General features: G+C 36.9%; 1 pseudogene; it reads right to left on the bottom strand.

Annotated features, from left to right (window-relative positions):
• Positions 1-225,437: 225,437 nt before the first annotated feature.
• Positions 225,438-226,797, bottom strand: LOC118574848 (annotated as a pseudogene).
• Between the last annotated feature and the right edge of the window lie 61,561 nt (positions 226,798-288,358).

Below are 288,358 nucleotides of genomic sequence, written 5' to 3'. Positions count from 1 at the left end.
AAGTAAGATAGAATTCTTTGGAAAATACCCACGAGTGGTTTGCCTAGGTATGTAGTAGACCTAGTTCCATTTTTTTTTTTTGAAAGTCTTCTATACGGATTTCCATAGATCTTGTGTCCTTGGGTGGTAGAGACTTTCAGAGGTGGGGCATAGTGAAATCTGATTAGGTCTTCAGTAGGGCTTAATGTTTTCTCAAGAGGAGACATTCTTGCTCTTTCAGGAAGCCTAATAATCATTTAAAACCTTGGTTCTGTCTCAGAACTTCTTTCTTCTTTGCTTGTACATGCCCTTTTGGCATAGAGATGGTTCCTTTTCGACTTATCTATTATGTTGTAAAAAAACCTAAAATGTTTACTATAACAATATACATATGATCCAAACCTCCATTTTTCACTTTTGACTTTTTAAATTGAGTTATGATGATTCTTTTTTCCCTTTTTTAAAATTTTTTATATTTGTGTTTTAATTTTACACATCAGCCATGGGTTCCCCTGTCCTCCCCTCTCCCACCCCCCCCCCCACCTTCCCCCCCAGCCCCTCCCCTCCATTCCCATCTCCTCCAGGGCCAAGACACCACTGGGGATTCGTTGAAACCTGGTGGATTCAGTACAGGCAGCTCCAGTCCCCTCCTTCCAGGCTGAGCAAAATGTCCCTGTGTAAGCCCAAGGTTCCAAATACCCAGCTCATGCACTAAGGACAGGTCTGGGTCCGACTGCCTGGGTGCCTCCCAAACAGCTTAAGCTATTCAATTGTCTCACTTATCCAGAGGGCCTGCTCCAGCTGTGGGCTCCACAACCTAGATGCCCTTCAACTGAAGTATGGATAAAGAAAATATGCTAATATACACAATGGAGTACTACTCAGCAGAGAAAAACAATGACATCATGAGGTATGCAGGCAAATGGATGGATCTAGAAAAAAATCATCCTGAGTGAGGTAACACAGACCCAGAAGGACGAACATGGTATGTACTCACTCATAGTAGGATACTAGATGTAAAACAAAGATGACTAGACTGCTACAAAACTCCAGGGAGGCTACCTAGAAAATGGGACCCTAGGAAAGACACAGGGATCACCCAGTGACAGTGAAATGGATGAGATCTACATGAACAACCTGGATGACTGTGTGAGTAATGAAGGGCAAGGTTCGAGTGAAAAAAAGCTTAGGGGAGCAGGAGATCCCAGCTGGATCAAGAACAGAAAGGGAGAACAAGGAATAACAGACCATGATAAATGAAGACCACATGAGACCAGGAATAGGCAGAGTGCTGGAGAGATCCCCAGAAATCCACAATGATACATCCACTGTAGGCTACTAGCAATGGTCAAGAGAAAGCCTGATCTGACCTAGTCTGGTGATCAGATGGCCAAACACCCTAACTGTCATGCTGGAACTCTCATCCAGTAACTGATGGAAGTGGATGCAGAGATCCTTGGCCAGGCACCAGGTGGAGTTCCAGGAGTCTAATTGTCGAGAAAGAGGAGGGACTGTAAGAGTGTGAATTGTTGAGACCAAGATTGGAAAAACACAGGGACACATAGCCAAACAAATGGAAGCACATGAATTATGAACTAAAGGAGTTATGATAATTCTTAACACCTTCTAAGCATTAATAATTTGCCATATGTGTAATGTGCAAATATTTTTATTCAACTCTTTGTTTTTTTTCATAGTTTTGATTATCTGCTTTGAAACAAAACATATTATTAGTGTTTTGCGAAGGTAATTTTACTCTGGTCATTTGTCCTCTAATACTATATCTAAGAAATCTTTGACTAACTCAATGTGTAGAAAAAATGTATGTATTCCCTTATCTAACTGTTGTATTGCTTTATCTGGTACATAGAGGTCTTTGATATATTTTGAGTAGTTTCCTTCCTGTGGTATGAAATGACCCACATTTATTCTTTTGAAAATGAATATCTAGTTTCATAAACACCATTTGTTGTAAATACTATTCTTTATTTTACTGAATGGTTTCAGCACCCTGTTTAAAACTGACTCTGTATACTTGTAGTGGAATATTTTCGACAGTCAGGCAGTATACAGTTCCTCCCATAAAGAACCTTTTGGTCAGACTGAGTGACAGCATTGAATCTCTTCAGAGCTTTTGTGAATGGGTACTCACTTTTAGAGATGCACATATGCATGTACATGACCTTGTATAAATGATATAGGAACTTTTCAAAGACACCTATAGGTCTCACAATTCTGCAGCTTTTTCTTTCAGGCCATTTTATTAGCCTAATGCTTCGCCAGCTGTTATTTATTATATCCAGTATCCTCATTATTAAACAATTGCCAGTAATAGTTTTCAGCAACTCCTCTCCAGAAAAGACTATATATGCCAAGTTATTGCTGAATTAGGTCAATTAAAAATTAGACTTAGATGTAGGGTGTTCCAAGAAATCACTGGACAGGTCAGTAATTACATTTCTCTGGGAGTTTTGAAAGATGTTTAATCCTATTCTAACACTTCCAGTACTACCAAGCTGTTGGTTTTTATTGTGATGGTACAGTATTGAGTTGTAGTTTCACTGTGGAGCTTATCAAAGAAGCTAGGAATGTATCGAGTTAAAAACCCCACAATATTGAATTTTCTTACTAATAGTCACATATTTTTCTCCAACAAATTTTCATTGGAATATTGCATTTATTCTATTCATTCCCAGGCTTCTGCAAAAGTTTTACTGCAGCACTTGTAGCCTGTGCTTTCATTGTTTGACACTGATTTTTGGAAGGTTCCCATTTTTCATTTCTGCTGATGCTATCTATTTTTTTTTTATAATTGTCATTTTTTTTTTTTTGCCTGGTCTTAGAATTGTCGATTGTTTGGCCCTATCTAAGTATTTTTTGTTTGTTTGAATAGTATAAAATAGTTCCTCAAAATATAAAAATGATGGATATGGCTAGAAATATTCATCACGGTTATGAGTTTCATGGTGACAATTGTAAGGGATATGATATGACACATAACAGTCATGTTATAAGAGAACCAGTCTCAAAGAATAAGTCTGACTAAAATCTCTTTCTCAAAAACATAAGTCAAAGATGACAAGGCAAGTGGGTGAAGGGTCATGAGAAAAGAACATTGAAAAAATGTAGCTATTTCCTCCAAAGAACTATAATTTTAAAATACACAGTTTTCCAGAGCTGCAAAAGGCAGAGAGCAGTCAAGGCAGAAGTTAGAACATTATGGGATGAAATAGAAAACATGATCAAAGAGGATGGTAAAATTATTGAAGTATTAAATGAATTTCTTAATGGATTTACATGGAAAGATACTAGGCAAATGCCAGCTGTCGTTTGCTATTTACACATCATCTTACTGGACTTCAAAGTCAGAATTGCTGAGGGCTTAAGCCAGCCTTGGAGATTCAAAATCAACAGTTTCCCCTGCCAGATGGTGTTAATCCTAGATACAGCCCAGACCAGTGCTACCTTTCTCAATGATCAAGGACAATATGGAAGAAAAAGACTATGCCAGCCTTAGCTGCTGCTGGAACCACTGGAAATACTGTGGTGCCCCTCTCTTCTTTGTCTTAAGGGAGGCTTCTGGAAATGAGCCACCTGTTTGGGTGGGGTTTTAAAGCCATGAAGTTGCATCACTTCTCAATCAAAGCAGGGCCTTCTTTATGACACAAAACGGTGTCTATGTATAAAGAAGGAATTGCTAATAGGTTTAAAAATCTATTTCCTAACTTAATCCATGATTTAAGAAGTAAACAACAACAACTACAAAATGTAACAGCATTGTATCTTTCCCTAGAAGAAGGCAAGGGTTTCTCAGACTTTTCCAATTTCTTTCATTTTCCTTTTAAATCTCTTATTATTGTTAAGGAGAAGTCATACAGAGATGTGCACAAAACGTGAATATACAGCTCAATAAATTATTACCCAGGTAACTACCAACCAGGTCAAAAATAGAATATTCCCAACACCCCAGAGGCCTTCCTTCACTTTTCTTTTTAAAGAATGCATAGAAATTAATTTTATTTTAATGATTTCATGACAATTGTAGCAATAAAAGCATTTTGGTAGCTTAGAGGATGTTTTGAAACAAAATTTAGGAAACAGTATGGTGTAGAGGTCCTAAACTTAGAAACTTAAAGCTTGTGACAGAGGAAAACCTTGCATATTAATGACTTTAGAGCTTGTCCCCACCCCTACAAAATAAAAACTGTTTCAAATGTGGAAAGCTGAGCAGAAACGTTGACTGGTCAACATAACAATACGACTGTCTTAATTTTCTCAGTACTGAGTGTTGATCCCAGAGCCCAACTCTTGTTAGACCAACACTAAGCTATATCCCCAGCCCCACTATGGTCATTCTAAGACATGAGCAAATTATATCAAAAAAATCACATACTTGGTCTCTGCAAATTCACACCAAGTGCCTATACTAATATGGTATTTGCCCAAGCGGTTCATAAATCATATCAATGATTAATGCTGATATGACACTATGAGTCGAGTACTGTTCTAAGCAGTCTGTACCTACCAATTTACTTAGTTATTTTATCTTCACAGGCCTTGGGGAAAGAGAGGGGGAAACTGGTTCACAAAGTCCCTGGCAGGAGACTGCAAAGCTGCCATTCATATTCTGACTGGCTGGTAGCGGATCTGTTCTTAATGTTTAAGCTCTTCTGAATCCATGTAAGGAATTTAAAATGGATGGATATTCCCTGTATAAACATTTGGACTATCTTTGGTCATTATCCCTAGCAACTATGCATGTTAATAGCTTAATTATGAAGAGTAACTCTGTTAGCCTAACTGTGACCATTTATTAACTGCTCTTTAATGTAGAGAAGACTGTATCTGAGGTTCCTGTTGTGACATGAAAGATTCATGAAATTCAAACATGTTTGACAAACTCAGAAACATTTTCATGTGGGTATAAAATTTTCAATATAGACAGACGGTCTCTTTTTTGAGGCATATCTTATAAAGTACAAGTGTATTGATAAGCGTCTATTTGTTATTTATATTACAGATAGCACATACTTAACACAGTACTAATATAATTTGGTGCCACTTTCTTAATTTGTGTTAAAGGATCAGTAATTTTATCACTATTGCTTTTGCACTATAAGTGAAACATGTCAACACATAGGACAAAACAAGAGATATCTTAATTTCATTATGAAGTAAGTACTAATGTTGCATGCTCCATGCAAGGGTCTCAGGAGCCACCAGCTGCCTACCAAATATATTTCAAAACATCTTGAAATTTTAGTCATTTACTTTTTACTTTCCAACTTGTAAATAATTGCACCATATGAAATGAGAAGTCTCTCTCCTGCTCCAGATCATGATGTGCAGTTGCTTAACCACCTTGCATAGAGATTTACAAAATTGTGTGTCTTGGTTGTCTATGTCCACACTCAGATACTACTGATATTTTCTGAAAACTGTAAGTCATTCTAACAAAAGAAAAAACCACTGAGATATCACAGTCATGAAAATAAGAACTTTCTGACTCAAGGTTAAACTCCTCTCTCGAAGCCTTGCAACACAAAATTCTACTTGTGACCCTGTATTATCAATTCTGCCCAGTGAAAATGGTAGAAATGTCTTTACTGAACTCACTTCTTCACTTAAAGCTTGTCAAGCAAATTGAGTGAATGATTGTTGATGACTGGTTGAAAGTAAAATGGGAGGCTGGAGAGATGGCTCAGCGGTTAAGAGCACTGCTTTGTTCTTCCAGAGGTCCTGAGTTCAATTCCCAGCACCCACATGGTGGCTCACAACCATCTGTAATAAGGTCTGCTGCCCTCTTCTGATCTGCGGGTGTACATGCACACAGAATGCTGTATACATAATAAATAAATAAATCTTTTTTTTTTTTTAAAAAAAAGAAAGTGAAATGGATACTACAGAGGATAATACATTTACCTCCTTCATTGTATACAAAGAAAAAAATGCCTCAGTTAAATTGCTCTCTTATTCATTTTAAAGTGAGTAAAATCATTTCTACTTGGCAGTTAGTGGTCATCCTCTATGACTTTCAGGAACTGAGAATATTTTCTTGGCATCTTAAACCTATAACAGAAAAACAAAAGACAACGAACTTGGATTTTACTCCTGCCCTGGGCAAGTTTCATGGTGACTAGTTTACTATGGCAGATACATTTGAAGATGACATTTCTGTTCCACTTCTTATGGCTCCTTGGTAACAGATCTTTATTAAGTACAGTAAGAGATTTTGTAGGGATTCTGACCTGTTGAATTCTGGCACTATCGAGAATCTGCTAGGACCTTTCACTACAAGTAAAGGATGTGGAAAGGTGGAGAGGAAATCTGTATCTGAGAAAATACAAGAAGGCCTTTGGTGATAACCTATGCTATCCTTTTATTATAGTCCTTGGTATCTGCTACCTTAGTATCTATAATTTGTTTTATGAAGTTTTTGATTTTCCCTTACTCTTCATAAACAAACCCCACAAAATACATGTATACATAGCAAGTATTAGAATGTTGGAAAAATGCAACTTTATGATAGAGAAGCTGCTGATTCTTTTCAGCTGCATTCAAATTATAGTAAAAGCACAACATTCTCACTTGATTCTTCATATTTTACTAAGGTGATAAAATTATTCCTTTATAAAATATTAGTTAACTGTGTGCTAGGTATCAACATCTGTAGGGTATTTGAGAAGTCTCAAATAGTGATGGATGATAGGAAATACAGAGGGAGATAGATGAGTTTCAGTTATTTATAATAAGAGTAAGTAATTACAGGGCAAGGCAGAATGTTGAGCTAGGATGAGGACAGACAAACTCACAGTTCCAATTATAATGTTGTTGATGGAGAAGACCCTGTCCAGGTGTATAGTGTTCTCCTAATGAGTCCTCTTCAGGCATTCATATGTAGGGACTTTGGGATTGTGTAGAGACTCAATTATAGTCAGTACCCCAGGATGAGGAGGCTGCTGTTCAAGAATATCACTCAGTTACCAAATGAATACAGAACATGTCTATGGAGAGAACATTTTGGTTCCTTTTCTCATGTTGCCACCAGTGCTCTACACTCAGTAGCAATGAATCCCCCCTGGGAAGGAGTTACTTTCCCATTCTTACCTAACAGTGTTGAGAATTTATTGCAAAAGGATTAGTTACTATTTGTTAGTTTTAAGGTAAGGCTCTTGAATCAAAGAGCGATGAAGTGAGCATTTAATATCATGCAATTTGCTCACTCAATTATTATTATTCTAGTTAGGTAATTAGTAACATGGGGTAAGATATGTATCAAAGGATCATCTAGAGTGCCTCCTCCATATAGAAGATAAGAGGGAAGGTCAAAAATAAAATGAAGAATGTCATCTTCAATCCCACTCAGTTTTGATTGGAAAGGAGGCAGTTAAGTTACAACATGAAGAAAGTGGCAGTCATAAAGCTTGCCTTCTATTGCATGCTTTTGCAGCAGCAATTACCTCAGCTACAAATCTCATTTACAGGACTCTTTGAAAGTGCTATCTGGATGATGGCAGAATACACTGGAAATCAATGGAGGGTGATTTCTTTCTCAAATTGAAGTTACCATTTAATAGTCAGAGAAAACACTACACACACACACACACACACACACACACACACACACACGCACACACACACACACGCACAAATGCACACATCCATACACACATACACACAAACACACAGATACACCCCCCACACACACATACACACACACACATTACAACATCCTTCATACTCATGAATATGTTCCTCTGCAGCAGTTATGAGGCTCAACTATCACATATTCAATTATTACTCAAAATATAAAGCATCATCCACCCTTTACCAAGTGCAATGCAATAGCAATGTAACTCCCAGAAGGAAAATAGGAACTATTGGAGATGATCCTAATCATGATGCTAATAAGTAACAGCCCATTACATTGTGTGCAAAGCAGGCTTGAGCCTGCGTCTCTGTACCTAACATCAGGCAATGTTTTCTTTCCTGATTCATGTATAGTATCCTAGCAACCATCCTGCATCTTTGTCCTAATGGATCTAAAAATGACACACTGGGAAATTCATCCCTAAGGGCTTTGTGCTCTAGGGAGGGGCATTTTTTTCTTGGAGGGCATGTCAAGATCCAAATAGATATGTGGGGATTAGAATCACTTTCTTTGCGCTGAGATTTCATTACCCTTTCTGATCCTGTATAGTGAGAAGGCCTGTAATCCAGGTTTAATCTAAATAGATAGCACAGCCAACAGATCCTAATTCCACATGAATATTCAACAGCACATCCCAAAGAACCTGGGGATGCTTCACTCCTGGAGATGACCTTAACTCTGGTAAAAACTGGTCACTTATAATGTCCCTCAAGGTCCATCTTATTTACTTTCCATTGATTTAGGTTAGAAAGGGTATTGGTAAAATGTTTATAAAACTGAGATTGAGAAATCTAAAAGCATTCTCATTTTACTTTGAATTAGATTAGTTATCAACATAGTTATGAAGTGAAATAGGGAGATACAGAGAGGTGAAATTCTTTTGGCATAGGAAAAGAAAGTGTTAAAAACAAACAGTGAGCCTAAGAGCTGGGGGAAAATCAAGAAGTTAGGAATAAATTCCTTTATCTTTTATTCTGGTCAGCATTCTTCAAAGTCGGTGATCACACACTGTCAGTTACATGTACAAATATAGTTTCTACAGTAAATGAGAATATGCTAACAAGAATATGTCCAAAAACCACAGCTCTTACCTCAAAAAACTAAGAGATAGTTTACTCTTGAACTAAGTATGAGTAACCATGGCTTGAAAACATGAATTTATGTTGACACAAATACCATGTTCCAGTGGGGAAAAGGTCTCATGAACATTTTAGTTACAGAAGAAAAGAAAGTCACAGATTAAGGCACTTTAAAAAGACATTGTTGGAAACATCACATATGTTGGTTACAGAAAATGGGAGAAATCTCTGCTGTAAGTCTCAGATACTGCCTGATAATAGTGTTAGATTTCAGGTTGTTGAAGGAGACAGTGGATTATTAATATATTCCTCATTCCCAAGAGGATAGTAACTCATACATTTATATGGAAAAAGGATGGCTGCTAATCAAGCTAAAGATAGTCCAAGATAATTTGGCTCCAGATGTATAACACTCAAACCTTCAACAATCATGAACTTATCAATTAATTGGCATTGTAGAGTTTTTAATGTAGATCAGTGTTTGTGTGTGTGAGCGTGTGTGCACATATGTGTGTATACATTAGTTCATAAGTAGGAGGTTCATTGTACCTTAGTTTAATGTTTCCAGGAAGACTCCTGACAGTTTAGGAAGTTAGGGCTGAGTGACTTAAGACTTCATTCTATTCTTGAACTGTTTCTTAACTTCATATTCTCTGTATCTCAGCTATAACATGCAGTATATAACATATGTTACTTTGAACTCTGATCCTTTTGTCTAATCACAATTTTATTTCCTTCTAAAACAACATACCTTTTACCTCAAAAAGAATGCCTCCTTTTTGGTTGCATTGTTACCTTCAAACATTAGTTTTTCACTAGTCATTTTGTTCATATTTCTTCCTGTGATTTACCTCCATATTCACTGGTTTATGTGGACAACTAATTTGATAATACAACCATTAACATTCTGGAATTTTCAGCTATCTGACAACATGTCAATGTTTTGTCTCTTTATGAAAGTTGTTTGCGTCTGAGATTTTCATTTATTTCCCAACAAGAAACCATACAATCAAGATGATTTTATTCATGATAGCATGTTCAGTCAGGCCTTCCTAGAAGTCACCTCCACTTCTTTTCATTATTTGCTAACTCTTTTAATCATTAAGTGATTCTTTTGTGTACAAGTGTATTAGATAATGTTTGTAGTTCAACTATGGCCAAACCAGTGAGGATACAATGGAACTTTAAGCTAAAAAGGTCTACTCTTTAATTGAGAGAATGAAGGTAGAAAATAAGTGTGTTCTAAAAAAACAATTTAATATTGGGATAATTTCCCTGAAAAGAATAAGTACAATTATTCTAAGATTTTAATATGTATAGAATGTTCAAAGGAGGAAATTAAAGTGATTATAGGTAGTTTTCATTCAAAGGGAGAAGAAGAGTAAGTTCCCAGATAGCCATGAAAAAGATGTACTTTTATTCTGTCTTCTTTTAAAAAATATGTGTGTGTGTGTGTGTGTGTGTGTGTGTGTGTGTGTATGTGTCCAAGTGTGCATGCCCATGAATGCATGTATGGGGGCCAGAGGTGAATGTTTTGATCTATTCCTCTGTCACTTTCATTGTATTCTTGAGACAGGGTCCCTCATTGAATCTGGATCTCACTGGTTTGGCTTGCTTGATCAGCATTCCCTAGGATTCTGTTGTCTGTCTCCTTCCTCTGTGTGCTTGGAATACAGATAAGTGGGTGGGGTGCTAGGATCTAACATTGGATGCTCATACTTAGATGGCAGGCACTTCACTCACTAATCTGTCTCCCCAACCCTTATTTTATTTATTTTCAATGGGAAACCATTATAGAGTGTTAAGCTGGGGAGTTATAATATCTGCCTCATGCTTTAAAATAGTCAATCAAGCTATCGTGAAAAGAACGAAAAAGACAAGTATGGAACCAAAGAAAATATCCAGAAAACTAATTCAAGTACCAAATTAGAAATGACAGTGGCTTATGCTAATGTCCATTTTAATTCTGCTGAGGAAGCTGAAGACTGATGAGGTTATATACCTAGTGTGAAATAAAAAGAAAATTGTTAGCTTTATAAGTCATATTTAAATGTTCATTTTGCTTTATCTGAGTAAAAGAAAGTATTTTTCTCTTCTACCCTCCATCTCCACTTTGATTCTATTTCTGGTCTATTTTTTTCTTTAAGATAACAAAAGAAATTAAGTATATAAGTATCTCTTTACTCTTTACCTACCTCTTCTTGTCTTTTATATGGGCTTCAGTTCCCTCAATGTCTTGAACACATTTTTTTTTTCTTTTCTCCCTCTCGTTATATAAACTGCTTTTTCCCTTCCACAGACAAAAGTTACCTCAAGGTAAGAATTTCAGTTGCAACAAGAAGGATTGTAAGAGAGAAAAAAGTTATAATGAGAGAAGTTGTTGTTGACTAGGTTTGGGGTTGAGTGCATCTCTGGAATGCCTTACTGTAAACCACATGAGAACCACTTTCTTCCTAAATGTAAGAGTGATCTTGGTGGATACTACAGAGCTATGATTCAGAGAAAGTCTTTTAAGCTATTCTTTCATGACCAGACATAGAAATTCCAGACTTCTTGAAAAAATAGATTTTCAAAGAAGCTAGCAGACCCCATTATGTTACTCTGTATTTGCGGAGCACTGGAAATGTTTGGAAGGAAATAGAAAATTGATTCTGATCTGTGCATTTACTCTGCACTTATACCATCTCTTATTTAGCAAGCTAAAAGCAGTTCCACTGTTAATGTATATTACCTTTCTAATCTCAACATCACAGCTGTGAGGCCATACGAGTAAGCAGATTTCTCATTTTCCAGATCAATCAATCAACACAGATATTTTTAAGGCATGTACTAGTTTGATCAGTCATTGCCTAGGTTTGGGCCAGAAATACAGATGTATAGGTCATGATTCCTATATCAGGGAAAATAACCGAGTGTATACCAAACAATTCTATACTGAAGTAGCAATTAATTACATGCTAACCTGAATCATATAGATTTTATTTGTTTCATGAGTACTGAGCATTACTTTTATGTCTCCTTGTACTCTAGATTATTGGGATCATTGGCCAACTTGAAATATATCTATTTGTTTTATAAATACCCATAATCTGATGCTGATAGAGAAGAAGTGGCCACAATCACAGAAGTCAGTGTTAAGAGTCCAGGACAGAACTCAGGTAGTTTCTGACTTACAGTTTAGAATTGTTATGCTCTAAAACCCTTCCCTATCAGTCATGCTCTGTGTGTGTTCCTCTATTGCTGTATTTTATTGGCTGTTTGGCTGTGATGCTATTAATGTAAGGGGAACATCTGCAGTTTCTTTAGCTATTTAAGCACCTCACCCAGGAATGACTTAGTTATGGATATCCTAAATCTAGGGCCCAATGTTGTGTGACACACGTCTCTGAGATATGTATTCAGCTATTCTCAGTAATTTCCAGGCCTTGCTGTATGCTCATGTAATTAATCAACAAGGGCACAACTGTCAGCAGTATTTATTAAGACTTAAGAGCTGAGTCAGAGAAAACTTGGTCCTTGGCTTGTCAGGAACTCTTAGTCAAATAGGGAAGACATACATGTTTCTCTTGACAGGAGTTTTCTTTTAATAGGGATTTCAAAAGGCTCTTTGCTAGATTTTTGAAAAAGGGAAAACCATAAAATATATGTTGTGGTGGTTTGAATGAGAATAGCCCCAATAAACTCATATGCTTGAATATGTGGTCCCCAGTTAATGGAACAGATTGAGAAGGATTAGGAGGTGTGGCCTTGCTGAGGAGGAGTCTGAATGGGGTTGGGTTTTGAGGTTTCTAAAGCTCATGCGATTTCCAGTTAGGTCTCTCTCTGCCATGTGTTTGTGTCGCAGGTTAATAAGCTCTCAGCTACTGCTTCAGTGCCATTGCTGCCTATCTACTGTCATGCTCCCTGCCATGATCGTCATGTACTCCTCCCAGTTCCTTCCCCCACCACCCTCTGTTCCCATCCCCAATCCATTTCTCTGTTTCTGTTCAGGGAAAGGCGGGTCTCCCATGAGTTTCAACAAAACATGCCATATCAAGTTTCAGCAAGGCCTTACTTAGTACCTCCCTATGTACTAAGGCTGAGCAAGGAGACCCAGCATGAGGAGTAGGGTCCCAAAAGCCAGTAAAAGGGTCAGAGACATCCCTTGCTCTACTGTTAGGAGTCCCACAAGAGGACCAACCTACACAACTATAACATATATGCTGAGTACCTAGGTCAATCTCATGCAGGCTCCCTGGTTTTCAATTCAGTATCTGTGAGCCCCTATGAGACCAGGTTAGTTGATTCTGTGAGTTTTCTTGTGGTGTCCTTGACCCCTCTGGCTCCTACAATCCTCTTCTACAGGACTTCCTAAGCTCTGCCTAATGTTTGGCTATGGATCTGCATCTGTTTCCATCAGTTTTTGGATGAAGCCTCTCTGTTGACAATTGGGCTAGGTACCAATCTGGTCACAGGAGATGGCCAGTACAGGCTATGTATTCACTATTGCTAGGAGTCTCAGCTCGGGTCAACCTTGTAAATTCCTGAGAGATTCTCTTATGCTAGTTTTTTTCCTGACCCTGAAATGCCCCCATCTAGTAGTCTCTTTCAGTACTCTTCCAATCTCCCCACAAACCTTGATTAATCATGTTTCCATCTCCACCCTCCCTCAATCCACTCTTGAAATCTTTTCTATTTCCCCTTCCCAGGGAGATCCAGGCATCCCCCCCATGAACCCTCCTTGTTTCCTAGTTTCTCTGGGACTATGAATTATAGCATAGATATCCTTTATTTTATAGCTAATATTCACTTCTGAGTGAGCACACACAATGTCTTTCTTATTCTTGGTTACCTCACTCAGGATGATATTTTTTTATAGCTCCATCCATTTACCTTCAAATTTACTGATGTTCTTGTTTTTAATAGCTGAATAATATTCCACTGTATAAGCATACTACACTTTATCTATTCCTCAGTTGAGGGACCCCACATCCAACAGAGGGCTGATTTCCAAAACATATAAAGAAATCAAGAAATTAAATATCAACAAGCCAACAAGCCAAATAATCCAATTAATAATTGTGGTATAGATCTAAATAGAGAATTCTCCATAGAAGACTTGCAAATGGCCAAGAAACTCTTAAGGAGATGTTCAACATCCTTAGCTATCAGGGGAATGTAAATCAAAATGACTCTGAGATTCCATATTACACCTATCAGAGTGGCAAAGATAAAAAACACAAGTGACAGCTCATTTCTGGAGAAGATATGGAGCAGAGCAAGGGAATACTCCTCCACTGTGGGTGGGAGTGCAAAATTATGCAGACACTATGGAAGTCAGTGTGGCAGTTTCTCAGCAATCTGGGGAGCAATCTATCACAATACCCAGCTATACCACTCTTGGGCATACCAAAGGATGCTCAATTATACCACAAGGACATTTGCTCAACTAAGTTCAAAGAAGCTTTATTTGTAATAGCCAGAACCTAAAAACAACCTAGTGATTACTCTTAAGCAGCTCTATAGTGAAAAAGAGCAGGGTTGGGGATTTAGCTCAGTGGTAGAACACTTGCCTAGCAAGTGCAAGGCCCAAGGTTTGATCCTCAGCTTAAAAAAAAAAAAAAAAAAAGAGCAAGCAATGCAAAAGAAACAAACAAGTAACCAAAATGTACAATTTGAGGAACAAAAAAAATGCACAAGGAAATTTAATATTGGTCCTACTAGGGTGAGAGATCATCCAGCAAATCCTGCAATCTGTGAAAAGAAAAGATGTAAATAATTATCATGTTCCTAAGAAGCAACAACAAATCAAATCCTATGCAAATGTAATTCATGGAGGAGGTTAGATTTCACCTCAAGCAGACAGCAGAACTTGGCAGCATCAGCCATATGATGGGTCTGGCTTTAGAGTCTGAAGGACACAGGAGTGAAAAAGCTGTAGCATCTCCATAGTTAAGCCTCTGAGGTCAGCTGTATATAAAGACAATCTTTGCATTGAAGCCTAAAAGAGGCCATTGCATGAAGCAATACAATTAAATCTGGATTATGTTGGAGACTTCAAGATGTTGGAGATTCCAGAGCCATTTAATATTTATCAAGAAGAGTTATAGACAGGGTATGGAAAAAGCCCTAGAAACAGAAGTCTCTTGCTGTCAACCAAGCTGTAAGTGAAGTACCCTCTAATCCCTTGACATTGGACACAGAGCTATAGGATTTAGAGTTTGTCCTATAGAGTTTTTTTGGTCTTGCTTTTGTCCATTATTTTCTCATTGTACCCCTACTCCCACCTTTTTGAATGGTAATGAATATTTTGTGCTTCTCTTTGTTGAAAGAATGCAATTAGCTTCTTTTTTTTTTAAAAATTTTACTGGCAGAGACTATTAAGAGATCACCTTGTGTCTCAGATGAGACTGGACTTCCAAATAGTGTTGAGACTGTGAAAGACTAAAAGAACTTTTAAAGTTGGACTAAATTATTTTGCATTTTGATATTGTTACAAGCTTATGGGAACCAGGGAATGGAATATGGCAGTTTGAATGAGAATGATGTCCATAGCCTCATGTTTGAACACTTGGTCTTCAGTTGGTGAAACAGCTTAGGAAGGATTAGTTGTGTCCTTTTTGGATACGTATAACCAGAGGTAGGTTTTGAACTTTAAAAAGGCCATGCCATTCCCAATTAGCTCTCTCTTCTCTATGCCTTGTGCTTGAAGATCAGATAGAAGCTCTCAACAAATGATTCAGCGCCAGGCTTACCTGGTTGCTGCCATGTTCCCTGCCATGATAATCATGGACACTATTACTCTCTGGAACCCCAATTCATTTCTTCCATAGGTTATCATGGTCATTGTATTTTGTTATGGAAATAGACCAGTAACTAAGACATATGCATACATGTGAATCAAACAAATGATGGACATATACACCAAATTGTTACATATTTACAGGGCATAGTGAAATGAGTAAATCCATGAATTGCCATTGAATATTGTAATTTTAAGATGCCATGGAGCTAAAGTGAACCCAAATTTCTTAGTTAACTAAGTAAAACAGCTTCCATGCAGTGCAGGGTGTGCTCATGTTCAAATATTATTCAGATTTGATGTAAGTTCTGATAATGTAGGTGAAGGCTATTTCACTCAAATATTTAACTGAAAGTGAGGGTAAAAATAGATCCCTATTCTTACATTTCCTCTATATGGTATTATTTTTTTTGTATTTAGCTCCGGCACAGAGATGAGACATTGGTGAATGGAAAAGAATCCTCTTTTTAGTAATTAGTACCTATTACATACTATATTTTATAAAAAGCACCCCTACAACAACCTAATCAGATATGTTGTTCTAATATGAACAGTGAGAAAGCCAAGATTGAGATAGGATTAGAAATTGGATCTTTCTGACTTAGAACTCGTTTGCACCATACCATAGTTACATGACCACTTTCTATTATTCTATTTGAGTTTTAGCCATTATAAGTGGGGTCATAGTATTGGAGCTTCCTAAAATTATTTGGCAAATATCTCAAAGAGTTCAAATATTTTTAGGCTCCTTTAAAAATAGAAGTTACTGTAGATTAAATTTGATAAGAATAGCATATTTTAGTAAAGATTGAATTTTTTCATTTATTTATTTTTTTTATTTTACAAACCAGTCACAGTTCTTCCTCTCTCCCCTTCTCCCATCTTCCCATCCAACCTCCTCAATGAACTTCTCTTAGGTCTTTAGTTGTTTCTGATACAACAGCAGAATTTTGGACTGCTTAGTATTCATCAGAGAACCACCATTTTCCTAGAGTTCAGCCTTATTTGATTGAGCACATATAATTATTCGATCCAAACTATATGCCTGGCTAAAGATAAGGGTAAATAGAAGAGATGTATAACACAGATTTACAATAAGATTCAGAAGATTTTCTGATTAGCTCCATGCAGCAAGAGTTCTAGACAAGCAGTTAAAATTTAGACTTAACTACTTACAGAGAGGAGGTGTGTATTATAGCTTTTATAGGAATCAGCTACAGAATATTCATGTATCATCATCAATTATCATTTGCTAATACAGTATCTAGAGTGATAATCTGAATGATGCCAAATTTCTACCAGGAAAAAAATATATATTATAATTCCTTAAATTTCTGATTGAATTCTTTTACAATAAATTATCATTTATTTGGTTTTTTTTTTGGTAAGATAATATAAAGTATGATGTTAGCCTCATAGGAAGTTCTATTGTGAATGGAGTAGACACAAGATGAAATATAAAACTATTCTTTCCCTTCATTGACTTGGGGACATTAGCTTTTAAGATAACTTTTTGACTTACTCTTTTTCTCTGTGATATTCAAACATGTTACATAAATAGTAACTTGGCCTTCATTTCAATATAATCTCAGTAAAATTAAATATAATAAAATTCTAACCTTGTTATATTTAATTATAGGTGGTTGTTATTTATTCCTTCATGAAGAAAAAGTAAAAAATGTAGTATTTATTGTCTAGTGAAACAAAAATATTTGTACAGTATTTCTTATACATGTAACAGTTATAACTCAATGTCCCACATCTGTGTTTTCACCTGCATAGGTAAAATACTGGATAGCACATATACTAACATTCAGAATCGTAGTTCTATGAGACCCTGAGACAATAAGAGATGAGTTTTATAATTTACATTAACATGGCAAAATATAATAATGACTAAAGAAAAGCTTTATATTAAACTTTCTCCTCATTCATTCCCAGCCACCCAAATGACTTAGGTGAGGGAGTTAAGGTTTAGGACACTACATTTTCAAAACAAGGGGTTTGTTGATTGTCAACCACCTTCAGTGCTGATGCCACCTTTTTCTTTATAGTTTCTGCATTTCAAAATTACTAAACTTTATTTTAACATTCTCATCAGAAAGTAATAAGTTGGTGAGCTATGGATATGTTAATCTGAACTATGGAATTTATATATAATATATATGCAGATTGGAATGTCATATCGTCCTCCACAAATATACACAATTATTATTTGTAAATTGAAATTTAATAAAATAGTAAAGAATATTAAACCTATGAAATATTTAACCTTATAAGCAATCAGTGCCAACACTGGACTCCAAATTCTAATGTTATATAAAAGCAAATTGCATACCTTCTAAAATAAATACATATATTACAACTCTTCTCTGTGCTGGTCAGATTAGTTTTAAAACATTGATATTTTGAGGGAAAGAATTTTCATGAGGCTCTTGATAATAAGGTATGAAAAGGAATGATTACAATAATGACTAGTAGTCGCTAAGTGATAATGTAAGGATAAAAAGTGACAACTCTGAGCTGAGGGTAGAGGACAACAATACCTTTTGCAACTGATGAAGTTTTGAAATCTGAAGCCAATAGATTTATTTTGTGTAGCTACAGAGGCTCTCACTCTGACCAATAGACTTTAAAAGATAGCACATTTATGTGCTCTATGAGATGATTCCTGGCACTCTATAGGGAATTGTATTAGATGACCTTGCAGATCCCTTCAAGTTACAGCATTGAAGCTTCTGAAATGAATCCAGCTGCTTGTTAATCCTCTCCTCACCTTCAGCCTTAGGATACCAAATTCATTTGGCTGGAAGAGAATAAAGTCACACCAAGATCCTTTGTGTTGCAGTTTTTCACACCAAATATAGATATTTCTTCAGTTTGGGGGTAACTGTGTTGCTTTGTTTTTACCAATGTGATTTTTCTCTTTTATCTGTCTGCTGCTCTTTCCTTCTGTCCTGATTTTTAAATTATTTTTTCAGCAATACCATTATTCAAATGCAGTGACAGCTAAATTACAATAGAGTTACACAATACTAAGACCATCCTAAGCATCATGTGCTGAGTACTGAGATATACATCTTTGAATAGTATGTTTTAAGTAGTTGACTGTCATTTATTCCTGTCTAGAAATTAAACTTACATCCTGGAAAGGTGAATAGTAATATATGGGCAAATTTTTAAGATATTTGAAAAATTATAGAATTATAATTCTGAGTCATGAAAAAGAAATGGTTAAAAAAAAACATTATTTTGTAGAGCTTAAAGCAACGACTGTACATATTGTAGCAGCAAATGGTCTTTTCCTGGGATAGGCAAAATGATTTCTGCAAAGCAATTTTTCTTTTTTAAAGAATCTATTTTGTAAATTGAAGATAGGTTCTTCTCTCATACAATACATCCCAAACTCAGTTTCTGCTCCCTCTACTCCTCCTAGCCACTCCTGCGCTTCTCTTCTCCTCCAGATCCACTCCCTTTCTATTTCCCTTCAGAAAAGAGCAGGCCTCCAAGAGACAACAGCCACATATAATAAAACAAAGTCCAATAAGACAAGGCAAAAGCCCTCATATTGAGCCTGAAGAAGTCATCCTGAGGAGGAAAACAATCACAGGAGCAAACAAAAGAGTAGGAGACTAGCCAGGCGGTGGTGGCACATGCCTTTAATCCCAGCACAGGCAGTTTTGGAGGCAGAGGCAGGTGGACGGACCTCTGTGAGTTTGAGGCCAGCCTGGTCTCCAAAGCGAGTTCCAGGAAAGGCGCAAAGCTACACAGAGAAACCCTGTCTCAAAAAATCCCAAAAAACCCAAAAACAAAAAAAAACAAAACAACAAAAAAAAAGAGTTGGAGACTAACAGGCACCATTGTTAGGAGTCCCACAAAGACACCAAGCTAGCAGCCATAACATATATACAAAGGTAAGTGGTACATGACTCATGCAGGCCCTATGCTTGTCATTTCAGTCTGTGAGCCCATATGAGTCTTGCTTAGATGATTCACTGGGCCATGTTCTCCTGGTGTCTTCCATGCCTGCTGATTCCTACAGTCTTTCTTCCCCCTCTTCCATGGGCTTCCCTGATCTCTGAGAGGAGGGACCCAATGGAGATGTTCAGTTTAAACTCTCTCTCTGCATAATGTCTATCTGTGGCCTTCTACACTGGCTCCCATCTGCCCTGGAGGAAGCTCCTCTGATGACAATTAGACAAGGTACTTATCTATGAGTATAGCAGAATATCATTAGAAATCATTTCATTGATTTTTTAAACCAGTTGTGTTTGGTTCCAACCTAGGCCCCTGGGCTATCCAGTTCTCATTTCCTGGCCATCAGTGAAGTGTAGGGCATGGTCTCCATCTCATGGCCTTGGCCTCAAATTAAAACAAACATTGGTTAACTTCTCCTACAAGTTCTGTGTCACCATTGCCCCAGCACATCTTATAGACAAGATAGATCATAGGTCAAGGGTTTTGTGGTTGGGTTAGTGTCCAGGTTTATCTTTCTGTAGCCTGTAGAGTAGCTTCCCTCACCAAAGACACTAGAATGTAGGAGTAAAGGTGCCATGCAGGCACCAAAAGCTTAAACTCTCTGTGTTCAATGAGCTGTGCAGATGTTGTACTTGACGATGGGACCCCACTGTAAATTTTCTGAGAGTGACCCTCAGTCCTAGCATCAGCCTGGGATGTTTAGGGATAAAAAACAAGCAAACAAACAAACATGACATCATGAAATCTGCAGGAAAATGGATGCAGCTACCAAAAAATCACCCTGAGTGAGGTAATCCTGACCCAGAAAGACAAATATGATATATATTTGTAGAATATGGTATACTGTTAAAATGGTATATATTCACTTATAAATGGACATTAGCTATTGAGTTATTGATAATCAAGCAACAATCCACTGGCTCAGAGAAGTTAGGCAAAGAGGCTCTAGGGGAGATGCATGGATCTCCCTGGGAAAGGGAAATAGATTAGATTTTGCAGGTAGACTAGGTGTGGGTGGGAACAGGAATAAGAGGAATCAGGTAGTTGGAGGAGAGATGAAGGGAGAGAGTGTGTGGAAGACAGCTGGAATTGGGAGTATTTGGGGGGGGGGCAGTATGGAAACCTAGTGCAGTGGAAACTTCCTGGAATCTATGAGGGTGACTGCAGTGAGGACTCCTGGTAATAGGGTATAATGAGCCTGAACTGGCTTCCAGTGGTTGGACTGGGTTGCATTTGATTGAGTTGTTGACTGATGGGGTCTGGTGAAGATCCCAAAACAACCCTGGCAAAGCATTTTTGATAGAAGTGCATTAGTCCATCTCATAATCTCTACCCTGCTGAATCACTAAATGCTTAAAGCTAACACTATTTCAGCTTAATTAGTAGAAGAAATATGTAGCCTACCACATTAAAAATAGGCCATTCTTACTAATCACATGAAAAAGATGTTCAATGTCACTAGGAATCAGTTAAATGCAAATTAAAACCATGGTGCGATACCACTATACACCCACCAGAATGGCTAAAATTAAATTGACTGAGAAGACAAAGTCTTTGTATGTGAAGCAACTGATACTCTTGTGCTTTATTTGCAAAAGTATAAAATGCTATAACAGTTTTGGAACACTGTGGGCAGTTCCTTCTGATTAGGCATCCACCTGTCATGAGACCTATCACTTTGACTTCTAATTCCTCTTTTCAGGAGAAATAGAAACATATGCCCACAAACAGCCTTGAACAAGAATATTTAACATGACCTTAATTATAATAATACCCCAAGATTTAAATTGAATGTGCTTTAATGGGAGAATGGACAAATAGATTATATTTATGCCTACATAATGGAATATTGTTCAGGAAAAACATTACTGACACGTGTATACATGTAACAGCTTAAATATTACATGCAAATATGAAAGAAACTAGACATGAAAGAGTGTACACTATATATCCCACTTCATTTCAAGGACAGATAAGCTAGGCCTGGTAGCACAGGTCTGTACCCTTAGCATTTCAGAGACTGTAGGAAGAGAATAATATATAGGTTATACAATATGACCTTGGCTCATCTTATCTAAGAAAGAGAGAGAAAAAGAGAGAACAAATGAATAAAGGAATCAACATAATGATTCTTAAAGGATTGCTTGGGTGTTGTGGATATTACTCTGTATAAATAAAATGGCCAATAGTAGACAGGAAGTATAGGCAGGACAAGCAGAGAAGAGAATTCTGGGAAGTAGAAGGCTAAGGCAGAGAGATGCTGCCAGCTGTTGCCATGAGAAGATGTTAAGAGACTGGTAAGCCATGAGCCATGTGGCAACTTATAGATGAATAGAAATGGGTCGATTTAAGATATAAGAATAGTTAACAAGAAGCTTGCCATGCCATACAGTTTATAAGTAATATAAGTCTCTGTGTGTTTACTTGGTTGGGTCTGAGCAGCTACTGGATTGGCAGGTGAGAGAAAATTGTCCTGACCTTGGGCCACGCAGGACCAGAAAAACTCTAACTACACTTGGGACAGAAGTTGTGATGAAGGGTTGGTTAACTGAAATAACTTTTGTCTGGGGATGATGTAAATATCTGTGTATATTGATTTGGGTTAGGGTTACAAGGGTATGTACAATTTGTCAAAACTCACTATATTGTGCTCTTGATATATGTGTTTTTTATCTCTAAATAATGTTTATATTGAGGGGCTGTGAAGATGGCTTATTCAGTAAAGTTTGAGCCCCAGTACCCATGGAAAAAGCCACATTTGGTGTTATGCATCTACAGTCCCAGCACTGGGAGTTTTACAGAAGATAGGATTCCTAGAGCTTGTTGGCCAGCTTAACTAACCCAATAAGGTGAGCTCCAGGTCTAGTCAGACTCCTTCTCAAAAATAAGGTTGAGATTGATTGAGAAAGACACTTTATTTTGACCTCTGTACTCCACATAATTTACATGTATATGTGTGTATTCTCACATACAAATTTGCACACACACACATGAAAACATACATACATAATACCTCAAAATATTTACAAAATAAAAATAGGCTAGTCATAAGGAAACAAAACATCTCATGTTTAACCACAGCAATAACCTTAGAGGCTTAGTTAGTAAAGTGATGAAAAATCTTAAGACAAATTCTCAGGGGAAGGTCTAATCAGGCTACAATACCCAAGCACCTTCAATGTATATAAACTCTGGTGTTGTGCCTGGCTTACTGTCCATAGAAATTAGTAGTTTAGAGGAGGACATTTTCTTTAGAGACAAAGAGATCTTGGCATTGTCTGCAAACTTGGCTGTTGAAATATATACCTAATCTTAAAAAAAAAAAAAGATTCTAAAGCATAAAGTCTCAGAAAAGAGTTTAAAGGGTAGAGATATCAGAACCTTACATATAGTTTTTCATGGAAGTCATTGTTCAACATAGAAAGAATATGACATCAGGTTTAGATAGGTTCTGGATTACAATCCCATCCATTTTCATGCTGAAGCTTTGAACTGTGAAACCAAAGCTCTTAGTATCACCAATAAATAGATGAAGTGAAGATAATCAATATAAAACATCTAGTTCTGTAGCTGGTTTTTACATATTTAAATGTGAGCTAATATTGTCATTGCACTAGGTATTTTTTTAATTGCTGCTAGAATATTCAATACTTACAAATATCTTTTGTTGCTATGCATCAGCTTTCACATAGTCAAGCTTATTCTTTAAACTCTACAGTATACCCACTATATGGTCATATTTCAGGCTCTGACTGTTGAACATATAAGGCCTAATCTCTTCTGTTAAGCCTGACTGATACTTGTCCCCAAGGGATTTCTTCTCCTGTCTGGGATTAAAGATATATTGAACCAAAAAGCAAAATCCACATTTTTTTTCTTTCTGAAACTGGAAAAACTGATTCAAGTCCTGACTTTATGATTCTTGGAAGGGGAATTGAATTAACTGAGGTTCAACATTCTCATATGTAATGTAACAATAATGATAGTATCTAGCCCACAAAGCTAAACTATAGACCTCTGTATAAAAAAACACATAGAGAGGTATGGGGTCAGAGAAGATACTCAGGAAGTAGTGTTTGGTATTATTAGGCTCAGAAAGTCAAAGTGTAGTCTGTGTGTAAGGAGATGGATCTGTTTATACATGTCTTTTTTCTCTCTTCTTTGTTTCAATACATTCTTTGCCTTTCCTTTTCACCTTTATTCTTCATTTCCTGTTCCCAGTTTGAACTATTCACTTCATGTACACTCAATACGTGCTAAATCTGAGCCCTCCACTTGCCCAGGCTTAGGCACCATAGCTGATCTATTCCTTTCTATTTAAGTTAACAACCTGAACTATAAAGTATGCTTTTTTTTCTCTTGGCCAATCTTCACCCTCTTGACCTTGGCTGCTGATGCTATGGCTGTTGCTATCTATCTAGGTGCCATGAACCTAACATGAGCCATCTGTGACTTGACACAGCACCCTAGATTCTCTTGGCCTACCTATTCTTAGTATTGCCCTCAAATCTGCACCAACATTGAATAGCTATTTACTTTCCCCTGTGTCTTAGATTCCCAATTGTCCTGTTCTAGGAGAAAGAAAGTGCAATGCCACTGTGCATTTGTTGTTGTTCTTAGTCGTAAGTAGATGGTTAGTCAGTATCCATTTTCTGTCACCACACACACACACACACACACACACACACACACACACACACACAAAATAAATAAATAAATAGATAGATAGATAGCTAAATAAATAAATAAATAAATAAACAAACAAATAAATAAATAAATCAAACAAACCCACTGGCCGTGCTGCTCCACTGTCCAGTAAAGTATAAAATTGAGTCATGTGGTTATGCAAATTTACTTAACACTAAATAATATTATAAATTCAGTCAATTAATTTCCCAAGACATATTTTAAGAGTTTAGTAGTCACACATGGTAAGTTGTTATTATCTAGGACAGTCCAAGTATGGGATCTAGGCTAGGGCATATACAAAGAATGACACCTGAAATCTGCTAGGGAGAGAAAGAAGAAAATATAAAATAATGTGTAAGGGCATAGAATTGAAAGCCAGGTGGTCAGGGTAAACAGTGTGCCTCTGACATTTGCTAGCTGTTAATTTGAATAAATTGCTTTGTTTTTCCCTAGATGGTTTTCTGTGAGTAAGTTTGGATAATAAGAACTGCCCATAGTAAATGCTGGATTATTTAATGTGTTATTGTCAGGAAATACAGAAATAGTAATCCAGAACTGGATTTTACAACTGTCATCCACCAGTAATATTATTTTTTATAAATTATGAGTTAGAAAAGTAATTATTTGAAAAAGCAGTGTCTGGTTAGTTTATGAATGTCTGTGGTATGCTAGAAATAAGAACTGAAAAATCACATTACATGTCTTATACTTGAGACCATGTCTGGCTTTCCTGGAGGAGGAGAAAAATGCTCATTTTATTTCCATGCTGAGTTTCAAATCCTGGGGAGCCATCCCAAGTACATGTGGAATAAAACAGCAAGAGAGTTAGGAATGGTCAGGGGGCAGTATTAGTTTGGAAAATTAGATTGAAAAATAATCTCCAGAAAGATAGCAGTTACAGCAGGTGGGGAACACCCACTGAAGGATATATCAAGAAAACAGGCTAAGCTTTTGTAAAAGGGGTAATATTGGGAGGAGAATTATTTGGCAATGGGAAGCAAACAAAGCACTAACATACACACACACACACACACACATACACACACACACATACACACACACAGCTATAAAAAAGAATAAAAATTGACTCCTTACTACATTGTTAGATATCGTGCTACCTACAAGCACAAGGATTCATCCACATGTTCAGAAAAAAAATGTCAAATTCTTTGAGTTCTATTTTTTCTATCAAAGAAGAGAGTTTGTGGTTCAAATACACTGTAAAAGTATTTAGGTGACTCAGTCCTTATCTATCCTGGCTTCTGTTGAGGAGGCTGAAAGACATCCTAGACAGAAATTCTACTTTTGGTACCCTCTCTTACCTCCTGTCCATCTATATATATACTCACTATAAAAACACATCCATTGATCGAAATAATTTCCTTGGCCCTATATGAGGAAATAGTTCAGTCTGATAAAAATGCACATGAACTTTCCTTAGGAGGAAAATCAAGTAATATATCTGGTTATCATGTTGACGACACTTAACAATGTAGAATCACTTGATATATAAGTAATACTTCTTCAAATGTCCGGGTACTACAAATGGTTCCTGCAAAGCCAGAGAATAAAACAGCAAATATAATACATTTGTTATGATTCATGCATAGAAAGTGATAAGAGGATTGGATAACATTGAAAGAGATGATGCTGCAAAGATAGCCAGGGGCTTAAGCACAAATAATGTATGGTACCATGCTTACTGTTGAAACACAATAAATGCCAGTCAATTACATGCACATTGGATGGTTGTGATAAGGATTTTGGATTGTATACTGATAGTAATGCTTTTAGTGAGGAATTTAAAAATATTATATAATTTTAAGTGATAATTATGGAATAATGTTTGGAGAGATTGTTTTGGTGACATTTTAAGGAAGATGGAAAAATCAATACTGATTTCCACATTTTTAACCAGAATACTTACATGGATTTAGCTACCATTCACTGGGAGCACTGGATGTAATCCAAATTTAGATATCTGTAAATGATAAGCCTATTTTGAGAAATGATGAATATAGGTTCTATATTGATAAATCAAGTGAAGATTCTTTTTTATTGAAAACATTTTTCATATAATATATTCTGATCATAGTTTCTCCTCCTTTATCCCCTCCAAAATCATTCCCGTCCCCCTGACTCATCCAACTCCTTTCTTTTTTTATGTCTCTCTTTAGAAAATAAATAGTCAACTTTAAAAAAGAATAAAAAACAAAGAAAAGGCACAAGAAATGCACGATACACACACACACACACACACACACACACACACACACACACACACACACACATACATTCCATAAAAAAAATTACAAAATCAGAAACCATAACACACAAGCAAAAGACCAGCAACCCCCTCATAGTTGTCCTCTAGTTTATAGAGGTCTGTTACCACCTAGCCCCCTTCACATTCCCTGTTCTCTTGTCCATGCCCTGAGCTCCTTGCAGCAGATTGTGGGTACAGGTCACCGCAGAGGAGCCACACCAAACCTCATTCTTCACCTTTCAAAGGCTGCCGCTGGGTTCCCATGCATTGCATTACAACTTTGATTTTTTTTTAATTTTTCATGATATATTTAAAAGGCAGTATCTTTTGTACTGTGAATTTGCAGTAGAAGCATAATGCACTTTTTTTTACTTCTTTTGGTATGTACTGTATATAGTCTGCATGCTTCTTGTGATGAAACTAAACATTTACTTTATTAAAAAAAAAGATAACAAACAAAAATTGAGGAAAAAAAAAAAGGAAAAAGAAACTGCCAAATATACCATTGAGTTTCGTTCTTTTCATGTTGGCCATCTACTGTTGGGCATGAGGCCTGCCCTTAAGTGTGGTTTGCATACCCAATGAGGCACCATTGGACAACCCCTTTTTTTCCTTTGATAGTGGTTATCAACTGTAAATAACTTCTTGGTTAGGGATGGGAGCTCATGGGGATTTTAAATAGAAAGCCAGATGATGAATTCTGAAGTTCAGATGACTTAATAGTACAAAAGACACCGAATGACTAGTGCTTATGAAAAGTTAACGAGTAGATGATAATTTTACTGGCTGATTTTAATAAGGAAAATTAAGAAAGAAATCTGAGCATTATTAATATTAGAGAAATGGATAGATTAATACAAGTCAGTGTTGGAGAAGGAGGAGAACCAATGTGAACATTTTATGGGATTCAAGAAAAAATATGGAACTATAAGTATCACCATATGAATTATACATACTTGATGGGAGATGGGAAGTTCTATGTTGGATGTGTTTTTCTTGTGAATAAGGATAAATAGGCTTGAGGTGAGGGAGAAAACAGATGATAATTTTTCTATGAAGGCTCTCTTCCAGACTACTCAGTAAAAGCTGAGGTACCACAGATTGAGTTACCGAAATAATTTTACAATATACTTATTTATAATTGGCACAAAGAAATTTATAGCTACACAAACATCAATATTTTACATTTAGAGGTAATTGATGTACTTGGTGAGATGATTTCAACAACAAAATATTTCAACTGCCAAGGTTTACTATCCAGGTAGATGGTGAGTTGGAGGTTAGCTTGTGCTATATTGTGAGGTACTGGCATAAAAAAAACAAAAATAACAAAATAAAGATAGATGTAAATAGGAGAAAATATCTAGTGGAGATGGAGAGTTGACAGTATGCTGCCATTTTTGTTGTTTTGGACTTACAAAAATATAGAGGGATGGGCTAGATAGCTGCCTCAGAGGTTAAGAGCACTTGTTACTCTGGTTGAGAACCCAGGGTCAGTTCCCAGTACCCACATGTTGGATCACAAGGTGAGGTCTAGAATATCTGATGCTGTCTTCTGGCCTCATTGAGCAGAAGATGTACATGATAAATTTAGATATATGCAGTCAGAACACTCATACACATAAAAATAAATACATCTTTAACAACATGCAGAGATGACTGGGGTGTATTTATTGATAGAGGGAATGAGTCAGTTGTTTGGAAGAAGGCAAGAAAGAGGTCATGGCACCCTTCTCATTACAGAAAGAACACAGGAATAAAATTTTGACTGAGGTCACACAGGCTACAGCTCTGTTAGAGTGAGCTGTGCCTTAAAATCTCATCTGGTGCATGAGTGATCATTAATTGCCTCCTGTATGAGCATTAATGAGAAGGCGGAGGTGACCATTAATTAGGAGATGTTTGCAAGAAAAGAAAAAAGTGTTCACTCTTGGGAAATTCAATGGATGACATTAAAGGACACTGACTCCTAGCAGAATTAAAGAGGGAATTAATGACATAAAAACTTACATAAAAAGACATTGCAATATGGCATCCAGGCAGGTAGAAGAGATCAGAAAATTCATATCTTGAAGTGGCCTCTAAATCTTTGTCTAAACAAGCAAAGGGAAGTGAAAAATTGAAATAATTGTTTGAAAAAAAATCAAGGTCCCCAACCCTGTTCTGGGATAAGTAAAATGTATAAAATCTATCTATTTTTCCCTTGAGATGTATGGGTTTTTAAACCAACATCTGATGTTTGTGAGGCCAAGGGATACTCACACTGTCTACCTATCATATTTTACTATTCTAATTCACTGGATTTATTTCAAAGTAACTACATTATAAGAAATATACTATAAGCTAGACATGGTGGTTCATCAGAGAACTCAGAAGGATGAATCAGAGGGATTACCACAAGTTCCAGGCTAACATGAGCTGCATACACAGTGAGTTCTGAGCTACATTGGATTTTAGAGTCAGAACAGAACATCACCCCTGCTTTTCAACTCCATTTTCACAAAAAAGCATAACATTTAAGGCTAAAAGGGAAACAAAATATTGACATTCTTAGGGTGTCATTTCAGAGGGGATGTCATTTTGGGGGATGATGACCCATATATCCATTATGCCTATGAGCTTCTAATTTGGTTTACTTTATTTGAGCATCAAAGTAGAATCCATCATCTTTTTTGAAGTTTGAGAATAAGTCTTATAGACACCTGACCATCCCTTCTTTGTCTGGAGTGCCCTGAACTTATAATACGATGAAGAAGTACAGTTAGAGAACATAGAGTACCAAATTAGAACCATGAGGGTGTGTCTCTATGGCTTGGTGATTGAGTAGCCTTTGGATCAGTTTCTTCTACATCTAGAGAACCACAACTCTCCTTTTTTGGTTGACAATTCTAGAAGTAAGGATTTATTAAGGAGCATCTCTTTTCCAGGCACTTTCACCACTTAGCACAGCATCTGGTGTGGCCAGGCCCTGTGTTAGACAAAAGACAGTTTGCTCTGCTTCAGACTTGTGTTTACAAACATAGATTCAACTTACTCGCTCATCAGCTTGTCCCATTCATGTGCTTAACCGATGGTTGTAGGGGGTGGGGTGGGAGTCACGGGGAGTAAAGGTACTCTGGTAGTTAAGAGGAACCATACCTAACAGAGTCTGATGTCATCAGAGGGGGCTTTCTGTTGAAGGTTGTGTCTTAACTAAGGGCCAAGCATTAAAAAGATATAAAATGGCAAAGAAAAGGGAAGATGAATTTCAAATTAAAGGGATAGCAAACTATATTAATTGTCCTCATTATAAAATATCATTTTGTATATTGATTCTGGTAACAATACCCTGCCTTAGGAAGTTACAACACATAGGAAACAAACTACTGTCATTCCTCTTTAGTTTTACAATGGATGGTTTTGCATTTATAACTTTTTATATGACTGTCTGGGGCACAACCAGTTGTTCCAAACAATGCACTTTCAGTGAAGTCACATTTACTTTTTTGAATGATTTTGAATTAAATTATTAATATTCTGAGATATCAGCCTTCCTAGGTCTTCTCAAAAGTATTCCTACTTCATGAGAAAATTCACAGATAATCCAAACTTACCCCTGTTCTGTTTTCCAGATCACATCCATCATAGCTACCATTATTTCTACTATGGAGTAAAGACCCTGAGAGTTGATGCTGTGCTTCATAGATGACAAATGCCTCAAACTTTTGAGTATATTATTTGTAGGGATCAATAGAAAAGGAATAAGCAAACTTTTCAAAGCAATAAGAATTACAAGATTCTGAACACAGGATATTAAAACCGTCGCAAAATCCAAGTGTGGGGCCCTGTGCCAATCCTTCTTTCTAGAATGCTTTACTCAAATTTTGGGGACCATAGTAAGGAAAGACAACATATCATGTTGTTTATGACTGCCATCAGTATTATATGAGGCTGTTTACATAACCTGTGGGACCAAATCCATCACTAGGACTTTTTATAAAATGCATGTCTAGGTCTTATGTTAGCTCTTGGCTCAATTCTGTGCACCCAAAAGCTAGGTTACTGCCAGTGTCTGCCACAACCAGCAAACAGTGTGAACACATCTGTTCACTGAGTTCCAGATCAATGTTCAGATACTTCTAAGAGAGCAGAAAAACTGTCCCCTTATACTTAAATGAGTACCAGATCTCACATTTTTAATTCCTTACTGAAGTCCCATCACACTTAAGGACAACTGCTAATAAGAATGTCAATTCCTCTGAGGTGACAATTGTCAAGTCCCCTGGATTTTATAGCCTTGTCAGCTTGAAGCCTTATGCTTTTGCACTAATGATAATCACATGAGAAGCTGATTTATGCAGCATCAATGTATTTCCTATGGTTTCTGTCATTTGGTTTCAAAGTATTACCAATGCAACCTAACTTAAGCATATCCACAATGTCTTTCCCTCTCTCTTTGAAAACATTTTTAAGACCCAGAGTTCTGTAGCAAGGAAATATCATGCCTGTATTATAAAGTTCCTTAGGTCTCAACTAAAACTATTCAGTGAAAAATTGAAAAATGCTTTGCAAATTTCAAGTGAGTAAGAACTAATTCTCACAGTGCTGTCTCAGTTCATAGGAAGCTACCCCTTGGTACCCTAAGCATAAAACCTTGTGAATGCAGCCCTAACTCAGTCATATCAAATAATTTGCATTACCCCAAAGAGAACAGTTTTTTCTGAGTCCAAGTATCTACATTCAGATTATGTTATAGTTTTCTCCAAGTAAAAGAGACATCTTTTATTTGTGCAATAAAGACTATTAGGGTCACCTTCCCCAAGATAAAAGAACAGACTACCCCAAGGGTGATTTGAGTTCTTATTACGTGAGAGGAAGAAAATGCCTTGCAGTGTTTACATGACAGATTTTCCCTCATGTGTCTGTCAAGATTTCTAAAACTCTTAGAGGAATATTTTCTCTCAAGATAAGATACTCCTTTTAAGAAGAAAATGAAATAAAAGGCATTTATACTTTTCACTGAAGAATTCTGGCATATGTAAGCATGCATGTTTTTATTTCAAATAATCATTTAAATCATACAAAAAAACCACAAATCTATTTTAGCTGTAAAAATCTTTGATAAAGTACAGAGTAAAAATAGGAAAGACCCTGTTGAACCTGCATTCTTATTTCTATTCTTTCTCTACCTTAGAGGAAAAAATCCTGATAAAAGGACAATTTGCATCTTTGCTGATTTTTGTTTCAGATATTTGCCTACATATGAGTATACACATGTTCATGTACCTAGGGTAATACATAGATTATGAACACATGGTCAGAAGTTGTCTTTCTAAAAATAAGACTTTTAAAATTTTATGTGTATGTTCACATGTGTGTGCAGATGTCTCTGAGAACAGAAGAGGATCTCAGAGCCCCAGGAGCTGGAGTTACAGGCAATTGTGAGCTGGGAACTGGGAACTAAACACTTGTTCATTGTCCCTAGTAGTTAAGGAAATGTGTATCAAACTGATTTTGAGATTTCATCTTACCCAAGTCAGGGTGGCAAGTCAACAAAATAACTAACAACAAATGTTGGATGGGCTGTGGGGAAAAGGGAAATCTTATTTACTGTTGGTGAGATTGCAAGCTGCTGCAGCCACTATGAAAATCAATGCAGAGAATCCTCAAAAGTCTAAAAGCTCTCCAACTAGATGCTGGACTTCCTGCTCACACCCCCTTTCCACACATTATATGTGGCCTAAGTTTGCACAGATCTCATGCATTAAGTCACAGCTTCTGTGAGTTCATATGTGCAATTTCTCTGTTGGATTTACAAAACACCACTTTGTAGTCATTCACTACCTCTGCCTCTTACATTCTTCCTATCTGCCAATCCTGAACCTTGTGTGGTGGGTGGATTGTATGGATGTCCTATTTGGGATTGAGCAGTCCACAGTCTCTCATTCTCTGTACATTGACCAGTAGTGGGGCTCTGTGTTAATCTCCATCTACTCCAACAAGAAGCTTCTTTGATGAGTGTTGAGCAATGCACTAATCCATGGGTATAACAATAAGTCATTAGGGATTCATTTAATGTCATTTCCATTTGTTATACACCTTAGCATTGAAGTGTTTTCAGTAAGTATTACACAGTTGGTAGAGAGTAGACTGTGAAAGTCAAGGAAGACAGAATAAATTATTCTAAATAAGTCTTATGATATATGTATGTGAAAATGCTCATATGAACTTTACATTTGGCTAGGTACTCTGTTTTCCCCTAATAACCCCAGAAAGAAAGTCATTAGTAGATAATGTTCATAGTTTTCTTCTTCTTCATTTAAACATAGTTCCTTTTATCTCTTTGTCTTCTGCATTTTCATAATTTTTATTTATGTGTGCCATATTAAACTGAGAGCAGAATTCATGTCTGATTTGTTGTCTGATAACTTCACACAGTTTCTGCATATAACAGTTACTTCCATTGAGTGAAAAACAAGATCTATGTAAATGAGAGACAGTGATGACTTGAACCCTCACTGTTTTGCTATTTTCAGATTCTCATCTGTATTTTAGACTCTGAGTGATCTACAATGAGTTTAGTGAGGGTTGATTCTAATTAGGGCATTTGGCAATTTGTGTAACTGGGATATTAGGAGGAACTGATCCCCATTGATTATACTTCCAGCAGAAGGATGACACATACTAGCTTAAGAGCTCTATTAGTGAGACTCACAAGCTTATAGACTATTCCTTTTCTGCTGCCACACCATTTATTCCTTAGATATTTCATTTTGTGCTTTTTTTCTTTACCCCAAAGGGAGATGAAATCAAGTCTTTTGAGTATTGAACAATCCAGCCTCTAGCTTCTTCACATTTATTTGTCAATAATTTATTTTTTTCTGGAAAGATAAAGGGACACTTTCTGACACACTATGTGGGTTTTTTTTTGAGGTGCTAAATGGTCCATAAGTGCATTCCTTTTATTATTTCTAATAGCAGTGGCCGAACTATTGGGGGAATGTTGCTGAGTGAAAGTGATTTTCCTCCAGGGAAAATAGTTAATGATAATCATCTTGACTTTAGATTTAGTAATAGGGAAGATGAAAGCTAAAATACAGAAATACAGTTTTCTATGCCTACTGTTGAAACCACAATATACATGCCTTTGCACCAGGTATAATGAGCACATATTGAGACCAAGAGATAGATAGAGGGAAAGAGGGAAAGAAGGGTAAATTAAATTGTGTGTGTGTTCATTTGCACACACACACACACACACACACACACACACACACACACACACACCAGCACCAACATGAGACAGAGTTCAAACTCCATCTTCTAAGGTTGTCTATGAATTTTGGAACTTGTCTTTTAAATTTGAAAGCCTTACTTTGGGATGAGCAGCTTGTAATTAACTTGAGACTGCCAGTAGCTAAATGTATCATCAGAACTGGGGTGCCTGATGTTTGAGCTGATGTGTTGACACACACGTGCAGGAGAATTTCTATCTTTGCTTTATGGAAATCACCAATCACCCTGGCTATTTTGGTCTTGATATATTTTTAGGTTTCTACATTGGTGTCACCTTGGTTTCTCTGGTTTCATCTTGCTCTATTTTTATTTCATTTGTTGTTTGTGTAATCCAAAAGGGGGTACATTCCTTATTTTCCTTATTTTAAATAGTCATGACTAAATACTCTGGGGTTTAATTTGGGCCTAGGTCATAGATTTTCATATCTAGGGATACAGATGGCTAGTAATTCTTTCTATAACTTATATGAATCTGCTACAGTGTCTTGATTGCCCACTTTCAATATATGCTCAGTGTGGACTTTCATAATTCTTTGGTATAAATAAATTTAAAATATATTATTTCTATACAAAGAATGATCCCATATGTTTTAGAGGTTCCTATCCAAACTTTGTATAGGAAACACAAAAGGAAAATGATTGGGTAAGAGGAAGTCTTACAGATATACCAATATAAATTTCCCTATGTACCATCATAAGCAGTACAATTTTTTTATATATCTCTTCAGGAAGTTGGTAGATAAAGCATGTAATACAACAAAAGTTATAAGCTTAATCTTGGGGCATATGCAATTAGAGTAAGTACTTCCAACTATTAGAGAATATTCTGTTCAATTGTATAACCAATGCAACATACCCTATCACATAAAACAAACTGTACTAAATACCTATTAACTTGTATCATAATGATTATGTTTTCTATTAAAAATGAGTTTAAGTAAAAAATAACATAATATGAACAGATGTCATATATTTTGAAATTTAAAAGCGTATTTCTATTTATATGCCTCAGATTATAGAAAATAATTATAGAAACTACAACTTCAATTTCAGCACTCAGGAGGCAGAGGTAGGTGGATCTCTGCAAATTCTAGGTCAGCCTAGTCTACAAAGTGGCCAGGCCAGATAGAGCTACAAAATGAGACCCTGTCATATAAAGAGAAAAGGGAAGGAAGGAAGGAAGGAAGGAAGGAAGGAAGGAAGGAAAGAAGGAAGGAAGGAAGGAAGGAAGGAAGGAAGGAAGGAAGGAAGGGAAAAAAAGAAAGAAAGAAAGGAGGGAGAGAGGGAGGGAGGGAGAGAAGGAAGGAAGGAAAGAAAGAAAGAAAGAAAAAGGGAAAGAAGAAAGGGAGGAAGAAAGAAGAAAAAACTACCTTATATAGATGAATTCTGGGACACTGGATAAAATGATAGGTAAAGTGAATTATGTAGGTGCAAAACTTCTATTAGAAATCATGAAAAAGTCTGAAAAATAGTGAGTTATTGCTAATTAAGAGCAATAATATATCACAATAATTGGCTTATGTAGAGAAACAATACACACACACACACACACACACACACAAAAAAAAAAAAAAAAAAAAAAAAAAAAGACTGTAGCTGAAGTCTTCCTGTGTCCTGCCTGGCCTGCAGTCAGGACAAATCTCTCTTACCTACCAGTCCCAAGTAAACACACTGAGGCTTATAGTAATTATAACTGCATGGCCATGGCTCAAGCTTTTGCTAGCAAGCTCTATATCTTAAATTAGCCCATATCTATTAATCTACGTATTGCCACATGCTCTGTGGCTTTCCCTGTGTGCCATTACATGCTCCTGGACAGCAGGCTGGCATCTCCTGACTCAGCCTTCCTCTTCCCAGAATTCTCCTTGTCTGCTTATCCTGCCTATACTTCCTGCCTGGCTACTGGCCAGTCATATTTTTAGTAAACCAGTGTACAAAAACAAATATTATCACGTGCTGTGTCAACCCATAATTCTCACCACTTGTTGAATTTCATGTTACTTTTAGAGTTTCAAAAACTTCTTATCCTAGTCCTTTTAGGTTACAAATTATTGGGAGCATATCCTCAGGCCTCACTTTTTAAAAGTTTCCTAGATGAATTCTGGACATAGGAAGTATTAAGGACCATGGAATAAACAAGGCAAGCAAAGTGGTATTTTTTTTAGATTTGTTTATTTTATTTTATGTGTATAAGTGTTTTTGCAAGAGTGTTTTATATGTCCTATATGCATACCTAATGGAATGCTTAGGAATCAGAAGATGCTTAGGTCCCTTGGAACTGGAGTTATAGAGGATTGTGAGCCATTGTATGAGTGCTACAAACCAACCTTTGGTCCTCTGCAAGTGTTTTTGACCACTGAGCCATCTCTGCAGTTCCAAAGCAATATTAAGAGGAATAAATATATTATGAAAATATTTCAAGTACAGATATTAAGAACAAAGACATATGGCAAGAAATATTCTTAGACCACAATACAAATTTAACAAGCACTGAAATGAAATTAAATAACATTATAGATGAACTTACGAAAATAAATTTGAAATGCAGATGAAAGAAAAATTTTCTGTGACTATAAAACTTAACCAAAACATCCTTAGGAAAAAACTGGAAAGTATGAATTATTATTTTAACTTCTTTCCCCCTAAAACCACCAATATGTATATGATTTCAAATCATGACTACACAGTGAGAGTGAGGCTATCTCTGACTCTTTTGCCTGCTCTTGGAACACTTTTCCTCCTACTGAATTGCCTTGTCCAGCCTTGATATGCATCTGTGCCTAGTCTTATTATAGCTTGTTATGGCATGTTAGGTTCAAAAAAGGCCTGCACTTTTTTGAAGGGAGACAGAAAAGCAATTTATTTCTTCAGAGATTTAAAGTTCTTATCATACAGGCCCTTCACTTGTTTAGTTAGAGTTACCCCAAGATATTTTATATTATTTGTGGCTATTGTAAAAGGTGATGTCATGAAATTTGCAGGCAAATGGATGGATCTAGAAAAAAATCATCCTGAGTGAGGTAACCCAGACACAGGACAACATGGTATGTATTTACTCATAAGTAGATACTAGATGTAAAGCAAAGGATAACAAGACTGAAACTACAGATCTAGGGAAGCTAGCTAGCAAGGAGGACCCTAGGAGTGATGCATAGATTGCCCAGTGAAGGAGAAATAGATGAGATCATTGACATGAGTAAACTGAGGGGGGGGGAGGGTAATGGAGAGCAAGAAATGGGGCATGAGAACATAGTGGAATGGAAGTTTCAAGCTGGAACAGAGACAGAATGGGAGGGTAAGGAAACAGATACCATGACAAATGAAGACATCATGGGAATAGGAAGAGACAGGGTTCTAGGGACGTTCCCAGAAATCCACAAGGATGGCCCCCTCCTTGGACTACTGGCAGTAGTTGAGAGGGTGCCTGAACTGGCCTACTCTGGTGATCAAATGGGTCAATACACTAACTGTCATCATAGACTCTTCATCCAGTGACTGATGGAAGCAGATGCAAAGATCCACGGCCTGGTGCCAGACCGAGCTCCAGGAGTCCAATCAACAAGAGAGAGGAGGGATTCTATGAGCAAGGGACATGAATATCATGATGAGAAAATGTACAGAGACTGCCTGTCAAACTAGTGGAAATGCATTAACTGTGGACCAATAGCTGTGGTGCCCCCATGGTACTGAACTAGGTCCTCTGGATTTGTTTAGCTTGAATTGTTTAAGGGGACTCCCAGGCAGTGTAATTGAGATCCTTCCCTGGTGTATTAATGGGCTTTTTGGAGCCCAGTGCCTATGGTGGGATACCTTCTGCAGCCTTTGTGCAGGGAGGAGAGGCTTAGACCTGCCTCACCTGAATGTACCAGGATCTGCTGACTCCCCATGGGAGACATTGCCTTAGATGAGGTTGGAATTAGAGGTGGGTTGGGGGAGAAGGCTGGGAGGTGGGAGGAGGGAGGAGAGGGGAATCTGTGGTTGGTATGTAAAATGAATAGAAAATTAAATAAAATAAAAAACCCTAAAAACAAAGCTGAATTAAGCACTGGATAATATATCAATTTTCTAGGAATTAAATCTTTATTCTTTTAATGTAATTTACCACTGTCAGTTGATGGAATAAAACCCCTTGCTTGGGGGCCTAGAGAGATGGCTCAGCAGTTAAGCAAAATGAAATGGCTCTTCTTCAGAGAACTCTGGTTCAATTCCCAGCACACATACGGCAGCTCAAAAATTTATTTATAACTGCAGTTCCAGGCGATCTCACATGCTCTTTGGCTTCCATAGGTACCAGGATGCACTTGGTACACAGACTTACATGCAGACAAAATACCCACAAGTATTTTAATAAATATTTAATAAAAATAAATAATACATAATATTTAAATGATTTTAAAATACCACACAATTGATCATTTAAATGTATGCCAAAAGAAATTAAGCTTAACATCTTTCTGTAATATAAAATCTTAATATAAAAACTTAGGAAACATGAATCAAAAGAATATTTACTCTATCAGACAGTGAAAATATTCAGAACATTTTAACAAATCTTGTAATTAATCACAAATCATTAAAAACATTTTATCATTGGGAACACAATGAATGATGTTTGTGATGACCATTTTGTGTCAAAATAAAAGTTAAGACACAAAATTAAAGTTAAATGAAATGGAATGACAAAATATAAAATTTCTGGGGATGGAGAGATACTTCAGGTAGTGATGAGGTTGACTTATGAGCAAGAGGACATGAGTTTGATTCTCTAAACCAGTGGTTCTCAACTTTTCAATGATGTGACTCTTTAATATAGTTTCTTATGTTGTGGTGACCCCCCAGAAATGTTTGTAATAGCATGTCTGGAGAGAGAGAGACAGAAGGATCACTGAGGTTTAAATGTGCTAGACAGCCTTGACTACTTGGTGAGTTCCAAACCAGTGAGATAACCTATTTCAAATAATAAGATAGATGAAACCTAGAGAATGATATCTCAGGTTGTCTTGTGACCTTCTCATGTATGCATACCCATGTGTAACCCCATACTCATGAACAGGTACACACATACACACACACACACACACACACACACACACACACACACATTAAACAAATAAACATGCTTATTGTTGACAGGTAAATGGTTATATACTTAATCATTTAAAATCCAATTTATTTGTTAGTGTTAAGGAGATATTAGCCAAGGATGTAGGGACAACATTTATATTACAAAATCTAGACACCTGCATTTGTACATGCACACAACAATTAAAATGTCTATTATATAATATAATACACCATTTAAAATGTTAGATTGAAGCTGGGTGGTGGTGGCGCATGCCTTTAATCCTAGCACTCAGGAGGCAGAGGCAGGCGGATCTTTGTGAGTTCAAGGCCAGCCTGGTCTACAGAGTGAGTTCCAGGAAAGGCACAAAGCTACACAGAGAAACCCTGTCTTGAAAAACCAAAAAACAAACAAAAAACAAAAAACAAAAAACAAAAACCAAAAACAAAAAGTTAGATTGATTTAAATAAAAATTTATATTAATGAATTCAATTTTTAACTTGCAAAGTCCATTAAATTTGCAGATTTACCTTTTTTAAGGACAAGAAAACCTAGTTTTGTAGATAGCTAACTTTTTACTAAATTAAACAATCCCAGTGAAAGTCCACAAAAGATTTCCATAGAACCTGAAAAATGTAAATTTATATAGATTGCTATGTATGAGAAGTGATGTTGAACAGTGTCAGGAATATTTAATATAGTCTCAAAGAAAGACCAGAACATGATAACAATTAGGGAAGCAGCTGAATTAATGTTATAAAACCTGTGGTAATTACAAGTGTGTGTACACTGGTATATAATCACATAAACCAAGTAACAAAACATGTACAAACAGACATTTTGTAAAACAGAGTTTCAAAATATAGTAGTATGAGAAATGGAAATAGTATTCACTTAATAATGCTAGAGTGACTTTATATTTATATACATATATATATAAAGAAATTAAGCTTAACATCTTTCTGTAATATAAAATCTTAATATAAAATGATTTATATTATTATAAAAATACCATCATGAGCACTAAGGAATCCACGAAAGAAGAACACATAGGTAGAATACAGAGATAAGCGGAAAATACACTGAATAGTGTAGGAAGATAGCTCTGTATTATCTGCATCAGCCTGTTTCATAAGCTTGATCATATGAAGGAGGAGTTTTCTTGTAATCAAAGAAAAGGGCAATGTGTATCATACTTTTCCAAGGACTCTAGCACCAGTCCAATGACAATGATCCTTGATATCAACCTAACTCATCAATATCCAGATTTGGGGCTATCTCTCCACTAAGTTTGAACATCATTGACCCAAGAGAAGAAAGGAATAATAATAATAAAACAGTAAAGACAAATAAAAAGACAATAAGTCTCCTTATTGATAAATAGTATAAGTGGATCATTTACCAAATAAAATACCACTGTTTAAAAGATGAATCAATAATATGCCACTATATGTTGCCTAAAAATAAACTAATTTTAGCTTTAAAACTGCATTGACTGAAGGAACTAAAAAGTATTCTATGGTATCCAAGAATAAACAATCTTTTCTTATTTTTTATTTTTTAAGAAAAATTTTTTATTCATTTTACATACCAATCATAGATCCCCCTCTTCCCTCCTCCAGCCCCTTCATCCTCTCCCCCAACCCACCTCCCATCCACTCTTACAAGAAGGAAAGGCCTCCCATGGGGAGGCAGCTGAGCCTGATTCATTCAGTAGAGGCAGGTCTAAGCCCCTCCCCTCTGTGTGAGGTGTCCCACCATAGAGCAAATAATCTTGGCTATGCATATGTCACATATATTAGATTTTAAGCGAAGAAGTCTGAAAGGAAACAGAAAGTCATTTTATAATTAAAAAGAATCAAGTTCAGAAAATAATAAATTGTAAATATATATTCACTTAGAATGAACATATAACATAATGAAGAGGGAAACTAACAATATAATAGTACCTAGGTTTCAACACCCTACATTCAAAATTGAGTAAATTATCTGAACAGTTTCATAAAGTGAAACCATGAATGGATGAACCAGCTTGTTTTTTTAAAAAAATGGTTCAATATACAATGTTGAAAACCATTAGCAATAAAAGATGAAATCCTATAATTTGTGACAATATGGATATATCTGGAAGTCATGTCAAGTGAAAGTCACAGAAATACAGATGCTACATGATTGTATGCTTGTTTGAAATCTATGGACGTTGACAATATAGAGGCATACAATAGAAGGGTAGTGAAGAGGCTAGTGAAAATGGAGGAGGAAAAGTTCATTAGTGGGCTCTAAGCTATAATTAGAAAAACAGTTTTGGTATTTTATTGCCTAGTTTGGTGACTCTTGATAAAAATTAATATACTGTATATTACTATAATGAATAAGAGCTACAGTTTTGAGTATTTATATTGTAAGTAAATGATAAATAATTGATTATATTAGCAGTTTACCCTGATGTATGTACATTAAAGTATATGATTATATGGAAATACTTTGTGGCTCTCCATAAATATGTACAATTTTATAGCCAGTAAAAATTTTAAAACTTGATGAAATTTTCATAACAGGAGTTATCAGGTTTAAGTAATGACATAATGTGTATGTATAGGAATATTACATGCAATACCAGCAGAATGTACTATTCAATCAGAAAGAGAATATTGTATATGATAAATGGTATGTGATCACAAAATAAGTGTTAATATTTTGATAAAATTATAATCATACAAAGTATCCATTTCAGAGCAAAATGATGTAAAACTATAGTTAATAACAGAAATACAATTGAATAATTCAGAAATTTGTGGAAAGCAAACCACATTTTTGAAAAGCCAATGGATCAAATAAAAATTTGAAAGGAGAATTATATAATGTGAGGCAAAAATGTTCAACATCAAAAATGTCAATGATAAGCAAAATAGGATCATGAAATATTTCTCTGTACCCTTACACAAAAATTCAGATTCCACAAAAGAAAGCTGTTATTTTATCAGAAACATAACTTATTGATAGTAAATCATGAAGAAACAAAACGTCTTAATAGATGAATGATGAGTGAGGAGATAGAATCAATAATTAAAATCTACCAATATAGAAAAGCCTAGGACCTATAGCTTTTCAGAAGAGTTCTACAAAATATTTAAAGATTTAATGGTGATCATTTTCAAGCTCATGCAAAGAACTGAAGAGAAATACTTTCAAGTTTGTTTTACTAAGCTGGCACTATCTTGTTACCAAAGTCATATAGGGACACCAAAATCAAAGAAAATTACTATTCAAGATCTCTGATGGGCATTGGTTAAAAAATGCTCAATAAAACACTAGCAAAACAAGTTCAACAACATACAGAAAAATATGTAACATGATCAACTGTGATAATTTTTCGTTAAATGTGATTTAACAAACTGTCAGGATGAGGAATGAAATCAGATGATCATCTCAAGAAATATAGAAAAAGAACTTTGGGAAAATTCAATACTCTTTCATGATAAAACTTTTTGACAAAAACATGTAGAGAGATGTGTAATAAATGCCACAGATGACTGTTCCACAGTTATTATCACATTCAATGCTTTAAACATAAAGACTTTCTTTCTAATAATAGGAATATAAAGATACCTACTGTCGTCATAAGTATTCAATAAGGTACTAGAAGGCATGGCCATCAGTAAAGTCTTTAGACAGGATGCATGATAAAAAAAAATGAGGAAATTGGAAAAGCATGATAATATCTTGTGGCACAGAACATAGACTTGTGGAAAACCCTGACTACAAGTGATCAGTAAGGTGCAGGGCAATCTACAGAATTAGTTATATTTATGTAATTGAGACAGCAAATGGCCCTCAAAAGATAATTATAAAATAAGAAAAATTAGTAACATCAAAAATACTTAGGAATTAATTTAACCAAGTCAGTGAAAGAGCTGAACACTAGAAGCTATAATAGTTTGAAAAGAGTTAAAGATAACAAATAAATGGAAAACTATTTGATATTCATAAGGATGCTATCCTGAATAATCTATAGTCTATGTAAACGCTATTAAAATTCCAAAGATGGTCTTTACTGAAATAGAAAAAGTATCCTAACACTCTATGGAATTACAAAAGCTCTAAAATAGCTGCTTTGCTGTTGAGTAAGAACAGACCTATAGCCAGGCGGTGATGGCGCACGCCTGTAATCCCAGCACTCAGGAGGCAGAGGCAGGCGGATCTTGGTGAGTTCAAGGCCAGCCTGGTCTACAGAGTGAGTTCCAGGAAAGGCACAAAGCTACACAGAGAAACTCTGTCTCGAAAAAACATAAACAACAAGAACAAAAACAAAAACAAACAAACAAAAAAGAACAGCCCTATAGGCATCACATCACCCAAATTTAAAATAGTGCCATGGAAACTCCCAGAAATTTATGAGGGTGACCCTAGCTAAGACTCTTAGAATGGGGGCATACAGAACCTGAACTGGCCATCTTCTATAACCAAGCAAAGCTTCCAGTGTAGGGATTGTGACCCTAACCCAGATACAAAACCTTCAACCTACAATTTGTCCTGCTTTCAATATGTGCTGGGGTAAAGGTGATGAAAAAGTTAGGGGAGTGGCCAACCAATGACTGGTCAAACTTGAGACCCATGCTATGAGAGAGAGCCCACCCCTGATATTGCCTAAAGGGCCAGGAACCAGAGGCTAGATAACCAAAAGACCTAGGAAAGAAACAAACACTACATGCAAAAACAACAATAACAAAATAAAAAAATGAAATGCAATGAAATGATTCCTAATGATACTCTGCTATACTTATAGACAGGAATCCAGCATAGCATAATCATCATCAGAGAGGCTTCATCCAGCAACTGATGGGAGCAGATGCAGAGACTCACAGCCAAACATTAGGCACAGCTTGGGGAATCCTGAAGAAGAGAGGTAGGAAGGATTGTAAGAGCCAGAGGGGCCATAGAAAACACAAGAAAACCTACAGGATCAAACTAACCTGTGTTCATAAGGGCTCAGACACTGAACTGACAGAGAAACTGCATGGGTCTGACCTAGGCCCTCTGCATATACACTACAGTTGTGTAGCTTGGTCTTCTTGTGGACTTCCTAACAGTGGGAATGTTAGGAAGTGGCTACAGCAGATTTTTTAGACTGCCAGCTCCCAAAATGTTTTTTTTTTCTGTCAGCACAGTGGCTGCACCTGTATCTACTGCTGTTTCAGCCAGCAATTGTGGCTCCACAGTTACTGGCCCACTTCCCAGTCAGCAGCCTGGCAGGACTTTAAATGTCCTGACAGATCCACCTCCTTCCGTTGCCTCCAAATGTAGCTTTTAACTAAATATCTATCGTTCTATTTATCAATAATACTCAGAGTCAGAGGTTGGGGTGAAAACCTGCTAGCTCAGAGAGGTTGAGGAATAACTAGCTGATCTTCCCTCCTCACTGGTGTCTCAGAAAGAGAGCATCCTTCTGCTCCACCAAACAAAAAAGGACTGTCACACTCAAAGTCCCTCCCTATTACTTTCTGTACATCTATCTATCCATTTTGCAGACTCCCTCTGACTCTCTAGTGATAAATTTCTGTCAACTCGTTGTTGGCTCTGCCCCCTGACCCAAGGTTGATTTTATTTATTTAATGCACAGACAAGCATTGGGTTCACAGTGTGATTGAATATCCCACAACAAATGACTGTCCTTACTCTTTTGCCTGCTTTTGGGACCCTTTTCCTCCTACTGGGTGCCTCATCCAGCTTTAATATGAGGGGAGGGCCTAGTCTTACTGAAATATTTATGCCATGCCATATTTGATTGATATTCTTAGAAGGCCCTCCCTTTTATGGAGGGAAATGGAGAAGAAGTGAATTTGGGGGAGAGGAGAAGTGTTGGGGAGGGACTAGAAGAAGAGGAGGGAGGAGAAACTATTGTCAGCATGTAATATATGAGAAGAATAAATAAAAAAAGAAAATATCAGCAAAGAAGAAAAAATACTACAAAGCAATAGCAATCCAAATTGTATAACATTTGGGTTAAAACCGACATAAGACAGATTGGCCTCAAAACAAATAGATGAACAGAATGGAGTTGGAAAATATACCCACTTACCACAGAAGAGCTTCAACAAAATTATTAAGAGTGCACACAATGGAAAAAGGATAATTTCTATAGTAGGTGCTACTGGTAAGACTGGATATCCACTGGGTGTGCAGAATTATTCAGCAATCAATATTTAAAATGATTTACAAAAATTAAGCAATAATTGCTAAAGACTTTTACATAAGACCCAAACCTGAAAAGCTCCATATAGGGAATGTACCTTAACTTCAGTCTGAGTAATCATCTATCTCTACTACCCCAGCAGCATAGGAAATAAAAGCAGAACTTTGTTGTATGAATCCTAAATGGTTTTATAATATTATAAATTCCGGAGCCAGATATGGGGTAAATGCTGAAAGATCAGAGAGACAAAGGAACAAGCCACAGCCACTTCTCACCTTGCTGACACCACAAATCCTCAGACTGAATGCCTCTGAGTCCTCAGCGGAAAGTGTCTCTCTAGTGCCTGTCTCCTCATGCCCTATATGCCTTTCTCTACCCAGCCATTTCACTTCCTATTTCAACCTTCCTAGTGCTGGGATTAATGGCATGTGTGCTTCCCAAATACTGGCGTTTAAGCTGTGTGCCACCACTGCCTGGCTCTGTTTGTTTCCTAGACTGAATCAATCTCATGTAGCCCAGTGTGGCCTCGAACTCACAGAGATCCACGTGGATCTCTGCCTCCCCAGTGTTAGTTTTAAAGGTATGTGCCACCACTGCCTGACCTCTATGTTTAACTCTGTTGCTGGCTCTGTCCTCTGATCTTCAGGTAAGTTTTATTTCTTAGGTTACAAATATAACCACAGAACTTGACATATGGAGTCACATCAGAATTAAAAGCTCTGGAGAGCAGTTGAACAGAGTGAAAAGACAAAGAATTTTTAATTTTTTAATTTATTTTACATATCAATGTTGTGTAGCATAGTCTGTTTGTTGGGCCCCAAGCAGGATCTGTCCCTGGTGCATGAGCTGGCTTTTTGGAACATATTCCCTGTGGTGAGACAAACTATTTAATGACAGAAAATATCTATAAACTAGGCATTGGATAAGAAGCTGGCATGTAGAATGGCTGAGTAAGACAGCACATTGCAAGATGTATGTGCTAGCTAGTTGGTCAACTTGACACAGGCCAGAGTCATCTGGGAAGAGGAAACTTCAACTGAGAAAGTGCCTGTATCAAACTCCTTGTGATTGCATTTTATTTATTAATGATTGATGCAGAAGGGATCAGTCCATTGTGTGTGGTGCCTCTCCTGAGTAGGTGGTCTAGGTTTGTATATGAAAGAAGGCTGAGCAAACAGTGTCCTTCTATGGCCTGTGCTTCAGTTCTTGTCTCCACATTACTGCTTGAGTTCCTGCCCTGACCACCCTCATCAACGAACTATGACCTGAGAGTTGTAAGATGAAATAAATCTTTTACTCTCCAGTTTGCTTTTAGTCATGGAGTTTATCACAACAATGGAAAAGCAACTTAAGCCACAGTATGTCATCAAATGGATGAATATTGTTAAGGAAAGGGAAAAGACTGGGAATGATGAACCATTGGGCCCAACCACTTCTACCAATAATTGGACTTTCAGACCAGCACATTCTGTATATAGCAGTGAACTTCTCCCACAAATAAATCTATGAAACTGGTGCTGCTGCAGCCATGCTGCTCAGTTTTAAATATATCTGCCTGTCAGCTACCTGCAAGAGTGGGTTCACCATTGAACTTCTCCCACAGATAGAATCCAGGGATCACCATCACTGCGTGTATTGGTGGACCTTTACTGTGCCCACAGCCACCTCAGCTACCCTGCTGATCAGTATTAACTGTGTCTAATCATGTACCGCATGTATTAGTGCCACTAAAATTTCAAAGAGAAAGGGACATGGCTGGTAGAACAGACAGGGCCAGTGTCAGAGTGTGAGTACATTAAGTTGGCCAGGGGAGTTGAACATAGACACAGACAGAGAAAAGGACTCTAACCCTCATCTACTGCCAGCAGGCTGATGCATACAGGATCATTAGAAGTGTTCTATAGAATCGTGGGCTTTGCCAATGCATGGATATTCTCAGGTCTGAGGCATTCCACATCTGCTAAGACTGATTCATAGAAAGTCATGCTTGTGCAAAGTTGTTTGTTACTTTGTTACCTGCTTTATTAGATGGAAGGAGAGCAGAAAGTTCTTTGGCCAGAAAATTCTGGCATAAGTAGTCTGTGCTCACAGAAATCCTTATTGTCTGGACAGGCACACTGTCTTAATTGGTCCTAACTACTGAGGCTAGCAGCTCCCTTTGCATGTGTACAGACTGATAGAAACAGAAACCTAAGTGGAAAAAGAAACCATTGCATCATACTGAGGAAAAACTGTGGGTTAGAATATGATACTATCATCTGTGTTTTGTCATTCATTAAAAAAAAACTTTCAGTTTTTTTTTTAATTTTATTACTATTTACACTTTATGTAATTTTATTGTTAAAATTTTGTGTTGTAACTGCTATCCCATTTTAAAGATGTGATCACTCTCTTACTTTTCTGTAATGGTAAAATATATATTCTACATTTCTACAATAGTCTCTCTACCTTCTCATAGACTGCTATGGCCACATAACATTTTCAAACATCATAAAAATAAATAGATAGATAGATAGATAGATAGATAGATAGATAGATAGATAGATAGATAGATAAAGCAAGCCACACGTTGCAAAAGACAGCCTACTCCACAAGTGGTCTTGGCAAAATTGGTTATTCACTTACAGAAATATGAAATTAGGTCTATAGCTATCACCCTGAACATAATTCAAGATCAATCAAAGACCTTAAAAAAGAAAGTGCTGAAATTTCTAGAGGAAAACATAGAGAAGATATCTTAGGATTAAAGCATAGCCAGGAACTTTCTGAATAGGATTCTGATAGGTCAGGAAATATCACCCCAAATTGCTAAATGGGATTACATAAAATTAAAAAGATTCTGTATAACATAGTAAATTATAAGTAGAGTGAACAGCCCACAGAATGGAAGAAAGTCAAAATCTTCCTTGATGTTTACTTAATATTTCAGGCATGCACTTTTCCTGGGACTTACGAGATTATTGTCTCTGAAACCCTCTTCATATGGATGAGAATGACCTTCACCAGTGTAGTTGATATATTGTGCACCCCAATAACCTTATCTGGGGGTCATAGAATAAAACAGTCACTATATTAAACATAGGTTTAGGCAGTAGTAGTACACACCATTAATCCTGACATTCAGGAGGCAGAGATCTGTCTGTGGCTTGTTCTGTTTCTCTGATCTTTCGGTGTTCACCCCAATACCTTGGGTTTGTTTTTATTAATAAGACCTTTTAAGATTTGTGATACATCTGGTGCCCCACTTGTCATGTACAAATTTGAGGAAAAGCTACTTGCCTGTGGCTTTATGGGCCCCAGCTCTGACCTGAGCTATCCTCAGCAAGCTGTAGTGATGCATGCTGGTGGGAATTGCTGAAGGAGGCAGAGGCAGGAGGCTCCAAGTTTGAGGCCAGCCTGAGAGGCTTGCTGAGGAAAAGCTGCAGCCAAGGCCTGGCTGGGCCACAAATGGTTGCAGCTCTGCATTGCCGGCTGTTTCTCATTGTGTTGGTAACTGTGGTGATGCTGCTACCTGGGATGAAGGTTTTTCCGCTGCTTGTTCAGAGAACAATTGACGGGACATGTTACAATAAAATAAATATAAATAAAATAAAATAAAGCCTCAGCAAAGGTCAGTTTGGAGAAGTTTGGCGAAGCAAATGGTGGGGAGAAGAAGTTGCTGTGAAGATATTCTCTTCTAGGAAAGAACATTTGTGACCACACCTAACTAACAACTACTTTGAAATCTTCAAACGTGTGACAGGATCCCACAACGATGATTCCACATGAACTATTATAAAGTCATTAAGCTGATTAACACCACTGAAAGATCTGCTTTGGACTTGGACTACAACTAACTCAGGAAATCTTGAGATGGATGTTAAGATGATACAGGTTCACAGACTACTTGAGCAAGGACTTGAGACATTATGCAGAAACTGGACAACAAATAATACAGCTACCTCTCCCAGGACTTGACAATTAACCCCCAATTTTTTTTTTAGGAATCCCCTAAAGATGTCTTCACCCCCAGAAAGCAGGGAGTAAATTTAAGAACACAATGCCCACATTCCCAAGAGGTGAGCTGGGTGTTTTTTGGTTGTTTAATGAGTTATGGATATTGTCATTGTTTATGATGGTTGGTTCCAAATTATTAATTGTTAATGGTAAAAAAAAAAGCTAAACAAGGAAGATTAGATTCAGGTTTCTTGTTTTAAGAAAAAGAAAAAGCAAAAAGAGGATATAGATAAGAGGTAGATTATTGAATCTACTCTGAAATAAAAGACAGAAATAATAGAATAAAGGGTAGATTATTGAATCTACTCTGAAAAGAAAAAGGGAAGATATAGAAATGATAAAGGGTAGATTTTTTTAATCTACTCAGAAAAGAAAAAGAGAGAATATGGATATGATAAGATAAAAAGGTAGACTGTTGAATCTACTTTTAAAAAGGAACTACTTGTTTTAAATAGGATAAGAAATGAAATTTTTGTCTGAATTTGCCAAATGTTATTGGGCCTGACATTGATAATGTAATTCTTGACTGTATATAATGTATATACTTGCTGTATATGCTTTTTCTTATATTTGTTATAACATTTTTTATTTTAAACAAAAAACGGGGAAATGTGGTTGATATATTGTGCACCCTAATAAACTTATTTAGGGGTCAGAGAACAGAATAGCCACTATATGAAACATAGATTTAGGCAATGGTAGCACACACCTTTAATCCTAGCATTATCTGTCTGGATCTCTGTGAGTTCAAAACCACTGGAAACAGCCAGGCATGGTGACACACGCCTATAATCCCAGGAAGTGATGGCAGGAAACAGAAAGGTATATAAGGCATGAGGACCAGGAACTAGAGCCCTTTTTAACCTTTTAGCTTTTAGCAGCAGTTCAGCTGAGATCGATTTGAATGAGGACACGGAGGCTTCCAGTTTGAGGAAACAAGATCAGCTGAGGAAGTGGAGAGGTGAGGTTAACTGTGCCTTGTTCTGTTTCTCTGATCTTTCAGCATTCACCATAATACCTGGCTCCGTGTTTGCTTTTATTAATAAGACCTTTTAAGATTCATGCTACACACCCGTATCTTTTTGGGTCTTTTTACTCATCTGTTACCTAAGCAAACTATCTTGACACTTCAGTTTTAAAATTACATACACCCTGTTATTGTATTTTGGATCTGAAGAGTACCTCAGAGTTTCATTGCTCCAGGTTTGGTCACCAACTAGCAGAGCAATTGATGGCTAATGGAATATCCAAAAGCTAATTCCTGGTGGAAGAAATTTAAGTCATGTGACCTGTACAGCTGTACTTTTCTCTGGTTTTGCTATAGGACCACTTAGACTAACCTAAATTAGTTCCTGGATTCAATGAGTGTTAAGAGAATGCATGGATGTTCATATCAACATTACTTTATAAATAAAATATTCTAGAGAACATTTTTAAGTTCAAAGAAAGGTGCAACCAAATCTAAAGAGTTTGTATGAAATGGATACTTATGTATCTGCAAAACCTTCTCAGCAATTAACAACCATATGATACTGGTACATGCCTTACCATTTGCATTAAAGCCTTATTATTTATCAAAGTCCACAGTTTACAATAGGATTAACTTTTGTTGTGATACATACTATGGTTTTTGACAAATATACAATGACATGTATCCATGACTATAATATTATATGGATTAGTTTCATTGCCTTACTGTCCTGTGCTCTGCCTATTCATCATTCCTTCTTCCAACAGTGTCATTTTTAATTACAAACATCTGGAAGCAACATAAACATTTATTCACAGGAGAACAGTAAATAACACATGGTGAATTTATGCAATAACATATCCCTAAAGCTGATATGTTGAAGTGTTGGTCTCTCATGCATTATTTAGAGGTCGGGATTTGGGGAAGTGATTGACTTCTTACCAAATCAATGGGTTAATCTTTTATCAAATGGACTGTGGACAGATGGTAAAAAACTGGAAGGTGGGGTCTAACTGACAAAAGTGGCTTACCCAAGGGTATAGCTTTACAGAACGTATCTTCTCCCCAGCACTGCCAGTCCACCAGAAAGTCTACAGGTTTGTTCCACACTATTGGATTCCTTCATTACTTGCTTCCTTGTTATAACAAAAACATATGACAAAAGAAAGTTAGGAAAGAAGGGTTTCTTTTCACTTAGAAATCAAGAAAATACATTCCACCATGGTAGGGGAAACATGGCAGTAAGAGCCAGAAGCTGGCTCAAAGTAGGGAGAGCACATGATGTGGGGGTTAAGATAACAATCCTCAGTGCCTTCCCAGTGATCAACTTTTTCCATCAAGACTCTATTTCTTTTTTAATGAGCTTTTCTTATTTTAATTAATTATTTATTCATTTTACATACCAATCACAGTTGCCTCTTCTCTCATTTTCCTGCTCATCCCCCCACATCCCCCAGCCCATCCCCATCCACTCTTCAGAGAGGGTAAGGCCTCCCATGGGAAGTCAACAAAGCCTTGAGGAAGGGTGAAGCCCCTCCCTCTCCTCACTTCAAGGCTGAATAAGACATTCCACCATATGCAATGGGCTTCAAAAAGCCAGCTCATGCACCAGGGATAGATCTTGGTTCCACTGCCAAGGGTCCTACAAACATATCAGGCTACAAAACTGTCACCCACATGCAGAGGTCCTAGTTGAGTCCCATGTAGACTCCTCAGCTGTAGTTCTAGAGTCTGTGAGCTCCCACAAGTTTGGGTCATCTATCTCTGTGGGTTTCTCCATTATGATCTTGACTGCCTTACTCCTATAATCCCTCTTCTCTCTCTTAGACTGGACACCCATAGCTTGGCATGGTGCTTGGATGTGGGTCTCTTCATCTGCTTCCATCAGCTACTGGATGAAGTTTCATGATGACAGGGTATTCACCTATCTGATTACAAGGGAAGGCCAGTTCAGGCAACCTCTCCACTATTACTAGGGGTCTTAGTTTGGGTAATCCTTATGAATTCCTGGGAATTTCTATAGCATCAGATTTCTCACTAGCCCCATAATGGCTACCTCTATGGAGATACCTCTTTTATTGCTTTCCCACTCCATTCTTCCCCCAACAGGACCATCCCATTCCCCTGTGTTCTCATCCCCCATGACCTCCCCTTTATTGCCTACTTCAACTCCCAGTTTACCCAGAAGATCTCATCTCTTTCCCCTTCCCAGAGTGATCCATGTATCCCTCTTAAGGTCCTCCTTGTTACCTAGCTTCTCTGGAGTCTGGTTATCCTTTGTTTTATAGCTAGTTTCCATTTTCAAGTGAGTACATACCATGCTTGTCTTTCTGAGTCTGGGTTACCTCACTCAGGATGACATTTTTCTAGTTCCATCCATTTAAGGCTCTGTTTCTTAAAAGGTTTTACAAATTCCCAAACAGTACCAGCAGCTGGGGAGCAATCTGTGTTGGACACTTCACATTCAAGCCACAGTAATTTTCTGCCTCCCTGTATATGGGTCCAGAAACTATGGAACCAAGTGAACATGAACTGAAATCGATGAAACTAAGGTAAATACATCTTCCTTCCCTTAAATGATTTTTTTCAAGTACTGCATTTCAGTAACAACAACCTCACACAAGAAAGAACACAAATATGTAGGAGCAAAGGGAAAATTTTATAAGGACATGCCTCAGTATGAGCTAAAGAAGACTTTATAAGAATTAGGGGCTTATTGCAGAGGGCCATGTTGGTGTCCATGGTCATGCTGCAGTTAAGAGTCATGTTGATGTCCACGGCTTATGTTACCACCAAGGACCAAATGGATGCCTGTGGTCTGTGCTGCCACCTGGGCCATGTTGCTGTCTGTGGGTTGGGCTATCTCCAATACAATAGTTTTGTATGTGGATTTCTGTGGTCCATCTTGTCACCAGAAACCATATTGAAATCCACATCCATGTTCCTGCTGATTATAAAGGACAATGAAGTTACTTTTGCAGTGGTATAGATGTCTACAGACTCAGTAGAGAAAGATGGAAGTTGATGGCTTTTTTGACAATGCCTACCCCAACTCTACTACACACACACACACACACACAAGTAATAGCCTAGAGAGAAAAACCATTGAAGAGAACTCTTAAAAATTGTTAAAAGCATACTGAAGTGTAGCTATCCACAACTGATGGCTTCTGGCAGGGGGTGCAGGTAGAGAAGGACTCAGTTTTGTTTAAGGGACTGGCTACTGGGAGTTTGACCAGGCTGTAGTAAATGTATGGGCAAAACAAACTAGACTTCTTCCTCACCCTCTTCTTCTTCATTTTTTTTGTGGGGTGGTCACAAGGGTGGTCACTGGGAAGTGTGAATGGGGTACATGATATGAAATTTCCAAATGATAAAAATATTTTGAAAAAAAGAATTAGGGGTTTAGAAAGGATGACTTTGTGGAATAAGTTCATGGTCAATGATATATTTTTTACTCATGTAGAGAGAGGACTTATCACCTGTAATTTTATGTGAATGGTTTTTAATTTACTTTTATTTATGATTTATCCCTTATGGCTTCATTTCCTCTTCTTCAAAAATATAGCTTCCAGTTTTCCTTAAGGCTTTGGACATTCCTCCTTCCACATACATACAATGTGATGTGTGTGACTAATAGTTAAGGAGCCCTGATCTGCCTGAGAACCAAGGAAACTAATTCTTTCTCAACCCCTTGTTTTTTCTCTTTGTGTATGTCTTTGTCATAAAACTTTCTTGTTCTTGGTAGTACAAGGAAGGAGTATACAATTATTTTTGAGAGGTCTTTGAAGTTTCAATGTAAGTTTATATAGTTTAAATGTGGTCATTAAGTTTGATGTCTGTCTTTGTACACTGTATTGACATCACTTGCTCATGTCAAAGAATAGAACAGTGCCACCATTCCAGTGCTGTTCATTAGCTAACTTTGAGAGTACAATTCCTACCTGAAACTATGTTGATTCCTGCTCCCTTTGGTCCTTGTTGTCTGTTCTTCATATCTTGTCATATTGTTTCAATAAATAACTCCTTTTTGCTCTTAGTTCAACACTCATGGTCAACATACATAATATGCTTTTTTTTATATGTGAAACACAGCTAGTAATATGGTACAATATTATCTGCTTCTGATTATAGGATCTCATAAAAGACAGAAAGCTCAACCTTTTCCATTTGGTACTTAGCCATTATGAATGGTGAAATTAACTAAATTAGGATGACTTGATCATATTATCTTTTATTTTTTGTATTTGAAACCATCCTGTAGCACTGTTTGTGTCCCCAGGGGCAATGCTAATAATTTGGGGTAGTCTTTTAGTTAATTCAGTCTGAATTTGCAGGTGCTGTTAAAACCAGCTGGCTTGAATGAAATTGCCCCCTAGATGCCAGCTAGCCATGGTATTATCTGGTTTTGAAGCTTTTCAGAATAACATATGAGATAATAGAAGGTTTTTCAAACCCTAGTTTAGATCTGATTTTTGGTTCATTTGACTCCAATGAGACTGCAGATGCTATTATGATTCTGCTTTTCCCTAATGAAATGCCATCTCTTTTTTCTCTATTGTCTTGGCAAGTGAATCATCTCTTTTTCTTCTTTTCTATCTATTTCTATGTTATATATAAAGAGAAAAACAAAAAAAAAATCATATGGGAACTAAATAGACCCCAGTTCATCCTTTGTGAAACAAGGAAGCTCAACTCCCAGCCTTTGTTTAAAGATTGAAGTGCATGGTAGACAATTGCATTAACCAGGAGGTTGTTGTGCTAAATGAAATAACCTAGACAAAGAAAGAAAGAATTATTACATGATCTCCCTTCCATGTAGAGTGTAAAAGAGTCAAACTTATAAGATCACATAGAATAATGGTGCTTATCAGGAACAAGGGGCAAGGAGGAAATGGGGAAATGTTAGTTCAAAAGTACAGTGTTATAATTTTGTACAATGAAATAATACTAAATAATATATAATATTAAATCTATAATTATTTGTAAAGTATTATGTATTTAGAACAGTTAAAGTATTAAACTTTATGTTTACATCCAAAATCGGTGTCTATAAGAGATGAATATGCTAATTTATTTGAATTCAATAATTAATTCTCTGTTTATATCGAGACAACATACTACACCATTAGTTATTGACAATTTCAGTAAGTTTTTGAAACTTATTCAGAACAATTTGACAGAGCAATTACTTAATTATGTGTTACATTCATTCAAAATTCTGACTGACCTTGCTTATTCAAATATTTTATAGGATGCTAGTAGTATTGTTCTTCTATCTCTAAAATCTTCAGAGAAAATAGGCCTACACACACACACAGCAGTTGAAATAAACTCATTGTTCTTTTGACATGTTTTCTGAAATTTCCAAAAATATATTTTTATTTTAACTGTAAAGTATAGATCTACTATCTTGGATATTTTAGTTTGTGGGACTTTTATGTGGAAGAGATTAAAAACCTGTAGGAGGTATGATCATTTTTATAATGAGGTCACCATTCATCAACCTCATTAGTACAAATTTAGGATTCTAAAAAATAGGGATAATAATCAAGGTCAATAACACAACCCAGTAGTGGGAATGGTGTAATTGAAGAATTTTTCCACATTTTAAAATAAATTAACTATATCATTTATGTGCTTATGCTAGCAAGTAATGTTTTATTAGCAGATTCATCTTAAGGTTGAGCATTTGGCGATCACTATTTTAATATGAGAGCTATATAGTTTTAGCATCAATCTCATTTCATAGGTAAGAAATCTGAAACATTAACCGATTACATAGTTTATTCAAGGTAATATAGTGAAAATAACCATAATCCCATGATTTTGGCTCTCACAAGTTTCTATCTTTTTCACACACATGCTCTGTATATTCCTTTTGTGGCACAAATAAATGAATTCTTTGGGAGTAGAAGTGGCCAAATTATGGCCTACTAGTCAATTTCAAGGTTTTTGTAAATAAAGGTTTTGTAGAATGTAATCACATCTATTTATGTCTTACTATCCTTGTATGGTTTTGCATTTCAAAGGCAAAGAACTTTTGAAAGAGACTACATAACCTGCAATGAATAAAATCTTTCCTGTTTGACTTTTATGGAAAAAGTTTACCAGCCCCTGACCTGGAGCTTCATGTCTGTTGTAATTTAGCTGAACAGAGATAGTTTATTCATTCTCTGATTTTTATCCACCCAGTGGATGTGATCAGAAGAAACAAAAAACTGAGGTTAGTGCCATGTTTGTGGATTCCTGCCAGCAGAGTAAATCCTTGAAATGCACCCCTTCCAATTAGGTGTTTCCTTGTTTGCTGACTTCCAAGTCACTCCAGGCTGCTAACACCTCCCTCTACTTAGCATTTGCCTGGCCATCTGCATAGATTTGCTTCCCTTAATAATAATTCTAGCAGTTTATGTTCACTCTTAGACTAAATTATTATTTTTCAATGTCTCATTCATTCTTTTATTAGAAGCCATTGCATTTTACAGAATGCAGATAATTCAATAGTACAAGTATCATGCATATATATGTTTAGTTGCTTCTCCTTACTTCTTAGTGAGACAACCTTTGGATGATGAACTGCTCATTTGCCTTGAGGCCTATAGAGTATATGGTACTAAATGCAGGATAAACCTGGTGACACTGATGAGCATTGTTAAAGCTCTGGAAAATGCAGTGGAATATTAGACATTCCTTTTCCATTCCCTAGAAGTGATATAATTCTGCTTCCTGACTAGTGAAAGCCTTTGGAAGACTACTGGATGGCAGTTTAAAGGATTTCATTGAAGCCATGACTATATTTTACACAAAGTCTCTGACATTCTTCTGGGGATATGCTCCAAATCTTAATATTAGTTTTGAATATGATGGGCTAATATTAATGGCACACTTCTGTCAAATTGTCAACCTCTTTACTAATGTATTGAATATGGTGAAAGGGTTACGCTTGATTGTTAACTTGTTAAGAATAAGAATTGTCATGGTTACTGGCATAACTGGGTATCAACATATAGAAGATTACATGGAGGATGAGAACATAAGAGAATGAGGAGTGTCAAGCTGGAACAGGGATGGAGTGGGATAGCAATGAAAGAGATACCATAATAGAGGGAGACATCATGGACACAGGGAGAAACTGGGTGCTAAGGAAGTTCCCAGTAATCCACAAGATGACTCCAGCTTAGACTACTAGCAATAGTGGAGAGGGTGCCTGAACAGGCTTACTGAAATAATCAGATATGTGATTATTCTAACTGACATCATAGAGCCTTTCTCCACTAACTGATGGAAGCAGATGCAGAGATCCACAGCCAAACACCAGGCCGAGCTCCAGGAGTCCAGTCAAAGATAGAGAAGAGCGACTCTATGTGCAAGGGACATCAAGATCATGATGGGAAACCTACAGGAAATAACCAAACCAAACTAGTAAGAACTCATGAAATTTAAACCAACACCTCCAGGGGACTGGGCGAGGCCCTGTGCATAAGCAAGACAGTTCTATAGCTTGATCTGCCTAAGTGTCCCCATGGAAGTAGGGTCAAGATCCATCCACAGTGCATGAGCTGATTTTTTGGAGGCTACTACCTATATGGGGATACATCAAACAGCCTTGTTGCAGGGGGAGGGGTTTAGACCTGCCTCTACTGAATGTACCAGGCTTTGCTGACTTCCCATGGGAGGTCTTACCTTTTTGGAGGAGGTAAAGGAGGGTAGGTTGGGGGGAAGTCTGGAGGGGTGGAAGGAGGGAAGAGGGAGATCTGTGATTGGTATGTAAAATGAATAAACATTTTTAATAAAGAATATAAATTGAGCACCCCCAAAAAATAAACCAAAAAAAAAAGAATTGTCATGGTATTAATCTCTTAGAATATCTATGAGGGATAATAGACATTGGATTGATTGAGGAAAGAAGACCCATCAAAAATGTAGGCAGTGTGGAATGGGGTCTCAGCCTGAATAGAAAGAGAAAGGCAAGCTGAACACATTTTTTTGCTCTCTGCTTCCTTATTGTGAATGCAATGTTATCATCTGCCTCAAGATCCTGAAGCTCTAACTATTCTACCATAATGGATTGTCTTCTCAAATTGTGAGCCAAATTAAAGCCCTCTTTATGTTGCTTTTGTAAAATATTTTGTTATAGCAAGCAGACAAATGACTAATGTAGGAAATTGGTACTGATTCATTGCTGCGATAACTTAACTACATAGTTTGTAGGTCTTTGGAATGAGTTTGGAGAATGAATTGAGAAGAGTTTGCAGCTGTGGTGTGAAAAAGCCCTTAGGTGCTACAAACAGAGCATCATGGGCCATTGTTGTAGAATCTTGAGAAGGCAAGAATGCTGAGAGAAGTGTTGTCAGTGGAGGAACAACTTAGAGATTTCAGAGGGGGAATAAGGGTTCTATCAGGTTATCAGTCTTCATAGAAAGTGCCTTTACCTTATAAGCCATATCACTATCCCCAATTTTTCATCTTTTTTTCTGGTACTAGAGCTCAAAACCAGTACATTGTGTACATATTAGGCAAATGCTCTACCTCTGAGCCCTATTTGCTAAAATTGATCAAATAAATTCATTCCCTTTGTGTTAGTCATATATTATAGGTTATTGTAAAGTATTACTCAATTCAACTACTATTTATCAATATGCATATTCTCAAGGAACTCCTATGGTGAGCCAGAGAACAATTCCACAAACATTGGTTTACAAAGAGGCTCTAAAATTTTAGGATCCACAGGTTTGAAGGAAATAGAAAGTTAATGCTTCATTTGTAAGACTGTCTAGTGGGCAGGCTCTGTGCTTGATGCAGACCTGCTAAGGCAACATGTTGTCAAATGCTGTAGGATAGTAGCATAGTCAGGAAGTCATAGAAACCTGTCCTAGGGAAGAATTTTCAGGATTACCCTAACATTAAGATAACATAAAGGAAAAATAGGATCTTTGTTCTATAAAGAGATAGTATTTTCTCTGGGAAATGAAGAAAACATCTTCCAGAAGCTAAAGAAATGGTGTATATACCCAAGCAGAGAGAAAGGGGAAAGTAATTTGGAGAGATAAATATTAGGCCAATGCTAAGACTCAGATATTTTTTAGGTAAGTTACTTTGTTCTCAGTATTTTCTCTAAGATTTTCTTTCCCAGGCTCATAGAGACATGCTCAAAGGAAAACAGAATGAGAATCCCTATTTCTTTTCCAAATGCCAAAATGACAGATGAAAGGGAATTCAGAATTAGAAGCCGTTCCTTTTCAGGCCAATGGACTTTTACAGTTACAATTTGGGTGAAGAGTCAGTTGATCTTTCAAATGTTCTTATATGACTCAAAGTTTCAGTCTCTATCTTTCTCTTCTTAGCCTCCTACTCATTTTCTTTTCAATCTCAAGTGTTGGAATTGGAGGAGTTCCACACCAAGTTCTGTTGATGAGGTGCTGGGGATTTCTTTCTAAGGTGTGTTCATAGTCATTTGTGTATAGGAACTCTACTGATTTTGTGTGTTTTGTAACCTGGTATTTTTCTAAATGTGTTTATCAGCTTTAGGAGTTTTCTGGTGGAATCTTTAGTATGTGTGTGTGTGTGTGTGTGTGTGTGTGTGTGTGTGTGTGCGTGTGTGTATGCACATGCAAAAAAAAAAATAGAAGGCAACAAATTGCCTTCTTTTCCTGTTTGAATCCCCTTTATCACTTTCACTTGGCATATTGCTCTAAGACTTCATGTGTATTGAACTGGAGGCACGAGAGTGGACATCCTTGTCTTCTTCCTGATTTTAGTGGGACCTTGTCTTCTTCCTGATTTTAGTGGGAATGCTTTGTATTTTTCTTTCTTAACAGATTGTTAGCTATGAGCTTGCAGTTTATTGTCTTTATATGTTGAAATTTGCCCCCCTTTACTCCAAGATTCCCCAAGACATTTATCATTAAGGGGTGTTCTCTGCTTCTAATGAAATGATTACATGGTTTCTAACTTTTAGTTTGTTATGTGGTGGATTACATTTATTGATTTATGTATGTCGAAATGTTCCTGTATCCCTGATATGAAGATTACTTGATTATAGTGGACAATCTTTTTGATGTGTTCTTGAACTCAGTTTGAAAGTAATTTATTCAGAATATTTGTGTTCATATTTATCAAATAGTTTGCCAAATTTGGAGATAGGACTTGTAAATATTCCCTCCTTTTCTATTTTACAGAATAATGAGGGGAAATGATGATATTTTATGAAGGTTTGGTAGAATTCTACACTCTATCTGTCCCAGGACTCTTTCTTTAAAAAAGGAGATTTTAAATACTGCTTTTAACTGCCTCTATATTGTCTTCAGCAGAACAGAGAGCTTTATCCAACGTCATATTAGACCACAAAGCAAGTTTCAACAAATACGGCACAATTGAAATAACATATTGCATTCTTTCTCACCACTATGGAATAAACCTGTGTATTGACAACAACAGAAAATATGGAAATTATACAACCTTATGGAAAGTGAACAACACAATATTTGAATGATAATTATCAAAGGTAAAAATTAAGAAGGAAATTTTAAAATTCCTAGAAGTGAACAGAAAATGAAAATTTCATATGCCAAGATGTAAGGAACATAGTGAAGGGAGTACTTAACAGGGATGTTTATAGCACTAAGTGCCTCCATCAAAAAACCTGAGATATATTAAGTTAATGACTTAATGATATATCTGAAGGCCTTGGCAAAAAATGAACAAACTGCCCCCCAAATTTAATGAGATAATCAAAATCAGGGCTGAAATTAATCAAATAAAAATGAAAAAAACAACAACAAAGAACCAATGAAATCAAGAGATGGTTCTTCAAATGTTTTTAATAGGACTGACCTTTTTTTTTTTAGCTAAATTCATCTAAAGAAAGATAGTGTGAATCCAAATTAATAAAATAACAGATGAAAATGGAGACATGGCAGCAAATATCAAAGAAATTCAGAGGTTGTCAAAAACATTTTAAAAATTGGGGGATGAGAAGGCAAGATAGAAGAGGGAACAGTGGGAGGGATAACTAACACTAATGGTCATTTGAAAAAGCCATATGCATATTTACTAATGTTGACACTTCCTAAAATACACACACATATGAAAAGTTTATATGAAGTTATCCTATCATTCTAGCAAATAATTCCAAGTACTATGAATGGGTCACCTCTTTTTGAGTTATTGGCCAATGAGGTCCTTTAGACCATCCCCCAAATATGCTATTGACAATTCTATTGGTTATCCTCTAGAATCTTATGGTAAGATCCTATTGCTGAAGGCACTACATATTTGAATTATAGAACACAGAAAGATCAAGATGGTACTCACCTGGAAGCTTCATCCCTATTGGCTATATTCATAGTACTGGGAGGTGATATGCATCCTGCTGAAGGAGAAAAGTAATCATCAATGTTACCTGCTGTGAACCTATGACCACTACTGCAATACTAGCATGAGTGATCAACCACTTTGTGATTGGATCTAATGCCTGTCCCTTGACATGGAACTTATATCCAGCACTGTTAATGTGGTCAAAATCCTGTGAAATCATAGTCCCTACGGGAGAACTAAAATTATTCTCTGAAATGGGCATAATATAAAATGACTCTTAAGGGCTCATTGTTACACCCATGGATCTCTCAAACCTCACCTGAGAACCTTAGACAGCATGTAGAAGACCTGCACTAGCTAAAGTCAGAAAAACTCCAAGCATGGAGAAGATGGGATATAGACACAAACTCCCACCACTAACAAAGTGTTATTGGTTGCTAGGGGAGAGAGAGTGAGTGGTCTTATACTGATGTGACTCCCTGGTAGGTCGACTACATTCCGGGGCTAGCCCTGCTCCCAAGTGTTTTCAGTGAATACAAATTTGGCTCATGTGTTTAGAAACAGAAAAATCTCAAAGTTGGGTGAGTAGAAGATGGAGGTAGAGAGATTGAATCAGGAAGGAGTTAGGGATAATAATAGGTTTTAAAAGTATTGAAAACAGTTTTCAGATATCTACATGCTACCATGGTAATTTACAAGAAAAAAGTTAAATACCTGTAATGTCTTAGAAAAATTATATATAAAATAATTGTCAAGTTGACTATCAATAAACATTTAAAGACATGTTCTAAAAGAAGTGGATACATTTCTATATAGGTGTCCAACTGAAGCTACACCAAAATGAAATAAATAATATTAATAGGCTTGTATTTAATTCTTATATAGTAATGAGTCAAGGCAAATAAAAATGTTTTGAGGGTTATGGAAAATTTCCAAGGTTGACCAAAAGAGTATAACCATATACCTTTTACAGTGAACTCATCTGATATTATTAGTAAAATAGATGGGAACACAAGAGAATTATTGAGAAAAAAATCTTTTTCTACTTATGGGGGCCTTTGATTATTGCTGTGCCATGATTATATGGGGCAGGGAAACCTTTCAAAGGGGATCTTTAAAAGGGTGCTATACTTGACTAACTCAGGTATTAGTTTTCTATATTTTTCCCTGGGTATGAATGATGAATAATTTGGTGCTTGAGTTGTGATTAATTAAAATTAACTGGTGGATTTTTCTGGGACTCTGAAAACTATTGCATTTTGGGTTGTTCTCCAAATAGAGGTAATTTGTACATACACTATTTAATTTATGGATTATTATCTCATCTAAGTTGGGAGGTTATGATAGATTCAACTTTGTGTCCTCTTTAGTTTTGGGAAGGTAGAAGGTGCACAAAAATAATTTGTATAATTGAGTTCATGTTAAAGTGAATCATGGCCTACTACTGTTTTTAAGGGTTTTTCCGTGTGTGTGTGTGTGTGTGTGTGTGTGTGTGAGAGAGAGAGAGAGAGAGAGAGAGAGAGAGAGAGAGAGAGAGAGAGAGAGAGAGAGAGAAAGACATATGATACATGATGTATGTATATGTTTGTGCATGTTTGTGTTTATAAGTACAGGTGTGCATGTATCATTGTGCATTTATAGATGTCAGAAGAGCAACTTGGGTGCTGTTCTTCACCTTCAACCTTGTTTGGGACCAGATTTATTGTTATTTGCCACTATGGGGGCCAGGCTACATGGCCTCTGAGCTTTCAGGGATTCTCCTGTCTCTACCATATCCAGCTTCACGTGGGCTCTATGGACCCAAACTAGGTCATTATGCCTGCACTTTACATACTGAGCCATTTCTCCTGCTCCATTTTGTGAATTCTAAGAGTATTGTATTGAAAATAAGTTAGGATTAGCAGGAAACACAGACAAAGAGGGATGCCAGTATTATGAATTTATGACGTGCCCAATATTGCCTGTGGGATCTTATTTGTGTCAACCAACTTACTGTCTTTACACACCAGTGTTTTAGGTTTTATCTATGAGGTTTGGATTTTATTTGGGTTGCTCAACTATTCTTGGTCTTATAAAGTGTCTTCATTTCTTAGTTCTTCTTTCATTCTTCAGCTCAGATCATAAATTTGCCTGGGCTCACCTTTCAATTGAAGAAACTATTGACCCTGTGTCACCTGCCAATTCTTTCTTTAATTTGGGAATAACAAAAATCTCAAGTCAAAGCTTCTTTACCTTCATAGACATATGTCTGTACAGTTCTCACAGCTATGGAATCTTTTTGCTTTTAACCTCCTCCACTGTACTTTGATTTTCTTCTACACAAAGACTTAAGCTCCTTTTATCTTTTGTCCTGCTGGCTCCTGGCAGCCCTTCAATCTAATCACCCCTAGTTAGCATGCAATGCTACTTGTTTACTTCTCTAAATAGTTCCACATAAATCACAGAACTGTGAGAAGGTCACAGACTGAACAGAAGGCTAGCCAAGAGGCCCTAGACAATGGGGAGAACATTTCTTCCCAGCAGGTGAATTCCAATATGAAAATCTGGATTTATGCAACAAATAAATCAAGAGATTTTTTCACTTTACAGAAGGATTCACCATGGGGTTCCTTTAAATTGCTGGTTTCCTGAGTATGTTACAGTGTTATTTTATTATAAAAAAAAAATCAAATCCAAGTGTACATTTGTAGAAAAATAGGCAATTATTATAATACCTGGTAAATTCTGTAGATTTTTTTCTTCCTTGAACATTTATATTTATAAACAGACCCAAAAGTAGGGTATATGTAGCATGATAATACAATAATAATGAGAAAAAATGTTTAGCTAAATGAGTTCTTTTCCATGCAAACCACATAGAGCTGATTCACCTGTGGTAATTCATTTATATTTAGTATTGTAGGTCAAACCAAGGGCTTCATCCACTGCTATTAAAATACTGTAGTACTGTACTCAGTCCAATCTATGGTATTTTAATATATGGCTTTACACTAAAGATCTTAGGAATCATTGAATTAGAATTTAAAAAAAATAATTCTTCTTTGCATGGATTTAAAAGCCATGTGCCATCATTTATGAGTTTAACAGTTTAAACTACTTGAGGAGTGATGAATCAATGATACTAGCTAGCATTGTGATGGTAAGGAAAGGGATGAGGAATAGGGATGGTGATGCTGAATAAAACGTTAGTGTTAATGTATATAAAGAGACAAAAGTCACACAAAAGATATATGAAGAAAAATCATGACACTGAACTCATATGTACTTCCCTTTTCATTTTTTAAAAGTATAACCCTGTATGACATCAGAATAGTCATTATAAAATGAGTATGGCTGTTCCAATATTTACACATGAGAGGGGTGCTGGGTCTTCTCCCAACCTTGTCTCTTAACAGTAAAATAAACATCTTAATGTTATTTGTGTGTTAGTCATGGTAGTAAACTTAGAGAGCAAGACAGAAAACAGGTAGTAACTGAATCAACCAACAAATTGTTAGGTGGTCCAATGCAACATGAAGCGACTCTGACCCAGATATAAAAATGGCCTTGAGTGATCATGTGCAAACATACCTATTAGGATCATTCCCAAAGTGTTAAAATATTTTTATCTCATCTACATTTTCTATCTTAATGAAAATAATAATTGTCATGATATCCTTATTTCCTTGAAATGCCTGAAATAGTTACACTACCCGCTTTGGCACTCCTCGCTACACTTTCCTTATTATAACTTGTGATTGGTGTGATCAATTTCAGTGCTCTTTATTTAAGATTACTTTTATTATTTATTTTTCTGAATTGTGTGCAGGGGAGTGAGAGGAGTGATGGGAGAGGGAACTGTGTTTTGTATGTAAAATGAAAAAAATTTAAATAAATGAAAATTTTTTCTCATACTATATAAAAAAAACCCTAACTTTACTTTGTCTACAAAAATATAAAAAAAAAAATGCATGAGCTGGCTGTTTGAAACCTTGGGCTTACACAGGGACACTTTGCTCAGCCTGGAAGGAGGGGACTGGACCTGCCTGTTCTGAATCCACCAGGTTTAAATGAATCCCCAGGGGTGTCTTGATCCTGGAGGACATGGGAATGGAGGGGTGGGGCTGGGGGGAAGGTGGGGGGGGGGACGGGAGGTGGGAGGACAGGGAAACCCATGGCTGATGTATAAAATTTAAAACACATAATAATAAAGAAAAAATATTAATAACAATATATATATATATAACTAAAGTAGATATGGCATTAGCCAGCCTTCTTTTTGTTTTGTTTTTTTTTTGTTTGTTTGTTTGTTTTGTTTTTTGAGACAGGGCTTCTCTATGTAGCTTTGGAGCTTTTCCTAGAACACAATCTGTAGCCCAGACTGGCCTTGACACAGAGATCCACCTGCCTCTGCCTCCCAAGTGCTGGGATTAAAGGTATGTGCCACCACTGCCCAGTGAGACAGCTTTCTAAGTGGTTTTATTTATATCCATATGTTAGTTGTACACTCAAAATTAGTCAAAGAAACTTCCTTTTATGAAGATTTATTTCATTTGTATTTTATGTGTATAAGTTTTGCTTTCATATATATATATATATATGTGTGTGTGTGTGTGTGTGTGTGTGTGTGTGTGTGTGTGTGTGTATGTGTATGTATGTATGTATTGCATGATACGTGTGCAATGCCTACAAAGGCCAGAAGAGAGCATTGGATTCATGGACTTCTGCAAGAGTAGCAAGTGCTTTTAACCAATGGGGAATCTCACTAACTCCTAGAGACACTTTTTTTTTTTTTTGGAGTAGGCAGTTAATGCAGAGACTCATAAATGGTCAAAATGCTGAAAATAAATGACCATTGAATGATCAGTTCTAAATGGAACATCTACATCAACCTCTCCAAAGTCAAGTGCTTATTATGGAAGAGGACTTGTAAATATTGAAAACAAAATGTGTAAGCTGGAATATGGGAAGGAGGGCTGTGAACACTATCAGCTGTGTATGACATAATTGTTGCACCTATGAAGACACAGCATCCTAGTTACCTACACAAGATCTTCATAAGATTGAATTCCATCATGGATAGGGGAGGAGCACATGAGGCCCCACCTCTGCTAGAGTATCTATAGGGAGTTAAAGCTTGCTGAGGGGAAGAGGAGTTGTATTCCTTAGAGATGTAATCACTGGCAATTTGTCTTCCTTAGGTAAATAAGACCAACCAGTGAGCACGCAACCAACTCCAATTAAATACAGTGAATTACCAAAAAATAAAAAAAAACAGTGAAAGTATGAGGGTGCAATTGTTGGAAAGAAGGGGTATTGTGTGACAGAAAGGGATAATGGGATAATAGTGGGTATGATCAAAGTACATTATTATATACATGTATATATGAAGTTGTGAAAAACATTGTAAAACCTATAACTCCAAGTTGAGTTATATCATTTCCAGAATCTCTCCTCCATCATTCCTATGAAGAAAAATGAATCATGAGCTAATATTATCGTGGCTCTAGAAGCTTCTTGTGGCCTGCCTCCTGCCTATGTCTCCTACCATATCAGTTGTTTTGTTCTTTAAAGAAGGTAAATCCAACTATTAATTCTATTTAAAAATATTCCTAAGAGTTCCCATTGGATTTAAGTTCAAATCTGCTCTTTGCTTACAGAGCTCTATGACATATTTTTCCAGACTCTGCTGCAATCCCTTATTTCTTCATTTTGTTCCTAGTTCTATGGAATACACCTCCTGTGTTCGTTTCTATTCCTTTAAATTTTCAAATTCATTTCCCTCAGATGGTCTTTGAATTTGTGTTTAAATTTGAAATTATTTTCATCATGATCCTTGCTTCTGCCTGCCTCACAGTCTCCTTCTCATCACTTAAATTTCAGGTCAATTGGCATTGCTTCAAATAAATCATACTTTATCATGCTATTTACATTTTTAATCACCATAATCCCTATAGCCCTTACCCATTACCTTGCTAAGCAAATTCCCTTCATATTGCTCATGTAATCTAAAATTTTATTTTCTCAGTTATATTCTTTGCCAGTAGAATGGAAACGAAGAGCTTGGGCATTAGCCCACTCTTACTTTTTGAAGTGGAGGAATTAACATATAGTGTCAATATATATTTGCCAAAAGGTGATTGAATCTAGTAGGCACTATTAAATGTCTCTTCCAGATCTAGTTCCTTCATTTTACTCCATCCACAAAAGTTCCTGAATTTTTTCTCGAAAAGAGACTATTTTTGTAGGTTAAAGTCATAACTTGTTTTTTAGATGTTTCAAAAGTGGAATACAGAATATGCTTCTGAGAAAAATGATGCCTTAAAGTTTGTCAGCCTTGAGTCATATACCAAGTCAGCAAGAATTTGGGGTTGGATATAATATAGGTGGCAAATGAGAGGAAAAATTCTAGAGAAAATGTCTTTTGGGGGCAAAAATGGGTATTGGTGGGGTGCCACAGTACAGAATTCAGATACTGAGTACTATGAGAAAATAAAATGGAGACTATAAATATAAATTCTCAGTGTTCTCATTTTGTCTAGGAGCCAAAGCTTGCATGAAAGAACCCCATCTTTCCATCTTTCAGTATATAAGCTGTTTTCATTTTACACTAAGGTGTAGCATTTGCTCTCCTTTCAGAAAACTGTCCTTTCAAATTTCTGGGATTTATTTGTCATTTTCTTACATGCTACAACTAGTTGTGTCTGATGTTGCATTGTTCTGTTGGCATAACATAATCTTCTGTGACAGATGTAACCATAGTATCTTAGTGACTTGAAAACAGGAGATGACAGAGAGCTGGATTCTGAAGAAGTGTGATGGTCCATGCCTTTGCTGATAGAATCTTAATGACCAGATGCGATTTCAAGCCCTCATTTGTGGGCTGAAACTTCAGTGAGAGGATTTGGGCATTTGTGGGATAGTATGTTTAGTAACACAGACTGAGAACCTGCTGTGTGCTGAAGGCACCATTGGGACCTGTGAGCCAAGACCTTAGCATGTTTACCAAAATACTAATAATAGTAGCTAATATTTACACAGTACTTCCTCTGTGCCAGCTTCCATTTCTAAGTGTTTCACATATGCTGGCTTACTTCATCTTCACAATGTTGTGAGGCAGGCAAAGCCAATGGCATAGAGGAATAAAAAAAAAAAAGAAAAAGAAAACTAAGATATAGCAGGAAGGTAAGTGGCTTCTCTAAAGGCAATAATGAGTGGTAGCGGACATATGGAACCTCAAGTGTGGCTTCCAAATCTGGGCTCATAGTAATAACTTATCCTATAAATAATTTGGTGGTGTTGGCAATAACTGGTTTATAGAATAAAAAACAGAGTGGTGGCGGTGGTGGCACATGCCTTTAATCCTATCACTGAGGAGACAGAAACAGGCAGATCTCTGTGAGTTTGAAGACAGCCAGGACTGTTGCACAGAAAATCCTTGTCTCCACAAAACTAAATAAGAATAAGAATAAACACAGTAATTTTCATTGTCCTGGGCTATGACTCTTGCTGAGTACTTTGCATCTATTATCTCATTTAACCATCCCAATACTTGTATGAAACGCATTCCTTAGAATTATATCTTACAGATGGGAAATATGAAGCTGAGAGCATGAAACATTGTCACCAAGGCATTGTAGCTAGGAAATAGGATGGCCAGGACTTGTGAACTCAGTTCCCTCCAAGTACAGTTCCCCCTAAAACTTGAAGTTTTTGTACCACAGAGTCATTCTGAGATGAGCTTCTGAGAGTAATGTGTAAAGATTTGCCTTACCTTGCAATGAAGCTTTCTAACAAGGTGGAGAGTCAGCAACTCACTTTCCTGTTACTGTGTAGACATAGAGACTCAGAACATATACATTGGGCACTGCATTCTATCCATCTACGTGATGAATCAACAATGGGAGTTAGCCTCACATCAGGGCCCTGTAGGAAAAACTCCTGGCAAAAGATAACTGAATCAGGGCTTCTTTTTTTGTCCTTTACAGATTCACAAATTGTCCTTCACTATCTTCCTCCAAACATAATCTAACCTCCACACTCTCCTTGACTATTACTTTGAATTGGTTCTGTTGCTGTAGGGGAAGTGAGGAAGTGCTTTCTATTTCATCTCATTCCTGGTGAGATTTTTAAAACACTTGGTCAAAATTCAAGGCTCAGGCTGTGATCAGGGTTTAGTATCCCTCTCTTTTCCAAGGTTAAGGTCTGAGGCAATGATGAGATAAGCCCAAACTCATTCACTCACAGGGGGATTATGCCCTTACTTTAATTGCACTGTCCTTTAACTAGCCAGTTCCAAGCAAGGCAGCAGGGACTTCAATTTTCTGGTCTTAGTGCCATTTGCAATGCAATTCAACTTACTCAGTGCAGTTTTTCCTGCTCCCACCTGCTGTCATGTATTTGAGTTCCTGCTACTTCTTTCCCTCTGTGAAATGTAGAGTGAAATGAACTTGTTTGATTTCCTTTCCACACAGTGGCCTGTGAATCCCTGTTGGTGCAGTGAGACAAGGCAAAGATAAGGCATCCCAGCCACTTACCTGCTTGCTGGCCTCTACAGATTCTTTTGGCCCCTACATCAGGTCACCCAACTGGCCAAGTAACTTCTGCTGAAGGCTTATTAAACTTAGAGAGCAACCATCTTCCCAAGCCATAGTCCAAAATGATTGCCCAGTTTGTCAGGATGGGAACTTAGACCAGTTGGAAACTTCTCTGTGTTTGGAGGTGGGGGGCTTAGGTGGTGTGGCCTTGCTGGAGGAATTGCTATGGGGGCTTGATGGAGAATGTAAAGTACCCAACTCTCTTCTAAGAACCAAAGGTCAGAATGTCCTGGCTAACTTGTCTTAAATCCTGTTAAACAGCCTCTTTGTTTGGATATATGCAACCCTCTCCAGCTGACCCCTTATCTTAGCCTCTGTTAAAACTGTTTGCTTCAAAGTGCTCCCTTGCAGCAACCTGTGAGATACCAGGACATGGTTTCTGCCTTTAAAAACGCAATATCCTGGACATTCGGGGCCATACCTAGGATCCTGAAAACTTGGGTGTGCTTCCAGCTGACTGGAATAAAGACTTTCAGTTGACTGGAAACCCTGTCTGCATGGTCATCTCTGTTGAATTCCTGGTAACATCTTCTATCAGTTGCCTTGGTCATGGTGTTTTGTCATAACAATAACAGAGTAATTAATACAATGTCTGTACCCATGAATAAAGAAATAACCCTGGTAGATATGGCTATATTCTTTTATTTTCCTATTTGTTGAAAATTGGGAAAGAGTAATGTATTACTTTTATCTGATAGCTGTTGTAATTTAAGAACTTTCTATCTAAAGTGAGGTCTGCAGAATAAATACCAATACCTAGAAATCACTGAGGAATTCACTATAAATATAGTGATGGCCTCATTTGTACCCTAATGAATCACAGTGTACATTTCAATAAGATCCATGGGTAGTTTGCCTGTAAATCAATATTTTAGAAACACTATTTTTTTAGTAGGAGATACTGGTCTCATGCCTAATGGTATATCTTTCTGGGCTGTATAGTATGCATTTGTAAAGTGAATACATAATTTGAATTGAAATACTATTGCCTTAAAACTGTTTATCTTCTACTTACAAGCAATGTGATTGGCTATTTTGTTTCCTCGTCTGCAGTAGGGAGAAGATTATACCTGCTTTCCATGTATATTAATTTTGTCTGTCTGGCAGATGTTAGATGTACCATGAACACCCATTTTCTTTCCTTACCTTTGGTTTCCTCAATCAAGTTGTAGAGAAAATTATTTGTCTTTTGCACAGTGGCAATGAGGGCTTTATCTGTGAAAACGCTTTACAAATCACCACCATTATTTCACATGTAATGTGGTATTGGTACCAGCTATTTAAAAAAAAGAACAACAACAAAACAAAAACAATCAGAGCTTCTAGGTGCTGGCAATAATAATAATAATAATAATAATAATAATAATAATAATAATAAACTCTTGAGATATTTATATATAATTAGTATTAGTACAGAATCCCTAGCCACATTCCTCTATCACCAAGGCAACATGGACAGGGTAGAGGTTAGGCTATTTCTCTTTATCATGGCAAACATGATCTCTTCACATTACTATAAATTGTGAAGTGATGAATGTGGTTATGAGTATTCAAAAATCAGTGTACCTTGTTCATTTATTTATTTTTGTGTGTATGTGCATGGATGTGAATGCTCTATAGCATGCATGTGAAGGTCAGAAGATAACTTGTAGAAATCACTTCTCTCCTTCTACAATGCATGTCTATGAACTTAGGTTTTCAGGCCTGGCAGCAAGCTATCTTATCCCCAGATTCGTCTCATTGTACCTGGTGATGAATTTTTGTGTTTGGAAGTTATTATATGCTAGACATTAAGCTACATTCTTCATGTGAAGCTATTTTCATCCATCCTCAGAATAAATCTGTCAAAGAGAGAAGTATTATTGCCATCTGTGTTTTTAAAAATCTATGTGTCCAGGCCCTCTGGATAAGTGAGACAATTGAATAGCTTGAACTGTTTGGGAGGCACCCAGGCAGTGGGACCCAGACCTGTCCTTAGTGCATGAGCTGGCTGTTTGGAACCTTGAGCTTACACAGGGACATTTTGCTCAGCCTGGAAAGAGGGGACTGGACCTGCCTGTACTGAATCCACCAGGTTGAATTGAATCCCCAGGGGAGTCTTGGCCCTGGAGGAGATGGGAATAGAGGGGAGGAGAAAGAATTTATGTGTGTGCGTGCATAATGTATGTATGTACAAGAGCCCATGGAGGCAGGAAGAGGATGTTGGATCTCCTGGAACAAGAGTTACAAGCAGTTGTGAGCTGCCTGATGTGGATGCTGGAACCCAAACCCAAGAGCAACACTCATTCTTAATTAGTAAGCTGTCTCTTTGGGCCCATTATTAATTTATAGATTTGATAACTTATATGAACTGAATGTCTGCATCATACTCTAACAGCTTCAACATGGTTGGTTAAGTCTGGACTCAAAATCAGGTCTTTTAAATTTCAGATCATATACCCATCAGTTTGGTTTCTTCGAACCTCACTTCCCCAGTTTTATTGTGTTTATGTATTTCATTATTCTTCAGAGTTTCTGGGGTCTTTGTAAAAGATTGTTTTCCCATGTGTACCCTTGGTCAGAAGAACTCTTTCTTACAGAATGCATTTAGTGCTACTTATTTCATCTCTGTGGTGTCAGTGCCAATAAAGCTTTGTATGTGAGACAAACACTCGACTTACGAAATGTATTCTGCCCACTTGCACTGTGTGTGTAATAAGTAGGTAAGGAAAAGAAAGTAAAGGATTTGAGTGAGGTGCCAGAAAATGTGAAAAAAAAAAATCAATGCGATTTCCCAAAATAACAGCCTTTAAAATGAACATAATAGGGATGTGGACCAGTAGTGCACTTATTTCCTCTTCTATCCCAATGGTCCTATTCAAAGTTGGAGACTTGTGTATTCATAAAGCCTGACTCATAGCCTCTGCCGGCCCTCAGGTGTCTGTTGATGATGCTCCCTGTGTGAATTCTGCACACCAGTTGGTCTATTACTGGCTGTGGGCTGTGTGCCGAGCACTGTGCCCTGCACTCTGTCTTCACTGCCACACTGCAGGTGAAGAAATTAGAGTAGGGAATTAATCTCCCCCGAAGTAGTCCTTTATAGAGACTTAATGTGGTGTATGAAGCTTTTGCCAGGTTCCTTTGGTTGTTTTGTCTGCCAAATTTGGACCACCATTGCTTAGGCTGCTTATTCTCCAGGTAGTTTACCTTCCGTTACAGTGAACTCAAGCCACTTTGCCACTTCCTTCTTTTGCTGAGTTTTCTGAATTAAAGCTCTATCAGTAGTATAGCTCACCTTTAGGAGAGGTTCTGAGATGACAAAGACATTAGAATCACTTACAAATCATATGTGTCATCTCAAACTTAAGGAATTGGAAGCCCTAAAACACCAGGCTTTGGAATCTGCATCCTGATCACAATGACTTTAGAGAACCCTCCTGGCTTTAATTGTTTTCCTTCCTCCATTCCAGGCAGGCACTCGAGTCCTCTTTGATCTTATTGTTTCCTACTTCCAGAGCAGTTTAGTGTCTCCAGGAGATGCTTGAGAGGATCTTTTATGTGCCCAGGAGTTAACTGCTAGCCATTTAAGAGAAATACTCTGAAGCTATCAAGGTAATTAAAACAAATGTATATCACCCATGCCCTGAGGAGTGCAAGGGCAGTTAAGAGGAAAATGTGTGGACAGTGCCTCCCTATGCACAGGATGGCCCTATAAGTAGATTTGAATGCCAGTCTATCACCCATTCACTAACAGCATGTCCCTCATTTCAACCTCAGGTGTATGGGCTTATCAGTAGGGTGGTTTTCTACATCCCAGTTCATCAGGTCCATTGAACTGTGGAGATACTTAAACAACTAATATAACCTTAAAAACACCTGGCCCTAAGGGCAGACCTGGAAAAGGGAAATTTATTTTAGTAAAGGTTGCTGGTATAGAGTTATGGTGGGATACTGGTTATTTTAGAACATACTTTGGCTTCCAAGGTCATGTGCAAAATGTGCCTAACGAGATACAGAAAAATAATAATCACATAAGGGACAAGTTTCAAGCTATGGAGGTGCCCTGCAGATATTTAATGCAGTTTCATACACTTAAAAATCACTATTCACTTTCATTTGACGTTACATGGCCTTGAAAATAACTAGTGGTGGGTACACCAACAGAAGTCCAAATACTGATTACATTACAAAACCTCAGACAAACAGCTGACCCAAGGAATCTCTTTGTGTCCTGTAACCATATTATTCTTGGTTCAAACTGGAATAATTTGGAGAATGGATGAGGGTACTATCAATCAAACTGGAGAACAGATATATAAGCAAAATGTATTCCCATGTCATTTCACCTTTAACTGATACTGTAATCTGTTTTCATATTATGGTCTATATTTCCAGTTTTGGGGTGCAGAAAAACAAATCGATTTGTGAAGAAGATTAATGGAATATTGGTATACATTTTGTTTTTGTTGTTCTGAATGATGAGGTAAGCTTTTTGCTATTTTTGATCAAATGTGAATGCTGGGAATATGATGCCAGGTGACTGTATGACCCATCCACTATGGCAACAGCCAGTGTTTTTAGCAGATAACAGCCTAGTGAAAGGTTATGCATATTACTCTATTTGAGACCATCTGCTGAGCAGTTTCATTATAAAGAATAAGCTTAGAATGCTTATGGGCCATTTAAACTCAAGTTTGGCATCAGTATTTGAGAAAACTGAAGCCAAATTGATCTCAGAGAGATACCTTGCCCTTTATTTCTTTTACTCCATTGTTCCAAACACCTATTAGCATTGTTACACTTGTTCTAATATGCATAAGAGCTCATTCACATACATGCATGCATGTGCACACATACACAATAACATCTAGTTGTCAAACTCAACTTGATGGGTATATAGAGATCTAGAGAAAAGGGAGTCTTTCTCAGTGTCAGTGTTCCAACTTAGGGGAACATGTTCCTCCTCCATCTACTCTGCTGCAGGCAACTAGTTCTTACCAGAAGAACCAAAATTTGCAGGGTGAATTTTAGGTAGTTACCTGATGTGAAATATCTTTCCAATAAGATCCTCCTTTATTCTCCATTGCTTTTGCTTGTATAATTACTGTAGACCAGATCATCAACTTCCAGAGGTCTCACTTGGCATTTTCTAATAAACAAGTAAATCTAATAGAAGAAAGAAAGGATTATTGCATGAAAGCGAAAAACTGAAAGAGCCCCAGCAACACACTGTGAAACTTCTACAGCTTCTATGCTTTAGCTTCCTTGGCCCCTTGTGGATATGAAGATTGTCTGCTGTGGATATCGCTCTGTGTAAATAAAGTTCTGATTGGCCAGTGGCCAGGCAGGAAGTATAGGCGGGACAAGAGAAAAGAGAATTCTGGGAAGTAGAAGGCTGGAGAGAGACACCGCCAGCCTCTGCCATGAGAAGCAACATGTAAAGACACTGGTAAGCCACAAGCCATGTGGCAAAGTATAGACTAACAGAAATGGGTTAATTTAAGAGAGAAGAAGAGTAGATAACAAGAAGTCTGCCACGGCCATACTGTTTGTAAACAATGTAAGTTTCTGTGTGCTTTCTTGGTTGGGTCTGAGCGACTGTGGGACTGGCGGGTAAGAGAGATTTGTCCTGACTGTGGGCCAGGCAGGAAAACTCCAACTACAAATGGCGCCCAATGTGTTGGAAAGAATTTCCACCTAAAACCTGACAAAAAAAGATTCTAAAATAGAGCTAAAAAGAACTTCCTAGTTGTCTCTCTCAAGTTAGCGGCAGCCTGCTGGTTTGAGCTACTATGGCAGGTTCCTGGCCTGTGCGTCTGACCTATAGTATGGCTGGAATGAGGAGTCTACAAGCAGCACTTTACTCTGCTGCATGGTGGATTTAGCCTTTGCAAGTTAAAAAAAAAAGTTTCTGGGCTATATACTGCTTTGATAGAACTGCTTCTAGACCCAGAGCTGGTGGTAAACTGTACCACCACCATGTTGGGAAGCTGAAGTGGGCAGAGCCAGCAGCCACAGTGGCATTTCAGTCTTACAAAGATGGATATTACACAGAGAATCTGGTTTGTGTTGTCTTTGGGATTTTTAACTGCAGAAAAAGATTTGATCGTAAAAGCTGTTGAGTTAAACAAGTATGTAAATTTTAAAGGTACCTTGACTTCAAAATTTGGAAATAAGGATATGTTGCTTTGGAAAAGAGTCTCTGCTTTTGTTTCCACAGAAAGCCAGAGGCTATGGATTTGTTCCAGATTAAGATACATCAGGTTTGATCAGCCAAGACCACCTGAAAGGTCTCCGATGACACCATGGCCCAGATGATCCAACATCCAGAATGGTTTCAAGGCAACTGGCTCAGAGGTTTACCCTCACGGACTACTCCATAATCCTAAAATTTTCTTTGTGTCCCCATAAGATACAGCACCCCCTCCAGCAGGAAGTAGTAAGAGAAACTACGCCCACATTCCCAAAATTATCAAGCTGGCTTTGGAGATGGAATTGGCTCACTCCTTCTCTAAACCCAGACATATTGCTAAAAGAAAAGGTTAAGAGATTCTTGTGTCCCAAATCAGAAGAGCCCTCTGGTGTGGGACAGAGAAAAACCAATATTTTTCTTTAAAGCAGGTTGATTATAAATGAGATCTCTTTCTAAATAAGAAAGGGGAATATGATATAGATATAATAGGATGAAAGGGTAGATTAATGAACTTACTTCTAAAAGAGCAACAACTCATTTAAAATGTTTTACATTGGTATAGATTTTAGTCTATTGATACAAACTTAAAGTTAATTTTGTTATACTGTGTGTATATTTCTACTCCTGTTTAAGGTGTTATGTTTGTACAGCTCATTTTAAATTGAAATGGATAATTAAAAATAGATTAATAATTAGTCATCTATGATAATCATACTCATAGCCATGTTAGTTAAGTCTTCTAGATATACATAGAGATATTTGAGATAGATAGGTAATCTTCAAATACTTCTAAGACCTACAGAATATGGCATTTAAAATACTTTTAAAATTTAGACTTTCTGGACAGTGAGACATGTCTGCTTCTGGCAGCACCAATTTACTTCAGAGAGAAAGATGGGCATTGAAGACACTTCATATCTTATCTTCACCTTGGCAAAAATAGCCATTTGGGCGAGAAACTGTTCTTGCCTGGACTGCTTGATCAACTGGACATGCAGGACCCATAGAAAGGTGACCACTGAACTTTGCTTGGCAAAATGGTCCTTCAGGTTCCTGCTTCACAGAGGAAACTGCCAGACATTCTACAGGACACTGAGAGAAGTGATCGAGAGACTCTAGCCCTGTGGGCTGAAGACAAATGCCCCAACTTTACAAAGGAACATTAGGTGACTGTCCAGGCTGCCAGCTGTCTCTGTCTACCCTGCAAGACTCCTGAAAGTTGCTTGCATCCTTCTCCCGGTTCTCAGGTAATATTATATCCTTCTGAGGTCTTTGATGTGGTTGAAGACTAGATAGTTATAATTTTGCTTAGTTATGATAAAAGATAAGTTAGATATAAAACCTTAGACTCACCAATATAAGATAGGATATCTTCTTTAATAATGTAACTGTAATTCTTGCTTGATAATTGTTTTGTTATATGTAATTGTACTATGTAAAAGTTAAAACCTTCCTTTAAAAAAAAAAGAAAAGGGAAAGTGCTATGGATATCGCTCTGTGTAAATAAAGTTCTGATTGGCCAGTGGCCAGGCAGGAAGTATAGGCGGGACAAGAGAAAAGAGAATTCTGGGAAGTAGAAGGCTGGAGAGAGACACCGCCAGCCGCTGCCATGAGAAGCAACATGTAAAGACACTGGTAAGCCACAAGCCATGTGGCAAAGTATAGACTAACAGAAATGGGTTAATTTAAGAGAGAAGAAGTAGATAACAAGAAGTCTGCCACGGCCATACTGTTTGTAAACAATGTAAGTTTCTGTGTGCTTTCTTGGTTGGGTCTGAGCGACTGTGGGACTGGCGGGTAAGAGAGATTTATCCTGACTGTGGGCCAGGCAGGAAAACTCCAACTACAATTGTCCAAGATTTCACAACTTTATGTGAAGGAACATGTTCAGAAGTTGGTGGTGAGCTTTCAGGAGTTGATGTGCAAGGAGTATTTAAAATTGATTTCCTGACTCTAGGGGATAGGCTGGCCAAGGACATAAACAGGGGTTTTTCAGATGTTGTGTAACTTCTAATTATCCCTCTCTTTTCCATGCTCTCTCCAGGAAATAGGTGAATGTTTTTAAGTGATGGCATTTTTGTATTTTGTTTTCAATCCCTGGTCCAGTTAATGTTGCTGGTAGGTACTTGGAAATGTGAAAGCTATGCCACAGGACCACAATAAACTGGAGTTTGAAGACACTAAAAAAGTTATTTTAGCTTATCTTACTCCTATGATGAGATGTCATGTAATTGATACAGTTTCCATGTTATGCTCATAATTGGCTTTGAATTTGGACCAGGCTAAGTGTTTTGAGTTACATTAATGCCAAGAAACTCTAATCTCCTTGACCTCTTATTTTTAAATTACTGTGTTGCCTCTCTTTTAGCTCTCTCTCCCACAGCCAGCTGTATACCCCATATTCAATGCCACACTTTCCTGTCTGGATTTTGATTAGATCAGCTTCTCCTTCTTTATATCTCTTTTCCATAACCACAATTAGAAGTTTGCTATACCTTTTCTTTCTTCAAACTAGATTCAACAATGGATGGATAAGCACTAGTATCTATATAAAGCCACTTACAGAAAGTACAATGGTATCCTCATAATATTGCCTTCTCTTACATTAGATTGCTAATTCCCATAAGGAGAACTAATGGCATGATTAGTTCCACATTTTCTTTTTTTTTTGATATATACATATTTTTTATTATTATATTTGTGTTTTAATTTTACACATCACCCATGGGTTCCCCTGTCCTCCCCCCTCCTGCTCCCACCCCCACCTTCCTCTTTCCCTTCCCCTCCATTCCCATCTCCTCCATGGCCAAGACTCCCCTGGGGATTCATTTAAACATGGTGGATTCAGTATAGGCAGGTCCAGTCCCCTCCTCCCAAGCTGAGCAAAGTATACCTGCATAAGCCCCAGGTTCCAAACAGCCAGCTCATGCACTAAGGTGAGAAAGAGGAGGGACTGTAAGAGCATGAATTCTTGAGCCCAAGATTGGAAAAAGCACAGGGACAAATAGCCAAACGAATGGAAACACATGAATTATGAACCAAAGGCTGTGGAGCCCCCAGCTAGAGCAGGACCTCTGAATAAATGAGACAACTGAATAGCTTGAACTGTTTGGGAGGCATCCAGGCTGTGGAACCGGGACCTGTCCTTAGCTCCATATTTTCAATCCTGACAGTCTTACACACAGAGGTTATATGGTTACAACCAGAGCAAAAATGGCTACAAAAATGAAATTTTAAATATTATTTAAATCATCTATCCATTGGAAATCATTATAAACCTAGATAACATGGTGATTTCACAACTAATATGTCCACAATTCAATTATGACTTTAAACTTTACTTTTTCTAGAAAATATATACTAATTGCCTACAAAGTCCAGTCATTAGGAAATAGCAGAAAATTTTAAATATTATTTGGGGAGCAGTAACACAAACTAAATACCTATTACATTATATTCTTGGTCTAAACTGTTGTTTTGTACTGCTGATTGAGTCACTTCTCTACACTCATTTAAGCGATTTCATGCCAAATGAGCACAATTCCAACAGAAAACTTATACTTCTCTCTGACTCCATCCCTTTCTAGGTCCTCCCTTATAATTCACCTTTAATATCTGCTCCTATTTCCCAAAACATAGCACTAATCAACAGCTCATACCTACTGAATGTGGAAAATAGATAATTAATGGAGGCTCTGTGAAGTAGTTGAATTTGAGTTAGACCTTGATGTATGGATAAAATTGAAGGGAAACAATAATCTAGAAAGATATGGTAGTAAGAATGAAATAGGACCAATTCATGAAACTTGTATACTGAATTTATTTTGAATAGGGATTAATAAGCATCAATTCCTTATTGATATAAAAAGATTCTAATCTTAGTCTATTTTTATCAGCAACAATCTCCTGTAGTAAAATAGCTAAATAGCTAGCTTTTTGTTTTGTTTTGTTTTGTTTTGGGTTTCTCGAGACAGGGTTTCATTGTGTAATACCCTTAGTTCTTCTGGAACTCACTCTGTAGACCTGACTGGCCTCAAACTCACAGAGATCCACCTGCCTCTGCCTCTTGAATGCACCACCACCGCCTAGCAAATTAGATGATTTTCAGTTTACCATCTTAGTGCTTTTCTCCAGTCTTTCATAACAATAGGCAGTCCATTTCTTTCTTGTTTTGTTAATAAAGCCAGACACATTTCATGTTTCAAAATCCACTCTTGACTAAAGCCACTAGACATATATGCCCTACCTTATTCAGACCTCAGATCTAAAGCACCATGCAGTCTTCCATCCATTTTGTGATTACTCTTCTTACCAGCTTATTTTAGCAGCTAAAGTTACAGGTTGAAGCACAGTTGAACTTCTTTAAATTTTTCTCACTGCTTTTTACAGTGCCATATACATAGAACACATTCATTAGACATAATTTAGTTGAGTTGGCTAATATAGCCAACTGAATTTAATCAACACTTTAATGTAGGTTACAATGTGTCTTGAGTAAATATGCAATCATAAAAGCTTCCATAATGAAAACTGAGAATGGGAAGGGAATGAATGAAACAAGACTATTTTACAGATTTATTAGCTGAAGACAGTACGTGAATAGTTTATGATTGATTTAGAACCTTAGAACATCCATCTTTGTAGTAATGATTTTCACAATTAGAGTTGTTAAAGACATAAAGTCATGCCAAGTTTGAAGAGAGGGGTGTGTGTGTGTGTGTGTGTGTGTGTGTGTGTGTGTGTGTGTGTGTGTCTTTGTCTGTGTGTACATATTAGGCTTTCTAAATTAACATGTTGTGAAACAATGTGTAATTATTACCTTACATTATAATTTCCTACATAATTAACAAAATTCACATCAGAGAGGTCTTATTTTCTTCTTTACTATTTTGTTTGTTAACATTTTTAGGGAAGAAAGACATTCTTCTGTCCTTTCAGAACTTGGATGTTTATTCTTTTGAGAGAAGGGTGTATATTTGTGGATGTTTGTTAAAGAGCAAAAAAAAAAAAAAAAAAAACCTGGATCAGAGTTTTCAGTTGCTGTCACGAAAAATCCATAGTGATCCTTTTAATTTTCACTTAGATCTAAAAGTCTGAATACCTTTAATATCCTTCTATCCCCAAATCAAAATATCCCTTTGAGCTTAAGACTTGATTGGAGAACCAAGGGCATTGTGATACACCACTGTTAAGGTTTCTGGGCATTTATTTTTGGTGCAGGTAAATCTCTAAGTTCAAACATTTTACATAAGCCTGGTGTAGCAGGAAAAAATAGGATATATTCTGCTATTCTGTTTTTCAAATTGTAAACTTTGATTTGAAGGAGAGACTTTTCTGGTTCTCAAAATCCCTAGAAAAATAAAATTATGTTGTAGGTTTATGCTTCTTCATCTATTAAATCATAATATGCCATAGGTTCTCTCCTAAAGACTTCTAATTCCAATTAAAAAAGACTGAAAATATCATAATTTTTGTATTTTCAGACATAGAACAAAAATCAAAATGATGAAGTTTCATATCCTAATGACCCCAATAATGTTGAGTAATTGTGAGTGAGCTACTCTGATCTCCTGGTGCTGAATATTTACAGTCTTGGGAAGGAAATACCAGAAGAAGTTCCATATATTTGGACTTTCCTCAGACTAAGGTCACTCCCAGGCTTGATTGTCTCCTTGTTGTCAGACCCTGACTTAAGGATTTGAGCTAAGACAGTTTGAGTATTGATGTTGGTATAAACATATAGAAGACTATACACTTGAAAGAGAAAAGGGAAGGAAGACAGTACACTATATGCTAAGATCTGCATGAAATAACCCAGATAACAGGGATTCAGTGTAACTGTGAACCTCTGGGCCTCTGTGAATCATGCTTCAAAATCATCTCATTTGAAGAATATGGGTATTTTCTCTTTAAATTCCATTCAATTGTTCCCAGGTCTGTTTTTGAGACCATTAACTCTTGGGACCATCTAGAGTACTGAGGGGGGAAAACAGAAAAAGAATTATTGGAGCTTGTAGTAGTAGATCATTCGTAGATACAGGCTGTATAATCACAGGATTTGGATGAGAAGCTGACCACACATCTTAGAACTACTAGTAAATCAAGAACTGTGTATGTTTAGAGAGATGACTTGAATGGTAAAGTGCATATTTCACAGGTATGGTATGAAGACCTGTGTTTGGATCCTTAGCACCATGTAAAAAAGCCAGACATGTAGATGATGAAGCCAGCTAAAAGTTCAACTATGGAAGTAGGAAAAGACTATTAAAGGTCCAGCCCTAGATTAGAAACTATTTTCAATTAGTAGCTAATAAGAGAGGGATAGCCATTTGTTTGAAGGATATCTGGCCTTTGGTAGTTAGGTTGCCCATGCCCTTTTGGATAATTCCATACCCACACACATATGGGCAGAACTAATTCGACTCAATGGGTTATTTATATTAAAAAGGAGGACATGTGTGAGAGAGAGAGAGAGACAGAGAGAGAGAGAGAGACAGACAGACAGACACACACACACACACACACACACACACACACACACACACACACAGAACATGTATTGAAGGCAGGGGCCCAGGAGAGTTGGTAGGATGAAAAGAGAGGTGGATATGACCAAGATTATTGTATGCATGTATGACATTTTCAAAGACTAAAAACTTTCTAATTTTTACAAAGCCAGACAAAGAAACATGTGCACCTGTAACCCTAAAACATGTACATTGGATGGACAGGTTGATCCCTGAAGCCCATTGATAAGGCAGTCTAGCCAGATTGATGAGCTTCAGGTTGAGAGTCTCTGTCTCAAATATAACAAATACATACACCACACACTACATACCCACAACATAGTACACACACACACACACACACACACCACACAAAATGTGAAAGTTGTACATGCCAAACATTTTGAAATCAACCTAATTATAATCTATGCTATAAGGAGATTATTTTGTCCAGTCTACCTATGAAGCCTGTATTCCTCATCTTCAATATAAGTATATTAATATTTACCTCATGGAACTTACCAAGGTTAACTCAGAATTGTTAATATATTACTATCTTTGTCTTAAAAATTGAAAATGGTAAGTATTATAAAAACAGAACAGAGTATGTGGACTAAGGATCGTGGAAAATTTTGTTTAAGGAAATATTCTTGTGTTGAGCCTTTAACAACTTGTATAAGGTGCCTGGTGGCAGTGGCGCATGTGTTTAATCCTAGCACTGGGTAGGCAGAGCCAGGCAGATCGCTGTGAGTTCAAGGCCAGCGAGATTGAGAATAGGCACCAAAACAGCACCGAGAAACCCTGTCTCATAACAACAACAACAACAACAACAACAACAACAACAACAACAACAACAGAATTTGTATAAGACAAATGACATGATGATTAACTCTGTTATCCAGCATACATGAGACCTGAAAACAAAACTCATGATTGGATAAGTTGTATAGTCACAATGCCTCACTTTTTCTGACTACTTCTAATGATGAACTGGCTCCAAATAGTTCTGAGTATGTTTAGTAACTGATCATTTATATTGCTACAAAGATTGACAATGCTGTCATAATTACTACTTATCCTCATAATCTAGTTTTGAACTCATAGATAGATGGTACTTTTCCTTAAAGTTAGGCATCTCTGTTATACTTTAGACAATAACATATGTGTGTGACATGTATCTCTTCAGCATGGTTTCATTTAGTTGTTAAATCTCTCTCAAGCCCTTTCTTCTACTGATAACAAGACTGTGGAGTCAGGTGTTGACATGGAAGCCTGATAATTAGCCATCACATGGAAAACAGCAGCCATGTAGAGTCACTTGGACCTATCATGCATTTTGTATGTGTGAAAAATAAACAAGATATTGTTGTCAGAAGCAAATTAGAGTTAGGCATCATTACTGTCATATAGCTCATTCTACTTTATCATAAGCATCAAGTAAATGCTGATTTTGTCCTGAATAATGTTGTGGATGGTGAGAGATGCTGCCTTTTGGATTTCCTTTGATCCTAAATGCAGCAGCAGTCTTGACACATGTGCTTCCAAAGGCAAAGTATTCACACAGGGGTACAGTGAAGAGACGAGTAGTTAAGGTTTATTTCAGCAGTGGAGAAAGCAATAGCACAAAAGTAAGTGTATCTTCCAGAACAGAGTGGACTGAGCTAAGCAATAATGGAACAGGGCTGCCTCTAATATCTGGACTTGTAAGTTGTTGTGCATCCTTTCTCTTCCCAGTTTCTACCTCTAAGGAAGTCTGCAGTGGTCTCCTTCCTAGAATGGGCAGTGGCTTTCTTAGAAGCAACCCTTCCCACAATTCAGGCTGTTATAATTAGATGAAATAGTATGTATAAATTTACTATTGGTAGAGTTGAGATATTTACTAAGACAGAGTTTAAGGATGTTTTAGGTATGGCCTTGGGGTTGGAGCTGGAGAGTGGGGAAGACTTCATTGGAGTCAGCCAGAACCTGCAAAGACCAACTTTGATATTTTTCTCAAAGCCCCAGACTTCTTCTTATCTGGTCAGTCCTATGCCTTACTCAGCTGCAAGCCATCTTATACTTCCAATGCTTTTTTGTTTTTATGTCAACTTGACATAAGCTAGACTCATTTTGGAAGAAGAAACTTCAATTAAAAAATGTACCTTATAGACTGGCATGCGAACAAATTTGTGGGAGCATTTTTTGATTGATTATTCATATAGGAAGGCCCAGATAACTGTGGGCTGTCCCACCCCTGAGTGGGTGGTTTTGATGATATAAAAAAAGCAGGCTTAGCAGGCCAGTAAGCAGAATTCTTCCATTAACTCTACATCAGCTCCTGCATCCATTTTTCTCCCTTGAGTTCCTGTCCTGACTTCTCTTGATGATGAACTACAAGTTGTAAGATGAAATAAACCTTTTCCTCTCCAAGTTACTTTGAGTCATGGTATTTCATCACAGTAATAAGAACCCTAACTAAGACATTTGTTCAGTATTCATAAACCTACCCTTTTAACCATAACATTCATTTTAGCCTAACAATAATGATCACTTTAGCTAGAGAAACCTACATGTAAATTCTCTTTTTGTATGCACTAGTTCATTCATTTAATCCTCTTATGACATAAATTGAAAACAACTAATACAATTCCACTTTCTTGTTGCATTAATTATATCCTGAATTTAAGTAAAATGTTTTTCCTACTGATCCACAAATTCAATTTTGAAATGAAGCAAAATGAAAAATTTTCTTGGAAAGCATTTATATCTTGTCTAACACTTTATAATAGTATAATGGTATGAGTAACATGATAGGGTCCCCTAAAATGAACAAAACCATAATACTTGGTCACAATAACTTAGCAGGCTCTGGAATTGAGTGAAGAAATTGAAGAACCTAAGATGAAACACAAACATGAGGAAACTGTCTTGAAATGGAAAAGATAACAACTTTACAATTTAGTGCCTCCTTCAGCCATCATAACTCACTCAGCATTGGGAAGAATCTGTTTCCCACATAGCTTCTCTTTTGAGGCAAGAAATGAGTGAAATAAGTATACAACACCCATAGCCTTACAGCCATTTTCAAAAGACCTCATTCTGTCTCATACTATTTGAAGTGTTGATGCACATTTTGTACTTATAATGCCTGGGAGAAGCTAAGAAATATTTGACAATGACTCATTGATATCTCAGGAACATTTGTGAGATTAGGATATTGTGTACCACTGTGGAATTTCTCTTTTGGAGAAGGAAGAAAGAACATTCGAATTTTTATCATACAATCCAGAAACCAGAGAAATGGTTGACTCCCAGTAACTAATGGGGAATTGAAAGATGAATGAAGATATACAACCTTAAGGCTTTTAAGAAAAAGACGTGGTGTTTGAACAAAACATGGCTGACTTTTTGTGTGATTCCCTGGACAAAAATGGTGAAAGATTTACAGTGGCCTACATGAAACTACAAGATTGGAACATAGTATACAAACACAAACCTGAGACTTTTCTTCCAACAGGGAAGGAGAATAGCATGGGCATGTATAACCACATAAAATGTTTGAGAACCTACCAGGAATTTTCTCTGGGATGAGTGGTGAATGTTTCTCTGCTTAAAACACTTCTGGATGACTTCAATATGCTCAGCAAATGTGCAAGCACTATTGTAAATCTACAAGAATATCAACCAAAGAAACGTTTTTCTAGTATTGATACTTAATAAATGGAGATCAACAAATTACCTAAAAGCATCTAAAACTACCATTTAAAATATGGGTAGGATGAGAGAGATTGCTGAGCAGATAAGCATACACATTGCTCTTACAGCAGACTAGAGTTTGATTCCCAGCAGTCACCTCACACAGCTAATTTCAGCTCTAAGAGATCTTATTGAGCTATTCTGGCTGATGCAGGCAACAACTACATTAATGATCATGTGTACCCACAGAAACACACATGCACACAAATAATTAAAAGTAAACATGTTTTTAAAAATGATGAAAGTTGGACATGGTGGTGTAGTCAGGAGACAGGCAAGTATATATCATAATGGTTTAAAACCTCCTTTAAAAAAACTACAATGAAACACATTTTAATCAAGTGTTCAAAAGTAATAAACAAAATGAATGGTCAACAAAGCAGGAAAAATGATTCAAATATTAAACAATTCTTATAAGACGATTGTGAATTTCTCGATAGCAACTTTGTAACCTAGAAGACACAAGGAATATATATGTTGAAAGACCAAAGTGGTGAAAGAAAATAAAAAGCATGGCAACTAAAAAATTAAGGATAAATAAACACTTCCCCAGACCAATCCATCCATCCATACATCTATGCATCCATCCATCCATAAAATCTGAGAGCAATCATCAGCATTAGCCAAGCTTTAAAACCAGTGTTAATGTGAAAAATGTTAAATAGCAGTGTGGACTTATACACATGTGTAAAATCCACTGCTTCAGGTGAAAACTTAAGTACAAAATATTTTAATGATGGCTATTTTCCTTTATTTTTATTCTTAAAATATCAATTGCACAAATTTGTAGGATGCATGTATGGAGTGTATAATGACCAAATCATATTTTCTCTATTTTAAAACTTAATTTCTTTTTATGTTTTTGAGAAAGAGTTTCTCCATATAGGTTTGGAGCCCCCTGGAATTTGCTCTGTAGATCAGACTGGCCTCAAGCTCACAGAAATCCCCTGCCTCTGCCTCCAGAGTGCTGGGATTAAAGGCATGCACCACCACTACCCAGCTGAAAACTTAAATTTTTAAATAACATATAATAATTAAATTTACTCAGTGCAGGAAAATATGCCAATACATGTACAGATCAGTTATAGCAACTAACTATTCTAAGTATTTGTCATTTTTTTAGACCCTTTAAGTTTCTCTCCTTTCTATTTATAAAATTAATTTTTGTGAACGGTATTTATTACACTATACTAAATAATGGTATAATTCATTTCTAACAAGCCATATTTTGAATCCTTTTATATGACCACCCTCTATATTCTCTCCATGAACTTTTCTCAACTTCAAGAAAACATAATGTTTTCTAATACACTTTTAGAAAATCCACATGTAAGCAGTAATATGTAATATTCAACTTCTTGCATCTGACTTATTTCACCCACCATAAAGATCATCTGTTTTATAAAAGATGCTTCAAATGATAGGATATCATTCTTCATATGGCTGCATTGTTATTACTGTTTCATAGTTTATTTTCCTGTCTATTTAGTAATAGACTCCAAGGTTGATTCTATATCTTAGCTATTGTAAATGGCATAGCAATAGACATGGATATGTAGGTGTCTCTTTGATATGCTAATACTGTTTACCTTGGCTATGTGTCCTTGCTACACTTAAGCATGTGTGTCATCTTAATTGGACCAAGAAGCACCTAGGAAATTAGCAAAACCTACTTTTTATATACCCATGATACTATGTCTACATAGTTCTAACTAAGAATGTAGAGAAATTCTTTTAATTTAAGAAGTACCTCCCACAGGCTGGTTATCCATGTGGGCTAGAAGGGAAAGAAGAGAGAGTCAGCTAACACAGACATTGTTGATTTTTTCTTTGCTTATTGATGAAAGCTATTCCCTTCTGTCTCACCCTTCCTACAATGATAGACCAAAGTCTCTGAAGCCATGACCGCATAGAAATATTTCCTCTATAAGTTATATCATCAGTTGTTTTGTCAGAAAAATATAGAAGCTCAATACCACATCTAGAAAAATATGTGGATAGGTGAATAAAGTTATAGTACATATTACAAGTCTTGGAAGACTCTTGTTGTTAGAGATTTTCTCTCTGAGTCCCACCAAGCCTCAGCAGTTCTGTAGCCCACTTATAAAATAAACATACAGACACTTATATTATTTAAACTGCTCGGCCATTAGTTCAGGCCTACCATTGTCTAGCTCTTACTCTTATACTCAGCCCATTTTTATTAATTTATATGTCACCACATGTTTCGTGGCTTTACCTGCTGCCTTTACATCATGCTCCCTGGACAGCAGGCTGGCGTCTCCTCCTCTCTACCTTCCTGTTCTCTCAATTCTCCTCTCTGCTAGTTCCACCTATACTTCCTGCCTGGCTACTGGCCAATTGGTGTTTTATTTATCAATCAATCATCCACAGCAGACTCTGTATTGTTTTCCAATTTATGTTCTTATACCAACAATGTGAGTTCTATTTCCCCCAATTTTGTAATTAGCCTTTTCTTCTTTCTTTCTTTCCTTCTTTCTTTTATTCTTTCCTTCTGTCTTTCTTTTATTCTTTCTTTCTTTCTTTCTTTCTTCCTTTCATTCTTTCTTTCTTTCTCCCTTCCTTCCTTCCTTTCTTTTTATTAAGAAATAAAATATTTATACATAACAAAGATCTCTCTCTTCCCTCTTTCCACCTGTAATTAGCTTTTTAAGTACAGATCAAATGATCACATCTACAATGAATATTAAAAGACTATTTTTCATGTAATTATCTGTTAAAAATACTGTATAACAACTACGTTCACAGCACCTACATTGTATTATTATAAGTAATCTAGTATCATATTGGAGCACTGCATAGATTTTAAGCAAATATAATGACATTTTATATAACATTCTAAAGCATTCATGCATTTTTGCATACTTGTGCATTAAGGTACTAGTATCAGTGATTCTCTGATACCAAGGGATAACTCTTATAAAAAAGTTAACAAACAAAATGGTAGAAATGCCATGACTGTAAATAATTGTTAATGATCCACAATACTAAATATGCAAAGTGTAATGTCAATACAAGTGACTATGAGAAGATACAAAAGTGTAAGGTATTTTTATATGCCTCATGATAACCAAACACAAAAAATTTTATAATGGCAAAAGAGGGAAATAAATTAAATAATTATAAAATCAAAATTCAAGAACTATCAAAAGAGGAAAAAAACCCTAGAAAAATAGAAGAGGAATAATTCACAGAAAATCTGTAGTGATTCTGTCACTATTAACCATCATTTTAAACATAAATGCTAAAAAGATCTAGTTTAAGTGAATAAACAACAAAGTACAACCCAAATATGTATTGTTTGTAGGAGAAGCAGTGTAAATTTAAGGATGCACACAAATTGGCAGAGAAGGAATGGAAGAACACAGATCATGCAAAGGAGAGCAGAATGACTATATTTGCATTAGATGAATACACTTTAAGAAAAAAAATTCAGAAAGATCAAAGGAGAACATTATTTGTGGATTCTCTATATTGTTTTCCACAATGAAAGTAGTAGTTTGCAACTGAAAGTTTTCCTGTGTCCTGCCTGACCGTTGGTCAGGACAAATCTCACCTGCCAGTCCTGCAGCCGCTCAGACCCAAATAAACATACAGATGCTAATATTTTTTAAACTATAGCCATGGCAGGCTTCTTGCTAGCTAGCTCTTATCTCTTAAATTAACCCATTTCTATAAATCTATTTTTTGTCATGTGGCTTGTGGCTTACCAATACCTTTACATTTTGCTTCTTCTGGCAGCAGCTAGCAGTGTCTCTTCTGCCTCTCCTTTCTCTGCCTGTCTATTTGATTGGATTTCCTGCCTGCCTCTAAGCTGTCTTGCCATAGGCCAAATGGTTTTATTTATCAACTAATCAGAGCAACATATATTCACAGCATACAGAAAGACATTCCCCCATCACTTCCCCTTTTCTGTCTAAACAAAAGGAAGTTTTAAATTTTAACCTAGTAAAATTACATATAACACAACAGTTATCAAGCAAAAATTACAATTATAGTATCTAGTCCATATGTATTTGGCAAAATTAAAGAAAATATTCTATCCTCTATCCTATATTTGTAAGTCTAAAGTTTTGTATCTAATTTATTTTTTATCATAACCAAGGAAAACTATAATTACAACTATTTAGTCTTCAACTACATCAAAGAACCCAGAAGGATATAATATTACCTAAGTAAAAAGGAAATGCATTGTAAGCAACTTCCAAAATTCTACAATGACAGAGACAGCTGGCTGCCTGGACAGTCACCCAAACTTCTTCAGTAACATTGGGGCATCTATTTTTCAGCCTACTGGCCTAGATTCTCAAAGTCACTTCTCTCTGTGTCCTGTAGAATATCTGGCAGTTTCTTCTACAAAGCAGGAGCCTGAAGATCCATCTTGCCTTATAAAGTTCAGTGGTCACCTTCCCACGGGTCCTGCATGTTCAATCCATACAACATTTTATCAAGCAGTCCAGGCAAGAACAGTTTCTCACTCAAATGGCTATCTTTGCCAAGAAGATAAACATGGAGTGTCTTTAATGTCTATCTTCCTCTTTGAAGCAAATTGGTGCTGCCAAGAGTAGACATGTCTCAGTGTCTAGAAAGTCCAAGTTTTTAAAACATTTTAAATGCCATATTATGTAGGTCTTTGAAGTATTTGAAGATTACTTACCTAATTGAATTACATATATATATATATATATATATATATATATATATATATATATGTATACATTTACCTAGAAAACTCAAGACGGCTATAAGTTTGTTATAGAAGACTAATTATTAATCTGTATTTCTTAATTATCCATTATAATTTAAATGAGGTTCATAAAAATAATACCTTAAATGAAATTTATGAAGTAGAAATATATATATTATAACAAAACAAACTTTAAATTTGTATCAATAAACTAAAATCCACAGCAATGTAAAACATTTTTAAACAATTTGTTTTTTAAAAGTAGATTCAATAATCTGCCCTTTCATCCTATCATCTCTATATTATATCCTTTTTGTGAAACAGATTGCATTTATAATGAACATGCTTTAAGTAAAAATAAACATTAATAAACAGTATTTTGGGAATTTGGGCATAGCTTCTCATACTGGTTCCTGCTGGATGAGGGTTCTGGTAATCTTATGGGGACACAGTTAACATTTTTTCAAGAGTTAATGATAAAATAACTTTTATCAGGAAGGTGTAAAATTATAAACATGCATATAACATGATGATGTCTAAATATATAAGGAAATGTTACTGTAACTGAAGGGGAATATAGGTGGTTATGGAATCACACAGGAAATTTTGATACCCTGCTTTCAAAAATGGGGAAAAATATATAGACAGAAAGTGGGAATTGTTGCTTAGTAGGTAAACTTCTTGCTATGCTAGCATGAGGACCTGAATTTGATCCTCTGCTCACATAAATGCCAGAACTGGAGAAATAGCTCTTGGATTGGAGGGAGAGAACAGATCCTAGAAGCTCATAGGCCAATCAGTATAACCAAAATGTGAATTCCAAGTTCATTTAGAGACCCTATGTCAAATATAAGATAGAAATTAATATAACTTCACAGCTGATTTTGATCTCTGGCTTCCAGTTATGCATGAATGCATACATAGAAGAGTATCCTTACACACATATGCATACATATGTGTACACTGTACTCCACAAACATAAATCTTGACAAAACTACCTATAAGAAAATGGCCAATTTGAACAATCCAACAGGAATGAAATGCACATTCTACTCATTTCTTCATAAAATATTCTAGAGAATAGATTATATACAAAATGACAAATAAAATCTTTATAAACTTAAGAAGACTGAAAAACTATTAAATAATAGTTTAATTGAAATTTTTATTAAAAAGTTTTTCCATTTTATATACCAATCAGTTCCCCCTCCCTCCCTCTCTTCCAACTCCTCCCCACCTTTACCCCACCCCACACCCATCCACTCCTCAGAGAGGGTAAGGCCTTCCATTTGAATAATATTTTTATCACAATTGTGTGAACCTAAAATAAGTAAAGGTGGGAAACCAAATCCCTCCAATGTATGCAATTTGAACAATTACGCACCCCCTTAAAACATCTATTGGTCAAAGGATAAATCAGATAAATACCTTGAGCCAAATTAACAAACAACATTTTAGTATTGATGGGATAGAGCAAAAACAGTTCTAAGAATAAATTTTATTAGCAAATGATATTAAATAGAAACATCTTAAATAATTGACATCTATGAAGAAACTAGAAAAAAGAGAAATTTTATTCCAAAGTTAGTTCAGCAGTGCAAATTAGTGGACATTAGAGCAGAAGTAAATGAAATAGAGAGTAGAAAGTCAATAGCTAAAATCAGTAAAATAAAAAACAGCAAATATAATGGAAACAGTATTGAGATGTGTACATATAATTGAAAGAATGAGACTAGAAAAAGACAGAAATGACTGAAATTAACAAAAGCAGAAAAGAGGATGTAACATATAGGATGATGTGTAAGGACAATGAGAAAGACATGTTATCAAATGTACCATCACTAAAATGGATAAACTTCTGGTCACATGCAACATAACAAGACTAAATAAAGAGCAATAGCAACAAAAATATGAACACAAAGAGTCTGAACAAATAATCAAGAACAAAAAAATGGGTAATAACATTTAATTAGTAATCAGCAACACCTAACAGAAATTCTAAGACCAGGTATTTTTACTATTGAATTAAACCAAGAAATCTTGGGTGTTAATTGTATTATTTTGTTTAAAGTCTGTTTTCCATGCTTTGTTATACTCTACAGATTTTACTAATTTGGTGCTACTTTCTATTGAGATTTCTGGAGCCTAGAAAACTGTGTTCTTTATGTTTTCATTTTATTTTTTTCATTTTGTTTTCCCAAAGCAAGAGACTGTATAGTCTTCAGTGCAAAGACTTCAGAACAAATATTTGTATTTCACTTGGTTGCCTCTTGACTATATTATTTCTGAGTATAAGTTATCAAAGTCTTGAATGAAGTATTGTAGAGAATAAATCATAATGGATAAAAAAGAAAATTTAATGCAAATTCTTTTGAATCTATTTTAAATGCTTGATCTGAGGGAACTATTCGAAATTCATTTTGGGACCTTTTTATATTGATATCCATGTCATATGAAGATATTACATAAAAAAGAATATTGCAGACAAATATCATGAAAATAACTTCAAAATTCTTCAGCAAATTAATGTCAACAGCACATTAAAAGGATTATGACCCATGACCCATTGGGATTTATCTTAACAGTGTCAGAATAGTTTGACATTTACCAATTCTCTTATTGTTTCTATTGCTGTGAAGAGACACCATGATCATGCCAACTTTTACCAAGGAAAGCACTTAATTGAGTGGCTTACAGGTACAGAAGTTTAGATCATTATCATTACAGTAAGACATGGTGGCTTGCAGGCAGACATGGTGCTAGAAAATGAGCTGAGAATGGGGAAGGAGCTATACCTTGATCCTACAGGCAAAAATTAGTTTTTTGGAACACTGGGCATGATTCAAGCATATATGAGACCTCAAAGCCCACCCCTACAGTGACATAGTTCCTCCAATAAGCTGTACCTATTGCAACAAAAAAGCACCTAATAGTGCAACTCCCTCTGAGTTTATGGGGGTGAATTACATTCAAGCTATCCCATTCAACTACCATAGTCTTGTAATAGTATCATAATGCAAAATGCATTGAGTCAGGTTGGGGATTTAGCTCAGTGGTAGAGTGGTTCAATCCTCAGCTCCACAAAAAAAATGCATTGAGTCCAGCTTCAAAAGTCCCCATATTCTATAACTGTTCCAGACTTACCTAAAACTTTAAAATTCAGAGTGTCTTCTGAGATTCATGTAATCTTTAACTGTAATCCTCTATAAAATTAAAATAAAAAATGAGATCACATACTTCCAACATATAATGGCATAGGATATACATTACCATTCCAAACTGTAGGGATCATAGTGAGGAAATACTGGACCAAAGCAAGACTAAAACCCAACTAGGCAAATTCCAAACTCTGCATCTCCATGTCTGGTGTAAAAACTCTCTTCAGATCTCCAACTCCATTCAGCTTTGTTGACTGCAACATACTTCTTTCTCTTGGATTATTTCAACTCCCATTTAGCAGCTCTCCTTAGCAGTTATAATCCTATGACTCTGGCATTTCTAACATCTTGGTATCTCCATGGCAATTAAGGATTCAACTTCACAGCTTCACTCAATGACTTCTCTACTAGGCCTCCCTTCAGGGACACCACTGACCAATTGAGATTTATCTTAGCAGTGTCAGGATAAGTGCTTGGCCTTGGTGGCTTTGCTTAGTCATGGAGGAAGATTTCATAACACCTTTCTTCTATCCTTGACTCTAAAGCCAGAACTATATGGCCAAAGCTGCCATGTTCTGTTGCTTACTGGGGCTGGAACATGCCCCCCTCATTCAATTTCATCCTCACCAGCTTTCTTTTTTAGTGATTACCTTCACTGCCTCTGCTTGGCTATCCTGGAACTTGCTCTGTAGACCAGGATGGACTTAAACTCAAAGATACACCTGCCTCTGCCTCTGCAATACTGGGATTAAAGGCATGTACCACCCATACCCAGTTCTGATCTTTTCTTTAATCTTTTAAAACTTTTCAGAAGTTGGAATTTCAGCTGGGTAAGATGTTGCCCTGAGGTCACTATTCCTTTTATTCCATTTCTTAATATGTTTCTCTCCTTGAACACAGGACTCAGCTCCATTCTACTTCCTGGTGCTCCTTTTCCCCTCAAATTGTACATTTTGTGTTTTTCCTTTCTCCAGGATCTCCTTTTCATTATAAATCTTATAAGCATGAACACTAGTAACTAAATGGCCAAGTCTGTGTTAGGCTGTTTTGTAATTACCTCTGCCAATATTATTACTCAATTCTTTTCACTTTAGCCTCAGGCAGAATCTGGAAAAGGGCAAAAATCATCCACTTTCTTCATCAAAGTATCACAAAGATCTCTAGGCAGCATCCTAAAATTCTTCTCTTCTGAAATCTCTTGAGCCAGCTGCCTCACAATTCAAATCATTCTGAGTACTATTGTCTTGCATGTTCCTACTATCATGGCCTATTAAGCAGTGATTAAAGCATTCTGATGCTTTTCTAACCCAAAGTAGCAAAGTCCAAATTCCTCCAAACAAACAAAAAATAGTCAGTCCTATCACAGCAATTCCCCAGGGCCTGGTACCAACTTTTGCTGTGAAGTGACACTATGACCATGGCAACTCTTTTAAAGAAAAGCATTTAATTGAGTGGCTTACAGTTTCAGAGGTTTAGTCCATTATTTTCATGGTGGGACATGGCAGCTTCTAGGCAGACATGGTGCTAGAGAAGGAGCTGAGAGTGGATAAGCATCTTGATCCTACAGGCAACAGGAAGTAATCTAGAACACTGGGTATGGCTTGAGCATATATAAGACATCAATGTTCATATCCACAGTGACATACTTCCTCCAACAAGGCCATGCCTAATGCAACAGTCACACCTACTAATAGTGCCACTCTGTATGAGCTTATGGGGACCAATTACATTCAGACTCCCACACAAAACAATCAATATATTATGTCATTAACAGAATGAAAGGTAACAATCACATGATCATCTTAACAGATTCAGAATAAGCATTTGACAAAATTCCACTCTCATTACAAAAACAGTAGAAAAAAAATCCACAGAGAAGGAATTCATTTGTATACACTAAAGGCCAAATTGAGAAGTAAGCAACTAAAGTCATACTCAAAACACTAATAGGTGCTTGAGTAAGACAAAGCATGGGATTAACAAAGATGGTCACTCTGTCAGCTTTTGTTTATCATAGAAGACACCCTGAGAACAATTAGAAATGAGAAAGAAATAAAAAGTACAGAACTAGGAAATAAAGACTTGGGATTATTTCTGTCTGCTGACATAATCTTATAAATTGACAACAGCAAAGACATTAGTAAAATCTGTAAGAACTAATAAGGTCTAATATTTCAGGACACAAAGTAAGTACTCAAAAAGTTTCTTTTCTAAATAGTAGCACCTAAATATCTGTAAAATAAAACTTTTAAAGTCCAATTCATAATTGCCACCTAGATGATAAAAAGGGAATATACAATATCCTAAGATGTATATTTAGAGCACCCTGTCCAAGACTCAGGAACTTCAGAGAAGAGTGGACAGAAAGAACTTAAGAGCTTGCTGGGTGGTAGTGACACACACTTTAATCCTACCAGAGGCAGGTAGGTTTCTTAGTTTAAGGCCACGAAAATCCATAAAACAAGTTCCAGGGCAGCTAAAACTGCACAGAGAATCCCTATCTCAAAAAGCTAAATGTAAGATGAATTGATAAATGGTCTTATTAATAAAAAACCCAGAGCCAGATACTGGGGTTAAAACTGAGAGATCAGAGAAATAGGACAAGCCATAGCCAACAACCAGTCTTCAGTCTCCAATGAGACCTACTTTCTGTGTACCTATATGCCTTTCTATCCTTGCCCTTTTACTTCCACCCAGCTGCATCACTTCCTCTTTCTGCCCAGCTCTGCCACTTCTTGTCTGTCTGTATAGACCTCCAGACCTTTATGCCTAACTAGTGTTGGAATTAAAGGCCTGTGCTACCATGCCTGGTTCTGTTCCCAGTGTAGCCTTGAACTCACACAGATCCTAATGGATCTCTGCTTCCTTAATGCTAGGATTAAAGGCATGTGCTACCATTGCCTGACTTCTATGTTTACTGAAGTGGCTGACTTTTTCCTCTGATCTTCAGACAAGCTTTGGAGTACACAGATAAAATATCACCACAGCTAAAAATACCCCCCCCCCAACAAAACAAAACAAACCATAAACCAAACCAACCTCCACAAACCAAAAAACAAGGCAAAAAACAAACCCAAGAAGTGAAATTAATTGCTGGAAGATAAAAGGGAATGCTGTGAAAAGCTTTCTCATAAATGTGAATTTGTTGTTGCACCCATGACTTCATAGCAACTGAACCCATCAACATTCTATCATGTTTGGGAGACAGGTTCATGAAGCTCCCACACTTCCCTGAGAAGCTATAGGTAATTAATTGTTGCTAGGGGAGAAGGAGTCAACTTGTAAGTTGCCCTTGTTTGTGTAAACACCTTCCAACCATGCTCATGCAAACAACCCTAATAAAATGTAGGAAGTCCCAACAAAGATAGGAAAGTAAAAAGAAGACTGTTGAGAATAAAAAGGGATTCAATGGAAGGGGAAGTGGGTAAGAGAATAATGACAAGGATGTGACAGAAAAATAACATAAAAGAGCAGGAAAGTATTGGTGCACAATTTCAGTCTCAGTACTCAGGAGGGAGACAGGTAGGTCTTTATGAATTCAAGTCCAACCTGGTTTACAGAGTGAATTGTAAGACAGCCAAGGCTACACAGAGAAACTCTGTCTTGAAAACAACCTCAAAACATAAAATAATGAAATTATAAAAGAAATAAATTTATAAAATGAGTATTCAAAAGAGATTCAAATCTTAAATACTAAAAAATTATAAACCATGAATATAAGAAATTATAAAAACAAATAAATGGAATTTAGCTAATGTTCATAAATTAGAAAACAATCTTGAAATGTCTATAGTATACAAAGTCAAACCGGTCTCTAAGAATCTCATTGTTATTTTCTGTAGAAATGAAAAAAAAAATTAAAATTAATGTGGAACCACAAGTGTTACAAAATAATGAACATGACCTTTTGTTTTTGGAATACTTTAATGTGACTGACTACTTGGGATCAGTAAACTGATCTGCCTCTCTTACCAGCCATTAACAATTGTCTATAGATCTTCATCTAATGAAGAAGCCTTGTGGAATTTCTCCCATTCACATTTGTCACTGTGTTGGTCTTGTTTAGGTGACCATATTGTTAATATTGCATGGATTCAACTTCCCTGTCATATACAAAAGACACTCTTGGACCAGGCATTTTTTTCCTCTTGCTCTTACCACCTTACTGCCCTTTCTTCCTGATGTTGATGTTCCCTGAGCCTTAAGTTCAGGAATTGTGTTGTATTAGTGGGGCCAGGCACCTCATGATCAGTTGATTTTCCATTTTAACCAGTTGTAGTTTTCCATAATGGTCTCCATTTGCTACAAAAGGAAGTTTCTTTGATGAGAAGTGAAAGCTATATTAATCTATGAGTATGAATATTTAGAATACAGTTAAAATTATATTGGATCAGGAAAAGGGAAGTAGTAGGCTCTCCTCTAGGGTCCATGACCTCACAAGCAACATATAATTGTCTAACTTTATAGTAGCAAGCATAGATTCCCGCTTATAGAGTAAGCTTTAAGTCGAAGTACACAGGTGTTGGTTACCTCCAAGGTATAGGTGCTACTGCTGCACTTACACTGGAATATCTAGCCATTTGTATCATTGCTCTGGGTTTTATGTAGTAGAAAAGGATAGGACTACCAATTTCCCTTCTTTATTGGTTGTATCTTCTCATACAATGAGAACTAGTCCTTAGGAAGGAGACTTTCAGGTCAGTTTGGACTCAATTTCTCCAAGTCCTATGTCTGAAGTGTGTAGTGTCTTCAACAATAGGAATATTGGGAGGCAATTATGGGTAATGGCAATATCTTATATTGTTATGGAAGTCTCTTGGACTCCTCTGATTAAAAAAACAAAAAACAAAACAAAAACAAAAACAAAACAAAACTTTAAGGGAAATTTCTCCATGCCTGGCACTTTGATTGTAAAATAGAAAAATACATACTATAGGGAATAAGTTCCCAATTGCAAAATACAGTACAAAGTATCATAATTTAAATGATATAGTATTATCCTCAAGACATGGCATGTCATCTACAAGAATAGAGTAGAGAAACATGAAACAAATTCAAGCCTATGTGATGAACATATTTTTAACAAAACTACCAAGAACACACAGTAGGGGAAGGACAGTCTTTACAAAGTCCTGGGGAAACTGCATAATCATTTTCCAAAAGAAAAAATTTACATTGCACTTTTACCTTACATCATAGGAAAAATGAACTCAAAATAGTTTTAAGATTTAGATGTCCAGGGCCAAGACTCCCCTGGGTATTCAATTTAATCTGGTGGATTCAGTACAGGCAGGGAGGAGATGGGAATGGAGGGGAGGGATTGGGGTGAGGGTGTGGGCAGGGGCAGGACGGGGGAGGACAGGGGAACCCATGGTTGATGTGTAAAATTAAAACAAAAATATAATAAATAAAAAAGAAGAAAAAAAAAGATGTGAGATTTGAAAATGGAACAATCCTGGAGGAAAATCTAGATAAAGTTTCTTTTTAAACTTTTAAAAGATGTTGTGGTTGAAATAGAATTTTATCAGTTTTCCTCTTCCTTTCTTCCCTCCAAGCCCTCCCCCCTAACCCCCTCAAACCCCTCCCATGCCGCAACCTCACTCTACAGTTGATATCAGAAAAACATTTTTCTGTGCCATTCCACAGTAGGGTGACAATAGTTAACAAAAATGAGTAACACATTTCGAAAGGTAGAAGAAAAGATTTTGTAAGATTTCTCCATGAGAAATAAAAAATGCTTGAGGAGATAGGTTTAATCAAATTTAAACATTATGCTACATATGTATGGCAAAACATTACTTGTTATCTCCAATAATATGCACAATTTTATTGAGTCATTTATTTATTAGTTTAAATCAATATACATAATAAAAAACAAATACTTTATGATTCAGTTTATACAAGATATTTGTAATAATTAGACTCAAAGAAGCAGAAAATACAATAGAAGTTGCCAAAGCCTGGCAGATGGGGTAATGAGGATTTGTTTTTCTTCAGTGGGTATAGTATTTCAGTTATTCCAAGTGAATAAGTTCTAGAGATCTACTGCAAAACATAGAGCAGTTAACAAAATGTTGTTTGTACTGCCAAATTTGTTAAGAGGGTAAATAGCACATTAAATGCTTCTAATCACGTTAACAAAAATAAAGGGGCAAAAAAAGAAAAGGCTTATCTCATAGCTCAATGCTAGGATGCACAGATGAGGATCTCTTTTCAACACCCAGCACTAACAACAACGATAATAACAACTATATGAGATGAGAAAGTGACATTTACAATATAAAATTTGAAATCTTAAATTCTAAACTATATTACAGTTTTTGTGTATTAATATTTTGAGTAATGTTTTTGTGTCAGGAAACTTGCCAATCTCCCTTCTGATATTATCAGCATGTAGGTAAGATGTGACTTTTGTGTTTATTCATATCTTGGTATATGAGTGTAATAGGTTGGGTAGGTTGCAGCCTAGTATTACATGCCTATGAAGGGAAGAAGGTTTATAGTTATTACTTGTATTCCCAAACATTTCACTACTACAGGTCCATTTGCTGGTCTCCTGTGAAAATGTTTCATAGTGTTTAGTTAGAGTAGTATATTTTCAACCAGTATCCACGAACACTCATTAACAATTTCCAACTTTCAGCAATCTGTCCATGTCTACACATAAGGAAAGTATTTGTTTTGGCATTTGGGATAATTCATCAGAGAAAAGCAGCATAGAAATGTTGAACTGAATTATTTATGGAAGGTAAATATCTGAATCTCTTTGTAATTCTAAGCATAACACAATACCTGTATCCAAACCCAGGGATGTGTAGCCTCTAGCCATTCAGTTTGTTGGTATGAATTGCTAAGTACAGGGAAATGAAGATAGTTTTATTTAAAAATATTATCTGACAATTTCATCATATATGTAATGAATTTTTGCCATTCCTTCATCTCTCTGAACCCTCTCTCTGGAACCCTTTTCTTCCCAATAAGTCTTCTCTTATTTTTATGCCCTTTATATAACCTAGTAATTAGATTCACTTACTGAGCTCAACGTTGGTCAGAGGCACTTCTTTTTGTAGTGAGCAATGATTAATATAGAGACTCATAACTGAACTGGTCAACATGTTAATAATAATTGACTGGTCAATGATCAGTCCTAAATAGTATGTTTTTGCCTGGTGGTGGTGACGCACGCCTTTAATCCCAGCACTTGGAAGGCAGAGGCAGGCAGATCTCTGTGAGTTCCAGGCCAGCCTGGGCTACCAAGTGAGTTCCAACAAAGGCACAAAGCTACAGAGGGAAACTCTGTCTCGAAAACAAAACAAAACAAAGCAAAACAAAACAAAACAAAAAGTATGTTTTTATCACGTTCCTGTTAAAGCTCTTGGAATATTATTAGAAAATGAGGCAGAAAAATGAAAGAGTCACAGCAATGGCCAGTAGGGCATAATAACCCTAAGGGTACAACAGTGGTGCATATATCTCGATGATGATGAACAGCTCTCTAATTGGACTTAAGGCCTATTCAACAGGAGGAAAGTCATGCCTGGTATTAGAAACATAGCCAATTACCTAGAGCCAATGAAGTCACAGATCTTGGAGGAGAACCTGTACTGATTACTTTACTAAATGAGCATAATCTATAACTACATTCTAAATACTTATCTTTATGCCCACAGATGCTTATAGTTCTTATCCCACACCAAGATTTCTTTTTACAACAGATGTAGACCATTATAAACAACAACAACAACAACAGAAATAAAACAATACAAAACAAAAAACAAGGCCATAACTGGTCCAAATCCTCCATCTGATACATCTACAATGCAACGCCTACACCTACGTCTCCAGTATCATTGCAGAAGATGAAGCAGAATGATTGTAAGAACTAAAAGAGCAGAGAGCTTCCTGTGAGATTGTATTTCCCAGAGATGTCAGAGAAGCTACATCCATAACGTTTCACTAGCATGGCTGCCTAAACAAGATCTGAGCAAGGACAACAAAAATGACATGCCAAAGTGGAACATGGAAATGTCAGGAGACTTCAAACCTAGACAAAGAACTACAAGCAGTTAAAATGCTGAGAGCAGAAGAAATAGTCCTCCCTAAAGAAGAATATACCAACAAGTTATCCAATAACTAAAGGTCAGCCAAAGAAACATATGCATACAAATAACATTAAGTAGACTGAGTAAGTTGTATTTATATATTTAGAAATATATAACAACAATTTTAAAAAGAGTTCATGAATTTTAAAGAGAGCAAGGGAATGGGAGCATTTGGAGTGAGGAAAGGGAAGAGGAAAATGATATAATTATATCATCTCAAAAATAAAAATAAACATAAAATAGGAATGTATCTTAAATATAAACCTAAGAATAAATAATATTATATTATTTTACAAGCTAACCACCAAATAACATGATAAATGGGGTGGGGAGAGAGAAAGCATTGGAGAGAATCTATTTTTGGGAATTTGAGAGAGGGGAAAAAACATAATCAAAATATATCACATTGGAAATTAAAAGTAAATAATAATGTAAAAAAGAATGCAAGAGCCAGAGGATGAGGGGAGTAACACAATACTGTATTCTATATGTGGCATGACCTTTGCATTTTAACTCCCCACAGCTGCATGTTATCAAGCTAGTTAACATTCCTGTGTGGACTGGGGAGGAACTCATGACGGCTGCCTATAGTTGAAATGTTATTGGCAGTTAACTCTTGTTGGGGTAGTTTACTTTTTATCTGCTAATGGGGGAATGCTTAAAAAAATCACTTGCTGTCAGCGAAACAAATGAAGAGTAAATGAAAAGTCATTCATTCAAGTGCTCAGCTTTTATATTTCTGGAAATGGAACTACTTGTCTTTGTATTTTAAAGAGGGCTTAGATGAAGGTGAGAAGTCTCACATAGGCCATTTATCTGCTGCCCACTGGCTGGTCACATATTGAAATAAATCAGCACAGCGAAAGCAGCCATGCCATCTCACAACCCTGGTATTGGGCATGGTCCTTTGCAGAGTTCTGTCACTTCAAAGTGTATAAGGTCACTTTTCTGTGTTGAATGGGATAAAGTAGCTGTTGTAGATGACAGCCTTGGTTCATATTTTTCTCCAGATATTGTCTGCAGCTTGTGTGTATGAGTGGGGGCTAAATTCCTCTGGCAGACATGAATTTTATTCTTAGCAATCAATGTGGTTAAAGTCCAGAGTCCAGTTCTGTGGTCTAGTGAAGCATAGATTCTGACCCTTCAATCACATTTAAGTTCTTGGCCTCCATTGCCCACCGGTTCTCTGAATATTTTATTCCTGATGTTCATATGCATTTTCAAAGAATACTGGAAAAAACAATTCCCCAGTGAGTGATTATGGAAAGCCACATAACATCAAATATTACATAATTTATTATCTTTAGTCTGTATATAAAATAACTCTAGTTCTTGGGATAAAGTACTTGATTCCTGTCTCGTGTTCATGTAATAGTGTTCTTAGGTTTCAAAATCTAACTATGAAATGTGGAAAGTAGCACACAATCTACCTATAGAATTTTTTTGTTATGTTTCTTTGGGTATGACAGTGACTTACTTGCCCATGTTGGCATACGAATTATCTAGAAACATTTTCTAATGTTCATGAAGCCCATTCTGATATCATATTCCTGGGAGTAATAATTGTAGCATCTCTTAACTCAGAGACAATAGAAGTTCCAAATCTCTGATGAACAAATGCAACAGAAAACAGTCAACTCCATTTAGCTCACAGTATAATTGTCACCTAGTTCTTGCCATGCTGAATGTTCTTTAATATAGATACAGAAAAATCTATTTGTCACCTACTTGAGAAGAACCACAGGTGCTATGCTACCAAAGTCACCTGAGTATCTCATTCTCATGCACACTTTTCAGATGAAGTAGCCATATTCAAAGACAGTGTTGTGACAGTCACACTAAAGGGAAAAGGCAAAGAAACACCTTTTCCTGACAGAATAGCTTCTTCTTCAACTAGTCTAATATTTATGACTTGAAGGAGCTGGTTAAGATGTACCATTAAACCAAAGCAATGGTACATGAGATCCCTGTCATGCACTGATGATTTTGTGGGTTCCCATATTTCTAAGTGCACCTGGCATAAGATGAAGTTTCATAATCAATGGTGGTCTCCTATCCTACCTAGCATGTTTGCCTCAGCCAGAATTTCAACAGAAAATCTGCTTGCAACTGCATCTGAGGACAGAGCTAATTATGATAAATGTTATCCGGTTCCCAATTAGAACCTGAATATGCCACCTGGCAACCTTTCCTTTTTTTTAGGTAAAGATCATAATGTAAATATATATATATATATATATCTTTTTTTGTTCAAGAAGAACAAATCGTAAGCTACAGCTTGACATATTATTTATAATACCCCCATGAATAAGCAAATTAAATGATAAAAGCCAGTTTGGTAATTGATCTTATAAAAAAATCACATGCTGACATTGGCACAAAATCACTCAGGAAGGTGAGAGACTTGAGGAAGGAAGTTCTCCATTCCCCACCTTTGGAATTTGTGAAACACACCCAGTTCTTTCTCTGTCATCCACAGAATAAAAGTTCAGAATCAGGCTACTAGTTTCAGGCACCCAGCCCATTTTGGATGTGGATATACAGGGGTGATAGGATACACTCATGTTGATCTGTGTGCTCTTTACTATTTCTACCACCCAAAGAATGAGGTGATATTTTAGCACTTTCCCTCAACATTTCTCTTGGCTAATATGATAAACATATTTCATCAAACTGTTAATGGCTGATAATGAAAGTTCATTTTGAGTCTTGTGTTTTGTTTTTGTTTTTGATGAGCCTTCCAAGCCATAACACAAAAATAAGACATCTAGTGGTTTGTGATAAGTGCATTAAGCACTGGGAGAGCCATAATCTGGGAGAAAGGATATTTTTCACTATCTTCTCCCTCACTAACACACTTAGTAGTTTCACACATCCCTATCTCCATCACACAGAAGATAAATAAAATTTAACCTGTAATTTAATTCTGCAGCTTTCACTTCCCAAAACCTTGAAATTCGGAGTGAAGGAGGAGTTAATTCAATTTTTATAGCCTCATGCTCCCCTCTCCTAGGTGCTTCCTTGCTATTTAAAGAGAGACTTGACATTTCTAATTAGGAAGTTTTACATCTAGGCAAGTGGAATTTACCCCCAGCTGGGAAAACATGGCTTAGTAAGAGTTTGACATCAGCCCTTATTGATCTGAAGATTATCTCCAGTTTGAGACTGAAGAGCCTACGGGAGGCTGGGGAGGGGAAACAAACGTGGGAAAGTGTGTGAAAATGCATTCTTTGACTTTTGGGTTAGGTGGATAAAGTCTGGCAAGAGAGACTTGAGAATAGCAATCATTGTTTTCTTTCCCATTGTAGCCTCCTTTCCCCAGCTTCCTTTGTCAGTATTTCAGGATCCAAACTTGCCAAAGGACAAAGAACTTGTTGATTACAGTCATTTTCCAAATTCTGCATTGGTTTTAACCTTACCAACAAAATGGCTCTTGCTTTGTGGTTTTCAGAGACTGGAAGAATTGACATATGTTTGAATTTGTTGTGGAAGCACTCAGAAAAGGGAGTGATCTTGCCTTAATCAATTTTGTGCTGGTACACGACAATACTGTAACCTGAGTGGCTTATTGACAATGGGAGTTTATTTTTCACAATTCTGTGAAGTGAGGAGTCTAAAACCAAGGTTTCATAAGACTTAGAGTTTTTAAATAACTCATTCAGTTGTGAGAGTCCACAGAAGTTTCCTAGTGAGATCTGATCTTGTTTTACCAGCAGGGCTGCAATAAGAGGATGATTAGACCATGGTCCTGGGTACCAGAGGTTTGGAAGGGTCTACACTTGGTTGTATCTAGAAAGGGGAAGGTCTTTTGCCTTACCACTTGGCATTTTTATAAAAAGCCCCTTTGAATAAAGTTCTGGGCCAGTGGATAAGGATCCAGTTCCTCCCGAGGCTACTTGTTTCTATCTTTCTTTCTCCCCTCTGTATTTCTATCTAAATCTCTTATCACTCACTCCTCAAGAGTATCCAGGTAAAGGATTGGGGGTGGATCTCCCACAAATGGTACTATGAACAGGAGGAACTAGGGACTTGGCAAAATGAGTGTCAGAGGGCATTGCAGGTGTAAGGAGGCATGCCTGCCAATAACGAATTGAAAAATAAAGGCAATGCTCTTTTACTTTTAAGAGTGAAAGTAAAGTGGCTGAAAGATGTCCAAGTTAGGCTATGTCTCTTTCTATCTATGTTTCTCTTTTTCTTTCTCTCTCTCTTAATCTCTATCTATCTACTAAAATTATATTTAAAAATGATAGTACAAGTAACTCATAGAAATGTAGGAATAGGTATATTAGGGTAGAATAAGCTTTAGGCATAAGGATATTATGTAGGCTTGGGTATATTAGGGTAGAATAAGACAGGTATAATAAAAATTTAGAGTATAGTAGGTTTTTCTCTGAGCATGCATGGAAGCTGGGGTGTAGAGGGTAACATACAGGACCTAGTAGCCACTACAAACTTGTCTGAGAAGCTTCAGAACTAACTCCAGAAGCCACCAACAATGGCAGACACTACAGCCAACATACGCTGCAGCAGCCAGGTATCAATGGCTGAGACCCTCAGGCTTCAGTGCAGCACAGGTAGCATTTGCCTGAGCAGCAATGTTCTGTGCACTTTCTGCTTGAGGAGCTGTGGTGAGGAGAATGCAGTCAATAAGGGTGTTTGGGAAAGACTAACTGACATAGCTTGAGGCTATGGATAAAGAAAATGTGGCACATATATACAATGGAGTACTACTCAGCAAAAAAAAAAAAGACATCATGAAATTTTCAGGCAAATGAATGAAACTAGAAAATATTATCCTGAGTGAGGTAACTAAGACTCAGAAGGACAAACATGGTATGTATTCACTCATAAGTGGATACTAGATGTAAAGCAAAGGATAACAAGACTGAAACCCACAGCTTTAGGGAGGCTAGCTAGCAAGGAGGACCCTAGGAGTGATGCATGGATTGCCCAGAAAAAGAGAAATAGATGAGATCATTGACATGAGTAAACTGGGGGTGAGGGGGGATAATGGAGGGCAAGGAATAGGGGATGAGAAAATAGGGGAACAGGAGTTTCAAGATGGAACAGGGAGAGAGTGGGAGAGCAAAGAAAGAGATACCATGATAAATGAAGACATCATGAGAGTAGGAAGTGGCAGGGTGCTGGGGAAGTTCTCAGGAATCCATAAGGATGACCTCACCTTGGACTACTGGCAGTAGTTGAGAGGGTGCCTGAACTGGCCTACTCTGGTGACCAGATGGGTGAATACCCTAATTGTCATCATAGAGCCTTCATCCAGTGACTGATGGAAGCAGATGCAGAGATCCACAGCCTGGTGCCAGGCTGAGCTCCAGGAGTCCAATAAACATGAGAGAGGAGGGATTCTATGAGCAAGGAACATGGAAGTCATGATGGGAAAATATACAGAGACTGCCTGTCAAACTAGTGGAAATGTATTAACTGTGGACCAGTAGCTGTGGTGCCCCCATGGTACTGAACTAGGTCCTCTGGATAGGCAAGACAATTGTTTAACTTGAACTGTTTAGGAAACCCCCTGGTAGTGAGAATGGGATCCATCCCTGGTGCATGAGTGGGCTTTTTAGAGCCCAGTACCTATGGTGGGAAACCTTCTACAGCCTTAGTGAAGAGGGGAGGGGCTTTGAACGGCCTCAATTGAATGTACCAGGCTCTGCTGATTCCTCATGGGAAGCCTTTCCTTGGAGTAGGTGGGAATGGGGGGTGGGTTGAGGGGGAAGGCCTAGGAGCAGGAGGAGGGAGGAGAGGAGAATTTGTAGTTGGTATGTAAAATGAATAGAAACTTTCTTAATAATAATAATAAAGATTCAATTTAAAAATTATAAAGAAAAGGGGGAGTTAATATTCCTCAGTCTGTTTAATTAAAAAAAAATTTCTTGTTACTTGAGTGGACTGATGTTAAGTTGTGTTAATGTACTCTATGTTTTATATAGTTCAATTAAGAAATTACTTTTGGATGTTTGCTAAAGTTTTTAAAGTGTTAATGTTTATACTGAGAATATTGCTTTTGAATGTAGGTTTGTAGGAACTGTAAATATGTATATTATTTATGTTAGAATTATGTTAACCTGTATATGTTTGGTGAGGCTAAAAGAGTCAAAAGAATCATTAAGTTTGATGCAAGTGCATAAGGAGTTTATTGATTTATTTGATGTGGTTGCACCAGGAGTTTATTAAAAAGGGCTTGGTGTAGCTAAGACTTCTGTAGTCATCTTAGACCAATTCCGAAAGGGATATTCTATCTTTACCATCTTCAACTCCTTCACTGGGAGGTGTGGCAGCTATGGGGATTTCTGTGGTTGTTACAGCTATTTGCAAGCTCTTAATGGGGAGCTTTTTAAAATATTAAGAAGAGGGACCTGTGGGAGCCTACAGAGGGTTCCTAGTGAGATCTGAGCTTTCTTACCAGCAGGGCTGCATAAGAGGATGATTGGACCATGGGCCTGGGTAGCAGGTATTTGGAAGGGTCTACACTTGGTTGTATCTAGCAAGGGGGAGGTCTTTTGCCTTGTTCCTTGGAATTTTTATTTAAAAAAAAGCCCTTTTGAATAAAATTCTGGGCCAGTGGATAAGGATCCATTCCCTCCCGATGCTATCCTGTGTTTCTGTTTCTTTCCCCTCTGTATCTAAATCTCTTATCCTTCACTCATCAAGGGTACCCTGGGGTGGGGGCTGGTCCTCCACACTCTGTGCATTCAAGAAGGCAATTGGAATGCTATGTCTTGGAATGGATGTATTGTGTCCTTTCCTAAAAGACAAAGAAGGGAAAATAACTTTACTTGATTCCTTTCATCTGTTTCATAAAATTTATAAACTTTCTCCACTAACTTAATTCCTAATGAGCTCACCTCTCAATATTATAACAATAGAAATTATTTTAGCATGTGTTTTGCTGGATTGTCACATTGACACTAGAGTAAAACTCAATTTCACTTTCATGATCAAGTACACTATCAGTAATTTTAAAATGATCATCAGAAAGCCTTGTCTAAATAATGAACTATCATGTCATCTAGTTTACTTGCTTTCTGTCTTTGGCACTTTGTTATACCAGGATTTCATATGTGTTTCCTCTATGTCTTAAAGAAATTATACCATTCCTTTTGTGTCCATACTGAATTCTTGTACTATAAATCTCCTAGGATTCCTGTGCTTGTGAAAGCTATGTGTTCTCCACAGGGGAATATCTTCATTATTAGAGAGAAAATTCTGTTTCTCAAACTCTCTAACTTAGGTGTCCACGGAAATTCCAAAGTGGAGTCAATGGTTATCAATTCCCATCTGTCTGGAGGCCACTTCAGTTTTCCTTGGAGCCACTCTGTTGTATTCATGACCCAGCTTTGTATTAGTTCCATTACAAATGTGTATCTATCATTCAGTGGTTTGTGCTTCTTTAACTGCTAAATGTTGTTACAAGGTTTCTCAACCCCCTTACCTTAGAATTTTCCTGAGAATTTTTGTCAGGATAAAATTGAGGCACCTGCTTGATCCCATCCCCATACCCAGGAGCTCATGTAGCCTGGACTATCTTTGAACTCACTATGTAGCTGATGATGACTTTGAATGCCTGATCCTCATGCCTCCACCTTCCTAATGTTGGGATTATAGGTATACATCATCATGCTAAGTGTTTTAAGTGTTGCTGAGGTTCAAATCTGAGGCTTTGTGAATGCTAGGCAAGTATTTTATTAACTCAACCACCTTTCCTGTCTGATCTTAATTTCTAAGAGATCTTGGAAACATCTTGAGACAGAACTTGTAATGAGTTCTCTGTGTTTGTTTGTGAAAGGATCCAATATGGTCATAGAAGTTTGTAACTGAAAATTTCCTGTGTCCCACCCAGCCTGCAGCCTCTCATACAAAAACACAGAGGCTTGTATTAATTAAAACTGCTTGGCCATTAGCTCAGGCATACCACTGACTAGCTCTTACACTTAAACTCAGCCCATTTCTGTTAATCTAAGCGTTGTCATGTGTTCTGTGGTTTACCTGTGTGCCATTACATGCTGCTCCATGGAGGGCAGGCTGGCATCTTCTCATTCAGTCTTCCTCTTCCTAGAATTTTCCTCATCTGCTTGTCTCACCTATAGTTCCTGCCTGGCTACTGGCCAATCAGTGTACAAAAGCATTATCTCACAGCAAGAGTTAGAATATTCATTTGTACAGAATTATAGAATTAAGTTACTAAAGGGATATTGCAGAATTGTTGTCCATATGTCTCCAAAATATTCGGAGATTCTTTTGTACATTGATCTAACATCCCACAATTCTTCAAAAATATGTAAGAATTGACTATTATTTATATCTATGCTTAAACTATTAAGCATAATAGAAAAAGAAGTTTTTCAACTACAATGTACATTTCGAATCCATTTTCAGATGCAATAGTCTTGCTTTTGAATTCTGCTTTTAAAAGGGCTAAGGCAGTGGGGAGTTCTATATAGAAGAGAGCACCACTGAGAAAATGAGGTGAAGAGATATTTATGGACCTTTAAGACTTCAGATATTACTTCAACCAGGTTAAGTAATATAACTGCTTATATTTCTTATAAATAGGACCAGTTTAGACATAGTGGGGAAAATGGCCAAAGTTGAAAATCTGAAACAAGTAGCACAGAAGTAGATTGGGTGAATCAATACTGGAGCCAGGGTTTGTGCTTATGGATCTCTGGGTCTGGCAGACATCAAAGTTCAAGGAAGACTAGAGATCAGAAAAAGCTGAAGAAGACAGAGCTGGAACACATGTGGGCAATGAAGAGTTGAGCAAGTCCTAAGAAGCAACGTCTTCTCTGATACCACAACCAGGTTAATAAAACTCTCAAAGAATTAAATAAAGTAGCATCACCATGGCCTCAGAAAATTGAGTATTAGGCATTTATGAGGAGTTAGAAGAACAAGGGAAAATGAGTGCTGAAATGATAGCAAATCATTTAGCAGCTGGAAAACAGAGGCAGCAAGAGAGTCAGAAAGGAGCCTCACCTTGAAGCACAGTGCCATATGACAGTGACTTGAAGCAGTCTCATAGGTTTTATATATATTCGGCAAAGATAGAAACTATTTTTCTAAGTGTACACATTGAGGTGGGAATAATTGAGAGTTGTTGCTAGGAGGGAGGAGTCAGAAACTGGAATAAAATGTAGTTCCTTGGAGAGTTTTAGCCATTTACCTTGTCTCTCTTTCTAGATTAATGTATCTCCTGGTTGTTTTACTATATAGTTGGGATTCATTTAATGTTTAACAAATGAATAATTTCTTATGAATTATGTATAAATTGATATTAAAATATTCAGTGGCAATAGGGGTGGAAATAGAGAACATTATGCTAAGTGAAATAAGCCAGGCATAGGAAGAATTACTTCATGATGTCACTCACATGTAGAATCTAAAAAAGATAATCTTGTAAAAGTAAAGTACAGAATAGTGGTTAGGGGCATTGGAAAAGAGCAAAGAGAAAGGGATAAGAAGTACTTGAGTAATAGGTACTGAGTTACAGTTAGGTGGCAGAAAGAAACTAGTGGGAACAGTAAGGTGGTAAAATTAATAATGTGCTGCATGTTTTAAAATGCTGGAATAAAATATGTAAACTGTTTTAGCAAAAATTACAAATGATTAACATGCTTCATAAGCCAATACACTGATTTTATCATTGTATAACAATTTATATTTCATAAATCTAAAAGAAAGGATGTAAAAGGTTTATATCATAGATAAAAGTAGGCTGTAGATTTATCTAATTAAACATTATTAGCTGGTGTCAAAATATCATGTGGAAGACCATAAATCTTTATAATTTTTGTGTTTATTTATTTATATAAGTAAAATAAATTTAATTTTGAAAAGATGTGTGCCTTTTTATTAATAAGAGATTATTTTCTTTTTAAAAAAATTTTATAATTAATTTAATTTTACATATCAGCCACAGATTACCATGTCCTCCTTCCTCCAACCCCCCCACCGCCCCCCAAATCCACACCCCAATCCCACCTCCTCCAAGGCAAGGACTCCCCTGGGGATTCATCTCAGCCAGGTAGATTCAGTTGAGACATGTCCAGTCCCTTCCTCCCTTCACCTAGACTGAGCAAAGTATCCCAGCATAGGCACTAGGTTCCAAAAAGCCAGCACTAAGGACAGGTCTAGTTCTTACTGCTTGGGGGGCCTCCTAAATAGTTCAAGCTAATCAACTATCTCACTTATCCAGAGGTCCTGATCTAGTTCCATGGGGAGCTCCTCAGCTGTTGGTTCATAGTTCATATGTTTCTATTAGTTTGTTTATTTGTCCCTTTGCTTTTTTTCAAACATGGTCTCAATATCTCTTGCTCATATAATCCCTCCTCTCTCTCACCAACTGGATTCGTGGAGCTCCACTTGAGGCTTGGCTGTGGATCTCTGCATCTGCTTCCATCAATCACTGGATAAGGATTCTATAATAACAGTTAGGGTGGTCAGCAATCCAATCACCAGAGTAGGTCAGTTCAGGATTTCTCTCAACCATTTTCAGTAGTCTATTGTGGAGGTATCTTTGTGGATTTCTGGGGACCTCTCTAGCACTTTGCTTCTTCCTATTCCAATGGAGTCTTCATTCACCATGGTCTCTCTCTTTCCTTGTTCTCCTTCTCAGTTCTTGATCCAGCTGGGATCTCCCTAAGTTCTCTTTCCCCCAGCCCTTGCCCTTCATTACGCCCACTCACACCCAGTTTGCTCATGTAGATCTCATCCATTTCTCTGTCATTGGGCAATCCCTGTGTGTTTGTTAGGATCCTCTTTACTAGGTAGCCTCCCTGGAGTTGTGAGTAGCAGTCTAGTCACCCTTTGCTTTACACCTAGTATCCACCTATGAGTGAATACATACCACATTTCTCTTTCTGAGTCTGGGTTACCTCACTCAGGATGATTTTTTTTTCTAGTTCCAAACATGTGCCTGCAAACCTCATGTTGTCATTGTTTTTCTCTGCTGAGTAGTATTCCATTGTGTATATGTACCACATTTTCTTCATCCATTGTTCAGTTGAAGGGCATCTAGGTTATTTCCAGGTTCTGGCTATTACAATAATGCTGATATGAACCTAGCTGAGCATGTGCCCTTGTGGTATGATTGAACATTCCTTGGGAATATGCCCAAGAGTGGTATAGCTGGGTCTTGGGGGAGATTGATTACCAATTTTCTAAGAAAGTGCCATATTGATTGCCAAAGTGGCTGTACAAGTTTGCATTCCCACCAATAGTGTAGGAGTGTTCCCCTTGCTCCACATCCTCTCCAGCATAAGCTGTCCTCAGTGTTTTTGATCTTAGCCATTCTGATGGATATAAGGTGGTATCTCAGAGTCCCTTTGATTTGTATTTCCCTAATGATTGGGGATGCTGAGCAATTCTTTAAATGTCTTTTAGCCATTTGAGATTCCTCTGTTGAGAATTCTCTGTTTAGCTCTATAGCCCATCCCTTAATTGGACTGTTGGGCACTTTGATGTCTAATTTCTTGGGTTCTTTATATATTCTGGATATCAGCCCTCTGTCAGATGTGGGGTTGGTGAAGATCTTTTCCCATTCTGTAGGCAGTCGCTTTGTCTTGTTGACCATGTCCTTTGCTTTAAAAAAGCTTCTCAGTTTCAAGAGGTCCCATTTATTAATTGTTTCTCTCAGTGTCTGTGCTACTGGTGTTATATTTAGGAAGTGATCTCTGGTGCCAATGTGTTCACGACTACTTTCTACTTTTTCTTCTATCAAGTTCAGAGTTACTGGATCTATGTTGAGGTCTTTGATCCACTTGGACATAAGTTTTGTGCATGGTGACAGATATGGATCTATTTGCAGTCTTCTACATGTTGACATCCAGTTATGCCAGCACTGTTTGTTGAAGATGCTTTCTTTTGTCCACTGTACATTTTTGTCTTCTTTGTCGAAACTCATATATTCATAGGTGTGCAGAATAATGTAAGGGTCTTCAGTTCGGTTATTATGGTCCACATGTTGGTTTTTATGCCAGCACCAAGCTGTTTTTATTACTGTAGCTCTATAGTAGAGCTTTATGTCAGAGATTGTGATGCTTCCAGAGGTTGTTTTATTGTACAGGATTCTTTTGGCTATCCTGGGTTTTTGGTATTTTTCATATGAAGTTGAATATTGTTCTTTCCAGATCTGTGAAGAATTGTGTTGGTAATTTGATGGGGATTGCATTGAATTTGTAGATTGCTTTTGGTAAGATCGCCATTTTTACTATGTTAACCATGCCTATCCATGAGCATGGGAGATCTTTCCATTTTCTGACATCTTCTTCAATTCCTTTTTTGAGGGACTTAAATTTCTTGTCATACAGGTCCTTTGCTTGCTTAGTGAGAGGTTTTTTTTTAATCATTTGTGGCTATTGTAAAGAGTAATTTATCTCTGAATTTCTTCTCAGCTTGTTTGTATATAGGAGGGGTACTGTTTTTTTTTTCAGTTAATCTTGTATCCTGCTACATTGCTGAAGGTGTTTATAAGCTGTGTGAGTTCCTTGGTCAAATTTTTGGGGTCACTTATGTATACTGTCATGTCACCTGCAAATAGCAAAAGATTGTCTTCTTATTTTCAAATTTGCATCCCCTTAATCTCCTTATGTTGTCTTATTGCTCTGGCTAGAACTTCAAGTACTATATTGAACAAGTATGGGGAGAGGGGACAGCCTTGCCTTGTCCCTGATTTTAGTGGTATTGCTTTGAGTTTCTCTCCATTTACTTTGATGTTGGCTGTTGGCTTGCTGTAATTTGCCTTTATTATGTTTATGTATGTTTCCTGTATTCCTGATCTCTCCAAGACCTTTATCATGAAGGGTTGTTGGATATTGTCAAAGGCTTTTTCAGCATCTAGTGAGATGATCATGTGTTTTGTTTTTTTCTTTCAGATTTTTTGTATGGTTTATTACATTGACAGACTTTCATATGTTGAACCATCCTTGCACCCCTGGGGTGAAGCCTACTTGATCATGGTGGATAATTGTTTTGATGTGTTCTTGGAGTCTGTTTGCTAGTATTTTATTGAGTATTTTTGCATCAATGTTCATGATGGAGATTAGTTTGTTGTTCTCTTTCTTTGCTGCATCTTTGTTTGGATTGGTAATCAGGGTAATTGTAGCCTCATAGAAAGAGTTTGGTAATGTTACTTCTGTTTCTATTGTGTGGAACAATTTAAAGAGTATTGGTATTAAGTCTTCTTTGAAGATCTGGTAGAATTCTGCAGTGAGACTGTCTGGTCCTGGGGTTTTTTTGGTTGGGAGACTTTTAATGACTTATTCTATTTCCTTACGGGTTATTGGATTATTTAAAAAGTTTATCTGGTCTTGATTTAACTTAGGTATGTGGTACGTGTCCAGAAAATTATCCGTTTCTTTTAGATTTTCCAGTTTTGTGGAGTAGAGGTTTTTGAAGTATTACCTGATGATTCTCTGGATTTCCTCAGTGTTAGTTGTTATTTCTCTCTTTTCATTTCTGATTTTGCTAATTTGGAGGCTCTCTCTTTGCCTTTTGGTTAGTTTGGATAAGGGCTTGTCTATCTTGTTGACTTTCTCAAAGAGCCAACTCTTTCTTTCATTGACTCTTTGTATTGTTCTCTTTGTTTCTATTTTATTGATTTCAGCTCTCCATATGATTATTTCTTGATGTCTATTCCTCCTAAATGACTTTGCTTTGTCTTGTTCTAGGGCTTTCAGGTGTGCTGTTAACTAACTAGTGTGAGATTTCTCCAGCTTCTTTATGTGGACATTTAGTGCTATGAATTTCCCTCTTAGCACTGCTTTTGTAGTGTCCCATATGTTTGGGTATGTGGTATATTCCTTTTCATTGATCTATAGGAAGTCTTTAATTTCTTTATTTCTTCCTTGACCCATTGGTGATTCAGTTGAGCATTATTCAGTTTCCATGAGATTGTGGCTTTCTTTAGTTTTTGTTGTTGTTGAAATCTAACTTTAAACCATGGTGGTCTGATAGAACACAGGAGGTTATTCCAATTGTTTGGTATCTGTTGAGATTTGCTTTGTGTCCATGTATGTGGTTAATTTTAGAGAAGGTTCCATGGGGTGCTAAGAGGAAGGTATATTCTTTTTTGCTAGGATGTTCTATGATATTGATTAAGTTCATTTGAATCATAACATCAGTTAAGTCCTATATTTCTCTGTTAAATTTTGATTTGGAAGTTCTGTACATTGTTGAGAGTGGGGTGTTGAAATCTCCCACTACTAATGTATGGGGATTTATATGTAATTTAAGCTTTGGTAATGTTTCTTTTACATATGAGGGTGCCCTTGTGTTTGTGGCATAAATGTTCAGAATTGAAACTTCATCTTGCTGGCTCTTTCCTTTGACTAATATGTAAAGCCCTTCTTGATCTCTTTTGATTGATTTTAGTTTGAAGTCCATTTTGATGGATATTAGGATGGCTACACCAGCTTGCTTCTTAAGACCTTTTGATTGGAAATTCTTTTCCCAACCTTTTATTCTTAGGTAGTGTCTATCTTTGAATTTGAGGTGTGTTTCTTCTATGCAGCAGAAAGATGGATCCTACTTTTGTACCCATTCTGTTAGCCTATGCCTTTTTATAGGTGAATTAAGTCCATTGATATTAAGGGAATGACCAATGATTGTTCCTTCCTGTTATTTTTTGGTGGTAGTGTGTGTGTACTTCTCTTCTTTGGGGTTTACTGCTGTGGTGTTATCTATTGCCTGTGTTTTCATGGGTGTATCTGCCTTCCTTAGGTTGGAATTTTCCATCTAGTGCTTTCTGTAGGGCTGGGTTTATGGATAAGTATTGTTTAAATCTGGTTTTGTCTTGGAAGGTCTTGTTCACTCAATCTATGATAATTGAAAGTTTTGCTGGGTATATTAGTCTAGGCTGGCATCCATGGTCTCTTAGTGTCTGCATTATATCTGTCCAGGACCTTCTGGCTTTCAAAGTCTCCATCGAGAAATCTGGTATTATTCTGATTGGTTTGCCTTTATAAGTCACTTGGCCTTTTTCCTTTGCTGTTCTTAATATTCTTTCTTTATTCTGTACATGTAGCTGTTTAATCATTATGTAGTGAGGGGACTACTTTGAGGTTTCTAGTCTGTTTGGTTTTTTATAGGCTTCTTGTATCTTTATAGGCATTTCCTTTTTTAAGTTGGGAAAGTTTTCTTGTATGATCTTGTTGAATATATTTTCTGTATCTTTGAGTTGATATTCTTCTCCTTCCTCTATCCCCATTATTCTTAGATTTGATCTTTTTATGGTGTCCCTGATTTCTTGGATATTTTGTGTTATGACTTTTTTGGCATTGGTATTTTCTTTGACTGATAAATCCATTTCCTCTATTGTATCCTGTACATCAGAGATCCTATCTTCCATCTCTTGTATTCTGTTGGTTATGCTTGTATCTGTGTTTCCTGTTTGTTTACTCAAATTTTCTATTTCCAGCATTCCCTCTCTTTGTGTCTTCTTCATTGTTTCTATTTCCCTTTAAATGTCTTGAACTGTTTCCTTCACCTGTTTCATTGCCTTTTCATGGTTTTCTTTAAGGGATTTGGTTTTTTTTCCACTTTTTTATTTGTCTTTTCTTCTAGTTCTTTATAGAGTTCTTGTGGTGGTATTGTGTTCCCCCAATATTGTGCACCCTAACAAATTTATCTGGGGTCAGAGAACAGACAGCCCCTAGAACAAAGCCAAAAATGGTGGCTAGAAATTGGGTCAGAGCAAGCCATAGCAGAAGTTGGGTGGTGGGTGGTGGTGCACACCTTTAATCCCAGCACTTGGGAGGCAGAGCTAGCCGGATATTTGAGTTCAAGGCCACTATAGAAACAACTAGGCTTGGTGACACACACCTTTAATCCCAGAAATCCAGTCTTTAATCCCAGGGAGTGATAGCAGAAAGCAGAAAGCTATATAAGGTATGAGGACCAGGAACTATGTTAGTTAAGCATTTGGCTGGTTAAGCTTTTAGGCTTTGGAGCAGGACAGTTCAGCTGAGATTCATTATGGATGAGGACTAAGAGGCATCCAGTCTGAGGAAACAAGATCATTTGAGGAACTGGCGAGGTGAGGAAACTGTGGCTTGTTCTGCTTCCCTGATCTTCCAGCATTCACTCCAATAACTGGCCTTTATCTTATTAATAAGACACTTTAAGACTCCTGCTACAAGTTCTTAACATTTTTTCTTTGACTTTTTCTCATTTTCTTTATTGATCTCCTCCACTTTTTGTTTATCTTTTACTCAATTTCATTTTATTCTTGAAAGGCCTCTAGCATCTTCATGATGCTATTCATTTTTTTTTCTAGAGCTGAGTGTTGAACTCAGGGCCTTGAGCTTGCTAGGCAAGCACTCTACCACTGAGCTAAATCCCCAACCCACATGATGCTATTCTTATGGTTGCTTTCTTCTGCTTCTTCCACCTTGTGATGTTCAGGTCTTCCTGTTGGAAGAGGGCTAGGTTCTGGTGATGCTATATTGCTCTTTATGTTGTTATATGTACTTCTGCCTTAATGTCTGCCTATCTCCTCATCTAATAAGTATAAGAGGTTCCTGTGTGTGAGTGAGATGCTGTTGATCCACTCTGTGTTTATTATGTCTGTGTCTCAGGGGGCCATTCTGGGTCTAATCTTAGCTCTTTGTCTGATTGGAGCAGGCAGCTTCTGTGTCTCAGTGAGCTGCTCTTGGGCCAACTCAAGCTAGTTGATTCTGTGACTCATGGATTCATTTTTGGTCTTTTCAGGGCTCTTGGTCCAGTCAGAGCTGACAGATTCTGTATTTCAGGAAGACTCTCTTGGTCCAATTAGAGGTGGCAGACTCTACTTCTCAAAAAGCCACTCTTGGTCTAATCAGGGGTGGTAGATTCCCTGTCTCCTGAGTTTACTCTTGGTCCAATGAAGGCTCTTTGTCCAAGGAGAGCTCTCTCTCTCTCTGGGCCAGATGGGAGCTGGAGGTTGGTCTCCAAGCCTCAGGAAGTGGTGGAGTTTTCGGGTAGACAGGTGTGGGGGCAGGGAATTTAGATTGCAGGGTCTGCTGGGGGATCGTGGAGAAGGGAAACTTTCCCATAGGAGCCTTGCCTGCTGGCAGGCTACTGGTTGGCAATTGTTTTCACTTATATGTAACTAAGTCTATGAAAGCAAAGTCTACTGTACCCAATATTGCCACTCACCAGGATCATTATCATGATCACTATCATGTTCATATTAAATACAAAATGAGATGAAGACAAAGAAGGTTAAGTAGAGGGTGCCAAAACTGTAGTCAATTGAGTTTTCTTGGAGCCTTCCTTCTCTTTCTGTTGATTTTGGAACTTGAATTACCCTTCTCTTTTAAGTTCTTGACATCCTACTGCTTTCTTCCTGTCTGCCTTAATCAACCATGAAATAATTTGATTACTTTATATTCAGTACATTCCTACAATGGTGGTTCTTCCATCCAAGTGTTACTTTCTACTCACTTCTAGTCAGATCAGTGACTGTTGAGCATCTAATGCATGAAAGGCACCAACTGGGCCAGAAGTAGCAGATACAAAGACAAAATTGATCATAGTCACAGCCATCAGAAACAAGCAAATTTCTTAAACAGGAGAGAAGGAAATCAATTTCTTGGATGACAGAAGAACAAGACTGAAGTCTTGTATAAATAAAATCCAAATAAAATATAATGGAAATATCTAAGAAGTGACTATTTTTGGACCAGTGTTTAGAAGTGAGTTATTCTTGAATTGAATATTTGATCAAACAGTTGTTGGAGAAGGGCTAAGGAAATATATACTAACAGAGTATTTCACGATTGTTGAGCTTTTCATGTGACTGGAATTCAGAGTAAGTTAAAAGCATTCTATATAATATTTTATCAACAGATGTTTTAAAAATAAAACTATTCTTTGATTATTTCATAAATTAAGATACTAGGTTCTGGTCATCCTCATCTCTCTACACTCTGTTATCCTCTTTACATCCCAGTCATGCCTCTCTCCTCCCACCAAGTGTCCATCACATTTTAATGCCTTTTGTTATGTTTTTGGTTTTGAATTATGTTATACTTGGTTTAGCCAGGGCCACTAACATGGGCATATGTGTTAAGCTGTTTATTGAATCATGACAAATTACCAGTAGCAATCTCACTGAAGACAATGAATTCTTCCCTTCTCAAAACCCTCAACTGCTATTAGCCCTCCTGAGTCCAGTGTAGCCTCATGCACCTCCCAGGTATGACTGAAAGTCCCAGGTACGAATTCAGTCTTCTACTGGACCTATGCAGACAATCATGCTCATAAGAAGCCTTTCATTGCCATCCTACCAATCATTTGGCCTTTTCAGAATGAACTATGTAGATTTCAACTGTAAAAGAACAGGAATTTACCAATGGTTTTTGAGGCTTAATTTGAGAATACATGACTGATAGAACTAACAAAGTGAGGCCAAAGCTTAGGGGATTGTGGAATAATTAATGATTTCAAAGTTAATGTAAGTATTTTGTTAATATGTGCCAGAGAAAATAGAAAGGTGGGACAGAAAAATAACGAAGGGAAAGGGATATTTAAAGAACTTAATCAACTCATTAGATGTGATAGATGAAGGTAATAGAAGCTTAAACAAGACAACATGATGTCAAATCTGATCAACTGAGAAAAAGTAGCTCATAAATCAAAGCTGGAATCACAGGAAGAGTATTTTTTAGAGCATATTAGTAATGGGACCAGGTTGCAATTGGGTATATTTGCTACTTGGACATTCAGAGGGAAATACCCTGGAAGCAGCTAGAAATGCATACAATGTGGTTCTAAAGAAGAAAGTCATACAGAATAAAATCAGTTATAATTTGTGGTATTGCTAGGAGAAAAAGTTTATTTGAATAGAAACTACTGAGAGCTATTTGTATATCCAGGAAACAGAAGAAGAAGGAAAAGATAAAAAGCATTATCAAAACCAGGATTGGTGGTGGTTCACATGTTTAATCCCAGCAAAGGCAGGTGGATGTCTGAGTTTGAGGCTAGCCTGGTCTACAAATGAAATCTAGGTCAGCCAGGGCTATACAGATACTGTCTTGAAACAACAAAAACAAGCAATATCAAGTAAGAATAATCAAAGAGACCTGATATGTCCACACATTCCTTGAGGCCAGGAGCTTTGCTGTATTCATTATTGGAGCACAGTAATAGTAAAGGAATACTTGTTAAATAAATGGAATTAATGAATGAATAAATGAATGTCACAGGAACCAATATAGAAGACTCTATATTACTGCCAAAATCAAGTGCTGTCAAATGTCTGAATTGAAACAAAATTATGACTGAAAATGGCAGTGGAGGTGGTAATAAAGAGGTCATACATTGGTGACTATTTAGGGTAATATCTGTGTCTAGCTAAAGGCAAACAAGATTGCAACAAATTGAGTCACAAATTATAAATGTCCACAAAGAAATGGAAGTATTACAGAAAAAGATGGGTTAAGCTTTCTTCATAGAGAGGTCTTTCTTAAAGGAATGTCATATTCTTAATATCTTTTGGTTGTTTCCTTTTCCTAGATTCTTTGTTGAATCTTGGGAAGTGGTCTTCAAATGGATTTTCAGGCCAAGGAGAAGGATGGAACCTAAAGAAAAAACTCCTGAAAGTGTATGAAGAAGAAGAGGCCACCTGATAAAGAATACAATAAGTGTTGAGAGGTACTGAGATGATTCAGACATTAGTGCTAGTAGATGAGGACACTTCTTTTCCTGCAAAAAAGGATCAAGAGTAAAAGGGAGTCAAGGTAAACACAATACTTGTAACTTTTGAAATTAGGGAACTCATAGTTTAAAGAGTTTATTTAAACTGGCTGGTTTTTTTTTAACCCCTCTTGGATATAAGAAGTTATTTGCTAAGTTTAAAGCTTTGGGGCTTTGAGAAAAATGAAATTTCTTTGGCATATTTACCTTGAAAACATTCCCAAGTGTGCTAGAGCTGTGAAAATAAAACCATTAAACAACCAGCTCTGAAGGTTCAGTTAAGTCTAGAAATAAAGATTCCCTAAAATCCAAGAACAAAAATGCATTAGTGAGCTTTCTCCTACAATAACAGACTATCTAAGGAAACTAATAAACAGGGAAATTTTGGTGCCTGGTTTTTCAGAGTCCAGTCCATGTTTGTGTGCCACATCTTTGAGCCTCAGATGAAGCATCACATCACCATAACAGAAGTGTTAGCACAGAAAAAACCCACTTTACTATCCAGGAATAAAAACAACAAAGGAAAAGGAAGAATCTTCAGGCATACACATTCAGTGACCTCCCATAATGACCTACTACCAAAACTTTCTATCATCTCCCAATAACATCATCCTGGTGACCAAGCCTTCAAATGATGTCTTTTGGCTCTATATCCTAAGCAAAAGAACTTGTGATAGTCACATACTTTTCCATGACAATGTTTACCTTATTAGATATCCAAAATCAGTAAATGGGCATATTACTAAACAACTCAATGCTGAAGTTTGGTACTAGTTTCAAGTTTGAAACCAGAAGAGTGAGAGACTTAAGGACATTTATAAGAAGGAACATGGTTGAATTTGTTTTTCTTGCATGTTCTAATATGCACTTATTCATGTACTTATAAAAAGACATTATGTTAACTTGTGCTTTACAGACAATGAAGCATTAACTCAAAATGTTTCTCTAAAGTTACATAGCTCCTTTAATGAGAAACTGCCCATACCCTGGTTTATCTGTTTCTGAATGCTATGAATGTCAATTTTTAGCAGAATTTTGAAGTATATGGCATTTTTTAGATTAAAGTGCTATAAAATGAGAATAGAATAACCTTTTGAGGGCATCAGGAACTTGTCATTTGTTCCCAAAGTAGTCAACCACCCATCTGAAGTTTGCTCCTAATTTGTATAGAAGAATGAATTGGTTTCTGTTAGTTTCCTCTCTACTTCAAGTTGCTAATATGTGCCATTTTGGTAAATGTTGTGTCAATGACGCTACATACTATGTGACCTTAATTGATTAATATAATCTCTCAGGACCTTAGTTTTCTGTTTTGTCCAAATTGGAGACAAAAATGACCTGTAGTAGGTTTGCTAACTTTCTTTTTATAGGAGGAGATTTATTTGAGTCACAGTTTGGAAGATACATCCCATCTTGGCAGGAAAAACAAAATAATGTCTGTGAACCAATCCAGAGTAATGGAAGCTTATGTCTGGTTAAACTATGGTGGCATAAAAGAAAGTAGAAAATTGGAGAGAGAAGTGGGGCTAGAGCATATCCCTCAAAGATCTGCACACAGTGCATCATTTTTTATCAGTCATGTCTCTTTCCCCTTAAAGGATTATAATCCCTCTAAATATACTTCTAAATGAGTACTAAGGGTTTATTTTAGATTCATACCACACCACCACTTCATAGGATTAAACAATGCAATATCTACCTATAGTGACATATTGTGCATCCCAATAAAACTTATATGGGGATCAAAGGACAGAGCCAGCCAGTAGATTAGACATAGAGGTCAGTGGTGGCATATACCTTTAATCTTATCACTTGGGAGGCAGAGATCCCTCTGGATCTCTGTGAGTTCAAGGCCACACTGGAAACAGCCAGGCATGGTGACACACACCTTTAAGCACAGATAGTGACATGGCTGGGTGGAGACAGTATATAAGGCTTGAGGAGACAGGAACTAAACAACAGTTAAACTGACACCCTCAAGGGTGAGGACTTGGAGGCTTTTAGTCTGAAGATTTTTGGAAACAGGATAGGCTGAGGAGTTGATGAGGTGAGGTTGGCTGTGGCTTGTTGTGCTTCTCTGATCTTTCAGCATTCACCCCAATATCTTGCTCCATGTTTTCTATTAATAAGATCATTTAGCAACTCATGTTACATCTGTCAAAGTTCTAACAGAGTAATTTATCTATGCACTGAAGACTATTACTGTACCATTACTGTCATTTTATCTATACTTGGTTATCACTGACACTGTCTTCCATTGTTTTCCTCCTGGATTCTTGCATGCTGGTGAACATGCTTTCTAGAAATGGTAACCATACTCCTTCACAAATTTCAAGGCAACAAGGAAGTTTAAAATTCTGTGACTCAGAGTATCCCCTACTTAGAGAAACTGTATCATAATTATTTGACTAGGTTCCTTGATGTCTAACTAGAATACAAGAGTAAAATAAAAGCTTCAGCTGTTACCTAGTGAGGCAAAGGAGCATTTGAGTCTAGAAGATGGCAGGGCACTGCAATTTGTTGAGTGTTACTTTTATATGTTATCAGATAAATGTGATACAGGAAAGGTTGGTAGCTTATGTATTGAAGATTATTATTATTATTATTTTATATAATTTTTTCTTTATTATTATGTGTTTTAAATTTTATACATCAGCCATGGGTTCCCCATCCTCCCCTCTCCCACACCCACCCCCAACTTTCCCCCAGACCCTCCATTCCCACGTCCTCCAGGATCAAGGAACCCCAGGGGATTCATTTAAACCTGGTGGATTCAGTACAGGCAGGTCCTGTCACCTCCTTCCAGACTGAGCAAAGTGTCCTTGTGTAAGCCCAAGGTTTCAAACAGCCATCTCATGCACTAAGGACCGACCCTGGTCCCACAGACTGGGTGCCTCCCAAACAGATCAAGCTATTCAATTGTCTCACTTATCCAGAGGGCCTGATCCAGCTGGGGGCTCCACAGCCTTTGGTTCATAATTCATGTGCTTCCATTCGATTGGCTATTTGTCCCTGTGCTTTTTGCAATCTTGGATTCAACAATTAAGGCTCTTACAGTCCCTCCTCTTTCCTGACAGTTGGACACCTGGAGCTCCACCTGGGGCCTGGCTGAGGATCTCTGTATCCACTTCCATCAGTTATTGGATGAGAGTTCCAAGACGACTGTTAGGGTGTTTAGTCATCTGATCACCAGACTAGGTCAGATCAGGCTTTCTCTCGACCATTGCCAGCAGTCTACAGAGGATATATCATTGTGGATTTCTGGGGACCTCTCCAGCACTCTGCCTATTCCAGTATTCATGTGGTCTTCATTTATCATGGTCTGTTATTCCTCATTCTCCCTTTCTGTTCTTGATCCAGTTGGGATCTCCTGCTCCCCTAAGCTTTCTTTCCCTCAAATCTTGCCCTTCATTACTCCCACTGTCGTCCAGGTTGTTCATGTAGATCTCATCCATTTCTTTGTCATTGGGTGATCCTTGGATCTTTCCTAGTGTCCCATTTTCTAGGTAGCCTCCCTGGAGTTGTGTAGCAGTCTAGTCATCTTTGTTTTACATCTAGTATCCTCCTATGAGTGAGTACATACCGTGTTTTTCCTTCTGAGTCTGGGTTACCTCACTCAGGATGATTTTTTCTAGATCCATCCATTTTCATTCAAACCTCATGATGTCATTGTTGTTCTCTGCTGAGTAGTACTCCATTGTGTATATGTACCATATTTTCTTTATCCATTCTTCAGTTGAAGGGCATCTAGGTTGTTTCCAGGTTCTGGCTATTACAAACAAAGCTGATACAAACATAGCTGAGCAAATGCCCTTGTGGTATGATTGAGCATTCCTTGGGTATATGCTCAAGAGTGCTATAGCTGGGTCTTGGGGGAGATGGATTGCCAATTTTCTAAGGAAGCACCATATTGATTTCCAAAGTGGCTGTACAAGCTTGCATTCCCACCAGCAGTGGAGGAGAGTTCCCCTTGCTCCACATCCTCTCCAGCATAAGCTGTCTTCTGTGCTTTTGAACTTAGCCATTCTGACAGGTGTAAGGTGGTATCTCAGAGTCATTTTGATTTTCATTTCCCGGATAATTAGGGATGTTGAGCAATTCCTTAAATGTCTTTCAGCCATTGGAACTTCCTCTGTGGAGAATTCTCTGTTTAGTTCTATAGCCCATTTCTTAATTGGACTGTTGGGCATTTTGATGTCTAATTTCTTGAGTTCTTTATATATTCTGGATATCAGCCCTCTGTCAGATGTGGGGTTGGTGAAGACATTTTCCCATTCTGTAGGCTCTCGCTTTGTCTTTTTGACCATGTCCTTTGCTCTACAAAAGCTTTTCAGTTTCAACAGGTCCCACTGAGTGATTGTTTCTCTCAGTGTCTGCTACTGGTTTTATATTTAGAAAGTGATCTCCAGTTCCCATGCATTCAAGAGTACTTCCTACTTTCTCTTCTATCAGGTTCAGAGTAGCTGGATTTATGTTGAGGTCTTTGATCCACTTAGACTTAGGTTTTGTGCACGGTGACAGATATGGATTGATTTACGGCCTTCTACACATTGACATCCAGTTATGCCAGCACCATTTGTTGAAGATGCTTTCTTTTTTCCATTGTACATTTTTGGCTTCCTTGTCAAAAATTATATTTTCATAGGTGTGCAGGGTAATGTCAGGGTCTTCAATTCGATTCCATTGGTCCACATGTCTGTTTTTATGCCAGTACCAGGCTGTTTTTATTACAGTAGCTCTATAGTAGAGCTTGAGGTCGGGGATTGTGATGCCTCCAGAGGTTGTTTTATTGTACAGGATTCTTTTGGCTATCCTGGGTTTTTTGTTTTTCCATATGACGTTGAGTATTATTCTTTCCAGGTCTGTGAAGAATTGTGTTGGTAATTTGATGGGGATTGTGTTGAATCTGTAGATTACTTTTGGTAAGATCTCCATTTTTACTATGTTAATCCTGCCTATCCATGAGCATGGGAGAGCTTTCCATTTTTTGACATCTTCTTCAATTTCTTTTTTCAGGGACTTAAAGTTCTTGTCATATAGGTCCTTCACATGCTTAGTTAGAGTATCCCCAAAGTATTTTATATCATTTGTGGCTATTGTAAAGGGTGATGTATCTCTGATTTCCTTCTCAGCCTGTTTGTCTACTGTATATAGGAGGGCTACTGATCTTTTTTTTTTAGTTGATCTTGTATTCTGCAATGTTGCTGAAGGTTTGTATTAGCTGTATCAGTTCCTTGGTTGAATTTTTGGTGTCACTCATGTATACTAACATGTCATCTGCAAATAGGGAGAGCTTGACTTCTTCCTTTCCAATTTGTATCCCCTTAATCTCTTTATGTTGTCTTACAGCTCTGGCTAGAACTTCAAGTACTATATTGAATAAGTATGAGGAGAGGGGGCAGCCTTGCCTTGTTCCAGATTTTAATGAGTTTAATGAGTTTCTCTCCATTTAATTTGATGTAGGCTGTTGGCTTGCTCTAGATTGCATTTATTATGTTTAGGTATGTTCCCTGTATTCCTGATCGCTCCAAGATCTTTATCATGAAGGGGTGTTGGATTTTATCAAATGCTTTTTCTGCATCTAGTGAGAGGATTATGTGGTTTTTTTCTTTGAGTTTGTTTATATGGTGTATTACATTGACGTACTTTCATATGTTGAACCACCCTTGCATCCCTGGGTTGAAGCCTACTTGATCATGGTGGATAATTGTTTTGATGCGTTCTTGGAGTCTGTTTGCCAGAATTTTATTAAGTATTTTTGCATCAATGTTCATGAGGGAGATCGGTCTGTAGTTCTCTTTCTTTGTTGCATCTTTCTTTGGTTTAGGAATCAGGGTAATTGTAGCCTCATAGAAGGAGTTTGGTAATATACCTTCTGCTTCTATTGTGTGGAACAATTTAAAGAGTATTGGTATTAAGTCTTCTTTGAAGATCTGGTAGAATTCTGCAGTGAAACCATCAGGTCCAGGGATTTTTTTGGTTGGGAGACTTTTAATGACTGATTCTATTTCCTTAGAGGTTATTGGACTATTTAAATGGTTTATCTGGTCTTGATTTAACTTAGATATGTGGTACCTATCCAGAAAATTATCCATTTCTTTTAGATTTTCCCGTTTTGTGGAGTAGAGGTTTTTGAAGTATGACCTGATGATTCTCTGGATTTCTTCATTGTCTGTTGTTATGTCCCCCTTTTCATTTCTGATTTTGTTAATTTGGATGCTCTCTCTCTTTCTTTTGGTTAGTTTGGATAAGGGCTTGTCTATCTTGGTGATCTTCTCAAAGAACCAACTCTTTGTTTCATTAATCCTTTGTATTGTTCTCTTTATTTCTATTTTATTGATTTCAGCTCTCAATTTGATAATTTCCTGGCGTCTGTTCCTCCTGGGAGACTTTGCTTCTTCCTGTTCCAGGGCTTTCCGGTGTGCTGTCAAGTCACTAGCATGAGATTTCTCCAGCTTCTTTATGTGGGCATTCAGTGCTATGCATTTCCCTCTTAGCACTGCTTTCATAGTATCCCATATGTTTGGGTATGTGGTGTATTCTTTTTCATTGATCTCTAGGAAGTCTTTAATTTCTTTATTTCTTCCTTAACCCATTGGTGATTCAGTTGAGCATTATTCAGTTTCCATGAGATTGTAGAATTTCTGTAGTTTTTTCTGTTGTTGAAATCTAACTTTAAACCATGGTGGCCTGATAGAACACAGGAGGTTATTCCAATTGTTTTGTATCTGTTGAGATTTGCTTTGCGGCCAAGTATGTGGTCGATTTTAGAGAAGGTTCCATGGGGTGCTGAGAAGAAGGTATATTCTATTTTGTTTGGGTGGAATGTTCTGTAGATATCGATTAAGTCCATTTGAGCCATAATATCAGTTAAGTCCATTTTTTTCTCTGTTAAGTTTCAATTTGGCCAATATGTCCAGAGGTGAAAGTGGGGTGTTAAAGTCTCCCACTATTAATGTGTGGGGTTTTATATGTGATTTAAGCTTTAGTAATGTTTCTTTTACATATGTGGGTGCCTTTGTGTTTGGGGCATAAATGTTCAGAATTGAGACTTCATCTTGGTGGATCTTTCCTGCGAGGTGTATGTAATGTCCTTCATCATCTCTTTTGATTGTTTTTTAGTTTGAAGTCTATTTTGCTGGATATTAGAATGGCTACACCAGCTTGCTTCTTAAGACCATTTGATTGGAAAGTCTTTTCCCAGCCTTTTATTCTTAGGAGGTGTCTGTCTTTGAATTTGAGATGTGTTTCTTGTATGCAGGTGAAAGATAGGTCCTGTTTTCATATCCATTCTGTTAGTCTGTGTCTTTTTATAGGTGAATTATGTCCATTGATTTTAAGGGATATTAATGACCAGTGATTGTTTGTTCCTGTTGTTATTTTTTATTTTTTGGTGGTAGTGTGTGTGTACTTCTCTTCTTTGGAGTTTACTGCTGTGGTGTTATCTATTGCCTGTGTTTTCATGGGTGTATCTGCCTTCCTTAGTTTGGAATTTTCCATCTAGTACTTTCTGTAGGGCTGGGTTTATGGATAAGTATTGTTTAAATCTGGTTTTGTCTTGGAAGGTCTTGTTCACTCAATCTATGATAATTGAAAGTTTTGCTGGGTATATTAGTCTAGGCTGGCATCCATGGTCTCATAGTGTCTGCATTATATCTGTCCAGGACCTCCTGGCTTTCAAAGTCTCCATCGAGAAATCTGGTGTTATTCTGATTGGTTTGCCTTTATAAGTCACTTGGCCTTTTTCCTTTGCTGCCCTTAATATTCTTTCTTTATTTTGTACGTTTAGTTGTTTAATTATTATGTGGCGAGGGGACTTCTTTGAGGTTTCTAGCCTGTTTGGTTTTCTATAGGCTTCTTGTATCTTCATAGGCATTTCCTTCTTTAAGTTGGGAAAGTTTTCTTCTATGATTTTGTTAAATATATTTTCTGTGCCTTTGAGTTGGTATTCTTCTCCTTCCTCTATCCCTGTTATTCATGGGTTTGGTCTTTTCATGGTGTCCCAAATTTCTTGGACATTTTGGGTCATGACTTTGTTGCTTTTAGTGTTTTCTTTGACTGATGAATCTATTTCTTCTACTGTATCTTCAACACCAGAGATCCTCTCTTCCATCTCTTGCATTCTGTTGGTTATACTTGCCTCTGAAGTTCCTGTTTGTTTACTCAGATTTTCTATTTCCAACATTCCTTCTGCTATTGTCTTCTTCATTTCTTCTATTTCCCTCTTCAGGTCTTGGATTGTCTCCCTTGCTTTTTCATGATTTTCCTTCAAGGATTTATTGTTTTCTTCTGCTTTAATTGTCCTTTCCTCTAGTTTTTTATAGTGTTCTTCCCATTTTTTGTTTGTCTGTTCCTCTACTTAATTTTTGATATTTCTATATAATAGTCTAGCCCCTTCATGATGTTACTTATAAGGCTATTTTCTTCTTCTTCTTCCATTCCGTGATGGTCAGGTCTAGCTGTTGGAGAAGGGCTAGGTTCTGGTGATGCTGCATTGCTCTTTATTTTGTTGTATGTACTTCTGCCTTGACATCTGCCCATCTCCTTGTGGATTTGTTCTTGGTCTTATCAGTGTACTTGGTCCAGAGGGAGCTGACAGATTTAGGGAGCCTCTCTGTGGTCCAGATGGAAACTCTGTGCCAGATGGGAGTGCTGGTCCAGATGAAAGTGCTGGCCGGATAGGAGGTGGGGGGCTAGACTCTGAGTCTCGGGAAGTCCCTGGAGTCTCCTTATTTTGTCCAGATTGGAGCTCCTCTTGTCCAGATGGGAGTTCCTCTAGTCTCTGGTCCAGATGGGATTTCCAGGGCAGGATGAAAGCTTGGAGCTGGTCTCTGAGTCTCAGGAAGTGGAGGGGGTCTCTCTGGTCCAGATGGGAGTTCCTAGGTGGATGGGAGCTGGGGGCTGGTCTCTGAGTCTCAGGAAGTGACTGGGGTCTGGGGCAAATGGGTGTGGGGACAGCTTGTGGAGACTGCAGTGTCTTCTTGCAGTCTTGGAAAAGGGGAGCCTTCCCACAGTGTCCGCCAATTGGCAAGAAACTGGAGCCAAGTTGGTCAGGTCCTCCCAGACTGGCCTGTGTCTGGCTGTGGGACCCAGGCGCAGGTGCCTCTTTGACTATAGCCCAGGCACTCACCTCTGGTCCAGATGGGAGTTCTGGGGCGGACACAAGCTGGGGGCTGGTCTGAAGATTATTATTAAATAGAGTCAGTATATAATGTCCATAATGATGCTAAAGATCTCAGTTACTAAGAGAAGGTTGTGGAGGTATTGCCCTCACTATCTGCTTTTATATTCTTTCTTGATCTGGCTCTTCCTTCATTTCTAACCTTACTCCTGCTTCATTCTTTACATTGCAAGAGTGATGGGATATGCTTGCATTTCACCTTGTGCACACTCCACAATGTTTTGCCATTACTGCATATTTGCTTATATAATCTATTTGTATTGACTGCTTGTATACTTTGCCCTGTATATTCCAATATCTCCATTAATAATAGGGTTATGTATGAGCTTTCATGTAGATATTAACTACCATTAGAAGAATTAGGGCTCATATTTTCACCAATGTTCTTTGAAACCATTTGGTCAGTTTGTCTTTTCCCTATGAATTTCATGCTCCTAGTGATGATAGTGCTGAATTTATCTTTGTGCTCATAATACATAACACAATATTTAACATAGTGTGAATAAGCAAGCATATATTTAAAAAACATTGGAGTTTGCATGTACTATGGTAATAACTGTGTAGGCCAGTTAATGTGTACTGGATGACAACTTTGTTGAAAGTTTTATTGGATTACAGCAGTGATCTCTCTATATGTTTGCTCACTCGTCATAGTTTGTTGCTGATTTAGCATGGCTGTCTGCTCACAACTTAAACAAATTACTGGGAACACTGCTTACAAGGCATACACTTTTCTTTATAGCTTTTTATTCTTTAACCTCTAGAGATTTCTTGTTGTTTATTATCTAGTTTGAACAAAATCTCAAAGAATACAGTCTCTTACAAAATAAGTTAAAATACATATACAATATCTTCCGTACCCACATTTTATTATATGAGTAAAAGCTGGTGTATATGGCCTCCCCCCACCAATAAGTCACCAAGAAATGCCCCTTTCCACAGTCACTATACAATGAGCAGTGATGTTGATAACATGAAGCCTTTGACACTGTGACTTCATGAAGTATTTCTGAATCATTGACTGCTAATGTTTTCTTGCTATACCCATAGACAAATGCACATCTCAATTCTCATCTGAGAAACTTCTATTTGCAGCATATGATGATTAACACAGAGATCTGGTCAACATACATAACAAGAGACTACAGAATGATCAGTCCCAAATGAGACATTTATATCATTTCCTCTCCTCCCAAGAATTATGGATCATTGTGGAAGAAGTAGAAATATTATAAAAACGCCAAGGGTGGTGGATGACTAAGAAAACTGTGTTTTCCATACACAGCAGAGCAACTCATAATGGTTGTGACAGTATACACAACACCTGCATAGGCTCAAAGAAGACAAAAACCCAGCCTGGAGAGGGAAGGTGGGTATGAAGTTCCACTTAAAACTGAGGAGCTATTAGCATTCATAGTTATTGGGAGGAAAGTCAGTCTTCTTAATGGTGTAGAACACTATACGTTGACCATGCTCCCCAATGAAAACCATGTATCCAGCAATATAGGAACAGCACAAATTGGACTTAATAGGTGTAATACAAAAATGAGACCCACAGTTGAGTGAATAGGGAAGGTGGCAGACCTTGAAAGAGTTTGGGAAGGAGACTAATATGATCAAAACATAGCCACAAAATTCTTACCAAGAACTAGTAAAAGAATGGGTGTTGAATTGAAATTCTAGTCACTTGTTTCAGTATGGAAAATATTTTTTCTTCTTGTTCTTTGAAAGTTCTCTCTTGCAGAATGGTAATTATCAAGTAGTATCTTAGATTAACCCCATACCTTGACCATGCCAGAAAACAGATTTTTTAAACATGTCTGAATGCAGTAATTGGATTATTGTGTAGAATTTAAATAGCATTCCAAATATGACTTCTGCCTTTAAAGTTAGAAGCCGAGGTTCTGTCTTTTACTTCAGACAATGTTATTTTAAGGATTAATTAAATGATACCTGAATCACACCTCTGGTCTCTCTGAGAAAGGTGCTAGATAAGTAAGTGCCATGCCACCAAATGAAGCCGGTGCCACTTTTCTCTTCTGGGCAACATTGAAAATAAACAGTATTCATTTTATGTGATACAGATAGTTTCCACTATAGAATATTGAAAGAGTGTTTTGCAGTGTGTACTTTTCCTAAGCTCTGAGACTGACATGCTGTATTATGGAGTGAAATGTATGCTTCTGTCTCAAATAAGCAAATAAGCATGACTCTAGATAATAGGATAAGTTCACTTTTGAGAAGCTTGATTATGTCCTTCTATCACTAAACTTATTCTTGTTAATTATATTACTAAATCTTATAATATGTTCCTTGTATGTGCTGTCCAGTTTTTGTCCAAACATGAGTCCAGGGCATAATATGAAGTGGGCTACAAGTGCCCTTTACTGGAACAGCAGCTTTAAATCTGACACTATACATGATATATTGAGATTCCATAGTATGGGTCTACTATGTTAAATGGATTTTTTTTTTCTTGAGAAATTAGAAGCAGGTCTAGAAGTTACATTGTTTAATTTTATTCCTGTCCTCAAGTCTCTGTGAGATTTGCCTATGCTCTCTACCTTAGTATTTTATGGCATACTACATTATTTTTCCTAAATATTCTATTTTTAAGTTCTCTTATTAGCTATTATTCATAATAATGGTTTTAATTATGGTATTTTTATACATATGTATAGTTTATTTTGATAATATTCACCTACATTGCCATCTCTTGTCTCACTCTAATTCCCTTGATTCCCTTCCTATTTATAACTGCTCCCCCATTTACTCTCTAGCCTCTTTTGTGTGTGTATGAGATACAGTGAATTCCATTAGGATCATTTACAGGAATATGGGTAAGAAATTATTCACAGCAGCTTGGACAACTTACCAGTAGCTACACCACTGAGGAGTATAGTGATATTTTATTTGTATTGAAATGTGATTTTATTTGTATGTCAATAAAGTTGCCTTGAGGTCAGAGCAAGCCAGAGCAGAAGCTGAGCAGTAGTGGGGCACGCCTTTAATCCCAGCACTTGGGAGGCAGAGCTAGGCGGATCTCTGTGTGTTCAAGGACACAGCCAGCATGGCAGAGACATGCCTTTAATCTCAATACCAACCATAGAAGACCTGGAGGTCTGTACAAACAGGCAGTGACAAGGAGGTCATGTGGCTGGGTTTATAACCAATGAGAAGACAGAACAGAAAGTCTTTAAATAGACAGGACTCACAGAAGTAGGTCTCTGGCGGAGAGGAGGAACCGCAGAAGCAGTGAAGGGTAAGGTTTTCCGCTTTTGCTCTGACCTCGTGGTTTTTAACTCTGCAATCGGTTCTGTGGGTTCTGTGTTTCTTGTTTAACAAGGTGGATACATCTACAGAGCAGGATCTTTCTTTCTTGCCTAAGAACTAGTATCTGCGTCTAGATCCTTAGGCAATGGTAGAAGTTTAGAAATCTTTCCTTCTCTCTTTTTTTTCTTTATTATTATGTGTTTTAAATTTTATACATCAGCCATGGGTTCCCCTGTCCTCCCCCCTCCCGCCCCCACCCCCACCTTCCCCCCAGCTCCTCCCCTCCATTCCCATCTCCTCCAGGATCAAGGCACCCCTGGGGATTCATTTAAACCTGGTGGATTCACTACATGCAGGTCCTGTCCCCTCCTTCCACGCTGAGCATGTGTCCCTGTGTAAGCCCAAGGTTCCAAACAGCCAACTCATGCACTAAGGACAGGTCCTGGTCCCACGGACTGGATGCCTCCCAAACAGATCAAGCTATTCAATTGTCTCACTTATCCAGAGGGCCTAATCCAGCTGGGATAGGATGTTGACAGGCTCAGCTCATGCAGGTTCTGTGCAAATAATCATAGGTGCTATGACTTTAAGAGCACCATGGCTACATGCATGAGGATCTGTATTCAATTTCTAGTAAAAAAAGAAAAAAGAAAAAGAAAAGAAAATTAGAGTGTGGGGGCAGAAAAGCTATATACTGTTAAAGGGTGTGAGGAAAGGCTTGTGGGGTGGATGTCCTTATTAGTATGGTGAATATAATGTTCTCAAACATACTGACTGACTCTCTTCCCTTTCTTGCTCCCTTGTCCCCTTCTTCTCTTACTTATGTGTGCCACCAATCAAACCCAGGGTCTCTCTTCTGCTAGTCCAATACGCTACTCCCAGGCCACATCCTCAGCCAATTTACATGCTTAAAGTGGTAAATTGTACAATATATGATTTTTATTTCAATATGGCTCTTACAAAAAATGAAATAGTGTTTAAGAAAATCAAAGGTAAAAATAAAATAATTAAAAAAAAGAGTGCCATGTCTTTTCTGACCAAAGGTGACAGCAACAAAAAGCTATGGGGATAACATAATTATTTGAATTCAACTTTATGAACACTGCTATTCCATTTAACACAGAGGTTCTCAAACTTCCAAGCGCTGCCATCCTTTAACCCAGTTCTTCATGTTGTGCTGACCCCCCAACCATAAAATTAAAATTATCTTAATTGCTACTTTATACCTATAATTTTGCTACTGTTATGATTTGTAACGTAAATATTATTGGAGATAGAGATTTGTCAAAGGGTTCATGACCTACAGGTTGAGAACCACTGAAGTAGCACATCAGTAGCTTATAGTATTCTCACTAGGGCCTGTGACTTCCCAGGCTATGTGCTTTTGATAAGGATTAGTGTATCAGTTGTACATCACCCATTTTTGTATAGGCTAGGTCAATTTACTTTTCTTTTCCTTGCTCTCATATGAGTTGTAAATAACAAGATTGCCACTTGCTGTTCATGCTGACTTATAAAACAAACAACAAACAAAAGCTAAAATACAGTAGAATAATGGATAGATGCTGTACCTTGAAAACTACTGTTTATAAGGTTATAAAAATGATCATAAGTGTTTATAAGAACAACAAAAATAACAACTTTATGCATTAACTGCTGTGTTGAAGCTGTTAAAAACTACAACTTCTTTCCATATCTTAACATTGATGAGAATTATGCTGATTTGTTTACATTAATTGGGATCAAACATCTTTTCAGTACTATGGTAATGGATTTCCTTTCTTTCTTTCTCTCTCTCTCTCTCTCTCTCTCTCTCTCTCTCTCTCTCATACACACACATGCATACCCTTACCCCCTTTAAATTCTTAGTGAAGATATTTAAAGGTCATGTTGCCTTTGTGATTTTTTTTAGTACACTTTTGCTAGTGACTGGTGATCTTTAATTAAAAGGTCAGATCTCTCATCTTCCTCCAATGAATTATGATTATTTTCATTACCAATGAGCTGAATTTCCAGTATTTAATAAAGCTGAATTCAAATTACTGTTTAATCTCTAGAGTATGGAAAGATTTATTAATTATGAGGGCTAAATTACACTGTAGATATTCTTTGTTCACATACATCCTCAAGTGGTATTATAGAATCTTCCAAGGAATATTTTCATTCATAGTTTTTCTCTATACTCTTTTTATGTACTTGGAAGAAGTATCATCTTAAACATCTTGGTCTTAAGAATCAGAGCCAAAACCACATTTGCCTCTACTGCCAACCTCATTCATTGGGAGGAATATTAGATGTTGCAGGCTTATCCCAAGAATTTAATGCTTTCAAATGCTTCCTGGGAACTTCAAGTCCTGTCATTTCTAGAATCTATCATTTTCTCAAGTCACAAATTTCACACTTGTCCCTCTATATCCATAGATTCATGGAAAAGTATAATGGCTGAAAGCTCATTCTACTGGAGCTCTGTACTCTGTTGTTCTTCTATGATAAGTGAATTGTCATGATGGTATCAACAGTCACAGACAATTTGACAGTTCTCTACCCTGTGCTATTAAAACTGAAGTTGGAATTAACTCCTGTCCCCTTTTCACATGATGACTTATGACACAAAACTCATTTATCATAAAAACTTGGTGAATGAAGATATAAGATTGGCTCTTTCAGACTTTGTTGAAAGCAATATATTCTTTTGTATTGTTACAGGGACAAAAATAGAGATGGAATAATTGAAAATATTGTCTTAATTTGTGCTAATTTGGTGTCATCTTTGTTGTATGTCATAATTTAATTTCTTTATCTACTTATTTATTCACCAAATTTTTCCTGAGCATCTGTTTTATGCTTCTAGACATAGTTCTAGCTTCTGTGCATCTAATAATGCCTAAAATATACACTTACCTCTCAAGAAGTGTTGCAGAACTAAATGGACTTTGCAATGTTGCCATATAAAGTTACTACTTCTGCTGATGGGAAAAACAAAGGGGACAGGAAATACATCTAGACCTGAATGTTCAGATGACTTTTTAAAGCAAAGCCTCCTCCAAAAAATGCCCTAAATATTGAGTAGTGAAGTGTGTGTGTGTGTGTGTGTGTGTGTGTGTGTGTGTGTGTGTGTGTGTGTGTGTGTGAATGCATGCATGGGACAGGGAGACATGTAGAAATAGAGGTGGAAGGAGACAGGTGTTTCTGGTATAAGCAAGAAAATGTACAAATCCTTTGAACTTTTTAGAGGTTAGAAATTTATTTATTATTGCTGGAGTATGGACTATATGAGTAGATAAATGTAGACAATAAAAGAGCTGAAAAGAAAAACAGGGCCAAGAATATGATGGGCTTTTTATGTCACACCAAGAAACATGACCATTATCCTGATGACAATAGGGGACACAAGACATTTAAAAGAAGAGAAATCACATGATTATTTAACTTTAGAAAAGTCACTTTTAGTGCTGAGTATTAGAGGAATTTGGCTGGGCCAAGGCAAGAGGCTGGAAAAGCTCTTTTTATCTGCTTAACTAATGATAGTGGCAATGAGGGTGTAGAAAAATTAATGCATCCCTAATGCATCAGACTCAAGTGCCACTAAACTGATGATCCATTTCCCTCAAATATCTACAAAAGCAAGAGATGCAGAATAGGTATTCAATAACTACTTGATAGTTCAATATATCAAGGGAAACTATTAACATCCATTGATGCCTGCATAGGAATGAGCATATAAATAGAAGACTAGAAAACCTAGGATTAAGGCTTAAGTTCAGTTCATGTTAAATGAAGAAAAAGGCAGAATAAAATACTGTTGAAGAAATGAAGAAAGATATGATGAGTGATGTGAAGAAGAAAGAAAAATTCAATAGGAACGGAGGCAGCATATATCACTTCCAATGTCTGGTAATTTCAAGTATATGAGGCATAGAAATTAATGGCTAATGAGACCCAAGAAGAGAAATTTAAGTAAAGGTGTGATTTTTTTCTTTTTCGAGACAGGGTTTCTCTGTGTAGTTTTGGTGCCTGTCCTGGATCTCGCTCTGTAGCCTCCCGAGTGCTGGAATTAAAGGTGTGCGTCACCACCGCCCAGCATAAATATGATTTTTTTATATTCAAAAAAACAAATGGAAAAATGCTAGGATAAAAGAAAGTTGTAGGACAGCTACATAGAAAATGGGTAATGGGTACTGTCATAGGTTGAATTATGACCACATATTACATCCTTATTTGTGAAACCTATAAATATGTAACATTAACTTTTGGACACCCCTTAAATTTTTATGTTGAAGTCCCATATGAACATTTGGTCTCCAGTTAATGGCTCTGTTTGGGGACATTTACTAGAGGAAGTATGTTACTGGAGACAGACTTTGAGAGTTTAGAGAGCAACACCATGGATGATTGTTTCTATTTTGTGCTTCTGACTCAAGATGTGTATCCTCACTTTCTTGCTTTTGCCACAGTGGACTCCAATCCTTCTGGAAAGTAAGCCAAAATAAGTGATTTATTTTATAACTTGCTTTAGGAGTTTTATTGCACTAAGAGAAAAGTAATTATTAAAAATAAGACTATTACAAGTACTCTTGTAATAGAGGCTTCTGATGGTTTTGGATGAACATGGCCCCATATGCTCATATGCTTTAGTACTTGGTCCCCAGTTGGTGAAACTCTTTGGGAAGTATTAGGAGGCCTGACCTTGTTGGAGGAGGTGTGTCATTGGGGGTGAGTTTTAAGGTTGCAGAAAGCCACACCATTCTCAGTTATCTCTTTCTCTGCTTTGTGCCTGTAGATAAGAGGTGAGCTCTCATATATTGCTTCAGTACCATGCCTTCCTACCTGTTGCCATGTTCTTCACCATGACGATCATGGACTTTAACCCTCTGCGACAAAGATCCCCAATAAACTCTTTTATAAGTTGCCTTGGCTGTGGTCTTTTGCTGAAAAACCAAAGTAATCAATAAAAGACCCAAGATAACTGGCTTCATATGCTTTTTGTAACACATGAAAACTCAGCAAAAGGCACTATCTGTAATTAAACAAGTTCTTGCCAAATTTGAGGATGTTGGGAACCAGGTAATGTAGCTCAATTGAGGGGTGATCATTCAACAATTGCTCATTCTGAGCCCTTTGAACAGATAAAAATTCTCTGGATTAATTGTCATTCTCTGCAAGAAGTTTCTCTTTTTAACTGTTGACTTCTAAGTCCATTTTAAACTCCATGCAGATAGGATTACTTATGTCTTTAGCACTGATATTTTGTGTCTTACATAGAACCTAGAACATTACAGGCACTCAATAAATATTTGTTTCATGAACAAATGAATGTAAATGATTTACTATAGGGAGCCCTTGAAGTGTTAATGAATATTTAAAGTATTTCTATATAACATGTTTTCATGGAGATCAACTTTATATGAAAAGAAGAATACTAGAAAGTGGATTTATCATTTATTCAATATATTATATATTCCTCTGTCACATTTTGCTATCGGGAATTGGATATAACAATGAAGAAATAAAAACATTTTCTCTCATGCAATCATGTAGTATTTTACAGGGAGACAGAAAACAAAAATGAATACTATGGCTTCTAACACAGCTTTCTAGATCCTATGAAAAGATGGTATTGTTTATACAGTATTGAAGGGAGGTAAACTTGTAATGATAGTGTCAGTAAGTGCATTTGACTAAGTCATCCATGCTATTATGTGGACCCCCTTTCCATTATATTATGCCTGGGGTTTGTTACTTGATAAAGGAAGAAAATCTGCCATTGTTTAAAGAATTCTGTAGCAAGAACTATGCTACACTGGGGGACCCCACTCTCTCTCTCTCTCTCTCTCTCTCTCTCTCTCTCTCTCTCTCTCTCTCACACACACACACACACACACACACACACACACACACACACACACTTTCTCTCATTTCTGCTATTATCAATACACTTATATTCATTGTTGTCTCATGATAAAGTTATAAGCAGCTTGAACACTTTACAGTCTGTTATACCTATTCCACACACAAAAACACAAGTTCAGAGGCATAAAGGAACTGTTAGAAACCACTTAGTACATAATGATTTGAACATGTGCTCAGTTCCAGAATCCACTGCATACCACCCCTCACATTCTTAGCTTGGCCCAATTGATGTCAAAAGTATAATGTGATTTTCTCTGCTTTGGAATCTGGTGCAGCCACTATGGAAATATCTCTGGAACTTTTTTTCTAAAAGCTAGAAATAGAACTGCCATGTTTAACCAGTTATGCCACTCAGGGCACATACCAAAGACACTTCCTTAACTATGTTCATTTCTGCCCTATTCACAATAAATTGGCAATGGAATCAGCCCATATATTCATTAAAGTATGAATAATGAGGGCTGGAGAGATGGCTCAGACGATAAGAGCATCGGCTGCTCTTCCAGAGGTTCTGAGTTCAATTCTCAGCAACCACATGGTGGCTCACAACCATCTGTAATGAGATCTGGTGCCCTCTTCTGGCCTGTAGGGATACATGAAGGCAGAACACTGTATATATAATAAATAAATAAATCTTTAAAACAAGATGTGTTACATTTGCTTAAAAAAGAGAATAAATTGTTGTAATGTACACAATGTAATTTTATTCAACTGTATGAAAATAAAATTTATGAGTAAGTGGATGGAACTGGAAAAATTATGCTGAGTGAAGTAATCCAGAGTCAGAAATAAAATGTCATGTGTTCTCCTCATAGATGGGTTCTAGATTTGAATGTTTAGATTTGTATGTTGAACTTGTAGTACCAAAGATGACAGGAACCTGGGAAAGGGTCATTGGTAAGAGGATGCCTCAAAGGAAGGCCTTTCAGATCATATTTGATGTGAAAAAAGAGTGTGAACACTTGAGGCAGGAGTCAAAGCAAAGATGTGTACAGAGAGATAGAAGAGGTGAGCAGGGAGAGGTAACCAAAATGAATGCTATGGGGAAAATCTTTATGAAAGCCTACTACTTTTAAGCCACATAGAAAGTATGAGAGAAGGGTTATATAGCCCGAAAGAATGATTAATCCTGAACCTGGCAATCCGATGGTATTGTGATAAAATGTCAGTGCCAACTACAATAGAAATCCTTATGTGTTGTTAATTGTGGAGACCTCAGAGGCTCCCAAAACAATATAGGCTATTATCATTCCTCTTGGCTGTCCACCAGAATCAGATCATAAGACCCTATTGCTGAAGATAGCACCTATCTTTTCTGTAAGACATGGAGAAATCAGACTGGACATGAACTGGAAGCTTCCTCCTTGCTGGGTAGGTTTCATAGTGTTAGTAGGTGATTGCAAGCTGCTGATGGAGCAAAAGCATCATTAGTTGTGCTAGATAGCTTAATGTCACAAGCCTGAGTCATTTTGGAAGAGGGAACATCAACTGATAAATGACTCCACCAGAGTCACTTGGCCTGTGGGAAAGCCTGTGATGCATTTTCTTGTTTTATGGTTGATTTTGGAAGGCCCAGCTCACTCTGGGTAGAGACATCCCTGAGCTGGTGGTCCTACATTTATAAGAAAGCAGGATGAGTAAACCATAGGAGTAAGCAGCACTTCTCCACGGTCTATGCTGGAGCTCCTGCCTCTGGGTTCCTGCCCCTGGGTCCCTGCCTTGGCTTCTCTTAATGGACTATGACTCAGGACATGTTAACTGACATAAACCTATTCTTTCCCAAGTTGCATTTGATCTTGGTGTTTTATTACAGCCACTGAAACTCTAACAAAGACAATAGTCCAACCCAACTGAGAACCCTATGAACTACAATGCTAACCTGCCAAGGAATGTACATGTGTATAATAGAAATACTACCACTGTCATGGGGGCAACCAAGTCCTCTCTGGTTGGACTTAAGGACTGATGCACAAGAGGGAATTCATGTCTAATACAATAAACCTGGTTAAAAACCCATGACTGAAGAGATCTCATGCCCTATGGGCACTTTCACTTTTTGTTTAGGTAAATTGATACATTGCCAAGCTGTCTTCTAAATACTTAGGTTTGTTTTATATACAAGTGCTAACCATGGTCTTAAACAGGAAAAAAAATCTCTTTACACTGAAAGCTAGTACATGCAAAGAATCATGGCTGCAAACAGCAGTAAGACTAAGTGACTGGCCAGTACTCAATCTTCAATACAACTTTCATATCACCCCCTCTAAGGCTCAGGGGACAACATGGATGAGGGGTGGAAAAATGTAAGGGTCAGAGATATGGAAAAGAGACATGAAATGCCATCATTTGGACATTACACAATCAATACAATCATCATCTCACAGTAGCAGTGACTGCTAGTAGTGGACATGTTCAATATTGCCTGTCATATGTCTGTGAGAGGGCCATGCGGCCCTATCCCTTTCTACTGAACTCTGAGCCACTGGTGGATTCTTGGGGAGAGGAAATCACTGTTTTCTCTTGTCTATCTATTGGTGAGGTCAACAAGTGTGGGTGGTTTTAATAGGAATGGACCCCACAGACTCATGTTTGAATGTTTGGGCCATCGGGAGTAACATTACTAGGAGGTGTGGCCTTGTTGGGGTAGGTATGACCTTGTTAGATGAAGTCTCTTACTGTAGAGTCAGGCTATGAGGTATTATATGCCCAAGCTATGACAATGTGGTACACAGTCTCCTTTTGCTGCCTGTAGATCAAAATGTGGAACTCTCAGCTCCTTCTCCAGCAACATGTCTGCCTGCATGCCCACCATGCTTCTCACCATAATGATAATGAACTCAACCTCTGATACTGTAAGCCAGCCCCAGTTAAATGTTTTCCTTTGTAAGAGTTGCTGTGGTCATAGTGTCTCTTCACAGCAGTAGAAAAATCTAACTTAGACAGCATGCTCCAATTAATAATAGTGAACCCTTGGCCACACAGATGGCCATTGTTAAACTTAGTAGGTCACAAAACAAAGACATAAATGTGAGAAAGAGGGGTGTGTGTGTGTGTGTGTGTGTGTGTGTGTGTGTGTGTGTGTACATGCACATGAGTGTGTGTGTGGCAGATAATAGTGGTAGAAGATAAATAATAAAAGGTGGAGTGGCAATAATCAAAATGCAAAATATATCATGCAATTGTCCAAAGAAAAGAATAAAAGAAAACAACAGCTATATAACAAAAGGCTCTTGAGTTGTTAGTTTCTGCTGGAATTCTAATAAGGTCCTATGTAACAGTGCTGTTCAGATAGAGGCTTTAGCTCATGAAATCTAATGTTTCAGAGAGTGTCAGATGCTGTAGCTGAAGTGGCCCTGGTACCACTAAAGCATAGACTGCCAATTTCAGCACTAGTATGTGAATGTAGAAGGTGTTTTGTTAAGTTATTTCACTCCTACTTTTCCCTGTGCCACACAATTTACTTTTGCTTTTACTCACTGGCTTTCCAGATTTCCCATTCTCATTAAACCTCTAGTCCAGGTCCCTGGTGCAATGCAATGATTGGAGATCCATTCCATTCTGTACCTGGCCAGGAGGAGAGGCTGAAACTCTCATGTGAGACTGCACACTACTTTTAATTAGCTGCAGCTGATTTTCCATAACCTGGATGCAGGCCTGAACTGCTGCAGCTCAGATCATTTGAATAACAGGCAGCATTGACGGAGAACTCCCAGCCCCTAATGGGACCCTGTCTAGTTTGAGCTAAAGAAGCTGATGTGATTAAGTGTGGGGCTTTTGATTAGGTGGACTTTGACAAGGCTTATTTGATTGTGTCAGGCTGGGGTTTCTTGAGGAATTGCCTCTGTCTCAAAATTGAACCACAACTTGACATGTCTGGGAACCTGGGATTTCCAGGCTGTGAGGCTGAAGGAATTAATTTTAATTGGCTAAAAGTAAAGACTGAGGAATTTAGAATATCACACAAGCCCCTATTATCTCACCCAACCATTTGTTTTCCTATCATGAACTCTAATTTAAATGACATCCACAAACTCCAGAGATCATTTTATAATCTTTGCACTGTGCCTGAGAGTTTAAAAATGTACCCACCCAGAGCTGGTTCATCGCCTACACTGTAGGACTCATATCAGGACCTTGTTTTAATCCTGCATCCTTAACAGAGACTGTAGACAGGTTATCTGCAACAGGCAAGGGTGGAAGAAGGGGTGTGGGAGGGGTTAGTGTGGCCTTGAAGTTTAGATCATGAGCAACTCATTATTCATTTCACTAAACACTGCAACATTATGCCCTTTCTAGGGAAGTGAAAACCTGTGGGACCTGCCATAAAGATCGTGATCAGTAGTTCCTTAATTACTGCAAAGTTAAATCTTGTTGGCAATTCAAAAGAATCCCCAGGCCACTTCCCCTATGATACTCAAGAGTGTGTCTGGGAGATTGTTGAACACTTAGACTTATATATGACCATAGTAAATGCTGCATCAAAACATATTCCAAAACATTATCTTGTATCCTTTGAAATGCATACGTTTCCTTTGTCAGTTGCATAGCAACAATGTGTGATTTTGTAAAATTTGCCTGGACCATGTAGATTAGTACCAACCTATGATGGGACACTTGGGATTGTTTGGGAAAGAGTGGTGCTCTGTGATGTAAAGGAAGCTTATCTTATAGTCAATTCTATTTGGGGCATTTTATTCATGTTGACCTAAAGTACTGGAGTGGACCCATCTTTCTACAAAACTAAATTCACAATGTCTTTCACTACTAAGAGCTTCTTGTTAATGATATAGAGCCTAAGATGATTTTTAGAATAGGGAATAATATCTAATGAATGAAAACTACTTTTAAAGCAAAGCATATGCTGAGCTCAAACTCAGTTCTGGGAGGTTATTTTGTAATAATCTTGGGTGAAATCTGTGTGCTAGTCTCTTCTCTATCATTAGCTTATGAAAAGCTGCAATGGCTCATTCATTCTAGGATTTCACCAGTAGCTGTGTTGACAAGTGACAGTCTGGGGGGGGGGGGGGTGGGGCAACCATGGTTACCTGTGTGATGCTCTCCTAGTATTTCTGACTTCCTGCAATTTGTGAAAAACCTCCAGTCAGACATACACGCTATTCTCATGCTTCCCTGGCCACAGCATCATTCTTATGAATTAAAATTTAGAAAGATTAATTAGTTTGCCACTGTAGAGCATGTGGAAGATGGCTGCTCCCATGATGCATGTAGAGAGGGTGCTCCAGGCCTGTGATTCATTGCTCTGTCAGCAGTGTGAGATACACTGTATGAAAATGCCATATAAATGCAAATACAAATACAAACACCGCCTTCCCCTGTTGGCTTGTGATAAGGTGTTCATCCAGATGAGACATTAAGATTTAAAAGCAGAAAAGTAATAGCTGGGAAGGAAAAACACACACACACAATTACTTCTCAAACAAAGTTTCCTTTTTAAGAAAGTCATTAAAGTACTTGCTGTCTCCTTCCCCTCACCAATGATAGTTTTTTGCACTGCTGAAATAGGTAGGTCCTAGTCAGAAATGATGCATTTTTGATTAATTTAATTAGAAAGGAAATGGCTTTGGAAAGGGGATTTGAACGATGAATGATGGAATGTGCAAAGAAGTATGTCTTCCTAAGATGCTAATAGCTCACAATCAAGTTGCCTCTGATATGGGCTTTAGTACTTGACTCAGTAATGAATTTGGAACTTGACTTTATATAATCCCTTACATCCTCTAAATGCTTTAAATATCATAGGGGGGAGAAGGGCAAATACCAGACCCATGAAGACTTACCCTATGTGCCTGATTCGTCTCTCCTAAGGAAAGTGGATGGGGTCATTTGAGTGAACCATTTTCTCAATTGTACTTCCTGACTGAGTGGCCACCTGATGGCTTAAAGTTGATATAAGATGTCACTAAAAATGAAAGTTAAAATCAAATAAATACTGGATGTTTAGAATTTTAGCACTGCAACGTGCCTGAATGCATTTTATCATTTGAAGAATTGAAAATGTAGCTGAACTTAACAAGCAAAGACACTTTGAAATCCCATTAGTGTTCTTAAATAAGTGCATGTAAAGTCCCCTCTGGTTTTTATCCAAGCTGGAATTGAAAACCCATTGAAGCTCCATTTGGTGGTTGCTCGGAACTACTACAGAAATCCACAATTGGCCAAAATGCAGAGATTGAGTGACTCTAGCGTGCCCGATCCCAAGTGAGAACTCTAAAACCCCTATACCTAAGGCTCAAGGAAAGTCCTGGAAGAGGGAGCAGGTGAACATCTACTGCCAGCTAGTGTCTTCTAGATATGGCTGGGATGCTACACACAGTGAAATTTTAACATTATGTAAGTCTAAACAAGATATTAAGGTATGATAGGCTATTATGAGAGAGAATATATAGAGTTACACTGTGTATATATTATCTAAATATGGATGACCAACTTTCTGGGATATAACACATGGGATTTCTGCATGAGATGGAAGACTTATCTACTTCAATATGTTTCAAACTGTGCTCTGAGAGTACCGAAAATGTTCCACAGCAATGTATCAAAAGACTTTGACTAGGTAAAGAGTGGAGAAGGTAGGTCAAAAAAGGCAAAAGTAAATTTATAATAGCTCGAAGAATAACATTGTTGTATCAATCATGACCATCAACAAATCTGTTTCTTAGTTCCTTGGTATAAAATGAGTACTGATTAATTTATCAGTGAGAACCTGAATGAATAAGAAGGAATAACTGATTATTAATAAAAAAGCAACATAATAAAACATATTAAGAGTAAGGAAACTTCAGAACTCGTGCATGCATGCATGCATGTGTGTGTTCATATATGTAGAGGGGAGGACGAAGAATAATACTGTCACTGAAGACCCAAGGTAAAGGAAAGCAATTTTTGAAGTGGTTTGAATTTTAAATAAGGAGAAAAATACAGAATAGTAGAGTGTAAAGTGAAAAAAGGCAGAATAATAATGCATGTTGTCTAGTACCTTAATTGTCTTGTATTCTACAGCTTCTTTATTGTATACCTCTAAGCATTCAGTAGGTACAAAATAATCTGAATGTAGTCATGGAAATGAGTCATATATAAACCATAATGTATTGATATTACAATTTCGAAGTTTGAAGATGCCAATATCTCATATTTATTTCTTAAAAATTCCAACTTTAAAAGATATTAGAATAAACATTTCTATTGTCCCTAATACTTGAAAAATGCCACTTGTTAGCTATGTGTCCTTTGTTACACTCTAAACCACTCTGATCTACTCTTTTATTACACTTGATTACAAAACTTCAGGGATTCAATGAAATAATCTATGTAAGAGCAAATAGATAAACAATCCTTTTTTCCTGTTGTAGTCAATTGTAGTATAGTGGACATATTCAGACATGTGTTTAAATATTAGGTCTACTTCTAATAACTACATGCACTTGAACATGTCCTGATCATCTCTAAGATTCAGAGAAAACTCTTGCTCTTGTTATCATGATTTAGTAAGTTAATACATGTACAATGTTAGTATTTGATAATTGGCAGCCATCATGTTTATGATTACCCTGTAAGATCTCAAGGGTTCTGATCCATCTCTTGAACATTTCCCCAGCTGGTGTGTAGCCCCTTAGAGTAGTGTCTAGAAGATAAAACATGACAACTGACTCTGACCAGAGAAGTGAATCATCTCTATTTTTCTCTTAACTACCATACATATGCTGGAACAGAATAGACTAAATTAGCTGTCTTTGCTATCACTTGATCAATGTTGACTCATACTAAACTTCCCAGCAGGAATATCACATATGACACATAGTTACATTCTCACTAGTATTTCATTCTTTTATATGTAATTCCTCTGACATACATTTAGAAATTCTTTAAGCCATGTGTCAAATATATAATTATATATATATGCATGTGTGTGTTTCTTAATTTATATACTAACAAGTTAACTCTAGAATATACAACTTTTTAGTTTTAGGACAGACACAGTAGTTTTCATCTGCTCTTCCAATGCATCTGAGGGCTAATAAATTTGAAAACTCCTCACTGATTTCCTTTAGGATGTAAAGGAAAACTGTTACATGAAATAGTAATGTTTCTTCCATAATGGTTAGTTACATTTCATTGCTTTCTCTAAATACACACTGGAACAATTCTGATGCTTCCGAAGAACATTATTTATTCAACATGCCATTAGGCTTACCCTGGCTGGTTGTATTGATAACACTTCATCTTGTACCTTGAAAAATAAATTACTTAACAGGCCAATGAAATTCACAGCAAGGGCAGTGATAAGTTGAATACCCAATTGAAAATACTTTTATAAAATTATGGGTTGTGGGGAATTTCTTTCTTTACATGTAGCTGTATTAGTGTTGAACTGTGAACAAACAATATAGCACAGATTTCTGCAAACTGTTTGGATCTCTCAACTCACACAAGCTATAATGAACCTTAAGGAGATTGCAATATTCTTGTGTTTAATTTCTTTCTCTGTAAAACAGGACGAAATATGTTTGATAACATATAGCTAGTCACTGGTAGATAGCAAGAGCCATGTGTTAGCTATCATTCTTATTTCACATTGTATCATAATTACACTTCTCTCATATTCTCCTGATTGGTTTTTAAGATTTGATAGTGCGTATGAGATTTCCAACTTCTATTTGAACTCATTTGGACATTCTGTTAGCTCTATTTAAAAATGTTTATTATTATTATTATTATTATTATTATTATTACTATTATTGTTGTTGTTGTTGTCTATGTGTGAAAGTGTAGGTGTATATGGACCATATGTGAAATCTGGAGGACAACTTTAAGAGATTGATTCTTGCCATCCGCTCTGTTCTAGGGATAGAAATTAGGTCACCAAGATTGCATTGCAAGCATTTTTACTGGCTGAGGCAACTCCTAGCCCAGTGGTTCTTAACTTTCCTAATGCTGTGACCCTTTAGTACACTTCCTCGTGTTGGAGTGACCCTCAACCATAAAATTATTTTTGTTGCGACTTCATAACAGTAATTTTACTACTGCTGTGAATTGTAGTGTAAATATCTGTGGTTTTTGATGCTCTTAATGAAAGGGTCATTTGATTCCAAAGAGGTCATGACTCACATTGTGAACCATTGTCTTAGCCCTTCTCCTTTATTCTTATTATTTTTGATTTATCTATTATATATGTATATATGTATACTTGTATTTATTCTGAGAATTTCATACATGTATATAATGTACCTTGATCATATTCACCACTTTCTTATCACCTCTAGCTCTGACAAGGATTCCACATATCATCTCCTTCCAACTTCATGATCATTTTTTGTGCATGCACATGTGAGCACATGTGTGCATGTGTATGTGTGTGTGTATTAATCCATTCAGTCCAATTAGTGCTTCCCAATATATACTGAGTGTGGCATGGGATTATCCACAGAGGCATGGGGAACCTCTTCAGTGGCCACACTGCAAAAGAAAACTGACTCTTGTTCTATCAACTGCCAATATCTATTCAGCTAGGATGGAATCTTGGGAACTTCTCTCACCTTCATGGTCGAATTTTTAACTAGCTTGACATTGTGCAGGTCTTGTGTATATAACTACTACTGCGAATTCATGTGTACACCAGCTGTGTCATGTACAGAGATCAGCACTTCTCTCCATCTTCAGGCTCTTATATCCTTTATGGCCACTCTTCTGTCATGTTCCCTTGATTTCATGGAGGTGATGTAGAAATACCATCTACAACTGAGGGCACACAGTGTATTTCTTCTCAGTACTTTGCACAGTAGTATGTCTCTTCATTAATCATTACCAATCCAATAAGAAGTTTCTTTGGTCAAGATTAGAAGCAGCTCCAATCTTTGGATATAAACATATATTTAAGGTGGCTCAACATACTAAAGTCCGTCAATGTAATACACCATATGAACAAACTCAAAGAAAAAAACCACATGATCATCTCACTAGACAGAGAAAAGGCATTTGACAAAATCCAACACCCCTTCATGATAAAGGTCTTGGAGTGATCAGGAACACAGGGAACATACCTAAACATAATAAAGGCAATCTACAGCAAGCCGACAGCCAACATCAAATTAAATGGAGAGAAACTCAAAGCAATACCACCACTAAAATCAGGAACAAGGCAAGGCTGTCCCCTCTCCCCATACTTATTCTATATAGTACTTGAAGTTCTAGCCAGAGCAATAAAACAACATAAGGAGATTAAGGGGATACAAATTGGAAAGGAAGAAGTCAAACTTTCCTTATTTGTAGATAACATGATAGTATACATGAGTGACCCCCAAAATTCAACCAAGGAACTGATAGCGATTATAAACACCTTCAACAACATAGCAGGATACAAGTTCAACTCAAAAAAATCAGTAGCCCTCCTATATACAATAGACAAACAGGCTGAGAAGGAAATCAGAGATACATCATCCTTTACAATAGCCACAAATTATATAAAATACCTTGGGGTTAAACATATATTTAGAAGGCAGTTTGTCTACAAGGTCATTTAGAAAAATATCAATAGGTTATCTTCTAAAGCCTATAGATTCTGTAGCCATAGATTTTGATCATGCCTATAGTACTGGGCCTGCATTCTCTTCCATGGAACAGGCCTCAGATCCAGAGAGTGTTTTTCTTTTTTCTCCTCCTGGTGGTTTGAATGAGATGCTCCCCACAAGTCTTTAGCATTTTAATACTGGATCCCCAGTTGGTAGCAGTTTGTAGAGAACTGGAGGTGTGGTCTTTCTGGAATAGGTTTCAGAAGATACAAGCCATTCCCAGTGTCCTCTATGCCTCCTGCTTATGGACCAGGAGCTCTCAGCTGTTCCTGCCACCATGCCTTTATTCTGCCATCACAGACTCTAAACCTCTGGAAGTAACTAGAAGCCCAATTAAATGCTTTCCTCTATAACTTGTCCTGGTCATGGTGTTGGATCACTCTCTGCTTTCATTTCAGCTGCATTCTAATATCTCCATCCCCAAGTGCATCCTCCCCAGTAGTGGCCTAGCCCTTGCTTCCTAGAGTCCACATGTACTCTATACTAAACACACACACACACACACACACACACACACACACACACACACACACACACACAGAGAGAGAGAGAGAGAGAGAGAGAGGGAGGGGGTTTGAAGCTAGGATCCTAATATGACATAAAATATGTGTCATTTATATTTGGGGCATGAGTGACCTCATTTGGTATAGATTTTTTCCTAGTTCTATCTATTTACCTGGAAATTTCATAACTTTATTTTCTTTACAACTGAGTAATATTGTATTGTGTATATGTAGCACATTTTTATTATTCATAGTCAGTTGATGTACAATGGTTCATTTCATTTCCTAAGTACTGTGAATAGGGCAACAATGAATTTGAATGTTCAAGTATCTCTGTAGTCCTTTGGAAATATGCCTAGGAGTGGCATATTTTGGCCATATGGTAGATCCATTTCTAGTTTTTTGGAAAAATTTCTAGATTTATTTTTAGAGTAGTTTCACTAGTTTGCCCTCCTGCTGACAGTGAATAATGGTTCCTCTTAGCATACATTCACTCTAGAATTTGATGTCTTTGTATTGCTCATGATGGCCATTCTGACTGGAGTGAGTTGGAATTTTAATGTGGTTTTAACTTGCATTTCCCTGATAGCTAAGGATGATTAAATCTTTTTAAAGTGTTTATTAATTATTGTTTATTTCTTCTTTTGAGGATTTTCTATTTAGTTACAAACTCCATTTTTAATTAGGTTGTTTCTTTTCTTGATGATCAGTTTTTGTTTTTTGGGTTTTGTTTTTATTTTGAATTCCTTGTCTCACATTATGTGTGTTTCTTTTTCACTAACTTGACTATTTCCTTTTCTGTACCAGAGCTTTTGAATTTTATTAGATATCATTTGTCAATTGTTGGTCTTCTTCCCTGAGTTTCAGAAATTTCATTCAGAAAGTCTTTATATTTGCCAATAAATTAAATTATACTCTCTATCGTCTAGCAGTTTCAGGATATCATTTCTCATGTTTTGGTCATAGATCCACTTAGAGCTGAGTTTTGTGCATGATGTCAGCTCTCTACTTTTTAAATTTATCTACAATTTCACTCATTTTCTTTAGCTCCATACCTTCTGCATTTGCCCAAATGATTATTGTATCATTTTTAATTACTATAATAGTCTCAAAACACCTATTATTTCACCTGTACTCCTACCCTGAATGTTCTTATTATAAGCTCTGAAGTTACTACATAGACGTATTAGATCACAACTTTTTAATGATGAACATACTCCAATGACTTTTATTTCAGAGTAAACACAAAACTTTAGACATTACTTATATGGCTATACATGGTCAGGACCCCATCAAGCCTCTGACACTTTCTTTCTTTAGTATTTCTTAATCAGTATCTTCCACATATAATAATATTCTTGTTATATCTCAAATACATTTGGCATACTCATCAAGGCTTACAGTTGCTCCATTTCCTGAATAGAAACTCAGATGACTCACTTCCTTACCTCTTTTGGGTCTTTGATGTAGTTGGAGTTTTTCTGCCTGGCCCACAGTCAGGACAAATCTCTCTCACCCGCCAGGCCCACAGTTGCTCAGACCCAACCAAGTAAGCACACAGAGACTTATATTACTTACAAACAGTATGGCACTGGCAGGCTTCTTGTTATCTACTTCTATTATCTTAAATTAACACATTTCTATTAATCTATACTTTGCCATGTGGCTCGTGGCTTACCATTACCTTACATCTTTCCTGTCGTGGCAGTGGCTGGCAGCATCTCTCTCCCCAGCCTTCCACCTCCCACAATTCTCTTCTCTCTTGTCCCGCCTCTACACTTCCTGCCTGGCCACTGGCCAAACAGCATTTTATTTATACAGAGCGATATCCACAGCGCTTTGATTAAAACTTCATATATTCAGTGAGATCTTTTCTGGCTGTGTGTTTAAAACTATCCTCTGTCCAAAATCTGTTTCTTTGAATCCTACCACTATATTTCTTTCTACATAGCATTGACTACCATCCATTACAACACATAGTTTATTTTGTTTGAATGTAGCTGTACCTGCCTTCCTTATTCAGGATATAAGTTCATTAGGTCAGGCAGTTTGTTTTTTTCCAGTACTATAAAATATCAGAGCCCAACTATGTAGTTTCTCAATAAATGTTTGCTTAATGAAAACTGTTTATAATTTTCTTGTTGTTGCCAAAAAACAAAACATTTCATAATGCTTGAAATAATTTAGTATTATACATTCTAGACCTCAGTACTGACATTTTCTTTTTCTTTTTTTTTCTTTCTTTTTTTTTTTTTTTTTTGGTTTTTCAAGACAGGGTTTCTCTGTGTAGCTTTGCGCCTTTTTCTAGAACTCACTTGGTAGCCCAGGCTGGCCTCGAACTCACAAAGATCCGCCTGCCTCTGCTTCCTGAGTGCTGGGATTAAAGGCGTGCACCACCACCACTTGGCTGACATTTTCATATTTTCAAGAAAGAACGTGTTACCAATTATTGGTGGAAGTATTAAGGCAACTCCATGTAGTTAAAAGGGAGGTTTATTTGGGGGTTTTACTTACAACAAGTAAAGGAATAGGTTACAGCATCCAGGAGAGGTGAAGTGCAGTCCAGCAGTGTTCTCAATTTACCTCCAACATCCAGGATTACCAGGAACCAAGAGAGTTGGCACATCTGGATCTTGGGTCTTAAAGGCTCCCGTCTCAGCCCTGCCTCTGGGGCAGACTATAGGTAGACATGACAGTTACAGGAAGCCTCAATTGGAGTAGTACTTCCAGGTCAAAGCTGGAACAGCTACCCACTACAACCAATCACAGTTAATACAAGGAAATTAAAATCTTTCATTGGAACATAGATTGAAACTGCATAGCTATCAACAAAGCAGCATTTGCCCTGCAGCCCTAAATAAATAAATCTGGAAGACCAGGATGAATATCTAGTTCTTTATCATATGAACAAATTGAATCACAGAAGACCCCCCTGGTTTTTTAGCAGCAAACTGAGCCTTTTGGCCATAGTCCAGGCATCAAATTCAGTGATTATTTTTATTGTGTAGGATCTTTATCTTCAGTCAAAGGCAAGTGGACAATCTGGGTAACATCTTGAAATAAAAGTCCAGCTCTGAAACTAAGCATAGTAAAGGCTAAAATAGCATTATAAATGCTGGATCCTGAATGGGTAAAGATGAGTGGTCAGGATAAGTATAGGTTAATACCAGATGCTTCTTAAAGGACGTGCATGGCGAGTTTTTGAGGGATGTAAAATACTCGAAGAAATAGGAAGAATGGCTTCTCTTTTACTTGAGAGAATAGCTTATATTTTATTTCTCTCAGATTTTTCAAATCTTGCTGCCAAGATTAGGAAGTTATTTTTATCTCTCTTTTTTTTTTTTGGTAGGAGCCAAGGTTACTGCAAAAGATAATTTTAGTTAAAATAAAATAGCCATGCCTTTGAAAATTAGTCTTATTTCACTGAAACCAATTAATTCGTTTTAGGCTGATTGAGTTCATAGTTACTTGAATAGGTTTGAGAATAAGACTTGTAGTTTGCTAAGCAGTCTTCAAAAGGCTGTGTGAAATGTAAGCTCAGAGGTACATGGGTGCTGAAGGATAGCTTGAGCTGGGTGAGTTATTCCACATTGAGGAGTAAATACAAGAAGATCAAGGGTGCTAGGAGTGGAAAGAAATTAGGAGATTGGCAAGTGAATTGTAATTTCCAGAAGTAATAGTAACAGGAGGAAGGAAGAAATTGGAGTACAATTCTTTCTCATCCACAGTTTTCTTTCTACCTATTTGTAACAGAGATACAACTTGTTTTTTGTCTTCAAAGCCATATGTCAAGTAATCCTTTTTATTAGATGTGTGATGTTGAACAAACTGCTTAATTTCTCTGAGCCTAAGTGTCCTTATCTCCAAAAGAAATTATAACTTTAGCTGTGCCTTTGAGCAACTGTGATGAGTCAACCAGATGACAGATGAAAAAGATCTAACACATTTTATGGCACAAAATAGGCACTCAGGTATATACATATTTTAGTTTATATAGCAAGAAATCATATTGTGTTACACTTTTTCAAATACATAAGACCATACACATTCTTACCTTTTCTCTTACATGAAGCTGGGTAGACAGATGTGATGGTGGTGGTGGTTACTATTATCAATAATTTAACTTTCTAAATGATCTATTTGCCTTTATTATCACTATTTAAAAGCAGTTGTTTGCTTACACATAAAAAGGCATACTTTTCTGGTTGCTTTTTAGGTGTAATATCATTCTCTTTATGACATTGCTTCAAACCCAAGACTAATGCCCATATCATTTTAGATGATTGTTTCTGCAAACACTCTTTCTCTGTAAAACAAACAGAAGTGGAACATTTGTTCAGAGGAACTCTTTAAAGGGCACTGTTATGTTTCTGCCTATCGAGATGGACTTTTCTGACCTTTGTAGAGGCTAAGACCTTTTATCTGGATGGAGGATAGTGTCTATTTACGTTGATGCTTTCACATCTGTGAGTATCCATTTTGATGATATAAAGAGTTGTTGATATTTAACTGTCACATGCTGAATCTAAACTGTACTTACAGTCTGTATAACGGTTCTGGAGGCTGAAATTGTGAAATAGGTAAAGACACGTGTTACCAATATACTATCCAGGCTTTTCCACTGTATGCAAACAGGGCTCTGGAGAAGAGAAAATGATGGCACTGTGAACACCAAGGTGAAGGAATGAAATCAATCAGTCTCTTTATAGTATTGGAGTTCAATTTCTCAGTGACTTGACTCCTAAAAATACCCCTGGATCCTTTGGGACACAGCACAAGGCAATGAACTTCAGGAAAAGAACAGAAACAATGAGAAAAAAAGCACCATTGCAGAGTCACAGAGCAATAAAAAGAAGAAAAAGAAAAACCACCAGAGTCAAACTAAAAGAGACAGATTGAGTTAGAGAGAGATTGAGAAAAACATAGGCAGAGAGACAGGCCATGGAAAACTCCATTATTCTCTGTATTAATGTAGAAGTCAGCTTTGGCTGTAGTTTCGAGTGAGACAAACAATCTGCCTTGGGGACTGCTTATAAAACTAGGAGCAAAATGCCTACTGGAAATGTAACAGTTCTGCTGAGAGGTTCCAGTGTCTCTTGGGACACATGGGGAAATCTGTGATGTACAAAAGAATAGAATGAGATAGATTTCTATGATGAGAGTGGAACTGGTAATTTTTGATAATTTTAGAATTAACACAAATTAGACAAGTAAAAGCAAGACCATCTTATCCCAATATATATATATATATATATATATATATATATATATATATATATATATATATATATATGGCATACAAAAAGAAAAATCCCCACTCTCATATGACTTCTACTTAGAAGGTTATTGTCAGAAGTCATTGTCTTCCCTGAATATTAAGGTCTATGAGATGAGATTATTAATACTAGTATTATTAAGTGAAGGTACTCACTTATAAGGTAATTAAGTTATTCTTCAGACCTCAACCTAATTGGCTGTTCATTCAAATGTAAAATATGGTATTTATTCTTAAAAGCATTTTCTGTATAAATATATAACACTCACTCTTATGTAAAATATAAATTTTAGCATACTTTGCATACCACTGCCTTATCTATGTTTTCTCTCATAATTCATTATATATGTTTCCATGTCAGTTCATGCAGTTCTAAGAACCACATTGCAATTAACTAGAATCTGAACTCAGTTCTACCTGATTCCAATTATGCTTCACTATTTTTATTAATTGAGATTCATCTAAAATGTATAAATTAACATTCAAAACAGAAATGACATGGTTGTAATTAAAGTTGACTGAAGTATTGTGCATGTTCAAGGGGATGCTGCAGAGAGGAAATATGACTTGAAACATTCAGGTCAAATTCGCATGTTAAAATGTAGTGATAAGAGAAAAATCTCTAAAATAGAACACAAGAAATAGATTTTCTGTTCTCTGTGTGGTCGCTTGAAAGCTACTTTGATTCTAAGTATAAGTTTGGTTATAGTGCCTATGTAGTGTGGTGAAAACAGGACAGAAAGTACAGTCTAAATTCCTCTTGCCCTCTCTCAACTGGCCTGCCACAGTCACTGGTTTTGTGACACTGTAGACATACTTACTAGAGACATATCTGCAGACAAGGAGAGGTGAAGCTTTTGGGTTTACTTGTTTATTAATTACCACCTAAACTCTTTGTCTTCCTTGGTTGGAACAAGAATGATTCATATTTAACCAATCAATTCATTTACATTTAAGCATGTGTTATTTGTGTGTAGCAGGGCAATTACTCAGCTGACCTTTCTCAGAATACAGACTGTATGGCTGAAAAAGGATGATTTCTCTTACGAGGCAGTTCAGTAAATCCAATAAATTATTATAGCTTACTTGTTAACCTTTCTTCCAGGCCATCCTTTAGAGACCAAGTGATGGGATAAGTAGCAGTAGGAGATGGGTTTATAGAAGATGCTGCAGAGTGACAGAGGTGACTTCGTTCATGGCAGACATCTTCCAAATCATAGAATTTGTGCCAGTTTATTATCACCAATGACCTTGCCTTTCAAAACCCACTCAAATGAACTCCAAAATTACACAGATATAAAGAGAGGAGACAAACCATTGTCCTGTGCTTAATAAACTCTTGCTGTTCTCCCATTTCCATGCTGTCCACACACAGCCACCTCTCTTGATCATATTGTATCTCTTTCCCACTGTCTGTGTGTGCCTAGATCTTAGCTTCAGGCCAAAAGCCCAGTTCAAGTTTTCCTAGTGTCAAAGTATTCTATACTTATAGCATTGCATCCAGAGAATAATTGGTATGTCAGGAGAGTATGCAAGCCCATAGCCTATTCTCCTATTTGTCTTTGATAACAGGACTAAACCAAGTTGGCTAGTTAATGAGCCAATTATTTTAGGACAAGCTGGTAGATCTGGACACATAGCTCTATAGCTCTGGGGTTTTATTTTATTAAGCTTTCTTTTCTGCTGGGCTTGCACCATTTCCCATGGGGAAACTTCATGAGAGTCAGAGGCCAGCATTATAGGTAGCTAACTTGAAATAACATCACATATGAGTATTTTGAGTCCTTCAAAAGATAAAACAGTAAACTTTAAGAAAGCTCTTCATCTCTCTCTCTCTCTCTCTCTCTCTCTCTCTCTCTCTCTCTCTCTCTCTTTGTGTGTGTCTTTCTCACATACATGCAAAATGAGAGAGAGGGAGGGAAGGAAAAAGACAAAGAGTTAATGTTATGTAGTATTTAACATTATGTAAAATCTTTGAAATCCACACTTTTTGTCCACATTCTTCTTTGATGAACTTATGGTAATAAAATAATCATTTATGTGTGGAAATAATTCAGTTAAATGAATTTTGTTGGATAGCTATATGATGAACTATTTAAAGTGATACTTTCTCTATTAGATAGTTTATTTTTATACATACAAAGCATTGAGAAGCTAAAATTTATCAGGTATCATATATTCGTCAGAAAATAATTATTTATAATTAATAACATTAATTATATTTATTAATATTTTGTTAGTTTGTTTTCTTCTTATAAGCATAAGAAATGAAACAATACTGATAATATCAACATCCCTATCTTCCTTTCTTGCCCTGTCATCCTGAAGCATACAAAATGGTAATTTCTTCTATTCCTTATATTTCTTATGGATTATATATATTTTCTCTTTGTCTTCACTTTCTCATTTGTTACAATAAAAGAATATTGCTTTGGTTATGAGAAAATGTTATTAAATCTTATCCCCTGATAAATTTACATTTTAATTTAATTTACAAGTACATTGTAAATAAATTATATCTTCGAGGTGTAAAATTCTATGAAGTAAAGTGACAGCTGTGTGGACTGATCTGTCTAAGCATAAGTCTGTTCATTGTCACTGGGAGTCAGTGGAGTCTCAAACAAGATAGTCAGCTTATTTGTCCTTCAGTTTCCTCCTCTGAAGTGAAGATGGTTATCATTTCAACCTTATAGAGTTTTCATAGAGATTAAATCTGACAAGAAATATAAAATACACAGACTAGCTGGCCTGTGGTGGGGGTGTGCCTTTAATCCCAGTACTTGGGAGGCAGAAGCAGGAGGATCTCTGTGAGTTCAAGGCCAGCCTGAATTACAAAGTGAGTTCCAGAACAGCCAGGGCTACACAGAGAAACTTGTCTTGAAAAACTCAAACAAATACAAACATATATATATATATATATATATATATATATATATTACACACACACACACATATGTGTGTGTGTGCGTTCCTCCCCATTTTCCTTTACATTGGATCCACTCCCTGTCTCTCAGAATAGGCTTCTAAGAGATAACAACCATACATGACAAAATGAAATACACTAAGATGAAGCAAAAACTATCATATCTAAGTTGGACATGGAAACCCAACAGGTGGAAAGGTTAGAGACCCATTTGTTCTCATAGTCAGGCATCCCATAACAATACTATTATGTTTTTAAAGCTGAAATGGGTTATATCCCATAGATTGTTACGAGACAGCCACAATTTTTTTTGAGTTTATCAAATGAGATTTTTAATTTATTATATTTGTGTTTTAATTTTACACATCAGCCATGGGTTCCCCTGTCCTCCCCCTCCTGCCCATAGCCCCACCTTCCCCCCAGGCCCTCCCCTCCATTCCCATCTCCTCCAGGGCCAAGACTCCCCTGAGGATTCAATTCAACCTGATGGATTCAGTACAGGCAGGTCCAGTCCCCTCCTTCCAGGCTGAGCAAAGTGTCCCTGTGTAAGCCCAAGGTTTTTGACATTCTTCAAACTTAAAGAAGGATCTAGTATCATTCAGACAATAATTAAGTTAATATGTGGCTGCTTTGATAAAACATAGTGTGGTAAATAGTATGCTCTTTGATCTCTGTGTAGAATTAATTTTATGATAGCTTCTCACTTTCTTTGTAGACCAGGCTGATTTAGCACTTGTGACTTTCCATCTTTAGCGTCCCAAGAGCTATAATTATAGGTGAGTTCCACCACACCTACCTTGCCTTGGAACAAAAATTTAATAGCCTCACCTAAGAAGAAAAACACATCAGTGAAGCTGTCTTGCATCTTTCAGGCTCATCATGTTAGCTAGCTTACTATCACTGTATAACTCTCGTTGATGCCAAAATTATTCAGACTACCATCTCTGGATTTCTGACACAGAGGACACATGAGATACATTAAAATGGTTAATTTTTGAATTAACTTCATTTAGATAGTGTGTTGAGGAGCAATAGTAACCAGAGGGGATTTTTATTAATTAATAGTGAGGCCCTGTCATGCAAATAAAAACATCTTGTATGAATTTGAGGCTAGGCCTTAGCCAGAAGCAAAAAATGCTTGTGGCTCTCAAGGGATCTTCTGCTGTGTCTCAAGGAAGCTGTGAGTTTTTAATGAAAAGCAAGAAAAGTACTATTGCAAGCTAGAGGAAGGAAGCCTTTCAGATGAAGGGGCAGAAAGTTTCCTAAAATCACCTTGGAGATATATATTGATGGATCAAACTACAAAAATTTCTAAGAAGAATTGTGAAGGTATCAATTGGTTTTTGTAGCTGCATGTCATGCAGTGCCATGAGCTGAACAAAGAACTATTCAGTTCTCAAGAAGAATCCAGAGGAAATATAAAAGCACTAAAACTTAGTAGACTTAAAGAAAAAAAAACTATGTTCATTTCCAAGTCACTATGAGAAGATTCTTCTAGTGAGGGAGGGCTTCAAGACAAAGAATAAATTCAAGAGATGTGGTATGGGTGCAAGAAAAAGAAAAGCCAGATGTGTGGACATAAAACCTTTTGCTAAGACTTAAAACAGATGGTGTTTCTTAGAATCTTTCCATGTACCCATCTTCACATATAGTTCAACTTACACAGAGGTTTATCTTGATGCTATTTGTGTATGTGACTTTGGTATAAAAGAGAAGATAACAGATATATTAGAAGTTCATTAACATTACAAAACAATTACTTTATACTTTCCAAAAAGGAAAGAAATTCAAAATTAAAGAAGTATAAGAGAGGAGTTCAAAGGTTCTCAATACGGGGAAAAATTAATAATTAAGGAATAAAATATTTTTGTTGCATTGACATAATAATTAAATTGCATGCATCAATTGAATTATTTCACTGTATCCCACACATGTACATATATGGATATATGTATCTATAAGTATGTATAGAATCATTTATATATCAAAATGAAAGAGCTCCATGGATTCCAAAGTTCTGTGGTAATAAAACAGACTGAAAAAGTGCTCACTTGGAATTATTAACTCTGTGAGTCTGTTTATGTGTTTGAGTGAGGGCACATGCAACACATGCAGAGGTCAGAAGAAAAACCTCAAGGGAAGCTTCTCAACTTCTATTTTGTTTGAAACAGACTCTTCATTCTTCTCTACAAAGTACACCAGGCTAATTTCTGAGAATTGTCTCCTCCTTCCACCTTGCCTTACAAGCACCAAGACCATAGATATACGCTATCTACCTAGTTTACACGGTTCTAGTGAGTCAAACTCAGGTTCTCATGCTTGCATGGCAAGTGCTCATACCCATTGAGCCATCTTCCCAGCCCATACACTGATTTTTATGTGAAAGGACAAATGACCCAGAGAGAATAAAAAGATAAAGAGAAAGCCCAAAACTAGAGAGTGAAATCAGACTTTAGTAGAGAAAGTGCCGAGCTACTATTTTCCCATCTTCCTTTATAAATGTTGTGCTCTACCTTCTCCTCTGTATAGTGAGAGGAAGATAGCTTATTGTTTCCTAGACTTTAAGAATTCAAATACCCTCACCCAAGAAACTCAGTCAATGAGCTTTTATCTTTATCTGGACATGATATGATGTCAATGTCTTGGGTCTCTACAGTGACCTAATGACACAGTTGCTTACAACTTTTGGGCAGTATTGGGAGCAAGTGTACATGTAGGAAATGAAAATATTTTTAAACGTGATACACTGTAGCTGTTTTTGTGTCTTTTTTAAAAATAAAGTACTACTTTATTTTGTCTCATTGCTCCATTTATTAGAATATCCACATTTGGAGGGGACAGAAAGCATTTGTTTTACATAGTAACAAAGTTATCACAAATTCCACATTTCTTCATCACTGATGTTTCACCCTCACTTAAAGAAATTTATTTCAAAATATCTGAGTTAGTTTAATACACAGACCCTCACTATACAGGAACTATATTGTTGTGGAATAGTATTTTAAGGTGTGTTACATTTGTTTATGCTGTAGCACATTTGTTTAATGATGCAAAGATGCATTGCATTCTTTTATGTTGCATTTGTTTAAATCTATGAAGCTATATTACTTTGCCTTATGGTCTAATAAATACCTAGTGGTCTAATAAAAAGCTGAATGGTTAATAGTGAGGCAGGAGAAAAGATAGGTGGGGCTGGTAGACAGAGAGAATAAATAGAAGGATAATTCTGGTATGAAAGGAAGAAAGTGCAAAAGAACAAGAAGAGGAGGGTGCAAGGGGTCAGCCACTGAGCTACATGACCAGCAATGAAGTAAGAAAGACAGATATATAGATGTTGAAAAGGTAAAAGCCCAGAGAGAAAAGGTAGACTGGCTAATTTAGGTTAAAATCTGGCAAGAAACAAGTCAAGCTAAGGTCAGGCATTTATAATTAAGAATAAACCCCTATGTGTGATTTACTTGGGAGCTGGGTGGTGGTCCCCCTACCAAAGAGTAAAGAGTAAAACCAACCAACAATACAATATATGTTTAATGCTTATACTTCATACTCTAGCATCTTCTTTAGATTTGATCCAGTACGGCAGGGGCCGAAATGTATAAGGTTATGATGCAAATATTTTGCAGGGACAATGAAATCAACCCACACAAAATGGTAAAGGTTCAATATGCACAGAGATCTGCAAAGACTCATTGAGCCATCTGGGCTTCCACAGCTTGTGCCATCCATTCTCAGGCTGCCTGACTAATTTTCTCCTGAAGTTTAAAAAATTCTTAGTTTTAAACAAATCTGTCTTAGATCTTTCAAGTTCATTATTTGAGCTAGCTTACTATCACTGAATAACTGCACTTGATGCCACAGGGAGAAACATTGTTCAGAGTAACTTCTCTGAATTTCTGATATGCAACATAATACACATGTGCTACAATAAATGATTATTTGCAAATTAACTTCATTTAAATAGAGTGTTATGGGTAATAGTAACCTGTTTGTAAAAAATGGCTTCAGATTTTTTTAAACTATTTTTTTAAATATTCCTTTTATGAGCAGGTATGGGGTCTATATCCTTTCACATTGAATCTAATAGAATGGTAGAGTCAATCAATATCATTTGCCAGAAGTGGTTTTATGTAACTTTTGAGAATGAGTGGTGTGTGTGTGTGTGTGTGTGTGTGTGTGTGTGTGTGTGTGTATTTGTGTGTATGTATGTGTGTGTTGTAGGTAAGGAGATAGGGCAAAGGTAAATCTCAGATGTCTGTGGTGATATTTTATCTGTATACCCCAATAAAGCTTATCTGAGGATCAGAGGAAAAACTAGCCACTATATTAAACATAGAAGTCAGGCAATGGTAGTACACACCTTTTATTCTGTCACTTAGGAGGCAGAGAACCATTCAGATCTCTGTATATTCAAGGCCACACTGGGAAACAGAGCCAGGCATGGTGATCCATGCCTTTAATCCCAGCAATAACCATAAAGGTCTGGAGGTCTGTACAGACAGACAGGAAGTGACAGAGCTGGGCAGGGAGAGGAAATGATGTAGCTGGACAGAGAGCAAATGAGATAGCAGAACAGAAAGGCATATAGGCATGGGTATACAGGGAGTAGGTTTCTTTTGGAGACTGAAGGCTGGTAAGGTGAGGTTGGCTGTGGCTTCTCCTATTCCTTTGACCTCTCAGGTTTTTAACCCCAATATCTGTCTCTGAATTTTTTATTAGTAAGACCATTTAGCAATTTGTATTTACAGATGTCCTTTGTGAGATACTGTCCATTTTGTTTTTTGAGACAGTGTCTCTCATTGTCCCAGGCATTGATGATTCAGCCAAGCTGGCTTGCCAGCAAGCTCCAGGAATTCTCCTTTCCCTACCTCTTTAGGACAAGGAGTATAAGTGTATGAGAGTTCTGGTGATCAAACTCAGATTCTCATGCTTGCACAGTAAGCACTTTACTGACTGAGCTATCTTTCTAGCCCCTTGAGTCTAAATGTTAATGAAAATGCAGCCTCATATTGGTTTGTCATTCAGAAAGTTACACTGCCTCAAGGCCATACTGCTAATGCTGCCCATGTTATATACTTTGATATTCAGTCCCAGATAAACAAAAATACAAGATATGTGAATCATGTCTACTTGATTCCTTTTTACCACCTTATTCTCTATCTACTACTGAGTGACCTAAGTGACCATATCAAAGAAAGAATATCCCAGACAATGTAAAGCAAAATAACTACTGTCTTGGTTCAATTAGCTATGCCTGCTTAGGAAGGGACTACTATGATAAGTGCTTGTTGACTCTTGACACTACCTCATAGAACAAGAGTTATGGAGGGTCATTGGATCCACAGCTGAGAGTGCAACCCTTCCTCAAAGCCAGCTGTATGAGGTTCTGCCCTAATTGCCCATGGCCTCAGGGTCTATAGAGGTATTAGAGTATATATATATATCTCAGTAAGATTAACTGAAGTGAGATCTATCTATGCAAATATGAGTAACTCATCAATCATACTGGGTAAAGACAGTATTACCTCTGCTATGGTGATATTTTATTTGTGCTGAAATGTAATAGTTATTTGTATGTTAATAAATAAAGTTGCCTGGAGATCAGAGGTCAAATAGCCATAAAACAAAAGTCAGGTGGTGGTAGCCCATGCCCTTAATATGATCACATGGCAGGCAGTCTCTGTGTGGTCAAGGACACAACCAAGCGTGGTGACATGAGTCTTAATCCCAGTACCAATCATAGAGATCTGGAGGTCTGTATAGACAGGCAGTGACAAGGAAGTCATATGGCTGGGCTTAGAGCCAATGAGAAGGCAGAATAGAAAGGCAATAAAAACATGGGTTAAACAGAAAGAAGCTCTCTCTCTGTGGAAGCTACTGCTGGTGGTAAGCTAAAGCTAGTCATGGCTATTGCTCTGATCTCTTCAGTTACTACCTCTGTATTTGGATCTGTGTTTCTTATTTCATAAGAAATTCATCTACACTTTGCTTTTGCTAATAACCCTTCACCTATGCCCTGCAAATAAGCTGAATAAACTCATTGGTTCCCCAGGGTGAACTGTGGTGGAATCATAATTTGGTGTGTCATTGGGACTTTATAAAGAAGGTAGATGTTGTTTAAGTTTGCACAAGAAAGGAATTCTTTCAATACCAGTTGATTCTTAAGTGAAGCCCTGACTTACAGAATTCACGAGATATAATAAAATGCACATATTTCATGCTATTAGGTTTTGTTAAATTTTATTATGCAAAATAATAGCTAAAATATATAGTTTTGCTGATACATATAATATATAAATTTTATAGATGTATAAAAGGAAATATATTGTACCCATGCACATCTTCAATACTCACTTTAAAATGAGTGTAGTGTTGTATGGCAGGCTGAAATATTTATATGAATGAATGGTCTTTTCCCTGGACATACTTCGGGGTTACAATATGGAACATCATTATATGCTCACAGTAGTAACATATTTTCCAACAATTCTGTACTAGTGTCAGAAATTCTGTATCTGACTCATTGATTGTCATAAAGTAGCTTTTTCATAAGAAGTCTAATGCAATGAAGAAACTAACAAATGCAGTGTAGACTCAACATTAAATACTAGTAACCAAGATATAAGTGTGAAACATCTTTGTTATCTCCTTGTAGAGGAGTCCTTGGAGAAGAGGTAGAAAATAATGTTTATGAATGAGATGGTAAAAAAGAGATTCCAAGTTTGTAGAAATGGTGGTTGAAAAAAAACCATGCCTCAGTAGTGACTTAACACTACTCATCGGGTGACTTAGCAGTGGGGAACACTTAGACAATACTGAAAGCATAAAGATGAATTTGCAAAAATAAAGAGGGGCAGTGTTCACTTTTTTCATCATAACTTAAGGATCAGCTCTATTTACACTTAGTTTTGTGTCAACTTGTAAGTGGAGATATGGACAGTTGCTTTAGAATATTGTGGGCGTTGTTATCTTACTAATAGTATTTCATTATACTTTATTGTACTTCATAATTTATTAAACATATTTGCATGTGGGGTAGGAGATAATTTGATGACCCATACATAATTTCAGTAAAGCAAGCTGGAAGACCTTTCTCCTGAATGACATACTGCATTAACTCAGAGAGATTATTCTCAAACTCCATGCCACTTGAAAACTTTACATTACCTTTGGAGGAAGCTGTTCCTTCTTTGAATGCCAATTCACATTCATATGGACTGTGCATAAATCATAATGCTAGGTGTTTAGTTACAACTAATGGATTTTTCTCCTTACAAATTCAAAATAAACTCCAAATTGTTGTCCACATTGAATTTAGAACCTAGAATGTAGAAGTGTTGAAGTAAAAAAAATGGATCTTATAAACCTTTTATTTTCGCAAGTCTCTTACAATTTTAATGGAATTCTATCTTGCAGGAGAAACAAAATTTAGATTATAGATTAAATAGAATTAGTTAAAATGAGATCATTGTGAAGCTATTTCTCTAGTTATTAGTGCCTGCCATGGTCAATTCATAAAAAGAACATTCCTCAAAAGGGTTCAACATAAAATTCATCTTCCCAAGAATGAAACCATTAGTTATTTTGGCCAAGCATCAGGATACAACTGAGAAAGGGATATGTCAGTGCATGCAATATCTATTTCCCTATGGAGATTGAGTGGCTATTTCTATGTCTCTTTCCTTTGGATTGGCTATGTACTTTGGGCAAGTGACTCGGAGTTTCAGTTGCCTCACCAGAAAGCAGATTTATTTATTTTAACTACCTGAGGGCAAGGAGCCAGAACAGATGCACTCTTGAGATCCCTTCCTAATTGAAGTCTAAAATTGTAATCTTTCCTCATTGGTTTCACTTTCCCCTCTATGGACCTTTCATTCATGAATTTATCTAAGCCCTTTTATGGCTGATTTATAGTTTAGACTTCAGAGTAATGAATTCTGCTGAAATTCTAATTCCCTTTCCTTTAAAACTCACTCTTTCAAGAACTGAAGGGCTGTAGGATAAGGCTAGTATTGGAGGACTTGGTCGAATCTTCCTGTCCCTTGGTGTCACTTGGTCCCAGGCTGATTTGAGCACTAGAATTTCACAAGAAGAGCTGAGGTAAAGTGAGAAATAAATCTATGACTTGTCTTCATTTCTTTCCTAAATCATCTACAGTTATCATCCATGAAGCATTTTCTTTGTGAATTTGAAATTAAATTTTCTAATACATTGCTTAGTAACAATTAATTTAATATATTTTTATTGTTATCAGATAACTTGTGTTATTTGGGGATAACACAAATAAATCTTAACTACATTGTGAAATTTTACAGTCATCACAGAAGAAATAAAAATAGTATTATATGACACAAAAGAGTCAGACCTAAATCACAGTGGACGAAGATGGTATGTAATAAAGTATATTCATAATGTAAGAAAATATAACTTTCTCAAATCAAATATTAATTATAGGGGCACTCTTTTGAGCAGTATTTCTTATTTCACTGACAGAAAGTAACTCTGAATGTCTTGCCAATATTGTTTTATGAAACAAAAACATTTGTTTTCAATCATATGATATGTGTTTTCCCTATTTTTTAGTTTTTTAAAAATTTCATATAATGTATTTTGACCATTTTCATGTATCCTCCAGCTGCTCTCAGATTCAATCACTTTCCATACCTGCCTAACTCTTTTTTCTTTTTTTTTTGTGGAGCTGAGGATCAAACCCAGGGCCTTGTGCTTGCTAGGCAAGCACTCTACCACTGAGCTAAATCCCCAACCCTCTTTTTTCTTTTAAAGTGATCCATGAAGTCCAATTTGTGATGCCGATTTCTTGTATGTGTCACTTTTCAGTGGAGCATGGTTGACCTACCAGGGGAAACATCATTACAAAGACACACTCTTCCTTTTCTAGCAGCTATTACCAATAGCTCCTTAGCTAGCTGTGGGACTTCATGTCCACCTCTCCTCTTCAGGGTGGCATTATATCTGGCTTAAAGGATGTCTTGTGCATGATTTCACAATTTCTATAAGTTCATATGAGAAATGGACCTGTTGCCTTTGGAGAACATTGTTTTCTTGTAGATAACCATAGAAATGAAATTTTGAGAAATGCTATTTAAAGTTTGCCTTTATAAATGCAACTTTCCTACAACCTGTAAGCAGTTAATAAGGAATTTTGAGATGATGTTATTCGAATCTTAGATGGTCTTTTAATAAAATCCCAGAGCTAGATATAAGGGTGAAAGCTGAAAGACCAGAGAAGGAGAACAGCCAGCCACTAGTTCTTACCTCTATGATATCCTCAACCTAAAGAGAGAGTTCCTGTTTCCTCACGCCTTATACACATTTCTCTGCCCTGCCATATTACTTCCTGGGATTAAAGGCATATGTGCTTCCCAAACAAAGGCATAAGACATCAAGTTCTGGGATTTAAGGTGTGTGCCACCACTGCTTGGCTCTATTTCTCTCCTATACTGGATCAATCCCTTGTAGCCCAGTTGTGGCCTTGAACTCACAGAGATCCATCTGGATCTCTGCCTCCCAAGTAATAGGATTAAAGGTGTGTGCCACCACTGCCCGACCTCCATGTCTAATCTAGTGGCTATCTCTGTCATCTGATCTTCAGGCAAGTTTATTAGGGTACACAATATATCACTACAGTAAAATTTAAAAGAATGTAGTCATTCCACTTACACACTCTATGTTCAACCTGTTCAAAATTAACTGACTTCCAAGAACCAACATTATAATCAATCTTGCTATACTTTGGACTTCAAATGTAATTGAATCTTACAAATTCAGCTAAATGCAAAGTCTTAATTGCACCATGTCCCCTATTTTTTTTTCTTTGTGACTCAGAATAATGTATGTATGAGATGTATCTGTATCTGTGAGATGTAGTGATTGTATCTAAAGACTACATTCTGGAAAAGGTGAAGCATTGAGAACATTGCTCCTCTTCCCCAAACATGTTGGAAACAACATGTGTGTATAGAGAGATAATGTCTGATTGTGTCTTTGTATGCTGTTCTGAGTCAATAAGGCCAGCAAAGGAGTTGTCTCCCTTATGAGACACCTGTAAAAGATTAAGACAAAAGTTCATCATTTCTTTTTGTTACTATTTTTGCTGTGCTGTTCAATATATAAAGAGAATGGACTTTTTTATGTGGCATCACCATAGACAACCACCATCTCTGTCTCTTATGATCTTTCTGCTTCTCTCCTGCTATAATCCCTGAACCTTAGGAGGAGGAAGTATGGTATAGAAGTCCTAGATGCAGCTGAGAATTCCTCAATCTCTCATCCTCTGTACCTTGGGCAACTGTGGGATTCTGTGTTAATCACTGTGTGCTAAAAAAAAAAAAAAAAAAGATGCTTCTCTGGTAAGGTTTAAGATATGTAATAATCTGTAAGTAAAACAATAAGTCATTAGGAGTTGATTTAATACTACATCCATTTAGTAGCAGTGACAAGAGTAGGTTCTCCCTTAGGGCCTATGAATTCTGTAGCTATTGGTTGCTGACCCCAATAACAGTTCCAGGTATGAATTTAAGATTGTAAAGCAGACTTTAAATACAACAAGAAAATTGTTGATTATGTCCATGATATTCATGGCATTATTGCACTAGTGGGTATATTTTGTTATTGTAGCTCACAGCAGCCACTGTCTGGTAACTCTAATAGTTACTTTCCTTCCCTGGTAGCATGCAAAACTATGAAAGACAGCCAGTATGGTGAACCTTCCAGGTTTGTACTAGTTTTATTTCTCCATGTTTTTTGACTCAAGTGTGTGGTATCTTCAGCAAAAGATCTTACCATCAAGTTTTGTGGGCTTAATAAAATACATTGTCAATAGTCTATAATGTTTGAAGGTCTCTAGGGTCTCACTGGCCAACAACTCTGGCTTCTTTACTTTCCAATTGCTATGAAGTGATTCATGACAAAGGCAATTTAAAACATAAAGAATTTTTTCTTTTTTTAATTAATAAATTTTTTATTCATTTTACATACCAACCACAGATCCCCCAACTTCCCTCCTCCCACTTCACCCCCAGCCTTCCTCCCCTCAACCCACCCCCATTCTCACCTCCAAAAAGGTAAGGCCTCCCAGGGGAGTCATCAGAAAAAGTTTTCTTGGGCCTTAAAGTTTCAGAGGATGATTCTATCACCATCAGGGTGGGGAACATGGAAGTAGGCAGGCAGGCATGACACTGGATCAGTAACTGAGAGCTTACATTTGACCCACAAGCATAAGGCAGATAGAAGAGAGGGGTAAGGGCTAAGAAAGGCAGGCACTTTTGAAAATCTCAAACTCTACCCTCAACAACATACCGCCTCCAACAAGACCACACTTCCTAATGCTTTCCAAATAGTTCTACCAACTAAGAACCATACATTCAAATATATGAGCCTATGGGAGTGATTCTTATTCAAACCACCAGACTCCAAAAGAGGTAACCAATCCCTAACATTGGGATTTTAAGTTGTTAGCTTGTAGGGACATTGCTATCTCTTTATAGGATAACTCCACTTAAATGTGATTTATATATGTGTAGGTATATATTTTAAGAAGCTTCTACAGTAGTAGGTTTGAATACTACTTTTTTCAGTGTCTTTATAGCTAATTATTTCTTCATGTGTTCCCTTCTCTACTCTCCTTTCCTATCCCATATCCCATGGCATGCAACTTTTTAATTTTTATTTAGTTTTAATTTTCTTTCATGTAGTAATAAGCCAGGTCCATGACTTATGGATATTTAGATGCATATATATGGTTAATATAAAGTTATCTGAAATCCTCCACTTTCAAACTTCAGTCATGTTTTTGCCCTATGTATTACACATAGATATCTAAACAGATAACCCATGTTTATAACCACTTTCTTCATAACAAATATATTTCAACCACTATACTAAGCACTGCAGATACCATGGTTGCTAAGGGAGTTGTGATTCTCATTCTCAAGATATTAAAAATGTATTAAGAAGACGCCAATGAAACAAGAATGGACACATATTTTCTAGTATTACTAAGGGCATGTTCAAGCTAAAGACTATGCTTAGATCAAACATTTACTGTGTGTCCTTAGACAAAGTAGCATCTCAGAATTTGGTTCTTCTTATGTATAATAATGAATTAAGTACTAACACAGAGAACAATCCTGAGCAAAATTATAATCTTTGAAAGAAAAGCATTCCTCACAACCTAAATATTCTATACATAGTAACTGCTGCTACTTTTCTTTATATGTGTTTGTTAATTTGAGTAATTAGTAGGCGAGACCAGGTGTGTGGTAGGGTAGTCATTGTGATATTTTGGAATGTGGCAGCATAAAAGCCCAGAGTGGCCATTGCATGAAGCTGAAGGCTGAAGCCAGGGTTGCATTGGGGACCCCAAGGTGTTGAAGATGGCAACACAGTGGGAATACCTGCCTGGGAGAGCTGCATAAGGAATGAGCCAGTCCAAGATAGAGAAACATATTGCAGTCAGCAGAGCTGGAAAGGTAGCACAGTCTAAATCCTTTGACATCAACATATAGCTATAGGATTTGAATTTTGACATAGAGCTACAGGATTTGCTGGGTTTCAGGCTTTTTTTGGTCCAGCATTTCCTCACTATGCCCTGATTCTTCCCTTTTGAAATGGTAATGTATATTCTATGCCATTATGTATTATGGTATATATTTTGATTTTTGTTTTACAGGGAGTTACAGTTAAGGGATTACCTTGAATATCAAAGTCTTTGGACTTTTAAACAGTGTTAACACTATGAAAGACTATGGGGATTTTTTAAGTAGGACTAAATTTGTGTTATAATTTGATCATGAGCCTATGGAGACCAGGGAGAGGATTATGGTGATTTGAGTGAGACTGGTCCTCATAGGCTTACATATGTGAATGTTTGGTTCTTGGTTGGTAGAACAGAATGATTTGCCCATAGTTGTTGTCTCAACATGTAAGCTGCAGCATCATGCATGCCTGACTGTTGCCTTGTTCCTTACTGTTAGGGTGTCTGTGGAAGTACTTTCATGGATCAGGTTGATCAGGGCCAAGGAATAATGGGTGGACAGAGACAGAGAGAGACACAGAAACAGAAAGACAGAGAGTGGGCTATGATGGTGGGGACGTTTTAAAGGGGCATAGTGCATGTGCATAGGGGAAATATGCTACTCATGGCAACATTGGAAATGTTGCATTTGGTGGCATGCTGTCAGTGAGTCCCTAAAGGCAGGCTGGGGGTAGCACTTGATTTCTAACACTTAACATGACAGTCATGAACTCTACCACTCTCTGGAACTATGAGCTCCAAATTAAATGTTCTCTTTTATAATTTGTTTTGGTCATGGTGTTTTGTCATGGCAATAGAAAAGTAACCAAGATAGTTGGGAAATTGACTTTTCTAAACTCTGATTATTATCAGCTTGAGCTGCTGGAGTATTTTTAAACATTTATTTTTTATTTATTGTTTTATCATTTTAATAATTATGTGTATATGTGTTTGTCTTTATGTGGCTATGTTCATGTGAGTGCAGTTAACTGCAGAGCCCAAAGGAGGGCTACAGTCCTTTCTGGAGCTGTGAGCTACCTTACATGGTACTAGAAATGAAACTCCAGTCTTCTGCCAGAATAATACAAACTCTTAACTGATGAGCCATCTCTCCAACCCCCCTCTTTGAACTTTTGTTCTATTTAGTGTTCAGTTTTCTTACTTTTCAAAAACCATGCAAGTGTAAGTTCCATAAAATAGGGAAAGGATGTAGAAAGCTATTGTAATAATGTGATAATGCTCTGAACACTCTATGTGTAAAACTGCTTGTTAATGGATAATGAGAAGGAATGCAGCTGAAAGAAAAATATCTTGAATTAATCATATTAGGATTCAATAGTTAACTGTATGCAAGATTAATGAGAAGAAGGAGTCAAAGCTGTCTTAAAAGTGCCAATTCTGACTAGGTAAACAAGGTAGATAATAATAGTTAAAAGGAAGAAAGAAAAATATTTGAGTGCAGAGGCTGACAGTCAAAATGATATACTATTCTTTTGGCACATGTAGAGTTTTAGAAGATTGAGCAAACATGTCAATGTTATTGAAAAGCAAGCAGAGTTCAGAAAGAATATTTAGTATTTTGAAGGTGAAATTATTTTCTATGAGGACATGAGTGGGATCAAGAATTTTCAAATGCATATAGATGTATGTATTGAGAGCCTCTGGTAGTGAAAGTTCATGAGAGTATGCAGCAGTGACAACTAGTGTTTAGAAGGTCAACCTATCAAAACTAAGGGTTCTGTTAGAGGAAACCATCATGCAGGGCGTTATGGAATTACTGTCTTTTGAATGAACTGGCTGTCTCTTGTTGTAAACTTCTTGTGCAATAACAGATATGAGTCTCCCCACTTACCGTGCATCTCCCTGTTACGTGTACATGTAATGTCATGATTGCATCTCAATCTTGGGCACAACTTTCCCTATACATTTGGGGTAATTGGACAACTGTCCCCAGATGTGTTTATCTTTCATTAACATATTTCTGGCCAGGGCCATTCTCCAGACAAAAATATTTCAGCAAAGATACCTTTTTTCCAAGGACAAAACTGCACATAGATAAACATTAGCTCATCTCACTCACAGATAGAGAAAATCTTCAACCTCTAACCTTCACCCTGGGTTATTTACACAAGACCGTAACTTAAGAGATTTACTGTTCACATTCCTGGGATGATGTTTTAGCCATTTGCTAGATACTGAGTTAAGGCAGTTACTTCCCACTGACCCAAGGAGATTGCCTACAAGACCAGACATGCAATAGGTGCCAAGGTTCTTTTTTGTGCAAATTAAGTTTTTCTTCCTCCTCAGCCAGGTGCTATTCCTAGATTTTCTCCTCAGCAATTATTCTGAGTGAAAGTGCTTTTACTAACCAAATACTACATGCTCTGATAAAGGTTGCTTAGCCACTTAACATTTGTCCCCTTGCCTATCAGAAAGCAGCTGCAGCTGGGATTAGTGGAAAAAGTGGTACCAAAGACAGTTTACTTTCTTGTTATTTACTGACCCCTAACATTTTACCTAGCCATTTCTAGATTATAGTTTGAGCACATAATTCCCTGATTGATCTTAGTCTTTAGTTGACCCTACCAGAGAACTCCCCTATAGTCACTTCCCTTTTGGGTTGTAATTGGAAGCTGACAATTAATTGCTTTATGTGTGGGTACTTATCACCTCTCTCTGAGACCCTGAGAACTTCAAGCCTCACATTGATTTACCAAAGAATTACTGTGTGGGTATATTCTCTGAGAGCACTGGGAGAAGAGGATCGATGGAAAAGAACAAAGATGAGGACGGAGATGGAAAGAACTAGGTAGAATGATGAGAGAACAGCAGAAGGGACTGAGAGCAGGAGGAACCCAGAGGAGCTAAGTAAGAGAGCAGAAAAGAAACTGCAGAGAGAATCGCCATAGAATAAAGTGAATGGACTAAAGAACTCAGTGTGTTTAGAATCATTGAATATCGCTCAGATTAGAATCCTCAGCTGGTTGGTAGACTCTTCCAAGGACCCTGGGAGCAAACAATATAGGCTGGACCTAATATTTTTGTGTTATATATGTATATCAAAATATCAAGTATTTTTGATATTCTTTCCTTCATTGAACTCCGTGTTGTCTCTGTACAAAGGAAGAAAACTAAAATATTATTTATGAAGATTTTGATACATATTTTTATGCATATATATATATACTAGACAGGAAACAATGTTATATTGATGGCGAGAATTATTGAATAAATGTGGGAAAGGGATGACTGCTTCTAATTCCTTTCAGTTCAAGATGGAGTTTCACATTTAGCAAAAACTGAGAAAAATGCTGCTTTCTATTTCTCTTGATATTTCTGTAAACACAGAAATCCAAAAGCAGTTTGGTAATTATCTGCTTTTTGGCTTTTTTCCCCTTTCCCTCTGTCATTAATTTCACAACGATTTTTTTTTTTCAGAAAATGAGGTTGGATTGAGCTAATATGTGTTGTGCCTCATCTGTCGTAACATATTGAAAGGAACTCACAATTGTATACAGATTGTATAACACCTTGAGATGAATCTTATTTCTCTCTCTTAGATAGTGCTAATAGGGTATGAAAGTAAAACATGATTACATTTGGTGATTATTATGATGTTGTAAAAAGGTCTAGAGTCACTTGAATAGTTTGGAATTAAAAACAAATGTCTTTTATGAGAAGTCCAAATTATTCTTACAAAGATGACAACTATTTCTTTTATCATTTGTAGTCTTAAGATATTTATTCTTTTTCCCTCTCCTCTTCTGCTTTGTCCTGGAGACTTCTGGAAACCTTTCTGAAAGAATTGTCTAAGAGAGTAAAAGGAAGCAAGTATTAGAAAAGGTGTTACCCTCATAGTCATTATATTTATATGTATAGTTTGAATTTCAGGGACATATTTGTGAAAAGAGTAGCAGATGTAAACTCCTTATATCTTTTAATATGATATTTTATAGTTGGTCTGCTACTCTGAGCACTAGACTCTTGCTTGATATTACCAAATGGGTTTGTACTATCCCAGATAATTCAACATAAATGACCCATAGTTTCTTTAATGGAATATTTATTGAGACAACAGAAATATTAACTTCAGATCACTAAATAAAGACAATGTAGTAATAATTTACTAAATTTTTAAGTACATATGCCTCTGTGTATATATAGTATATTGTGAAATAAGACCCACTGCTCAGATATCAATATATAACTTCACCACAAAAGACATTTTTAAGGTTTAAGACATGTGGGGATAAGAATATGTCTGTATTCTTATATGATCTTCAGTTCTTTAAGTTTGGAGTTGTCCCATTTCTTCTAATTTTTGTTATACTGCCTCAAGCTATTCTTGCCTTATGCTTTTCTGCCTGAGGGTTTTCTGTAGTAGAGTCCTTTGTTTGAATCTCTGATTAAACATTTGTTCAAAAATCCTTTTCAGTTTAGAGTGTTTATCTATGTATCAATTATATTTCTGAAGAAGCAAAGATTCACTCTGAAATGCCTGCTTTGATTTACTTACTCCATTATAAAGGATTTCACAAAGTTTTTGCATATTAGCCTTCATTTTGTCCCTTTCATCAGTATTCTGTGTTTCTTGACCACTGTGAAGACGGGAACAATATTTTATATTCCACTTATCATGGTAAGGAATTAACTGCCAGGTTGGATCAAAACAGTAACTTCTGAGGTTTAGGTGCCATAGCATTTCCTGCTTAACATTATTAAGCATTCCCTCTTAGCTACAACAGGTTAGGATTTTATTGTTTTATACTTACTGGGTATATACTAAATTTGATTTAATTGACACATAAAACCAGACATGATTTTAAATTCTTAGATTGCAACTCTGGTTTGAAAGACACATTTAGAATGGGAAGAAAATAATACTATGAGGGATAAGATGTTTTATTCTTACCCAAGTTTCTTACATATGAAATATATAATCAAGCATATATTTCTGGAGAATCCATCTCCCCCAAGACCCAGCAGTAGTGCTCTTGGGCATATACCCAAGGAATGCTCAATCATACCACAAGGGCATTTGATCAGCTATGTTCGTATCAGCATTGTTTGTAATAGCCAGAACCTGGAAACAACCTAGAGGCCCTTCAACTGAAGAATGGATAAAGGAAATATGGTAATATACACAATGGAGTACTACTCAGCAGAGAAAAACAATGACATCATGAGGTTTGCAGGCAAATGGATGGATCTAGAAAAAAATCATCCTGAGTGAGGTAACCCAGACTCAGAAGGACAAACATGGTATGTACTCACTCATAGGAGGATACTAGATGTAAAACAAAGATGACTAGACTGCTACACAATTCCAGGGAGGCTACCTAGAAAACAGGACCCTAGGAAAGAACCAGGGATCAACCAATGACAGAGAAATGGATGAGATCTACATGAACAACCTGGACGACAGTGGGAGTAATGAAGGGCAAGATTTGAGGGAAAGAAAGCTTAGGGGAGCAGGAGATCCCAGCTGGATCAAGAACAGAAAGGGAGAATGAGGAATAACAGACCATGATAAATGAAGACCACATGAGAACAGGAATAGGCAGAGTGCTTGAGAGGTCTCCAGAAATCCACAATGATATATCCTCTGTAGACTGCTGGCAATGGTCGAGAGAAAGCGTGATCTGACCTAGTCTGGTGATCAGATGACTAAACACCCTAACAGTCGTGCTGGAACTCTCATCCAATAACTGATGGAAGTGGATGCAGAGATCCTCAGCTAGGCCCCAGGTGGAGCTCCAGGTGTTCAGCTGTCGGGAAAGAGGAGGGACTGTAAGAGCCTTAATTGTTGAATCCAAGATTGCAAAAAGCACAGGGACAAATAGGCAAACTAATGGAAGCACATGAATTATGAACCAAAGGCTGTGGAGCCCCCAGCTGGATCAGGCCCTCTGGATAAGTGAGACAATTGAATAGCTTGATCTGCTTGGGAGGCACCCAGTCTGTGGGACCAGGGTCGGTCTTTAGTGCATGAGCTGGCTGTTTGAAACCTTGGGCTTACACAGGGACACTTTGCTCAGTCTGGAAGGAGGTGACAGGACCTGCATGTACTGAATCCACCAGGTTTAAATGAATCCCCAGGGGTGTGTTGGTCCTGGAGGAGATGGGAATGGAGGGGAGGGGCTGTGGGGAAGGTGGGGGTGGGGGCGGGAGGTGGGAGGATAGGGAAACCCATAGCTGATGTATAAAATTAAAACACATAATAATAATATAATAATAATAATGAAAAAAGATGAAATAAAAAAAGAATATATTTCTGCATTTTTCTGCCTGATTTAGTTATCACACTATTACTTGAATCAAGGGTTATGAATAGGTTAGATAATGTATCTGTCACTAGAAGATATTTCCATTAAATGTCATTTTAAAAGGTCAAATTATCAGAGTCCAATTAGTTGTAATGTTGAAGTGATGAGTTATTTTGAAGAAAAAACAGGAGATGGCTCAAAGCAATCCCATATCAAGGATATGCTGATTTATTTATTTATTCATTCATTTGTTCAACATTAGTCTTTGATTATAATGACAAAGAAAAATGCATTCACTATCCTTTAGTAGAAACACATTAACAGTCAAATGAATGATTATGAAGAAAAAAATTTAAATACAACCACAGCCTGGAATGATACAAAGTACAGAGACAATTTTAAACAAAAAGTAAAACAAAAACCTCATAAATTAAAGCAAGCAAACAAACAAACAAAACTGACATAAAATAATATAAGGAGAATGGTTGCCGGGAAGTGGCACTTGAAGTTAATTTTGTAGAATGAGTAGAAGTTGCTCAAACATACTTGTAGAAAAGGGCAAAGGACATTCCAGGCATAAGTGGAACTACTAGGGAGGAGGCATTCATTTATAAACATAATTAATTCAGTATCACTACCTTTCACAGTAAGATGTGGAATGTGGTGGGGAAGAAGTTGGGAGTGGTGTCAAGGGTAGATGGCTCAGCAGTAAAGAGCATTTGCTGTGCAGTGAGTAGACTAATTTGTAGTAGAGTACATTAGATTTGGTGGGCATTGATAAGGTGGTAGCAGAAATGAAAGGAAGGGATGGATAGACATTAAAATAGTGTAAAAAAGATTTATGAAGTTTAATGCAGAAGTCATGGTGCATTTATAGGCCAGGGAGTTGAAAGAATGATATTTATGCAGAACTGAGGGTTTAGAAAGAGAATTAGCAAGGCAAGTTGTGGGACTGATGATAAATTGTCATATATATAACAACAAATGCTTGACTGTAAAGCTCACACATCCTGTGGGCTTGGATTTTGGCCAGTGTTATTGAAGATGAAGATTTTAAGGTTGTGCACCAACCCCACTTTGGAAAGAAATTCTAATATGTTCACTAGCCAAAATGATTAAAGAGTGCTTCAAATTAAGCTTCAATTTCATGGCAATCTAATTAACCCAAATACACCATTCTCTGTGCATTTCCCTTATTGAGACTTTATTGTACTTCTTACATGACAAATGTATCTCTGAGTTAGATCTTCTATGATATGACTATATTTTTGACCCTTTTGTTATTTTTAAAATGCACCATATATACCTAATCACAGCTAAGGATATAAAGAACAATCTTCTACTTTATACTTGGTAAAAATCACTTTAGTTTGATTTTCACAATCTTTGTTACTCTGAATGGATCTGTTTTTCTTTTTTCCTTGACCCTTCACTCATATTCATTATTGATTTTTCTAGAGGACACCAAAGCTATTACTGGCTACCTCTTAGGTCATCCTCCATGAAATGATCTCAAATGGCTACTTAGAGCCCTACAAAATCAAGGGCTGTTTATCCCAATCACACAGCTCTACACTTTTTTTCCTCAGTTTTTCAAGATAAAAGTTTCAAGTGTCTCCTGATTAAAGTGCTTCTGTGATTGTTGCTCTGTGTCAAGTTCTAAACTTCTTTGTTCTTTTCATGGAACTTTTACAGCCACAGCTAAGGAAAACAACTTGAGGGACTTAACCAGGAGTAAGTAGAATGCTAAGGGAGGGTTCATTTTATACCAATAATTATGAAGTTACTAGTAGAGACTCCATTGTTTCTCTTAATTGGCAATTGTTCTTCAGATGATCTCAATCTGCATTACTTCCAAATATGTCTAGGCTAGTCAATCAACTGGAATTAACCTTTGAGGAGTGATCTGGTGACAACTTGGGGCTACTATTCTAGGCTTTATTGCTCATTGCCAGGTAAAGGTTAGACAAATGCAGCAACAGGGTCAAGCAAAGGTGAAACTGACTCATAATTCTATCACTTAGTAGCTGTATCACTTTTACTCAGTCACTTAATTTTCCAGAACCTCTTGCTTCCTCACCTGTAAAATGTTATGATCATACATACTCTACTTTCCTATATAATTGGATGTAAGTTTCAAAGAAAGGGAATGCATTTCATAAGTTTCTCAATGACGGGTCTGAGGCAGGATTGAAAGATAGGGTAAAACATGGGGACATATGAAAGGACAGCTTGGGAAAGGAACCTCTTATCTGGAGTCTGGTTGGAGGCCCTTTCTAGATGAGAGAGAAGAATCTTGACACAACTAACATTTACTTAAGGCCTTTCTCCATTTCTTGCTATAAATCTTACCAGAAACTCATTTATTGTAAATGGACATGTCCACTCACTTGCGTAAGTCTAATAGTTCTGGTTTTTAACTTATCTAATTATGATACTATTTAAGTCACCTCGGGGGCAACACTTATTATAAACTCAATTAGCAGAAGTGATAAAGGAGCAGGGAAGTTATAAGAAATCTGTTGAACAATGGAGTCATAGAAGCTTCCAAAATGCTATATATAGTTGCCACTCAGACACTTAAGTATGATTCTTTCATTTCTTATTTGTATTAGTTACTTAAGAATTTTGTATAATGTGTTTTAATCATATTCACCTTCCCAACCCAGGTCCATTTCCACTTCCATATTTACCCATCTTAGTGTCTTCTTTTTCTTAAAAACTTTAAGTCTCATTTGTGCTATCCAGATACCCTTGGATGTATAACATCCTACTGAAGTGTGGTCTGTAGACGGAAGTTTCTCTCACACCTGCCTGTTCCCAAATATCTAGCAGCTGCTTTCCAAATAATTGACTCAGAGGCTTAATATTACTCATAAATGCTCGACTGGTAGCTCAGGCTCATTACTAACTAGATCTGACACTTAAATTAACACATAATTCTTGTCTATGTTTAGCCAAATGGCTTGGTACCTTTTCTCAGTTCAGCAATCTTGCTTCCTCTACATCTGGCTGGCAACTCCTTGACTCCACCCTCCTTCTTCCCAGCATTTCTAGTTTGGCTTTCCCACCTAACTTCCTGCCCAGATACTGGCCAATCAGTATTTTATTAAACCAATTCGAGTGATATGTCATTATAATGTGCAAGATGTTTATTCCACAGGTGTGGTCAGCCTACCCAGGGAAACACCCTTAAGAAAAAAATGGCTATTCTTCGCCCAGTAGCTATCAAATGCCAATAGCTACTTAACTAGTGATGGGACACTGTGCCTAACTCCATTGTCTGTGCTGACATTATGTCTAGATTGACCCTGAATAGTCTTGTGCATGCTGTCACAATTGCTGTAAGTTCATATAAGCAACTGCCCTGCTTCCATTAAGTCATCTACTCCCTCTGTCTCTTACTATCAGTCTATCTACTCTTTCACAATAGTCCCCGAGCTTTAGGAATCACATTTAGGGCATAACATTCTATAGTCTTTAAGTCTCCACAGTTTAAACAGTATGAGTCTCTGTGTTATGTTCTATCTGTGACAAAAAGAACCTTCTCTGATGGGGTTTAAGAGATTCACTAATCTGTGGGTAAAACTGTAAGTCATTAAGAGTTGGTTTAAGACATCCAGTTAGCAGAAGCTATGATAGTAAGTTCTCTCCTAGAGTCTATGACCAAACAATGGAGCGAGATATGGATTTCAACTTGTCAAATGAGACTTAAATCTGATAAGAATGTGATTGGTTACTTACAGGACATGCATGACACTATTGTACCAGTGAGTATGTCTTACTTGCCAAGTCTTGTTATAGCTTGCAACATAACTGGGTAACATTGATAATCGATTTTCTCCTTTGATATCATGCATAGCAACTTCTAGTACAATGAAAGCTATCCAGTAAGAGTGAAGCTTCCACGTGAATAACAGTTTGATTTCTACATGTTGCATGACATTTACTCTTTAGTTTGGGAGGATAATAAAGAGCATTGCCAATAGTCTGTAATGTTTGGTGGTCTAAGGGACTTTACTATCCAACAACCACAAAAGAAGAGACCCATTCCTGGCACCCAGATTTTTAATTGATAGACTGTAGTATAACTCCATTTAAGGTCTTTTTTTTTTTTTCTGAACTCTGTGAACATTCCAAATGTAGCGTACGTATCTGAAGATTCAAAACTAACATCTGCACATTAGAGAAAGCATGCAATATATGTCTTTATGGGTCTGGGGTATCTCACTTCAAGTGATTATTTCCATTTATATACTTATCAATTTCATAATTTATTCTTTTTAACTGCTGAATAATATTCCATTATGTGAATATACCTCATTTTCCTTATCTTGTTCTCAGTTGGTGGATATCTAGACTATTTCCATTTCCTGGCTATTTGAATACAATAGCAATGCATATTGATAGGTAGGTATCTTTATAATAGGTTACAGAATCTACTGTGTATACTCACAAGATTAAAATAGCTGGATAATGAGGTAGATCAATTTTTAGCTTTTTGAGAACTCTCTAATACTGATTTCCATACTGGCTACACAAGTTTGCACTGCCACCAGCAGTGAATAAGTATTCCTTTTTCTGCATATTCACAATAGCATTTGTTGTCATTTAATAAAAGTCATGGTCATTCTGACTGTAGATAAAAAATATAAAAGTAGTTTTAATTTGCATTTGCTTGATTACTAAGGATGTTGAACATTTTTCAAATGTTTCTCATTCATTTGTACTTCATCTTTTTGGAACTTTCGGTTTAGTTCCATGAGCCATTTTATAATTGGGATGTGGGAAATGATTAACAAGATTGACAAACTGTCAGCCAAATTAATGAAAACAAAATTAGAGAGGATCCAAATTATTAAAATTAATTAAAATAAAAACATTACAACAGACACTGAAGAAATTCAGAGAGTCATAAGCACATACTTTCAAAAGCTGTATTCCATAAATTGGAAAATCTAAAAGAAATGAATAATTTAAATAGATCCATAGCATCCAATGAGATTGATTCAGTAATTTTAATTTTTCAAACTAAAAAAGTTTAGAGTCAGATGGTTTCTGAGCAGAATTCTACTACACTTTTAAAGAAGTACTAACACCATACTCAAATAATTCCATAAGATTGGATTTTAGAGAACATTTCCAAATTCTTTTTAAGAAACCAGGATTACCCTGGTACTAAAACCAGACAAGAAACCAATAGAGAAAGAATATTATAGGCCAGTATCTGTGATGAACATGGATGAAAAAATTCTTAATAAAAAGATTATCCATCTTAATCAATCCAGTTTTAACTCAGAGCTGCAGGGATTGTTCAATATGTAAATCAACAAGTATAATCTTTCCCATGTATAGACTCAAGGACAGAAACCATGTAATCATCACACTGGATGTAAAAAAGTACTTAAACAAAACCCAGCAGCCTTTGTGACAAAAAATGCTGTTGAATCTAGAGATTCAACATAATAAAGGCAATATACAGGAATCCATCTGCCAACATCTTTCTAAATGGACGAAACTCAAGAAATTTCTACTAAAGTCAGGAACAAGTCAAGGATGTCCAGTATTCTTTCCTGTTCAATATAGTACAAAAGTCTTAAGACAAATAAGGGATCTAAAAGGGGTGCAAAAAGAAAAGAAGGAGCTGAATTAGGTGTATTTGCAGATGACATGGTTTTATACATAAAATAACCTAAAGACTACACTAAAAATCTATGGCTGATAAATTTTGAACATTAGCAGGATACACAATTAAGATGCAATAATTAGCAAATGAAAAACATACTGAGAAAGAATTCACTGAAACACTACCATTTACAATAGTCTAGAAAAATACTTGAATCAGATCTAATCAATGAGGTAAAAGACTGATACAGTGAAAACTTTAAGACACTAATAAAAAATTGAAGAAGGTACCAGAATATAGTAATACCTTTCATAATCATGGATTGGTAGGAGTAATATTGTGAAAATGGCTGCCTACCGAAAACAATATACAGATTCAACATAATCCCCTTCAAATCTCCAATGCAGTTTTGATAAAAAAAAAAATTTGAAAAAAAAACCCTTTATTTTCATATGGGAATACAAAATACCTGGGATAACCAAAATAATCATGAACCACAATAGGAAACTTCTGGAGGTACCACCATCTTAGATCGAATTGTACTACAGAACTGTAGTAATAAAGACAACATGGACTGATATAAAAGTAGAAACATTGAGCAATGAAGTAGAATTGAGGACCCACGTGTAAATCAACCCTCCAACATTCCACCTGATTTTTGACAAAGAAGTCATCAGTGCATATTGGAGAAAAGTCAGCATGATCAACAAATGGTGCTGTTCAGACTGAATGGCTACATGAAATAAATGAAACTAGACCGTTATCTCTCACCCTATACAAAACTCAACTCCAAAAGACCTCAGCATAATACCTGATACCCTAAATAAGATATAGGAGAAAACAGAGTATAAACTTGAGTTTATTGACATGAGAAAGGACTTCCTGATCAGAACTTTGGTAGTGCAGGCACTAAGATGAACAATTAATAAACAGAACCCCATCATTTGAGTGAAGCAGCTTCTTTCAGAATGGGAAAATTATGTTCTAGCTATACATTTGATGCAGGTTTTTTTTTTTTTTTGGTTTTTCCAGACAGGATTTCTCTGTGAAGCTTTGTGCCTTTCCTGGAACTCGCTTTGTAGGCCAGGCTGTCTTCGAACACACAGACATCCACCTGGCTCTGCCTACCAAGTGCTGGGATTAAAGGCATGTGCCACCACAGCCTGGCAGATGCAGGGTTTGTAAATAAAATAAAGAATTCCAGAATCTAATTATTAAGCATGAGTATTCTTTGAGAAGCCAAAACCTGCACTTTCCATTCGCTTGATTCATAAGCTCAGTACCGCTCTTCCTGTTCTTAACTAACTCCAACTCTGCATCATATTGGCTTGTCCTGAAATTCTTTTTATGGGATTTCTAATGTATTTATTTTATTTGAGTCAAGGTTCCTAAAAAAATAAGGCCCACCCAGACTGCTAAGAGTGACAGTGTGGAACCATGCTTCTGTCTTTTTAGCATTAACATGGCTACATACTTGGGAGTTTGACACATATTTAGAAAGCAGAGGAAAAACTATGAATGATTTTGGCACTATTCACTGAAAGATGTAGTGAATAGTGTGTAGTGACCTGGTAGAGTTTGCATATTAATATAAACATACATCGAGAAACTTAGATTTTATGTAAACAAAAACATGATGCCTAGCATTAATTGGATGTTATATAACAAAATCTTGGTTGCTTTATGTCAATCAATTCACTTGATAGCTATAGCACTGATTTAATTGTTAAAATAGTAAGATAACCAATGAGAAGTCATGCTTCAAATCATTCAGGTAGTAAGTGGAAGAGAGATATAATTACAATTTCAGTTTGATGAAAAAACAACACAACAAAATTTTGACCTTATATTTTTAGTATAAGGCTTTCAAATTTTTATTGGTTGTTTTATCTAACAGCTATACTGCAGCAGAACAGTCTAACTAGGTGGCCAGTTTTTACTGTGATCAGTGAAACAGTGAGGTTTATCGTGGGTGATAGTTCCTAAATCACAAAGATTACATTGATCCTTGACTTATTTATCAACTAGTAGATTTAACAAGGTCAAAAATGAATACTTAGGTATAAAACTATTGGAAAGACCATTTTTCACTTGGCTTTAAGGACCTGGAGTCATGTAGCATATACACTTGGCAAAGAAGTGGATACATAGCTTCTATCTAATAAGTGTTTACTGAGTTGGATTACAAATTCTTTATTTCTCAACAGAACACCCATTGAGTGAGGTAGCTATATATTTAAGCAACTCTGGTAAACAAACCTGAATACACACACACACACACACACACACACACACACACACACACACACACGTATATATATGAGCAGGGCAGTGGTGGCACATGCTTTTAATCCCAGCACTCAGGGGGCAAAGGCAGGTGGATCTCTATGAGTTTGAGGCCAGCCTGGCTACAAAGTGAGTTCCAGGAAAGGTGCAAAGCTACACAGAGAAACCCTGTTTCAAAAAAGAAAGAAAGAAAGAAAAAAATTATGTATATGTACACACACACACACACACACACACACACACGCACACACATGCTCTTAAAGACTCTGTGCATAAAAAATGTATCCAATCAGTCATGAAGCATGTGAAGAATATGTAATTTTCTATGTAAAAATGTGTTATTGATAAGTACTGCCAAAATGGAGGATACATCATATTGAAACTATAATTAAATTAAACAATTTCAGGTAAAGTAATTTAGATTAAGACAAGTGAAAGAAATCTTGAGAATTCATATAGACCTCTCTAATGTTGCCATTGCATGTAGCTCTATGTCTAAAACTTTTGAAGGTTTCTGGGGAATCGTGTTGAGTCAAATTAGAAAGCATGTATAGAAGCCTTCTTATCAAAATATTTTGCTGCAATATCAATGTAATAGTCTGATTTGACTGTTACCAAATGTATTTCAAATTATTTTATTCTCTGTTCATAGAGAATTGTAGGGATCAAAGGACAAAGGTAAAGGTGAAAATTCTCACACTGTCAGTCAGACTCTGACTGCTTGGAATCTGAACCCAGATACTGGGTCTATGTTTTTCTTCTTCAGGTCCAAAGAACATCACCTATAGAACTCACTAACAAAATAAATACACTGATCTAAGAACTTCCAAAAATACAGTAAGCTATATTTACTCATAGCTTTTGTACTCCGAAACCATTGAGCCATGAATGTACTGACCAGTACTCAAGGCAAAAACTGTACAACCTTAAAGAAACAGGGCTTCAAGTCAAGAGATATGGCTGCTGCTCTTCCAAAGTATCCAGGTTCAATTCAGAGTATTGACATGGTGGCTTACAACCATGTGTAACTCCAGCCCCAGGGACTCTAACACTTCCTTCTAGCTTCCATTGGCATTGCTCTTACATATAGTGCACAGACATACAAGTAAGCAAAACACCCATACATATAAAATAGAAAATAAACAGTGCTGATTTAACATCAAAAGATTTGGACTAGTACAACAGAATGAGTCCATGTTTGGGTGCCAAATTCCCCAGTGGTTGACAGGTCACAGAAAGGATGTAGAGAGTTGGCGAGGGAAGGAGCCAAGCAAGATGGTTGGGAGACTAACTAGCAATCAGAGTGTTTCTTTATTTATACAGAACTCAGTAAGCAGGGATAGATTCATGCTGTTCCAAAACAGATAATATCATTTTTAGTTTTTGACATATGTTTCACTTCCTCTTGTATATCTTTTAGTCATCATTGATGAACCATGACAGAACAGTTATATTTTACAGTCATTTTCCCTCAAGTTTAATCATCAATGAAAAACAGTTATATTTATAACCATTCTTACTCATCAACCCCATAACCTAATTTTAAAGCATCTAGAGGCATATGACAGTCTGTTCTCAGGCTTGTAGCTTTTGTGACTACAAGGATGCTAGACCAAAACAAAATCTCCAAGCCAACGCAGGCATTTTGCCATGTCCCAAGCAGTTTATTATTAACTCTTAATGGTTAGCATGTCCAAGAAAAATCTTTAGGCTAAAGCTGTTGCAGTTATTATTCAAATTCTGGAATTATATAATGTTTACATTGTATATCTTTGTAGAATTTGTCTATATATCTAATCCTGGCACTCTGTTGTTCTTTGGTCATATGATATCACAGTGGATCTGCACGAGGTAACTTTTCTAAGAGAGGGAGGTCCCAATATCTTTTATCATCATTCTACATCATTCTTTGCCCATCAGTATAAGTCTCTGTATAGGGTAGAGGCAACTTCAGCTAATTTAACTTTGTTACTATATATGCCACATAAATTCTTGAGTATATAGTGGGAAGAGTCCTGTAATATGATCTGTGGCTAACTCCTCTAGCCCAATGAATCTTGTTAACCTTTGTTTTGACTATCTAAAGTTTACTTTGTTTTGATTATCCTGTTCCTGAATAAGTACTGGGCAGATGTTATAAAAATATCTCATAGACAACCTCCAAGGCATGAAAAAGTCCTTCAAGTAGATAGGGAAAGCTCCTTAAAAGTGGGAGGGGTAGTATATTAAGGACTGTCCTGGGGAAACTTAGAAGCAATAGTCCTGGGAGAAGGCATGAATGGTTCATAAGAAATTTTCCATCAATCCAATATCCCCAAAATGTACAAATGTTTAAAGTCCCCCAAGTATGCAACAGGTGGAGATTAAAATCAAAAGTGGCATGGCAGCCATCATGCAGCTCAGTTTTGCTGGATCTTTGTCAAGCAGCTGTGCTGGCTTTATGATTGTTGCCATTCTTATCAGATATGTCTATACCAAATGAGTATAAGATTTTCAAATGCATCAGGGATTTTTAGGATCATAGGACAGAAGACAATGTAAAACAAGTGTCTGGCCATGGTTGTCCTTGTTGCTTTCTCTTCTATAATGACTTGCTGCCTAACTGTTGCACTCAGTCTGTATATTTTTATACTGCTTGTCAACATTGTGTGTTTCAGAGTTTATCAGTTCCATCTCCACCAGGCCTTCAGCAAAGCTTTCCATGTCTATCATGGAAAACGGAAGTTCCATTTTCCATATGTTCCATGGACCTTCTACCAAAATTCTCCTAAGAATGATTGTTACTGTGGCACCTCACAGAACTTCTATCTCCCTAATATTTGATAAGTCTTGTGGGACATACATGGGCTGCAAAGAGGGTGCTGAGAGAAAGTTAGACAAATAGAGCTTAAGCTTTAAGCTGTTTTTGCCAAGAGTAGATACAAATGGTGCCAGAGGAAGTTAGCTCAAGCTGTTTATGCAGAGAGTAGATATACAAAGGATGGCTGAGAGGAAGTTAGCTTGTGTTGTTTATATGGAAATTAGATACAAATGGTGAGGAAAGAAGTTAGTTCAAGTAGTTTATGCTAACATAAGATACTAAAAACAAGAGATGATGTCAGGACATAAACAACTTGTAAATAGGGTGACCTTTAAAATAATTGGTTGGTTCTTTCACCCCCTCCTAGGGTTCTGAGGTTTTCTAGTATAAAAGAGGCTTACTGCCTAATAATAAATGAGTTCTTGCTTGACTTGACTCCCCTCTGCATCTGATTGTTTCCAGGTAAGAGGGAGGCTGGGAAATGGCAAGCACTTAGCTTCCCTGGGTTCCAGGCCAGCTCTTCACAGGTGACCTAAGTTCCCAGTGGGGCAGGTCCCCACAAAGTCTGATCATCCTGTTACTTTCACTCAGTATATCAACTATGCTCAGTTCACAGCAATTATAAGGAGAGACCCACAACCAATTTCCCAAGATCAGATTTGTTCCTCTGTTATTGTAGAAACTGGGAAGAAGATAACCTTTAAGTGATCAGAGAAATGTAATCCATCCTCACTAGTGGATTGTCCCAAGCCTGTCCCCAAAATTTCCAAACACTAAAATCTTGCCTTCAGCCGAACTTCCAGTAATGGATTAATATAAGCTGATGGCAGAGAGTTTTAACAGCCTTGTCAGTACCTATAATCCAAGAATCTGCCCAAGACCAAACAAAAGTTTAGTTTCCTTATTCCTGTGACAGAGATTGGCTAACTAAGCAATTGTATACACAGAAGTCAATGCTAACCTCCCAAGGCTGTAAACTAGACTTTGAACCCACAGATAAATTCTGAAGGATTTTTCTTACCTGAGGAAGTAGTTTCTCCACCCTTACTAGAAGATACATCTCTACCCCTACCCTTTCAGTACCAATCTCTTCATCTTTGCCTGAGGAAATTAATCATTCCTTGTCTTTGTCAGGCAAGACAATACTGATATCCCTCAGGGCCCACCAATATTTGCTTCTAGACTTATGCCCAGACATTAAGCTAAACAGTCTCCTAGATAGGAGGTAGAACATGTAGCCCATGAAAATAGGTGGTGCACCATTAAAAAGCTTAATGACTTTGCTAATTTATTCAAGGAGGTGTCAGGGGAATATGTGTGGGAATGGATTTTAAGGGTATGGGATAATAATGGAAGAAACATAAAATTAAGCCAGACTGAATTTAATAATATAGGACCACTGAGGAGGTTTCTAGGTTTTGCACTGAAGCTCACATGGCTTAAAAGTGTGTGGAAGCTTGATTGATTTGGTGAAGCATTTGCCATAAGATAGCTCACTGAAAAGGAGCTGGAGGTGCTTGATAACCCTTGGATTATTGTTGAAGGTATTTTTAAGGCTCAGAGCAATTACAATGCAAGAGTGGGTACATTTGTAAAAACCTGATCTTCTATAATGGGACAGCCCAGAAAACATCCCTTTCACTAAACCGTATAACACACAAATGATGAGACAGTCAGACCTTAGAGCTTTAGTTGATGCTGCTCAATTAGATGGATTAAACGTGGTGGGTTTAACAATGAAGTAACAATGGCCAAATGGCATCATTGGAATAGATAATCCTGTTATGTTTCTATCTGATCTATCTAAGCAGGAAAATTCTCAAAGTGATGAAAGAATGGCTACATTGGATTATATAGCATTAGGGAATCTTGTCCAATGAACTAATTTCTAGACTTGAGCCAGTTTGCAGATACAAAACCATTGAACCAGGTTGGTCTGCAGAAGGGCTTCACTAAAATCCCTGAAAATATTACTGTTAGTTTTTCTCCTATCTTTCCCCAAAGGGACCTACAGCCTTTTACAAGGGTAACTGTATACAGGGAAAAAGGGGAAAAAAATCAGGCTTTCTAGCATCTGTTAGACACTGTTTCTTAATTGACACTGAATCCAGGAGACTCCAAATGCTTGTGGCACTCCAGTTAAAGTATAGAGGCTTATAGAGGTTAGGGGACTTTTGGCTAAAGTCACACTCATAGTATATCCAGTTCATCTCTGAACTCATCCTGTGGTTACTTCGTCATATTCATGTTATGTAAAAGTTACATGGTGTGGCGTAGTTGTTTGTAATCTGTCATCTCGACCTCTTTAATTATCATTTGTTTTCTCATTTGTGGACTTTCAGACTGTTTCTATATTTGAAAGTAAAGGGAAAAACAAATGGGGATGCTGTCCTCTAGTTCATGCTAAGAAGAAATCCTTTTTGTATTTTTTTGTGATGATACAATTAGGCTGTTCATCCCCTTACCTTGTCTGCAATTTCTAAAAATCTATCTTCTCCAGAATGCTGTTCACGGTCACTATGCCTGAGGAGAATCAGAAAAAGGTTAAATGAGCCTCATCCTGACTTTTGAAGGTGAATACTCTAGATTCTATTCCTTCCATGATAATAGAATGTGGTATAACTGGCAACAAGGAGGAGGGCAAGAATGAGTGGGGTAGAAGAATGGGAGAGAAAGCTCAAGAGAGAGCAGGAGCATTCCTCCTGTAATTGGCCTACTTCTTTCCATTGTGGTAACAATGGAATCTCAGAAACTAGGATTCAGTCACTCTTCTGCTGTTCCTTCATCTTTCTCTTTTCAAATATCCTATAGTTGGCTTCATGACTTCAGAGCTGTTTTATTTAACCCTGGAAATCTTCAATACCGAACTGAGAAATTCCTAATGCCCTCCCTGTTTTCTGTCTTACTAAAATGTTCAAGAAACTTGCAGGGTTCATACCTTCAGGCTTAAAATCTGTTCAAGTAAGAACTGACTGCCTTAATCTTACTTGAATTAGTAGGTGACCTGTTTAGTTTACCTCTTAGGCCATTTCATTTTATTTCGACAGTTTGAGTATTATTACTTGATTATGAATCACTATTAATTTAAAAGACAGCTGTGTGGTGCTAAGCTCAACGTACTACCCTATATACTCACATGGGCTGTATGAACACTGTAGTGAAGCAGACTTTGAACTTCAAAGTTGTTTCAGTTGAAATATAATCTGAGAGTCATAATCTGTGCACTTGTGATGTCCTAATTTTATTGAAAGGATTATTGCATGTGATAAAATATTAAACAATGATGCTTTTGTGATGGTTGAGTAATTTATAAGGATATATTTTTAATGTTAAAAAGTGTCCAAATAATATTTAAGGGACACTAAGACATTAAGTGTTTGGATTTTCAAATCTGTTTTATAGTTGTGAATATTCCCTCCATCTTTATTTACCATAGTCTTCTCATAATTGTGCACACAATCAAACTCAAGATCAAATAGTACTGTGCATGTTAAGAAATCTACAGCAAATAAAAATTGACTTCCACTCCTGAAATTCATTATATATTTGTATAACTAATATCTTCAACTTTTATCAGCAGGTAAAAAATGTACATATTCATTAACTTGACCTTTTTGATGTAAAATTTAATCTATATGTAGCAAAGTAAAACACATTTAAATAATTAATTCAGTAAATCATAGCATTTCTTACTTATACCAATAACAACCTGAACAATAAAATGAAGCTGAAGAATCCATGTTCTATACTCAGAACTCAAGTAAACAAAGTTGTTGTGAGAGTGTACCTACAATTCTAGTGTTGGGGATGGAAAAGCATTCACTAGCCAGATAGCCTAGTCTAATCAGCAAATTCAAGTGAGAAACTATGTTTGAAAAACAAAAGTGATTGTTGATGAAGAATTAATTATACCCAAGGTTGTCGTCTGGGCTTCATACACATGTACTCACATGTACACCCCACTACACACATCTGTACACAAACATGTAAAATAAAATAAAATAAAATAAAATAAAAACAGATTTCAAAACAAAAATATCAAACCATAATATGTAAATTTTTAAGTTTTTCCCCCAAGAACAGAAATTAAATTTAATTGTATCATTTATGACTTCTTCTGATATATGTGGAAGAATAATTTATTATAAATTCTGATTCATCTCCAGATTCTTCTCTTTGGAGTAGATACAATTGTTTTTCCTACCTAAAAAGAGTAGCCCTTTTTTACACTCTTCTATAGTAGAGGTAAACATGAAGGAAGACATTGGGAGATGTCAAAGTAATAGTTTCACTATATTGAAAAGATTTAAGATTTTTCATTTCCTCAGAGGATACCTAAAGTTGATGCAATTTCCAAATAAAAGAGAGGTAAATAAAACAAGTGAGAAAGAGAACATTTTGGAGAGTTTTCCTAAGTCTGATAGATTTTATTTTAAGGTTTCTAGGACTAGGAATGTTCTTATTTGTGTGATGACAGATAGGAAACTCCTAAGGAATGCTGGTGAGGGTAATTCATATGTAGTATGGACTTGAGAACAATGATGAGATTCTGTGAATAAGCCTTGGATTAGTTAAGTGACTAAAAGGTATTGTAATCCTCTTGGACCCCAAATTAACAGGAAATTTCTATTTGATAAGAACATTACATGACAACAAAGAAAGTTTACAAGATAATTCTCATGTACTGACAACATGTATATCTCTTAGTTACACGTGGGCTTATATCTGAGTATATGTAGGTATGTTGTGTGTCTCTTTGTGTGTATATGTGTGTTGTTTGTCTCTGTGTGTACATATGTGTGTGTGGGTATGCATGCAGGCCCGAGGTTGATATCAATTGAATTACTCAATTAATATTTATTTTTATTTCTTGAGCTATGGTCTCTTGCTGAAGAGTTTGAGTTTGAGAGCTTGCAAATTTAAATGGCTGGGACTTGATTCCCTTTTTTGTGGTTCTCACTGATGCTGAGATTTATCATCAAGTCTCCTTAGGATAAGGATCTCCATTTAGTCTTTGTGCTTACATGTCAAGCACTTAATCCACAGAATCATGTTTCCAGCCCTCATGACCTCTTACTGTTGAGGTACCACTTCAACTTGGAATTCTGAGTCAGTCCTTTTAAAGGCTTGTGAAAATGTCCTGAAAATGACTAGCATCCAGTTTGCTCAGATTTCATAATATGAAATGTAGTAAAAATATCTCCCAAGTCCAAATATTGTGAAATAGAAAGTAATTTATGATTATACAAATTAGTGTACTCATTATTCTTCTGATTTCTCCAATTTATAATAATTTACTTTTTATTAGAGCATAATAGTAACTATTTGAAATTATGCTATGAAAATAAATGTCCACCTAGGATATATTAAGCACAATGGTTATACTTTTTCTTTTTTGTAGCTGAAAGTTTTCCTATGTCCCACCTAGCCCATGGTCAGGACAAATCTCTCTCACCAGCTGGTTCCGTAGCTGTTCTGACCCAAATAAACACACACAGTCTAATATTATTTTTAAACTATGGCTATGGCAGGTTTCTTGTTATCTAGTTTTTACATCTTAAATTAACCCATTTCTACAAATCTATACTTTGCCACATGGCTTGTGGATTACCAGTATTTTTATATCTTGCTTCTCATGGCAGTGGCTGGCAGCATCTCCTCTGCTCTCTGCCTTTTTCTCTCTCTAGTTAGAATGTCCCACCTAACCGTATTCTGCCTCACCATTGGCCAAAAAGCTTTATCAACCAATCAGAGCAACACATATTCACAGCATACAGAATGATATCATCCATCTGTTTTTAAATTACTTGAACACATGTTGAATTATGAAAAGAAAAAAACTAATTACTAATTACAACAGGCTTATGAACTTTGGGGAGGTCTAGAAAATCATACATTAAATACTACTGGAAAAATTAAACTAGTTATATAGGATGACAAAAATCTGAGTCTTGAAACAAACAGTGCTAGAATTTATACCCCATGGTGTTATCTGAACATGCAGTTGCTATGAGATTCTCTGAGAGCATAAAATAACTTTTATGTTCTGTTGTTTACCTCTATGACTTACAGCACTGGTTACTCTGTATTGTAAAGTTAGTGATGTGTGTAGATAGCAGATTGACCATCTGGAAAACCTATTTGAACTTAGTGAGGAAAATAGACCAATTTTTGAACATGGCTTGATAAGAGAAGCCCTATAGAAAAGCTCCCACATCTAGTGTAGACAACATTGTTAATTGTTATTTTCCTTCCACACAATATACCCTCAAGAGAAAGTTTCAATGTCTACATTTCTGTTCCCATGCTAAGTAGATGGTGCATCTCCAATTCAGGTGTTTGGGCATACACCTTTCTTTTTGATCAAACTCAACCATCTAGGACACTAATTTGGGAAGTGGAAAACAATAATAAGAACTAAACTACACTGGCTGACATAATTCCTTGAAGGGATAGGAGGCTAATGAAAATGGAAGCAAACAATGTATGATCTAGAATTGCCATTTATGAGTTTATATTCAGTATATTTAGGCACTGGTCAGCTAATAAAGTGTTTTGACATGAAAAGTGATAGAATAGAAGCGACATTTTAGGAAATAATCTAGCATCAGTGTGTAAAATTGATTAGGAAATAAGAAAGATAGAATCTCATAGAGACTAGTTGAGAGATAGTGCTTAGAACCAGTTAAAAGTATTACTTGTATATACAATTTCCAACTTGAAATATTACATTGAAATTTGTTCCACTGTTATAGTGTATAAGTATTTGTCTCTCACAATCTCAATTTTAAAATATTTTTCTCTCATAAAATTACTTGAAAGCATGACTTTCCAAGTGTCAAAACACTCACTGTAAGTGTTGCGAGACAAAGGAAAACATGCTATAATAATGTAATTACTCACTTTTAAAGAGCATGTAAGCTAAAGTGTGGCTCATTAATAATAGACTAGAGAAAAATCCCCTGGCAATCTAATCTAACTTGAAAAAAAAAAAACAATTTGTCTGTGAGCATAAATTAGTTCTGTACCAGATGTAAGCTAAATTGATTCCAGGAATGAATTGACTTGATGGAATGTCACCATCAGATTGAAGTGATATTTTGAATTTGGGTTTTAGTCTGTATCATGTACGTTTGAAGTTAGAAATTTACAAGTTCAATACTTCAAAACATATTCTACTATGGATGTACTACACAGTAACATTGTAATCATGACAATAAGTCACAAGATCTTCAAAATCATCAATTTTACCATTTAAAAGACATTATAAGGGATAAATTTTTATATCCCAGATTACAAATTTAATGACTCTTGTTTATCTTTTCTATACTATCTGGGCCATTTGCATCCCTGGTGCTTACCTAAGAGTTAAATGAAGGTAAAACAGGAGTTTAACTATAAACTCCATGCTAGTAGGAACCATATTTAATTCAATTACTTCTTTACCCTTAGCACTTAGGATAGTATTCTATCTGTAGTGGAAGAACTGATTAACCTTTAGCCTTTTGGAGAAAGTCAACAATCTAGTGAATCAACAGGAAACTGAATCCAAGGTTAGAACTCAGTTGTGAGTGAAGAACCTTTAAAAATATGTCTTGGTTAATATTCTATTGCTGTGAAGAGACATCATTATCACAGCAACCCTTATGAAGGAAATCATTTATTTGGGGCTTGCTTACAGTTTCAGATATTTGGTCCACTGTCATCATGGCAGAAAGCATGGCACCATGCAGGCAGAAATAGTGCTAAAGATGTGGTTAAGAATTCTACATCCTAATCCACAGACAGCAGGAAGAGAAAGCCACTGGGCCTGGCTTGAGCTTCTGAAACCTCAAATTTCACCTCTAGTGACATACTTCCTCCAACAAAGCTATACCTACCCCAACAAGGCCTAGTCCTTCTAAGTGGTACCACTCCCTAATGACTAAGCATTCAAATATATGAGCCTATGGAGGGGGCAATTCAAAATAATTTATTCTTTCATATAGATAAACAAAATAGAATCATTAATACAAACTATTCATTGCAGGCTCTATAGTAGCAACTGACTGCTATTCAAATTGATGACAAATGTCTCAAAAGCATACATGCAAGATAAATGAACAGTCAAATACTATGGTAGCTAATTCTGACATTATTCCAGAAACTCTATAGAGACCTATAGATATATTCTAGGACTGATGGTTTAAGAACAGCAGCAACAATAACAACAACAACAAACCCACATATATACAACTCCATGGATGTTTGTGGCTTCTTTGTATTAATACAGTATTGTTTTGGTATAGGGTGCTATAACCAACTACAACACACTGAGTAACATCCAGAACAACATTTATTTTTCATCGTTCTGAAGGCTGGGGATTTCAATATCAAGGCATTGGGAGATTTGCTTTTGGTAGGAATTTGCATCTTTGTTCCCAGATAGCAATCTACTTGTATTTTCATATGTAAGAAAAAGATGCAGGGGATCTCTACATGTCATTTTATAAGAGGACCAACACTATTCATGAAAACATTACCTTTTGAGCCTAGATACTTCTTCTATGTCAGAAATACAAATACTGTCAACCTGGGAGTTAAGATTTAAAAAATACAAATTTTGAAGGGATATAAACATTGGATTTGTGATATAAATGGAGTACCTATTGTATCTAAGAAATATATATATTAGAATTAGGTATGTTCTGGGACATCTTATAACTCCAAGCAAATCTGAACCTGAGTTTGCCATAGGGAAGACAGATGATGCACAAAAAAAAACCCCACTAATTCACAAGATACAAATGTGTATGATGAATTGTCTTAAGAGTAGAAGGATTGCAAGGTGTAGCATCAGCAGCAATTAACAGTTGTATAATACTGAAAATGTGGAAAATGCCATATCATATATTTTGCAAATTTAATCTTTGTAATTATTATACCAAGTAATTATCATCATTTCACAGATGAGATGGTGAAAAAATAGGGGATTTTAGTAATTTTCCCAAGATCACAGAAAGAAAGTTGAGGAACTTGAATGTTAAATGAGGACTTTGGATTCAAATTCTTAACTCCAAACTTTTCCCAATTTTGCACTTTTAAGAAATAATTTTCTTGAAGCATAAGGACCATGATACTATATGAAATCAACATGCCAACATTTATGGTTACAAACTACTCTTTACTGTGGTACTAAAATTCCTACTGAAGTTTTTATCCATTAGTTTTAAGATCTATATAGTTACTACACGTACATTATCTTATTTCTTTGAGACTGTAGTTAAAATCATTGCTCCCATTGGAGACTTAATGCCTTATGCATTATTTTCCTTCAGGCTATATTATCTTGATGTAATCTAAATTTTAGAAACATTGATCATATTTATCTTTTTAAAAATACTATTTTATTGTGGGTGCATGTGTGTTTTGCCTACATGTGTATATGTACAACACATTTGTGATGGTGCTCACAGTGGCCAGAAGAGGGCTCCAGATTTTCTGGAACTGGAGTCAAAGAATGTTGTAAGATGCCATATGTGTTCTAGGAACTTAAACTGGATCCTGTGGAAAAACAACAAGTGCTACTATAGAGCTATTGTAATACAGCTTGGTATTGGCATAAAAACCAACATGTGGACACATGGAATCGAACTGAAGACCCTGACATTAATCCACACACCTATGAACATATAATTTTTGACAAAGAAGCCAAAACTGTACAACAGAAAAAGAAATCATCTTCAACAAATGGTGCTGGCATAACATGTAGAAGATTGCAAATAGATCCATATCTATTGCCATGCACAAAACTCATGTCAAAGTGGATAAAAGACCTCAATATAAAACCAGTTACACTGAACATGATAGAAGAGAAAGTAGGAAGTTGTCTTGAATGCATTGGTACAGGAGACTACTTCCTAACTGTAATACCAGTAGCACAGACACTGAGAGTAAAAATTAATATATGGGACCTCCTGAAACTGAAAAGCTTCTGTAAGGCAAAGGACACAGTAAATAAGACAAAATGACAGCCTATACATTGGGAAAATATCTTCACCAACCCTACATCTAACAGAGGGCTGATCTCCAAAATATAAAAAGAATTCAAGAAACCAGACATCAAAATAACGAACAATTCAGTTAAAAAATGGGCTACAGAGCTAAACAGAAATCTCAACAGAAGAATCTAAAATGGCCAAAAGATGTTTAAGGAATTACTCAATCAGTCATCATGGAAATGCAAATCAAAATGATTCTGAGATATCATCTTAGACCTGTCAGAATGGATAAGATCATAAACACTGAAGGCATCTTATGTTGGAGAGGATGTGGAGCAAGGGGAACACTCCTCCACTGTTGGTGAGAGTGCAAACTTATACAGGCACTTTGGAAATCAGTGTGGTGGTTTCTCAGGAAATTGGGAATCAATCTTCCTCAAGACCCAGCTATACCACTTTTGGGCATACACATAGGGAACGTTCAATCATACCACAAGGACACATGCTCAACTTTGCTCATAGTACCATTATTTGTAATAGCCAGAACCTGGAAACAACCTAGATGCCTCTCATCCAAAGAATGAATTAAGAAATATGGTACATATACACAATGGAGTACTACTCAGCAATGAAAAACAAAGATATCATGAAATTTGCAGACAAATGGATGGAACTGTAAAATATCATCCAGAGTGAGGTAACCCAGACTCAGAAGGACAAACATGATATGTACTTACTCATAAGTGGATACTAGATTTAATGCAAAGAATAACCAGACTGCAGCACACAGCTCCAGAGTAGCTAGCTAACAAGGAGGACCCAAGGAGGAACACATGGATCACCCTGGGATGGGGAAATAGATGGTATCTCCATGAGTAAACTGGGTATGAGGTGTGGGCAATGGAGGGCAGGGGATGGGACATGAGAATATAAGGGAATGGAATGGTCGAGCTGGAACAGGAATGGAATGGGATAGCAAGGAGAGAGATACCATGATAGAGGGAGACATCATGGGAATACAGAGAAACCAGGTGCTAGGAAAGTTCCCAGGAATCCACAAGGATGACCCCAGCTTAGACTACTAGCAATAGTGGAGAGGATGCCTCAACTGGTTTTCCTCAGTAATCAGATCAGTGAATACCCTAACTGCCATCATAGAGCCTTTCTCCAGTAACTGATGGAAGCAGATACAGAGATCCATAGCCAAACAAGGGGCTGAGCTCCTTGTTGAAGAGAGAGAAGATGGATGGATTCTATGAGCCAGGGCATCAAGATCATGATAGAGAAACCTACAGAAACAACCAAACCAAACTAGTGGGAACTCATGAAATTTAGATCAACAGCTAGCTGTGGAGCCTGCATGTGACTAGAGTAGGCCCTTGCATAAGTGAGACAGTTGTGTAACTTGATCTGCTTATGGGGCCCACTGGCAGTAGGATCAGAATCCATCCCTGGTGCATGAGCAGGTTTTATGGAGCCCACTACCTATGATGGGACACACACTCACAACCTTGAGGCTGTGGGAGGGGCTTGGACCTGCCTCTACTAAATGTACCTCCCCATGAGAGGACTTACCTTCTTTTAGGAGGGCATAGGTGGTGGATTGGGAGGGGGAGGCTTAAGGGGTGGGAGGAGGGAAGAGGTGAATCTTTGATTGGTATGTAAAATGAATAAAATTTTTTTCTAAATTAAAAAACATTAAAAATTAATATTAAGCTTAATAAAGTGTTTTCTGAAAAAAAGCATATGCTTTTATACTGTTATTTCTCCAGTCTCCAAACTTCTCTTTTTAAAAAAAAAAAACTATGTATGTATTTCACTTCAGATGTCACTAGGAAACTGTGATGATTAGTATTGACTGTCAACATGAAAGGTTCTAGAATCTTCTAGGATATTTAGGAGAGAAGCTATGAGCATGCCTGTTAGGGATTATCATGCTTAAGTTAACTGAGGTAAGAAGATGTACCCTGAATTCAGGAAGTTCCCTTGGCTAAAGTCCTGGACTGAATAAACTAGAGAAAGCCAGCTGAGTAGAAGTATACATTGCTCTGTTTTCAGACTGCTGACACAATGGGACCAGCTGTCCCTCATTTGGCGATAGTACACTCTTCCTTATATATATATATATATAATTCACAGCAAGGAGATAAGCAACTAAGACAAAATATATGATTGAAGCCTAGGAACATTTTTGGTGTTTCTATTCTTGGTCAATTGTTATGATTTTTCACTTTAAACAATTGAAAAAGCTCAAAATAACTTAAATTAGTATATGTTCATTTGTCTTTAGCTACTTAATATAAAACATATCACTGACAACTTATTAATAGTAAATAGTATTCCTTTAAAATATTCTATATTCAGATATGATCCCAGTGCTGAGAGAAGGGAGTAGACATGTGTTCCCATCCTTAACCAAGAAGTTATCTCCAATTCACACCTGCTTATAAAGAAAAAAATTAGTTTTCTCTAATGTAATCTCATTGGGTATAGTAATATATACAACATTTAATGGCAGACCCCATGCTCAGTAGTAAATGCCCAACACAAAATGAACTCCATGGTATTTTTGTAGACATTTTTTTCTTATATTACTTTGGGTGTTTTTATTTACTTGTTGTTTGATTGTATCATATAGTTTCTGATTTTGTGTTTTTGTGAGGTTTGTGCATGTCTTTCTTGTGCTTTTGTTTTTGTTTTCTTTATTTATCTTTTTGTTTGTTTCAAGACAGGGTCTCACTATTTAGTTCTGACTGTCCTGGAACTCAATGTGTAGACCAAACTGGTTTTGAACTCACAGAGATCTGCCCGTCTCTTCCTCCCAAGTGCTGGGATTAAAGCATGCTGCTGCTTCATTATCATTATTATTATTGTTGTTTGTTTGTTTGCTTTAATTGTTGGCCTGCTTATTTTCTAAAGAGAGATAGGGGTGTGGGTTTAGTGTGGGGAGTTTAGGATGATCTGGGAGGAGCTGAGTTGTAGGAAAGGAAACTGATCAAAATATACTATATGAAAAAGTATTTATTTTCAATAAAAAATAACTATATAAATAAAATAGTCTATATTAAAAAGACACTGCTTTTAAAAATAATAAAATTCCTTTCCAAAGAAGCTCATAATCAATTTAACTATCAAATTCAAAGAAACAAATGTGCTTCTATGTGGCATTTTGGCTAGTAGGCTACTTGTTCGACGTACTTGTTCTCTAAAGAGGAACAAATGTTCTTTTCCTTTGTAGCAGTGGTTCTCAACCTTCCTAGTTCTGTGACCCTTTCATGTTGTTTCTCGTTTTGTGGTGACCCCCAACCATAAAATTATTTTTGTTTCTACTTCATAACTGTAAATTTACTACTGTTATGAAACATAATGTAAATATCTGATATGTCAATCCTGTTAAAGGGTCATTTGACCCACCCCCCAAAAAGGGTCACAACCCTCAGGTTGAGAACAGGTGTTCTATAGTTTCATACTGCTGCAAACACTACTCCTCCTCAAGTTTCACCTAATTTTGCCTGTCAGCAAGCCATGTTTGCTGGGAATACATTCTTTAATAAGTGCATATAAGCCTGAGAGGAAGCAGATAGGCAAAGAGTTTTAATGACTCAAAAGATCATGAGATCAACTCACAGAAGTTCTAGGGTAGTGTTTATCTCTGGAATTGTTTGCTAGACAAATCTGAAATGATCTAGGCTTTACCACAATTAGAAAAAAAATTAAAAGGACTTGAAAACAGTTCACTATCCAAAACTTCAGATTGGGAGAAAGGATGCTGATGCTTTAACATATGTGATTTTATTCTCTAATTCAGCAATAACAGGCACAAATGCATTTTGACAGAAACCTCATTTTGGTTAGTCAAAAATTAATTCTTAGATTCTGGCCTTGGAATAAGCACTTGTGAAAATTCTTTTTAGAAAATAGACCAAGGGTCATCAAACATTTTTTATATAAAAGGCCAGGTAGTAAGTATTAGAATTTGTGACCCATACAGTCTGTGTTGCAACAACTCAGATCTGCAATAATAGCATGGATCTAGTAATAAACAGTGCATAAATTAGTGTGTGGCTGTGTCCAAATAAAGATTATTTATGGACAATAAAATTTGAATTTTATATATATTTTCTGTGTCATGAAATATTGTTCTTTTGATTTTTTTCAGCCATTTGATAATATAAATACCATTATTATCTTACAGACCATAAATAAAAGGTAGACAGGATAAATTTGGTTAATGCATTTTAGTTTGCAAATTCCTGGAACAGGCCAAGTTAGTATTTACTATGATCGTTTCATCACATCCTATTCCTTATATAAATTCCATAAAATGAAAACCACAAAATCTTTGAAAATAAAGATGAAAATCACTGAATGAAAACATAAATAAGTTTTAGTGAATTCAATCAGTCTAATATTTCAAAATATATCACTGAGAGTTCCATTATCACAATAGAAGCAGACTAGTTGAGGCACATGTGTGAAATGGAGACTAAATGATTCCCTGGGTCTTCTCTCGGCATATGTCCTTAACAGACCCATTAAATAGAGGTTAAGTACCACCATATGTCTAAGAATTTTTTGAAAAAATTTCTATACAATATTAATATGAACCATGAATAATCAAGACTCAAATGTCTATGAAAGGGTTGGCTCTGAGTAACACTACTACCTTGTTTGTAGATATGATGAAAATCCTTTAGATGAGGGTTCTAAAAAAGAAACTATTTAATATCAAATTATTGTTTCTGTGCTTATATTTTCTATAACTATTTATTTCATTCACTGTTTTATTTCAGCAAATATTTAAAATATACAATGTGTCATTCATTGTTGTAACAATTTGATCTCTTCAAGTCAATTATGTCAATCCCTAGTTGTTTTTTTTTTTCTTTTTAACAGATTAGTGTAAGTCACTAAACTTAAATGACTTCTGTGAAGTCATAGGAATAATATGTGACCAAATTTCAAACAACTTAAATGTTATCTGGAGATCTTAAAACATGTCAGGTGTGTAGTGCTAGGTCTGGTACAGTACAGTGGTTTGTAAAAGAAGATATAATTTTTATGGTTTAGATACAGGCTCCTTTAAAATAAAAATAAATTGGAGAAAGAACTAATATATCCCAATTTGTTACCAAATAGAAGTTCCATTATTTCCTTCAGTGTGTATGTGTAGCCCTGCGTGCATATAGAGGCATATGTTTTATCAGTCTGGTACAGTATTTTTGTATTTGACCCTAAATTCTTTCTTACTTGATTCCTATCCTAAATCTTCATCCATTCTAAACCCAATACCCTTAAGATAGGGAATGTAGAATCTAGAAACAGTTGTTAATGATTTTTATCAAGATGAGTTCATACATACCAATTTTAGTTGTAAGGATTGGGATGTTCCAATAAAATTGTCACAGTCAAAACAGTAACATCCAGCATACATTGTGAGATTCAAGAGGTAAGCAGTCATTACTTGAGAAGCAGATGTCATGCTCTACTATGTATATTGCCAGCATTAGATGAATCTGTTTTCATACCATCTATAGGAGGCATTGGTTTGGGTTGCTTCCCTATTACCTAATACAAAAGCTAAATCCTTCATATTTATTGATCAGCTTCATAGGATTCATCATTTATGTTAATCTGTATATTCCCACAACTAACATATATGAAAAGCAGACATGTAAAAACAAAGAAAGCAAGGATCAAAGGGACTAAACTATTTCTTCAAGTTATAGCTCTATTACTTTAAGAAATATGAACTTGACCAATTTATATAAGCATTTAATTGGGGGCTTACTTACAGTTAGTCTATCATAATCATGGCGGAGATTATGGTAGCACACAGACATGGTGCTTGAGTGGTAGCTGAGAGCTTTACATCCTGATGCACAGGTGGAGAGGAAAATACATTGGGCCTCGCATGGGATTTTGAAACCACAAAACTTACCCCTAGTGGCACACCTCTTCCAACTAGGGTGACATCTACATTAAGAAGGCCACACCTTGCCCCCAGCTACCATCCATCCCGGAACTCCCAACTAGACCGGAGGTGAGTGCCTGGGGTTATAGTCAGAGAGGCAACTGCCCCTGGGTCCCACCACTGGACACCATTCTGGGAGGACCTGCCCAACTTGGCCGCAGTTTCCGGTCATTTGACTGGCCTGCAGGAAGGCTCCCCTTTTCCAAGACTGCAGACAGACCCTGCAGTCTCCACATCCTGCCCACGCACCCATTTGTCCGAGACCCCAGCCACTTCCTGAGAATCAGAGACCAACCCCCAGCTCCCATCCACCCCAGAACTCCCATCTGGACCAGAGATGTCCCAGCTACCATCCACCCTGGAACTCCCATCTGGACCACAGCTTCCATCCTGTCCTGGAACTCCCATCTGGACAAGAGGAGCTCACATCCCCATCTGGACAAGATAAGGAGACCCCACTCATACTCAGAGTCCAGGCCCCCAGCTCCTATCTGGCCAGCACTCTCATCTGGACCAGCACTCCCATCTGGCCCAGAGCTTACATCTGGACTGGAGAGAGGCTCCCTAAATCTGTCAGCCCTGTCTGGACTAAGTATACTGATAAGACCAAGAACAAACCCAAGAGGAGATGGGCAGACATCAAGGCAGAAGTACATACAACAAAATAAAGAGCAATACAGCATCACCAGAACCTAGCCCTTCTCCAACAGCTAGACCTGAGCATCATGGAATGGAAGAAGAAGAAGGAAAAGAAAAACCTTATAAGTAACATCATGAAGAGGCTAGAGCCTTATATAGAAGAAATAAAAAATAAAGTGTAGGAACAGACAAACAAAAAATGGGAAGAACGCAATAAAAAACTAGAGGAAAGGACAAAGCAGAAGAAAACAATAAGTCCCTGAAAGAAAATCATGAAAAAGCAAGGGAGACAGTCCAATACCTGAAGAGGGAAATAGAAAAAATGAATAAGACACTAGCAGAAGGAATGCTGGAAATAGAAAATCTGAGTAAACAAATAGGAACTTCAGAGGCAAGTATAACCAACAGAATGCAAGAGATGGAAGAGAGGATTTCTGGTGTTGAAGATAAGGTAGAAGAAATAGATTCATCAGTCAAAGAAAACACTAAAACCAACAAGGTCATGACCCAAAATGTCTAAGAAATTTGGGACACCATGAAAAGGCCAAACCTACAAATAATAGGGAGAGAGGAAGGAGAAGAATACCAACTCAAAGGCACAGAAAATATATTTAACAAGATCATAGAAGAAAACTTTCCCAACTTAAAGAAGGAAATGCCTATGAAGATACAAGAAGCCTATAGAACACAAAACAGTCTAGACCCCCCAAAAAAGTCCCCTTGCCACATAATAATTAAACAACTAAACGTACAGAATAAAGAAAGAATGTTAAGGGCAGCAAAGGAAAAAAGGCCAAGTGACTTATAAAGGCAAACCCATCAGAATAACACCCGATTTCTCAATGGAGACTTTGAAAGCCAGAAGGACCTGGACAGATATAATGCAGACAATAAGAGACCATGGATGCGAGCCTAAACTAATATACCCAGCAAAACTTTCAATCATCATAGATGGAGTGAACAAGACCTTCCAAGACAAAACCAGATTTAAACAATACTTAACCAAAACCCAGCCCTACAGAAAGCGCTAGAAGGAAAATTCCAACCTAAAGAAGGCAGATATACCCATGAAAACACAGGCAATAGATAACACCACAGCAGTAAACCCCAAAGAAGAGAAGTACACACACACTACCACCAAAAAATAAAAATAACAACAGGAATGAACAATCACTGGTGATTAATATCCCTTAATATCAATGGACGTAATTCACCTATGAAAAGACACAGACTAACAGAATGAATACAAAAATAGGACCCATCTTTCTGCTGCATATAAGAAACATACCTCAAATTCAAAGACAGACACCTCCTAAGAATAAAAGGCTGGGAAAAGACTTTCCAATCAAATGGTCTTAAGAAGCAAGCTGGTGTATCCATCCTAATATCCAGCAAAATACACTTCAAACCAATATCAATCAAAAGAGATGATGAAGGGCATTACATACTCCTCGCAGGAAAGACCCACAAAGATGAAGTCTCAATTCTGAACGTTTACGCCCCAAACACAAGGGCACCCACATATGTAAAAGGAACATTACTGAAGCGTAAATCACATATAAAACCCCATACATTCATACTGGGAGACTTCAACACCCCACTTTCACCTCTGGACAGATCGGCCAAATTGAAATTTAACAGAGACATAATGGTCTTAACTGATATTAGGGCTCAAATGGACTTAATCGATATCTACAGAACTTTCCACCTGAACAAAAAAAGAATATACCTTCTTCTCAGCACCCCATAGAGCCTTCTCTAAAATCGACCACATACTTGACCACAAAGCAAATCTCAACAGATACAAAACAATTGAAATAACCTCCTGTGTACTATCGGGCCACCATGGTTTAAAGTTAGATTTCAACAAAAGAAAAAACTACAGAAATCCTACAATCTTATGGAAACTGAATAAGGTTCAACTGAATCACCAATGGGTTAAGGAAGAAATAAAGAAATTAAAGACTTCCTAGAGATCAATGAAAAAGAATACACCACATACCCAAACTTATGGGATACTATGAAAGCAGTGCTAAGAGGGAAATGCATAGCACTGAATGCCCACATAAAGAACCTGGAGAAATCTCATGCTAGTGACTTGACAGCACACCTGAAAGCCCTGGAATAGGAAGAAGCAAAGTCTCCCAGGAGGAACAGATGCCAGGAAATTATCAAATTGAGAGCTGAAATCAATAAAATAGAAACAAAGAGAACAATACAAAGGATTAATGAAACAAAGAGTTGGTTCTTTAAGAAGATCCACAAGATAGAAAAGCCCTTATCCAAACTAACCAAAAGAAAGAGAGAGAGCATCCATATGAACAAAATCAGAAATGAAAAGGGGGACATAACAACAGACAATGAGGAAATCCAGAGAATCATCAGGTCATACTTCAAAAACCTCTACTCCACAAAACTGGAAAATCTAAAAGAAATGGATAATTTTCTGGATAGGTAACACATACCTAAGTTAAATCAAGACCAGATAAACCATTTAAATAGTCCAATAACCCCTAAGGAAATAGAATCAGTCATTAAAAGTCTCCCAACCAAAAAAAAGCCTAGGACCAGATGGTTTCACTGCAGAATTCTACCAGATTTCCAAAGACAACTTAATACCAATACTCTTTAAATTGTTCCATACAATAGAAGCAGAAGGTATATTACCAAATTCCTTCTATGAGGCTACAATTCCCCTGATTCCTAAACCAAAGATGCATCAAAGAAAGAGAACTACAGACCGATCTTCCTCATGAACATTGAATCATTTAAATACTGGCGAACTCCAAGAACACATCAAAACAATTATCCACCATGATCAAGTAGGCTTCATCCGAGGGATGCAAGGGTGGTTCAACATATGAAAGTCCGTCAATGTAATACACCATATTAAAAAACTCTAAGAAATAAACCACATGATCATCTCAATAGACACAGAAAAGGCATTTGAGAAAATCCAAAACTCCTTCATGATATAGGTGTTGGAGCAATCAGGAATACAGGGAACATACCTAAACATAATAAAGGCAATCTACAGCAAGCCAACAGCCAACATCAAATTAAATGGGGAGAACCTTAAAGCAATAACACTAAAATCAGGAACAAGGCAAGGCTGTCCCCTCTCCCCATACTTATTCAATATAGTACTTGAAGTTCTAGCCAGAGCTTTAAGACAACATAAGGATATTAAGGGGATACAAATTTGAAAGGAAGAATTCAAGCTTTCCCTATTTGCAGATGACATGACAATATACATGAGTGAGCCCCAAAATTCAAACAAGGAACTTATACAGCTAATAAAATCCTCCAGCAACATGGCAGGATACAACATCAACTAAAATAAATCAGTAGCCCTCCTATATACAATAGACAAACAGGCTGAAAAGGAAATCAGAGATACATCGTCCTTTATAATAGCCACAAATGATATAAAATACCTTGGGGTTACTCTAACTAAGCATGTGAAGGACCTATATGACAAGAACTTTAAGTCCCTGAAAGAAGAAATTGAAGAAGATGTCAGAAAATGGAAAGACCATGCTCATGGATAGGCAAGATTAACATAGTAAAAATGGTTATCATACAAAAAGCAATCTACAGATTCAATGCAATCCCCATCAAATTACCAACACAACTCTTCACAGATCTGGAAAGAATAATACTCAACTTCATATGGAAAAACAAAAAACCCAGGATAGCGAAAAGAATCCTGTACAATAAAACAACCTCTTAAGACATCAAGATCACTGACCTCAAGCTCTACTATAGAGCTACCATAATAAAAACAGCTTGGTACTGGTATAAAAACCGACATGTGGACAAGTAGAATCTAATAGAAGACACTGACATTAACCTGCACACCTATGAACATATAATTTTTGACAAAAAATCCAAAAATGTACAATGGAAAAAAGAAAGCATCTTCAACAAATGGTGCTGGCATAACTGGATGTCAATGTGCAGAAGGCTGCAAATAGATCCATATCTGTCACCATGCACAAAACCTAAGTCTAAGTGAATCAAAGACCTCAAAATTAAGTCCAAGTAGATCAAAGACCTCAACATAAATCCAGTTACTCTGAACCTGATAGAAGAGAAAGTAGGAAGTAGTCCTGAACGCATTGGCACTGGAGATCACTTTCTGAAGATAAAACCAGTAGCACAGACCCTGAGAGAAACAATCAATCAATGGGACCTGTTGAAACTGAGAAGCTTTTGTAGAGCAAAGGACATGGTCAACAAGACAAAGTGAGAGCCTACAGAATGGGAAAAGGTCTTCACCAACCCCACATCTGACAGAGGGCTGATATCCAGAATATATAAAGAACTCAAGAAATTAGACATCAAAATGCCCAACAGTCCAATTAAGAAATGGGCTATAGAACTAAACAGAGAATACTCCACAGAGGAAGTTCAAATGGCTGAAAGACATTTAAGGAATTGCTTAATATCCCTAATTATCGGGGAAATGCAAATCAAAACAAATCTGAGATACCACCTTACACATGTCAGAATGGCTAAGATTAAAAACACAGAAGATAGCTTATGCTGGAGAGGATGTGGAGCAAGGGGAACTCTCCTCCACTGCTGGTGGGAATGCAAGGTTGTACAGCCACTTTGGAAATCAATATGGCGCTAACTTAGAAAATTGGGGCTCTATCTCCCCCAAGACCCAGCTGTAGCACTCTTAGGCATATACCCAAGGAATGTTCAATCATACCACAAGGGCATTTGCTCAGCTATGTTCATATCAGCATTGTTTGTAATAGCCAGAACCTGGAAACAGCCTAGAAGCCCTTCAACTGAAGAATGGATAAAGAAAATATGGTACATATACACAATAGAGTACTACTCAGCAGAGAAAAACAATGACATCATAAGTTTTACAGACAAATGCATGGATCTAGAGAAAAATCATCTTGAGTGATGTAACCCAGATCAGAAGGACAAACATGGTATGTACTCACTCATAGGAGGATACTAGATGTAAAACAAAGATGACTAGACTGCTGCACAACTCCAGAGAGGCTACCTAGGAAACGGGACCCTAGGAAAGACACAGGGATCACCCAATAACAGAGAAATAGATGAGATCTACATGAACAACCTAGATGAAAGTGTCAGTAATGAATGGCAAGATTTGAGGGAAAGAGAGCTTAGGGGTGCAGGAGATCCCAGCTGGATCAAGAACAGAAAGGGAGAATAAGGAATAACAGACCATGATAAATTAAGACCACATGAGAACAGGATTAGGCAGAGTGCTGGAGAGGTCCCCAGAAATTCACAATGATGCATCCTCTGTAGACTGCTGGCAATGGCCAAGAGAAAGCCTGATCTGACCTAGTCTGGTGTTCAGATGGCCAAACACCCTAACAGTTGTGCTGGAACTCTCATCCAACAACTGATGGAAGTGGATGCAGAGATCCTCAGCCAGGCCCCAGGTGGAGCTCCAGGAGTCCAATTGTGGAGAAAGAGGAGGGACTGCAAGAGCATGAATTGTTGAAACCAATATTGGAAAAAGCACAGGGACAAATAGCCAAACGAATGGAAGCACATGAATTATGAACCAAAGGCTGTGGAGCCCCCATGTGGAGCAGGCCCTCTGGATAAGTGAGACAATTGAATAGCTTGAACTGTTTGGGAGGCATCCAGGCTGTGGGACCGGGATCCGTCCTTAGTACATTAGCTGGCTGTTTGGAACCTTGGGCTTACACAGGGACACTTTGCTCAGCCTGGAAGGAGGGGACTGGACCTGCTTGTACTGAATCCACCAGGTTTAAATGTATCCCCAGGGGAGTCTTGTCACTGGAGGAGATTGGAATGGAGAGGAGGGGATTGGGGGAGTTAGGTGTGGGGCAAGAGGGGCAAGGACGGGAACCATGGCTGATGTGTAAAATTAAAACACAAATATAATAATAATAACAAAGAAAAAAATTAAAAAAGAAGGCCACACCTCCTAATCCTACTCTTTTCAAATAGTTCTACTCCCTGGTGTCTAAGCATCCTTATATATGAGCATATGGAGACCATTATTATTCAAACTACCAAACGTAATGACATTGTTCGACATTGTACATATCTGTCTCTAAATATCAGCTCTATTACATTGAAGCTCAGTGAAATATTGAGTAAATCACACATTTTCTTATCATTACAGAAGAGATCATAAGTATTACCTGTCTCTTATAGTTGTTGTCAGAATGAGAAGTACAAATGCTTATAAGGCAACCACAAAAAATGATAATTGTGTATAACAAGGGTTCAATAAATATAAATTATCATTATTAATTGCTGTTATTACCTGAAATCCATGTTAAAAATGAGGGTGTTAAGTAGCAGGAGAAATTAATTTTCTAAAGTTGCAGAACTAATTTGATACTACAATACAGCTTTCTTTACATGCTACTGACTGCGTTTTGTCACAGCCTCCTTAATGTTTGTGTACACAGTGAGAGGGAGGAACATTATTCTCCTTTTCAATTCTGTAAGGCTGTTTCTTACTAATAGGAAAATCTGTGTTACTGTCCTCTCTTGCTTGACTTTGAACAACAATGTTCCTCTGCCACTACTTGTCCATGGATCTATCCATATATAAAAGTTACTGTTTAACAAATGTTTAAAATCTACATGGTATGTGATGTTACCTTAGCCCTCACTGCAGAACTCCACCAAATTTAGTATTGTTCAGAGGTGACATCATTCCCCAAGTGTATCCTTTCCTTTCAATGTTTATGAGATTCAACTAAAAACCTGATAATCAAATTTCTCAATAAACTAAATAAATATGGCTGGGCAATGGTGGCACATGCCTTTAATCCCAGCTTGGGGGAGGCAGACGCAGGCAGATCTCTGTGAATTCGTGGCCAGCCTGGGCTACAGTGTGAGTTCTAAGAAAGGTCACGAAGCTACATAGAAAACCCTGTCTTGAAAACAAAACAAAACAAAACAAAAATCAAATATGTCTTAGAACAATAGCACAGTTTGAAGGAAAATAAGTTGGAATTCCAACCTACTAGTTCCTTATGCAAAATAGATTTGAATTATTGTAAAATAGATTTGAATTATTGTAAAAGACAATGTTCCTTTTATAACCAGCTCTATTCAATGCTCAACACTTCTCCATGTCACATAGCAATGTTTTCAAGTCTCTTAAATTTATTTTTTGCTCCCATCATTTAGAAAAATCCTACATTTTTGATAAGATGGTACATTTTTTGTCCATGACTTCTTTATTGTGTATCTGATATTTTCAGGTTGTTACCACTTGCCTCTGAGGTTTCCCTCTACATCAAAATGTCCCATGTATGGAGGAAAACTACCTCTATTATAATCAAGTCTCTCTGAGTCCAGTACTCTTTTCCTAATTGGAAAGGCCAGGGTGGTTTTCTTAATTCAATGCCCTAAGTTAAGAATTGAGAATCTAATAGCATATCTAAAATTGTATTTTTATTAGCATCAGGGATTTCCCTGCCTGTATAAAAAATAGAATTTTAAGCCATGAGAAATTTACCTATTTTTCTAAGTCTGCCTTTTATTATAAGAACTGCCAGCTCAAGCATTTTTCATGTTGCAGGTCATTCAAATGGACAAATACTTAATAAAATCGTCTCTAACAGTAAAATATTTAGAAAGGTATCACTGGAATACTTAAAAAATATCAAGAATTTGTCACTGCTTTTAAATCCTCTAGGTCTGTATGCCTTGAGGTATTTTGATACAAGCATTGCAAAATATGTTTTAAAGGACTACAGACTTAATCTGGGCCATTTTTCATTTTCTGGCTAGTTGGATTAATCAGGCCAGGACTTCAGTAGCAAAATGAAGGTGATGAACCAAGTTAATTATGTGAACTACCCAAGTCAATAAATTTCAATTGCTTCCATTTCCTAGCCCTTTCATGTGAAAGCCCATTCTGTGTTGAAGTACTTGGACAAACTCCTGTTTAATTTTGCTCTCTGACAATGGGCTCATAAGGCATTGGGTCAAGAAAGCATCACATCTGTCACAGACACCATGGGAAAAAATACTACTGGGCCTTGGTGCCATACTGATTAAATTTATTAAACTGTTCTGAAGCTTCTTAGCATTGAAATACACACTGCACCAAGTGAAGAATAAGGTCTCTAATAAAGATGATGCATGCACAGAAAAAGTTGAGGGGAAATTTTAAAAAAACTTAATTTTTATAGTAGAGAAAATGGATCATTAACTTTAGTAGTCTTAATTGGAATAAATTGATTTATTCAGTTTCTTATTTTATAAACTGCAATGATCTAACTAGGGATGAAGTACAAGACATGAGAAGATTCTACTGTGGGCAACCTAGTTATGTAGATCCAGTGGCACTGCTGTGTTGTGTTGTGGTTTTTTCCCCATCTTCTTTCTTTTGCTTCTACCTACCATTATGGACAGTGAGGAATATTTCAGTTTTTCTCTATTGTGTTTCTTTTTACATTTGCCTGTGGAGTCATCCCCTAGGGTTTGGTTCTTTCTGAACATATTCGACCTGGTTGCATATTATTCATCATCACTTCATTAATTTATTCTTTTGCATTTTCTATTAGTTCTTTGAGAATTTCCTACAGAGTGTTTTGCTCATTGTCTCTCTCTTTCCCCAATTCCTCTTAAATCCACCAACTTCCCTACCCACAGAAATCTGTGTCCTCTTCCTTCTCACTTTAAAGAAAACAAAACAAGCAAACAAAAACATGGAATCCAGAAATACGGCCGTCCAGTGGGGCTTGGTTGACCTACCAAGGGGCACATTCTTAAAAACAAAACAAAATTGACTCTCAATCTCCCAGCAGCAACCAGTTGCCAGTAGCTCTTCAGATAGGGTTGAGACTCCATAGCCACATCCTCCTTTCATGCTGGGATTATGTTTGGTTTAAGCATGTGTTGGTGTTGTACATGTCATAATCTCTGTGGGTTCACATGGACAACTGCTCTGCTCTAATATGGAAATTTTTTTCCTTGTAGTTATCCATTCAATTTGACTGGTTTATAAGGGAAATTTTACCTGATACAAGTGTTTTTTTCATCTTTTTTAAAATTATACTTGTGTTTTAATTTTACACATCAGCCATGGGTTCCCCTGTCCTCCCCACTCCTGCCCCCACCTCCATCTTCTGCCCATCCCCTCCCCTCCATTCCCATCTCCTCCAGGGCCAAGACTCCCCTGGGGATTCATTTAAACCTGGTGGATTCAGTACAGGCAGGTCCAGTCTCCTCCTTCCAGGCTGAGCAAAGTGTCCCTGTATAAGCCCAAGGTTCCAAACAGCCAGCTCATGCACTAAGTACAGGTCTGGGTCCCACTGCCTGGGTGCCTGCCAAACAATTCAAGCTATTCAATTGTCTCACTTATCCATAGGGCCTGATCCAGTTGGGGGCTCCACAGCCTTTGGTTCATAATTCATGTGTTTCCATTCATTTGGCTATTTGTCTCTGTGCTTTTTCCAATCTTGGTCTCAACAATTCACATTCTTACAGTACCTCCTCTTTCTCAACAATTGGACTCCTGGAGCTCCACCTGGGGCCAGGCCGAGGATCTCTGCATCTACTTCCATCAGTTATTGGATGAGAGTTCCAGCATGACAGTTAGGGTGTTTGGCCATCTGAACACCAGACTAGGTCAGATAAGGCCTTCTCTTGACCATTGCCAGTAGTCTACAGTGGATGTATCATTGTAGATTTCTGGGGACCTCTTTGGTGCTTTGTTTCTTCCTGTTCTCATGTGGTCTTTATTTATCATGGTCTGTTATTCCTTGTTCTCCCTTTCTGTTCTTAATCCATCTGGGATCTCCTGCTCCCCTAAGCTCTCTTTCCCTTGAACCTTGCCCTTCATTACTCCCACTCTCGTCCAGGTTGTTCATGTAGATCTCATCCAACTCTCTGTCATTGGGCGATCCCTGTGTCTTTTCTAGTGTCCTTAGGGTCCTGTTTTTTTTTTTTTCTTTTAGGTAGCCTCCCAGGAGTTGTGTAGCAGTCTAGTCATCTTTGTTTTACATCTAGTATCCTACTTTGAGTGAGTACGTACCTTGTTTGTCGTTCTGAGTCTGGGTTACCTCAATCAGGATGATTTTTTCTAGATCCATCCATTTGCCTTCAAACCTCATGATGTCATTGTTTTTCTCTTCTGAGTAGTACTCCATTGTGTATATGTACCATATTTTCTTCATCCATTCTTCAGTTGAAGGGCATCTAGGTTGTTTCCATGTTCTGGCTATTACAAACAATGCTGACATGAACATAGCTGAGCAAATGCCCTTGTGGTATGATTGAGCATTCCTTGGGTATATGCCCAAAAGTAGTATAGCTGGGTCTTGGGGGAGATTGATTCCCAATTTTCTAAGGAAGCGCCATATTGATTTCCAAAATGGCTGTACAACCATGCATTCCCACCAGCAGTGGAGGAGAGTTCCCCTTGCTCCACATCCTTTCCAGCATGAGCTGTCTTCTGTGTTTTTGATCTTAGTCATTCTGACAGGTTTCTCAGAGTCGTTTTGATTTTCCCAGATAATTAGGGATGTTAAGCAATTCCTTAAATGTCTTTCAGCAATTTGAGCTTCCTCTGTTGAGAATTCTCTGTTTAGTTCTATAGCCCATTTCTTAATTGGACTGTTGGGCATTTTGATGTCTAATTTCTTGTGTTCTTTATACATTCTGGATATCAGCCCTCTGTCAGATGTGGGTTTGGTGAAGGCCTTTTCCCATTCTTGTTGACCATGTCCTTTGCATCTCAGTTTTAACAGTTCCCATTGATTGATTGTTTCTCTCAGTGTCTGTGCTACTGGTGTTATATTTACAAAGTGATCTCCAGTGCCAATGCATTCAAGACTACTTCCTACTTTCTCTTCTATCAGGTTCAGAGTAACTGGATTTATGTTGAGGTCTTTGATCCACTTGGACTTAAGGTTTTGTGCACAGTGACAGATATGGATCTATTTGTAGCCTTCTACACATTGACATCCAGTTATGCCATCAATATTTGTTGAAGATGCTTTCTTTTTTCCGTTGTACATTTTTGGCTTATTTGTCAAAAATTATATGTTCATAGGTGTGTGGTTTAATGTCAGGGTCTTCAATTAGTTTCTACTGGTCCACATGTTGGTTTTTATGCCAGTACCAAGCTGTTTTTATTATGGTAGCTCTATAGTAGAGCTTGAGGTCAGGGATCTTGATGCCTCCAGATGTTGTTTTATTGTACAGGATTCTTTTGGCTATCCTGGGTTTTTTGTTTTTCCATATGAAGTTGAGTATTATTCTTTCCAGATCTGTGAAGAATTTTGTTGGTAATTTGATGGTGATTGCCCTGAATCTGTAGACTGTTTTAGGTAAGATCGTCTTTTTTACTATGTTAATCCTGCCTATCCATGAACATGGGAGATCTTTCCATTTTCTGTCATTTCTTCAATTTCTTTTTTCAGGGACCTGATACTAGTATTAACTGATTAAATTCTGAATTGCCTATTAAATTTTTCTACAGATGAAAGATATTATACAAAACTAAAAACAGATTTTCTCTATTATTTATTACTAACCAATTTATTAGTTTAAGGGTAAGAGTTAAGCTATCAAGGTATCAACTTTCCATTTCTGGATCAGGAGTCTAATAGATGGGTGATCTAATATAAATTTCTACCTCTAAATGTGTATCTTCTTGTTGGTAAGGGAATGATCTCGACTTTTTATACTCCATAAGTTATTTGAAAATAAAGTGAAATTATAAGTAGACTTCCAGTGGCTAGGAAGAAGCAGAATAATTGGTATGGTAAATATGGATGTGTTAAGAGGTCATATTCTAGTGTTTTCAGTGAAAAGTTGCCAGGCTGTATTGATGAATTTACAAGTAAGGCATCAGAGAAAGAGAGTATATTTGATTTGTCAAGGTGATTTTGAATTTACCATTGTAGTGATATATTATGTACCCTAATAAAATTTGCCTGAAGATGAGAGAACAGAACAAGCCACTAGATTAAACACAGAGGACAGGCAGTGGTGTCACACAACTTTAATCCAAATATTTGAGATCTCATGTCTTTAATCCCAGTATTTGGGAAGCACACACTAGGAAGGAAGAGATGCTGGGTGGAGAAAGGTATATAAGGCCTGAGGTGACAGGAACTAAAGGCTTTTTCAGGCTGAGGAGTCCTAGAGGTAAGATGCAGCAGTGGCTTGTTCTTTTGTCTCTCTGATCTTTCAGCATTACCATAATATCTGGTTTAAGGGTTTTTTTTTGTTTGTTTGTTTTTGTTTGTTTCTTTTTATTAAAAGACTGATTTAAGATTCGCGTTATATAACCATACATTTAAAAAAATCTTTCCTTGTAATTAATGAATAAATATTGATGAATTTTACTCATATTGATGTAAAACACTTCATTTCTTTCCAGGGAAGCAATGAGTAATTTCTATGAAGCAAACATTGAGTTGTGTGCTGGCTCACATGCTCCTTTGCTGCATATACATTGCTTTCTATTTATTTTTCTTCTTTCCAAATCTAGGCTTGAGTTAGTTTTTTGTTTGCTTTTTTTTTTGTTTTGTTTTTCAAGACATGCTTTCTCTGTTTAGTCCTGGCTGTTCTGGAACTCACTTTGTAGACCAGGTTTGCCTAGAACTCACAGAGATCCACCTGCCTCTACCTCCTGAATGGTGGGATTAAAGTCATGAACAACCACTGCCCTACTTAGGCTTGATTTCTAAAGAAAAACAACAGGATGCTAGTGAGAGTACCATTAGAATTATGTACATTTGATATATTGATAATTCAGACAGATGAATTGCTTATTGGGCAAGTTTGGGAAATAGACTGAAAAGAACTACACTGATTTTATCCCTCAGCTTTATATGTGCCTTCTGTAACTTAGTCAGTGCCTCTTCAAGGCTGTTGAATTCATGATGCTAAAAGTCAAAGGATTCTTATTCTCCTCTCAGGAATACTTCAATTTTCATACCCATTGTGTTGCCAAATGTTGGCTTATGGGGAAAATGTGTTTTTCTTGTACTTATAAATCAAATCCATTTTTGAATATATATTTTTTATTTTTCATGTTTATTTGTTTATATATAGATATAGATATAGATAGATAGATAGATAGATAATTCACCCTCAAAACTTTCCCCTCCAATCTTTATATCTTCTCCTCATTTAAAAACATTATATATTTAATGTTTTTGAAACCAACTGAGTCCAATTACTGTTGCCTGCTGTAACAAAGAATAGTCTTATTGACTTGATCTGTGCAGGTAGCCACAATTTCAATGAATTCATGAGTGTAATAGCCATCCATCTACATCATGTCCAGAAAACAATGTTTCACAGTGGAACTAATCTATGGGAATAATCATAAATATTGTGAAGGTAATCTGAAAACATGTAAATTCATCAAATCACTATAGCCCATGTCCTCCAAAGCAATGGTCTTTGGATTGGAGTTTACAGTATGAGACATTAATTCCCTCCTGTGGAGCTGATGTCAAATCCAACATGGAAGTGGTTTGTTACCCTATAACTTTCATGGCACTATTGCTCCAGTGGGTACATTTTGGCAGGCAGGTCAGCATCCAGGATTCACTGCTGGGCAATACCATTGAGAACATTTCTACTGCACTGTCCTGCATATCACTGCTGCTTCCAGCATTATAAAGTTTAGTTAATATGGAGGAATCCTGGAGGTGAGTTCCAGCTTAATTTCTGTTCCTTGTTTTTTGAGACAGGGCTTTACTGTGTAGTCCTAGAACTGCTATGTAGACCAAACTGGCCTAGAAGTCACAGAGGTCTACCTGTCTCTGTTTTCTAAGTGCTGAGATTATAGATGTGTGCTACCACATCCAGCCCCACTTTGATTTATTTATATCCTGTAACCCAATGTATTGTATTATCAAGAGCAGGGGCAATAGTCTGTGTTGTTTGGGGGGCCTTCTGGCCTTTCCTTGACCAATAGCTTCTAGGGAGTTATCACATGCCGGGGAACCTTGTCTACCCATGCATAATACCTGTGTTCAAACTCCTTCCTTTTTTAATTATGTTTTTAATTATGTTACAAATTAGTGGGTTTTCATAAGGGTTTTTCATACATTAATTCCTATTTTAATCTTCTATATTTCAAAAAACATACTAAGTTTGTACTAGATGAGAGCACTTTTGGATTTTATAAATAATGAAAGCTAATAGTTTTTAAGTAATACTATGGTGCAGATACTGTTGCATATATATTATATGGCCAGGCAGGAAGGATAGGGTAGGCAGGACAAGGAGGAGGAAAATTCTAGGTGGTTGAAGGCTAGGGCAGAGAGACTGTCAGCAGCCGCCATGACAAGAAAGAGATAAGATAATGTTAAGCCACAAGCCACGTGGCAAAGTATAGATTAATAGAAATAGGCTAAATATAAGAGTAAGAGCTAGACAATGGTAGGCCTGAGAAAATGGCCAAGCAGTTTAAATAATATGAGTGTCTGTGTGTTTATTTTATAAGTGGGTTGTTGGACTAACAGCGCTTGGAAGGGGCTGGAGAGAAGCTCTTCAACTACATCCATGAGATTGTAGGATTTCTGTAGTTTTTTCTGTTGTTGAAATCTGACTTTAAACCATGGTGGTCTGATAGAACACAGGAGGTTATTCAAATTGTTTTGTATCTGTTGAGATTTGTTTTGTGACCAATTATATGGTCGATTTTAGAGAAGGTTCCATGGGGTGCTGAGAAGAAGGTTTTTTTTTATTTTTTGTTCAGGTGGAATGTTCTGTAGATATTGATTAAGTCCTTTTGAGCCATAATATCAGTTAATTCCATTATGTCTCTGTTAAGTTTCAATTTGGCCAATATGTCCAGAGGTGAAAGTGGGGTGTTGAAGTCTCCCACTATTAATGTGTGGGGTTTTATATGTGATTTAAGCTTTAGTAATGTTTCTTTTACATATCTGGGTGCCTTTGTGTTTGGGGCATAAATGTTCAGAATTGAGACTTCATCTTGGTGGATCTTTCCTGCGAGGAGTATGTAATGTCTTTCATCATCTCTTTTGATTGATTTTAGTTTGAAGTCTATTTTGCTGGATATTAGGATGGCTACACCAGCTTGCTTCCTAAGACCATTTGATTGGAAAGTCTTTTCCCAGCCTTTTATTCTTAGGAGGTGTCTGTCTTTGAATTTGAGGTGTGTTTCTTGTATGCAGCTGAAAGATAGGTCCTGTTTTCATATCCATTGTGTTAGTCTGTGTCTTTTTATAGGTGAATTAAGTCCATTGATATTAAGGGATATTAATGACCAGTGATTGTTCATTCCTGTTGTTATTTTTATTTTTTTGGTGGTAGTGTGTGTGTACTTCTCTTTTTTGGGGTTTACTGCTGTGGTGTTATCTATTGCCTGTGTTTTCATGAGTGTATCTGCCTTTCGTAGGTTGGAATTTTCCTTCTAGTGCTTTCTGTAGGGCTAGGTTTGTGGATAAGTATTGTTTAAATCTGGTTTTTGTCTTGGAAGGTCTTGTTCACTCCATCTATGATGATTGAAAGTTTTGCTGGGTATATTAGTTTAGCCTGGCATCCATGGTCTCCTAGTGTCTGCATTATATCTGTCCAGGTCCTTCTGGCTTTCAAAGTCTCCATTGAGAAATCGGGTGTTATTCTGATGGGTTTGCCTTTATAAGTCACTTGGCCTTTTTTCCTTTGCTGCCCTTAACATTCTTTCTTTATTCTGTACGTTTAGTTGTTTAATTATTATGTGGCAAGGGGACTTTTTTGGGGGGGTCTAGTCTGTTTCGTGTTCTATAGGCTTCTTGTATCTTCATAGGCATTTCCTTCTTTAAGTTGGGAAAGTTTTCTTCTATGATCTTGTTAAATATATTTTCTGTGCCTTTGAGTTGGTATTCTTCTCCTTCCTCTATCCCTATTATTTGTAGGTTTGGTCTTTTCATGGTGTCCCAAATTTCTTGGACATTTTGGGTCTTGACTTTGTTGGTTTTAGTGTTTTCTTTGACTGATGAATCTATTTCTTCTACCTTATCTTCAACACCAGAGATCCTCTCTTCCATCTCTTGCATTATGTTGGTTATACTTGCCTCTGAAGTTTCTGTTTGTTTACTCCGATTTTCTATTTCCAGCATTTCTTCTGCTAGTGTCTTCTTCATTTTTTCTATTTCCCTCTTCAGGTATTGGACTGTCTCCCTTGCTTTTCATGATTTTCTTTCAAGGACTTATTGTTTTCTTCTGCTTTGTCCTTTCCTCTAGTTTTTTATTGCATTCTTCCCATTTTTTGTTTGCCTATTCCTCTCCTTTATTTTTTATTTCTTCTATATAAGGCTCTAGCCTCTTCATGATGTTACTTATAAGGTTTTTTTCTTCTTTTTCTTCCATTCCATGATGTTCAGGTCTAGCTGTTGGAGAAGGGCTAGGTTCTAGTGATGCTGTGTTGCTCTTTATTTTGTTGTATATACTTCTGCCTTGGCATCTGCCCATCTCCTCTAGGGTTCGTTCTTGGTCTTATCGGTGTACTTGGTCCAGACAGGGCTGACTGATTTAGGGAGCCTCTCTTTGGTCCAGATGGAAGCTCTGGGCCAGATGGGAGTGCTGGTCCAGATGAGAGTGCTGGCTGCATAGGACCTGGGGGGCTAGACCCTGAGTCTCAGGAAGTCCCTGGGGGTCTCCTTATTTTGTCCAGATGGGAGCTCCTCTCTTCCAGATGGGAGTTCCTCTGGTATCTTGTCCACATGGGAGTTCCAGGGCAGGATGGAAGCTGGGGGGCTGGTCTGTGATTCTCAGGAAGTGGGTGGGGTCTCTGGCAGATGGGTATGGGGGCAGGGTGTGGAGACTGCAGTGTCTACCTGCAGTCTTGGAAAAGGGGAGCCTTCCCGCAGGGCCCGCCGATTGGCTGGAAACTGGGGCCAAGTTGGTCAGGTCCTCCCGGGATGGCCTGTGTCCAGTGGTGGGACCCAGGGGCAGTTGCCTGTCTGACTATAACCCCAGGAACTCACCTCTGGTCCAGATGGGAGCTGGGGTTGGTCTCTGAGTCTCAGGAAGTGGCTTGAGTCTTGGGCAAATGTGTGTGGGGGCAGGGTGTGGAGACTGCAGTGTCTGCTTGCAGTCTTAGAAAAGGAGAGCCTTCCTGCAGGGCCCCCGATTGGCCGTAAACTGGGGCCAAGTTGGTCAGGTCCTCCCAGGATGGCCTGTGTCCACCGGTGGGACCCAGGGGCAGTTGCCTCTCTGACTAACACATTTTATTTCTTATCTCTTGCAAACATTTTCTATGGAAATACTGAGCCCACCATGTGCAATGTGGTCTATCTACTTCATGGTTTTCATGGTAGAGAGTATACATGTATGTTCTCCAGTTTTTATTCCCAGCTGAACTTAGATACCTACAAAGGCATCCATTGTAAATATGAAGTTATTTTTGGTTATATAGAACATTCTATCAATTTGATTAATTCCACTGGAGACCTTGTTTAGTACCATGTGCAGCCAAGAAATCACACAGCCTAACCTTGCCCAATTTCCTAACCCACAATGTCATAATGCATCACAGTATACAATGGTTTCAGTTCTAAAGCAGAGAACTTGAAATGTGCTATAGAGGAACAGATAATTAATATTTATAACATTGAAGGATTTGAAGGAGGACAGCTACCTATCAAGTTCCTAAGACTTGTTTGTATAACCTTAAATGCCTGATACATCAAAGACACTCCATATGTGAATCTAATTACATACCAGTAATTCTAACTTACATATTTTTGGTGTGTGTGTGTGTGTGTGTGTGTGTGTGTGTGTGTGTGTGTGTGTGTGTGTGTGTGTGTGTGTGTGAAACAGGGTGTCCTGTAGAACTTTGCATGTTGACCGACAAAACCAGTACTGTATAGTGTTTAAAGTCACATCTGTGCTTGGTTCTTACAGGCTATTGTGGGGAATTTTTTTTAAAGAAGACTTTTATTTTTGAGCCACTTTATCATCAGAATCTCACTCTTTGAGGTCAAATTCCCATTTTCCTCTCATGCTTGGCATGTGTTTTGGCAGATTATTCCCTCTATACTTTCTTCCATCTTCCTGATAGAGCAGAGGGAATCAGGGAGTTAAGAAAAGTGAAGTATTTCCCAATGTGCACAAGTTGTTTTCAACCAAATGTCAGTTTTAGCAGGTGGAGTAAACTATGAAATGCAACATCTGAGTACTAGGTGAATGTTTAAATCCCTCAATGCCCATTGGAACTTGTAATATGAGGCATGAGGGCATACCTGATTGGATAGCAAGCTCAACTTTTTCCTCACAAAAGTCCCCAAACAGAGATTTATATCCACTATCAGAATATGCATTTTAAAAGACCCCAAATACATATTAATGAACCATAAAATGTACTTTAAAATGTCAAGAGCTTGGTTTTAAAATGCACAACATTTAATTTGGAGTAGAATTCTGGAATCCTTAAAACTTGAGAAACAAAAGCATGAATGATAAATTTAGTAGCTGCTTGTTTTGAAATCTCTTGGTTGGAGGAATAGATAATTTTTAACTTCGAAAGGAAACTTTATCTCTTCCTGCTAAAATAACAGGCTCTTTTACATCCTCCATCCTGTTCTGCAATGTGACTTCCCCTGGCTCTCCCTCTCTCTTCATACTACTCTCCCTTTATTTTCTTCTGTTTCAAATGCTGATTTGTCTCAGAAGAATGTAGATTTAGACCTTGTATCAATCACTCACTTTTCACTAGTTCAAAGGGCTGTCTTTGCCAGGAGAGCTTTCATCCTTTGCAGCAGCTGAAGGAATGTCACTCTACTTCCTGGGATGAAACTAAAGAGATTCATCTGAAGTGCCAAGTAGAAATAGGTAGAATAGTTACTCAGTTTTTAACTTTGGCAGATCCTCATGGCCTCTGTGATAGAAAAGGACCAGACTTTGTGGAGGTAGGACAGAGATCTGTTTTGAGAATACATTTGAAAATAGCAATAAGAACCTCTCATAGTCCAGCAAAAACTGGATCTGGTCCATGGAATCTGCCAGTTCAGTGCCCTGATCTAAAACTAACTATGTAGGAATGTTAATGAAAAACAGAATCCACAGTGGGTTTGGAGGAAACCAGACCTGTTATGTACTTGTTTCAGTCTCTTTAAGTGATACATGACCTTGTTCAGATTACTTTACTATTCTAAGCATAGTTTCTTGTCTATAAATTATAGGCAATTCATTTTTCGCATAGATTCTCTTACAAATTTTTTTTTTTGGTTTGGTTAATTGAGACAGGACCTCATGCATGTAGTATCACCTAACTTGAACTCACTGTGTAACAGAGGATATCCTTGAACTTCTGATCATTCTCCTTCTACTTCCTAAATGCTGGAGTTACATGTGTGTGCCAAGATACCTGGTGTAAATATTTTTATATTTTTGAAAAGAGAACACATAGTTTAGATTTAATCTCTTTTTCCCCAAAAATACCTCTTTCCCAAAATTTTAACAGCCTTCTTCCTGAAAATAAATGGAAATAAATTTGATTCTGTGGGGGTCAGAAGTAATTAAATAATTTACAGGGATACTATTGAGACACTCATGGTTATTAGTATATCTTTACCTGTCCCTATCAGTGGTTGGTGTGTGTGTGTGTGTGTGTGTGTGTGTGTGTGTGTGTGTGTGTGTGTGTTTGTGTTTCATCTCTCTCTACCCCTCCCTAATAAGATAAGGATTATTTTCCTTTTAGATGACTCACTAAAAATAGTTGCTCCTTTTTCCATAATATTCAAATTCAATATATTAAGCATTTTTTTCTACTGGAAAAGTTTTTATAGAGATGCCACCAGCTGCACTAGGTGCTTCTGGCATTAAGCACCTTTCTCCTTGGCAATGTGGTATTTCTTTTCTTTTTCTTTTTTTTTGGTTTTTCATGACAGTGTTTCTCTATGTAGCTTTCCTCCTTTCCTGGAACTCACTCTGTACCTCAGGCTGGCTATGAACTCACAGAGATCCGCCTGCCTCTGCATCCTGAGTGCTGGGATTAAAGGCATGTGCCACCACAACCCAGACAATATAGTCTTTCTTGAGTGGTCCTCTGAATACTTTCTTATCCTCAATAGTCTCAAAAGGACCATGGCCAAACTTGGAGGTGGTGTCAATGGAATTCAGGTCAATCTTCACCAGAACTGTCATTTGGTCAGCATCAGCAAGAACTTGCAGAGCGTGAACACTTCTTGGTTCCCCCCCCACAGCCTTTGAGCATGATAAAGTCATTGGTCACCTCACCATAATGGACAAAGCCACCCAGTGACTTGATGTTATTGTTAGATGAATCATAGTCAGTAGATGCATTCTTCTTGATCATCTTATCATCCTTACTGAGGGAGTCTTGACCTATCTTGTAAATCTTCTCATTAATGTCTTTTTGATGATGGCAGCCTTTCTGTTCAACTCAAGCCACAGAGAAGGCCATATGGTCAGGGTGCCAGGCTCCAATGCAAGCAAACTTGTGAAGCCCTGTGTGGGTCTGCAGGGAACTTTCTTTGTATGTCCCTTTGTAGCCTTTGCCTTTTGTCACCCTGATGGCATCTTATCCTGTCCAAATACCTGGTTCATAGGAACCTGCTGCTTCAGCCTTTCCAGAGCCCAGTAGTCTAGGTTCACAGCCATAGTGTCTCTGTTCACTTGAGTCTTCATCAAGTGTACCTTCTTCTGGTACAGAAAAAAGAGACTCATCTGAGTGTGCGCAATTATGAGGATGATTTAGCAGTACTTCTTCATGCTGTTGAAGTCCTTCTCCAGCCTTTTCTTGCCCATGTTATGCTGCCATTTCTTACAATATTTGGTGAAGGCTTTCTTCTAAGATTTGTGCTAGTTCTTGTAGAAACACCTTTTACACTCATCACTGATGTGCTCAGCAAATACTGTCTTGAAGGTCTGGAGGCCTTGTGGGTTTTCCACAATGCCCACAACTACCATGGATGTTGTTTCCACAATCATTACAGCTTTCACAACTTCTTTTTTGTTCATCTTGGATCCTGACATGTCAAGTTCTGTGATGTTGTGGATCATGCTAACCTTGTAGCCTAGAGAGGCCATGAGGTGAACAGTCTTGGAAAGTTCATCCTTGGGGAAGCTCTTCAATTTCCCACAATGCCAGCTGCTGTGCTTCTAAGTCAAGAAGCCTAATAATCCAGGCCTGGGAGCAGAGAATTTCTTGTGAGACATTAAACCATCAGGTGCCACAAATAGAGGCAAATTTCAATTTTTTAAAAATGCTTCATATCGGGCTGGAGAGATGGCTCAGAGGTTAAAAACACTGGCTGTTCTTTCTGAGGTACTGAGTTCAATTCCCAGTAACTGCATGGTGGCTCACAACCATCTATAGTGGGATCTGATGTCTTTTTCTGGCATGCAGGTATACATGCAGATAGAATACTCACATACATAAAATAAATAAATAAATCTTTTAAAATATTTCATACATAAGTAGTATATTTTCATCATTTCCTTCCTCCCTGTCCTCTTTCAAAGTCTTTCTGTGCCTCATTCATTTTCAAATTAATGCTCTCCTTTTCTTCTCTCTCTCTCTCTCTCTCTCTCTCTCTCTCTCTCTCCATATATATATGTACACACACACACACACACACACACACATATATATACACACACACACACAAATATAGCCTGATGGAAACATTTAAATATTCACTCTTTTCTGAATCTCAAACATTTTTTTCAAACTTTCAATATCTTTTTCAATGTGATCTTAGTTGTTCATAACTTCTCATAGCTACTCATCTCTCAATTTGCTTGTGACACAGTCATGAAATATGTAATGTTCAGGGTCTGTTAGGGAGACTGACATTAAGATGTGAACACCTATATATACACCTACATAGCAAAGTCTTTTGCATAGACTGTGCTTTGTACGTGGGAGCACTTTTGATCTTCCAGTACTGCCTTTTGAGTCACTCTGTACCTAGAAATCCTTGAAATTAGCATCTTATAAACCTGAGCCATCTGGTCATGGTTTGTATAGAACTTGAGGATAAGTTTAATTTAAAAAAATACAACCACATAAAATAACAGCAACATCATCTGGCCCTGTGAAAACCAAATATATGATCTTAGCTTTTATTTACCTTTTATTATTATTTTGACATGAAAGTGAATAAACATTTTTGGTGATTAAAAGAATAATGAGTTTGTTAGAGAAACCATCAGTTTTTTGTTTGTTTGTGTTTTGCCTTTCAAGACACAGTTTTCCTGTGTAGTCCTGGATGTTCTGCAACTCACTCTGTAGTCCAGGCTGGCCTCTAATTAACAGAGATCTACCTTCCTCTGCCTCCTGAGTGCTGGGATTAAAGGGGTGCGCCACCACTGCCCTGGAACAATCATTTATTTTTATTGTGATGACCAAGCAGTTGCTTACATATCCTTCTTAAAGATTAGCACTGGATATTTTTCAAGCTTCCCTGAAAATAAAAGAAGAGCATCTTTGACAGGATGGGAATCTTAAAAGAGCTACTGAGGTCATAACTGAGCTGATAGAAGGAATTTCTTGGCATGACTGAATTTGTATGAATTTGTTCTGCATTTTGTAGAAACTGTTGAGTTCAAAAATGATGATTGGTTCTATCAGATAAGAGTTCAGGTTACTGATATCTTAGTTAAATATGCTGACAAAGCTAATAATTTTTTCTGGATACTTTTTATAGACTATCAGACACTTGGTATTGGCTAAGTTTATGTCTCAACATACTGTTATGAGGCTGACAAAGTTTTGTTTTTTAGAAAACTGTTAGGGGGAAGCCAGAGGAAATCGAAACATTTAATTCCATAATTTTATAGTTCTGTTTCCTCAAATTCATTGAAAATAAAGTTGATTCTGTGATATTGTATGGCACCAAATTAATTCAGACAAACTATTAAACAGTGTTAATAGACAATATCTCTTTTCCTGTTCCTGTTTCCTTTTTTATTGTTACAAGAACAGAGTAGACACAAATGAAATGTTTTCTAAAAATACATTTGAATATTTTACATTGTTTTAATAAGAAAGTGAATATCACTGACATACATTATTTTCCTTACTTACTGGGGTTCCAGATACATTTAAAAACTCAATCTGCTTGGGGGGGGCACACAGGCAGGGGGATTGAGATACATCCCTGATGCATGGGCAAGGTTTTGGGAGCCTGGTGCCTGCAGTGTGACACCTTGAGAAGCCGTGGTGCAATGGGAAAGGGCTTGGACCTGCCTAGGTTCAGTGTGCTGGCTCTGCTGACTCCCCAATGGGAGACCTCAATTTGGGGGACATGGGGATGCAGGGAGGCTTGGGAGAGAGGGCTAGGGGTGCTAGGAGGTGGGATCTGTGGGTGGTATGTGGAGTGAGTAGAAAATTTCTTAATGAAGAAAAAAAAAACCTCCATCTAATATGGTCATAAAGTGTTTCAAGGTCTACATTTAGGATAATCTGATAGTATATTTATATTTGACAAAATACACAAACTCATTTACTCTTGTAGTTTTTTCTATCTGGTATGGTCTAGTACTTAATTATCAAAGGCCTTATTTAAATATGACTACATCTTGTGGTGATATAGTATTCCCCGAAATATTGTGCACCCTAATAAATTTATCTGGGGTCAGAGAAAGTCACTAGACAGAGAAGCCAGAAAATGGTGACACTCACACCATTAATCCTATCATTTCAGAGACAGAAATCCCTCTGGATCTCTGTGAGTTCAAGGCCACATTGGAAACAGCCAGACTTGGTGACACACGCCTTTAATCCCAAGAAGTGAGCCTTTAATCCCAGGGAGTGATGGCAGAAATAGAAAGATATATTAGGCATGAAGACCAGAAACTAGAAGTATTTTGGCTGGTTAGGCATTTAGGCTTTTGAGCAGCAATTCAGCTGAGACCCATTCTGGATGAGAACTCAGAGGCTTCCAGTCTGAGGAAACAGGATCAGCTGAGGAACTGTCGAGGTGAGGAAACTGTGGCTTTCTCTGCTTCTCTGATCTTCCAGCAATCACCCCAACTGGCCTCAGGTTTGACTTTATTGATAAGATTTTCTAACAATTTGTGCTACAACATCTATATGTCCAATATTTCTTCAAGTATTTATCCAACATCAATTTATTAAATAGCTAGATTGCTTCACATATGTGATGAACACACACTTATATAATATGTGTAATCTGGTCCTTACCTATAGACTCTGAGTCTATTAATATTTTAACTATTTACTAATGTACTAGAAAATATAATGTTTGTACTTTTCTACATTTTATTACTTATCTAAAACTAGAAACACATGATAAAGCTGTCATTATCATTTATTGAACTTAATTTGTTTCAATTTGCTCTGAACAAAATGCAAGTTTGTACTGGCTGTGTTGTGGTTTAAATAGGAATGGTCTTGTAAGCACATATATTTAAATCAGTGGTTCTCAACCATCTTAATAGTGCTGACATTTAATATAGTTCCTCATGTTATGGTAACCCTTAATCATAACATTATTTTTGTTTTGATACTTCATAACTATAATTTTGCTACTGTTTGAATCATAATATAAATATTTTTTGGAGATAGAGATTAGGTAAAGGGGTCATGACCCATACTTTGAGAACCATTGAGTTAAATGCTTGGTCTTTAGGGAGTGGTACTTCTTGACAGGGATTAGGAGACACGGCTTTGTTGGAGTAGGTGTGGCCTTGTTGGAGGAGGTGAGTCACTCCTAGAAAGTATGGGCTTTGGGGTCTGAAATGCTCAAGCCAGGCCCAATATCTCTCTCTTCCTGGTGCCTTCAGATCTAGATGTAGAACTCTCAGCTCCTTCTCCAGCACCATGTCTACCTTCATGTTACCATGTCTCTCACCATGATGACAATGGAAAACCTCTGAACCGGTAAGCAAGTCCAGATTACATGCTTTCCTTTATAAGAGTTTCTGTCATCATGGTATCTCTTCATAGCAATAGAACACTGAATAAGACAGAAGGTAGTATCAGGGATTGGAGTATTGCTCTGATAGGCTTGACCATGCCTCTTCTTGGCAGAATGTAGAGTTTAGTACATTGGATTAGGAAAGTATTGAACGTTTTAAGTAGGGCTTAATGGGTCATCCTAGTAGGAGTAGGAAAGACAGTGATGCTGAGGGTGATTTGAACTGTGAGGGCCTGGCTCAGGAGGTTTTAAAGGAGGCCTTTAATATGTGGCCTAGTGACTATTCTTGTGATATTTTGTAGAAGAATTTTGCGCTTGTCTAAAAAGTCTGCTTGAGGCTAAATTGAAGAGTTTTGGATTAATGACATTGGCAGAGGAGGTTTCAAAATAGCCTAATGTTGACTGTGTCATGTAATTATTAGTTACCAGTCTTATGCAGATCTATAATGAAAAGGAGGAAACTGAGCAAGAAAAGGTATAAAATGTACAATTTGATGAGTAAAGGGGCACCAGCAAGTATAATGGAGCTGTGGTCTAGGAAATAAGCTGATTAAAGAAATGCTGATGCTAAATGGTTAGGGAATGGTAACCTCAGGGCAAGACCCCAACCCGCTAAGCTTCCAACTTGTGAAAAGAAATTTACAAAAAGCTTAGGCCCAGGCATTATGTCTCACACCTTTAATCTCCTTGCTCAGGAGGTAGAGGCAGGCAGATCTCTGTTGGAGGCCAGCCTAGTCTACAAATTGATTTCCAGTTCAGCCAAGCTTAGGCAGTGAAAGTAACCACTGAAAACAGAAAGCTGGTGAAGATGTAATTGAACAACAGGGCCATGTTTCAGCCCCAGCAAACAGTAGAACTTAGCAGCTTCTTCCATGTGGTTCCAGTTTTAGAGTCTAGGATATAAGAGATCTAGGATTGTGGAATCTCTCTCCAAGGTTAAGGAAAGCTGCGGAGGCCAGGCATGTGTCAGGGGTGTCCCTGCATGGAGGCCTAGAGAGCCCATTGTGTGAAGCTGTGAAGGTGAAGCTTGGATTTCCTTGGAGACCCCAAGATGTTGGAGATACAAGAGCCATGGAATATCTGCCAAGGAAAACTGCATACCAGATGTGGAAACAGCCCCAAATAGAAGTGTGTTTCAGTCAAAAAACTAAAAGGAGTTGGAGATCTGAAGAGCACTTGAACATCAGACATGGAGATGCAGAGTTTGGAGTTTGAGCTGCTGGTTTTAAGTCTTTATTTGTTCCAGATTTTCCTGACTATGGTCCCTTTCCTCCCTTTTGGAATGATAATGTATATTCTGTGTCATTATATGTTGGATTTATATGATCCGCTTTTGATTTTTATATTACAGGAAATTGCAGTTAAGAGATTGCCATGAGTCAAAGAAGAGAGTTTGAAATTTGGATTTTTAAACCATGTTGAGACTGTGTTAGACTATGGGGACATTTGAAGTTGAACTAAGTATGTTTTTGTGTTGATATTGCTATAAGCCTATTGGGGACAGTGTAGTGGTTTGAATTGGAATGCCCCAGATAGGCTCATGTATTTGAATGTTTGATCATTAGGGAGTGGTGTTACTTGAAAGGGATTAGGAGTTGTAGCCTTGTTGGAGAAAGTGTGTCACTGGAGGTGGGCCTTAGGGTTTCAAATGATCAAGCCAGACCCAGTGTCTCTCTCTTCCCACTATCCACCAATCCAGATGTAGAACTCTCAGCTATCTCTCCAGTTCCATGTCTGTCTGCCTATGGCCATGCTTCCCACCATGAATCTGTAAGCATGTCCCAACTAAATGTTTTCATTTATAAGAGTTGCTGTAGTCATGATGTCTCTTCACAGCAATAGAACACTGACGAAGACATGTTCCTATGTGTGCAAAAAAATGCTTGTGAAAAATCAAGTATCTGAAGACTCATTTAAGTATTAGTGCATGGCATAGTGTCCTAATCAGTCAACTTCAGATACAGATACATGAAAACCATATTTTCCTGTTTATAAGAAATCACCAATTATTTCAATGTCAATATGTCCTGTGAACAACTTTAGCTTTATTACTTGTAGGTCAATTTTCATCTCATTGTCCATACTTAATGTTGCACTCAGCCCTTTTTCTTTGACATGAAACTTCAAGAATTACAATCTGTGTTCTCCACAACTATTCATTTTCTTATTCAAATGGTATTGTCTCTAGAAAATAGTTGGTAGTAACACCAGTATTTCATTTAACACCCTTTCATCACCTGTCAACAAAATAAATTGCTTGTTTTTATGGTATTCATAGCACTTAACCACTTATAAAATCTCCATACTATAATATAACTCTCAAAAGCCACAGCTTTTTCAGCATGCTAGATGGTCAAGACAAGAATTTATAACTGGCTAAGCTTGCATTTGCCGTTTGAAGTAATATGGGTTCTGAAAAAAGATGAACTCAGTCTCATAAAATCTACATACTATCTAAGTTAAATCATTTTTTTAATGAACTGGGGTATTTTGAGAATTTCCATATAAAATTCTAACCTAATTTCCTCCCTTTTTCTAAGTCTACTTGTTGGGATGATATGCTTGTAAGTAGAACAGTTAAATTCCAACCATTAGGAATAGACCAAGGCCAACTCCCATGCAAACAAAATGAATGTATGTCATGACGTCCTTTTACTCTCCAAGTATTTGACCATATGTGATATTTGAGTCATTCTGGCATATTTTCAAAATGCTTGTTGTGAACTGATGAGTTTGAACAGTAGCAATTTGTTACATGGACACATCTACTTGCACACTTATAAGAAGATAGCTCTTTGCAGACAAGCATTCTATCTCTTCCTGGAGGACTGATGTTTCTCTCAATATATTTTTGATAACAAGAAAGGAATGAAATTTTTAGGCCTGAACTGAAGGCCTGAAAAGTAGCCTTACATATACAAATTAGAATTGATTTTTCTGAAAAGATTATCACGGACATATGCAAATATGGCTATATATACATATAATACACAAATAGATGAACATTTTTAGGGCATAATTGTTATCTTTTATATAAAATGGAGAATGTTATTTTGTAGTTCTATGATAGAGGCACTTAAAAACAAGTATTTAAACTTTTTTTTTCCAAAATCAATCTTATTAAAGTAGCATAATAAAATATCTTGTTTAAATACTTTGCTGGAGTTATTAGACTAAGTGTTACTTCTTTGTTATCCAGGAAAGATGATGAGAAACTTTCAGATATTAAAAATTAAATATATAGACTTATGTCTTTAATTTTGTATATTTTTACAGAAAAATTTTGTATGTTTGTTTGGATCAAAGCCTAAAATTAGAGCACACACACATACATATGCATATGTGTTTGTTTTTTAAGACAAAGGACATGTACAATATATAAAAATAGTGATAGTGTCTGTAAATATAATAACTGAATGTAAAATTTGAATGTGACTAAAATTATAGAATCATATTAATAATTATATCCTGAGGCAGCTAAGTATAATTACATCTGTGAGCAAAATTACAAACAGAAATGAATGAGGTCAATTAATATGATGGGACATGTAGCTATTTTGCATTGTGAAAATGAAAAATAGCTTGTAATTCATCATTTGAAAAAAAGTGGTTCTTAGTTCAATGTAAAACCTATTACCATGGTTTAACAGCAATATAATTTGTAACTACTTTTTATGTTGGAATGACTATGTATCTACAAGTCAATAAACCTCTGCTGTTGAAAAAGATGATGATGACAATTCAATATAGAACATCTGGGTAGAAGACCTCAACCTCCAGGCAATCCAGAAAGAAAATGAACCTATATTGAATTGATTATGTTGTCATGACTTCCTCATGATAGATGGAAGTCTACTAAGCATACCACAGGGCAAAAGTGGTGCCCATTTTTACTGTTAAGTGTACAGGAGAGCTTTTGTTGAGTGCCATAATGTAGAAGAGGTTTTCTTCTAATTTCTGAAGCCTTCCATTTTCCCCTAGTGACAAATATAATTTTGGGAAACATACTGATTATTGTGAATATATGGAGACTTATCGAGCACTTGTAGTTGAAAATACTGTTTGTTAAATAACTATAATATATATAGAGAGATGATGCACACACACAAAGACACACAGTGCATATGCACACATACATGCACAATCACATATATGTATATACCTGATCAGAGAGATAAGCTAGCTGTTGAAAGCATTTTCAGAAATCTGGTACTTCATTACAACAAAACCATGCTCTCTGATATAATCAGGTATGTAATTGGAATTTCTGGTCACTCTTTGTAAAGTGTGCTTGGGTACATTTATTTCACACAAATTTGCATGTTTTTTTTCTCAGCACTTAATTAGTGACTTTGCTAATCTACAAAGTTTTCTCATTTAGATTGTAAAGTCATTGAATCTAGTGAATGCATTTTTACCTATTCTTGAATGTCTTAATAAGATTCCATGGGGGAAAAGGGAGAAGAGGTAAGGAAAACAGTAGAGAAAAACTGTGTAGCCACTGCTGAGTCACTTGGTGCTACCCACTGCAAGGATAAAAGATAGAGAGGTGGTGTTTGGAAATGCCATTTAGTTCATTTGCCTCTATATTTTCCTATAGGACATAGTTCAGTTAAACTTATTTGTCTTCTTTCTTGGAATGGCTACTAGTTATGGACTCAAAGATCCTAATATAGTTAGATTTTATAGAAAACATGAAATAGGACAGAAAGCAAATAATCTCTTTGGGTTAAAGTTCACATCTCCACATTAATGGTAGTTTTGTTGGCTCCTTCAAATTTGAACACCAAATCCTGCCTGAATATTTGCAATTTAGTGATCTGCTCACAGCATAACACCATATTCATTCCCTTTCTTGCCTGGATAGACAAAGAGCACTCAGTATCATTGCATCATTAAAAAGAGATTCATAACCCTCTTGGTGGTTTTCATCCATACTTCAGATAACAGAAGCTGAAATGAGTAAGGTGTTAATCCCGTCCACAGAAAATGAAGTACTGTTTTGAGAAGTAACAATAGAAAGCTGGGGCAAAGTGATAACGTAGCATGATTATAATTTAGAAATACTATGGTTATTAGAGGATGGCCTCTTAATGTGGTGCTTAGCACATGATAATAAGGACACTATATTATATAATTGTCATATTTTTATCTTACAAATATCAAAATATCAGAGTAATCTTAAATCACTGTGATGGTATGCATGCACACACAGACTCATGTGCACACATGTACACACGTAAACACTTGTGTGCATGTGCACAAATGTGCATAAACAGAAAAAAGTTTAAGGATCCATTATCTCATATTTGCATAAGTAAAAGTTGCTATAATAGTTAGAGCTGAAAGTTCAGTGTTTGATTCGAAATAGCCATGAGCGTGTATGTGTACAGACCCTCTGAAGAAGGATTGCCTCCTATATAATTTAGGCTGTGTGCCTACTGGATAACAATGTAGTTAGTTTCCAGAAGGTAGTATCAAAACCATAATGACTGAGAGAGCTCATAGTTTTCTCTTTTCATCAATTATTCAGTGAACTCTCCATCTTGGTAATGCAGAACAAATGAATGAAGTGCTCTTGAAACAGATGAGCTACAACATGACAAATCCTGTAGATCAGAGCTGATGTTCCAAGAAGCCATTTTTGATATTCAGTGGTGATTTTTCATATTGAAAATTGGGCAAAGAGAGAGAACAATGGCTGGCCAAAATACAGCTTTCCATCTGTAACTTATGACTATTGTCACTTAAATGGTCTATATGTCACACTAACTTGTTACAGACCTATGGCATCTAATGCAAAGAAGATGTCATGCAAATAATTTATAGCCTATTGTGTAGATGATGAAATGGCTGGTGTATATGCTCTTTTCAAGCTACAGATTGAACCAGAGGCTTTCAAAGCCAAGGTTTGTATTCACTCACCTACTAATATAAGCCAGTATTTTTCAGTTAGTTGGGGAGATTTCATGTTCCCTTCCTAAAACAAATGAGGAAGAAACCTTGGTTTTTTTTTTTTTTTGAAGCATTGTGCCTATATTTGTTATTCTAACTGACATTTTGTACTAAACCTTAAATATAAAAAAAGAAAAGCCATGCAGTTGATATGTCTTAGCATTATGTTAAGGTAGAAAGCCTCTCAGAGTACTTACTACTTTTATTAAAAACCAAACAAACAAAACATGAGACCTAACTATTGTCCTCCCTGTCCAATACAAAATATACAACATATAGGAATACCCAGGGAGGGTTAAAGGAGAGCTGAATGATGATTCTTTTTATCTTGAAAGATCAGACAGCTGGGCTATCCCCTTAACTATCCTAGCCTTCTTTAATGATCCATAGTTTTATGATGCACATATTTTTCAAAAGCCTTCTTCAACTCTTTATGTTTTTAATGCCCACCATATGTTCATTCCCTGCTGTATAAACTAAAAGAGCAACTGTATATTGTGAAGACTGAACAAGTTGCTTTATATACAACAGGGATCTGTAATCAGATCCTGATTGTATACACTTTGGACTCTATTTATGCAGTCAAAGGGACACAGGCATATGCCATTTAGCCATGATTTTTATCAGTGTGGACAGCTGAATCATACAGTCTAAATCTAGGTTATCCTTTGCATGTAACAAGTCAAAATGAGGTTAGTGGTGATTTATATGAAGCATATAAACTAGTTCTTACCTCATTGTGTATATGGAAGTATGAACGTGTTGAAGAAAAATATTTAGAATCATAAAGAAGGGGAAATGGCATATTGTGGAAAATGAAGCTCATTATGTTAAGTGAAATGAGCCAGACTCAGAAAAAGTCACATGTTTTCCATCACATATGGACTCTATCTAGGTTTAAACAAAACATAAGACATGGGAGTAGAGGGGAGTGTATATGGAAAGAGAAGAGGAACCAGAAGTAGGTGACAAGGGTCAAGAGTAGGTAATGGGAAGGTGGTTATGACCAACATATATCATTGAATGAAAATGCAACAATAAATCCCATTACTCTGTACAATGAATATATGCTAATATTAATGAAAAGATATGGAATGTTTATTTTTGGGTTGAGGTAGGCAATTACAGACTTTAGGCACTATCACCTATGATAGCCTTAATTGTCAACTTAACAGAATCATACTTACTTGGTAGATGGGCCTCCAGATATGCCATTCTGGGACTGTTTTGATTGTGTTAATTGAATTGAGAAGACCAACTCACCCACTGTGGATAGAAGCATTCCCTGACTGGAGTGTACATAATAGAGAAAGAACTTCGTATCAAAATCCATTGCTCTCTAAGTTCCAATTGTGTGATGTGATGATATGCTTCAAGTCTCTGCCATCTTGTCTTTTCTGCTATGATATATTGAACCTTGGACTGTGGGCTAAAATAAATCAATTTTCCTGCTGGGAGCTATGTGACTTCTCCCTGGAGAATTTGATCCATTTTGGCAAGGCCAATGGATAGTTTGCTGCATAATTCCAGGCATGAGCCCAGGAGCATATGTGCTACCTGCTCTCCTTGCTTTCTTTATACAAATCATATTGCTGGATCCCTCTAGCTTCACATTCTCAGAGCTACAGATAAAATAGCTATTACAAAAGGAAAACTTCCCCCTGATGACTCTCCTCTGGGTGAGCCAGAGGGATTTTGTTAAAAATATACAGTGGTCCTGATTCAGTTCCTAAGTCCTTTGATAGTTCAAGTATGACCATGAATTTAGGATTCTCAAGAACAGGATGTTGTCTTTCCAATGCATCTTGTGACTAGCCTGAAAAAGTCACAACAATTCATAATACTACAAATTCACATAACTTCTGGAGAGAATGATTCTAACCACAAGAGTCTATTAGAAATTCAAATAAATAGATGATAGCACAACAGTCTAGGAACAGGGAATGAAGTACAATCATAGAAACCCACAATGCCCTCCTTTCTAATAGTGGTGTAGGAAGTTGAGAGGAAGGAGACATGAGAACAAGGGATAAGCAGTGATAACTATTAAGATTAAGCTTTTAAGTTATGTAGTTTCAGGATGGTAGGAAAAAACTGGTGTATCCTTCATAGGAAAAAAATTAAATTGGCTGATGAATTAATTGGGATAATTCAGACTTGACTAGAGGTAAACATTAACCACTAGAGTCAAAACTCTCTTTCACTTTTCATGATGCTGTAACTGCAAATGCTTCCAACTGGGCACACTATTTTACCTGTAGGTGTGCCTAGTTAGAAAACTTTGTTGCTTACAACACTGCTTATGCTACTGACATTCAAGCTATGAATCAAGTAGGTAATTGTTACTGGTGGGAAAGTTGGGACATAAAGAGATCAAGGTAAAGGAACAAACTGTCAATTATTGTAACCATTATTAGTAACTTAAGGAAACAAATCTGATTATAAAACTATTCATGCAAACTATCGAAACCATGTAAATAAAAATGGCACAGGCTATCCAGAGCCACTTGTTTGAAATGGGTGGTCATAGTTTCTTTGCTGCGGCAACTTCACATATCCATCCCATGTCGTTAGACCCATTTGGAGCAAGGTTTCCTGCATTCTCACTGAATTTTGTCAAAATATTTTGTCACACTAACAGGAAAGTAACTAAGAAATAACCAGAGAAAAAGGCAATCAGGCAGGAAGCTCATAAAGAGCAAAAATAAGAACACCTTTAATGCTTGGTTGGATAGTCAGATGGGATAAAAAGAATTCTTGGGCTAGAGAGATGCTTCAGTGCTCTTGCAGAGGATTAGAGTACAGTTCCTAGCACCTATATCAAACAGATCAGAACTGTCATTTCAGCATGGTGATGGTTTGAATATAAATGGCCCCCATAGGCTCATCTATTGGAATAGTTGGTCCTCAGTTGGTGGGATTGTTAGGGAAGAATTAGGAGATATGGCCTTGTGGAAGAGGTGTGTCACTAATGGTGAGCTTGCAGGTTTCAAACACCCAGGCTATTTCCAATTAGCTGTCTCCCTCCTGCTCTTTGATAAAGATGCAAGCTCTCAGCTCCATCTTAATTCCTGCCTGCCTGTCTGCTGCCACACTCTGTGCCATGGTCAGATTCTCACCTTTTGAAAGTGTAAGCGAGCCACCAGTAATCCTCTTCCTTCTCTAAGTTTCTTTGGTCATGGTGATTCTTCAGAAGCTCCAATAGATCTAAAATCTTTTTCTGCCTTCTCTGGGCACTATACTTATATGAGCATATACTCACACACAAACACACATTGGCACATAGTTTAAAATTAAAAAATTGTAAGTGAATAATTACACATATCCTTTAGAAAGCTTTGACTGGGTTCTGCACCATGGAATCTATTGGTCATATTCACAGAAACATGAACTTTTCTTAATATATTTTATTTTAGTTAAAATATAAATAAACCACTATCCATCTTCATTTTACTCCTTCTAGTCTTTCCATACCCCTCCTTATACTTTCTCAGATTTACAGCCTCTTTTTCTTTAATTATCTTGGTTATAAACATATATAAATGCATGAATATATAAATACAAACTGACAAGTTCATTTAGTGTTGATTATATGTATGATTTCTGGACTAACACTAGGTATTATATAACCAATTAGGGTATCATTCCTTGAGAAGACTAGTTTTGGGTCTCTCAGAAGTCATTAGTTGAGACTGCAACTGTCCCCTGAGACAGAGCTTGTCAGCACCCAAATTGGACTAAGAGATGAGTCTTTATCCCCATACCTGAACACCCCAGGCCCTAGGCTTTGGGCCCAATGGCACAACCCTACACCCCCACACCAGCACCCATTGCAGTCCCAATTTAAGGCCAGTTGGCAGACCTCCTACAGACAAGTCAGACTACCACCATTCCACACCAGACCCTGTAACACACAAGCCCTACCCCTCCCAAACTCACCCATCCTCCAAGACGGCAGCTACTCCCTGAGACAGAACTCACTAGCACCAATTGGATTAAGAGCTGCTCCCTGAGACAAAGAGTCCATCAGCACCAACTAGACCAAGAGCTCCCACTGGACCAAGAGTATTGATCAGACCAAGAGAGTCTCCCTGAGACACAGACACTGCTGCACCAAGTAGAGAAAGAGATGGGTAGACACCAGTGCAAAAATACAGTTAACAACATAAAAACCAATATGACTCCATCAGAACCTATATCAGCAAGACCTGAACATCCCAACTCAGAAGAAACAGATGAAATTGACCTTAAAAGTGACTTTAAGAAGATGATAGAGATATTTAAAGAGGAAAAGAAAAAGTCCCTTAACGAAATTGAGGAAAAGTCAAACAAAAAATTGGAAGAAATCAGGAAATCCCTTAAAGAAAGCCAAGAGAAAGCAATTAAACAAGTGAGGGGAACAGTTCAAGACTTCAAAACTGAAATGGAGACAATAAAGAAGACACAAACTGAGGGAATGCTGGAAGTGGAAAATCTGAGTAAATGAACAGGAACCACAGATGCAAGAATAACCAACAGAATGCAAGAGATTGTAGAGTGGATATCTGGCATTGAAGATACCAGAGAGGAAATAGATTCATCAGTCAAAGAAAACACTAAGGCCAACAAAGTTATAACACAAAATGTCCAACAAAATTGGGACAACATGAAAAGACCAAACTTAAGAATAATAGGGATAGAAGGAGAAGAATACCAACTTAAAGGCTCAGAAAATATATTCAACAAATTCAGAGAAAAATTTTCCAACCTAAAGAAGAAACAGCCTATAAAGATACAAAAAGCTTACAGAACACCAAATAGACTGGATCTAAAAATAAGTCCCCTTGCCACATAATAATCAAACAACTAAATATACAGAATAAAGAAAAATATTAAAAGCTGCAAAGGAAAAAGGCCAAGTAACATATAAAGGCAGATGCATAAGAATAACACCTGACTTCTCAGTGGAGACTCTAAAAGCAAGAAGGTCCTCGACAGTAAGAGACCATGGATGCCAACCCAGACTATTATACCCAGCAAAACTCTCAATCACCATAGACAGAGTAAAGAAAATATTCCATGATTAAGCCAGATTTAAACAATGTCTTTCCAAAAATCCAACCCTACAGAAAGTACTAGAAGGAAAAATCCAAACACCCTAACAATTGTCTTGGTACTCCCATCCAATAAGTGATGGAAGTGGACACAGAGATCCTCAACCAGGCCCCAGGTGGAGCTCCAGGTGTCCAACTGTTGAGAAAGAGGAGGGTCTGCAAGAGTGTGAATTGTTGAATCCAAGATTGCAAAAAGCACAGGGACAAATAGCCAAACGAATGGAAGCACATGAATTATGAACCAAAGGCTGTGGAGCCCCCAGCTGGATCAGGTCCTCTGGATAAGTGAGACCATTGAATAGCTTGATCTATTTGGGAGGCATCCAGTCTGTGGGACCAGGATCTGTCCTTAGTGCATGAGCTGGCTGTTTGAAACCTTGGGCTTACACAGGGACACTTTGCCCAGTCTGGTGACAGGAACTGCCTGTACGGAATCTACTAGGTTTAAATGAATCCCCAGGGGTGCCTTGATCCTGGAGGAGATGGGAATGGAGGGGAGGGGCTGTTAGGAAGGTGGGGGTGGGGGCGGGAGGGGGGAGGACAGGGGAACCCATGGCTGATGTATAAAATTTAAAACACATAATAATAAAGAAAAAAATTATTTATTAAAAAAAAAAGAAAAATCCAACCTAAGGAAGTTAGATACACCCATGAAAACTCAGGCAATAGATAGTCCCAAACCAACTAATACCAAAAAAGGGAAATATACAACACTACACCAAAAATAACAGGCATTAACAATTACTGGTCTTTAATATCCATTAATATCAATGGTCTCAATTCACCTATAAAAAGACACAGGCTACCAGAATGGATATGAAAACAAGATCCATTCTTGTGCTGTATACAAGAAACACACCTCAACTTCAAAGACAGACACTACCTCAGAGTAAAAGGCTGGGAAAAGACTTACCAATCAGATGGATTTAAGAAGCAAGCTGGTGTAGCTATTCTAATATCTAATAAAATAGACTTCAAACTAAAATCAGTCAAAAGAGCTCAGGAAGGACATCACATAATTATCACAAGGAAAATCCAATAAGATGAAGTCTCAATTCTGAATAGTTGTGCCCCAAACACAAGAGTACCCACATTTGTAAAAGAAACATTTCTAACGCTTAAAATTCACATCAAAGCCCATACACTAGTAGTGGGAGACTTCAAAACCCCACTCTCACCAATGGACAGGTCTGCCAGACAGAAACTTCACAGAGAAATAAGGAAATTAACAGACATGATTACTCTAATGGGCTTAATAGATATATTTAGGATATTCCAACCTAACACAAAAGAATACGCCATCTTCTCAGCACCTCATGGAAACTTCTTTAAAATTGACCACATGCTGGATCACAAAGCAAATCTCAACAGATACAAAAAAAAAATTGGTATAACCTCCTGGATCTTATTGGACCACCATGGGTTAAACATAGATTTCAACAACAGCAAAAATTACAGAAAGCCTACAATCTCATGGAAACTGAATAATGTCCAATTGAATCACATATGGGTAAAGGAAGAAATAAAGAAAGAAATTAAAGATTTCCTAGAATTCAATGAAAATGAATGTACAACATACCCAAACTTATGGGACACTATGAAAGCAGTGCTAAGAGAAAAACGGCTAGCATTAAATGCCCACATACAGAAGTTGGAGAAATCTCATACTAGTGACTTAACAGCACACCTGAAAGTTCTAGAACAAAAAGAAGTAAACTCACCCAGGAGAAACAGATGCCAGGAAATAATAAAATTGAAAGCTAAAATCAATGAAATAGAAACAAAGAGAACAATACAAAGAATCAATGAAATCAATAGTTGGTTCTTTGAGAAAATCAGCAAGATAGGCAAGCCCTTATCCAAATTAATCAAAAAGCAGAGAGAGAGCATCCAAATTAACAAAATCAGAAATGAAAAGGGAGACATAACAACTAACAATGAGGAAATCCAGAAAATCATCAGGTCATACTTCAAAAACCTGTACTCAACAAAATTGGAAAATCTGAAAGAAATGGACGATTTTCTGGATAGGTACCCCATACCAAAGTTGAATAAAGACCAGATAAACTATTTAAATAGACCAATAACCCATAAGGAAATAATATGGTCATTAAAAGTTTCCCAACTAAAAAAAGCCCAGAACCAGATGGTTTCAGTGCAGAATTCTACCAGATTTTCAAAGAAGAGTTAATACTAGTACTCTTCAAATTGTTCTGCACAATGGAAACAGAAGGAACATTACCAAACTCTTTTTATGTGGCTACAGTTACCCTGATACCCAAACCACACACAGATGCAACAAAGAAAGAGAATTACAGACCAATCTCCTTAATGAACATTGATGCTAAAATAATAGATAACCAAATCCAGAAACAGATTAAAAAAATATCCTACATGACTATGTAGGCTTCATCCAGGGATTCAAGGATGGTTCAACATATGAAAATCTGTCAATGTAATACACCATATAAACAAACTGAAAGAAAAAAAAAAAACACATGATCATCTCATTAGTTACTGAAAAGCCTTTGAAAATATCCAACACCTCTTCATGACAATGGTTCTAGAGAGATCAGAAATACAGGGAACATACATAAACCCAATAAAGGCAATTTACAGCAAGCCAACAGCCAACATCAAGTTAAATGGAGAGAAACTCAAAGTGATTCCACTAAAATCAGGAAAAAGACAAAGCTATCCACTTTCCCCAAAGTTATTCAACATAGTACTTGAAGTTCCAGCTAGAGCAATAAGACAACAAAAGGAGATCAAGGGGATACAAATTAGAAAGGAAGAAGTCAAACTTTCCCTATTTGCAGACAATATGATAGTGTGCATAAGTGACCCCAAAAATTCTACCAGGAAACTCCTACAGCTGATAAACTCCTTCACTAAGGTGGCAGGATAGAAGATTAACTAAAAAAATCAGTATCCCTCCTATATACAAAAGATAAATGAGCTGAAAAAGAAATTCTAGAAACATCGCCCTTTACCATAGCCACAAATAATATAAAATACCTCCCAGTAACTCTAACTAAGCAAGTTAAAGACCTGTATTATAAGAACTTTAAGTCTCTGAAGAAAGAAATTGAAGAAGATATTAGAAAATGGAAAGATCTCCCATGCTCATGGATAGGTAGAATTAACATAGTAAAAATGGCAATCTTACCAAAAGCAATCTACAGATTCAATGCAGTCCCCATCAGAATCCCAACACAATTCTTCACAGACTTGGAAAGAACAATACTTAACTTTATATGGAAAAACAAAAAAACCTAAGTGTTGTGATATATTGTGCCCCCCAATATATTGTGCATCCTAATAAACTTATCTGGGTCAGAGGACAGAACAGCCACTAGATAGACACAGAGGCCAGAAAATGGTGGCACACACACATTTAATTTTAGCATTCTAGAAGCAGAGATCCATCCAGATCTCTGTGAGTTGAAAGCCACACTGGAAACAGCTAGGTATGGTGACACACACCTTTAATCCCAGGAAGTGATGGCAGAAAGCAGAAAGGTATATAAGGCATGAAAACCAGGACCTAGAGAAGGTTAAGCTTTCAGGCTTTTGAGCAGCAGTTCAGCTGAGATATATTCAGGGGAGGACTCAAAGGCTTCCAGTCTGAGGAAACATGATCAGCTGAGGAATTAGCAAGGTGAGGTGCCTGTGGGGTGTTCTGCTTCTCTGATCTTCCAGCATTCACCCCAATACCTGGCTCTAGGTTTGTTTTTATTAATAAGACCTTCTAACAATTTATGCTACACCTAGGATAGCTAATAAAAAAAAAAAACATGTATAATAAAGCAACCACTGGAGGTATCATAGTCCCTGATCTCAAGCTCTACTATAGAGCTATAGTAATAAAAACAGATTGGTACTGGCATAAAAACTGACACATGGACGAATGAAATTGAACTGAAGACCGTGACATTAATCCACACACCTATGAACATATGATTTTCAAAAAAGAAGCCAAAACAGTATCATGGAAAAAAGAAAGCATCTTCAACAAATGGTGCTGGCATAGCTGGACATCAACATGTATAAGATTGCAAATAGATCCATATCTATCCCTATGCACAAAACTCAAGTCCATGCGGATCAAAGACCTCAATGTAAATCCAGTTACACTGAACTTGATAGAAGAGAAAGTAGGAAGTAGTCATGAATGCACGGGCTCAGAAGACCACTTCCTAAATATAACACCAGTAGCACAGACACTGAGAGCAACAATTAATTAATGGGATCTCCTGAAACTGAGAAGCTTTTGTAGAGCAAAGGACATGGTCAATAAGACAAAGCAACAGCCTACAGAATGGGAAAAAATTTTCACCAACCCCACATCTGACAGAGGGCTGATCTCCAAAATGTATAAAGAATTCAAGAAATTAGACATCAAAATCTAAACAATCCAATTAAAAATGGGCTACAGAGCAAAGCAGAGAATTCTCAACAGAAGAATCTCAAATGGCTGAAAGACACTTAAGGAACTGTTCAACATCCTTAGTCATCAGGGAAATGCAAATCAAAACAACTCTGAGATACCATCTTACAACTGTCAGAATGGCTAAGATAAAAAACACTGAAGACAGCTTATGTTGGAGAGGATGCAGAGCAAGGGGAACACTCCTCCTTTGGTGGCAATGCAAACTCTGGAAATCAGTATGGTGGTTTCTCACAAAATTTGGAATACATCTTCCTCAAGACGCAGCTATACAACTCTTGGGCATATACACAAGGAATGCTCAATCATACCATAAGGATACGTGCTCAACTATGTTCATAGCAGCATTATTTGTAATAGCTAGAACCTGGAAACAACCTAGATGCCCTTCAACTGAAGAATGGATAAAGGAAATGTGGCACATATACACAATGGAGTACTACTCAGAAGTAAAAAACAATGATATCATGAAATTTGCAGGCAAATGGAGGCAACTAGAAAACATCATCCTGAGTGAGGTAACCCAGACTCAGAAGGATATAGTTTGTACTCACACATAAGTGGATACTAGATGTAAGGAAAAGGATAACCAGACTATATCCTACAGCTCCAGAGAAGCTAGCCAACAAAGAAGGACCCTAAGAAAGACACATAGATAGCCCAGAGAAGGAGAAAAATAGATTAGATCTACATGAGCAAACTGGGAGAGGGCAGGGGTTAATGAAGAGCAGAGAATGGGGTATGAGAACATAAGGAAATGGGAGGGTCCAGCTGGAACAGGGACAGAGTGGGAGAGCAAGGAAAGAGATACCATGATAAATGAAGACATCATGGGAATAGGAGGAGACAGGGTGCTGAGGAAGCTCTCAGGAATCCACAAGGATGACCCCACCTTGGACTACTGGCAATAGTCGAGAAGGTGCCTGGAATCCTCTACTCTGGCGACTAGTCTAGTGAATATCCTAACTGTCATTATAGAGCCTTCATCCAGTGACTAATGGAAGCAGATGCAGAGATCCACAGCCAGGCGCCAGGCTTAGCTCTGGGAATCCAATCAATGAGAGAAAAGAGGGATTCTGTGGGCAGGGACATTGAGATCATGATGAGAAAATGTGTAAAGATGACCACCCACACTATTGGAAACCCATGAACTGTGGACTAATATCTATGGAGCCCCTATAGGACTAGACTAGGCCCTTTGGATATGGGAGACATTTGTTTAGCTCTAACTGTTTGAGAGGTCCCCAGGCTGGGGAATTGTGATCCGTCCCTGGTACATGGGTGGGTTTTTTAGAGCCCAGTGCCTAGGGTGTGACACCTTGCACAGCCTTGATGCAGGGCAGAGGGCCTTGGACCTGCCTCAGCTGAGTGTGCCAGGCTTTTCTGACTCCCCATGGGAGACTTTGATTTGGAAAAATTGGAGATGGGTGTTGGGTTGTCAGGGAAGGCAGGGAGGTGAGAAGAGGGGGGGATCTGTGGTTGGTATGTAAAGTGAATAGAAAATTTCTTAATAAAAAGAAGAAAAAAAGTCATTAGTTGTCTATAGTTCTTTCTCCAGTAGTGGGGCCCTCTTGAGATTTCCTTCATGTTAGCATTATCTATTAGTGTTGTCACTTTTCAGATCTTGTTTATGCAGCCACAATGTTTGATATTCTGTGTGTAGCTTCTCTGTCATTTCTGAAAGACACATTCATACTATGGACTTCCTGGTTCTCTGGATCTTAAGATCATTTTGCCCCCTTTTCTGTGATATTCTCTGAACCTTTGGTGTAAGGAGTTGTACTGTAGATATTTCTGAAGCTGAGCACATCATGGTCAGTTGTTGTCTGTATGTTGACCAGATGTAGCTTTCTGTGAAAAAGAGATTTTTCTTCAATGAGGGATGAGAGCTATACTTACCAGCAAAGCCAGTTTGTGAGCCCTAGGGATAGGAATTGTTTTAAGGCTCTCTTTAAGCTGGGGCAAGGTTGCAAAACTTAGAGGGTTGAATAATGATATATTCTAATGTGGTTATCATTCATACTAATTTTTCCAGTTCTACCACCTGAAAGAACTGTGTAAGTTTGAGGATATCTCTTTCAGAATATGTTATCTTTATTAGGAAGAAAATTGTTGTAATGTTACTTGCTTCTGTGAGAAGGTGTAATGTCAAGTACAATTTTTCTAACACATGGTACCACACATGAAATCCAATATCACTTACACTATTATTCTTTTAATCTTTATTTATATTTTATTGTAATAAGATTTTATTATATTTGAATTATATTTTTTATTTCAAGCAATTTTAAATTTAAATATATTTTGGTCACATTCTTCCCCTCCTCCAAGTCCTTCCATACGTTCTCTCTTCCTCCCTACCTACCCCATTTTAATTTCTTTCTAAGATAAAAAAAAATGCAACAGCAAAACACCTCAAAACCACAAAACTAAAACAACACTCAAACAGAAAAACAAAAACAAAAGCAAAACAGCAAAAAAACCGCATACATACCAAACTATAACCAAACAAAGGCACACACAAAAATAAAATGGAGTCCAATATATGTTGGTCAACTACTTCTAAACAAGAGGCCTGCCCTGGAGTCGTTGATAAACCCAGTGTCACTCTATTGGACAAAACTGTTTTCCCCTCTCCCAGCAGGTATATATGACATTTCAGTTATTAACCTTTACCCTAGTAGCTAGGTTTTTACTCATTTGTTTTTTTTAAGGAAATCTCTAACAAAATAAAATATAATAATACTATCACATCAAATTTGTACAGGACAAACCAAAAGAATAGGGACTAAGAAAAGGCATAAGAATTAGAGACCCACTCATTCACACACTCAGAAGTCCCATTAAAATACTAAACTAGAAGCCATAATATATAACATAGCATCTTGTGCAGACCCATGCAGGCCTTATACCTGTTACCTAAGTCTCTGATAGTTCATATAATCTTTGCTCATCCTGATTTAGAGGGCCTTGTTTTCTTGGAGTCCTCCATCCCATCTAGCTCTTACATTCTTTCTGCTTCCTCTTATTAAGAGTTGTCTGAGCCCTCTAAGAAAGGATTTGATGGAGCCATCCCATTTAAGTCTGAATGTTCCAAGATCTCTCACTCTCTGTGTAATGCCTTGCTGTGAGTCTCTATATTTGTTCCCATCTGCTACAGGGGTAAACCTTTCAGATAAGGGCTGAACAAAGCACTGTTCTATGACTATAGCAGAATATCATTAGGAGTCATTTTATCACTAAGTTTTGTTTTGTGTTTTCTTCTTTTTTAGACTAGTAATATTTGGTTTTATCCTAGGACCTTGGGCTATCTAGTCTCTGGTTCTTAGTTACCCAAGAAGTGTTGGGTATAGGTTCCATCTTGTAGAGTGGGTCTTGAATCAAATTTGTTACTGGATGGTTACTCTCATAAGCTTTGTGCCAACATTACCCCAGCATATGTTGCAGACAGACTCACAAATATAGGATAAATAGAATATTTTCTTTAATTTTATAAAATACAAATAGACTAGATATTGTAACTGTAATTCTTGCTTGATGTATGAAATTTTACTAGATTAAAGTTAAAACCATCCTTTTGTTTTGAAAGAAAAGGGGAAATGATGGGGGAATGTCTTTTTGTATGCTGTGAAAATATGTTGCTCTGATTGCTTGATGAATAAAGCCATTTGGCCTATGGCAAGGAAGCTTAGAGGCAGGCAGAAATCCAAATAGATAGAGAGGATGGAGAAAGACAGAGCAGAGGAGACTCTGCCTACCACCGCCATGAGAAGCAAGATGTAAAAGTATCAGTAAGCTACAAGCCACATGGCAAAGTATAGATTTATAGAAATGGGTTAATTTAGGATATAATAACTAGATAACAAGAAGCCTGCCATGGCCATAGTTTAAAAACAATATTAGCCTGTGTGTGTTTATTTGGGTCCAAGTGACTGTGAGACCAGCGGGTGAGAGATATTTGTCCTGACCAAAGGCCAGGTAGGACACAGGAAAACTTTCATCTACAGGACATCATTTTGGATCAAAGGATTTGTGAATGGCTTGGTGTTCATATACAGCCATTGTGGAAATCCATGTGGCAGTTCCTCATGAAGATAGGACTTAATCTATTTCAAGATTCACTTATATTACTATTGGGCATATAATGAAAAGATGCTTTATTCTATTACAGAGACACTTGTTCAACTGTGTTCATTGCTGTTCTAGTTGTAATAGCATTATTGGAAACAACCTAGATGTCCCTAAACAGGGGATTAGATAAATAAACTGTTTTTAATATTTATTTTATTTTTAAATATGTGTGTGGGCACATGTGTATCAGTGCAGGTGCCTTCAGTGGCCATAATGGGTATTGGATCTCCTGTATCTAGAGTTATATGACATTGATACCAGCTTCCTGACATAGGTCCTAGAAATTAAACTCTGGTCCTATGTGAGAGCAGTATGTACTCTTAACCTCTGAGTCATCTCTCCAACACCATGCTTCCACTATTAGTAGAAATATTAGTAACAACTGCATAGTGCATTAGCATAGTATAGAGTATGCGTCCAAACTAGTTCTTTAAATGTTAGTGTATCCTTAACATTTCTATTATCTTGCCTCCAAAATGAATGGTAGGAATAGTGGTCCAGATTGGTTATTTTCTAGGTGAAAATAATCATGTTTATGCCTGCATTTTCTCAACATAATATTATTCAAATAAAATCTTAGGTAGAACTCCAACATTTAGAATATACCAATAACAAAAAAAACCTCTATTTCACAAAATCTATTGCAATCACTTGTCGTCTCTTAGGTTCATCAGACCCAGTCTAAAATACACTATTAGGATTTAAGGCCCTTCATCATTCTGCTCTTCATGATCCTTTCACTTTGCAATTTGAGTCAAGAGGTTCAGATCACTCAATTAAAATAAACCTTATCTTTATTCACCAGGATGAGAGAAGCTATTGACTTATATAGTGGTGTCCAGCACAGGGAAGATTTGCCTATAGTATTTATTATCTACCACAATAAACACTTGATGTCAGAAACAGTGAGTTGTTGCTGAACTGTTTAAAAATGATCAGAACTCTATGTTTAATCAACCACACACTGTGCTAAAAATGATTTTTTCCCATTAAGAAGAGACATCAAGAAATAAAGTCTATCAGGAAAAAAGGCAGCTAGAAAAGTTACTAAATTACTAGTGTATGTGCATGTGTATAATATGTGGTAGTATAGATGCCTGAAGTTTTTATTGCAATGAGTTTGCAGGGATCACATTACTTATAAGTGGTAGTACTAGGCATGAGTTATGCTGGTCTTCCCAAGTAAGTGGCAATAAAATCTTTATAGCACCCCACAACATCACCACATATTTTATTTAAACCACTTATTTTCTTTGAATTTTGTGTCTTTAATCCATCTCATTTTTTTCTATTCTCATTTACATTATCCAGTGTAGAAATAGGGCTCATTTGCAGTGGGTGGAGCCAAGTGTATTTGAAACAGAAGAATAGAATCAATTTATGTTCCAGCTAGAAATTTATGTTTTGTTATGGGAAGCTGACAGTATATCTCCTTGACATTGTGGTAAATATAGATTAAAAAGGATATATTATAAGTCATAATTTATAAGAATAAATGGAAAGGCATCTGAAGCACTGGAACAGGAATAAAGATATTCGGTATTGTTGACTATTTCCACTATCTCTGCTCACTTAATGTGGACTTGCAGTTGTCCTGGTGAGCATGTTCAGCACTCTAGTATAGAAAATTATTTGGCTTTACCTCAATAATTGATTAATATTAAGGTGTAAGACTCACTCGACCATTATTTCATTTGGTAACTCACTGATGTATATCTAGTGTCTATAATATATAATTAGCTACTGTGCTGAATAGTCTTACATTAACTTGACATAAGCTGGAGTTATCTGAAAGGAGGAAACCTCAATTGAGAAAATGCATCTATCATATCCAACAGTAAGGTTCTTAATTAAGGTAATTAATTTTCTTAATTTTTGATTGATGGGGGAGATCCCAGCGCAATGCAGATGATGCCATCCCTGGTCCAGTGGTCCTGAGTTCTATAAGAAAGCAGGCTGATCAAGCCATGAGGAGCAAGCCAGTAAGCAGCACTCCTCCATAGCCTCTGCATCAGCTTCTGCCTCCAAGTTCCTGTACTGTTTGTTTCCTTTCTTTACTTCCTTTGATGATGAAAAGCCATATGGAAGTGTAAAAAAAAAAAAAAAAACTTTCTTCACCTGCCTTTGGGGCATAGTGTTTTGTCACAGCAACAGAAACCCCAACTAAGACAGGTACATACTAGGTTTACGGAGTCTTTGAATAAAACATTGAATGGATCCATCCAACCCTTATCTTTACAGAAGGCATATTTTATGCTCCTTTGTAGAGAGGAGGAAAGTTTTGTTCAACATTACTTGAATTTTCACTAAACATCTTCCATGTCTGTGAATCTGAAAAACATTGAAGTAAGTTCCTCAAGATACCTAAGGTAAAGATATTATATGTTCAAATCAAAGTACAAGGAGGTGGAGAGATGGCTCAGTTGTTAACAGTACTTTCTGAGCAATCCTAGTGACTGGTGTTCAGATTTCAGGACCCACATAACAAACCTGGCATCCAACTCATGCATATAATCCCAACTACAAGTAGGCAGAATGTGGGCTCTATTTTCAGAGAGTAACTCTGCCTCAAAACAAATAGATGGAGAACGATAGAGGAATAATTCAAATGACCACTTCTGGATTCCATGTGTGATTGAGTACACATTGTAGTGGGTAGCCATTCCAGCCTTGGCCTGGAAGTTCCAACCCCCATTGAGGCTTCGGTAATGGTCACACCTACAAGGAGGGGCTGGGAGAGAACGCTGAAGACCCAGGATCAAGAGGAGAGGCCTTTCTTGGTTCCAGGACCCTGGACGATGGAGGTAGATCCAGCAGAGTTCTACATAGAAGACCGCCAGACTGCACCATGCCTTTCCCAGACCCTGCAACCTATCCCCTCATTTGTAAGTTACCCCACAAAATAAACCTCCCTTTTAACTACGTGGAGTGGCCTTAATAATTTCACCAATAACACATAAATGCACCCTTTAAAATGGATATGTACACACACACACACACACACACACACACACACACACATACACATACACACACACAGGGTAGCGGGAGTGGTGGTGATATCTTTGAAAAATGAAAGGAAAATGTATTGTAATTGAGGAAGTTGTTGTTTCTGACAACAACAAAATACATCTATTTAGTTAGGTTGGTTTCCTGAGTATGAAGCAGGTTTTCCATTTTTGATTACCCTTTGCTGAGAATAATAATAGTATTATATAAATTAATTATTATCACTACAGGAAGACCATCAGGATCAAAGACAGACCAGTTATATAGCTCAGTTGGTAAAGTACTTGCCTAGCATGTGTGAAACACTGGGTTTCATCCCTAGCACTGCATAAATCTGGCATATAGTTGCACAGTCTTTGTAATCAAAGAATTCAGGTGGTACAGTCATGATAGTCATAAATTCTAAAATGTCTTAGGTTACATAGCTACATTCAGGCCATCCTGGACTCAATGAAACAAGTTAAGACAAAGCAAAAGTAAAGATCAAAATAAGTAGTATAAAATTAGGAGGAAAACTAACAAAATTGAACAACAGTAATAATAATGATGGAAACACTTGTGTTGAGAGCAGATACCATCTTACAGCTATTTGGTCATTTATTTTTGAGTACATAAGTGTCCTACTGAATATGCGACAGCATATGTAATCAATAGAACCAGTGTCCTAAATTCTCTTGACACTTAGTTTTACTAGGGTCAACATTTGGAACTTTTGCTTTATCTGAATTCCCGATGTCAACACAGCAACTTCTGGATGCTAATACTTGTGCTACTCTTCTAACTTCCCTAAATATTTTTCACTTTAATTTATTTATTTCAGAATCCAGGAAAAATTATTTAGTGATATGTGTTACTAGTGCCTGTGACCATAATTACAAAAAGATAGGCATACCTGCAGTGATCATATTTCTCATACCCAATTTTGAAACACTATTTTGATTACTTTCTCACATCAAAGTGTTTTTTATCAGCCATCTTCCAATCTTGCATTAGTATGCACTGTGTTAGTTTCACCCAGTTTTATTAATACTAATTTGTCTAGCTTAATATATGAACAAAATCTATGAGAAATGAAGAGCATGAAAATTAATTTTTCATCAATTTCTTTGAACTGTGGTATACCCAGATACCTGGTCAAGCATTTTTATGATTCACTCTGTGACTATATTAAGTGAGATTAACATGTAAATTGGTAAAGTTGATTGTTCTTCATAACATGGGTGGGTTTCATCCAATCAGTGGAGAGCTGGAAATAAAAAAAAAAAAAAAAGGCTGACCTCAAACAAAAATTATTCCTGCCTAGTGGCCTTCAAACTCAGACCTCATTCTTTTGTTGCCTTTAGACTTGACCTGAGTGAAGTATTGGCTCCCTCCAGTTCTTGAGCCTACCAGGAGATGTGCCATTTGTTTTCTTTGTTCCCAGGCCTTTCATTATGCATAGAAATGAAATGATCAGTTCCTTTAGGGTTTGTAGCTTTCTGAGTCACCCTACAGATTTGATGACTTAACAGTTTCCATAATTACACAAGCCAATTCCATACAATAATTCTTTTATATTCATATGTGAATATGAATATATAACTATGTATATATAAAAGTAAAATTTTTAAAAATCAAATTAACACATATAATTACACTATTTGTCCTGTTTTTCTGTAGAACCCAAGGTACTCTTGGGGAAAATATCACAAATATCCTTGCATATGCTTCATATTCACTTTCTCAAAGGCAGCCTTGTTTACATCTGGCACAAAATGTGAGAACCTAAATGATATTGGCATTCTATTTTTCCTGATGTACCCCATTATTAGACATTATTTCCATTGTTTCTTACCAAATTAGGATAATGATTTTCCCTAACTAATCATATTGTATATTTGAGCTAAATGTGTTCTCTTTCTTGTAATGTTTGTGCCACAAATTGAGCCTCCAAATTAGTCATTTTTGAGGCAGTAAAATTGTAATTAAGAATATTCCTTTTCCCATAGTCTTTTCCTGTATAGACATGTCCCAATAACACCAATCAATTGTTAGACATTCAACATAACTTCAACTTATATCACAGCAACAAATACTATAATACATGAATGTCTGTGTTGAGGATATGGTTTACTGAAAAGGAATCTGAGTAGTACTGTTTCTTTCTTTCTTCTCTTTTTATTTTTGCTTTGGCCTTGGAAAAGACCAACTTAGTTTTCATATGACCATTTGAATATAAATATAAGTCAATGGAACCTGTCAAGGATTTCCTCTATTAACAGTTCCTGCTAAGATATATTTTAAAACATTTCTTAAAATATCACCAGTCTCTAATGAATTTAAAATATCCTGAGCCTATTTTTTCACCTTCATGTCTACTTAGTGTTCTGCTTCTAAAAGAAGGAACTTTCCCTGGGTCTTGATGACTTATTTAAGAATAATTGTACCAAGAAGGTGTTAAACAGGCCACAAAAGTGATAACATTAGCTTTTTCGGGCTATTGAACATCCCATTTCTACTTTCAATGATTCATATGTTTTCCAAACCTTTACACAATTAATATTACTTAATAGGTATGTAAATGTTCATAAGACATTCACCCAAGGAGATGAAATATTTTTAATGGCTGCAATATAAAACTCCAGGCAAATGAGTTTCTCAGATAGTAGTACTCTCTGCACCAAGGTAGTGGACATTTTCAAATTGTGTGCATTAAAATTTTGACTACACACACCACCTTTAGTGTATGCTTCACTGGTTACTGGGGGGTTGGGAAAGTCATTACTAATTTAGATGCTTTAATGTCCTGAGAGCTTTCCAAGTTGAGTGAATCCAAGAAAAATGATGTAAATTATATATTTTATTCCAGTTATGTATATTACATGCTGGGAGTAAGCCCTTTATGGCAGTTATATCATTGTCAAATTGGTAGACCTTACATTTTGTAGTAATTTGACTCTCTTAAAAAATACTATCTCAATGAATTCATGGGAAGAAATGTGACATAAAATATTACAGAAAAAATGACACTTCACAATCATTTGCTACAGAAATTACTGAGAGTTGTGTATTAGTTGACTTTTACTCCAATCCCACATTGCTTTCATATTATAACTTGAAAAAAATAATAAATAATTTCTAATTACAGTTGAATTATTTATTGCCATATCTAATTGTCGAAACAGATATAGGTAGTGCTACTTAGGTAATTTAGGCTGTTGTGAAATACTTTTATAATTTGGGTTAATATTTACATTTACAAACTTGATAGTCCTTTTTTTGATTAAGCTTATAAGGTTTTGCTTTGATTAATTTATTTTAACAACACAATCTTTGTCAACTTTTTCTAAATTTCTGGGTAACAGAAAACTAAACATTATTTTAGAGCAAATGAAGACATAGATATTAGCTTTATATATCTTATTAAAGTCATTCCTTTACTCTTTAATATACCATGTATTAGACAGTTGAAAGTCTAACCATGAAATTTCTCCTGATACAGATTTGTTGTGGAAGAGATACAGAGGGATATTTTATGTTCATTGTTTGGTTTGGTTGAAGATGAAAAGCTAAGTTAAAGCTGTAAGTGTGAGATATATCATTTTCAGTTCTATTTGGCATCATTATTATCATCAAGTTTGTGAGCTCATGATTGCCACATAAATTGGTAATGCCACATGCAAGCAGGTAATGTACATTCTTGGATCTATGCTTGTTATAGGTCTTTCATGATCATTACAGATTTAATAATGCATAATCATTGGCCTCCAAAAGTTAACATCTTCAATCTTTTGAAACCTCAGAGCCTGGCCCAGTGACACATCTCTTTCTAGTAATTCCACACATTGTAATCATTCCCAAACAATTATTCCAATTGGGGACCAAATATTCAAATACACAAGCCTTTAATTATTACTCAAACCACTACATTGGGAATCCAGAACTGTATGTTGTGGGGGAAGATAATCCATATTCTGGGACAAAGCAAATGTTTGGTAACATACTCTATTGGGTTGTAAATACAAGAACATAAAATTTACAGGCAGCTTGCAGATCACAGTCCTAAGTGATAGATATTATAAAGTAATGGAGAGTCCCCCAAAATTGGATGCAGTATTACAAAACTCAAAAAAACTCAAAGCTCTTATGATCTGAGATTCCCTTAGGCAAACAGACAGGGGCAAAGTCAAGCAACAGGGTATGGTAATATTTTATTTGTCCTGAACTGTGATTTTATTTATATGTTAATAAATAAAGTTTGCCTGGAGATTAGAGGTCATAGCGAGCCATAAGCAGATTCAGGCAGTAGTGGCACACACCCTTAAGCTGATCACATGGCAGGCAGAATCTCTGTGTGGTGAAGGGCACAGCCAAATGTGATGAAACGAACTTTTAATCTCAGTACCAACCATAGAGACCTGGAGGTCTGTATAGACAGGCAGTGACAAGGAAGTCACATGGTTGGGTTTAGAGCCAGTGAGAAGGCAGAACAGAAAGACAATAAAAAGACAATTCAGATAGGAAGAAACTCTCTCTCAGGGAAGCTACTGCTGATGGTAAGCTAAAGCTAGGTGGCTCTTGCTCTGATCTCTTTGGTTTTAACTCTGTATTTGGCTCTGTGTTTATTATTTAATAAGACTGTTTAGAAATTCATCTACAGTAGGGACATAGATTCAAGCTTTCTTCTCTATAAAAATGGGGGATGCAAACCAAGGTCTGAGTGAAAGTTGCTCAAACTAATTGGATGATAACAATAAGGTAATAAAAACAAGACAATGAATGGACATGGTAAGGCTGTAGCTCCTGTGGTAGTAGCTTTAGCAATGGGTAACAGACAATGGAATAAAAGCGAAAAGCATATGCTTTCTATATTGCCTGTGTTTAATAATAGATTTATAGTTGCTATGTTAAATATGAATCATTTTTAAAATTAAGGATAATTATGTATTAATTTGCTGAATAGTTGATACAAATTGACTTTTGCAGTAGTTTTTAAAAGAAACAAATTAAGTTACATTTGACATCAGGAAGAACTGCCAGTAATAAAAAGGGGGGGAGTTTGAGGTTGGTATCAGCAGTTTCCCACTCTTCTACTATTCTGTGCTTCTTTATTTTTGAAAAAAAAATCTTTCATGCTTTCTAAACAATTAAATATTGAATTCCAAAGAGTTTACTAATTCTTTGAAAGATATAATATGTTGGATTCCTAAGAAAATGTAGCCTGTCAGGTTCTTGCCAAATAAACACGCAGACCTGTGTTAGATGCAAATAACTCATAATAAAAAGCAGGGCATGATGGAATGTACTTGTAATCCAAAAATTAAGGAGGTACAAACTGGTCATGATGTTAATATTCTGTTCTGCCCCTTGAAATCCCACCCAGGCTGGAGGGTTAGGTTAGGGATGGGAACCCTGGCATAGAGTCCACCAAGAGGGTCCTCTTCCTTTTCTCAGAGGGTCCTTTTCTAAGAGTTGGACTATACCCTGACTCACAAGCCCCTTTTTTGTGTTCTCATTTGACTTGGGATCTTTCCCCTGTCACTCTTCCTTGCCTCCTCAGGAGACAGATTAAGAAATAATTTTTTTCTATATAAGACATTCAGGATTATAATCTGGCTATACTCAAGGATCATAACTATAGCTACAGGGCCTCAAAAATGGTAATAGATTCAGATATCACTGCAACAGCTTAAAGAATGTCTCTCCTTACTCAAATTCTATTCAGGCTTAAGAATGTGAACCTCCCTGTCCTTGCTAACTTCATTAAACTGTAACTAACTGGGAAACCTGTATATTCCAATTTAAGTCATATATAAGTCATATATATGTACTCAAAGTCATAAATACATCTAACAGATTTTGTTCCCCCAGTCCTCAAACACCTGTAGAGATCTGAGAATATGGCATTTAATACAAAAGCTTTTTTATGATAAAGAGACATGTCAACTCCTGGCAGTATCCTGTATATCCTCCAAGAAGATAGATGGTCACAGAAGAACTTCTACCTGGAAGCTTATGACAAGGCTGGCCATGCAGCAAAATGCTGAGGTCCTGTTCAGATTGTGAATAAGTGAAATAATGGAAGTCTGATTTGCCCCATAATGCAAAGTCAAGGTGGGTCAGTCTCCCCAAATTTCTACTCCACAGAAAAAAATCTGTTGGATCTTCTAGGCCTATCAGCTGAACAAGTGCTGCCTTTGGGGCTTCTGCCCCTTCAATGACCACAGAAAGATTTGGGATTGCTGCCTAGGTAGCTGGAAAGCTGTCTCAATTCTTAAATTTATCCTTTTCAGATCTGACAGTGTTTGATGACTAGGGTATCAGTTTAACAGGCCCAATCCATATATATACTGTAATTTATCTTATACTTTGAGATCATTCATGAATTGGTCTTGGTAAAAGACTCCTATTCACTCCTATTTTGTCCATGCCCTACCAAAACATGAACTTTACTGGGAAAAGTCAAACTACTACCAGCTTTTCCAATATAGAGTAAGTCATATCTCACATGGAAGATTTTAGGATTATTTCTCCCACACTCACACATTATACTGAAGCTATCAAAAATAAAAATAAAAAAGTCAAACAAGCAAACAGAAAGAGAACAGAAGATCATATCATGTTGGTTAGTATCTTATGATACAATAACAAATGATGAAAGGCTTGGGTGTGAGAAAATTAGCCATTGGTATTTGTATTAGTATTTGCTAGTTACACAGGTGATCCTGTTTCCTCAGGCTGGAAGCTTCTGAGTCCTCCTCCACATGAATCTCAGCTGAACTGTGTTGCTCCAAAGCCTGAATGCTTATCCAGCCAAATGCTTAATTAGCTAAATGCTTTACTCCTTTAGTTCCTGGTCCTCACGTCTTATATACCTTTCTCTTTCTGCCCCCACTCCCTGGGATTAAAGGCTGGGTTTTTGGGATTAAAGTCATGCATCACCATACTTAGCTGTTTCTAAAGTGGCCCTGAACACACAGAGATCCCTCTGGCTCTGCCTCCCAAGTGCTGGGATTAAAGGCGTGTGCTACCACTGCCCAATTTCTGTTATGGCTTGCTCTGACCCATTTTCTAGCCACCATTTTTGGCTTTGTTCTAGTGGCTGTCTGTTCTCTGACCCCAGATATGTTTATTTCGGGGAACACACAATATTTCAGAGAACACGATATCTACCACACTTAAAAGCATAATTTTAAGAACATTAATTTAAAATGGGAAAATCACCTTTGTATGGACAGTAACTTCTGCATTTATCCATATTCAGGGTTTGTTTTCTCAGATTCTAAATTGAAATCACTAAGACAATATGAGACAGTAGAAATGAACTCAAATGGCAAAAAGTTAAAACTAGCTCTTTTTGTTTCTTTCATAAATTGAAATTCTTTCAGGAACTTCCTCCTGGAAGATTTTGTGCTTATCTCTTTGACCACTAATTTTAAAGAAGATATGTAGATTTCCTGGCTTCAAGACACTGTGTTTGCGAGTTGCTTTTGTATCCTTGGAGATCTAAGAAAAAGTTGTGAGATCAGACTGTGACAGATATCCGTGTCTACCTCTTGATTGCCTGGAGGGCTTCTTGATTTGTATTATCTCAAGGCCTCCTCAGTGTAAAGTGTCACCATGGAAAGGCAGAAACAAAAAAGAAAGCAGTGAGTATTGAACTTTGTTTTCCTTGACAGGGTTAGAACTGTGAAATTTTTAGCAGTATTGTGCGTATCTGTATGTATGTATGTATATATATATATATATATATATATATATATATATATATATATATAAAATAGATTTGGTTTGAAGTTTTGCCTTACATTTTATATTGTATTTGCTTAGTGCTTACTTTCCATGTCCTTACTTTTCACTAGCATCATTTACATTTTTCATTATTTTTGTGCACACACACAAGCACTTGTGTTTGCATATGCACACATACACACACTCACCCTCTCTCATGCATGCAAATGCATACCCACTTTTTAAATTCACTTCAGATATTCCAGCATTTTTTCTATCTTGGCTGTTGTGAATTATTTTACAGTGATGATAAGAGTGCAAATATCTCAAAATGGTATGAGAAACTTTTTTTTTTTCCTATCGAAGACAGATAGCCTGTAAAAGGTCAACAGTCTACAAATCTTTCCATGCTGGATAGCTTCAGTGAAAATGTATTAGAACTTTTACTAGCTCACCATGTGAGATATATATCGTGTGTGTAGGTGTTTTGTGTATATATGTATGTGTACCATTTGTTTGCCTGGTGTCCACAGAATCCAGAAGATGGCATTGAATGCCCTGGACCTAGATTCGAAGATGATTGTGATCTGCTATGTGGCTGCAGGGAATCAAACTTAGGTCCTCTAGAAGAACAGCCAGTGTACTTAACCACTAAGCCATCTTTCTAGTCACTTTGTAAAACTTCTATGAAACTCTTTCAATCTTTCTGACCTCGTGAATCTTTCGTTTACAAAGAGACTCCATTGCATTCTCAGAATTTGATATCCTAGAGCAGCTGACCCCTTCCCATTTCCTTCTGTTCCTTTGCATCACTTTATTTTTAAGCTAGCAAATAATGAAAGACTATGAGGTGGAATCCCAGCCAAGGGGGGTCATCACACAGTCACCACATGCACTACAGTAAAAACATAGGAAACCTCCTAAATTAGTATAATTGATGTCCTGGCTTATGTCATGGTATACCCTTTATGCAAAAAGAAATTGCCTTGCTGAGTTCCTTTCACTTTGTCCATGTTTTCTCTGAATGACACCGAGAATATTTCAAACAATAGGAATATAATTTCTTTTGGATATATACCCAGAAATGGAACTGCTAGATCAAATGGAAGTTCCTTTATATATTTTGGCAAAATCTCCATACTGCTTTACACAACAGCCATAAAAATTTATATTCCCATGAAGTGGTTGCAAACATTGACTTTTTTCTATATCCTCATCAACACTGGTCATTAACCAGAAAATGTTAATAACAGATTATCCTATTATTGCCATTGTTTTGTGTCTGTGTGTTTGTTTGATTACATGTGTAGGTATTCATGCATTGTGTGGGTGAACATGTGTATTCAGGTTCACATGCATGTGTGCTTACATGTGTGGAAGCTAGATTAAGACTTTGGGTGTCATTTTGTAACTATAAGCACATACTATGGAAACTGGATTTCTTTTCATAGCTTCTAGAAATCACACTCAAGGCCTTACACTTGCAACATAAGTACTTTATGAAATGAACTACATCCACAGATTTCTCTTCATTAAACCAACAAACAAAAATAAGCTTTGATAGTGTGTGTGCACCTGTGTGAGTGCGTGCATGCGTGTGTGTGTGTGTGTGTGTGTGTGTGTGTGTGTGTGTGTGTGTGTGTGAACATGTACAACAATATCCTCTAAAGGCTATGGCCCTGTGTTGAAGGCTTAGTTGCCAGCCGGTGGGTGGATCTTTAGGCTGAGACTAGTAAAAGGAAATTCAGTCCTTGGGTGGGTTCCCTTGGAGCAGACGAGGAGAACTTTTGTAGCTCGAATGTTAAATAGGTCTTTTAACAAAAAACCTGGTACCAGATATTGGGGTGAATGCTGAAAGTCCAGAGAGACAAAGGAACAAGCCATTACCACATCTTACCTCTAGGACTCCTCAGCCTGAAAAGGCTTCTAGTTCCTGTCTCCTCACCCTTTTATACCTTTCCCCACCTAGCCATATCTCTTCCTTCTTAGTGCTGGGATTAAAAGTGTGTGTGCTTCCCAAGTACTGGGAGCAAAGGAAGAAATCCCAAATGCTGGAATTAAAGGTGATTCACTCCCAAGTGTTGGGATAAAAGGTGCGTGCCACAATTGCCTGTTTAATATAGTTCTGTTCTCTGATTTTCAGGCAAATTTTATTAGGGTATACAATATACCACCCTAAGCTTTGCTTCCTAGCTGCCCTGAGCCAGGAAGCTCGCTCAGGTACATTCTCTTCTGATAACATTTTGTTTTCATTACAGGCCCAGGAAAATGGAGCCAGGAAACCATGCACTGAAACTTTAGTAGAAAGTCCGTCTTTTGTATTTTTAAGTTGATTACTTCGGGTACTGTTCAACATAGGCAGAAAACTAACTGGTAAAAGATATTTTTGTGTAGGGATGTCCTGTTTTCCCATCATCATTTTAAACTATCTTTTCTCATTGAGTGTTATTAGTAATATTGTCAAAGATTAATTGACCACATTTGTGGGGGTTAATTTCTTGGTTCTCTGTTATAGCTCATAGTTTTAGTCAATATGATTCTGTGATGTGATTTGAAGAATGGAGATATGACCACTTCAGTTTCTTTCCTTTGCTTTACATTGCTTCAACTGTTCCTTACCTCTTGTCATTGCATTCAGATTTGGAGGGGTTTTTCCTATTTCTGTGGAAAATGTGATGGGAATTTTGATAGGAAATGAACTAAATCTCTTGTATATATCCTGAGTAATGTTAGGAAGTTTACCAATATTACTTATGCCAGTTTATTCATGTGAGCTATCATTCCATTTATTTATTTCTTCTATAGTTTTAATTCATTACTCTTTGGTAGATTTTGATATGTGCATATTTCACATATTTGTTGAATTTTAAACTCAAGTAATTTATTATTTTATTTCTTTCTTTTCTGTTTGGTTACTCCCATCTTCAGTTAACATCAGCTTGCAAAGGAAAAATTAGTTGTCCCAAGGGCGTCTCACTGGGCATATTAATAGCACTTAAAGTCAGGCCCTATACCCTGCAGTAAATGACCAACACAAAATGAATTCAATGTTTTTTTTCTAGACTTTTTTCCATATTGTTTTTGATTTTTTTATTAATCTTTTACTTAATTTTATGGTTTCCAATTTTGTGGGGGGGGTTGTATTTATTTCCTGTGCTTCTCATTTGTTTTTAGTTTTTCATTCTATTTTTTGGTGGGTGTTTATTTCCTAAAGACAGAGAGAAAGAAAGAGTGTGAAATTAGGTAGGTGGGGAGGTAGGAAGGATCTGGGAGGAGCTGGGGGAGGTGAAGCCAGGATCAGAATATATTGTATGAAAAAACATTTCAACAACAACAACAACAACAACACACACACACACACACACACACACACACACACACACACACACACACACACATACAAATGCTGAACAAGCCATGGGAAACAAGCCTGTAAGCAGCACTCAGAAACTGAAACAAAGACATGAGATAATCAAAGATTCTTTTTCTCAGTGTAGGCATATACTGCTGCTGAAAGATGCCAGTGATGCTCATATAATACAAACAGTGAATTATAACCCATAAGGATATTTTGTATTTTTGTAGGTCATTCCCTTTCTCTGCATATATATACACATTGGGGAATGGAGCTCTTTGAACTCTTTTTGATCCTGAGTGCTACTTGTGATATGAGCTTTTTTTTATGCAATTTGTTAAATTTAATGTATCCTAAGTTTTTCCTTTAAAAGTAGAACATTTGCTGCTTCTGCAGTGTAAGTTGTAATATCTACTTATCCATTTCTGATTTATTTAAATAAATAATACTTTCTTTCTTTACTTTGACAGAAAGATTGTCAAATTTTCATAAAACAACTTTTTTCTTTTATGTTTTCCATTCCTTATTTCATTTTCACTTCATTTTGCTTTGTATAATCTTCATTATTCCCTTTCTTATTCGAACTATCATTTATCATTTCCCTTTGTCAGTTATAAGTTAGGATAGTTTTAATTTACTTATTTTTTGATATAGACATTTATACCTCTGTCTTCCCCTGTTAAAACTGCTTTTTCTGCATATAATAAATTTTGGTATATATTATTTCCATATTTGTTTGTCTCAAGTTATTTATAGTTCAGTTTTCATTTCCTCTTTGATTCATTATTTTTTCAGGAGTTTATTACTTTCATATATTTGTGATTCTCTCTCTCTCTCTCTCTCTCTCTCTCTCTGAGTGGCCAATGAATTCCCGGAATCTGACCTGTCTCTCAACCCTCCCCTTGCGCTATGGCTACAGTTTGTTTATAGGTTATGGGAATGCAAACTCAGCTCTTTAAGCTTACACAGCAGGCAGTTTACCAACTGAATCATCTTTCCATTACATGATTTTACTAGTCTTATATAATATTGTATTATATCATTATAACAAATCATTGTATTAAGAGTTAGTTTTAAACTAATTTATTTCCTTTAAAATGGTTCTCTTCTCTTCCTGGCCTTTTCTATTAGTTGTCATTATTTATATTTTTCTTCTCATAATTTATCATTTCTCAGTTGTTTTCTTTCTGTGATTGCATTCCTATAGCCCAAGCTGGCCCTCTAATCACGATGCAACCAAGGATGATCTTTAACTTCTGAGCCTACAGCCTCTACCCCAAATACTGGGATTAAAGGTATCTCCCACTCTATTTAGTTTATGATCCCAATAGTTTCAGTTCTGCTGGACAAATACTCTATCAATTAGTGTACATCTATAGCCTCAAACTTTCTATTCCCTACTTCTTTTATTTCTCTCCACTTTTTGTTTGAATTAGTTTGTTTGTTTCTCAAGAGTATTAAGCCTGGGAAGTGGATCCTATGATTACTTATTTTAATTTATGATCAGGTTACCTCTCAAAATTAAGCCATAAATTTCATATTACTACTTACTTAACTTTCTGTGTGGAAGTTTATTTTTAGAAAACTTAACAGAAATTGAGTTATGTTTGAATAAATTTTTTCTGTCATAGAAAATTTCCATTTCTTGATGTTTAAAAGTAAACATTCACACTGTTAAAATTAAGGGGATTGTTTACTTTATTCTTAAAATTGGAGAGTTAAAGTAAATTAGCTTCCTTATTTGTAGGTACTACTACCCATTCATCCAACACACAAATACACACTCACACATTTTATAACTGAATTTTGTTCTATCAAGAATAGATTTTTATATACATTTCTAAGTTCCTTGCCTACTGTGATAAGATGCCATCATAACACTGTTTAAGGTCAAATGAGAGTGACTAAGCCTACAGGCATGTAATGTGTACTACTTTCCTTCCCACGGTAAAAATAGATAACTTTTCAAGTGATTTTGCCTTGACCTGTTTCAACAACTTCCATTGAGAGAAGAATTCTATAAAGGCTTCTTTGTTACATTATGTGATTGTGTAGATGAAATGAAATGCTCATATTGTGTCTTGCAATGTTCATGACTCCAGACATTTGATTTTTAAGAAACCGTTGTATTGAACTGTAACATACAAACAGAAAAGTGCACAAAACTTGTGTACAGGGCTCTAAATCTTCAGTAAGTGATAGCCAATATAGCTGCTAAACAGACCAAGAATACAAACACTTTTTGAATGCTAGAAGATTCCTCGTGTCAACTCTGAGTCAATATCAGATGACATCTATCACAGTTAACCACTATTATGTGAGACTTCTAATGCTGTAGACAGTTTGTATTTTTTTACATTTATATAGATGAAACAGTGCAATATGTATTGTTTTGTTACTTGAGTATGTGAGGTCAATCCATCTTAATTTAGATATCAGCAGTTTGGTTATATTGATTACATACCATATTATAGAGTGACTGTATCATAATGAATGCCTATATTTTGTTTTCATAACTATTGTTAGGTTTTCTGATAAGATCGTACCAATATATACTCGTAAAAGCGAAGTAAGAAAGTTCCAGTTGTTTCCATTCTCTCTGATTATTTAGTTTTAACAGTATTTAATTCTTAGTTTTTATTGTATTAAAATATCTGCAAGACAAAAGTTCAATTTCAACTATTAAGTTAAACACCTTAAATATAGTCCCACCTCTTTTATATCATTATCCCATCTCTAGACATGTTTCATTGCTCCACACTGAAATTCTGTGTCTATCAAATGTTAAGTCCATATAACTCTGTCTCGCCAGTTCCTGGTATCACTATTCTACTGTCTGTCTGTATAATTTATTCTAGGTACCATTTGAAATAAATCTATGCAACATTTGACCTTTTGTGGCAGTCTTATTTCACTCAGTATAATGTCCTCACTGCCCATCCATATGATGTCTGTCAAATGTGAGAATTTTTTTTTCTTTTTACAGTTGAATAAAATTCCACTTTGTGTGCATGTATTCTATTTATCCATTTATGATGGCTAATCTTTGTTGTCAACTTTAATGCATATGTGATCAACTAAAATCTAAGCTGCATGTGAAGCATTTTCTTCTTAAAATCATTTGAGATGGAAAGACTCACCTTAACTCTGTCCTACACCTTGTGGCAGCCCTCACAAAAGGGTACAGAAGTGAGATTTTGCTTTTGACCTGCTCACCATCACTCTCACTGGCATGTTCATTTATCCTGTTAGTGAGGCATTCCCCTACTGGACTAGAACCTACTTCTTCTAGATTCTAATATAGACTGAAGACCTGTAGCTTTTTGAATCCTCAGGACTCCAGGACCAGGCTGGGACTTCAGAGACATCCAGTCTTGTAGACTGAACAACTACTGGATTTTATTTACCTTTCTGCTGTAGGTGGCAATATATATATATATGTTACATTTTATTATTTTATTTACCAGTGCAGACTGTAGTACCAGAGAATGGAATATTGCTATAACAGCCTTGACCATGTGTATTTTTTTCCTTAGGGAGATGTAGAAGTATTCTACAGAAGCTTAAGAGGCAGTCATCAGGTTCTTAAGGGCAATGATGATCCATTGTTTCAGCTCTTTTTTCTAGGTCATTCTGTTCTAGGTAGCAAATGAAGTCATGCTTGGCAAATAGTACAAGTAGTGTTTTAAGTAGCTAACTAAATAAATTAATAAGTTAGTGTCCAATTGGTCTCTTCTACATCATTCTACTTCGTTTCCTCCTCTTCACCTCTAGAACACCTTATGAATATACCTTGAAGAAATGGGTTGGTACTCCTGGCAGATCTTCTGTATTGTGTTCTATTAGCTCTCATTTGTATTTCACACTTTAATCCTTTATAATAACTTTTGAGAATTTTTCTCATACTATTATGCTGATTATTATGCTGATCAGCATAAAACCAGCATTTTTTTTTTGTTTAAAACTATTCATACACCTCCTTTTCCAGAAATAATTAAAGCCTAGTCCTCTGCAATTTTGGAGGACCATTGCTGCCAATGAATCTATCTAATTCTGATGAGTGACTATGCTTTCCTGAACACTAGTCACATTCTTATCTCTTAAATATAAGGAATGTAAGCATTGGTGGACCCTGCTTTCTAGGAGTTCATCTAAGTTTGGAACCAAGAATACCAGTCCATAAATGTTTCCTGGTAGCAGGTATAAATACCCTTGAGGCAGGTGAAATATGTACCATTTAGAACTGCTGCTCTTTTAGGTAGTCTGATACAGCTCTTTTCATCTTCCATACATTGAGCTTTTCCTATGATCTAATTGTGTGGCACAATAAAACCTGTCTCTTTTGTGTTGATAGTCAGGCTTTGCTCACTCATACTTATTCCAGGAAAAGTAACAAGTGTAGGACAAGCTTCTACCCAGCTTGAAAATGTCCACTATAACCCGTGAGTATCGGTGACCTCTGTTGGACTGAATGTCAATAAAGTACATATCTCCATGTTTAGATAAATAGAACCCCTGCTTTTCCTGTTAGCATAGGGCCTTGGTATTGTTCCATGCACAGTGCAGACTGGCCTTGCCAACTTGTAGGATCAGTGTTAGCCACCTTAGGACCACCACATATCTTTGTCACAATTCTTATAGATTTAGTAGATGGGTTGTTTTATGAACTTGCTGAATAATGCTGAGAACTGTCATCTCAAGAACTACTTTTTTTTTTTTTTTTTTTGGTTTTCACTAGCACCTTGACTGGTTGCTATTGTCTTTTCTTCTGGCTTATATGGAAGAATCTGGAACTATCAGGAATATGGAACATACCTTCTGGGGGGAATTGGGAGGGGACTACAGGGCTATATCTCACAGAGGGCACCTGATTGGTTGTCTGTTCTACTAGTTAGTTTCCCTGACTCACTCAACCTTGGCTCTGTGTGAGCTAATGAACCACTACCACAGTAGGAGTGGGTGTAGGTATGCCAGACAGCTTCTAGGAGATAAAAGATTTAGTCTCTGATTTTAATTTTTCTATTTCCTAAGGTAAGTATTTTGGAACTTTGAGTCTCTGGATATGAAAGGCTATTCCCCTATTTGTAGGCTTCAGCTCTCATCAGTAAAAATTTCCAGATCCAAACTGGGAAGCAGTTCATCCTTTAATATCAGCCATGAGGGAAAAGAACTCTTATAATTTCTCTGCAATTATATAATTGCTCTCCCTCCTCATCAGACAAGAATGTTGCTGGATTACATGACTGCCATTTTCTTAGGTAAGAGGAAGACTTGGAATTTCCCTTAGTGAATACATTGGAATGGGCTACTACTCCCTGGAATGCAGCCAACTGGAGTCTGGCAGAGCTGTCCAGCTGTGGTGATATATTGTGTACCCTAATAAAATTTGCCTGAAGATCAGAGAACAGAAGTAGATACTAGATTAAACATAGAGGCCAGGCACTGATGGCACACACCTTTAATCGTAACACTTGGGATGAAGAGATCTGTCTAGTTCTTTGTGAGTTCAAAGCCACCCTAAACCACATGAGATTGATTCAGTCTAGTAAAGAAAACAGAGCCAGGCAGTGGTGGTACACACCTTTAATCTCAGTACTGGGAAGCACTGAATGCCAGGAAGTGGTGGCTTGGTGGAGAAAAGTATGTAAGGCATGAGGAGACAGGAACTAAAGGATTTTCAGCAGAAGCATCCCCTTTCTGTTAGAGGCTTTCCAGGCTGAGGAGTCCTAGAAGTAAGAAGTGGCTTGTTCCTTTGTCTCTCTCATCTTTCAGCATTTACCCCAATATCAAGCTCCAGGTTTTTATTAAAGGACCAATTTAGCAATTAGTGTAATATCAAGAAGTTGAGGTTGGTGAGCATTGCATCTGCCAGATGCCTTTGGAGAGATGGGATTACCTCTGTGCTGGTAATTGGAGCTGATAGGGAAATAGCTTCCTTAGTGTCTTCACACTTACCAGTTTTGCAGGATTATGTGGGTCTCATATCAGATTCCATGACCAGAAGTGTTTCCTATTCAAGAGTTGGGAAGTTTATATATACCTAAACCTGTAAGGTGCATAGGATGGGGTGAAGACAAGCTTACCTGTCAAGCAAAGTTTAATGGGCTGTACTAGTAAGAGCTTGGAAGACAGTGCTACAAACAATGTAGACCATGGAGATCTGAATAAAAAGATTTCAGAGTGTGAACAATGTTAGCAACAGGGCTAGTACCATTCCTGTGATGTTTGGGGGACGGGGGGAACTTGACTGTTACCTGCTCTCATCCTAAGAACTTGCCTGAAGGAAGAAATTTCAAGGCTGCCTAATGTTTTTAATACTCACTCTAATGCAGATCTATAATGGAAAAGAGCAAGTGGAACAATAAAATACAAATTTACAGTTTGAAGATAAAAGGAGCACCAGGAAATTTAATCTTGGTGTGAGAGCTTACTTACACTGGAAGAAATAAGGAGATTAAAGAGGCCTTGATCCCTATTGGAATAAATGGAGGGGTGCCCTCAGAGCAAAACCTCACCCTGCTAAGCCTCCAACTTGTGAAAGGCCTAAGGAATTTTCTGTTCCTAAAAAGCAACATCAAATCAAAGTGCTGCAAATGTGATTCAATGTGGCCATGGTTCACCTCAAGTTGGTAATAAAACATGGTAATGTTCTGTGTATTGCTGGTTTTAGAGTCATGAAGGGTATACCATAAATAAATAAATAAATAAACAAACAAACAAACAAATAAATAAATAAATAAATAAATAAATAAATAAAAGGAGTTGTAGATTCGTCCTCCACCATTCTGGAGAGCCACTGAGTTTAGACATGTGGCACAGAGTCCCTGAATGGAGGCCACTGTGTGAAAATGTGAATGTGAAGCCCAGCTTGACTTGGAGAGCCCAAGATACTGGAGATTCTAGAGCCCTGGGACATCTACCAATGAGACTGCAGAAAGGGAGTGGAAGCAGCCCAAGAGAGAGAGGTCTGTTTCAGTCAGTAAAGCTGGAAGGGTGGAACCAGCTAGGCCCGCAGACATCGGGTATGGAGCTACAGGAAGTGGAGTTTGCCCTGATAGGGTTTGGTCTTTTATTGGTCCAGTATTTCCTCACTGTGCACTCATTCTTCCATTTTGAAATGGTAATGTATATTCTATGGCATTGTACATTTGGAGTGCATAATTTTGTTATAGACAGAGCATGATTAAGGTAATTCCCTTGAATCTCAGAAGAGACTTGGATTTCAAAATGGTATTGAGATTGTGAAAGACTTTAGGTAATTTTAAAATTGAACTAAATTCAGTTTGCATTTTGATGTGAGCAAGAGACTATAGGGTTCAGGGAATGAAATATGGTAGCTTGAATGAGATACTGCCTTATAAATCTCAGCATCTGAATATTTAGTCCACAGTTGGTAGAATTATTTGGGAAGGATTAGGAGGTTTGGCCTTGCTGGAAGAAATATGTCACTGAGGATGGGCTTTGAGCTTTCAAAAGACTTAGAACCTTCCCAGCATGCTCCCTGTCTCCTGAATGTGGATCTAGGTGTGAGTTCTCAGCTGTTCCTGATGCCATGCCTTTGCTCCTCCATCATAGACTAATAGTCTTGAATCATGAGCCCAATTAAATACTTTCTTTTGTAAGTTGCCTTGATCATGTTGTTTTAGCTACAGAAACCTGAACTAAAACATTATTCATCTATGCAAGAATATCTGGGTGGATTTTACTTCTAGAATATTATTAATTATGCCACTATAAATATGAATGTACAAATATTTATTGAACTCTTTGATATTAGTACTTTTGTGTACATAAGTAAATGTGACATTATTGGATCATAAGATAATGCTACTAGAAACTGTATTTTAAATTCTACTGAATAACTAGCACAGGTGCTTTTTAGTTATACTCATTTGGATATATGTGTGTAATATTGTCCTTTTAGTATTTTAATTATTATTTCCTGCTGACCAGTGAATTTCTACCTCTTTCACTCACTCCTCTGCTAGCCATGTTATTGAGTTTTAGGAAATTGTTATGTATTCTGAATTATTAGTCATTATTAGGGTGAATTTATATCCAATATGTCTTCACATGGTGGAGTTCCTTTTGTTATTCTAATGGTATGTTTTGATAAACAAATGTTGATTTAATGGGAAAATTTATCAAATTATTCATTACTAAGGATTTATGTTGTGTGTTAGGATATATTTAATATCTAAAACTCATGAAGATACTGTATTTTATTTTATTGAACAGTGGTTATTTTATTATCTTTTAAGATAGAAATGTATATATTATCAGGAATTAATTTTATTTGTGGCATGAGGTAGAGGCTGATATTTACTATGTGAATATCTATGTTGAATAGGTATCTTCCATTAGTTAGAAAAGATTCACTTGTTCAGTGTATGTCATCAAACCTCACCTTTTCCATTAATAAAATTTCCTGAATATTTGTTTCTAAGTTTTCTGACTTCCAGTATCATTTTTCCACTTTTCCTACCTTCATAAAGGATCCTTTAATTTTTTAAATCATAATAGTTTAATAAATCTTAACTTCTGATACAATGGGCACTTCAACTTTATTATTATTATTATCTTGTGTGTGTGTAAGTGTGATATCATGTGTATGTGTATGTGTTTGTTATAAGTATACATGGCTATCCCTGGCTTTTACTTGAGTGTTGGAACTTGAACTTAGATCCTCAACCCAAGTTAACTATTTTTAAAAAGTCATCTATGTAGTTCAGTTATCCTTTGAATTTCGATGAAGAATCATCCAAAAATTTCTAAGAGTTTGGATATCATTTAATTTAAGTTACAATTTTAATGGCTTAATTTAAAGTATGATATTATTTCTGGGAATTTATTATGTTTACAATATTATTTTATACAGTTGTATTTATGGCATAGATTTTCTTTTTATTAGAATATACATCTCTCATTACTGCCATGTAATTTTCTGTACAGAAATATTATGAATATGTTAAAATTTATTACTAGGTATATGATATTTTAGATGTTGCCACAAATACTGTATTTCAAATGAAACTTTAAAAAAATAATATATATATAATGTGTTTTGATCACATTTACCTCCTTCCATAACTTTTTCCATATTCACACCCTTTCCTATTAACCCAACTTTTTGTTTCTTATTTTTCAACCAATCAAGTTCAATTTATGCTTCTCATACATTCTGGTTGTGTGACCTTCTCCTAGAGTGTAGTTACCCTACCAAAGACTAGACTCTTAAAGAAAACATATTCTCCCTCTGACAGCTAACAGTTGTCAATAACTATACACATAGGAATAGGATTTCATGACCAAGTCCCATTCCCACAGTGAGATTTGATCTGGCTTGAGCTTACACAGGTTTTGTATATGTTTTCCCACCCATTGTTAGTGCACATGTACAGTTAAATTTTTATATAGATTGAAGAAATGGCATATCTTAAATATAAATTTCTACTATGCATTTGATGAACATGAGTTCCCCTCTATTCTAAATCTTGGAGACTTCATAATAACTGAAAAGTGCAAGCTATTCAATTGTCTCACTTATCCAAAGAGCCTGATCCAGTTGCGGGCTCGACAGCTTTTGGTTCATAATTCATGTGTTTCCATTAGTTTGGCTATTTGTCCCTGTGCTTTTTCCAATCGTGGTCTCAACAATTCACACTCTTACAGTCCCTCCTCTTTCTTGACAATTGGAGTCCTGGAGATTCACCTGGGGCCTGGCCGAGGATCTTTGCATCCACTTCCATCAGTTATTGGATGAGAGTTCCAGCACGACTGTTAGCGTGTTTGGCCATCTGATCACCAGCCCAGGTCAGATCAGGCTTTCTCTCGACCATTGCCAGTAGTCTACAGTGGATGTATCATTGTGGATTTCTGGGGACCTCTCTAGCACTTTGCTTCTTCCTGTTCTCATGTGGTCTTCATTCATCATGGTCTGTTATTCCTAGTTCTCCCAGGCAGTGGGACCCAGACCTGTCCTTAGTGCATGAGCTGGCTGTTTGGAACCTTGGGCTTACACAGGGACATTTTGCTCAGCCTGGGAGGAGGGGACTGGACCTGCCTGTACTGCATCTACCAGGTTGAGCTGAATCCCCAGGGGAGTCATTGCCCTGGAAGAGATGGGAATGGAGGGGAGGGGCGGGGGGGGAAGGTGGGGCAGTGGCAGGAAGGGGAAGGACAGGGGAACCCATGGCTGATATGTAAAATTAAAACACAAATATAATAAAAAATAATAATTGAAAAGTGTCATTGAGTCCATTTGTGGAAGGTCTGTTATGCACTTGTACATCAAGCTGGCCTGTTATTGTATCCATTCTAGGAGCTGTTGAGACAGTTCAGCAGGTAAAGTGCTCCTTATGTAATATGAGGATCAGAGTACAGACCTTTAACACCCATGTATTACTACAGGAATGGCAGCTTGTGTCTATAACCCTGGGGTAGTAATAGATTTGGAGCTCACTTTCTGGATAGTCTATATAGATTGGTGAACTCCAGGTTCAGTGAAAGATTGTTTCAAAATATGAGATGTAGGGTAATTGAGGAAGATTCTTGACGCCTCCCTCTGGCTTCCATAATCACACACACCTGCATACTCATTTCACACCCACACAAACATGTACACATACACATGTGCATACACATACACACACATACACACACACACATACACACACACACAAAGAGTATTCCTTTCATATAAAGAAATAAGCAGCCTCACTAATCAATTATTAAAATTAATTTATTTTGCATTCCAGCTTATTTCCCCTCCTTCCTCTTCTCCCAGTCCCTCTCCTATCCCCTTTGTGATCCCATCCCCTAATACACTCCTCCTCTGTTTCTGTTCAGGAGAGGACAGGTCTCCCATGGATATCAACCAAATACGACATATCAAGTTGCAGTAAGACTAAGCACCTCCCCATGTATTAAGGCAGGACAAAAAGACCCAGTACAAGGAGTAGGATCCCAAAAGTCAGTAAAAAGTTAAAGACAGCCCTTGTTCCCAATGTTAGGAGTCACATAAGAAGACCAATTTACACAATTGTAACATATATGCAAAGTGCCTAGATTAGTTCCATGCAGGCTGTCTGGTTGTTGGTTCATTCTTTGTGAGACCCCATGAAACCAGGTTGGTTGATTCTGTGAGATTACTTATGGTGTCCTTGACCCCATGGTTGCTACATTCCATCTTCCCCTCTTCTGTAGAATTCCCCAAGCTCTATTTAATGTTTGACTGTGGGTCTGCATATGTTTCCATCATTGCTGGGTGAATCCTTTCTGATGGCAATTGGGCTAGGCACCAATCTATAAGGATAACAGAATATCATTAGACATCATTACATTGACATTTTTTCCTCTAGTCAAGCCTGGTTCTGTCCTAGGTATAGTGAATGACATATAGTTGATGGTTTTTTTTGTTTTTTTCCAATTCCTTGATAGGCACTGTGTTTTGTTTGGGTAAAAGCTATTATTTGTGATGCAATTTGTATTATCTTTTATGCTTTTAACATTTTCTAAGTTGTATATGACCTTAGTTGGCCCTGCTCACCCACCTCCTCACTTAGTTTTCAGAATAACTAGAGAATGTAACATTCTGAAATAAGAATAAAGATAAACACTCAAGACTTACTTGAGCTATATAACCATTAGTCCTGGAACAAGATACCCTGAAACACTTTTCCAAGCTTAGAAATTTTGTTTTAGTTTATGAAACCCAGTATTGAGTATTTAAGTGTGTCTCAGTATGGTATGGGCCATGCACTTTTACTGAGCCTTGAGTCATAGCTTACTTTGAATCCTAGACCACTATATCCCTTTCTATTGTTTTATTAGTAGTAAAATCTCTTTTCTTAGCCTGTTGAGTGATGTAAGTAAGTAAGTAGATTGGTATCACATGCAGGCTGATCCCTTCTCAGAGTATATGAGCTCTGAGAACTGCCTATCTTTGCAAATTTTGAATAGCTATTATCTAGCCTTGCAGTGTTTTACATTATACATTGACAAGTGAGTCCTCTACAAATTTATGTATTCTTTTCACATAATTCCCCTTTATTCAGAATTCTGCTTTATGTATTTAAGTGTCCTCAGAATCTCTGAACTGTGGTGATATATTGTGAGCCCTAATAAAATTTTCCTGAAGATCAGAGGACAGAACAAGCTACTAGATGAAACATAGATGCTAGGCAGTGGTGGCACACACCTTTAATCATAGCACTCAGAAGGCAGAGATCTGTCTGGATCTCTGTGAGTTTAAGGCCATCCTGGACTACATGAGATTAACTCAGTCTAGGATAGAAAACAGAGGCAAACAGTCGTGGCACAACTTTAATCCCAGTACTGGGAAGCACACATGCCTTGATTCTCAGGAAGTGATGGCTTAGCAGAGAAAGGTATATAAGGCATGCGGAGACAGGAACTAGAGGGGTTTTCAGGCTGAGGAGTTGGTGAGGTAAGAGGTGGTGGCTCTGGCTTATTCCTTTGTCTTTCTGATCTTCCAGCATTTACTCCAGTATTCTGGCTCTAGGTTTTTATTATAACACCATTTAAGATTTGAACAATATTGAACTCTGGTTTTCTGTTTCTTAATCAGGAAAGCCACCATTCTCTGTTTGAGATTGCCTACAATTTGAACACTGGAACTCTTGTGTGTAGGGGTTATCATGTTGTTTTCTTATTTTGGGATCTCATATTTGTTGTTCATTGTGCAAGATGTGAAAAAATATATGCTTGATATTTTGCATTTTTCTAATTGTTTATGGTAGAAAGTTAAGTCTTGTCCAATTGCTACAACAGCTAGTAAATAGGTTGCTGCTTACTATAACTATAATGTTTTATATGTGAATGGATGGTTTGGTCATTAGCTATCCTCTTTCTGAGGTTTCTTAATGCTTGACTACATAAATACTGCAATTCACATATTGGCTTAAACAATGAAAATTTATATGATTTCAAATATCATAACTATTGTCTATTTTCTCCTTTGAATGAATCTAGCACACTATCCTTCATTTAAATACACCGGTCTTATGTTCACATACACACACTGATGAGTTTTTAGCACTTTTGAGTAGCTCTAGATTTTGCTGCAAATCTATCAATATTACTCAAGAATCTGTATATAATTTAGTTACTGTAATGGAATACCATGATGAAGGCAACTTGTAATAAAAAGCATTTAATTGGAGTCGTTTTTATAGTTTTAAAGAGTTCTTACATTATCATCATGGCAGGGACTGTGGCAGCAGGCAGGCAGGCATGGTGCTAAGGAAGTAACCTCAAAGCTACCATCTATCTGCAAGTTGCAGGCAGAGAGAGAAAGAAGAAGAAAGAGAAAGAGAGAGAGAGAGAGACAGAGACAGAGAGAGACTGTGAGAGAGACAGAGACACAGACACAGACAGAGACAGACAGAGACAGAGACAGAGACTGGGCCTAGATTATGCTTTTGAAGCCTTAAAGCCCACTGGCAGTGACACACCTTCTCAAATAGTTCCTCTAACTGGGTACCAAACCTTAAAATCTGTAAATCTATGAGGGTCATTCTCATTCAAACCACCTCACAACTGTATCTTAATTCAATTTTGCTGAACAGACTGATACTTCAAAACTGGAACCATTCACACGTACATTAAAGGAGATATCATTTAGAGTATTAGAGGAACCCTGAATCAATCATAAAGAATAAATGGTTGACTATTTGAGTTCAATCCCTAGGAATCACAGTCCTGAGAGTTATCATCTGATGTCCATACAAATATTGTAGCATCTTCATGGGTTCATATATATACATGTACAGATAGATACATACAAAAATAGTAATAATTAAAAAATTAATGATATTCACATTTGTTAAAAAGAAACAATTGGCCTGAATTCTTCATCTGTGTAAATATCATGGTCATGTAACAAAACTTGATGCTGATGAACTCTTAGTCATATATGTTTAGAGATAGATAGATAGATAGATATTCCAGTATATGATTATAGGTTAAGTGGTGGATTAGAAAGAAAACATCCACACAAGAGACTATTTGTAACACTTAACACTTGGATTTATAGTGATATTGAGTGATAATAATGAATTGAATTAGATTGTGTAGGTTTGATAATTTTGCAATATTTTATAAAAGAATGTCATTATTCTTGAAGTATAAGTTGTATAGTGTTTTAGGTTAAAATATGTTTTCAACTTGATCTCAAATGAAAAATATATAGAGTTTCAGATATATTTACACACACACACACACAGAGAGAGAGAGAGAGAGAGAGAGAGAGAGAGAAACAGATTATATATTTTCCTAGTTGTCTATACCCCACTGGGACATTTGATTAGTCTGTAGAATATAATTTTTAATTTTGGAGACATCTGGAATCAGCCCTCTTTAAGATGTTCTGGGTTAAATTTTCCCTTCTCTTGTTGTTATGCATATATCTTATTCGTTCATACAGTTAGGTAAACTATTCCCAGAAAAAGTCTAGACTTGTTTCTATCGTCTCTTCCCTCCCCTCTCCTCTGTTCCCCTCCTGTTTCCTCCTCTCCTCTCCTCTCCTCTCCTCTCCTCTCCTCTCCTCTCCTCTCTTCTCTTCTCTTCTCTTCTTTTAACAAAGAGTACCACTATGTAGCACATCCTGAGTACTGGGACTGAAGATGTACCCTAACATACTTGACTTAATGACTGTCTTCTTTATGTAGTCATTCAATGATCAAAAAATTATTGAACTCAAGGTGTTTGGTAAATAATTTTTGAATTTGTAAGTTTGCATACATTTAATAGGTTAGTCAAATAAAAATCTTTTTCAACTGTGAGTTTCTGTTTACCACTAAACTGAATATTTTTCTACCTAAACAATCAGAGCAGTTATTTAATCTTTTTTCCCTTTCAATAATATTTGGATGAACTTAATGAGAAATTGGTCAGGAGAAAGGAAAACATGGAGAAAATAAAAGGGTCATGATTTTTCATTTCTTTCACTCTTTCTTTTCTTCTTCCTTTTCTTTTTAAAACACTAAGTAGGTAATTTTGTCTGTGCTTTTATCCAAATTCCCTTTTAGAACTTTAAAGGTAGAAACTTACTGAGTTTCTAGAACAGAAAGAACCCAAATAAAGTACTGGCAGGCTAGGGAAGGACAGAAGGAAAATTTAAATTTGTAACAGAAGGACTTTTTTTTAAATTTAATGGTATGGACATAATTTAAATAATGTTTTAATTTATGAAATGTCCATGGGGAAAGTTACATGGGGAGCCAGTCAGACAGATGTCCTTGCATGTTACTAATTCAGAAGTTTTAATCAATTCAAAGTATCTATACTTAGGCTGCAGGGATCAATCCCCATTAAGGTTTACCTATTTTACCATCAAATCCAGCCCTGAAAACTCATAATATAACCTTAATTAGAAAGTTAAACTGAGCCAAAGATGTGACTTTATTTGATTAGATAACAATAGACCCAAGATAAGAATTCTATAATCATTCAGTTAGGTAAAAATCATAAATTATTATGGTCAATATTGAGCTCTGATACCTAAATATTATGTACCAAGACAAACAGTCATCTTACCAAAGAATAGTTGTGCTCTTCAAATTTAATTCAAGTTGATTTTGAATAGGAAAATAAGAATAGTATTTATATGGCCTAAGAATCAGATGTCTCTGTCTGTATAATTGTTTCTAAGAAAAAAATACTTTCTAAATGAAGAGCTGAAGAAAAGAAGGTTGTTGCTAAGAGCTATCTCAGCAATGAAGATATTCTGATAATTAGCCCCTATAAGAATATTTAACTTCATAAGAGTGAGTCTTTCTTCAGAACTTTGTTACTCAAAACATGTACCATGAAGGTTTTTGCTTATTTGGAAGATCTAGAAAGGTAGAAGATTTACCCTCATGCTTAAATGAAGACAGTTACTAAATGATAAATTTAATTGAGTCTGTCAAATAACTGGTATTGATAGACACAACCAAATGGCTTGGAATGCAAGGAAATGCAGAATTCTCTAAGGAGTAATAGGATATAAAAGTAATTTTTCCCATGTGTAACCAATAGATCTCCAGGAGAAATGGGCTATAATGAGTGGATGAATTGATGTCTTAGTGATGTATAAAAGGATTATAGAAAATAAATTCAAAGAAGTCATGAGAAGAGGGAAAGGAAGCAAAGCAAGAAATTAAATCCTTAGAAAAAAGAGGGTTTATCATAACTGAAAAATATATAAATATGTCAATTACATGAGACATCTATATTAGATACAGAGATGTACTTAATACTGTTGTTCAACTAAATTGACATTGCCCATTTTTCTTATATAAATATTTATCTTCATGCCCATAGATAAATACTACTCCCAGTCTTATAATCAGAGAAGCTTTTGTTTGTAATGAATGTCAGTGAATTCAGAGACTCATGGCTTCTTAAGATTCTAAGAATTAATGATGGCCCTAAACAGGACATTTGTTTCACTCCTTCTAAGGTCCAGAGAAGAAATATAGAAATAATGTAAAACTAGAAATTTAGATAGGATTAAAGGCTGTGAAATGCTATCTTCCTGGAATGACACAGCCAATCCAAATAAGATCTCAGAGCAGCTTTGGTTGCCTGAACTGTGCCTTCGCAAAACTGGCCATGTGAATAGATAATCATGAGTACAGCAAGATCTCCCAGTACCTACTCCTTCCTTAACTATTTGGGAGGAATAGACATTATCTTTGGTTGTGTATGTACTAATAAGCCCACCAAGATCCAATGAAAAGCTATATATAGGTAGATATATACATGGTCTTGATTAAACTCAGTTGGTCACAAAACAAAACACATGAATTGGCAAAGTGGGAAAGGTACTTGAAGGGGAGATGGAAAATGGAGTGGTATACATGGGTGGGAGGAAGACAGGAGAATATAGGGGATAAGAATAAACATAACACACTGTATACATGCATGAAAGAGTCAAAGAACAAATTTTTTGAAACTTAAAAATATACTTAGAAAAATGGAGAAAACTGTTTAAAATATACAAGAGACTGGGATAGAATGAATCTATATTATAAAAATGTGATTTTTTGGGATGGCTTATAGGTTGTGGTTGACTATTGTAACAATGGCTGTGTCCCAACAGAAAGTCCAAGAGCCCAGTAGCTGTTGAGTCCATCAGGCTGGATGTGTTAACTAGGCTTCATTATATGCCAGAATCCTGAAGATGTATACTCTGATATCCGTGAAGGAATGAACTTGCCAGTGAGACTGTGGGCAAGGAAGCACAGAGCAAAAGCTTTCCTTTTCCTTTCATTCCTTCACTGATATCGGAGTATACATCTTCAGGATTCTGGCATATATATTAATGGAGTTGTTTATCTGAATCTGTCAAATGTTAATGGACTAGAGATCATTAATGTAATTCTTGACTTATATATTGTATCACTTATTGGATAGTTTTTCTTGTATTAGTTATAACCTTTTTAAAATTTTAGACAAAAAAAGGGGAAATGTGGTGGTATTGTGTTCCCCACAATATTGTGCACCCTAATAAATTTAGCTGGGGTCAAAGAACAGACAGCCACTAGAACAGAGCCAAAAATAATGGCTAGGAAATGGGAAGAGTAAGCCATAGCAGAAGTTGGGCGGTGTTGGTATATGCCTTTAATCCCAGCACTTGGGAGGCAGAGCTAGCCGGATCTCTGAGTTCAAGGCCACATTAGAAACAGCCAGGTATGGTGACACATGCCTTTAATCCCAGAAATCCAGCCTTTAATCCCAGGGAGTGATAGCAGAAAGCAGAAAGGTATATAAGGCGTGAGGACCAGGGACTAAGTTAGTTAAGCTTTTGGCTGGTTAAGCTTTTAGGCTTTGGAGCAGCACAGTTCAGCTGAGATTCATTCTGGATGAGGACTAAGAGGCATCCAGTCTGAGGAAATAAGACCAGCTGAGGAACTGGTGAGGTGAGGAAGCTGTGGCTTGTTCTGTGTCTCTGATCTTCCAGCATTCACCCCAATAACAGGCCTCAGGTTTGATTTTATTAATAAGACCTTTTAAGATTCATACTACAAAATTCAACATGAAAATCCTCTTCTCATTCTTGTAATCACTTCTATGAAACTCAACACAAAATGCACACACATAGTGCACAACTACCTGAGTTGCTATTAATATATATCATGTACCTTGAATATAAAAATATTTATTAATTATAACAATATATCTGGGGAGAAAGTGTTGATATATACAACGTCATCTATGATTCATATCTTGTATAAAAATTAGCTCAGAATAAATAATAGAAATAAACAAACCAAAAAACAAATACATAGAAGATGACAAAATATTTTGTGGTTTCAGACTTGGATAAAATTTTACAGACAAACGTTGATTTTGAAATTTTTAAACAATATTAGACTTTATCATATAAAATGCTTTTTGAAATATAAAGATAAGAAAATTAAAAGGCATGCCTCAGACAGGGAGAAAACCTTTGCACAGCACATACCTGATGAAAGAGCTGTCTCCATAAATTAAAAAGAGCTCTAAAATAGACATTAATAAAAAAACCCATTTTGAAAATGCTTCACTGAAGAGCACACTGAAATCTGAAATCACAAAAGCACAGAAAAATGGTACTCAAAAATTCTATTTATTAGAGAAATACAAAATTAAATTTCAATGAACCAGATTGTATGATTGAAGAAAATGAACAAATGACTCCCCCTGATCTATCACATGTAGGGAGGGTGGATTCTCATATGTCACTGGTGGTAATGTAAAATAGCACAATCACTGTGGAAAACAGTTAAATTGTTTCTTACACAGTTAAGTATGCACTTGTTATTTAGGCAGGGCATTCCTGTATAGCCTACTTTGTCCTTTTAAATGTATGATTCTCCTTTCTCAATCCCCCAGATGCTGGGATTCCAGACATGTTGCACCATGGCTGGCTCAATCATAATTTTTTGACAAATGAGAAAATCATGGTTGAGTATCCCATGCTGCCGTCTTCATGAAAGCAGCTAAATGTCAAATTTTACATATTGTATCTGTTATTCATTTTATTTGGCATTCTGAAAAAGTCAAAAATATAGGAATAGGAGAAAAATCAATGGTTACCAGGGCTTGGGGTAAGAGATTGATTAGGAAGAGACACAGGGGAGCTTTTGGAGCCAACTGGATTGTTCTTTTTTTTCCTGATGCTTGTTGTAGAGTATGTGGGACCTTATACCTTTGTCAACATTCATGGAACTGTGAAAGGAAAATGTAAATTATACCATTTGCAAATTGTACCTGCCTAAAACTAGCTTTTTAAAAAATCCATGGCCTGTGGACTAGAAGCATTAGTATTTCCTGAGGACTCATTTGTAATGCAGACTCTAGGGCAGCATACAGTACCTAGTGAATTGCAATCTGCATTTAACAAGACACCCAAGTGATTCAAATGCATATTAGAATTTGACAAACATTGATTAGGAAGCTGTGTGTTTCCTCCTGAGCTGCCTTTGAACAACAGTGGAAGATAGGCTGAGGAGGGATGCAGGCTGTTGTCATACATAGTCTTATGGATAAAAGTTTTCTATCTCTATTGTCACAGAAAGAAGTTTTCAGGGAATTAGGGGGTGTTCTTAGGTGTGTCTTTCTGATAGCAAATGCTTTTAGGATACATGTTTCTCTGTCACACATTTTTGTAATTTGTTTGCCTTTAAGCAACCCTATAAGATGTAGAACTTAGCTTTAGCTTTCCATTGTGCAAAAATAATCTGGAGTTGGATTTGACACCCAGAGAATTAGCTTTACATCTAAATAAAGACTTATTTAGTTATTTCAGAAATATGTGTATGTGTGTGGGTATGTGCACATGTGAGTATGGGAGCTTCCCAAGGCCAAAAGCCTCAGATCTCCTTAGAGCTGGAGTTACAGAAGGTTGTGAGCTGCTAGATGTGGGTATTGGGAAACCAACCCTTGTTCTCTGCAAGAGCAGTGTGTGATCTTAACCTGAGCCATTGCTCTGGCTTTGACCCTGTGGTTCAGTCATGTTTTCTTATTTACTTCCTGATTCCAAGAGTCCTTTTAAAACTTTTGTCAGGGTGTTTAGGCCATTATCTTAATAGTATTCTTCCAAATCATGCACATAGTGTTTTAAAAGATCTTGAAATATAAATACTGTATTTTGCTGTGAGACTTCAAATACTAAAGTCTCATAAAGTTACATTTGTCTGAAAAAAAAAGAAATATTTTTGTGACGCACTAGGAATATGTAAAGCTTATATCACCTTTTAAATCTGGCAAGCAGCACTACTTTTTCTAAACTGAATAGCCTGACAGCCATTTGCAAGGACTATGAGCTATGAATAGATTGTTCAGTATTGGAGACATCTGCAGACAGACAGAAGAGGCACTTTGACATACACCTCTAGCTATTGAGTCTCTTGGGCTGCTTTCCTACACACTTTCCTGTTTGACTCAAGCTGGATTAGGTTTACATATTAAAACCCAACCATGTATATTCGGGTGTCTCTTTTTGAAGAAAATGAAATAATCAGATTAATTACCCAAATGACATGAGGACAGGGACTTTGTTGTAATTCTGTCCTGTGCTTATTACTGAATGTAGGAAAGGCAGGTGGTAGAGTACTATAACACAGCTTTATTGTGCCCTAGGAAATTGTCATTTGGCATGGGAGCCAACCATTTAGCTCAGAAGACTAGAAAACAATACTAGGTAGCACATAATAAAGCACTCTGCAGGTGTTGCAGAATCTAATGACTCAAATAATCTAGATATAAAATGTGTCTTTCAAAAGGGAGAGGTTGAACAGCCTTTTTAAAAAAAATGTTTCATGAAATTAAAATATAATTACATCATTTTCTCTTTCCCTTCCCTCCTTTCTTACCTCCCCACTTGCAAATTTATGTATAGTGATATTTTATTTATACTGAAATATGATTTTATTTGTATATTAATAAAGTTGCCTTGGGGTCAGAGCAAGCCATAGTAGAAGCTGGGTGGTGGTGGTGCACGCCTTTAATCCCAGCACTTGGGAGGCAGAGCTAGGCAGGATCTCTGTGTGTTCAAGGATACAGCCAGCATGGTGACACATGCCTTTAATCTCAATACCAACCATAGAAGACCTGAAGGTCTGTACAGACATGCAGTGATGAGAAGGTCATGTGGCTGAGTTTACAACCAATGAGAAGGCAGAACAGAATGTCTATATAAAAGACAGGACATAGGAAGTAGGTCTCTTGTGGAGAGGAAAGACAGAGCAGCAGTGAAGGGTAAGGTTTTCAGCTCTCAGCTATTGCTCTGACCTCTTGGCTTTTAACTCTGCAACTGGCTCTGTGTTTCTTATTTAACAAGACGGTTACATCTACATTTATGATCTCTATTTCTTTCATTGTTGTCACACACACACACACACACACACACACACACACACACACACACACACAGACATACACACACACACACACACTCCTAAATATATAAATACAACCTGCTCAGTCTGTGTAACTGTATGTATAAATTTTCAGTGCTGAACAGCCCAACTTGAGGGCTCTTCCATGAATAGAGTATTTTTCTTGTTCTCAGTATTCTTTAGTTGCCTATAGTTCTTTGACTAGGGTTGAGGCCACTTAAGATTTCCCTCTTCTCTGTTAGCATGTATATTAGTGTCATTCTTGTTCAGCTCACGCTTAAGCAGTCATGTTATTTAACTTTCTTTTTACTTATTCTTTGTTCACATCATGCATTTCAATCCCATTCATTTCCTTGCCCCTTTGTATCAACCCTCTGCTCTTGAAACCCCCTCCCCAAGCAAAATAACATAAAATTTACAAGAAAAAAAGAAGAAATAAAAGTAAAAAAGTAAAAACCTCATCATGGAAGCCATAGTGTAACACAGTGACTTATACAGTTTACCCTTTTGTCCACATACCTTTACTTGAAAGTATTCATTTGCAAAGAGTCATTGGTCTGAGTCAAGGCCTCTGGTTTCACCTACACTATTTATTCTGGGCCTTCACTGGGACTCCTCTTGAATATTCTGTTGTTGCCCCGTGTGATGGAGATCCTGCAGCTTAGGATCTGCAAGACTGGCCCCTTCACAAGCTCCAGCAGATCATAGATGGGATGGATATTGAGGTTAGGCAGCCCTGTTAATGAGATTTGTATTCTTCCATTCCTTGGAGAAACAATCTCACTGCAAACTTCCTCCTCCTCTGGCTCTTAGAATCTTTCCATCCACTCTTCTGGTATGATCCCCAAGGCTTAGCTGCAGGAGTTGTGTTGTAGAGCATTTATTTTAAACTCTGTTTTGTAACGTTTTCATACATGTATGGATTTTGTGCTGAGCACAATCCCTCTCATACCACCTATTTGCTGTCTTCTTACCCCACCCACTGTTGTGGAATATTTGTTTATACTGTGAAGATTTTTCTTGGTCATGGCACCTTCTGATTGGTTTCATAAAGAGCTAAATTGTCAACAGCTAGGCAGGAAGAAGTTAGGTGAGATTTCTTGGGATAGAGGGGTCAATGACAAGTGGGCAGAGGCACAAAGAGACACAGAGGAAGCAGGATGGGTGGTACATGACAGAACATTGAATAATAAAAATGAGCTAATTTAAGCTATAAGAGCTAGTGGGACAAGACTAAGCTAAGGTCAAGTTTTCATAATAAGTCTCCTTGTCATTATTTGCGAGCTGGTGACCCAAAGAATAATCTGACTACAATGCACTTATTGATCTCTTTGTCTTACTAGACCATTTTCCTTTTACTTTCATGACAAGTGTGTGTGTGTGTGTGTGTGTGTGTGTGTGTGTGTGTATGAGTGTGTTTGATTTTACTTATAAAATCAAAGAGCCACAAATAAGATAAAATGTGAGAGTGTCCTTTTGTGATCACTTTAATTCATTTAATATAATTACCTCCTCTTACATCTATTTTCCTATAAAGGAGAAAAATTCACTCTCGGTGGCTGAAAAAAATCCACAAAATTTATATACTATGTTCCTTTTTGTTCCTTTTTCTAATCCCCTATTCTTATACACCTTGGATGTTTCTAAGATTTAGCTATTGTTAGTATGCTAATATGCAAATATCTTAGAGGGATGTGTACCAAAAGAGTCATGGGTAATCATACTATTTTCACTTAACAGATTATTTTTGCACCAGAACAACAGCAGGAATGCACTTTAGTTGGGTTGCAACAGTTATGAAATCAACGAAGTGGTGTGCATTTAACTATATGAGACATGAAGAATTAGAGAATTGAATACAGCATTAAGAATAGTCAAAATCATTATTCTTCTATGCCAAGATCTTTCAGATCCTTTCAGTGTTTTGATGTTGTTGTCTCTTTCTTCTCCAGTTGAATATTTGTTAAGGAAATTAATGAAGGAATAAAAATAAAATGTACGTGCCTTGTTTTAAACCATATCTGGGTACAGCATTCTTTAAAAATTAACATGTGCATTCAACTCATAAATATATGATTTCTTTTTGTTGATTTGATAAGGGTCTTTTTTCATGGAGTGGGGAAAATGGAGTGAATTTTCCTTGTAGTTCATTAAAGATAATTAGCAGTGAACCTGCCAGCAGTGATCCTGGCTTAAAAAATTTCAAGGAATTGGATGCCCCTCTCACTATTAAATTTTAAGCTTTTATCTGAGCAAAGGCCCTATTTATTAATTGTGCATTTTCCTTCTAAAATATCAGTATTAAATACCAACACAGAATATTTGATTCATAAATAATAGTTAAGCTAGTTGGTCCTTAGAATATGTAAAATGGTGCATAAAGCAGGGTATATGTTACTTTAAATACAATACAGATTACATTCTTTACAATTTGTGCATGTCTGGAAATGCCTTAACTGAGTGACTATAGCTGTGGAAATATGCTACAGGCACAAACAATCTGAGTTTTCTGTAAGGATTTAAATCACTTACTTTAGGTGTATGAGTTATGCCATCTTGCATCATCTGCCTCTATCAGGAGCTCCATCAAGTGTAGAGCTAGTTTTCATTTTTTAGCAGCTTTTGAAAAATGGGATAGACTAATGATAGAAGGATGCTTTGCACACCATTAACTTTTCCAGGGACTTTGTTGAATGGTGACACCACAGTAATTCACTACTCCTTCAGATAGGTTTGCCTAC

The sequence above is a fragment of the Onychomys torridus genome, chromosome X, assembly GCF_903995425.1.
Source record: "Onychomys torridus chromosome X, mOncTor1.1, whole genome shotgun sequence".
NCBI lineage: Eukaryota > Metazoa > Chordata > Mammalia > Rodentia > Cricetidae > Onychomys > Onychomys torridus.
Note: the sequence above shows the minus strand (reverse complement) of the source record. Positions and strands in the feature narration are given on the sequence as shown.